The 288358-nt window shown below is 43.4% G+C and overlaps 1 protein-coding gene and 1 long non-coding RNA gene across 2 annotated transcripts; both read left to right on the top strand.

The window, feature by feature from the left end:
• Positions 1 to 94156: 94156 nt before the first annotated feature.
• LOC125508227 (uncharacterized) lies at positions 94157 to 97482 on the top strand. Its single transcript, XR_007283277.2, has 5 exons — positions 94157 to 94549; positions 95245 to 95344; positions 95484 to 95611; positions 96289 to 96370; positions 97204 to 97482. It is a non-coding gene; the product is annotated as an uncharacterized LOC125508227 (long non-coding RNA).
• A 6239-nt stretch (positions 97483 to 103721) lies between these two features.
• Positions 103722 to 217065, top strand: LOC125508228 (uncharacterized). The gene is made up of 7 exons (XM_087523575.1): positions 103722 to 103926; positions 212184 to 212841; positions 212938 to 213062; positions 213989 to 214335; positions 214760 to 214854; positions 216422 to 216509; positions 216842 to 217065. Exons 1-3 carry the CDS (start codon positions 103722 to 103724, stop codon positions 212942 to 212944), a joined length of 870 nt encoding a protein of 289 aa, XP_087379701.1. The 3' UTR covers positions 212945 to 213062; positions 213989 to 214335; positions 214760 to 214854; positions 216422 to 216509; positions 216842 to 217065.
• The last annotated feature ends 71293 nt before the right edge of the window (positions 217066 to 288358 follow it).

The following is a 288358-nucleotide window of genomic DNA, read 5'->3' as shown; positions in this document are numbered from 1 at the left end:
TTGGCATGGTTTCAATAGGTGGTGCTATCGTACATCCACATTGATGGATACTTCAACCCACGAAGGGTAACGGTTGCGCGAGTGCACGAAGGGCTCCACCCACTAAGGGTCCACGAAGAAGCAACCTTGCCTATCCCACCATGGCCATCGCCCACCAAGGACTTGCCTCACTAGGGTAGATCTTCATGAAGTAGGCGATCTCCTTGCCCATCTAAACTCCTTGGTTCAACTCCACAATCTTGACAGAGGCTCCCAAGTGACACCTAGCCAATCTAGGAGACACCACTCTCCAAAAGGTAATATATGGTGTGTTGATGATGAACTCCTTGCTCTTGTGCTTCAAATGATAGTCTCCTCAACACTCAACTCTCTCTCATAGGATTTGATTTGGTAGAAAGATGATTTGAGTGGAAAGCAACTTGAGGAAGGCTAGAGATCAAGATTTATGTTGTTGGATTGGAATAACTTGACCTCAACACAAGTGTAGGTGGTTCTCTCTCAGAAAATGTATGTTGGAAGTGTAGGCATATTCTGATGGCTCTCTCCATGAATGAAGAGTGGGTGGAGGGGTATACATAGCCTGCACACAAAACCTAACCATTACAAACAAATCACCAAACTCGGTGGGACCGAATCATATAACTCGGTCAGTCCGATTTAGTTCAAAATGTGAACATTAGGATTTTCGGTGGGACCGATATGTCAATTTGGTGGGACCGATTCCATTAGGGTTAGGGCATAACGTAATCTCGGTGAGACCGATTACACAAACTCGGTGGGACCGATTTTGGTAATAGGCAAACAGAGAGTTGGTCAGGCAAACTCGGTGGGACCGATTTGCTCATCTCGGTTAGACCGAAACGTTACGAAGGGGAAACAGAGAGTTTGCATTGCAATCTTCGTGGGACCGATCGCTCATCTTGGTTGGATCGAAACATTACGAAGGGAAATAGAGAGTTTGCAATCCCATCTCGGTGAGATAGAGATCCCTATCGGTGAGACCGAAGTGACTAGGGTTTCTGGCAGTAGCTATGTCAAGTGAACTCGGTGGCGCCGGATAGAAGATTTCGGTGGGGCCGAATTTGACTTTTGGTTTGGGGCATATGTGGATATGGGAAAGTAGTTGAGGGTTTTTGGAGCATATCACTAAGCATTTTGAGCAAGCAACTCATTAAGCAACACCTCACCCCCTTTTAATAGTATTGGCTTTTCCTATGGACTCAATGTGATCTTGGATCACTAAAAGTAAAATGTAGAGTCTTGTGCGTTGAGCTTGAGCCAATCTTTTGTCCTTAGCATTTTGAGGGGTTTACTTTCTAACCCATGCCATGCCAATCATTGAGATTTTCCTGAAATATTTATCTTCAAGTAGCATTAGCTCAATGAGCTATATGTTGTTAGGAATTACCAAAACCGCCCAGGGATAGTTGCACTTTCAATCTCCCCCTTTTTGGTAATTGATGACAACATATAGATCAAAGCTTCGACAAATGATTATAAGATTAAAAAACATCATCGCTTTGAGAAGTATGTGATAAGCAAGATCTCCCCCTAAATTTGTGCATTATTTAAAATTTGCTTTTGAATGCAAATGCGCAATCGATTAGGATCATGGGTTACTCTTCCATGTCACATACATCTTGGTGGAGCACTCAAAATGATAGAAATTAGAAGCATGCACTCATCACCAAGCAAGTGAATGATCATATATGGAATATAAAGGATAGCATCATTGAACCAAATGTTAATGTAGGATATGATCAACCACATGATCACATAAGTATCTCACAAGGACACAAAAAGTTCAACCAAAAGCAAGAGAGATAAAAAGCAAGACACTCTCTCTCGAAGCCTATGATCTATACATATTTCTCCCCCTTTGGCAACAAGTTACCAAAAAGTTTGAAAATGCATAGTTCTATACGTCTCTCAGGCTTGGTCTTTGGGAGGTGGTGTAGATAGAACTCCAAGGACGAAGGCTTCCGACGATGTAGTTGAAGCTGATGGAGTGGGTGCTGGAGGTGGCACTGGAGCTGTAGCTGCTGGTGCTGACACTGATGCTCTGGCATCTGAGACTGGCACTGCAGCAGACCTTGGACCTTGTGGCACACGCTGAAAAGCATCAGTGGTTGCTTTTCCTTTCCTCTCCTCTACTTCCTCCTGAAGATGCTCAACTACAGTCTGAATCTCAGTCACCTTTAGATCAAGATCATAGAATTTTGTCTCCATAATCCTCTCCAGGCTCTCCTGATTCTGAGTCAGGGTGGCCAAGCCCTTCTCAATCCTCAGTGTAGCTTAAATTAGATAGCCAAATTGATCTTGCTTGCTCTTCAGGAAGACTCGAGATGCCTCTCCAACACTTGGCATCTGGGCAGCTTTCTCAACCTTTTCCTTGGCTCTCTTCTCCTGGACTTGAGCTAATGATGGTTCTTCCTCATTCATCACAACAATATTGTCTTCAAACTCAGGATATAGAGGTAGATGCTCCTTGTCTAGCAAATAAGTCCCTGTGCCCATCTTAGAATTGATGAGCTCCTGAATATGTGGAGCATACCCACAACTCCTCTTTTGATCAGCAGCAGTCCTTTTGATCGTTTCTACAATCAAGCTCATAACTTTGAATTTCTGGGGAACATCAAAAATTTGCAGCGTGTTGATGGATTTTCCTCTGATCATCTTGTGATCTCCTGACTTGGGTAACAATGTGTGCCTTCAGATCCAGTTAATGGTAGGCAAACCAGACAACAGATAGTGTACATATCCAAGCTTATGTGTTCATTTTCTTTCCTTCTCCAACTGCCTCTTCAGTTGCCTTGGAGGTTTCAGCAGTTGAGACTCTGGCCTTAGACATGGGAATCCTCTTTGCTGGAGCCTTCTTGTGCATCCCTGGCTTTGTTGTAGCAGCTGAGCCATATTCTCTATTTAGCACCTTCTTGGAGCTGACTTCCTCCTCAACAGCCACATAATCCTCATCTTCAGAATCTGAGGTCTTCTTCTTCCTTGTTCTGGTGGCTGCCTTGGGCAAGTTGCTTGGTGTGCTCCTGCTTCCATCATCAGAAGTGTTGGAGGGACTAGTGCCCTCACTCAACTGCATATGTTCCTCTGACTTGTTCTGGCTCTCGCTCTGGTCAGACATATCTGCAAACTTACTGACATCAGACCCTGTGAATAGATATAGATGAGGTAGAGTGGATGAGCATCACAAAGTGTAGAGTTTTTACAAGAATGACTTAAAAGCTTAGTTTTAGTTCTTCATAGAAAGCATTTCGGAGCTACCGATTTGTAAACTCGGTGATACCGAAGCAGCTTTTGGAACCTAAACTAGTGAACTTGGTCAGACCGAGTCACAGTTCGGTGGCACCGAGACTGCTAGGGTTTCACAAAGAATCGAACTCGGTCACACCGATTTGTAGTTTTCGATCAGACCGAAAGTGCAACTGCAATGGCCTAAGCCAAATCGGTGAGGCCGATTTCTACAATTCGGTCGGTCCGAGATGAGTTCGGCGGAGACCTAAGCCTAAATTTTCAAATCAAACCTAACCTAAGGGATGTTTTCAGTGGATAGATTGATTGCATACATGGTCATGATCATGGCAAAGTAATGTGTTACGGATCGGAGTTAAAGGAATAGCACAAAAGATCGAACTCATACCCTAATTCGGTGGAGTTCGCTACGGCGGGAACGGAGGGGCAGAAATCCGTTGATGGCGACAGAAACCAATGGCAGGAGGTCGCTGGCGGCGAGAGGACGATCCGGAGACCCGAGGCGGCAGAGTAGGACACGCGCGGGCTGAGAGGTTTTCAAGGAATTTCCAAAATCTCACCCGTGGGTATATATATCACAACCCTGTCGGTGTGACCGAGTGGAACAACTCGGTGGCACCGAGATGCAGAATCGCAAGCGGTTGCTGCAACTCGGTGTGACCGAAAAGTTCTAATCGGTTGCACCAAGATTGAAAACCTAGATCAACTTAGTGATCTCGGTGTGACCGAAATGGATGACTCGGTCATACCAAAATGCACAAAGAGGTTTTGGAAGTTTAAGTCTCTGACGAATCGGGGACTCCAAGTGCTCCTCACACAGAGTGGTTCGAATGTGACTTGATCAAACTTTGTGATGTAGCATGAATAGAGTTTGAGACGAGAAAAGAATAGATAGCTAGAGGGAGTTCTTAGGCATTCTTGTCCATCCATTTGGCAAAAGAGAAAAAGCCAAACAATCAAAGCAACAAATGGATGTCCTCGAATGAGTAAAATATGCAACCGTCATGCTCACACAATAAGATGGCAAATGAAATATGTGACAAAGCATGCACAATCACTCTAGCACCTATCAAGCAATTTGGCGATGACTAGGTCATCTATGTATGAGTATATTGACTTAGGAGTCAAATGAGAACATTTGATTGTAGGTCATACTCATCGTTTAAGGACAAGTGGGGTTGCCACTTTTACATAAAGCATTGTTGTGTTCACACCATTTGAGTTGCTTTACCTCAATTGATTAGAGTAAAGCTCCCCCTTGATGTGATATCCCCCCTAAGAGGGATGAACTAACCTTGGATTTTGTCGATGATGACTTCATGTAGGTATTGAAAATGTAGATGCTCAATGTTGATGTAGATCTTTTAGAGCAATCCTTTGGAGTGAGTTGCACTTTCAATACCTACACGGGTTAGTCCCACAAGGAACAAACAAGGATATCCATAGACATAGAGTGATGTTCACATAGGATGATGTCCATGAAAGGTAGGTTACCTTGTCCCTTGTCTTACCAACAAGAGGGTTTGTGACTCCTTAAACTAGTGCAAGATATGGAAGTTTTTTGCACTTGTCCTCGCCAAAATGATATGAGTGAAGTATTTTGGCGGAGTCACCCTCAAGAACTCTCTAGTTCTTCTTCTTCAGGATCCACACCATCTTGATGGGAATCGTTGGAGTTGTAGTCGTACTTGATGAAGTAGAACTTGATGTAGTCTTAGGAACCCACTTGACCAAGGCTTTGGGAGCTTCCTCAAATGCATCAATATCCTCTTGAAGCTTATCCTTGCCTTTTTGCTTGTGGTCTTGTGGTGGAAGATCATCTTGAGCTTGTGTTCCTTGGAAAGAAGTAGGATCATACTTCTCTTGTTGAGGAACAAACTTCATCTTGGGGTATTGATCTTCTTCCCACTCAACTTCATTGGCATTGAACTTTCGTTCAAAATGGACACCATGATTCTTCCGATATCTTCCTTGCTTGCGTACAATTTCCTCAAATTGCTTACTTCCGGCAAGGCTCTTGTAAACACCTTTCTCTATAATTCCCTTCAATAAGCTATTTTCTTGCTCAAGTGTAACTTGGCTAAGAGAATCATTAGTGGAATCAAGAGAACTACTAGAAGCAACATCATAGGGTTTAGCATGATTATTGTTACTACAAGAAGAAAAATCTTTCTTACTCTTGTTGATAGATTTAACTTGTGGCATGTAAGTAGGAAAGAGTAAATGCTTGGCAATTTAAGAAGAACTTTTCTTGCGAAGATCATCATTGATCGCTTTTTCGAACCGATGCTCTTGCTCAAGGTTGAGCTTTTCAAAGTGTAACTTCTCATGAGTCTTTAAAAGTTCTCGATGATTTTCCAAGGTAGTTTCATGAGCTAACTTAAGAGTGTTTAGCTCTTTAGTTAGACGCTCAATCTCCTTCTTATCATCGTCATTAGTTTTGTCTTGATTAGCATGATTAATAGCAAGTTCATCATAGTTTTCATCACTAGAATTTTCAACAAGTAAATCATCATCACCTAGCAAGTCATCTTCATCACTATTGAAATCAACATACTTGGGGTGTGATACCTTTGGGCCTTTAGCCATGAAGCATCTTCTAATTCCTTCATTTGGTGACTCAAATATGTTGTAGGAGTTGGTTGACACAAGTGCTAGACCGGCAACACCTTCATCTTGAGTATATTCGGAGTCAGAGTGATAACTTCTCTCAGAGTGGTCGTCGGAGTCGTAGTCGGATACCCATTCACCAATGTGAGCTTGATGTCTTCATTTTGTGTAGCTCCTTGATGATTTGTCCTTCCTTGTTGAATCCTTGCTTCTCCGTGATGTTCTTCGTTCATAACGGTCATCTCTACTCCTTCTCTCTCTTGGTGGTGATTGTTCTCTCCTACTCTTTCTTTTGGGAGAATCTTCTCTTCTTTTGTAGGGAGTCGTACACTCATTGGAGTAGTGTCCACAATTATAGCAATTGCATTCACGACTTGAAGATCTTTTGTCATTGTAGGACCTTGACTTGGAACTTCTTTCCTTGCTTCTATTCTTGTAAAACTTGTTGAAGTTCTCCACCATTAGGCTCAATTCTTCATCGAAGTTTTGTTTCTCACTTGATGATGTGGGAGCATCACATGAGGCTTTGTAAGCACCACTTGACTTGTTGTGAAGCCCTTCCTTATCCTCGAGTGACATCTCACGAGCAACAATCCTTCCAATGACTTTCGTTGGCTTGAGATCTTTGTAATTGGGCATCATTTGAATCAATGTGCACACGGTATCATATTTTCCATCCAAGGCTCTTAGGATCTTCTTGATGATGAATCTATCGGTCATCTCTTCACTTCCTAAGCCGGGAATCTCATTTGTGATGAGAGCAAGCCTAGAGTACATTTCAGCGACACCTTCACCATCCTTCATTTTGAACTTGTCAAGTTGACTTTGAAGCACATCCAATTTGGATTCCTTGACAGAGTCGGTACCTTCGTGTATATCAATCAAAGTATCCCAAATTTCCTTTGTATTATCAAGACGGCTGATTTTGTTGAATACTTCGGTGCATAATCCGTTGAAGAGAATATCACAAGCTTGAGCATTGTATTGCAGCATCTTCAACTCTTCCGCGCTAGCATCACGGTTCGGTTCTCTCCCATCAAAGAATTCACCTTGCAAGCCAATACACACAATAGGCCAAACGGCGGGGTTATGTCCAAGAATATGCATTTTCATCTTATGCTTCCAACTAGCAAAATTAGTACCATCAATGTAAGGACCTCTATGGTGGTAATTTCCCTCACTAGACGCCATACTCTCCTAGGTTGTGAAACCAAGGCTATGATCACCAAAGCTATGGAAATCAAGGCAATTGGAGACCAAAGCTCTGATACCACTTATAGGATCGAAAGTATGTCTAGAGGGGGGTGATTAGACTACTTGACCAAATAAAAATCTAGCCTTTTCCCAATTTTATGTCTTGGCATATTTTAGCAACTTAGCACAAACAAGTAATCAACCTACACATGAAATTTTAAGAGTATAGCAGTGGAATGTAAAACAATGGCATATGAAGGTAAAGGCAAACGTTTGGAGGGAGGAAACGCAATGTAGACACGGAGATTTTTTGCATGGTTCCGATAGGTGGTGCTATCGTACATCCACGTTGATGGATACTTCAACCCACGAAGGGTAACGGTTGCGCGAGTCCACGGAGGGCTCCACCCACGAAGGGTCCATGAAGAAGCAACCTTGTCTATCCAACCATGTCCATCGCCCACGAAGGACTTGCCTCACTAGGGTAGATCTTCACGAAGTAGGCGATCTCCTTGCCCGTACAAACTCCTTGGTTCAACTCCACAATCTTGATGGAGGCTCCCAAGTGACACCTAGCCAATCTAGGAAACACCACTCTCCAAAATGTAATAGATGGTGTGTTGATGATGAACTCCTTGCTCTTGTGCTTCAAATGATAGTCTCCTCAACACTCAACTCTCTCTCATAGGATTTGATTTGGTAGAAAGATGATTTGAGTGGAAAGCAACTTGAGGAAGGCTAGAGATCAAGATTTATGTGGTTGGATTGGAATATCTTGACCTCAACACAAGTGTAGGTGGTTCTCTCTTAGAAAATGTATGTTGGAAGTGTAGGCATATTCTGATGGCTCTCTCCACGAATGAATAGTGGGTGGAGGGGTATATATTGCCTCCACACAAAACCTAACAATTACACACAAATCACCAAACTCGGTGGGACCGAATCATATAACTCGGTCAGTCCGGTTTAGTTCAAAATGTGAACATTAGGATTTTTGGTGGGACCGATATGTCAACTTGGTGGGACCGATTCCATTAGGTTTAGGGCATAACGTAATCTCGGTGAGACCAATTACACAAACACGGTGGGACCGATTTTGGTAATAGGCAAACAGAGAGTTGGTCAGGCAAACTCGGTGGGACCGATTCGCTCATCTCGGTTAGACCGAGACGTTACGAAGGGGAAACAGAGAGTTTGCATTGCAATATCGATGGGTCTGATCGCTCATCTCGGTTGGACTGAAACGTTATGAAGGGAAATAGAGAGTTTTCAATCCCATCTCCGTGAGACCGAGATCTCTATCGGTGAGACTGAAGTGACTAGGGTTTCTGGCAGTAGCTATGTCAAGTGAACTCAGTGGCGCCGGATAGAAGATTTCGGTGGGGCCGAGTTTGACTTTTGGTTTGGGACATTTGTGGATATGGGAAAGTAGTTGAGGGTTTTTGGAGCATATCACTAAGCATTTTGAGCAAGCAACTCATTGAGCAACACCTCACCCCCTTTTAATAGTATTAGCTTTTCCTATGGACTCAATGTGATCTTGGATCACTAAAAGTAAAATGTAGAGTCTTGTGCGTTGAGCATGAGCCAATATTTTGTCCTTAGCATTTTGAGGGGTCCACTTTCTAATCCATGACATGCCAACCATTGAGCTTTTCCTGAAATATTTATCTTCAAGTAGCATTAGCTCAATGAGCTATATGTTGTTAGGAATTACCAAAACCACCCAGTGATAGTTGCACTTTCAGTCCATCTACTAGTTCATATTATGGCGGAGGTGAAAGACCTTGGACCGACATTCTTGCATACCATGTTCCCGTTTGAGCGGGTGGATGGAACTATGAAGGGACACGCTCGTAACAAGGCCCGTCCAGATGGAAGCATCGTCTAGGCCTATCTAATCGAGGAGTGTAAATCATTCTGCAAGAATGTCATAAATGATGATCAATCTCTTGGTTTGTATGATAGCTTGGCTTATTAGGGATGATAGACTACTCATATCAATAAGGAATTCCATCTTTTTCGGGAGCCCATTCGGAAAGAACTCCAAAGTTAAGCATGCTTAGCTTGGACTAATTTCAGCATGGGTGACCGACCGGGAAGTTGCTCCCGGGTGCACATGAGTGAGGACAAAGTGCGCAGAAAAGACTAGTAATGATTTGTGGGGCCAGTCTAGATCCCGCCAGGAGTAACGACCACCGGCGGGTGTGTCCGTGGCGTTATAAGTTGGTATCAGAGCCTCTACCGACCCTAGGAGCCCCCCTTGTTTGATCATGTAGTTTGGTCATTGTTGAGTCTAGAAGAAAACCTTTTCGGAGTCTAGTTATAGCGGAGAGTAGGAATTCTTTTTACTCCTCAGTCCCTTCGTCGCTATGGTGAGAAATCTTGTCGTAGGTGTTTTGAACTACTCCTCTTCATCTTCAAATGTTATTTTAGGATCACGCAGTTAGTTTCCGTTTGTTGCATTGTCAGCCTTTTTCATCCAGTGTCTTTCTCGCCAAGTTGATTTGGTCCTCTTCACCTTTTTGCAAGATCAATTCGCAGTTCTTTCTCAATGATGTTGTTTTCTCTGTCCTAAGTTGTTTTCTTTTCCCACCCGCCCACCCTTTTTCTTCTCGGAGTCGGAGTTCATAATCGAGTATCCATCCTACTCGTGCGAAGCCTTTGCATTATTTCCTCAATTATTTCAACCGGTGTTTTTCCTCTTCAAATTATTCGTTGATTCCCTGTCCAAGTTGCCTTTGTTTTACCGGCCCTCCCACCCCTTTTCTTCCCAGAGTCTGAGCCTCTATTCGAACATCAGTTTAATTCTTGCGGAGCATCTTCAATCTCTCCTCAATAGTCTCAACCGGTGAATTATCGTCTAGTTAATCATTGTTCGTCTCGTTTTCTTTCCGGTGGATCCAATTCAATAATTCGATGTTGATCATATTCTTTCATATTGCTCAATATTTCCCTTTGCTCGTTCGCCTCTCGCCATTTAGTCATTCCAGAGTGATGAAGACATCTCAGAAGATTCGTGTTTGCCTTCAATAATTTCGAGGTTGTCACTTCATTCAAATCTTTCAATTGTTCCGGTGCATCGTCTCTCTCAAACAATCCTTTCCAACGTGTTTATTTTTAGTGGGGCCTAACCCATAGGTCTTTTCCCAGGATCTTACCTGACTATTATAATTTTCCCGGAGTATCCTCAAATTCCTTTCCGAAGCTTGACGTAAGAATGAAATTCATCAGTCAGATGTTTTTCCAAGATCGATTTCAAATCATTTTCATTGTTGCTCAACCTCTTCGCTTTTCATTCTTCCAGAGTACCTCAACAATTTTGGTGGTATTTCTCGTCATGATTCTCAGCATTTGAAGACCGAAGATGAGTTTTCCCCTAAATCTTGTCTGTTCTCCCGAAGATTTGTGGTGCTAGCTTCATATTATCCTCTCAAATTGTTTCCAAGCGTGCGGTTCTTTTCTTACCCATCCGGGGTATTTCATGAGTTGTTTTCTATTTTGATTATCTGGAGGCCATCATTTCATAATATTTCTTCGTCCCAAGTTTCCAGCTTCGTTCGTTCCCATATTTGTACTCGTGCTTCGTTCAAGCATTCTTTAATCAGTTCGTGATCTCTTCGTTATCTTGCATCTTGACTCACTCAAGTATCTTTGTTCGTTTTCTAATTCTTTCCGGTGGTTCATTCTCTTTTTTGCCATTCGTTTCAATTCGTACGGTGGTTCGTTCAAGATTCCTCATCTTTTTCAATCGTATCAATTCATTCGTTCTTTCCAGTCCTACCGGTGGTTCAGGAAGACCTTCCCATGTTTTGTGCAATATCTACCTTAATCTTTTCCAACGCGAATAAGTTGTATGAAATCCATTTCTTCTCATCAATTTAATTGACGGAGGATAAGCATAACATAATTCTTATTCTCCTTTCATCAAGTTGATTAATTCCTTCCTTCAGAGGTTGTTCATGATGAATAATTTCTCGGTTCTAAGTTGCTCATCTTTTCTTTTCTGGAGTTCAAAGTTTTCTTGGTTATATCAGCGGAACCTCCATCTTAATCATCGCAAGGCTATAAACTTATTCTTTTAATCCTTCAATTCCATCTCATCATCCTACTGTTACCGGAGTTCTTCATGGTTCTTCATCGTGATTTAATTCATTCTTCAAGAGTTCATCAAGATTCTTGCTGGAGGAGCTCAAGTGTCGTTTCCTCTTGCGCCATGAAGTGCAATTAATTCTCCATATTCTTTGGAAGTGGAGTTTTTCATTTCTTCATTCCTCTCAGCTATTCAATCATTTCCATTTGTGACAGAAATTCACCTCAAATGTTGAGATGTTTTTGATAAGTCCACAAAAAGCTTATCCTTTTGTTGTGATGTTCTCAACAACTTCGTTCAACCCTTCTTCGTGATGATGCTTTTCAAACTGAATTGTGGTAGAAGAGGTCATTTCTTCTTCATTATTTTCATTCAACTCTTTCAATTTGTCCGGAGGCCTTGTGTTGTTCCTCTCGTCAAGTAACGTTCCATGTTCTCAAGTTCATGTTCTATTCCATTCCATGTTCTATCGGGATGCTATCACAATTCTTTCGTTCTTATTTCTTTTCTATCTTGTTCTAACCGGAGTGGTTTCAGAGTATATCGTATTCCTGAAGATTTTGATTCTTGTCATAGCCGTCGTTCCCTTTTTCTACCCGAGTGCTCTCGGTCTTGTTCACCTTCTCTTTTGTGTTCTTGCTTCACCACATCCTCTATTCTCTCGTCTCGTTCCTAAGATCTCGGGACGAGATCTCTTGTTAGTGGAGGAGAGTTGTAACGCCCCGAATCCGATGCACCAGGTGTCTTCCAGTTATTTGCCATTGTTGGCATGTCATTTGCTTGCGTGTTGCATCTTTGCTATGTCATCATGTGCATTGCATCATCATGTTTTTCAAAACTTGCATCCGATCTCTTTCTCCGTTGTCCGTTTTGGAATCCGACACTCCCACACGCACCCATTGCACCTCTCAAACCTTGTTTCGTGAGTGGGAGTAAAACATTCTCAGAATGGGCTGTGATTTGTCGAGTGGTCTTGGTACATCACCGGTAGACCGCCTGTCAAATTTCATTCCATTTGGAGGTCGTTTGACGCCCCAACGGTTAGCCGCATTGACCGAAACCCTCCTTCTCTTTGCAGCCCAGCACCCCTCCACAACAGCCCACTAGCCCATCTAAACCACATCCATGCTCTCCGTCATTGGATCATGATCGTGTGGTAGAAAACCATACCTCATTTGGACTCTCCTAACTCCCTCTACCTATAAATTAGTCCCCTCCCCCGAAATTTCGGGCAAACCCTTAGCTTTCTTCCTCCTCCCACCACCGGACATGTCCATTCTGCGTCGGACGTGTCGCGCCGCCGCTCCGCGCCCAATCTTATGCCGACACATCACCCCGCCGCCGTCTCCACCGTGCCGGCACTCCCGGCCCAGATCGGGGCCCACCGAGCCCATCGGGGCCCGGACAACCCCGCGCGCCGCCGCCCGTATGCCCCACGCGCCCGGGTCACCCCTCGCCGGTGTTCGTCGTCCAACGCCGCCTCGACCCCACCGGAGCACGCCTCGTCTCGCCGTACCCTTGCCACCCTAGGTCGCCGGCCCCGTGCCCGTCCCCATCTCCTTCTTCCTCCTCTGGCGTGATCTCTCTCTCACCTTGCTCTCTCTCTTTCTCCCTCTCTCTCTCTCTCTCTCTCTCTCTTCTCCCCATAGGATCTTCCATCGCCGCCCCGTGAAGCTCCGCTCAACGCCGGTGGCCCTCACCAATGCCGGGAACGGAGACCCCGCCCCGTTCTCCACCGGACCCGGCTGGCTATGGCCGTCCCCGCCGCCGTCCTTCCGCCCTCGAGGCTCGCCGGAGCCTTCAGGTGCGCCACCGCCGCCATGCCTCGCTCCCGATCCGATCGGGAGGAGGACGGCGTCCCCGTCGGCCCAGCCTAGTGGGCCCGCGTGGGCCACCGCATCCCATCCGGCCCAGATCCAGGCCTAGTGTCAGCCCGCCTTGCCTCTTTCCTTCCTGGGCCGAGCCCTTCTAAATCCCGCCCGAGCGTCATTTAGTTTACCCACGTTCATCTGTTTTTTCTAAGTCCCTGCAAATCCATATTATGTGTGCATATTTGGGTGGCTCTATCTCCGTGCATGTTGCTCCATTTTGCGTGTATGATATGTCAAAATGTTCATCTCAGAGTGCTTTTCATGTTACTGTCATTTGCATGCATGTTAAGATGAATTATGCCATCTTAATCCCTGTTGCAGGAGTGCTATAAGACGTTAACTGTTGAAACTTGTCATAACTTGTTGTTTTGTCTTTTTCATTGCATTTTGTGTGTGCATCTTCTGTGCATCATGTCTACATGTTTTAGAAGCATATTCATGCCATCTTTACAGTGGTGCAATCCATGTATTTTTATGTGCCTTGTGGTGACTAGCACAAGCTTGTGAAGTGTGCTACTTAATGTTGCTGATTTCTAAGCCTTAGTGATTTTTGCAAAGTTTATAATTGTTACATTGTGATGCCTTGTTAACTTGAAGCTACCATCAATTACATGCATAATCTGGAGGTGCCTAGTTGTCATGTTTTGAGGTTCATGTTGTGCTCTACCATGCCATGCCTTTTTATGCCTCATACATGTCCTGTAGCATATGTTTTCATTGCCATGAACATGCCTAAATCATGTTCCAGTTTTCTGTTAACTTCATGATGCCATGTTGTGATCTTGTTATTGATTGATCTATGCCTCTTTTGGAGTTGCTCCAATTACATTATTTGAATTATGCTATGATTACTTTTTCCACATGCCAAGTTTGCTAATTTTTGACTTCCTATGACCTCTCTTCTAGGCTTGCAAACATGCTATGTTGTTGTTGCTGCTGTTTTACACTTGCTAAAACTGTTACAACATTCAATCTTGTCTTGATGGTTCCCACTAGTCTACGAGCCTTATGTATATGATGCCTTGATGTTATTTGCTCTTGGTTATGTGTACTTTGATGCCATGCCCTTGGTTGTCATTATAACTTGATGTAGCTTGTCTCTTTCTTACTCTCAAGTTGCCTTCATGCTAAATCTGTCATCCTGTTAACAACATGTTCCTTTTTGCAAGTATCCTAGTCTTTACTCCATGCTTCATATGAACTTGTGCTCATGGACTAAGTTGAAGTATATCATGTCTACTACATGTCCATGTCTTTTTCATGATTATTTAAGTTGATATGCTTGCTGTAATGTGTCTCCAAAGTCAGCATCATAATGTTATGTTTTGCATTCCCAGATTTCCTCAGCCTAAGAATCATCTTATATCATGTTGCATCTTGTCTTGTTGATTTCCATTGATCTAGGGCTCATATGGAGATGTTTAGTAACAATGTTTAACTTGTAGTTTAACGCCATGCTTTTGTTTGCCATGATCTTGCACTATATCATCATTTTTTCATGGCTCCAACATGCCAACATGTTTTTTCAACTCACATGTATGCCATGTTTTTCACTAAGTCATAATCTGTGTTATTAAGTTGCCTTTTGCATTGATCATCTTGGTTCAATCTTGATGCCTATGAACCTGAACCTTAAATGTTATTTGGCGCATGTTATCTATACTTTGAGTGCATGTCAAGTTTGTGCCCTTATGATTCCTGTAGCATGTTGTTTCCTTGATTGCAAAGTGCTTAGTTGCTATTTTGGGTAGATTGTGTTTGAATCTTGTATTGAGTGTATGTGTTGAACCGTTGCTCCGTTTTGAGCATGCTCTATATGAAACTTGCTTAGTTTTGCATCTAGTTTCATGTTACCTTGTTGCATCCATGTTTTGGAGTGTTTGTAATGTTATTTTGCTTGCATTTGCATCAATGCCTTGTTTAACTTGTTTTGCTCATATCTTCTACGCCGTAGCTCTGAATTAAACAAACTTTATCTGTAATTTGACTAGAAAACCGTGTAGATCATTTTGGTGCACTTTAACTTGATGTTTAACAACTTCAACATTGTGTTCTAATCAGATCTGGACAAATTTCGAAATTTGCATATGAGGACTTACCGGAATTGTTATATGTTGTTTCTGGCCTCATTTAAACTTGCTTTGATGTGTGTTCTTGTATGCATCATCTCTTGCCATGAGTAGCATCATGTAGCCTTGTCATGCATGATACTTGGTTGAGCATCATGTCATGTTTATGTGTTGTGTGTTTACCATGTAGTTTGCTTCTTTCTGGTTGTGCTCCTTCTCGATATTTCCCGTTTCGTTGTGATTGTGAGGATTCGTTCGACTATGTGGCTTCATCTTCTTCATGGACTCGTTCTTCTTCCTAGCGGGATTTCAGGCAAGATGACCGTCACCCTGGATCTCACTACTATCTTTGCTATGCTAGTTGTCTCGATGCTATCGCTATGTCGCGCTACCTACCACTTATTTTTCAAGCCTCCCCAATTGCGATGATAGCCTCTAACCTTTTCACCCTTCCTAGCAAACCGTTGTTTGGCTATGTTACCGCTTTGCTCAGCCAATCTTGTAGCATTTCTAGTTGCAGGCACAGTTGTAGCTTGTTCCATGTTGGGACATGGATATCATGGGATATCACAATATCTCTTGTTTAATTAATGCATCTATACAATTGGTAAAGGGTGGAAGGCTCAGCCTTATGCCTAGTGTTTTGTTTCACTCTTTCCGCCCTAGTTTCCATCATACCGGTGTTATGTTCCTTGATTTTGCGTCCCTAACACGATGAGGGGTATGGGACCCTCTTGACAGTTCGCTTTTTGAATAAAACTCTTCCAGCAAGGCCCAACCTTGGTTTTAACATTTTCCTAATAACAACCTAAACTTTTCCTAGGGAGTTATAAACCCGAGGATCTTCTTTATTTAGCCCCCCCAGGCCAGTGCTCCTCTGAGTGTTGGTTCGAACCGAGTAGACTGCGGGGCCACCTTGGGGAAACTCGAGGGTTGGTTTTACTTGTAGGATGTCTTATCCGGTGTGCCCTGAGAACGAGCTTTGCACAGATCCTATAGGGATTTGTCGGCACATTCAGGCAGTCTTGCTAGTTCTGTTTTACTTTTTTCGAAATGTCTTATGCACTGGGATTCCGAGTCCGATCGGTTGTCCCGTGATGGAGGATTGTCTCCGCGGATCGTGAGCTTGTCATGTGCTAAGTTGGGACACCCCTGCAGGGCTTAAACTTTCGATAGCCGTGCCCGCGGTTATGTGGCAGATGAGAATTTGTTAATATCTGGTTGTAGAGGACTTGAAGTAAACACAATTTAAAATACACCAACCGCGTTGCGTAACCGTGATGGTCGCTTTTCGGGGAAGTTCGAGAAGAGAACACGGTTGGGTTATGATTGAACGTAAGTAGTTTAGGATCACCTCTTGATCATTCCTAGTTTGTGACCATTTGCGTAGTTTCTCATCTTACTCTTGTACTCATAAGTTAGCCACCATACATTGCTTAGTCACTGCTGCAACCTCACCATTTATCCTTTCCATACCCATTAAGCTTTGCTAGTCTTGATACCCATGGTAATGGGATTGCTCGTGGCTCACAGATTACTACACCAACAGTTGCAGGTACAGGTTATGCTATGATCATGATGTGAGAGCGATGTATTGCTTGTCTTGGAGTTCCTCTTTCTTCTTCGTCGATCTTGGGTTAGGCTCCTGGTCGGCAGCCTGGGCTAGCAGGGTGGATGTCGTTTGATCTTCTGTTTGTGTTTCATCCGTAGTCGGATGTTGTACTCTTTTATGATGTATTGATGTATTCTTGCGGCATTTTTATGCCTTGTATGTATCCCCATTTATTATGTAATGGTTTGATGTAATGATATCCACCTTGCAAAAGTGTGTCAATATGCGGTTCTATCCTTGGTGGGACCTTCGAGTCTCTTTAGGATAGTGTCGCATATTGGGCGTTACAAGTTGGTATCAGAGCCGACCCTCGCGGTTACACGAATGTTTGCGGACAGGTGCGCGGTCATGTTGTTCATCACGTTTGTGATCCGTCATGGCACAAGGCATGGCACATGTACCGGACTGGATGCACAGACGTATGTGCCAAGAGGGAACGTTCTTGTGGCCCGACGAGGACGTCGGTTACTCTGAGTGGGCGTGTATGTGATAGCCTGGCTTATTAGGAATGATAGGCTACTCATATCAATAAGGAATTCCTTCTTTTCTGGGAGCCCATTCGGAAAGAACTCCAAAGTTAAGCATGCTCACCTTGGAATAATTTCAGGATGGATGACCAATCGGGAAGTTGCTCCCGGGTGCGCATGAGTGAGGACAAAGTGTGCAGAGAAGACTTGTATTGATTTGTGGGGCCAGTCTGGATCCCGCCAGGAGTAACGACCACCGGCAGGTGTGTCCGGGGCATTACAGTTTGCCCTTGAAGAAACATGCTGACAGGCTCGAAGGAGTGGGTCACTCACAGCTGAAGCGTGATTTAAATGTGGATATAAAAAACCGCTGAGACGACTTCGAAAGAGCGCACATAGTAGTGTTACAACACGCAGATATAATCAGTCCCGGGCTGCAAACTCACAAGTAGACCTTAAGGAGAGAGCACGGAATGGCAGGGAGGCAGAGGACCGAGGCCCAGATCCTTAGAGAGCGCAACTCGAAATTTTCTTCCTAGTTCAAAGGGAGAATTCGAGACAAACCACTGCCAACCGGTATAGCCAATGAAAATATCATCTATGCGTTAGCAGTAGGCCCCGCTTGCACTGTCACCACATACCGATCATATGATATAAATGGATACACATTCTATACTGAGGCGAAGGACAAAAACTATGATTACCAGAACTCAGGTGTGATGATGCTGAAGTTGACTGAGAATGAGAGTAATAGATACTATGGCAGGATCGAAGAGATATGAGAACTTTAGTATGGCGAAGATTACACGGTGCCATTCTTCAGGGTCAGATGGGTGATGAACATTGAGCATGAAGAATGTGGTTTCATTACCATGTCTCTGCCCGAAGCACAGCCTGCTGGTGCAAAAAGAGTGAAAGGAATCATTGCCAAATATGAGCCTTGGGTATTCGCTAAGGACGTGGCACAATGCTTCTATTTAACTAACCCTTCAAAGCCGAGTCATGTTATCGTCCGGAGAGGCAAAAGGAGCATCATCAGGATGGACGGAATCGCCAACAAGGATGACTATGGTCAATTTGGCGTGGACCCAATAGCAGAGGAGATGTATGAAGAGCATGACTACACCACTAGAAGGAGCAGAACTACCTTGCCTGCGACAGGACGTCCCTTCCTGAGAAAGAGTCATAGCGCTGGCCGGAAGTACTCAAGCAAGATTAAGAAGACCCAAACCATCATTGAGAGGGTTGTCAAACGACGTCATACTACATGATTCATTTGTGTACTCTGAACCACGAGAAGAATTTGTGTACCCTAAATTAATCGTACCATATTTATGTACTCTGAACCATGAGAAGAATTTGTGTCATTGTATATCTATGTATTATGCATGTCGTTGCTCAAAACGCCATCCACGAATATGTGGCCGACCCTATTTTAAAAACCTAGTGTTGGCATTGGCAACGTCACCTGCGCCAGCACTAACTATGAACAGCTAGGCTTCATTACCCACTTGAGAGTGAAAATGACCTCGTTTTCACTTTCTCCCCCAATCTCGCGTCGTCGCCCTGCCCTCCGTCGTCGCCCCCACCTTGCCACCGGCCGCCGTCCCCCCCCCCCCCCGCCCCGCCCGGCAATCCGCCCTCGCCCCCGCCTTGCACTCCACCATGCGACCAGCCACCTGCTCCTGCCCCCACCCCGCCTTGCCCCCAATGTTGTCCCACCGCCGCCACCCCCCCCCCCCCCGCCCCGCCGTTCCACTGCACAACTCATCGTGTCCGCCTCCTCCACCTGCGTCCCTCTCAGTCCAAACAGTATAATTAATTAGGACCTCCCTCTACCAATTTATTTTCATATAGATTTGTTCTAGTGTTCATATTATTGTGATAAAATGCACACATTATGTGTACCTGTGAATTGATGAAATGTATTATATGTGTGCAAATGTGTTTAATGTATATATATGTGCGATATTGTGAATTGATCGAATTTTTTGGTGTGTGCATGTTTTACACAAACAAACACACACACACGTTGCTCTCAGCAAGTGTCTCGTGATATGTTTCATTTTTTCAGGGAATGTCTACAGAGTTGCCAATGTTTTGGCGAAATGTAGATTTAGTTCCATTTCGTCAAATAATTTCTAGCACTCAATATATATGTCCAGTTTTTAGCAATGCTCATGCTGATTTTTTATGTTGATGCACAAAACGGAAGAGTTCCCCTACCGTTGCCACACTAGGGGAATGTGCGACAATCCTCGCCTTAACATCAATAATGGCTTCTCCCTCACGCTTCAAAGTGACTACAAATACTATACAGTAATAATATGTGCTTCAGAGTGTAATTCCTATTTTTTACATTTTGACTAGTGTATCCCTTGCCATACAAGACCTTTTGTCAAAGACGGAGTTGGTCCAAATGATGCACCATATATACCGTGTCTGCCACTAGTGTGCACACATTGAACATGAACAACATTTCTATAAAATGCATGGTATGATTTTGTCCGCTTTCATATACACATTCTTCTTTCAACTCATAGCATGTATGTGTTACTATAAATATTGCTTACTATATGTTACTATCAAGTTCAAGAACAGAAGCTCCCTAGATGTATTGTGCCTAACATGATGGATGACTACCACGACAAGATGCACACGGCTCGAAATTAATGAATGGAGCCAACTACGTACTGAGAGACTTCAAGTTCAAGATTGGAGATCGGTGTGGATATCTCTGTCCTACACCACGGACATGCAAGGGTTCCTATATTATTCAAAATTTCCCTAAAGTAGAGGAGTACCATGTTAGTAGTAATGATGGTTGAATGAACAAGATGTAATATCCACGCATGGTTTAGTTGATAGCGAATTAGTGATCATGATCGATAGAACTACCTATATAGCTAGCAGTGTCTTGTTAATATATGGACGCATGTGAATAGAAGATGTGTGTGTACATATTAATGCAAATATCTTTTCGAAATCAATGTGGGAAAAAAACGTGTTTATATAAATTCGTCATAAATGACGCTGCCATGGCAGCGCTTTTCTTCTGCCCTGGCAGCATTTTTTACAGCTTTCGAAAACCTAGTACTAGCATCGGACATTGCGCGACGCCAGAGAAGATATATCTTATTACTGTCATTGAACTGTGTCACACGCCATAGCTATTGTCGATAATGTCGTCATGTGGTTAAATCCAACGCCATTAGTATATAGAATAGTGTTGACATAGGCTACAGCGCCACCACTATTTTTTAACACGGGTGCCATATTGGTGGTGTGGGGCTCCTACGCTAGCAAGGCTATTTTTGGCACGCCGTAGCTAGGCTTTTTTTCACTAGTGATCTTGAACTCAACACATGAGTAGGTGGTTCTTTCTCAGAAAATGTAAGTCGGAAGTGTAGGCACGTTCTGATGGCTCTCTTAGAAATGGAGAAGGGTGGAGGGGTATATATAGCCTCCACACAAAATCTAACCATTAGGCACATTTGACCCAACTCGGTCAGACCAAATAGAAGAACTCGGTGAGACTAATTTAGTTCAAAATGTGAACGTTAGGAATCTCGGTGGGACCGATTGGAATAACTCGGTGGGACCGATGTGCTAGGGTTAGGGAAAAACCTCATCTCGGTGAAGTCGATTGCTTGAACTCGGTGAGACCGATTTCAGCAAAGACCAAACAGTGAGTTGGTCAGGCAAACTCGATGGGACCGATTGCACATTTCAATGAGACCGAAATAATTACAATAGGAAACGGAGAGTTTGCTGGCACATCTCGGTGAGATCGATATCTATATCGGTGTGGCCGAGGAGTTAGGGTTTCTGGCAGTGTATATGTCAAATGAACTTGGTGGCGCCGGATAGATCCAATCGGTGGGGCCGAGTTTGACTTTTAGTATTGGACATATGTGGAAATGAGAAAGTGGTTGAGGGCTTTGAAGCAGCATCACTAAGCACTTTGAGCAAGTAGATCATTAAGAAACACCTCATCCCCTTTTTATAGTATTTTTTGACACCTGAAATAGTAGGAGAGGCTCCTACTGCAATTAAATTAGAGAATATAAAGTATGGTACATGAGGTTATTTACAAATCATCCCCTTTGGGAATGAGGGTTGGGGGGAGATTTTACAGGGAAGTAATAAAGGAAGAAAGGAAGGGTTTATATTTATCCCCTACTCTATAAGTAAGGAGGGAGAGATCTTCCTTGAGTCTTGCACGCCAGGAAGCTTGCGATGGGAGCATCCCTCTGAAATGTTTATTATTTCGTTCCTTCCAAATGCTCCAGGCTGCTAGTAGAAATATTTCCATGAACAGTGGTTTATTCCAGGAGGTTTTAGCCTTTTCCACCCAATCCAGTCGTGTGCTTGCTGCATGTCCCATGACATGAAGTTTATCCCAACATTCAAGGCTAAAGGTGCATTCAAAAAATAGGTGTTCCACCATCTCATCGTGGTAGGTCATGCAAAGAAGGCATCCAAAGTCAGTGCCAATGTTATAATGTCTCCTTTTCAGCATGTTCCGAGTGTTGAGCCTATCTGAGAGGAGCAACCAACCAAACACTTTGATTTTCATTGTTGCTTTGGATTTCTAGATCCATTTGTATGCTTGGTGTGCATGGACATCTTTGAAGTAGAAGGTGTAGAACTTGTTGGCTGAGTTGTAGTCTATCCCCCAAACACATTTCCATTCATCATTGATCGAGGGGTCCAAGAGTTCAACATGCATGGTCTTTTGTTGTAGGTCTCGTGTCTCCTCATGTGCTTGAGAGCAGAGTGGCAGATGGAACGTTTCACTAAGAGAAGTGCTTCGCAAGAAATCTCTCACAAATATATCCTCATGCTGCGTGAAGGAGAAGGCTCGGGGGTGTGTATCAGCCAAAACATCACCAATCCGTACATCTTTACAAAATAGAGCAGTAGATCCACTGTGGATAGTCACATTGGTTATTCCTCAGAATATTGGCATGAGTTTTGAGACATCTCGCCACCAGAACGAGCCACACGGGTCGGTTGCATGTTGAATTTTTGTGGGGTAGTATGTAGTCCAAATTAATTCCACCCAAGGTAGGTCCGAATGGTTGTAGAACTTGTGGAGAAATGTGAGAAGCAATGCGTCACTTTGCACTTGTAGATTGAGAATGCCAAGCCCTCCACACTATTTAGGTTTGCATATCATGCCCTGTGATGCCAATGAATTGCACTTGTCGCCATGATCGGTTTTCTTTGTCCATAGACATTTTCTTCGTATTTTTTCTAGAATATCAATAATGCCGGCAGGGAGTTTGAGTGTGCAAAGAGCGAAAATTATGAGGGATGTTATGACTGAATTCAGCAGTGTGAGTTTCCCTCCATAAGAAATCAGCTTGAGGGTGGCAGAAAGTCTTCTCTCCACACGACAGACAAGGGGCAAGAGATCCAATATGGTTCGTTTGGTAGTCCCCATTGGGAGACAAAGATAGGTGAACGATATCTTGCCAACAACACAACCAAAGATATTTGCCAATGTGGTCGTGGTCTCTTTATCACAGTTCAGTGGTATGAGGGTAGATTTGTGAAAATTAATCTTCAAAGCCACTGAAGTAGCATAGTCAGAGAGGATATTTTTTATGGTTATGGCTTGGGCAGGGCATGCTGGCATAGCTAGTATAGTATCATCCGCGTATTGAATCATCGGATAGTCCTTCTGACTATTGCAAGGAAAAGGCAAGCTGATCTCTCCTCTTGACAATGCATCATTGATCGCAGCTTGTAGAAGGTGAGCTACTAGTACAAATATTAGGGGAGACAGAGGGTCACCTTGTCGTACGCCACATTTGCAATGGAACTGCCTACCAGGGACACCGTTTGATAGAACTGCAGACTTGCCCGAGGAGAAAATACATTGGATCCAGCCTAACCATTTGTTGTTAAATCCCATATTCTTCATGATAATCAGCATTGCCTCATGGTCAATTGTATCAAATGCCTTAGCAAAGACAAGTTTGAGGAGCACAATTTCTTTCTTGGAGCTTTGGCATTGATAAATATATTCGAAAGCCCACGCGAGACAGTCTTGGATGGTGCGACCTTTGAGGAAACCGTACTAGTTGCGATGGATAATTTTGAGAATGACCTTCTATAAACAGTTGGCCAGGATTTTTGTGACCACTTTTAGACAACAGTTTAGTAGAGTAATTGGGCGGAAATCATTGACAGTGCTGGGAGCATTGGTTTTGGGGATCAGGGTGATAAAGCCATCATTAATGCTTTCAAGATTGAGATTTCACTCAAAGAATTGGTTGCAAAGTTTATAAAAATCATGTTTGATTAGTGACCAACAAGATTTGAGAAATGCTCCATTGAAGCCATCCGGGCCAGGTGCCTGATCTGTCGGCATTGTTTTAATAACATGATCGATCTCAACTTTGGTGAAGGGAACTATTAACTCATCGAGACCATCAATCCTCTTGATAATTCTTTGGAGCTCAAATTTCATAGCATTATGAGAAGAAGTGCCAAGCCTCTGTTTAGAGGAATGAAAAAGTAATGCTTCTTTCTCAGTGTGATCGTCCACACAGATACCATCATCTGTGGTCAGTGTTGCAATATTATTTCTTCTGTATCGCTCTAAGGCCATTGCCTGAGTTTTTTGGAGTTTTCATCTCCGAATTGCACCCATCAAATGGTGCACCATTTTTTCAAATATAATTTTTAGTAGGATAGCAGCCTGATGAGGTGGACCTTGAGAATTTTTATGAAATTAACTTTAGGTGTGGAAAACCATCTTTTATTCTCCAGCCCATCAATTTCCAATAGGGCCCTAATCGAATTTTCTATGGCAATGGACAGTTTTGAAATGTTTTTGCTCCAATATATGAGATCATGTCGTAGGGTTTTGAACTTTCTACAGAGTATTGTCGCCATATTTTGAGAGTGCACATGTTTTGACCAAGCATTTTAATTGTTTGCATGAAACAAGGATGTTGAATCCAGAAAGATTCAGACCTGAGTAATTTGGAGCGAGGGATGGCAGTTTCAATGTTAACCACACATGGGATGTGATCAGATATGGGTCGACCTAGAGGCTTAACAATTGTGTGAGGGTAGGAGCTCGTCCAATTATTAGTTGTGAAGAACCAATCAATTTGTTCAAGTAATGGATCAACTTGCATGTTAATCCAGGTGTACTCACGGCCTTTAATGGGTAGCTCAATTAAGGCTTGTGTTTGAATAAAATCATTGAAAGTAATGATATCACCATAATTCCCACCAGGCTTGTTCCGATTATTGGGGCTTCGAATGAAGTTAGAGTCTTCGACCAATAGCCAATCTTCATGGGCTGGGATATTTAGTGTCATTAGCCATTTAATGAAGTTAATTCCGTGTTCCCCTTGACATGGGCCATATATATTAACCAGGGTCCAATAATGAGCAGATTGAGTTGATTGAAAGCATGTAACCAGAGCAAAGTCTTCCTGAGCTATGGTGGTGGCTGTGAATATAGAACTATTCCATATCGTGACTAGCCCCCCCCCCCCGAGGCCCCACGGGAGGGGATGAAATCAAATTGATCAAAACATTTAGGACAACAAGATTTAACAAAGTTATGATTAAAATTCAAGCCCCAGACCTATTGATTATAGCACAACCACACGAGTTGATTGCATTTGAAAGTGCTAGCTGCTTTCCATCAGAATTCAAGCCCCAGACCTTCCAACATAGAACATTCCAATTAACACGAAGGACCATAATAAGGGTAGGATAATATGAAAGTGTGAGCAGATAAATCCTGAATAGATAAACCCTGAACCGAAGATTTAAGCATTGGTCGAGGACGGCCCATCTTCAGGAGGTGCCTGCAGTTGTTCTTCCGTCATCTCTTCAGCAGGAATTCCACACATCACAGTGCCAATGTGCTGAATAATTGGTATTCCAGTAAGTGGGGGTATCTCTGGAGCTTCAGTCATCTCAGTGGCAGTGGTGAAAGAAGCAGCAGAGGGAATAACCCTAGGTTTGACCTTGGATGTTTTGAGCTTGGTGTCAGAGAGAGGTGGGACTCTTAACCCATCGTAATTATTGGATCGGGTACTTGTACGCAAGCAATGACAGACTAAGGAGCTAGTGTTTTTCCACGCCGACTAGCAGAAGCAGTTAAGACAAATGTAGATGGAGCAGCTGGGGGAAGAGAAGCTGGTATGGCCATGTCCACATGAGAATCCTCCGTGGCTTGAACCTCATCCTCATTCGCAGCCAAAAAATCAGAACTAGTGTTTTCATGTGCCACAGTTTCATAAGTGTGCTGAAGTTCGCTATAGTTCAATGCTGGCGAGGCAAACAGTGGCTCAGAGGTGTCCGACAATTCAGTTAGGCTTAGAGTAGGTGGAGCAGGCAGCGTAGCAGTATGAGACAGGTGATGGGCATATTCATTTAGAGTCTGTGAAGCTTCAGACACTTGTAAAAGACCATCTTCTTCATTTATGATCATCCTCACATCAACTCTCTCATATCTGAATCCATACCCTGAGCTCCAAGGTCCATAGGTAGCAATGATAGGCATAATTGCAGCAGAAAGAAAGTTATTGAGATGCCTGACAGGAATACCTTGGTTGATCAACATAGAGGACATCATATCACCATTTGCTGTCATTGCAAAATGTAAGCCAGCTGCAGAAATTGAGATCTCAATATCGAGTGAGTTGGTCTGAGGTGCCCTGACAGCCAAGTTTGAACTCTCTCCTTCTTCATAGTTAGCTGCAATGTTGTTGAAAATTTTGCCAGGCACTAAAACATAAGTGCCAGAGAGTGTAGCACTAGAGTCTGAACTGTCAAAAGCAGAGATAGAGTCATTCCCGTCCATGTCAGGGCTGTCCTGCAGGTTGTTGGCTGGAAGAATACCATCTTGCACATGTAAACCTTCAGCAGCAAGCCAAGCCTGGTAATTGTAAACAGCTGGTGGTGGTGGAGGTGGCCAAACTCCCCAGTTGGCTTGGAAATGAACATCATTACCTTGCTGAACTTCCTCATTCTTCTGGTTAGGAGCGGCATTCTGAGCTAGCCAATTGTACAGTTGAGCTTGATACATTTGTTCAGCCGTCAGTCCATACCCAAACACAGGATGTGGGATCCCATCCGCCGGGGGAGGGTCAAGACCCGCCGGAGGAACATCCGGGATGTGTGTGTTCCAGTCACTGCTTCTTAGGATCGTGACACAAATGGTTCAGCAGTGATGCTCGCCACCAAGCTAATGCATAAAAAAGCTTTTAGGCACCCTATGTAGACTGAGCACACGGGCTTTGATCAAGACAAACTTTCTATCCCCTCTAGGGTTATTCCAAGTGATCAATTCACCAAACTTATCGACTAATTTATGGATGTAATGTGATGTCTGATAATCATGGGGAAAACTAATGTATAAGAGCCACACTTGAGGACCAAAAGTAGTCAATCTCATATTAATAGCAGCATCATGAGGAACAAAAGACACTACACTATTCAGATTATCCTCATCTTCATCAAGCTCAAAGGTGGTGCCAACAACAGTGTCTCTAATGACTAAATCCGCAAACCAAATATCACAATACCTGACGGATAGTCATCCACCTCAGTGGGAAAGAAGTGTGACTCATGGAGCAAACCTTCGATGGTGTGGTGCAGAGCAGCTTTATGGTGGAACGGGACAAAGCGATTGACCTCGGCCACGGCCACTCCCGCACCACACGATATTTAGGGCCCAGCTCGATGGTAATCCCTTGCAGCAGGTAAGGGACGACATTGACAAGATAGTTCGCCATGGGCGAGGGGGGGCGAGGAACCAGAGGTGGAGCACTGGAGGTCGGCAGAACAGAGGAGGAATGTGTATCGGCGGGGCTGCTGCTAGTCTTTGGGACCCAAATCCCCTGTACAGGCCACCGAGCAGCCTAGCAAGAGGTCACCATGTGTCCTGGGGCACCACACGATTCACAACGGATGGTCACTCTTCCACGGGCGCCAACGTGGCGACTTACAGGAAGTGAATCATTAATATATGTCAAAATGATTTATTGCCATTGCAAGTTTGCCAAGACAGGTGCAGTATGAGAAGGAGAATTATTAGTGATACGTTGGGGATTTGTAGTAAAAATATCCGCTGAATTACTTAGCAAGGGATCCCTCGAGTATCGGTATTTCCAAGTATTTAGCAAAACCACTCGAGATGGGCCGGCAGGAATTGCCTGAGGGCATATGGTCATAGAAGCTAAGGGTCGGGGCTTGGGCTTCCAAACCAGAGAAGGGGCATTGATTAATGCGCGTTGGCGCTTGTTGTGGCCCAACCAACCACTGTGATTGCAAAGAAGAAGAACTAAGCAATCCAACAAGTAATGCTCGGTGGATCCACATGTGTGACAGGAGGGAAAACCTTTCTTCAGAGCTGATGGTGCATTAGCAGATTCTGTGGTGACAACATTTTCTATGCTCATGGAACAAGCAACAGGGTCGGTCTAAGTAACAGGGTGGGATTCCTGTTGATCACATTGGCAAGAAGTTTCCAAATAAGAGTTACATGTCACACCCGCGCAAGAAGCAGCGATATGACCCATTAGTTTACATTGTGAGCAGATGTTAAGACGTTTATAGATGTAATCCAATGTAGGTATAGATGACAGAGACCATATCGTTGCAATGTGACTTCGGGAATAACCAAATTTCATCTGATCAAGGATATGAAACACCATAAAAGTTGGTATAATATCCCAATAAAGCGTCTGAAAAGACTGACCTTCAAAAATATGACCTGTATCCATAGTGTAAGTGCATAAGTCAAAATTGAAAGCACCAAGACATAAATCCCCTAGTAATGAATGTTGATTGTCCTGATTGCTATGATTGCACTGGGGTTCAACAGACTGATGGAAACTCCCAAATTATAGGCCGACCACTAAATTATTGTCATGAATGCCATTAATATGATTAATCTTGTGAATCGGATTGCCCGGAATGGGCTCCCTGGCGCCGCTCATCGGAAAGCTCGTTGGCGGTGACACATTAGTAGCTCGATTAGGGGGGATGATCATGGTATCACCATTCCCACATAAAAAATCAAATTTGATCTGATGGCCATAGGTGATCTAGTTGAAACCTCATGAATAACTTCATCTGAATGCCAGTGATGATCATTCCAAGGAGTAAAGGCCATGGCAGAACGAAAAAGTTGAAAATGACAAACAAAGTCCGGCCAAGTTCGATCCTTGAGATGAGAGATGAAGTGCCCAACCTTATTTGAAGCCACAGAGAAGCGAAATCTTCTTTCACCAATGGATTTGACATTGAGTCCCGATGGTAAACCTCCAATGCAACATTGCAAAGCGATACCCACAGATTCTTCTCATAAAGAGAAGGAAGCCGAGGATAAGTAGACGACCAAGAAGAACTCCTTGGTACCTAAAGATGGTGAGAAATGGACTGTAGAACCAAACCTTCAACGCACCTGATCTGCAATTGAGAGCCCAGGCTTGAAATCCCAGTGTAGGAGGCCTTCCATGGTAGCACAAAGCTACAGATCGCCATTGTTGGGGTGGGTGGACAGGTGTAGAGGAGAGGAGGAGAGGTGGAGAGCCATCAACATTGGTCGTGGTTGTTATTCCCCTTTTTGTAGTATTGGCTTTCCTATGGACTCAATGTGATCTTGGGTCACTAAAATATAAATGAAGAGTCTTGAGCTTTTGCCAATGTGTGTCCTTAACATTTTGAGGGGTCCACATCTCTTGTCCATGCCATGCCAATCATGGAACTTTCTGAAATAGTTAACTTGAATGGATATTAATTCAATGAGCTATATGTTGTTATGAGTTGCCAAAACCACCCAGGGATATGTTGCACTTTCACCCTCCAGTGGTACTACCGCATGGAGTTGAGCTATAGCCAATACCCGTGGTAGTAGGGGTGGGTAGGGCGGAAGTGCCGCTGGGGGCGGTACATCCGCCAAGAACTATCGCCCTACTTCCACCCAAGGGACAGAACAGTCTAGAACTGAAGAAATAAGCGGTACTTCCCGCGGTACTAGCCAGCGGTAGTTCTGCTGGAGTGGTACTACCGTGGCTAGCAGCGGTACTTCCGCTTAGCCTATGGGTGTCTAGTAAACACGTGATAGTTGAGAAGAAGTTAGCTCCCTAGTACCACATGAGCGGTACTACCATGGCAAAACTGACACTCTACTACCGCCCGTTTACAGAACCCAGAAATTAGGCAGAAGTAGGAGCCGTCCTGCTTAGCGATAGTACCGCTGGAGCGGTACTACTGCCCATCCTGTTCTGATAAAGTTCAAGCACAAAGGAAGAACAAGCTCAATTGTCGGGAGATAAAAGAGGGTGTAAGGAAAGTGTGCGTGATGATTCCACCCAAACCTTTCCCATACAGACCCCCTCTTAGTAGTACGATGTTCCTACGACTCAAGTCCACCGAAAAAGAAACACAAGATAATATTGTCATTATAAATCTCTAGAGGAGTTCAAATCGTCTTGTGCAACAAGGTAGCTTATCTGAAATGCTCAACGTGCACAATTAGTCCGCAAATGCAATGTCATCAATCACCAAAACCACTAAGGGAGAAATATGGCCTAACGGTACCGACAGTCACTGCGGCGGGGAGCAGGTGACTTGTGCAGGCAGAGCTGGAAGCTACAATCGGCAGAATCAAAAAGCTTCAACCGGTAGGTACACAACCATGCCAGGGTCATCGATGTTGTAACCGACAAATCAAGAAGCTTCTACCGGTAGAGATGGAAGCTACAATCGGCGGAATTAAAAGCTGCGACCGGCAGGCACACGAGAACATCGGGGCCACCGATGATGTAATGGGTGGAGCAACAAGCTTTCACTGTTGTCTTTCAAAGTTGCAACCCTGGTAGAGATTGAAATCTGCCATCGATGGGCAACGCAACACCATGGCATGCCATCGTTGCTGCAACCAGCCCTAGTAGGAAGCTTCTATCAATGAGCCAAAAGTTGTGACATGCGATTCAAATGCTGCAATCTGTGGTCATGCAGGACCAGGCCGTGCCATCGGTGCAACAATTGGCGGAGCAGGAAGCTTCTAATGCTGAAGCGGAAAGCTGCATCCTGTGAATCAAAAGCTGCAATCGATGCCCACACAAACCATGCCAGGGCTCCGATGCTACAACTGGAGATGTGGAAAGCTACTACCAGCGACGCAATATGCTACAAGCCAAGGGTCACGAGGTTAGCGGGGGAATCACACTAGCCACTACTACAGACATGGGAAGATACTGCTACGAGCGGGACCGGCGATGGACACGTGTGTGTCCATGCAACGACGACCATCAAGGGGGTGCAAGTTGCAAGCAGCGTGCTATGTGGGCGACCGGTGAGCCATGGCGATACGAGTGACGATGACATGTACCTAGGGTAGGGCCTTAGGCCTGACCTAGACACCATACCCAAGGACACTACCCTAGAGTCAAAGACATACAAAGTCCAACAGAAGATATCGACTGAACTCACCCTGAAGTGCAATCCACTCGACAGAGAAATCCCACTCGGATATCCCAATTCCACTCGACCATGGTAACCTCACTCGACTGTACGAAGAATCACTCGAAGTACAAATGGCCTACAGTCACTCCGGGATGGCAATGGTCGGGCATTCACTCTGTCACCATAAAGATCATTAATACCAGGCGTTACCAATAATGTCCCAGTCTTAACTCACATTGAACCCTATGTAACCGAGGGCTGCGAGGGGCCTGGCGCACTCTATATAAGCCACCCCCTCCTCTAGCACAAGGGTTCGCACCCCCTATAATTTTCACACATATCCAGTTGACTAGCCTCTGCAGCACCGAGACATAAGGCTATTACCTCCTCCGAGAGGAGCCTGAACTTGTAAACTTGTGTGTACAACCTCGCCGTAGCTAGGACACTGCCTCCTCCTATGTACCACCTACTCTTACAGTCAGACTCATTCCCACGATAGCTGGCGCCCACCGTGGGGCAGGAGTCTGAGCGACTTCTGGTGAGGTTACGAATTTCGTTCTCCGTCAACATGGTTTCCGGTGGTGTTTTGGCTTTGTGCCGCGATATCCGTCTCGGCGCGCTCATCTTCATCGCCGACGACTCTGCCTAGTTCCAAGAAGCCCCCCTCGATGTCAAGGCCCTTCCATCCGCGGGATGGCGTAATTCTGCATCAGCCGTCCACCCAATATTGATCGACTCCCATGTTGTCTTCACCCCTCGCTGTCCGCCGTCGCAAGCGATCTGGTCATTCGCGGCTTCAGTGGTGGGTGAAGCATGCGGTGGCTCGCCAGCCAACCACTCCTCAAGTCGCGGCAATCGAGCCCGACGAATCTCTCTACGGATTGTTCGACCGGCCGACTAATCACTCGGACACTCTTTCCGAGTGCGAGAGCAACGACCCTATGGCGGAAGTCCTCATGGTTGACTCCCAACACAGTCCGCCTGGATTTCGTCGCGGCGGCGGCGATCCGTCGCGTGATCATGACGAATACTATCCCCAAGACCTCACTGTGGAACAAAGGGAGGAGCTGCATCGCCACAACCTACAGGCGCTCCAGACCCCCATCATTGGGGAGACCTCCAAGGCTTGGGCCTTGGAGGCTGCGCGCTTAGCCACCTTGGCTAAGCGTACGCTTCTAGAGAATCTCCAGCATGCACTCAACGAACGCGCCTGTCAACAAATTCCTGGATCCAGTCGACGGCCACGATAACTATTTCTGAATGAACCTCGAGCAGAACCTCAGGTATACTATACTCCAATCCGAAATGTCGCAGCAGCATCACACATAGCAGAGTCAATTCTGCCGTCTCGTTTAGAAGCTCGTAGACGTTTGCTACAGATCTGAGTGCTACTCTGGGCAGTAGGGGAACAGAATTCGGCTATTTCTTAGTCGCGCAACAGAATCCATAGCAGATCTGTGATTGCGGACACAGTTCAGTCGGCGCATAGCCTGAGATCGCCTCCACGGCATGAAGATCGTGATTACCGCCAAGATCAGTACATTGGTCGAGGCCACGACAAATTTGATCCTCGATATCCCTGTGATGACCAGCGTCGAGTGCCAACGCCCCCTCCGAGGGACGGCCCTACGCGCCCTGGTGGTGTGATGACAAGCGCCCGTATGGTGACGAGCGGAGGGGCCCAGTCGACCCAAGAGAGCCTGGGTTCGATGAGAGGTCACTTCTCGTGTAGGGTTTGGTTGACAGAGGTAGAGCAAACCAAGAGGGACAAGATAGAGATCGTCCAATTAGGAGTAGAGCATTCGTTTCTGGGCCTGAGTGTTTTAGTAGTGCCATCCGAGCCGCTCAGATCCCTCCCAATTTCAGATTGGCTGCTGGTATAAGCAAGTTCACCGGTGAGTCGAAGCCAGACACTTGGTTAGAAGCTTACCGAGTGGCAGTGCAGATTGGTGGAGGCAATGATGACGTAGCCATGAAGCACCTCCCCTTGATGCTTGAGGGTTCGGCCAGAGCTTGGTTGAATCAGTTGGCCTCTAGAAGTATTTTCTATTGGGAAGATTTAGCTCAAGTGTTTATCAAGACATTCGAGGGCACTTGCAAGCGACCTGCTGGGTTGACTGAATTGCAGCACTGCATTCAGAAGCCGAATGAAACTTTGAGAGATTTCATCCAGAGATGGACTACCCTTCATCATGTGATGGAAAATGTGTCAGAGCACCAGGTAGTTTGCGCCTTCAAGGAGGGCGTCCGATACAGAGAGCTCATCCTGAAGTTCGGTCATTCCGGAAACATGTCACTCAGCTGAATGATGTAAATGGCCACTCGGTATGAAAATGGCAAAGAAGAAGACCGACTCCGTAATGGTAAGGGGAAACCAGTCGACCAGGAGACTGGAGGTGCAAATTCCAGTCGGAAGCAAAAGCGTAAAGCTGAGCCTATAGGTCCTGCTGAAGCTGCAGTCCTGAATGCACAAGGAAAGTTTAAAGGAAAACCTAAAGGGAAGTGGGTGCCCAAGAAGGTGAAAGATCAGTCAGGCCAAGACATCCTCGATTTGCCGTGTTATATTCACACGAAGAAAGATGAAAAGGGTAACTTGATTCAGCCCAAGCACACTACTAACAATGCGGACTCCTAATTCATCAGTTCCGAGAGGGTCAGCCCAGTGAGAAAGAATCTGATAAGGATGTGGAGAAAGAAGAAGACGATGGTTACCCCAATATCAATGCCACCTTGGTGATCGTTGCTGACGTCGAGAGCAAAAGTCGACTGAAGGTCATTAACAAAGAAGTGAACATGGTGGCCCTAGCAACTACTACATACTTGAAGTGGTTCAAAACCCCTATTACATTCGACCAGTCTGATCACCAGCGCATGTTGCTACCCCTGGGCGGCAGGCGTTGGTGTTCGACCTAGTCGTTGGGGGCACCCGACTGACTAAAGTTCTTATGGATGGTGGCAGTGGTCTAAACATTTTATACGCTGAGACCCTCCAAGGGATGGGCATTCCGATGTCCAAGCTCAGTGAGAGAAACATGCAGTTCCATGGTGTCATCCTCGAAAAGAAAGAAAAGTCACGTGAACAGATTGCTCCTGATGTGGTTTTCGGTGATTCCATGAATTGCCGCAAGGAGAAGGTGACGTTTGAGGTAGTGGATTTCCACAATGCCTATCATGCTATTCTGGGTAGGCCCGCATATGCTCGTTTCATGACCGACCATGTTATGTGTATCTTAAATGCCTGGACCCAGAGGTGTGATCACGGTCACGAGAACAAGGCAGAGAGCAGAGGAGTGCCTCCAGAAAGGCTCCAAATTTGCTGATGAGCAAATGGCGGTGGTGGAGTTAGAAGAATACAAGAAAAATGTTGATCTGAGTGATTTGTTGTGAGCCAAGAAGCCTGCTTCTGAGTCTGCATTTCAGTCGCCCAGTGAAACCAAGCCAGTCAATATTCACTCGAAAGATCCCTCTGCTGATCCGACCCACATTTCAACGACACTCGACAGAAATAGGAAGAAGCGCTCATCCAGTTCCTCCGTGAGAACTGGGACATCTTTGCATGGAAACCATTAGACATGCCGGGTGTACCCAGGGGGCTGGCTGAGCACCATTTGCGTGTCGGACCAAAAGCAAAACATGTCAAAGATCATCTCCGTCGGTCCGCCGTGGAAAAGAGGAAGGCGATTGGGGAGGAAGTGGTTCGGCTCCTGTTAGCTGAGTTCATCCGCGAGATATACCACTCCGAGTGGCTGGCCAATGTCGTCATGGTCCCCAATAAAGATGATTCACTTCGCATGTGTATTAACTTCAAGCATATCAATCGAGCCTACCCAAAGATCACTTTCCTCTCCCCCGCATCGATCAGATTGTCGACTCCACTGCGGGGTGTGAGCGTTTATCTTTTTGGATGCATATCTCAGGTACCACCAGATCTGACTATACGGTCCTGATGAAATAAAAACGGCCTTCATAACCCCATTCGGGTGTTTTTGCTATGTTACCATGCCTTTTGGTCTCAAGAATGTTGGTGCCACATTCATGTGCATGATCCAAAAGTGCCTACTCACTGAAATCAGTCGGAACGTGGAAGCACACATGCATGATATCGTGGTCAAGTCATGCAAGAGTTTCGACCTGCTGACTGGCCTCGTTGAAACATTTGCTAATTTAAGAAGATATGACATCAAACTCAATCCATCAAAGTGCACATTAGGAGTCACAGCTGGGCTCCTACTTCTATGACAGAAAATCATGACAAAAAATGGGCTTTTCGTCCTGGGCAGGCGGGAGACGCAGCCACATGACATTCTTTGGGCCGTCTATGACGGAAAAAACCATGGTAGAAGCGAGGGCGAGGAAAATATCGGGGAGTTCCCGGTTACGGTGGGTGGTCGGGGCCGAGGGATGCACGTTTCTCTGATACACGTGCATGCGTGTGTGCGAGGCATTGCGCTCTAACTGAACCCGAGCATGGCGTTGGGCTCTAACTAAACCCGAGCGATTGCACTAGCTACATTACTGAACCCCGATCGATCCCTTGCTGTTCACTGAAACCGAGTGATTCCTTCACTACTACTGCTAACTAAAGCCGATCGTAACCCTGCTGCATCCTTCCCTTGATGAATAGTGAGCATTGTTGGGGGGTTTGGATGAATAGTTCCCGGTGGGGGATTGGATGAACAGGACCCTGTGGTAGTAGAGGTTGTTGCTGCTGGATGAACAGGACCCCGATCGAGTCGGTTGGGGGTGGATGAACAGGACCCCGATTGAGTCGCTTGGGGGTGGATGAACAGGACCCTGTGGAGGGCTGGTTGAATAGTAGCCGGTGGAGGGCTGGATGAACAGTAGCCCGTGGAGAGGGCTGGTTGAACAGTAGTCGGTGGAGGAGCGGTGGAGGCTGGATGAACAGGATCCCGTGGATGAACAGTCGTAGGTGGAGGCTGGAGGAGGTCGACGGTGGATGAACAATAGCCCGTGGAGGCAATCGGTGGTGGAGATGAACAGTATCCTATGGAGTCCCGTTTTGCAGTATGCCACACCCCTCCCGATGAACAGGACCCCTGTTTCGACTATAGCGCTCCAACACAAGTCTGTTTCCTCCGTTTTGCGGTACGCCACACCCGTCCTGATCAACAGGACCCCGTTTCGACCGTAGGAGGTCCAAGAGAAGTCTGTTTCCTCCGTTTTGCAGTAAGCCAGACCCCTCCCGATGAACAGGATCCCGTTTCCACCATGGCCGGTTGAACACAAGGTCGTTTCCTTCGTTTTGCGGTATGTCAGGCCTCATTTTGATCGGCTGTTCCGTCCAAGCCAGTTGGGTCCTGATACGTCTCTGTCGTATCTACTTTTCCAAACACTTTTGCCCTTGTTTTGGACTCTAACTTGCATGATTTGAATGGAACTAACCCGGACTCACGCTGTTTTCAGTAGAATTACCATGGTGTTATTTATGTGCAGAAACAAACATTCTCGGAATGACCTAAAACTTGACGGAGCAACTTTTCAGAAAATATGAAAAATACCTGCAAAATATGAAGGCCAGGGGGCCCACCACCTCTCCACGAGGGTGGGGGCGCGCCCCCCCTACCTCGTGGGCCCCCTGTTGCCTCTCCGACTCAAACTCCAACTACATATATTGTGTTTCGGGGAGAAAAAAATCAAGGAGAAGAATTCATCGCGTTTTACGATACGGAGCCGCCGCCAAGCCCTAAAATCTCTCAGAAGGGCTGATTTGGAGTCTGTTCGGGGCTCCGGAGAGGGGAATTCGTCGCCATCGTCATGATCAACCATCCTCCATCACCAATTTCATGATGCTCACCGCCGTGCATGAGTTATTCCATCGTAGGCTTGCTAGACGGTGATGGCTTAGATGGGATCTATCATGTAATCGAGTTAGTTTTGTTAGGGTTTGATCCCTAGTATCCACTATGTTCTGAGATTGATGTTGCTATGACTTTGCTATGCTTAATGCTTGTCACTAGGGCCCGAGTGCCATGATTTCTGATCGGAACCTATTATGTTTTCATCAATATATGAGTGTTCTTGATCCTATCTTGCAATTCTATAGTCACCTATTATGTGTTCTGATCCGTTAACCCTGAAGTGACAATAATCGGGATACTTACCGATGATGACCGTAGTTTGAGGAGTTCATGTATTCACTATGTGTTAATGCTTTGTTCTGGTACTCTATTAAAAGGAGGCCTTCATATCCCTTAGTTTCCGTAAGGACCCCGCTGCCACGGGAAGGTAGGACAAAAGATGGCATGCAAGTTCTTTTCCATAAGCATGTATGACTATGTTCGGAATACATGCCTACATTATATCAATGAACTAGAACTAGTTCTGTGTCACCCTAGGTTATGACTGTTACATGATGAACCGCATCCGGCATAATTCTCCATCACTGATCCATTGCCTATGATCTTTCCATATATTGTTCTCCGCTTATTTACTTTTCCGTTGCTATTGCTATCATCACTACAAAATACCAAAAACATTACTTTTACTACTGTTACCTTTTGCTACCGTTACCACTACTATCATATTACCTTGCTACTAAACACTTTGCTGCAGATATTAAGTTTCTAGGTATGGTTGAATTGACAACTCAGCTGCTAATACTTGAGAGTATTCTTTGGCTCCCCTTGTGTCGAATCAATAAATTTGGGTTGAATACTTTACCCTCGAAAACTATTGCGATCCCCTATACTTGCGGGTTATCAAGACTATTTTCCGGCGCCGTTGCCGGGGAGCATAGCTCTATTCTTTGAGTCGCTTGGGATATATATCTGCTTATAATTATGAAGAACTTGAGAGATCCAAAAACCAAGATCTATCCCTCAACTACGAGGGGAGGTAAGGAACTGCCATCTAGCTCTGCACTTGATTCACCTTCTGTTTTGAGTAAGCTTGCGATGCCTACACCTGCTTCTGCTATTCGTTCTGATATGTAGCATGTTATTGATGATGCCACTTCTGCTATGCATGATACTTATGATGAAACTACCTCTATGCCTGACACTATTGTGCCATTTAGTGATTTTCTTGATGAACAACTTGCTAGGGCTAGAGAAATTGAAAATATTGAATCTGATGATACTGATGAAAGTGATGATGACGAATCACTTGTTATTCCTAAGGGTTATGTTTTTTATCAAGAAGCTTCTTTTTGCTATTTTAGCTTGCAAAAATAGAAATGAACTCAAAAGGCTATTAGGTAAATGGAGTAAGCAATCTCTAAATGCTAGAATGAAACCGACCCTGCTTTTGCTACTTCACCTATCTTTGTTACTGATAAGGATTATGAATTCTGTGTTGATCCTGATATAATTACTTTGGTTGAATATGATCCTTTTCATGGTTATGAATCTGAAAGTGTTGTGGCACATCTTACTACGTTGAATGATATAGCCACCCTGTTCACTAAAGATGAGAGAACTCGTTACTTTTACATCCTTAAAATATTTCCATTCTCATTAAAGGGTGATGCTAAGATATGGTTTAATTCTCTTGATCCTGGTTGTGTGTAGTCCCCAGGATATGATTTATTACTTATCTGCTAAATATTTCCCTGCTCATAAGAAACAAGCTGCTTTAAGGGATATATATAATTTTGTGCAAATTGAAGAAGAGAGTCTCCCACAAGCTTGGGGGAGGCTTCTCCAATTACCTAATGCTTTTCCTGATCATCCTCTTAAGAAAAATGAAATACTTGATATCTTTTATAATGGACTAACCGATGCCTCCAGAGATTACCTGGATAGTGGTGCTAGTTCTGTTTTCAGGGAAAGAACAGCGGATGAAGTTGAAATTCTATTGAATAATATGTTGACAAATGAAAATAATTGGACACCTCCGGAGCCAATTCCTGAGCCTATTCCTGAACCAACTCCGAAGAAGAGGGGTATTCTATTTCTCAGTCCTGAAGATATGCAAGAGGCAAAGAATCTATGAAAGAAAAATGTATTAAAGCTGAAGATGTTAAGAATTTACCTCCTATTGAAGAAATACATGGTCTTAATTTACCGCCTGTTTTTTCGACTATAAACAGTAGGGTAAACACACCACTTCAACTTTTATTAATAAATGAGCTAAACATAGTAGTCTTAAGGGCTTGGGGTAAGCCCTAGAATAAACGGAACAAGAAATAAAAGAGAGAAATCATTAAGAGAAACTAGCAAAAAACCTATAGCATGAAAAAAAGAAAAAAAAAGGAGATTGGAACAAAGAATCCAACCAGGTCGAGAACATTCTCTCATGCTTTAGCTTTATTCTATATTAGAGTAGTTTGAGCTCCTCTAAATATATGAACTTCCATCCCTGGAAAGTTGGAGTAATATTTTCAAATATCTTGTTATTTCTGGTTATCCAAATGGCCCATGATCCAAGAATGATGATCTCCATAAAGAATGGAAAATGCAGCTTATTCTTAAGGTCTTGAAAAGCTTCGAGGACTGATAAATTTGGAGTTCTAGTAGGACATATGTAATCCCAGCATTGCTGTGCAAAAGGGCAGCCCCAAAAAGACGATGTAGAGTTTCTTCCTGTTGACAGTCTCTAACAGCACAATTGTAAACTTCCAGCACAAAGTTTTTTCTCCTGAGTAGGTTCCTTGTATTTACTCTATCATGAAGTAATTTCCAGAAGAACATCTTATGCTTTGGCTGACAGGAGCAATTCCAAACCCAGTTGAAGTGTGGTGGGACTTGCTTGTGTCCAATCAGTACTTTGTATGTCTTGATTGATGAATAGAATTCATTCCCCCAAATGTAACTCCAGGTGTCCAGAGAATCTATATGTTCAGATTATTTCCTGGAAGTCGCCCTTTAGAATAATAAGTTTCCCAAATTAATTGTACCCAAGGTATATCATGTCTGTTGAAGAATTTGTGCAGATTCTTCATTAGAAGGGTTTTATTGTGAGTATATATATCCAGTATGCCTAGTCCTCCCTGATTTTTTGGTCTGCAAACTATGTGCCAAGCCACCAAAGCTGGTCTTCTATCCTCCATGTCAGAGCTCCTCCATAGACAGTGTCTCAAATATTTGATGATATGCTTTTTAATTGTTACAGGGATGTCCAAACATCTCATGAAGGAGACAGATAAGGAAGAAAGCACTGATTTAACTAAAAGAACTTTCCCTGCTTGAGTCATGAAGATAGAGAGGCATGCAAGTCTTTTTTGCAATTCTGTTAACAAGTGGAAGACACTGCTCCACAGTTGGTTTATGAATACCCAAAGGTAGCCCCAAGTAAGTAAAAAGGAATTGTCCCCTAGCACAATGCAGTGTGTTAGTGAAAATGTCCACTCTGTCTTCATCAATGTTCAGAGGTACCATTATAGATTTTGCATAATTGACCTTAAGACCAGTTGCTGAGGCAAATGTATTTAAAAGAGATTTGAGACAAATCAAGTGTCTGGCATTTGCTTGCATGATGACCAAAGTATCATCAGCATACTGAACAATTGGGAAATCTGGGCAGGAGGTGACCTATAGTGGAGATGTAATAAGATTTAGTCTCATGGCCCTATTCAAAATAGTCTGTAGCAAGTCAGCAGCAAGAACAAAGATTAGGGGAGAGTAAGGATCTCCTTGTCTCACTCCTCTCTTAATGTAAAATTTCTTCCCAGGCACTCCATTTAGCATGACAGCAGAAGAGGCAGTAGAAAAGAGCATCTGCATCCATGATATCCATTTATCCCCAAACCCTTTTGCTCTGAAAATCTCAATGATTGCTTGATGTTCAATTGTATCAAAAGCCTTTTCAAAATACAGCTTAATTACCAGCATTTCCTCTTTTGATTTATGGCATTCGTGTATATATTCATATGCCCATCCTAGGCAGTCTTGAATCACTCTGTCCTTGAGGAAACCGTATTGGTTGATGTGAACCAATTTTAGAATTATTTTTTGAAGTGTGTTGGCCAGCAATTTTGTGATGATCTTAAGCACCCCATTTAACAAAGAGATAGGACTGAAATCATTAGGTTTGAGAGGAACTTATTTTTTGGAATCAGAGTAATGCAGGAAGTATTTATACTCTCCAAGTTCACAGTACCAGCGTGGAAGGCCAAGATTAGCTCAATAAATTTGGGTCGAATACTTTACCCTCAAAAACTGTTGTGATCCCATATACTTGCGGGTTATCAAGACTATTTTATGGCGTCGTTGCCGGGGAGCATAGCTCTATTCTTTGAGTCGCTTGGGATATATATCTGCTTATCATTATGAAGAACTTGAGAGATCCAAAACCAAGATCTATCCCTCAACTACGAGGGGAGGTAAGGAACTGCCATCTAGCTCTGCACTTGATTCACCTTCTATTTTGAGTAAGCTTGCGACGCCTACACCTGCTTCTGCTATTGGTTCTGATATGTAGCATGTTATTGATGATGCCACTTCTGCTATGCATGATACGTATGATGAAACTACCTCTATGCCTGACACTACTGTGCCATTTAGTGATTTTCTTGATGAACAACTTGCTAGGGCTAGAGAAATTGAAAATATTGAATCTGATGATACTGATGAAAGTGCTGATGAAGAATCACATGTTATTCCTAAGGGTTATGTTTTTTATCAAGAAGCTTCTTTCGCTATTTTAGTTTGCAAAAATAGAAATGAACTCAAAAGGCTAGTAACTAAATGGAGTAAGCAATCTCTAAATGCTAGAATGAAACCTGACCCTGCTTTTGCTACTTCACTTATCTTTGTTACTGATAAGGATTATGAGTTCTCTGTTGATCCTGATATAGTTAGTTTGGTTGAATCTTATCCTTTTCATGGTTATGAATCTGAAAGTGTTGTGGCACATCTTACTAAGTTGAATGATATAGCCACCCTCTTCACTAAAGATGAGAGAACTCGTTACTTTTACATCCTTAGAATATTTCCGTTCTCATTAAAGGGTGATGCTAAGATATGGTTTAATTCTCTTTATCCTGGTTGTGTGCGTAGTCCTTAGGATATGATTTATTACTTATCTGCTAAGTATTTCCCTACACATAAGAAAAAAGCTGCTTTAAGGGATATACATAATTTTGTGCAAATTGAAGAAGAGAGTCTCCCACAAGCTTGGGGGAGGCTTCTCCAATTACTTAATGCTTTGTCTGATCATCCTCTTAAGAAAAATGAAATACTTGATATCTTTTATAATGGACTAACCGATGCCTCCAGATATTACCTGGATACTGGTGCTGGTTCTGTTTTCAGGGAAAGAACACCGGATGAAGCTGAAATTCTATTGAATAATATGTTGACAAATGAAAATAATTGGACAACTCCGGAGCCAATTCCTGAGCCTATTCCTGAACCAACTCCGAAGAAGAGGAGTATTCTATTTCTCAGTCCTGAAGTGTAGAGACCAGACCTCAAACAGTATGATCTCTGTGCTCCGGTGTCATCCCTGGATCAGTAATGCTGACACCACACAGTACTCAGAGGATTTATAGCAGAGTAGCAATCACACACTTATTACATCGAGTGTCTCCATAGAGAACTTACTACAAATAAATATGGCTTATGGCCATCTAATAACGATAACAGCGGAAGGCTTGGAAGATAAGTGAGTCCATCAACTCCAACGGCATCACTGAGTATAGAACCACGACCTAAAACTCCTTAATCGTCGTCTGAAAAGTCTGCAACATTAACGTTGCAGCCCGAAACGGGTCAGCACATGGAATAGGCTGGCAATGTAACACATAGAGAGTAATGGAATGAAACAGCTATACTATATGCATATTTGGCTGGTGGAAAGCTCTATGGTTACAGTTTTGCGTAAAGCCAATTTTTCCCTACGTCAAAGGAATAAATTTTTATTTAACTATCATGGTAGTTGTTAAACATTAAGAATGGTTGACAGCATTCTCAATACCAATTAAGCATCATCATTAAACATAACCCAACAAAATTAATTTAGAGTAACATGTTGAGATTCACATGACAATCCAAGTACTAGATACTCAAGATGTCCATAACCGGGGACACGGCTAACTATGATTAGTTTATTACACTCTGCAGAGGTTTGCGCACTTTTCCCCACAAGACTCGATCGCCTCCGTTTTGTTTCTCGCACTACATGGTGTTTGAGAAGACGGATGACCGAGACATAGTCTTTCAGAAGCGCTAGCACCTTACGATCGCGTAGACCGTACCACCTACATCCCCTACATCTGCTAGTCTACCACTGTAAGAGTTCGCACGACTTAGTCAACTGTGCTAGAGCCCATAATAGCTTGTGGCTGCACACGGAAGTTTCTAGTATGAATAGTCTCATGATCCCTTTGAGCCTGGGTGGCGGTCCAAAAGAAAACAGGCAAGTCCTGGAATACCCAGGTGCCTCAATCCACCCAGATGTGTGTTTAAGTTGCCACCTTAGATAAACCATTAATTAATAAAACTCACATCTGTCATGGATATCACTCACCCAATCCACGTCTACTAGCATAGCATGGCATAATACGCAAACATAGAAGTAACTCCCAAAGGTTTGATAATAAACAGGTAATAGGTACTACCTCATCTACTGCCCATCCCACAATTTAATTAGATCCTAACCATGCAATGTGTGAGGGTTGATCTAATGCAATAAAACTGGGTAGTAGAAAAGGTATGATCAAAGTGTTACTTGCCTTGCTGATGATCCGGGAAACTTAGCGATTCGAAGTAACAAGCGGCGCACTCCGGGTACTCTATCGCAGACAAACAAACAAGCATACAATAATTACTCGTCTAATGCACAGGTAAAACTCAAATAAGAGATCTAACCAGAAGGTTCAATTTAAGAACTCCGGTTGGCAAAAAGAATCAAATCGAACGAAGCAACGAAAGTCAAACGGCGAAAGAAAACAACTTCGTTCTACTAATCTGGATCTAGAGAAAATTTTACATTAGCAAAATCTTGTTTAAGTTGTTTAAACGGATAGAGGGTTTCGATACAAAACTCTAGGCGCTTGAATCGCCTGATTCCGATAAACGAGCGAAAAGTTATACTAAAATGAAAATCGGATCAGGAATCACGATCAGAAAAATCGCGGATTTAATCCGAGAAAAAGAAAAACGACGAACGCTCGCTAGAATGAACGAACGGACGAACGCTCGCTATTTAAATAAACCGGAAAAATTGATCTATTTAAGAAAACCGAATCTAAAAAACCGACGGAAAACCGGACGGTTTTTCGAAAAAAATAAAAAAAACGGCGCGGATTTCGAGGCGGCGGCGGACCTCGGCGGCGGCGGCGCGGGGCGGCAGGAGCGGGTGGCGGCGGCGGCTTTGGGGCTAGGCGGCTAGGGTTTCCCCCGGGGGCTGGGCCGGCTTTTAAAGGCCACCTCGGGCCGGAGTCCTATCCGGACACGGCCCGTAGGTCGGTTCGTTTTATTTTTTAATTATTTCGCTCGGAAGAAAAATAAAAAGAAATACTAAATTGACTCCAAAAATTCCGAAATAAATTTTTACGGGCTTCTAAAATCAAGCCGCACAAGGTGAACATTTATTTGGTACCTAAATGCAATTTTGAAAAACGCACATTTTTCCTAAATTCAAATAAAACACCGAAAAACTCCAAAATAAAAAATTGTTTGATTTTATTATTAAATCCTCAATATTTCTTTATTTTGGGAAAGTCATTTTATTCCCTCTCTCATATTTTTGTAATAGAAATAATTTATGATAAAATAAATAAAATCAAATGATCCTATTCTCAAAATTTGAGGAAACTCAAATATGAAAATAACGAAATCCCCAACTCTCTCCGTGGATCATTGAGTTGCGTAGAATTTGTAGGATCAACCAAAATGCAAAATAAAATATGATATGCATTGATGATCTAATGTATAACATTCCAAATTGAAAATTGGGATGTTACAAACCTACCCCCCTTAAGATGAATCTCGCCCTCGAGATTCGGGTTGGTTAGAAAATAGGTGAGGGTGGTCCTTGAGCAAATCTTCCTCTCGCTCCCAGGTGGCTTCATCCTCTGTGTGGTGGCTCCACTGAACTTTGCAAAACTTGATAACCTTGCTGCGAGTAACTCGGTTGGCAAACTCGAGGATCTTAATTGGTTTCTCCTCGTAGGTCAAATCGTTATCCAACTGAATAGTTTCTAAGGGCACTGTGTCTCTCAACGGTATGTCAGCCATCTCCGCATGACATTTCTTCAACTGGGAAATGTGGAACACATGATGAACTCCTGACAATCCTTCGGGCAATTCCAACTTGTAGGCCACTTCTCCCATACGCTCCAAAACTCGATATGGTCCTACAAATCGTGGCGCTAACTTCCCTTTAACTCCAAAACGCTTTGTTCCCCGAAGTGGAGATACTCGAAGATAAGCTGTATCTCCGACATCGTAAACTTTCTCCTTCCGTTTAGAATCTGCATAACTTTTCTGCCTGGACTGGGCTATCTTGAGTCTATCGCGAATCAACTTCACCTTCTGTTCAGACTCTTTAATCAAGTCAGGTCCAAACAACTGACGGTCTCCAACTTCGTCCCATGACAACGGTGTCCTGCACCTTCTTCCATACAATGCTTCGAAAGGGGCCATCTTTAAACTGGTTTGGTAACTATTATTGTAAGAGAACTCTGCATATGGCAAATTGTCTTCCCAACTAGATCCGTAATCTAGCGCACAAGCTCTCAGCATATCCTCCAAAATCTGATTGACTCTCTTGGTCTGTCCATCTGTTTGTGGATGAAAAGTTGTACTGAATTCTAGCCTGGTTCCCAAAGTTTCGTGCAACTGCTTCTAGAACTTTGAGGTAAACTGGGTTCCTCTATCTGATATAATACTCCTTGGAACTCCATGCAGACATATGATCCTGTTCATGTATATCTTTGCCAACTTAGCACTGGTGTAAGTGGTCTTTACTGAGATGAAATGAGCTACTTTTGTCAATCGATCAACTACAACCCAAATCGAGTCATAGCCTGAACGAGTCCTGGGCAATCCCGTGATAAAATCCATGCCTAGCTTATCCCACTTCCATTCGGGTATCGGCAATGGTTGTAACAATCCTGCTGGCTTCTGATGCTCTGCCTTTACTCTTTGACATACATCACAAACTGCTACGTACTCCGCAATATCCTTCTTCATTCCGGTCCACCAGAAAATATCCTTCAAATCCAAATACATCTTGGTATTTCCTGGGTGAATCGAATACGGTGAGTCGTGTGCCTCTTGCAAAATCAACTTCCTAATCTCCGGGTCATTGGGCACGTAAACGCGGTCTTCAAACCATAGGGTATCGTGCTCATCCTCACGAAATCCATTAGCTTTTCCTTTGCTCAGTTTCTCCTTAATAGCGGCAATTTCTTTGTCGGTTTTCTGAGCTTCTCTGATTCTATCCATCAAAGTTGACTGAATCTCCAATGCTGCTACATAGCCTCTCGGAACTATTTCCAAACATAGCTCACGAAGATTCTCGGCTAACTCCCTTGGTAAATCTTCCGTCATTAAGGTGTTGACATGACTTTTACGGCTCAACGCGTCAGCTACTATGTTAGCCTTTCCGGGGTGATAATGCAATTTCATATCATAATCCTTGATGAGCTCCAACCATCTCCTTTGTCTGAGATTCAACTCCTTCTGTGTGAAAATGTACTTCAAACTCTTATGATCCGTGTACACCTCACAATGGTTTCCAATGAGGAAATGCCTCCATGTTTTCAATGCATGCACTACGGCTGCTAACTCCAAATCATGCGTGGCATAATTCAACTCATGAGGTTTCAGTTGTCTTGAGGCATATGAAACAACTCTCCCTTCCTGCATAAGCACTGCTCCAAGTCCTCGACGTGAAGCGTCGCAATACATCTCATAATCTTTGGTCTGGTCTGGCAAAATCAACACTGGTGAGGTAACTAAGCGTTTCTTCAACTCTTGGAAACTAGCCTCACATTCCTCTGTCCATATGAACTTGGTATCTTTCTTCAACAACTCAGTCATAGGCTTCGCAATCTTTGAGAAATTCTCAATAAATCTCCGGTAGTATCCTGCGAGTCCCAGAAAACTCCGTATCTCTCCAACTGTGGTCGGTGCTTCCCATTTGGTCACGGTTTCAACTTTAGCGGGATCTACTGCTATTCCTTCTCCGGATATAACGTGTCCGAGAAATCCTACTTCCTTCAACCAAAACTCACATTTGCTGAACTTGGCATATAATTGATGTTCTCTGAGCTTTCCAAGTACCAAACGCAAATGCTCCTTATGCTCCTCTTCATTCTTCGAGTAAACCAGGATATCATCAATGAACACTACGACAAACTTATCCAAGAGCTCCATAAACACTTTGTTCATCATGTTCATAAAATAGGCAGGTGCATTAGTCAGACCAAATGACATAACGGTATACTCATACAGCCCATACCTGGTGGTAAAAGCTGTCTTCGGAATATCCTGTACTCGAATCTTCAACTGGTGGTATCCTGATCGCAGATCGATCTTGGAAAATACCTTAGCTCCTTGCAATCGATCAAACAGATCGTTGATCATTGGTAGTGGGTACTTGTTCTTGATCGTTAATTCATTCAATCCTCAATAATCAACAACCATCCTTAATGATCCATCCTTCTTCTCCACTAGTAGTACTGGCAATCCCCAAGGCGAAGAACTTGGGCGAATATATCCCTTATCCAGTAACTCCTTAATCTGCTTCTTAATTTCCACCAAATCCTTTGCTGGCATCCTATATGGTCTCTTTGATATTGGCCCTGTGCCTGGCACTAGCTCAATCAAAAACTCAATATCTCTGTCCGGTGGCATGCCTGGCAACTCTTCTGGAAATACTTCAGGAAAATCCCTTACCACTGGTATTTCCTCCTGCACAACTCCTGTTAGGCAATTTACTTGAGTCCTCTTTGGCACATGCTTGATCCTTATCCCTTCTGGGGTGGTAAGCAAAATTGACTTACTAGCACATTCAATATTCCCTTCATACTTTGATAACCAATCCATGCCTAATATCACATCCAATCCTTGAGATTCCAATACTATTAGGTCTGAGGGAAAAACATAGTTACCAATCCTTAATGGTAACCGATCACACCATAGACTAGCCACATACTCTGCTCTAGGCGAGGTTACTAACATGGGTGACCTAAGGTCTTGGGTTGATAGGTTATGCTTATCCACAAATCCCCTTGAGATGTATGAATGCGATGCACCAGTATCAAAAGAATGAGTGCAGTAAATGACTTAACCAAAAACTTACCTATCACTGCATCGGGCTGAGCTTCAACCTCCTCCACACTAACGTGGTTCACCTGTCCCCTGTTGAAAGGGTTCGGCTTCTTCCCAGAACTTCCATTGCCATTTTGGCCTTCAAGACATTCATTGGCATAATGTCCGGTCTTCTGACACTTAAAGCAAGTGACTTGGCTTAGGTCCTTCTTGGCTAGGGTTGATGGGTTGGGGCGGTTTTGGCCGTTGCTTCCTCCATTGCCATTACCATTCTTGGTGCCATTGTGATTGTGCGAGCTACCTCCTCCATGGGTATGCTGAAAATGTCCTCCCGGTCTAGGGGTAAAACGTGGCTTCTGCTGAGCTCCTGAATTGTACTTCCCTTGTCCATACTTCCTCTTGCGATTCTCAATTTGCTGCTGCTTCCCTTTAATCATAAGAGCACGATCTACCAACTCCTGATAATTGTTGAAGGTTGCTACCATCAACTGCATGCTCAACTCACCATTCAGTCCTTGTAGAAACTTCTCCTGCTTAGCTGCATCCGTAGCGACGTCATCTGGGGCATAACGTGCTAACTTACTAAAGTCCTCCACATACTGGCCAACTGTCCGTCCTCCTTGGCACAAGTTGCAAAACTCACGCTTCTTCATGGCCATAGCTCCTGCTGAAACATGTGCAGTACGAAAAGCCTGCTGAAACTGGTCCCATGTGACAGTGTCGACTGGGAAAGTGGCTGTGAAATTCTCCCACCATGATGCTGCGGGTCCTTCTAGCTGATGTGCGGCAAACTTCACCTTCTCCGCATCTGTGCATCCTGCTGTGGTCAACTCCCTAGCTGCCTTGCGGAGCCAATCATCTGCTACTATCGGCTCGGTGCTACTGGAAAACACCGGCGGATTCAGCCTAAGAAAACGGGCTAAGTGGTCAACAGGTAGTGGTGGTGGTGGTGGGTTGTTGTTGTTGTTCCCCTGATTCTGATTCTGGACTAGCAACTGCATCAATGTGTTCTGCTGCTGGATCAACTGGGTGAGCTCCAGTGGAAAGGCAAATCTGGGGTCACGTCTCGGAGGCATCTGAGGGTTTAGAAAAGATGAGATGTAAGAATAGAGGGGGTCTAAAGAGAAAACACTACCCATATGCACATGAGGCAAAAGCAAACAATTCACTTCATTCAATCAAACAAGGGCATACAATCGATCTAACTATAGCAAAAGTGCTCGGACTCTTATATTTACATGGTGGACTACTACTACTGATGAGGTGGTCTACTAGAAATATTCTTCGGTTGCAGACTCCATGATATCTGCTCCAGCTTCATCAACATAGTCATCATCGCTTTCGTCTGGTTCCGAGTCGGTGCCGTCGATGATGATGAAATCTTCCGGGCTAATCTCCTTGGGTTCTTCGTCTTCATCTACTGGTGTAGGGCCTCCCATAAATATTCCAATCTTCTTGATCACGTCGTCATTCTTCTCCACCAATACTTCAATTTCCTCTTCATAATCTTCACGTGTAGCCTTGAGTTCTTCCTCCAGTTCCTTGATTCTAGTCTTAGCCTTCTTCAGATCTACCATGTCAGCGCACATCTGGTTCTCCTGTCGTCGAATGTGCTGGTTTAACTCCTGGATAAAAGCTGCAATTGATCTATCCTTCCTGGTGCTGATCATCTCCCAGTGTTCATCTCGGCGCCCACAAATCTGGTAGATAGTATCCTTGAGATCCTTGCGGTAGACTTCTCCAATGCGTCCCATGGCGATGTGAGCTGCCATGCTCTTTCCTAAACTCCAAGTTGGTGAATCAAAAGAAAACTCTATGGGCTCAGTGACTGGCATGAAGGTCCTTCCTGGAACTTGAACTTGAATCATCCAGCGCTCTTCTTCAGGTAAAGTGGCGTTGTAGGTTCCGGTGAAGCTTGGGTACTCCTATGTTCAGGTATCTAGTGACTTCCTTCAAGTGACATCCAAAGGGTGTATCTTCATCCGGTTGCGTGAACTTGTTCCTTGCATCCGCCATCCTAAAGAGTAGAAAAGATGAGAGGTCAGAAGAGAAGAGAGTGAGTAGTGATCTAGGTCTTTAGCTTAGTGGTCGTGTCCTACAGTCAGCGTGTGCTCTGATACCATCTCTGTACCGACCAAACCTCAAACAGTCTGATCTCTGTGCTCCGGTGTAATCCCTGGATCAATAATGCTGACACCACACAGTACTCGGAGGATTTATAGCAAAGTAGCAATCACACACTTATTACATCGAGTGTCTCCATAGAGAACTTATTACAAATAAATATGGCTTATGGCCATCTAATAATGATAACAGCGGAAGGCTTGGAAGATAAGTGAGTCCATCAACTCCAACGGCATCACTGAGTATAGAACCACGACCTAAAACTCCTTAATCGTCGTCTGAAAAGTCTGCAACATTAACGTTGCAGCCCGAAATGGGTCAGCACATGGAATAGGCTGGCAATGTAACACATAGAGAGTAATGGAATGAAACAGCTATACTATATGCATATTTGGCTGGTGGAAAGCTCTATGGTTACAGTTTTGCGTAAAGCCAATTTTTCCCTACTTCAAAGGAATAAATTTTTATTTAACTATCATGGTAGTTGTAAAACATTGAGAATGGTTGACAACATTCTCAATCCCAATTAAGCATCATCATTAAACATAACCCAACAAAATTAATTTAGAGTAACATGTTGAGATTCACATGATAATCCAAGTACTAGATACTCAAGATGTCCATAACCGGGGACACGGCTAACCACGATTAGTTTATTACACTCTCCAGAGGTTTGCGCACTTTTCCCCACAAGACTCGATCGCCTCCGTTTGGTTTCTCGCACTACATGGTGTTTGAGAAGACGGATGACCGAGACATAGTCTTTCAGAAGCGCTAGCACCTTACGATCGCGTAGACCGTACCACCTACATCCCCTACATCTGCTAGTCTACCACTGTAAGAGTTCACATGACTTAGTCAACTATGCTAGAGCCCATAATAGCTTGTGGCTGCACACGGAAGTTTCTAGTATGAATAGTCTCATGATCCCTTTGAGCCTGGGTGGCGGTCCAAAAGAAAACAGGCAAGTCCTGGAATACCCAGGTGCCTCAATCCACCCAGATGTGTGTTTAAGTTGCCACCTTAGATAAACCATTAATTAATAAAACTCACATCTGTCATGGATATCACTCACCCAATCCACGTCTACTAGCATAGCATGGCATAATAAGCAAACATAGAAGTAACTCCCAAAGGTTTGATAATAAACAGGTAATAGGTACTACCTCATCTACTGCCCATCCCACAATTTAATTAGATCCTAACCATGCAATGCGTGAGGGTTGATCTAATGCAATAAAACTAGGTAGTAGAAAAGGTATGATCAAAGTGTTACTTGCCTTGCTGATGATCCGGGAAACTTAGCGATTCGAAGTAACAAGCGGCGCACTCCGGGTACTCTATCGCAGACAAACAAACAAGCATACAGTAAGTACTCGTCTAATGCATAGGTAAAACTCAAATAAGAGATCTAACCAGAAGGTTCAATTTAAGAACTCCGGTTGGGAAAAAGAATCAAATCGAACTAAGCAACGAAAGTCAAACGGCGAAAGAAAACAACTTCATTCTACTAATCTGGATCTAGAGCAAATTTTACATTAGCAAAATCTTGTTTAAGTTGGTTAAACGGATAGAGGGTTTCGAGACGAAACTCTAGGCGCTTGAATCGCCTGATTCCGATAAACGAGCGAAAAGTTATACTAAAACGAAAATCGGATCAGGAATCGCGATCAGAAAAATCGCGGATTTAATCCGAGAAAAAGAAAAACGACGAACGCTCGCTAGAATGAACGAACGGACGAACGCTCGCTATTTAAATAAACCGGAAAAACCGATCTATTTAAGAATACCGAATCTAAAAAACCGATGGAAAACCGGACGGTTTTTCGAAAAAAAAAACCACGCGGATTTCGAGGCGGCGGCGGCGGCGCGGGGCGGCGGGAGCGGGTGGCGGTGGCGGCTAGGGTTTCCCCCGGGGGCTGGGCCGGCTTTTAAAGGCCACCTCGGGCCGGAGTCCTATCCGAACACGGCCCGTAGGTCGGTTCGTTTTTTTTAATTATTTCGCTCGGAAGAAAAATAAAAAGAAATACTAAACGGACTCCAAAAATTCCGAAATAAATTTTTGCGGGCTTCTAAAATCAAGCCACACAAGGTGAACATTTATTTGGGACCTAACTGCAATTTTGAAAAACGCACATTTTTCCTAAATTCAAATAAAACACCAAAAAACTCCTAAATAAAAACTTGTTTGATTTTATTATTAAATCCTCAATATTTCTCTCTTTTGGGAAAGTCATTTTATTCCCTCTCTCATATTTTTGTAATAGAAATAATTGATGATAAAATAAATAAAATCAAATGATCCTATTCTCAAAATTTGAGGAAACTCAAATATGAAAATAACGAAATCCCCAACTCTCTCCGTGGATCATTGAGTTGCGTAGAATTTCTAGGATCAACCAAAATGCAAAATAAAATATGATATGCATTGATGATCTAATGTATAACATTCCAAATTGAAAATTTGGGATGTTACATGAAGATATGCAAGAGGCAAAGAAATCTATGAAAGAAAAATGTATTAAAACTGAAGATGTTAAGAATTTACCTCCTATTGAAGAAATACATGGTCTTAATTTACCTCCTATTTTTTGACTATAAACAGTAGGGTAAACACCCCACTGCAACTTTTATTAATAAATGAGCTAAACATAGTGGTCTTAAGGGCTTGAGGTAAGCCCTGAAATAAACAGAAGAAGAAATAAAAGAGAGAAAACATTAAGAGAAACTAGCAAAAAACCTACATCATGAAAAAAAGAAGAAAAAAAGGAGATTACAACAAAGAATCCAACCAGGTCAAGAACATTCTCTCATGCTTTAGCTTTATTTTATATTTAAGTAGTTTGAGCTCCTCTAAATATATGAACTTCCATCCCTGGAAAGTTGGAGTAATATTTTCAAATATCTTGTTATTTCTTGTTATCCAAATGGCTCATGATCCAAGAATGATGATCTCCAAAAAGAATGGAAAATGCAGCTTATTCTTAAGGTCTTGAAAAGAATTTGGAGTTCTAGTAGGACATATGTAATCCCAGCATTGCTGTGCAAAAGGGCAGCCCCAAAAAAGATGATGTAGAGTTTCTTCCTGTTGACAGTCTCTTCCTGTTGACAGTCTTTAACAGCACAATTGTAAACTTCCAGCACAAAGTTTTTTCTCCTGAGTAGGTTCCTTGTATTTACTCTATCATGAAGTAATTTCCAGTAGAACACCTTATGCTTTGGCTGACAGGAGCAATTCCAAACCCAGTTGAAGTGTGGTGGGACTTGCTTGTGTCCAATCAGTACTTTGTATGCCTTGATTGATGAATAGAATTCATTCCCCCAAATGTAACTCCAGGTGTCCAGAGAATCTATATGTTCAGATTGCCTTGTTTGGATGCATATGTCTTCCACTTGCAGGAATTCGTCGTAAGCTTCAGTTGTGAGTGGTAAATGAAACAAGTCCTGCAAGTATTCAGTGTTGATTACTGCTTGGACAGTAACATGTGGATTTCTGGCAAAGGAGTGTAGGTGGTCGTATGTATGTTTCAAAATGGATGTGTGCCACAGGTCATCCCAGAAAAAAGTAGTTCTACCATCTCCCATATTACATCTTGCCATTGCTTTGTACTGATCCATAAGAGCCAGGTTTGATTTCCACCAGAAAGAGCCAATCATATTATTTCCTGGAAGTTGCCCTTCAGAATAATAAGTTTCCCAAATTAATTGTACCCAAGGTATATCATGGCTGTTGAAGAATTTGTGCATATTCTTAATTGGAAGGGTTTTATTGTGAGTGTATATATCCAGTATGCCCAGTCCTCCCTGATTTTTTGGTCTGCAAACTGTGTGCCAAGCCACCAAAGCTGGTCTTCTATCCTCCATGTCAGAGCTCCTCCATAGACGGTGTCTCAAATATTTGATGATCTTCTTTTTAATTGTTATAGGGATGTCCAAACAGCTCATGAAGGAGACAGATAAGGAAGAAAGCACTAATTTGACTAAAAGAACTTTCCCTGCTTGAGTCATGAAGATAGAGAGGCATGCAAGTCTTTTTTGCAATTCTGTTAACAAGTGGAAGACACTGCTCCACAGTTGGTTTATGTATACCCAAAGGTAGCCCCAAGTAAGTAAAAGGGAATTGTCCCCTAGCACAATGCAGTGTGTTAGTGAAAATGTCCACTCTGTCTTCATCAATGTTCAGAGGTACCATTATAGATTTTGCATAATTGACCTTAAGACCAGTTGCTGAGGAAAATGTATTTAAAAGAGCTTTGAGACAAATCAAGTGTCTGGAATTTTATTGCATGATGACCAAAGTATCATCAGCATACTGAACAATTGGGAAATCTGGGCAGGAGGTGACCTGTAGTGGCGATGTAATAAGATTTAGTCTCATGGCCCTGTTAAAAATAGTCTGTAGCAAGTCAGCAGCAAGAACAAAGATTAGGGGAGAGTAAGGATCTCCCTGTCTCACTCCTCTCTTAATGTAAAATTTCTTCCCAGGCACTCCATTTAGCATGACAGCAGAAGAGGCAGTAGAAAAGAGCATCTGCATCCATGATATCCATTTATCCCCAAACCCTTTTGCTCTGAAAATCTCAATGATTGCTTGATGTTCAATTGTATCAAAAGCCTTTTCAAAATCCAGCTTAATTACCAACATTTCCTCTTTTGATTTATGGCATTGGTGTATATATTCATATGCCCATCCTAGGCAGTCTTGAATCACTCTGTCCTTGAGGAAACTGTTTTGGTTGATGTGAACCAATTTTAGAATTATTTTTTGAAGTCTGTTGGCCAGCAATTTTGTGATGATCTTAAGCACCCCATTTAACAAAGAGATAGGCCTGAAATCATTAGGTGTGAGAGGAACTTATTTTTTTGGAATCAGAGTAATGTAGGAAGTATTTATACTCTCCAAGTTCACAGTACCAGCATGGAAGGCCATGATTAGCTCAATAATATCTTCCTTAATAATATCCCAGCAAGCTTTAATGAACTCATTGTTGAAACCATCTGGACCTGGGGACTTATCAGATGGTAGATTTTTGACCACCTCCTCAATCTCCACCTTGGTGAACTGTTCCTCTAATTGAATAAAAATTTGAGGATCAATTGTTTGATCATAAAGATCATGGAGATCAAAATGCATTGTGTGTCCAGTAGATTGCCCCAATCTATCTTTGAAAGCTTCCCATAAAATTGCAGATTTTCCTTCATGCTCTATAACTTCCACTTGGTCCTTATTCAACAACATTGCAATTTATTATGCCTATGATTAATGGAAGCCTTTGTGTGGAAAAACTTTGTGTTTTCATCCCCAAACTTAACACCTTTAATTTTGCCTCTCTGCTTCCAATAAATCTTCTGATTATTAAGAACAGTCAACAAGTACTCCTTAAGCATAGTTCTGCAGCTGGCCTCAAATAAAGAAAGGTTCCTGAATTCTTCAATCAAGTCCCAAAAAATATGCATGCATTGAGTTCCTCAATTTGTTTTTTCATGCAATATAGACTTTTAGCCCACAACTTCAGAGCTCTTCTGAGGTTTTTTAATTTGGCATTAATCTTTTTAGCCTGATCAGTAAAACCCACTGGAACATTCCAAGCTGATTGCACCACTTGTTTAAAAGAGTTGGGTTTTAACCAATAGTTTTCAAATCTGAATACCTTGGACTTTGGAATATTTATGCTATCTTGATCATGCATGGAAGGTGATCAGAGATAGGTTTTGCCAGGGGAAGGGCCATGGAGTTAGGGTAACTGGTCATCCAGGCTGCAGAAGTGAAGAACCAATCTAACTTTTCAAGGAGAGGGGAGTCCTGCATGTTGCTCCAGTTGTACTGTCTTCCTTTCAAAGGTAATTCAATCAATCCCAGGTTACTGATGGCCTCATTAAATAAAAGCATCTCATTGACATCTCCCCCTGGTTTGTTTCTATTCTCTGGTGACCTGATGAAATTAAAATCACCCATGACTATCCAGTCCACATCATTTGGCATTTGAATATTGCTAAACCAGTCAATAAATTCAATCTTTTCCTCATGTATGCAAGGCCCATATATGTTTAAGAGAATCCACTCGTTTGCAGAAATATTACATGTGAATTGAATTGAAATAGAGAATTTGTTCTGAAAAAGTAGTTCTCCTGTGAACATAGAACCATTCTAGGCCGTCAGAATGCCACCAGAGGCCCCAATAGAAGGCAAGAACTCAAATTTATTGAATCTTTGAGGGCAAAAGTTGTGAATGTAGGCAAGATCAAAATTCTCTCTCTTTTTTTCTTGGATACACACTACTCCAGCAGCACTTTCCTCCAGCTTTTGCCTAATAGCCAGCCATTTGTGTTGCGCATTAATACCTCTAATATTCCAATTAAGAATGTTCCAGGATCTGGTGTTATTTATAATTAAACTGTAAGAATTTATATTGTTGTATCAAGGTCCATCCCTTGATAGCCTCCTGAGTAGTGCATTGAGCCTGTAAACATAGTTGTGTAGCAAGAGTGCAGAGAACTTGAGTATGCAACATCCATAAATGAGAGATCATTAACAAGCATTTCAACATAACCAGGAAGAATAACAGATCAATTCTCTTAAGTAGCTTAATCCCAGGAGTTTTACTGAAGTGGCATAACTCATGTTGAAACAAAAGGTGCCTCACAGGGCCATGGTTCACCAGATTACAAAAGCTGCTAAACCCATTACACATAACACAGACAGTTTGAAGATATTAACACAGCATTATGCAGCAGCAGGGCCTATAACTATTAAAGCACCCTATCATTAGGCAAAGTTTGGTTGAGTTCCAGATCCAGTGGCCTTGGGCACCTTGGCCACCTCCTCTTGCCCCTTCTTCTTGGGCCTCTTGGATAACTTCTCTTGGAGCTCATCTTCAGCCACCTTAAAGAAAGATTTGGTCGGGTTCTTAACCACTTTATTCTGAATAACTGAAGGAATGGCATTGCATGGTAAGCAAGATTGAGTATCACAAATTTTCCTCCTATAACCATTGTTATCCTTCTTAATTCTATCACTTCCTCTTACCTGAGTTACAACCAGTGGCTCTTTCTCTCTTCTTTTCTTAGATGTGGCTTCTCTAGGGGGCAGTAAGATGATTTTGTTGGGAGACACATGCTGCAGGGGGCTACCAGCTCCACTTGAAGAGTGTGCAGATGGGCTTATCCCTTCATTTTCTTTGCCCACACCCTGGAAGATCTCCTTACATGATGGGGCCTGTGAAGTTATGCAGTCATCAGGAATATGGAAGAGGAAAGTCTCTTCATTGTCACAATTACCAGTAAGCAATTTCCATAAATCAGACTTAAGCAGATGCATTGTCCAACCAAACTTATCTGGTGTCAGCAGCAGATGTATTATGAAGTTGAACCAACTTACAGGTATTTCAATCTTGAAAGTGTTTTTCTCTCCTTGAGTTGCTAGAGCAAAGTTTTGAATCCAGAGGTCCAAACCTTCTTCAGAAATTAGGTGAGAGCCATCAATAATATCTAGGGCATGTTTCTCAGCAATTGAGTGTAAATCAAACATAGGTGAAGAGACTAAGGTTAAGTTATTCCCAGAAATACCTTTGTTGCTGAAATTGATGATGTTCCCCCCTGAGGGATTGGCACATCCTCTTTCCCTTTATCTAATGCAGACAATGACTGTGTATGAGATGTGAGTGTTTCTTCAGCAGTAGTGGTAACAGCAGGGACAGAAGTTTGTTCAAAGGGAGCAAGAGCAATCCCCTCATCTGACTGAGTCTGGTGCAGCTGCTTATGCTGATTCACAGTAGATGGCTCTCCCCCTTCCTTGACAGTGGATATCATCTCAGCAGATTGGTTAATAGCAACAGAGACAATCACTAGTCCTTCAGAAATATGATGTTGCTCATCATTTAGTTGTAGGTTGTTATCCATCTGCCGATCTTCTTCTTCATCTTCGGCATGGTATGCCAAAGCAATATTTAGCAGTCCCATGGCCATTGGCTGAACATGCATGGCCTGATTGACCTCTTCACTTGCAGAATGAGTGAGAGATAGCAGGCCATCTGACAGAGAGACAGTTGTAGTAATGCTGCTATTAGGGTGTCCATCATCCTGCTGAACTGGAAGCTCAACCTGCTGCTGCAGTGGTGCCACTGGGTCTTGCTGTGGTAAAAGCCCAATGCTGCTCCTGATCATCTTGCTCAATAGGTTCCTCCCAGGCATCCCAGCCCTCATTCTGAATGTGAACATTGTGCACTGGCAGTGGCTGAAAACCTGGGAAATCATTTGCATGTTGTGGAACTGGGTGTGGGTCCACACCATCCGGTGGGATAGGGTCCTCATCTACTGGCCCACCACCCAGCATCTCCTCCAGAAGGACTTCAACAGAACTAGTCCATGATTCTTCTTCAAATCTCTCTCCCTCAGACCACCTGATACTTTTTGGTACATCAATGAGCTCTGTCACCGTTGCCTTAACCAGAATTTTCCCCTCAAAGCATCCTCCCTTTCCCAGCTGATGATTCTCCCCCATTTGGAAATGGCAGCAACAATGTCTTCAGTATTACAGAAATTGAACAGAACACCGATGAAGAGTAGCCAACAAATCCTATTGAAATTGAACCTACGCCAGTTTCTTCCCTCATTGTGCTTAGTAAAAGAGATAAACACATCTCCAAATGCATGCGGGCTTTGCCTAATGAGCCTGTCTCTATCTCTCACATGCAAGAACTGGACGTAAGCTTCTCCAAAGGGGCAGGGTTGGATCTCTCTCAACCCAACATGAGCATCCTCTTGAAAAAATTCCTCTAGAACCTCTCGGACATTAGGGAAAAATACCTCATCAGTATGTGGATGGATGGAAGCTATTGCCCAATCTTCGTGTCTTCGAGGGCAGTGGGGAAGAATGGCACGAGAAACCCCGGTTCTTTCCTCGATTTCTTGTATCTGAAAACCTTCTGGAACAAACGGGAGCGGGTCGATGGGAATGTTGGCCATTAGATCATACACCGACGAGGCGGCTACCATAGCCCTAATGGCGACGAGGAGGAACCAGGTGAGCTTGTCGAGATGGGAGCAGAGGAAGTAGCAGAGTTGGTAGGTGCAGTGGAACGCGAGGAGGCAAGCGCCGGTCTCGGTTAGAAATTTTGGAAATGGTCCTTGACTAGATCCTTAAATGATGAAACCTGCCTAATTGGTGCTGCCGGCCCAATACAGTGGAACAAGGCCTCAATGGCTCCCTCAGCCCAAGCTTCTTCAGGTGGGCTAGGGAAAGAGTCAAATTTAATGAAAGGCTAAAGCCCAGGAAGGTTTGGGTTTGGACAGTTGCGCGCAAAATGCCCCATGTCTCCACATGCATGGTAGATAACGTACGACACCCCATGCAGACGTGAAGCAATATGAGGCTCAATTTGAGGCTGGTTAACACCGTGATTAGGCAGTGATGAAGAGGGGATAATTGCTTGATTATTGCCATCATGACTAGGCCCCGATAACTGCTCAAAAGCTGACCGCCTCCCTGGACCACCGAGCTGTAACTCCGGCGATCACCGGAGTTAGGATCGACGACACGGCCATTCCAACCCACTAGAGTCCACTCAATGTCAAGTTCAGCATAATAAGCATGTTCTTCTCTGATCCAATTAGGACTACCAAAATTCCAAAGGCTAAAAACCATCTCAAAGTCCTTTTCCACAATTTTACCCGCATTGTAAATCTCAAACCCCACTGACTTGGAAGCCACCGAAAACTTATAAGATCTATTCCACAAGAAGCGGACTCTAAATCCTTCGGCATAACCTCCAAACATAGCAAGGAGAGAGACACTAACCGTGTGGGCATCAAGCTTCAACGATGCCCTTGAGAAAGAAACCACCATGGTGAACTCCTTTTGACGAAAGCCCGTGGAGAAAACCACTGGATGGCCAAACTTGGGTCTCATATCTTCCTGGAATTTCTTGCCATGGTCAAAGTTGAGAGCAAAAGGAGCCATCATGTACCTTGTGGTGGCTGCCGAGGCCGGAGTGGCCGCCGGGGCTGGAGTGGCCACCGGCGCCTGAGGAGGAGAGGCTAGGAGGAGGGGAGACTATATTTTGACCATCTTAGTTTCCTTTAATTTACTGCCTGTTGAAGAAACATATAATCTTAATCCATTACCTATTGAAGAAACTCATGGTCTTGATAACCCAACACAGGTAGTAAAGGTAAATTCTCTCTATAGATATGATAAAGCTGAAATCCCATTTACTAAATTTTCTAGCCCATGCTTAGATGATTTTGATACATTTATGGCTAAGCAAGAAGACTTTAATGCTTATTTTGATAGACAATTGAATTACAGTTCAAATATGCTTGAACACTTGGGTGATTATATGGCTAATGTTAAAGGTGAACTTAAACTTATTAGTAAACATGCTCCTATGGTTACCACTCAAGTAGAACAAGTACTTAAAGCTCAAAATGATTTGCTTAATGAATTGAATAGTAAGGATAATGATAATGCTGTTAGAGTGGCTACTAGAACTGGTAGAATGAATCAGGAACCTTTGTATCCTGAAGGCCACCCTAAGAGAATTGACCAATATTCTCAGAGAAATAATATAGATACACCTAGTTCGTCTAAAAAGAAGAAAAAGAAAAATGATAGGACTTTGCATGCTTCTAGTAATCCTATTGTTGAAACACCTGAGAATCCAAATGATGTTTCTATTTCTGATGCTGAAACACAATCTGGTAATGAACCTGAAACTAGTGGTAATGTTAATGATAATGTTCATAATGATGCTCAACCTAGTAATGATAATGACATAGAAATTGAACCTGCTATTGATCTTGATAACCCACAATCAAAGAATCAATGTTATGATAAGAAAGACTTTGTTGCTAGGAAACATGGTAAAGAAAGAGAGCCTTGGGTTCAGAAACCCATGCCTTTTCCTCCCAAACCATCCAAGAAAAAGGATGATGAGGATTTTGAGCACTTTGCTGAAATGATTAGACTATCTTTTTGTGTATGCGATTAACTGATATGCTCAAAACCAATCCTTATGCTAAGTACATGAAAGATATAATTACAAATAAAAGAAAGATACCAGAAGCTGAAATTTCCACCATGCTTTCTAATTATACTTTTAAGGGTGGAATACCAAAGAAACTTGGAGATCCAGGTGTACCAACTATACCATGCTCCATTAAAAGAAACTATGTTAAAACTGCTTTATGTTATCTTGGAGCCGGTGTTAGTGTTATGCCTCTCTCTTTATATCGTAGACTTGATTTGAATAAGTTGACACCTACTGAAATATCTTTGCAAATGGCTGATAAATCAACTGCTATACCTGTCCGTATTTGTGAGGATGTGCCTGTTGTAGTTGCAAACGTTACTATTTTAATGGACTTTGTTATTCTTGATATTCCTGAGGACGATAGTATGTCTATTATTCTTGGAAGACCCTTTTTGAATACTGCAGGGGTTGTTATTGATTGCACTAAAGGAAATGTCACTTTTCATGTTAATGGTAATGAGCATACGGTACACTTTCTGAGGAAACAACCTCAAGTTCATAGTATCAACTCTATTGGAAAAATTCCATCGATTATATTTGGAGGTTTTGAATTTCCTCTTCCTACTGTCAAGAAGAAATATGATATTCTTATTATTGCGGATGTGCATATCCCCATTGAGGTAACATAGTGTTATTTAAAATTTCTCCGGTTCCATGTTATTCGGAATGAGTTCGTTAACAAGAGTTGATCAACCTTATTAGTGTATTCCTTTTGATGATCATGAGATGGATGAAACTAGAAGGCACAACCTTCTGTACCCACTTTTACTTTCTGTTACTTATATTAAATAAAATGAAAAGAAATATTTTTCTGTCTATTATCTGATTATCCGTGCAATATAAAAATACGTCAAAAATAAAAGTTCTCCAAATGCCCTGAAATTTAAATATGATTTTTTTTCTAGAATATTTGAGAATATTTGGCACTAAGAACACAACAGGGGGGTCAACCACCTGCCCACGAGGGTGGAGGGCGCGCCCTACCCCCTGGGCGCGCCCCCCTGCCTCATGGGCCCACGGTGGCCCTCCTCCACTCATTCTTTCACCCACACACTCCTTCTTCCTCCCACAAACACGAATAACTAGCTCAAACCCGAGTCCAAGCTCGTTTTGCTGCCATTTTCGATCTCCTTGCTCAAAGCACCTCTTACAAAACTGCTTGGGGAGATTGTTCCCTCATATGTGACTCCTCCATTGGTCCAATTAGTTTTTGTTCTAGTGATTTATTCATTGAAATTTTTTGCTCCTTAGGTGACCCTGTTCTTGAGCTTGCATGTCAAATTTATATGGTCAAAAGTAGTTGCGATGCATGATATAAGCTCTAGGCACTTGTAGGAGTAGTTGCTATCAATATTATTGAGTTTGGTTTACCTTTATTTTGAAGTTACTAAAAAATATCAGAATTTTTCAGAGGAAGAAATATGCTTAGGAAAATGTTCCAAGGTGGTTCTCCAAGGAAGCAAGGACCTGGGCTTGCAATGCGTGATGCTGATGACGAGCCACCAAGAGATGCTCTAGTGCGTCCTTCTGAATGGCCTTCTGAGAACTTTATGGATCGAGCCGGAATTAAGGAAGAATTCAACGCATATTTGCGTAACGCTGATCTCGTGAGCTTCGAGGAAGAGAAGTGCAGCCAGTATCACAACCTCACCAGTACCTTTGTGAGGAGGTTTGAATTTTCAACTTCACGTAATTCTCCAACGGTCCTGTTCGATCTTTATGATAATTCTTACACTATGGACTTAGAGGATTTTACCACTGCTTGCAAACTTCCACAATGGGGTGGTATAAGGGATCCTCGCAAATCTGAATTTAGAGATTTTCTTTCTAGTATAACTGTGGGAGAATCTAGAGATATAACACAAGCCACCATAGAGAACATTCACTTTCCTGCTATACACTATTTTGCTCTCTTCATAGGTAGATGCATTAATGGTAAAGACGAGGCATGTCACATGTGTGTCCCTGACCTCAGTATTCTTCAGAGTGCTGTGTTAGGAGACCAATCTTATAATTTGGGAGCCATTGTTGCACGTAGGTTGCATCTTAATAGATTTAATGGAGATTTCTTTGGTGGAATTTATACAACCCGCATAGCTAATTTTCTTGGTGTAGCCATACGCGAAGATGATATTGAATTACCTCCTGCTTATCTAGATTTTAATGCTATGGTTCACCACCAGTTTGTCGAGAGGAACGAATCACCTCTCCAGTATCGACTAATCTTTGACAGATGCCGTGCTGTTTGTATTACTCTCCCTGCTCCTACCTTCTTTGATTATCAGGCAAGAGGAAGATATATTATTACCAGAGAGGAGGCAGATGAGTATGAGAGGATAGAGGGGGCCGCTCGTCGCCACGCTGCAGCTCAGCAGGCGATAGCCGCTGCATCGCAGTACGACCCCAGCTACTATTATGGTTATCCGCCAGGCGAGCCATGGCCATAGACCAACTTAGGCCAAAAGCCTAAGCTTGGGGGAGTACGTATTTCTCACCGACATTACATTTATGTTCACACACTCATTGCTAGATGTTGGTGCTCATACTTTTTCATTGTATCATCCATGCTAGTTTATTTTCCTTTTTATGCTTTCTTCTTGTGTGTTTAATAAACCTTAACAAAAACCAAAAAAATTAGTTGTAGATTTTAATCAGATTAATTTCCATGCTTGTAGTAATAATTAAAAGAAAAACCCAAAAAGATTTCTTGTTCTTCTTTTGCTTGTTGGGAGCTTTCCCGTGTAAATAGTTTTATTTCTTTTCTTTCCTTTTGGGGTCGATAGGAGAAGACCATAATTAAATTGTTGAAGTGGCTCTTATATGCATTATTGTTTATCTGACAAAAGAGCCCATATTGCCTTGTCTTCTCCTGTTTATTGAATTCTTGCAGATTCCAGCTTAGTCCAATGCACGTGCACAATTATTAATATTCACATCGTTCGGTCGTGCAAGTGAAAGGCAATTATGACGATATATGATGGACTGGCTGAGATGAGAAAAGCTGGTATGAACTCGACCTCTTTTGTTTTTGTAAATATGATTAGTTCATCGTTCCTGATTCAGCCTATTATGAATAAACATGTTTGCAATGACAACTAGAGATCATAGTTTCTTGTGCCATGCTTGATTAGCTATGAGTTATAATTGTTTACCTTGCGTGCCAACATGCTATTAAAATGGTTGTGATGTGGTATGATATGGTGGTATCCTCCTCTGAATGATTTAAGTGACATGACTTGGCGCATGTTCACTCATGTAGTTGAAACAAAATCAACATAGCCTTCACGATATTTATGTTCATGGTGGATTATATCCTACTCATGCTTGCATTCGGTGTTGATTAATTTAATGCATGTTCATGACTGTTGTCGCTCTCTAGCTGGTCACTTCCCAGTCTTTTGCTAGCCTTCACCTGTACTAAGCGGGAATACTGCTTGTGCATCCAAACTCCTTAAACCCCAAAGTTATTCCACATGAGTCCACTATACCTATCTATATACGGTATCTACCTGCCGTTCCAAGTAAATTTGTTTGTGCCAAACTCTAAACCTTCAAATAAATATCCTGTTTTGTATGCTCTAGTAGCTCATATATCAACTAGGGTTGTCTGTATCTTCCATGTTAGGTGGGTTATTCTCAAGAGGAGTGGACTCCGCTCCTCACTCACGGGATAAATGGCTGGTCACCGGGATGCCCAGTCCCATGCTTTATGCAAACTAAATCAAAATAATTGCAAACAAAAACTCCCCTGGGACTCTTATTAGTTGGAGGCACTCGTTGTTTTGAGCAAGCCATGGATTGATGCTTGTTGGTGGAAGGGGGAGTATAAACTTTACCATTATGTTTGGAAACTGCCTATAATATGTGTAGCATGGAAGATATCGCCATCTCTTGGTTGTTATGTTGACAATGAAAGTATACCGCTCAAAATATTATTCAACTCTATTTCAAAACCGAGCTCTGGCACCTCTACAAATCCCTTCTTCCCTCTGCGAAGGGCCTATCTATTTACTTTTATGCTGAGTCATCATTCTCTTATTAAAAAGCACCAGTTGGAGAGCACCGCTGTCATTTGCATTCATTACTGTTGGTTTACATTGAGTATGACTTGACTGGATCTCTTTTACCATGAATTACAATGTCTAGTCAATCCTTGGTCTTTAAAGGTGCTCTGCATTTATGTTTTGCGGTCTGAGAAAGGGCTAGCGAGATACCATCTTGTTATATCATATTATGATTGTTTTGAGAAAGTGTTGTCATCCGAGATTTATTATTATGGCTCGCTAGTAGATTATGCTGTTGATATGAGTAAACTTGAGATCTATGCGTTATTGTGAATGTGGTTAGTTATAATCTTTGATGAAAACTTGAATGCTGGCTTTACATATTTACAACAACAAGATCAAACAGAGTTTGTAAAGGTTTTTCTTTATCACTTTCAGTTTATCAACTGGATTGCTTGAGGACAAGCAAAGGTTTAAGCTTGGGGGAGTTGATACGTCTCCGTCGTATCTACTTTTCCAAACACTTTTGCCCTTGTTTTGGACTCTAACTTGCATGATTTGAATGGAACTAACCCGGACTGACGCTATTTTCAATAGAATTACCATGGTGTTATTTATGTGCAGAAACAAACATTCTCGGAATGACCTGAAACTTCACGGAGCAACTTTTCAGAAAATATGAAAAATACCTGCAAAAGATGAAGGCCAGGGGGACCACCACCTCTCCACGAGGGTGGGGGGCGCGCCTGCCCCCCTAGGGCATGCCCCCCTACCACGTGGGCCCCCTTGTTGCCTCTCCGACTCCAACTCCAACTCCATATATTGTGTTTCGGGGAGAAAAAATCAAGGAGAAGAATTCATCGCGTTTTACGATACGGAGCCGCCGCCAATCCCTAAAACCTCTCGGGAGGGCTGATCTGGTGTCCGTTCGGGGCTCCGGAGAGGGGAATCCGTCGCCATCATCATCATCAACCATCCTCCATCACCAATTTCATGATGCTCACCGCTGTGCGTGAGTAATTCCATCATAGGCTTGCTAGACGATGATGGGTTGGATGGGATCTATCATGTAATCGAGTTAGTTTTGTTAGGGTTTGATCCCTAGTATCCACTATGTTCTGAGATTGATGTTGCTATAACTTTGATATGCTTAATGCTTGTCACTAAGGCCCAAGTGCCATGATTTCAGATCTGAACCTATTATGGTTTCATCAATATATGAGTGTTCTTGATCCTATCTTGCAAGTCTATAGTCACCTATTATGTGTTATGATCCGTTAACCCCGAAGTGACAATAATCGGGATACTTACCGGTGATGACCGCAGTTTGAGGAGTTCATGTATTCACTATGTGTTAATGCTTTGTTCCGGTACTCTATCAAAAGGAGGCCTTAATATCCCTTAGTTTCCGTAAGGACCCCGCTGCCACGGGAGGGTAGGACAAAAGATGTTCTTTTCCATAAGCACGTATGACTATGTTCGGAATACATGCCTACATTATATCAATGAACTGGCTAGTTCTGTGTCACCCTAGGTTATGACTGTTACATGATGAACCGCATCCGGCATAATTCTCCATCACCGATCCATTGCCTACGAGCTTTCCATATATTGTTCTCCGCTTATTTACTTTTCCGTTGCTATTTCTATCATCACTACAAAAGACCAAAAACATTACTTTTTCTACTGTTACATTTTGCTACCATTACCACTACTATCATATTACCTCGCTACTAAACACTTTGCTGCAGATATTAAGTTTCCAGGTGTTGTTGAATTGACAACTCAGCTGCTAATACTTGAGAGTATTCTTTGGCTCCCCTTGTGTCGAATCAATAAATTTAGGTTGAATACTTTACCCTCGAAAACTGTTGCGATCCCCTATACTTGCGGGTTATCAGCTCCCGATGAACACGTCGTATTCCGTTGCCTCCCGATGAACACGACGCATTCCGTTGCCTCCCCATGAACACGACGACGCAGTTTCTCCGTTCTGACCCAGCCATGTACACGAGCCCTGGTCGTATGTATGCGCGAGTAGGCGTTCGAGACCCCACCCATATGTACGTACATGGACGTATTTAATGTCTTGCACCCTGGCCTTTGTATGTACGTGTACATGCTGCGTGCGCACCTCTACTATGACATGTGCGCGCCTATACTACGACACGCGCCCTTCCTTACACGGCCACGGTTCATCGCTGTAACTTGCAGACAGACTGATCGACCAGTATGTACGTACACGTTTGCGACCAGAATGACAACGCTGCGTATGCTTCGACCAGGTGGGTCCCGACTATCAGGCACTTCCTTGCATGCGAAGATGTAGATGGTGAGTCCCAGTAGTCAGGGGGAAACGTTTTTTCGTGAAATACGGTGGCCCGTCCGGTGGGTCCCTGCTATCAGGTGGACGAATAATTATTTTGCGCTTAATAAGGAGGCACTTCCTTGCTGCGGCTGTGGACCCAGCTATCAGCCTCCCCACGTACAGTACTCTTCTGATGGAAGTCGCTCCTTGACCACATTGACCACGCGCACCAAGAAAACCAGGGTGGTGGACGACGGCGAGGCCTAGGAAGGGGACGACGCAGAGCCGGGGAAGATGCAGCAGTGGATGCCCATGCGGAGAGGAGTATGAGGGTTCACTGGTTCGGCTACGGTGTGAGGCTGTCGTCGTCGTAGGGCTTGGCCAGCGGTGGCAATAGTAGGGGGTGGTGAGGCCTCTGGCGCTGCTTTGGGCAGATGGAGCAAGAAGACCAGAGGTTGAAGAAGCACTACGGCCGTTGGATGGACATTGTACGGTCACTAGAGCTAGAATCATTCATATTGACTAAGTTGACAAAGCCCTCCGTCTGCGTCAACATAGTAGGCCCACAAGTCAGCCTCCCGTATGGTGGGTCCTAGCTAGCAGGGGGGTATTCATTTTTTTGTGCCTAATAAGGAAGCACTTCCTTGTGTGCGAATATATAGCTGGTGGGCCCGAGCTGTTGATACGTCTCCATTGTATCTATAATTTTTGATTGTTCCATGCCAATATTCTACAACTTTCATATACTTTCGGCAACTTTTTATACTATTTTTGGGACAAACATATTGATCTAGTGCCTAGTGCCAGTTCTTGTCTGTTGCATGTTTTTGGTTTCACAGAATATCCATATCAAACGGAGTCCAAATGGGATAAAAACGGACGGAGATACTTTTCGGAATATTTGGAAAATCTGGAAGAAAAATCAACGCGAACCAGTGTACGAGGTGGGTACGAGGTAGGGGGCGCCCCTGACCCTCGTGACCCACCTGTAAGGCAGTTGACGCTCTTCTTTTGCTGCAAGAAAGCTAATTTTCATAAAAAAATCATGGGGAAGGTTTCAAGCCAATCGGAGTTATGGATATCCATATATACACGAAACGGCGAAACAGAGCCAGAAGAGAACGCAGAAACAGAAAGAGACAGTTCCAATCTCGGAGGGGCTCTCGCCCCTCCCGTGCCATGGAGGCCATGGACCCGAGGGGAAACCCTTCTCCCATCTAGGGAGGAGGTCAAGGAAGAAGAAGAAGGAGGGGGGTTCTACCCCCCTCGCTTCCGGTGGCACCGGAGTGCCACCGGGGGCCATCATCATCACCGCGATCTACACCAACACCTCCGCCATCTTCACCAACATCTCCATCACCTTCCCCCCTCCATCTACAGCGGTCCACTCTCCCGCAACCTGTTGTACCCTCTACTTGAACATGGTGCTTTATGCTTCATATTATTATCCAATGATGTGTTGCCATCCTATGATGTCTGATTAGATTTTCGTTGTCCTATCGGTGGTTGATGAATTGCTATGATTGATTTAATTTGCTTCTGGTTATGTTGCTGTCCTTTGGTGCCCATCATATGATTGCGCGCGTGGATCACACGCTAGGGTTAGTTGTATGTTGATAGGACTATGTATTGGAGGGCAAGAGTGACATAAGCTTCAACCTAGCATAGAAATTGATGCATACGGGATTGAAGGGGGACCAATATATCTTAATGCTATGGTTAGGTTTTACCTTAATGAACATTAGTAGTTGCGGATGCTTGCTAATAGTTCCAATCATAAGTGCATAGAATTCCAAGTCAGGGATGACATGCTAGTAGTGGCCTCTCCCACATAATACTTGCTATCGGTCTAGTAAAGTAGTCAATTGCTTAGTGGCAATTTCACAACTCCTACCACCACTTTTCCACACTCACTATATTTGCTTTATTGCTTCTTTACTCATAACAGCCCCTACTTTTTATTTACTTGCTCTTTATTATCTTGCAAACCTATCCAACAACACCTACAAAGTACTTCTAGTTTCATACTTGTTCTAGGTAAAGCGAACATCAAGCGTGCATAGAGTTGTACCGGTGGTCAATAGAACTTGAGGGAATATTTGTTCTGCCTTTAGCTCCTCGTTGGGTTCGACACTCTTACTTATCGAAAACTGTTGTGATCCCCTATACTTGTGGGTTATCAAGACCTTTTTCTGGCGCCGTTGCCGGGGAGCAATAGCGTGGGGTGAATATTCTCGTGTGTGCTTGTTTGCTTTATCACTAAGTAATTCTTATTTGCTGTTCTTAGTTGTTCTCTATCTTTAGTTATGGATATGGAACACGAAATACCAAAAAAATTAGGTGTACTTGCTACTCATGGAGATGGGGAACCTCCTAAAATCCTCGATGCTGGTTATGTGAAAAATATTATGTACTACTTTAATAATCTTGAGAAAACCCCATTCAATTATGTAATGGGAGTAACGTTGGATCAACGTGAATACTTTAGGGATTACCGCTTGACACAAAAAGGGAAACTATTATGGGATCAAATTCATATATTGAATTGGTATGCTAGGCAACTATGCTTGAGATATGATTATACTTGTTTCTCTAAGGTGAAGGCTCCACACCTTCCCTTTTCATGTGAATTTAATGATAATAAAACCTTATCTTCTTATGCTAGAGGTATATATGATTACTATGATGTGGAACAAATAGAAGAATTTGTTGCTTTTATGGGTGCTTATGAAACTGAATCTATGTTTAAAGAGTTTGAAGATTTTGATGATTCAGTTTATAGACCTAAAAATTTAGCTATCCTTAAATATTTCTATGAGAATTATGAATACAATTCCAATATTAATTCACTTATTAAGAAAGTCTTCGCTGTCCAAGAAGAGACTAATATTTTGCAGGAATCTATGGAAGAAGAAATTGATGAAACTGTGAGCTCATTGGATGAAAAAGATGAGGAGGAGAGCGAAGAACAAAAGGAGGAAGAGCGGATTAGCTATCCGTGCCCACCTTCTAATGAGAGTAACTCTTCAACTCATACATTGTTTAATTTCCCTTCGTGCTTACCGAAGGATGATTGCTATGATGATTGTTATGATCCCGTTGATTCTTTTGAAATATCCCTTTTTGATGATGCTTGTGGCCAAGATGCCAATATGAATTATGCTTATGGAGATTAACTTGCTATAGTTCCTTATGTTAAACATGAAATTGTTGCTATTGCACCCACGCATGATAGTCCTATTATCTTTTTGAATTGTCCCGACTACACTATATCGGAGAAGTTTGCACTTATTAAGGATTATATTGATGGGTTGCCTTTTACCGTTGCACATGATGATTTTGATGAATATAATATGCATGTGCTTGCTGCTCCTACTTGCAATTATTATGAGAGAGGAACTATATCTCCACCTCTCTATGTTTCCAATATGATAAAATTGCAAGAAACTGTTTATACTATGCATTGGCCTTTACTTTGTGTGCATGAATTGTTCTTTTATGACATGCCGATGCATAGGAAGAGAGTTAGACTTCGTTGTCGCATGATATATGTTACTTTGTGCTCACTACTAAATTACAAATCATTGTTAATTAAAATTGGCTTTGATATACCTTGGGATCTGGGTGGATTCACTACTTGAGCACCATATGCCTAGCTTAATGGCTTTAAAGAAAGTGCTGCCAGGGAGACAACCCGGAAGTTTTAGAGAGTCATTTATTTCTGTTGTGTGCTTTTATAAAGTTTAGAAATAAGAATAATGTGCTGATATTTGCCTTTAGGATGTTTACATTTGCTTGATGGTTTGTACGATGCAGGACAGAAACTTTGGCTGTAGTGCGCGATTTTACAATTTTAGCTGGAACGTCAAATGGTTCTGATTCCTTTTGCAATGTATTCCTATAAAAATTGTTTATTTTTCCTAATTTTTGTAGAATTTTTGCAAGTATCAAAAGTCTGGTGAATGTTCGGATTATTACAGACTGTTCTATTTTAGACAGATTCTGTTTTTGATGCATAGTTTGCTTGTTTTGATGAAACTATCAATTTATATTAGTGGATTAAGCCATGAAAAAGTTATACTATAGTAGAATCAATTCAAAAACTAAATATGAATTGGTTTGCAACAGTACTTAGAGTAGTGATTTGCTTTATTATACTAACGGATCTTACCGAGTTTTCTGTTGAAGTTTTGTGTGGATGAAGTGTTCGATGATCGAGAAGGTCTCGATGTGAGAAGAAGGAAGAGAGGCAAGAGCTCAATCTTGGGGATGCCCGAGGCACCCCAAGTAAATATTCAAGGAGACTCAAGCGTCTAAGCTTGGGGATGCCCCGGAAGGCATCCCCTCTTTCTTCAACAAGTATCGGTATGTTTTCGGATTTGTTTCGTTCATGCGATATGTGCAATCTTGGAGCGTCTTTTGCATTTAGTTTTAATTTTTCTTTTATGCACCATGCCAGTATGAGATAGTCCTTGGTTGATTTATAGAATGCTCTTTGCACTTCACTTATATCTTTTGAATATGGCTTTATAGAATGCTTCATGTACTTCACTTATATCATTTGAAGTTTGGATTGCATGTTTCTCTTTACATACACAACCGCCATTTGTAGAATGCTCTTTTGCTTCACTTATATTTGTTAGAGTGTGGGCATATCTTTTGTACAAAGAATTAAACTCTCTTGCTTCACTTATATCTGTTTAGAGGGATGACAGGAATTAGTCATTCACATGGTTAGTCATAAAATCCTACATAAAACTTGTAGATCACTGAATATGATATGTTTGATTCCTTGCAATAGTTTTGCGATATAAAGACGGTGATATTAAAGTCATGCTAGTGGGTGGTTGTGAATTGTAGAATACTTGTGTTGAGGTTTGTGATTCCCATAGCATGCACGTATGGTGAACCGTTATGTAACGAAGTTGGAGCATGAGGTATTTATTGATTGTATGCCTTATGAGTGGTGGTCGGGGATGAGCGATGGTCTTTTCCTGCCAATCTAAACCCCTAGGAGCATGCACGTAGTACTTTGTTTCGATGACTAATAGATTTTTGCAATAAGTATGTGAGTTCTTTATGACTAATGTTGAGTCCATGGATTATACGCACTCTCACCCTTCCACCATTGCTAGCCTCTCTAGTACCGTGCAACTTTCGCCAGTACCATAAACCCACCTTATATCTTCCTCAAAACAGCCACCATACCTACCTATCATGGCATTTCCATAGCCATTCCGAGATATATTGCCATGCAACTTTCATCATCATCATATACATGACTTGAGCATTCATTGTCATATTGCTTTGCATGATCGTAAGATAGCTAGCATGATGTTTTCATGGCTTGTCCGTTTTTTGATGTCGTTGCTATGCTAGATCATTGCACATCCCGGTACACCGCCGGAGGCATTCATATAGAGTCATATCTTTGTTCTATATATCAAGTTGTAATATTGAGTTGTAAGTAAATAAAAGTGTGATGATCATCATTATTAGAACATTGTCCCATGTGAGGTTTTCAAAATAAAAGTGGCCAAAGAAGCCCAAATAAAAAAAGAGACCAAAGAAGCCTACAAAAAATGAGAGAAAAAGAGAAAAGGGGAAATGTTACTATCCTTTTACCACACTTGTGCTTCAGAGTAGCACCATGTTCTTCATATAGAGAGTCTCTTGAGTTATCACTTTCATATACTAGTGGGAATTTTCATTATAGAACTTGGCTTGTATATTCCAACGATGGGCTTCCTCAAATGCCCTAGGTTTTCATGAGCAAGCAGGTGGGATGCACACCCACTTAGTTTCAGTTTGAGCTTTCATATACTTATAGCTCTAGTGCATCCGTTGCATGGCAATCCCTACTCACTCACATTGATATCTATTGATGGGCATCTCCATAGCCCGTTGATACACCTAGTTGATGTGAGACTATCTTCTCCTTTTTGTCTTCTCCACAACCACCATTCTATTCCACCTATAGTGCTATGTCCATGGCTCACGCTCATGTATTGCATGAAAGTTGAAAAGGTTTGAGAACGTCAAAAGTATGAAAAAATTGCTTGGCTTGTCATCGGGGTTGTGCATGATGTGAGTATTTTGTGTGGTGAAGATGGAGCATAGCCAGACTATATGATTTTGTAGGGATAACTTTCTTTGGCCATGTTATTTTGAAAAGACATGATTGCTTTATTAGTAGGCTTGAAGTATTATTGTTTTTATGTCAAATGATAGACTATTGCTTCGAATCACTCGTGTCTTAATATTCATGCCATGATTAGACATATGATCAAGATTATGCTAGGTAGCATTCCACATCAAAAACTATCTTTTTTATCATTTACCTACTCAAGGACGAGCATGAATTAAGCTTGGGGATGCTGATACGTCTCCGTTGTATCTATAATTTTTGATTGTTCCATGCCAATATTCTACAACTTTCATATACTTTTGGCAACTTTTTATACTATTTTTGGGACTAACATATTGATCCAGTGCCCAGTGCCAGTTCCTGTCTGTTGCATGTTTTTAGTTTCGCAGAATATCCATATCAAACGGAGTCCAAACGGGATAAAAACGATGGAGATACTTTTCAGAATATTTGGAAAATCTGGAAGAAAAATCAATGCGAACTAGTGTCCGAGGTGGGCACGAGGTAGGGGGCGCCCCCCCTAGGGCGCGCCCCTGACCCTCGTGACCCACCTGTAAGGTGGTTGACGCTCTTCTTTTGCCGCAAGAAAGCTAATTTTCGGAAAAAAAAATCACGGCGAAGGTTTCAGGCCAATCGGAGTTACGGATCTCCATATATACATGAAACAGTGAAACAGAGCCAGAAGAGAACGCAAAAACTGAAAGATACAGAGAGACAGATCCAATCTCGGAGGGGCTCTCGCCCCTCCCGTGCCATGGAGGCCATGGACCAGAGGGGAAACCCTTCTCCCATCTAGGGAGGAGGTCAAGGAAGAAGAAGAAGGAGGGGGGCTCTCTCCCCCTCGCTTCCGGTGGCACCTGAGTGCCACCGGGGGCCATCATCATCACTGCGATCTACACCAACACCTCCGCCATCTTCACCAACATCTCCATCACCTTCCCCCCTCCATCTACAGCGGTCCACTCTCCCACAACCCGCTGTACCCTCTACTTGAACATGGTGCTTTAGGCTTCATATTATTATCCAATGATGTGTTGCCATCCTATGATGTCTGAGTAGATTTTCGTTGTCCTATCGGTGGTTGATGAATTGCTATGATTGATTTAATTTGCTTCTGGTTATGTTGCTGTCCTTTGGTGCCCATCATATGATTGTGCGCGTGGATCACACCCTAGGGTTAGTTGTATGTTGATAGGACTATGTATTGAAGGGCAAGAGTGACAGAAGCTTCAACCTAGCATAGAAATTGATGCATACGGGATTGAAGGGGGGCCAATATATCTTAATGCTATGGTTGGGTTTTACCTTAATGAACATTAGTAGTTGCGGATGCTTGCTAATAGTTCCAATCATAAGTGCATAGAATTCCAAGTCAGGGATGACATGCTAGCAGTGGCCTCCCCCACATAATACTTGCTATCGGTCTACTAAAGTAGTCAATTGCTTAGGGGCAATTTCACAACTCCTACCACCACTTTTCCACACTCACTATATTTACTTTATTGCTTCTTTACTCAGAACAGCCCCTACTTTTTATTTACTTGCTCTTTATTATCTTGCAAACCTATCCAACAACACCTACAAAGTACTTTTGGTTTTATACTTGTTCTAGGTAAAGCGAACATCAAGCGTGCGTAGAGTTGTATCGGTGGTCGATAGAACTTGAGGGAATATTTGTTCTGCCTTTAGCTCCTCGTTGGGTTTGACACTCTTACTTATCGAAAACTGTTGCGATCCCCTATACTTGTGGGTTATCAGCTGTCAGCAGCGGGAACGTTTTTTTCGTTAAATATTTAGGCCCTTCCAGTGGGTCCCAGATGTCAGGTGGAGGAGTCATTATTTTGCGCATAATAAGGAGCCATTCCTTGTGTGCGGCCGTTGACCTAGCTGTCAGCCTCTCCACGTACAATCTACTTCCGATGGATGTCGTTCTTTAACCACGTTGACCACGCTGCACCAAGAGCACCAGGGCGATGGACGACGGCGAGGCCTACAAAGGGAACGACACGGAGCCGGGGAAGACACGGCAGTGGCTGCCCTTGCGGTGGGGAGTAGGAGGGTTGACTGGTTCGGCTGCCATCGCTGGAAAACAACAAGAGGTGTGGGTGAATAGAGGGATAGACAGGCCAGGGATGCGAGTATGGTGGGGCCGTGAGGCCTGTCCGGCAGCACAGCCGGCCACGGGAGGCGGGAGCAGGCGGTTCCGCCGGTGCTGGTTTGGGAGGCTGGAGCGGGAAGATCAGAGACTGAAGAAGCACGTTTGCCATTAGATTGACATCTAACGATCTGACACTGGTAGAGTCGATTGTTGACTAAGTTTCTTTTTTTGAGAAACCTTGTGTACGCATGAACTTAGTAGGCCCACAAGTCAGCCTCCAGATCTATGGTAGACAACATAGAGCCCATTTGCTATTTTTTTTAATAATTTGCACCCCATTTGTAATTCTTAAGTAATTTATTACAACCCATTTTCTGCCCAGCACCATGGTCAAAAAGTTCAACCTTATTTTGCATATTTCGGTGGAGTCCGAATTGTTGTAATCCCGAAATGATAAACATTTTCTTAAGAACTTAGTGATTTTCCAAAAAATCGTTTTGTTTTTCTAAGCAAATAAGACATGGGACAATTGAGTTGGTTTAAGGGAAAACCAGTGTAAGTGCATCTAGTGCCCCTTAGTGATTTTGGTGTATTGAAGACTTATAGGTTAAGGGACTAATGCGTGTGTGAGTGTACACAGGTCTATAAGTCTATGAGGAGTTTGATATTTACAGGAAAAGTCGACCCCTAAAAATGAATATCTTCGACTGAAGATTTTGGTATTTCTGAAGAGTTTCATGAAGACTTTGAAAGTGAAGAAATTGGTGTGTCCGTGAAGACTTGATATTCATGCGAGAAATATGAAGCTTGAAGACTTTCGTTTTCATAGTTTTGTTTTTCTCTTTCTTGAGTCATAGGAAACACCGTACTATTAAAGGGGGTCGAGGAAATACTAAGGAAAAATTTCCATGTGATGCTCAACTCAAAATCCTACACCTACCAATCTATTCGAGTGAAGCCATTGGAAATCTCGTACAGTTCAGTCAATTTCTTCAGTGACAGAGACAAAGTTCTTCTGGTCTCTGAGGAATTTGTCCTGACTGAGGAGTTAGGAATTCGCCAGTGCGGATTGCCTACACAGTGAGGAACATGATAGCCCTGAGGATTTTGCTACTCAAAATTCCGACCATTGCTGTGCTATGCGCCAGCTGTCCCAAAATATCTATCCACCTAACGGTCATATCATTGAAGGGCATTTATGTCTTATCATGTCGGGCTGCTCCCTAGGCTATAAATAGCCGCCCCCTACAACCACTAGCTTGTTGGTTACTCCGAGAGAAACTGACACTTGTCATTTGAGAGCAACCCATCCTTCGAGGACTTTGAGCGAAAATCATCAAGTGAGGAAAAACCAAAAACCCAAAACCCAAACACCTACAAACCCCAAGTGATTGAGCATCACTGAAGAGATTGATCCTGAGTGGATCCGACGCTTGTTACCTTTGAAGACTGTGCTTCTTCCAGACGGTTAGGTGTCATGGTCTAGAGCATCCAAGAGGAATTGTGGATCGCCGAGTGACCAAGTTTGTGAAGGTTTGGAAGTCGCCTGAAGACTTACCACGAGTGATTGGACGAGGTCTATGTGACCTTAGTTCAAGGAGAATACGGTGAGGACTATGTGTCTTGGACTAAGTGTCCTTGACTGGGTGTCCGGGACTGTGTGTCCTCGAGTTTAAATACTCAGCCGCTCCAACCAGACGTACAACTGAGACAGCAGTTGGAACTGGTCTACCAAATCATTGTCTTCACCAAGCTTACTGGTTCTATTTCCTCAACTCTTCCATTTCCTCAAAATTGTGCTGGGTGTTTGTTCATATCTGTGTTTGAAAACTTTGACTGAAGACTTCTTCAATTTCCTCAGTTCAATTTCTTCAGTTTGTTTGTCTTCATCCTGTGTTATCCTGTGATTACGCTTCCTGTACTCTGTGCCTGTCTTCATTTCATCATGATGACTATGCTTGTATTCTGTTATGTTTACTTTTGAGTACTTATTCCGCTGCTAGTAGCTCTTCGCTAAGGAATTTCCTCACCGGAAAATTCCTCAGTGAAGAATTTCATAAAAATCGCCTATTCACCCCCCTCTAGTCGATATAACGCACTTCCAATTGGTATCAGAGCAAGGTACTCCCTTGTTCTGTGTGATTTTGGTTTAACTGCCTGGAGTTTTAGTTATGTCGACCGCAGGTATGATCAAGGTCTCTGCTGGGTGTCCTACCTTCGATGGGACGGACTACCCCTACTGGAAGAATAAGATGCGAATGCATCTTGAAGCAATTGATAACGATCTCTGGTATGTTGTGGAAAATGGTGTTCCCTCGGTCACACCTTCTCTGAATGATGCCGATGTGAAGAGATTCAAGCAACTCGACTCTCAAGCGAAGAATATCATATGTGGCCATCTGAGCAAAGGGCAGTATGGCAGAGTGAGTGCTTTGGAAACAGCGAAGCTTATCTGGGACAGGTTGTCCAAAGTGAATGAAGGAGTCTCAACTCAGCGTGACTCTCGAGTCGATGTTCTTCGCAATCTCTTCAACCGCTTCAAAAGACTCGATAATGAAAATGTTCAACAAACCTTCGATCGCCTCACTGACATCTCAAATGAGCTTCAAGCACTTGGTGCCACTGACATCACCGACCATGAGGTGGTGAAGAAATTGCTGAGATCGCTTAATTCCTCATTTGACACTCTGGCATTGATGATACAAGAATGTGCTGATTACAAGTCACTTGATCCCGCTGATATTCTCGAGAGGCTAAATACTCATGAGTTCCAACTTGCTGAAAAGAGAGATCTCTATGGTTCAAGCTATGGAAGAACACGTGCATTGAAGTCCAAGGCAGTATCTGAGTCCGAAGATGAAGACTCTGGTAGCAGCCTTGGTGATCCTGAAGAACTGAGTCATGATCTGGCTCTGCTCGTGAAGAAGTTCCAAAAGTTCTCAAGACGTGGTCGCCTTGGAAGATCCTCAAGGAGCAATGATTCCTCATCCAGTGACTACAAGAAGAGGCTCTGTCACAAATGCAAGAAACCTGGACATTTCATTCAAGATTGTCCTCAGTGGGAAAAGGAATCAAAGAAGAAGAAATACAAGGATTACAGTTCTGATGATGCGAAGAAAAATAAGAAATCCACAAAATCCTCATCATCAAAATCCTCCAAGCCTTCATATCACAAGAAGAGCATCTCCAAGAAGGCCAGGGCATTCATTGGCAAGGAAATGGACTCTGAGGCTGAATCTGAAGAAAATGAGGAAGAGGAGTCATCTGAGGAGTCCGAATCTGGAGTGGCGAGCCTAGCTCTCGCTACTGCATTTGTCAGCAAGTCTATCTTCAACACTGAAGAAAATGACCTCACCAACAAGGCTGATGAAGGCGATGATGACTACGCTCCCACCTATTGCTTCATGGCAAAGGGTGCCAAGGTACTCAAATATACCTCCTCTGAATCAAGTGAGAATGAATTTGATGAAAACCTTAAGCCCAGCTATTCTAAACTTGCTAAGATAGCTATAAAACAACAAAGGGCTTTAGAAAAGGTTCAAAACATGCTAAATAAAAGTGATGATATGTTAGGTGAAGAAATGGATCGCACTGAAACTTTTACTGAAAATCTTCAGAGACTTCAGTCCAAGCTTGACAAACTTCAAAGTCATCATAACACTCTCTTATCGGATCATAAGAAGCTTTCTTATGAATTTCTTCAAAGAAAGCAAGACCTTGAGAAGCTAAGAGTGAGTTATGAAGATCTTCAGAAGGAGCGTGATTCATTACTTGCTCAACAAATCAGCGCATCTCAGGAAGAATTTGTTCCTCCATGCTTGAAGTGCATTGAACGTGAATCTACTAATTCTTCACCTGAATGTTCAAATGCTTCTAATGTTTCAAATTCTTCACATGCCTCTGCTATCACTAATTCCTCATCTGAGGACATTGCTAGTATCACTGATAATGCAGGGCTGAAGGAATTGTACACGACAGGCATGTACAAAAGCCTCAAAGGGCATCAGGCTCTTTGTGATGTGCTTAAAAAGCAGATCCTCAACAGGAACCCTAGGAAAGAGGGTATCGCCTTTGAGAGGAAACTCAATGCTGATGGTACATATTGGAAGCCTGAGCAGTACCCCAAAACTACATGGGTTGCTGCAAAGGGACCTCAAGTTGATCCATCTAACTTATCTGGATTTGCATGTGAATCTCCTCATTCTGATGATGAGTCAATTGACTCCAACTATAAGCTATTCAAAAATCAGAATGGTGAAGTATTTGCTAGATATATTGGCACTAACTGCAGGAACGGCTCCCCTATGATGAAAATCTGGGTTCCTAAAAGGTGTCTTGATAATCTCCAGGTGAATGTCATCATGACGCCACCTGTGAATAATAGGAACCCCAGATCAAATTCTTCATATGGACCAAATTCCTCATATGGAGCAGAGTCCTCATATGAACATCATCGTGCTAACCCGTCTGTTTCGCAGGGAAGATCTAAGGATTATGGATATGTGCATTATTCTTCAAATCATTATGTCCATAAGTCCTCGAAGAATTTCTCTGCATACTCTTATGCTTACTCTAACCCCTCTTATGTGAGACGAAATGGACTGGCTTCCATGCCAACCTTTTCGTATGGAGCTCGCAGAATGATGAACTCTTTGCCACCCCTTCAGATGTGGGTGGTGAAGAAAAAGAACTAATCTCTTCTGCAGGGTCAGGTCTCCAGCCGCATGTAATCGTCTGAAGAATTCGCTGGAGACCTGAGCATGCCTGATAGGACGCAGGCTAATCATGAAGAAATGAACTTTCATTTCTCACGTCCTCATATTGCTTTATCAGTTCTTTTACTTGATGAAATTGATCTAATGAATTGATGTCATATTCTTCACTGATGAAGTATATGAGTTTGTAAGCTACACTAATTCATCTGCAGGATGATCAACCCAAAGCCACTGAGTGGGTCCTCGATAGTGGATGTACAAACCACATGACTGGTGACAAGAATCTATTGATGGATGCTCCATTATCTCCATTGCATCTGAAGCATATCATCTTTGCTGACAAAGGCAAAAGTCAGGTGTTGGGTCTAGGTAAGGTTGCGATTACAAAGGATTGACACATGGACAAATTCATGCTTGTTGAGTCCTTAGGATACAATCTTATGTCTGTCTCAATGCTTTGTGATCTTGATATGGTTGTTGTCTTCGGCAAGTACCGTTGTGTTGTGGTTATGGAAGCTGACAATTCCAAAGTCTTGGAAGGCTTTAGGAGAGGAGACCTGTATATTGTTGATTTCTCTACAGGACCACAACCAGCCGTGTGCTTACTTGTAAAAGCTTCAGAAGGCTGGCTCTGGCATCGACGACTTGGTCATGCAGGCATGAGGAATTTGCACACACTTGCGAAGAAGAAGCATGTCATTGGCATTGAGAATGTCAAATTCCTCAAGGATCACCTACGCGGAGCCTGTGAAGCTGGGAAGATGACCAAGGCCAAGCATCCATCAAAGACTATCATGACCACCACTCACCCATTTGAATTGCTTCACATGGATCTCTTTGGTCCTAATCATTATTCTGCTATTTAAAATGAAGCATCTCAATATGGCTTTGTTATTGTTGATGATTATTCTCGCTACACATGGGTACACCTTGTTACTTACAAACATGAAGTGCAGGAAGTCTTCAAATGATTTTCCTCGAGGGCTTCAACCAACTTTGGTGTGAAGATCAAGCACATCATAAGTGACAATGGCACTGAGTTCAAGAATTCTGGTCTCGATGACTATCTTGATGAACTTGGTATCACTCATGAGTTATCTGCTCCTTACACTCCTCAGCAGAATGGCGTCGTGGAGCGCAAGAACAGGAGTCTTGCTGAGATGGCTCGCACTATGCTTGATGAATACAAAACGCCTCGTCGTTTCTGGACTGAGGCAATTGATACTGCGTGCCACATCATCAACAGAGTATATCTTCACAAATTCTTCAAAAAGACTGCCTATGAACTCCTCGCTGATAAGAAACCCAATGTAAGTTATTTTAAAGTCTTCGGTGCTAAATGTTGGATTAGAGATCCTCATCACAACTCAAAATTTGCACCGAAAGCACATGAAGGTTTTATGCTTGGTCACGGAAAGGACTCGCACACCTACAGAGTCTTCAACAACATTCTTCACAAAGTTGTTGAAACTGTAGATGTGCGGTTCGATGAAACTAATGGCTCGCAAAGAGAGCACCTACCTACTGTGATAGATGAACCAGCACCTGAGGAAACTACCAAGTCCAAGGCTACTGAGGATGTCATTCCTACTGAAGAATCTGCTGAAGAATTCATTCCAGAACATGAAGAACGCCGAGCTAATGCACCTGAAGAAAATGCTGAAGAAAATGGTGCTGAAGAAAACGCTGATCAAACTCTTCAACGACAACCAGCTCATCCTCGCATTGCAAAAGAAGTGCAAGTTGAAAAGATCATCAATGACATCAAAGCGCCAGGTCCTCTCACATGCTCAAAAGCTTCACATTTGTCTAACTTTTCTGGGCAGTATGCTTTTGTCTCTATAACAGAGCCCACTAAGGTAGATGAAGCATTTCTGGAGCCTGAGTGGATTCAGGCCATGCAAGAAGAATTACATCAGTTTGAGCTCAACAATGTCTGGGAACTGGTCAAACGTCCAGATCCTCGCAAGCACAATATCATCGGCACAAAGTTGATCTACCGCAACAAGCAAGATGAAAATGGCCTTGTGGTGAGGAATAAGGCATGGCTTGTAGCTCAAGGCTACACACAAGTTGAAGGAATTGATTTCGATGAAACTTTTGCACCTGTTGCTAGACTTGAGGCTATTCGCATATTACTTGCTTATGCTAACCATCATGATATCACTCTATATCAAATGGATGTGAAAAGTGCATTCCTCAATGGTAAGCTTGAGGAAGAAGTATATGTTGCTCAACCCCCAGGTTTTGAAGATCCAAAGAATCCTGACAAAGTCTTCAGACTCAACAAGGCCCTCTATGGCCTCAAGCAGGCCCCACGGGCTTGGTATGATACTTTGAAGGAACTCTTTATGAAGAAAGGCTTCAAACCCGGTTCACTCGACCCTACTCTTTTCACTAAATCTTATGATGGTGAATTGTTTGTGTGCCAAGTATATGTTGATGATATTATCTTTGGCTGTACTGACCAACGTTATAGTGATGAATTTGCCTATATGATGAGTGAAGAATATCAAATGTCTAGGATGGGAGAGTTGAAATTCTTCTTAGGTCTTCAAATTCGTCAACAACACAATGGCATATTCATATCTCACGAGAAATACCTCAAGGATGTACTGAGGAAATTCGGCATGCAAGATTGCAAAGGCGTCAAAATTCCTATGCCCACAAATGGCCATCTGTGCACTGATGAAAATGGTATTGACTTCGATCATAAGGTATACCGCTCCATGATAGGTTCCTTATTATACTTATGTGCATCTAGGCCGGATATAATGCTTAGTGTTTGCATATGTTCCCGATTTCAAGCTGCACCGAAGGAATCACACCATAAGGCTGTGAAGCATATTCTTCGATATCTAGCTCACACACCAACACTTGGATTATGGTACCCCAAGGGCTCGGCTTTTGATCTTGTTGGATATTCTGACTATGCTGGTGATCGTGTGGATCGCAAGTCAACATCTGGTACATGTCATTTCCTCGGACGATCTTTGGTCTGTTGGTCCTTGAAGAAACAAAACTGCGTATCACTATCTACTGCTGAAGCTGAGTACATTGCCGCTGGTTCTTGCTGTGCCCAATTGCTATGGATGAAGCAAACTCTCAAGGACTATGGTGTCAACATGAAGAATGTGCCTCTCTTCTGTGACAATGAGAGTGCCATCAAGATTGCTCACAACCCAGTTCAGCACTCGAAGACAAAGCACATTCAGATTCGTCATCATTTTCTTCGTGATCATGTGTTGAAGGGAAACATTTCTATTGAGCATGTGAAGACTGAAGAACAGCTAGCCGATATCTTTACAAAGCCCTTGGATGAGAAGAGATTTAGCAAGTTGCGGTGTGAGCTAAATATCCTAGAATCTTCGAATGTTCTGTGAAAAGGACACTCATCCTAACACTTATGCAAAATTGGTGACTTAGATGTGCAACACATGAAGAAACGTTTTACTTCAATCAATGAAGAATAACACTCTTAGTGTGGAGAAATTAACGAAGAATTTGATTCTCAGAACCCTACGATAATTGTACGCGGTGTCTGAAATCATCATTCTTATACGGTGGGTCACGCCACCACCAAAAGTTGAAATTCCTCAAATTATTCATATTCTTCAACTTTGCATAGTCTTCACTGGTTCCGTCATTTTTTCTTCATTGGCTATATCTATATATATGAGTTTATGTCCTCTACAACATTCACTTATTGCTATTTCTTCAAGTTGGTTTTCTGCTAAGTGAATGTGATCGGACCCTTCCCCTCTATGCTATACTCAACCCAATCTGTTCAAAAATTCTTCATGTGCGTTCTATTTGAAACTCGTTCAACATCTTCACTGTGTCCTTGTCAGCTGAAGAAATTGCGAACGGAACTTTAAAACCTATCTTATCGAAATTTTCGGTCTTGCCGCTCAAACCGTTCCGCATCCCTCGATACACTTATCCACTCACCCACGATCTAACACGATCTCCACCTCTCACTACGTGGGTGACACATGTCATGCGAATGAGAAGGGTCAGGGGCATGTTCGTCCAATTTCTTCGGGCGAGCAGTTTTTCACCGTGGCTATAAATACCCCTCCTTCCCTTCCTCACTTCTTTTACTCCGCTCGACCTCTCTCTCCAGCTCGAGCTTCTCAAACCCTAGCGCCGTCGCTACTTCATCGCCGCCGGTGAGGAAGAGCTTCACTGCCTCGACCTCGTCGCTGACGTACTCGTGCCGACCGCGGACATCTTCACTCCGCCGCCGCCGTAGCCGTCTTCCTCCGCCAAGTTAGGGGTGGAAGATCTGCACAGACGAACTTCACATCTCCTCACTCTAGTTCGTCGTGTTCTTCGTCCAGGGTAAATAAAGTTACTTTTACTGCCCTCGTTGATTCGAATGATTATCTACAAAATCTTCAAAAGTGTTTTTCTTCATATCTTCACACACTGAACACCTCACAAAGTCATCTGTTCTTGATTCGTTTCTCTAAGCATCATTTTTCTTCAAGATTCCTCAATTGTGTGGATCTTCGATCTATACAACTCTGGAACCTAAGACAAAGAACGCTTAGTGAAAATCTTCAAGACTCATCTGGTTAAATTCCTCAAACTTGTTCTTTTTGAAAAACCTTCTGAGAACGCATATGACCTCTCCAAATTCCTCGCAACTATACTCTGTTCACAAGTACACATGTCAGCTGCCGAATCACTAGGTTCTCATCAACTTAACTCATTTGCAGCGTTCCTCGAAGAAAAGTTGCATACTTATTCAGAGAATTCAATTGTTCAAATTCCTCAACTGAAGAAAATGGCTGATGGTAAAAGGCCACAGAAGGGAGGAAAGAGGCCTGAGGTAAATACAGCGTTTGAAATCCCTAATGACATATACGCTGGGTACTGCACACCTACTGAGGAAACCAAGAATGAGCGCAAAGTGCGCATTCAGAAGATAGAGAGGAGATGGGCAAGAGAATGGAGGGAGTACAGATATGTCACTCCTAAGTACATGAAGAAATTCGCACTCAATCCTCCATGCCCAAGAGCACCACTGGCACCTGGCCAAATTGCTGATCCCACCAGCCTCAAGCGAGGTGAGGACTATCCTGATGAATGGGCCAAGCGCCAAGGCAAGTTGGCTAAGCAAGCCAAAGAAGCAGGGAGGAAATTCAATGAAGACTCTGCCTCTGCTGAGGCCTTTGCTGTCAAGCCAAAGAAGGCTATGTCAAAGAAGCCTCCGCGCAAGTCACGTGCTTCATCAGCAATGCTCTCATGGCCAGAATCATCAAAGCCCTCACGGCCAATTCCTCATGCTGCTCCTATTCCTCCAAAGTCCTCAGCTCCTCCGCCAAAGCCTTCAGCTGTTCCAACCAAATCCTCAGCACCTGTGCATCTCGCTTCATGCCAAAGGACTGCCGGCATCTCCATTGCCTCAGGTGTCTCAGCTAGTTCCTCAGCTGCACCAAGTTCCTCAGCTGGCCCCTCACTGCTCAAGACAAAGGCCACTGCTGGACGAGGTCCATGCCCAAGTCCTCGAAAGAAGCAAGTCGCTTTCCAAGTGTCGTCTGATGAACACAAAGCTGATGATGATGAACTTGCAGAAATCATCAAAGACAGGCAAGTCAGGGCCGCTAGAGCCAAAGGATCAGAGGTGCCACTGCTTTTGGATCCCAAGCTGATCCTCGACTACATTGATGATTGGCACAAGGACCCCAACACTCCCTTGCCTGACTTCAAGCTGACTCCTGGCCAAAGTCACATGCTGACCCACTTCATTCAAGAAGAAAAGTGGAAATTTGAGAAGGCCAGGCAGATCAAGAAAGCGCAGTACAAGAAGGAGAAATTTTTGAAGAACAACGTTGTCACTATGACAACTGATGAACTTGTAAAAACCCAATCTGAAATCAAAACCCTCAGCGATGACTTCAAAGCCTACTATGCTGATTGGCAAGGAGCCAAAGTTAGATTTGTAAAGATAACTGAACAGTTCACTTCAAATGTTGCTGCCCCAACGCAACAGGAAATTCCTCAGGCTGAAGCATCTGCTTAGCCGACTGAAGAACATGCCAGCACCGCTGATGAAAATCAGGCTGCTGAAGAAAATGAGTTCCAGGGCTGATGACTGCACTCCAGCCGCTGAAGAAATTGCCAGGGCATCCACTAGTGGTGCGCCTGAAGAAACTGAAGAAATCAGGGCAACTGCATCAATTGTGCCTGAAGAAAATCAACCAGATTCCTCTGCTCCTCCTGCGCCAACACCAACTCCGATCCTTCCATCTGCATCAGATGTGAAGAAGACCAAGGCTGCAGAGTGTGCTGCAGTGAAGAAAAGGAAAGCATCAGCTACTTCAGATTCTTCAGCTGCGAAGAAAATGAAGCCTATGACAAGTTCATTTGCACATCCGATTGATGTTGTTCCCATCTCGACCAGGCCATCAAAGGACCTTGTTCCTTTTGATGAAGAATATGTGATCCCCAGCGGATCTGATGAAGCAACTCATTCTGCTGCTTCGTCTGAACCGTTGGATGAAGAAATTGAAGTGGATGCGATCCCTTCAACACCTATCATCTCCTCGCCTATGCCTCAGTTCACAGCTGAAGAGGCTGGCGTTGAAGAAATTGAAGATGAAGATGTGGACATTGGCTGCTCCACACCCGTAATCAGTGATGAATTCTGGGAAAATCAGCATCCAAACTCTCCAATGTTCACCCCTCTACAGCAAATTCCTCAGTCCCCCACACAAACTGTTCACATGGGCTCTGAAGAAACTCATCCCACTACATCTGTCCATGAGGAAATTCCAGCGACTAGCGCTGATGAAACTGCTGCTGCTGAACAACCAACGACGCAGACTGCCACTGAGGAGGAACCAGAAATTCCTCAACCTGAAGAACCTGCGATTGAGATTCCTGAGGTCGTGATGCAACTCACTGAAACTCCTCTGCCGAAGCCAAAGGATCCATTCTCATGCAAGAAAAAGTTCAAGGCTGATGATTTCTTCGGCGAGCACGTATTCTTCGAAGATTACAACCCATATGACTCTGCTCGCATTAGAAAGAGGCATTTCTGGACTGCTAGTCAAGCCAATTTCTATTCCTCAGTGATGTTCAACAAGGAGAAGATTTTCTACCATGAGCATATTCCTCACGTGGATATGGAATCTCTGTCGTGCTTCGCACCAGTCCTCAGTGTTCTTCACGATGCTGGACTGCTCAACTTTTGCTCTGACATCTGCGATTGGAATGAAGAACTGATTCTTCAATTCTATGCAACGCTGCACATCACCGGAGATGCTGAAGATGTGAATTCGTGGGTGCTGGACTGGATGTCTGAAAACACTCACTACACTGCACCAGCCTCTGAATTGCTTCGTGCTCTACCACTCAGTCCTCCCCTTGAAGAAGCTCGCTGCATCTACAGTGAACCTGAGCTCACACATCATTACATGCAGGTGCTGATGAAGCGTTTGAAACCAGGTCAGGCACCACGAACCAAATTCCTCATGAAGGAATTGTTGTACGTGCCCAGAACTGTTTATCGTATTCTTACGAGGACAATCAGTCCTATCAAAGGTCACGACTCATCTGATGTGGAAATTGTTGGCATCATGAAGAATCTGGTATTCAACATCATTCATGGCATTCCTGTCAATTATCACGATTTCTTCATGAGGACTATGGCCAATGTTGCACTGTCTCTGTTTGAGCTGGAGCCTTATGCACCTTGGATCATGAGATTCCTCAGGACAAGGTCTTCACTCAACTACAAAGCTGATTTCCAGAATTATCTCAGCTACTTGCCCCCAATTGAAGTCCTCAAGCAGACATATTCCTCAGTTGATGGAAAAGGCAAGGCACCAGCTGTAATTGATGAAGGCATTCGTCCATTGGATGGTCAGTTTCGCAAAGCTTCATCTTATTCCACCAATGATGACTCCGCCACACATGACTCTGCCAATGCTCCCAAGTCCACTCCTCAAGCCACTGCTCCGCGTGATGACAGACCGTGAACTTCTGCTTAGTCTTCACCAGAAGGTGGATCGAAATCACAAATGGGTTAAGCGTCAGTTTGGTTCACTTCTTCACAACATGACCGCCACACACAATGCAGTGAAGAAAAACCACTACTACCTCCATCAAGTCTTCGGTCGCACCTGGGCAATCCTGTCACATCTGTATGGCGAAGAAGATCTGAAGAACATGGGTCTTAATGAAGATTTTGACTGGTCTGCACCTCCACCGAAGAAATTCAAGAAGGTCCAGGTTCCTTCTCTGGTGGCCAGCTCATATTCTTCATCGCGCGGCACTGATGAACATGAAGATTTGGACGACACTGCGGCAGGCCCTACATCAACCAACGACCCCAACAACGCTAGCGCTCCTTCATTAACATGATTATCTTCAGGGGCATTAGTCCTCATTTTCGATCCTTTTGGTCATTCGATGACAAAGGGGGAGAAATATGAGTTAGTCTTCAAGCGGGTGTACTATATGGGCGTTTTTTTCTTTGCTAAGTTACAACTCTCGTTCTTCTGAAACTTTATTGGATCGAGTTGTAATCTTAAACCCGATGGTGCTCTGATACTTTTGATGCACTGTGCTCTGATACTCTTGATGCACTATTCTGCATGCTTATTCCTCGTTAATATTATTGCATGCATGCTGAATTTCATCAGGCACCATATTTCATCATGCATTTCAAATTCTTCATATTATATGTTAAATGCGTGTATGAATTACAAGATATAGGGGGAGATCTCCATGATTCAACTCTTCAAGTGTGCATTGCTTCAAAAGCAAATTCCACACTATGCACATCTTCAGGGGGAGTTCTTCTATATCTTGCAATCAAATTCCTCAATATCAGTATTTACACTTCATATGTTTATCCCCGTTGAAAACTTAACCTATATTGTCATCAATCACCAAAAAGGGGGAGACTGTAAGTGCATCTAGTGCCCCTTAGTGATTTTGGTGTATTGAAGACTTATAGGTTAAGGGACTAATGCGTGTGTGAGTGTACATAGGTCTATAAGTCTATGAGGAGTTTGATATTTACAGGAAAAGTCGACCCCTAAAAATGAATATCTTCGACTGAAGATTTTGGTATTTCTGAAGACTTTCATGAAGACTTTGAAAGTGAAGAAATTGGTGTGTCCGTGAAGACTTGATATTCATGCGAGAAATATGAAGCTTGAAGACTTTCGTTTTCATAGTTTTGTTTTTCTCTTTCTTGAGTCATAGGAAACACCGTACTGTTAAAGGGGGTCGAGGAAATACTAAGGAAAAATTTTCATGTGATGCTCAACTCAAAATCCTACGCCTACCAATCCCTTCGAGTGAAGCCATTGGAAATCTCATACAGTTCAGTCAATTTCTTCAGTGACAGAGACGAAGTTCTTTTGGTCTCTGAGGAATTTGTCCTGACTGAGGAGTTAGGAATTCGCCAGTGCGGATTGCCTACACAGTGAGGAACATGATAGCCCTGAGGATTTTGCTACTCAAAATTCCGACCGTTGCTGTGCTATGCGCCAGCTGTCCCAAAATATATATCCACCTAATGGTCATATCATTGAAGGGCATTTATGTCTTATCATGTCGGGCTGCTCCCTAGGCTATAAATAGCCGCCCCCTACAACCACTAGCTGGTTGGCTGCTCTGAGAGAAACTGACACTTGTCATTTGAGAGCAACCCATCCTCCGAGGACTTTGAGCGAAAATCGTCAAGTGAGGAAAAACCAAAAACCCAAACACCTACAAACCCCAAGTGATTGAGCATCACTTAAGAGATTGATCCTGAGTGGATCCGACGCTTGTTACCTTTGAAGACTGTGCTTCTTCCAGACGGTTAGGCGTCATGGTCTAGAGCATCCAAGAGGAATTGTGGATTGCCGAGTGACCAAGTTTGTGAAGGTTTGGAAGTCGCCTGAAGACTTACCACGAGTGATTGGACGAGGTCTGTGTGACCTTAGTTCAAGGAGAATACAGTGAGGACTGGGTGTCTTGGACTAAGTGTCCTTGACTGGGTGTCCGGGACTGTGTGTCCTCGAGTTTAAATACTCAGCCGCTCCAACCAGACGTACAACTGAGACAGCAGTTGGAACTGGTCTACCAAATCATTGTCTTCACCAAGCTTACTGGTTCTATTTCCTCAACTCTTCCATTTCCTCATAACTGTGATGTGTGTTTGTTCATATCTGTATTTGAAGACTTTGACTGAAGACTTTCTCAATTTCCTCAGTTCAATTTCTTCAGTCTGTTTGTCTTCATCCTGTGTTATCCTGTGATTACGCTTCCTATACTCTGTGCCTGTCTTCATTTCATCATGATGACTATGCTTGTATTCTGTTATGTTTACTTTTGAGTACTTATTCCACTGCTAGTAGTTCTTCGCTAAGGAATTTCCTCACCGGCAAATTCCTTAGTGAAGAATTTCATAAAAATCGCCTATTCACCCCCCCCCACTAGTCGATATAACACACTTTCAACTAGTGGTAAAAAAATCAGCGTTGGGAGGGAAAACAACAACAAAAATAAAGATGTAAATATGAAAAGGGAACTTCATGTATTTTCAATATAATGATACGTGTATATGAACTAGTAAAACTATAAGTAGAGAGCAGAAAATGGAAGTAGGACATGACATTTCAAGAGGAAAATAGAACTGGGCTGTGAGTTTGATTTAGTAAAAAAACTGCCTGCGAATGTTGTAAGACAAAATATAATTAACGCTGGCGGGCTAGAGGCCAGTAGATACCTGGTGGATCTTTGTGCCCCGTTGTCGTCATGGGCTGGGCCTGTTAAAAACAAAACCAAGCCTGGGCAGTCTACAGCCCAGTTGAAACTTGCTCGACCTGAAAAAACAATATACCTGCTCCATAAATGAGAGAATTCTGCAAGTACAAACTGATAACTGGGAATATTGTTTTTTCATCGTGATAATAAGTGCATGCACTTGTTTCGAAAAATTTGGAGAGCTAGGAATTCGAACAACGGGTGCTTATGCTACCCATCAAATAAAAATCAGGTGCCTGAAAATTCATTTCGAAACAAATGATTCAGCTTTATATCCACGTCGCCCCTCAGCATGATGGTTGGAAGCAAATGCCAAGTTCATACCGAAAGATCGTTAACAACAATACCAACTTGCGGACGACAAGGTAGTACAAGTACCAATACCAAACTAACTTATAATCTTTTTACTCATGGCCCTAGTGTTTGTCTGGAAGAAAATCTTGCAGAGGACCAGCTCCCGCTCCTTCTCTTGCTCCAGGGCCCGAGGTGATACTGGTGCATCACCCAGTTGGTCCTCTGTTGGTCGAAGTTCTCGTTGGTGTGCAGCACCAGAACCTTTTTGCTGCTCGTCTGCCGGCCGTTGCCATCACTGGCGAGGTATTGCTGGTCTTGTGCCACATCGCATGCATGCCAACCTCCGACTGTATCTTGCGATGCGTCCATGTGCCCCTTTTGACAGCCCTGGAATTGCGCTGGAAGAAATGCTTGCTTGGGCCACTCAGAGTGATACATGCAGTATTGTGGAATACATGTTTTAGTGTATGTAGTTGGCATTTTCATAACATCTTTGGCATGTTGCAGTCACTTGTTTCACTTTTTATTAACTGTCAAATTGTAATTGCTTCACTAGGTCTGCATCTAAAAAGAAAAATAGAGCTATAAACAAAGGAATATGTTTGTGCAAGTAGACGGTCGATCGATGTCTTACCTGGAAGTTTCTCACGATGGGTGTAGCATAGGTCGTGCTCGTTTGTCGATGGTTGGTATGAACAAATCGATGAGAGGGTGAGATCTCGCACTGTCATCACTCACTTTGGCTTCAAGGTGCTCGATCAGCTCCTGATATGTGGGATCGAACTTGACACCAGCCAGCAGGACCAGCCAATCCTTCTTGGACTTGCATCGGTTAATTCCAATTATATGGTACTCAATGTATGATCAATCGACTATTTAAAGTGAATGATGAAAGATTTCAACAGATAAGTGGTACTCCATATTTGAAGTCCACAATACCCGAACACGCCGCCGGGATTCTTGTGTCATGTAACGCCCCGTGACCGATGTGCCAGGTGTCCTCCAGTTATTCGCTGTTGTTGCCTTGTCATTGCTTTCAATGCGGTTATGCCTCTAAGTCGTGCTTTGACACGTGGGAGATATAGCCACATCGAGGGCGTTACAAGTTGGTAATCAGAGCCTTCCCCGACCTTAGGAGCCCCCACTGCTTGATCGTTTTTAGCAGCCGTTGTTGAGTCTAGAAAATGTTTTGAGTCTTTTAGGAATTATATATCGGAGAGTTTAGGAATTCTTTTTACTCCCCAGTCCCTTCATCGCTCTGGTAAGGCATCTTGACGTAGAGTTTTGACTCTTCTCTTCTCAAATTTCACTAAAAAAATTTAGGATCACGCGGGTATCTTGGAATCGTTCCGATGGTTTTGTGACGAGAACATTGTTCTTGGTGCCTCCTATCATTTAGGGGTTGTGGCAGTGTCCCGGTGAGTTGAGCGAGATGTATCCCATAAGACCATATCAAGTTTACCCTTTTCGTTGTGGGTTTTCCAACAACTCCGTTCTAGCTTTGGTTGTAAGCATGCTCCCTCGAGATCTTGTTTCCCTTCGTTCATCCCATTCCATTCTTACTTTTCCTCTGGAGGCGTTATGACGTTGCTCTTTTCAGTCCATCATTTTATTTTGTCAAGATCATGCTTCTTTCTTTTGCTTATCCATTTAACCGGAGTGTTCTGTCCTTTGTGCTCAAGTTCTTTTCGCCTTATCAAGCCTTGCATCCCTTCTGGACCGAAGTGCTGCCCAAAGTTGTTCTTCCTTGTTCCTCTTTGCTAACGGAGTGCTTTCAACTTCATTTATCTCCGTTGTATTCTTTTCTCGGAATGGCATAACCTCTTCAAGGTTCATGGTTTCACTCGTTTGTCAAAGAAGCAACTTAGTTTTACCTCTTCTCTTTCTCTTTCGTTTTCCCTCCGGTGCCATTCTAGATCTCGGGACGAGATCCTGTCGTAGTGGTGGAGTGTTGTAACGCCCCGTGACCGATGTGCCAGGTGTCCTCCAATTATTCGCTGTTGTTGCCTTGTCATTGCTTTCAATGCGGTTATGCCTCTAAGTCGTTCTTCGACACGTGGGAGATATAGCCGCATCGAGGGCGTTACATGTCACCTCACGCACAACGTGTTGTCACGTCAATTCAATGTGTGGGCATGATGAATAATTTGACCGACGTATACTAGTACTGCTACTGTACTACTTACTAGTCATATTTAGTGTCACATTTTAACCATAGGTTTAACTAACAAGTACGCACTTGAAGCCTAATTGATATATATATATATATATACTATGCAGGTGAGTTAGGATGCACTTGATCCCAGAAAAGTATCTATCCTTCAAACCAGAGGAGTGCTTCGAACTAACAACAGTACATAATATTTAACAAAAGAGGGTCGTGCTACAGCAGCAGGATACATGGCTTGGTCTAGATATCAGTACGAATCAAGTTGTGCATATTTGCTGTTGGCATGAACCACATCACCACATGTCGGGTTTGCAAAATCCATCCATCGCATGGAAGCTTGATGCCTTCACAACACCACGACACCACAACAGCGACATGCATCTGTTGGTAAAAGTGTACAACACCGACACTCTTTTTGTTCCAAACTATACCAGCACACCAATTGTCAGTATTATACATCCTTTTGACACATTATCTGTCGGTAATACCTCACACGCTACCAACGTAATTTCTGTCGGCACATACAACCTTCAGTGGTAGAATGTGTGTCGGCAGTTCAACTCGATAGAAAATGTGTCGGCGTTTCTTATACCAGGCCCACATATTTCTTCCCTTCACGCGCCAGAGCCCAAAATACAAGTGCCAAGAGCCTCGCGCTCCCGAGGCCCAAAATCCAGATATTTTCCAAGCCCCCCTTCCTCACGCACACACATTGTCTACCTCACGGACAGACATACCTAACTAAAATCCCCACCTAGCCACCGCCGCCGCCACCTCCGTGCGCTCGGCCGATACGGTCGCGCCGCTGCCCCTCCCACCCCCGGTGTTGAATTCAGAAGCTCCTGTCAAATCTGCTGTGCCTCCCCACCATCCGCAGCTTGAGGTGCCGCTGGGCTATCTGCTCACCTGGCGGGCGTCACGCCCGCTGGTTCGCTCTCGTCGCCGCCTCTCCCAGCTCCGGCCATTTCTTCAGTAACTTACATCCAGCAGCCCATGGTATCGACCTCAACGACCGGCGACCCCCGTCTTGCCCCGCCTCTAAGTCCAGCAGCTGCAGCCTACAGGTAAGATTGAGCGTCCGTTTTTCCTTCTGTTTTCTTATGTTACTGCTTGTTTCCCTATGAATGTGAGCGCTTCGAGATCCGGCTGGTTCCATGATGATGAACTAAAACAGATCTGGTGATTCGTTAGAGTTTGGAGAATTTCAGAGGGTCAACAAATTCGTTTCTCGTTTTATAATTAGAAGTAAATTAAGTATTTAGTTAATTTCTCTGGGGAGATCCAGTATATATTTCACCCACACCAAGAAGAACTTGAACATTGCGAGTCATAATCTGGTGCCCATCGTACAGCTCATTATTCAACTTGGAAAGGTTCATTTGGTTTTTGTATTGAAATACGGTTTCTTGGTTTTCTGTATGAATGTTAAAGTTTGATTAAAACATATGGCCTTGCAGGAATTTAGTTCTACCATTGACCCCTCTCTATCGCACCACACACACCCCAATCTAAACTAGGTCACTGCTAATGACAGCTATATTCTTGATAACTGCTTATCTGAATTCTCTAGAATAAAAGTATGCAACACCCAATTGTTTGTTTTTAACATGGCTGTCCTTTTTGTGGTTCTGTGGTTCTGGTGCAAGTCCTACAAGCCTACAACAAGTTTATTTTCAATAGTCAGCTCATCAGTGACAATGTTTTTTCTTTCTTTTTGAAATTCTTTATTTTTAATTACTGTTAAATAAATTTGCTGCAGGTTGAGGAACTTGTCTACGACCCGCAGAGAGAAGACATATTTGTCAAAGAACATACATGTAAAACTGGAGTTTCTCCCACACTAAGCAGAGGCCCTAATTGTAAGTCACATGTACCATGCATCATGTTTTTTTAAGTAATGATGTGCATGTGATTAAATGTCAATTGACGACAAGTATAGGTTGAACTGAGTTCATTGTAGAAATAACTTGGGGTGCCTCATTTGCTCTGTTTTTGCAGAAACAACTTGATGCAGCAACTGGCATTTCCTCAAGCAAGCGAAAATGTGGAAACACCCTCAGAGATTGTAGCACAAAGATGGCGACGAGGAACTTCTAATTTAGATGACTTTTCGTATGTGATATTAGGTATTATGCTTGTGAACTTTTCCTGTGATATGACACTTCTAATGTGGTTTTATGTAAAAACAAATTGTTTACTTCACAGCTTCACTGCTATGTGTGCTATCAGAGATTGAATGTTATTTTATATTTGGAGAAAGGGCATTGTGTGCTTCACTGCTATATATTTGTGAACAATAGTGTCATGCTTGGTTCAGAAAGAAATATGATTAGAATGGGGAAAAGGGTCTAAAGTTTGAACTAAACACTATTGTTTTTCTTTCAAGTATCCTTTCCATTTTCTTGCCAGGTTTGATGCTTCACAACTTAACACATACTGTACAGTTTGTAATGTCACTATGAACATTGGATGCATCAGATTATCACAATACCTACTTTCCTTCAAATAATTAAGGGCACAATATGGTGATACTAAATCTGGGTTATGGAAGAACATTGAATATTTGGTTTCTATGTTTTTATGTGTAGCAGCACCTGATTATCATGCAGATAGTATCAAGTCTCGAGCCTTGATCATCGAATCTAGCAGAAAATGTATGGTTTAGTTTGCAAGCACATTCATGTGAATATTATTCCAGCAAGAATGACACCCAGTCTTGTGCTCGGCTGCTTGCTTTATTGAACGCTTTTGCTGCTGCTGCTTGCTACACATGAATGATTGCTGCTTGGTTGCTTGATGTTAGGTAGTATAGCATCTGGGAGGATCAATCGCTTGGGTCTGGAGGATCAGTTAAGCACATGAAAAAGGAGACGACAAATGGGGATGTATTATATCTTCTCATTTTTTGTCTTAATTCTATATTACATAGCATATTTTTATTTTATTATATATATACTTGTCGTATCCCCTAATTGCTGTTTTGGAAAATGTTGTATCCCATGTCCCCTAATGTGTATCGCCATGTCTCCATCCCCGTATGCATGCTTCTTAGCTTATATCTTGTGTGCTGCTGCTCTCTATGCGAGTGTTTTTCATGCATTTTTGTTCAAATTAATAAGCCGCAATACAAATGATCATAAGTTTCACTGTTTTTAAGTCGCGCGACTAGTCATCGATCGCACGGCCAGGTTTGACTCTAACCCCTCAACTAGTCGAGACTAGTCGATCGGCCATGCTCGACCTCGCAACCCGGGAACGACTCATCGTCTCGAAAACCTTGATAAGTCTGCATTTCCTACTAGCTATACTGAAGCTTGCTATCTATTTGAGATCAGCCACAATAAAAATTGACCAATATTTTTCAGGGTAGCATATTTATTCAGTACCACAAATTGGGATTACACTTGGCTCTTTATTTTAGAGAAACATAGGTGATGTAGCATCATACGTTCAGGTTCAGATTTTTAACCATAGCAGATTGTAATATATGCAAACCCCTATTGTATACTACACATTTTTTGTGGCATGCATGAACCGCAACATAATCCCAGTCTGTCCTACAAGTGCATATATGATTGTTTGTTATTTCTAGAACTGCTGCCAATCTGTTGCGTATCTTCTATTTCTTTCATTGATCTTTTGACTCAAGGGCGACTCACAATTTTGAATAAATTCTACTATTTCTAAGATTGCTGAAACATATCACTTCTTTTTTCAGTGACAAGAAACAGACAGTAGCAAGTCCCCAGGTTGACCGAATAATGTCCTCATGGTGCTGGCTTGGTGACCGAAGATTTGGTCTTTTTGATAATATTATATAGTGGTCGAGTGGTCAAACACTTGCCTCTTAGAAACATTGGCTATCATATTTTGCAATAGGCCACGACTTGTATGATGATACATGTATCTCCTTGATGGTTGTAGTTAACTTGAGTGAAGAAAACTTGTGAATCTTCTATATATGTTGAATGAATAGAAGAGCCCAATTGCTTGTGTATGTATTGCATAAATATGAATTGAATATTACGAATGTAAATTCATTCAAAATATGGTGCAGTTGCATTTCTATTGAAATGTAGAACCCTCACAGCAAATGTGTCGGCAGAAGTATTGAGCATTGCACAATCTGTTGGCATAACACACTGACAGACAAACTGTCGGCGAAGCAACGGACGTTGCACTATCTATCGGCATATCATACTTTCAGATGATCTGTCGGCATATAATAGTCTATCACTATAGAAATGTCCGTCACCGTAGACCTCACCAACACCGTCAGAATATCTGTGACAGAGATTTATCTGTCGGCAAATACCTTTCCCGGCAGGACTATAGGCGTCAGCTCCTTTCTATCGGCAAAGGTCTTTCCCGACACTAAATGTGTCGCCTTAGGTGACCTATGCCGACAAACTGTTTGACACCGCTTTGATTGTTGTGGTGTAGTGCTTTCACACACTTAAGATTACCTGGCAACAAGCTGTGTTGACGAATCTCTGGATATGGTGATTCATGAAACCCATGGTATGATGTGTAAACATAGTTCCCCCTGGCGAATGGAAGTTGCATAGCACGGTAATCATCGCCGGTGATATGATCGATGATTGGTTGGATGATCGGATAATTGAGACCGAGGAACATGGAGTGGTTGCCGAGGTTGTAAACTCGCCTCTAGTTGAATATGCCTGGCCCAACGGAGCTGGGATCTTTCTCGAACATGAAGCAATAGTAGCCATCAATGTCACAAATGCCCCAGGCATTGTACTGCATGTCGTATGATGTAATGGTTTGGTCAATTTGGTATATGTGAATGAGCATCAAATGACCACCGTCAGCTGAACAGGCGATAAACCACCACCCATCGGCTGGTATGATTCCAGGTCCTAGAATCATAAAGGCCAGCGCATCTGCGTCTGCGGCAACAATTCAAATTTGAGACCAAAAGGACAAAAATAAACAATCATGTTCAGAGTATGTGTGGAATTAAGATTATTATAACAGTGACACATATCATAGACAGAGAATTGCAATGCCGTGGTCATAATCATACCCCAAGTTAAAAGAATAAGCCAATGGCTTTCATATTCTAGCAATATGTCATGGTTCAAACATCATGTAACAATGAGAGGAAAATAGCTATGACATGGCCTACTCATATTCTACCATAGCACTTACTACTGTTTCTCATATCAACTCTAAGCAATAACAAGCGTTGTTATAAAAATCTTGGAAATGAGAGTAACATATAGCAATCATGAGGTTATGCTCATAATATCTATTCTAACAATCATTAGATGCCAATTGTTCTCATATCAACTCTAACAATACATGTGTGGTCATAAAAATCTAGAAAATGAGAGGAACATATAGCAATAATGTGGTTATAGACATATTGTCTATTCTAAATTTGTAACAATGAACATGCAATCGTATTCATAAGGTAAAGATGAGATGAGATAGAACAATTACAAGACGATAGAGTCCACCATTATAGGCAGCCAATCTGTGCGTCAACCGCGTAAACGATGCCATCGTGCACTATATCATTAGACAGAAATGTTGCCTCAACAGGATTGACGATGAGCCATAACCATGTATGGCAACCGGATTCCAGATAGACTAATCCCATGTTGAACAAGGCAATGAGATTTAATCCATGTAGTCTTCTGATGGTGTGGGCACTTCGCAGATTACAACTTTCAGCAAACAGAGGTCGAGCCAAAAGCTCGACGCGTCTCATGCGTACTAGGCCGGAGTGTCCGGCGGGCCGCGAGGCTCGATGGCGGCGGTATCCAATGATAGAAGGGTGATCTCTCGCTGGGTGTAGATATCCATGAGATCCCACGGACTACCGGATTGGTGGATGAGGATCATGAAGTTGGCCTTCATGCCCGCCCAGTAGTGGCCGTGCATGAAGGACAGGTGGACAGGTAGTGGTAGCATGTCGAGGGGCACCACGGCAACCTCCGTAGGATCGTCAAGTCGGTGTCTGGGCCACCTGCGAGGATCGGGCATCAGCATGCAGGGTGTCTTGAAAAGAGCCGTCCGGTTGCAGACGAGTAGACGGTAGAAAGACACCGAGAATGTGGCCAGACGGACGGTGCTGAGCATGTCCATACGATTACAGATCTGCTCCAAGAGAACATCGGGGAGGGAATTCCAATTGCGGCTCTGCGTGTCAGTCAGTTCTGCCATAGGGTATTTTAGGGCGCTGAGTGATTGGGGTTTTCGGTGCCTGCGAGCTAGCGGGGAAGTGGATTCGGGCGGGTGAGCGAAGAAGACGGCAAGTGTGGCCGAGCAGTGAGCGGGGGGATATGGCACGCGTGAGCTACCAAGGAAGATGGCGCGGGCGGGCGAGCAGTGAGCGGGGGGAAATGGTGTGCGACCGACGTTGGGGAAGAGAGGAGGAAGAAGAGTGAAAGGCGGGGAAGAAAGTGCATTAAATCTCAATTCTACTAGTACTACTACCAGGATATACCATCCTTCGGAGTGTAAAGAGTTAATGGAGGAGATAGGTGCGTAGGCGTATTTGTGGAAGCGTGCTCCACTGGCAAACATGATGGTAGTACTGGGTAAGGCTAACTTAGTAACACAAACACACTCGTTCGGCTTATTAATTAAGTTCCCCATTTGCTGCAGCGTGTATTGTCATTTCACTGTGAAGACTAGTTGAATAGTTCTCTCTGACCGAGATGGGGAATCATGGATCGTGAATACTTCCTATCTACAGTATCCCTATGCATGTATGCTCATCCTGTCCAATAAGATGAAACATTGGCCAAGGCACCCGGCGCCAATAATGTAGGAGTACTAGTACTACCTCCTTTCTGGTTTATATGGCTCAATTGAAAAATCTCATCAACCAAGGTCGATGATGAGTGGTGGAATAATATTTGTCGTTTGCAAAAACACTCAATTAATGCACTCATTTTACTCAAAAATTTATGTTTACCAATGCATTAGTTTTGTGTCAAACTTCGACCATCTACTCCCTCCATCCATGTGAATAAGGAGGGAAAAACAAGATAACTTAATGTTTATTTGCTACTCCCTTCATTCCTAAATATAGTCTTTTTAGACATTCAAATGGATTACAACATACGGATGTATGTATACATATTTTAGAGTGTAGGTTCACTAATTTTTCTTCGTACGTAGTCACTTGTTGAAATATCTAGAAAGACAAATACTCCGTGTTTGGGAACAGAGGGAGGCTTATACTCCGTATTTGGGAACAGAGGGAGTATCACCATATGGAGGGAATAGAGGAAGCTTGAAATATGAACATGTCAATGGGAGGGAGTAAAAGCCTCATGCATGTAACATGCAACACTTACATGTACACATGGACGCACGCAACACTCACGCACCCATGCGACACACAGCACACGACGCAACACACGCTCATGCTCAAGTGCTCAACCTACTCCCTATGTCTGTGAAAGATTGTACATTTAGAGATTTACACATTGACCAGGGAATAATTAACGCCCAAAAGTAGCAGACTTATGTGTGAATGTGACCATTGAGAGAAGAATATTAAATGATGGTTGGTGCATGCTGTAATTAAGGGTAGACATGTAGCCTATAGGTAGAACACAAGTTGGTGCATTAGTCAATCAATGTCGATTTAGATTAAAGGCTAAATGCATTGGAAGTGTAGATGTACACTCTTTGTTTTTTAGCTGATGTACACTCTTTGCTGGAAGACCAAGGGAGCACACGTGCATGCACTCACATACACAGCCAGGGTGGTTCGCGCGCAAGGGTTGGACTCCTATCGCGCCTGCATAAAGTTTTGCTTAACTGATATTCTTTGCTCTGCCAACTGACAGGTGGGACCCAGAACTAGGTGACAATTTAACCAGTCAAGAAAGTGCCACGTCGACTATGTGGCCGGTTAGTAGGTTGCAATACGGTGCTCTACGATGAGCTAGTGATCGTATAATCACCGCAAAACTATATATAGTGACCGTAAAGAGCGTATTGTTACATACATTGACCGCCAGTGTATTTTTCTCATTTCAAATTAAGCCAAATTAACCGGAAAGGACGCATCATGTACTAGTACTAGTACTGCTTTGATGTGTCCCGTCAACTCGCCGAACGAGGAGAAGCTTGCTTACTACGCCTCTCCCTCGCCAACGCGTGCAGTGGCTCGCAGGATGAGGAGAGGGTTTTGACTACAGCGCCCTCTCCCTCTCCCTCGCCCTCGCCTTCGTGGTGGACGTGCGGCAGTTCAATTGGTGTCACATTGCCAGAACCATATTGCACTATAGTATCATCATTGTTGGACCTTCCGACGAGGCGAAGAGTCAAGTGCAAGGTTCACACGAGTACGAACTATTGAACCTCCTGAAGAGGCAAAGAGCCAAGCGCAAGGTTTTATAGGATTTTTCGTCCTAGTAGGAGTATACTACAACTATAGCGAACGATGCTACTCTATGATGCCGCCATGTCACCTATATCCAAAGTTGTGCCACCTTTTTTTCTCAAAGAGCGTGTTGGAGCCCGTGCATCAACCACACAAGTTGCACGTACACATAACACATTTACTAGTAATAAATTCTAAAGGACAAATGCCAGTATGCCACACAAGTTCATCTCCAATTCATGTGATAAATTTGTGCACGACTAGTCTACATATATTCACAGCGCTACCATTCACAATTTACCATACTCCACTTACACGGTATAGATGGGCTACATGTCCTCCTCCAGGTTCCAGTCCCAGGTGTTCTTCATGGATGGCATGACCCATAGCGGTGGGCAACGGGAATCATTGTCGCAGCTTTCTAGTCTGGTTCCACACGATGGAGACTCATCCAAGCTGAAGTGGCATAAATCAGGGATAGCGTGTCCCAGGATGTCGTTCATCCGGCGGTGCGCACTGAAGACACAACCATGCTTCATAAACGGCAGGCCTTCAATGTCGTGCACGGAAGGTGGCATCCGCTTCACAATGGGGTAGTTGTCCCCAATGAAAAGCGAGTACTCTCCAAGAGTGTTCCTCGGCACCCACGTAGCATCACGGGGGTCGAACTCGGCGCCATTCATCTGGTACACACGACATCTCAAATCTAAACACATGGTGACATACATAGTCAAGGTCCATGAATAATAATGTTGTGCTCAAATATGGTGGTCAGTAATATGGTGCAGCAAATAGTACTACTCCGGTTTAGAGGAAGTAAAATAACCGGCTTATTATATATAACCACTCTTGGCTACATGGATGAGATAGTAAGACATGGAAAAACAAAAATGGAGGCAGCTAGTGGGTTCAAGTCTTCAAGGGCCTAGCTAGCTATACGCGTCCTCCAAGGTAAAAAGTACTAGTACTAGTAAGTAGTACAACAATGAAAGACAAGACGAGAGGGTTAAAAAAATATAATACTAAATGGAATACCTGGGTAGATGGTGACGGTCCAATCGTGGTAGATTGTGTGACCATGTTGCACATCAGTGGTACCATGGGGAACGACAACTAAGATAGTTGATCCCAATATGCCAAAGTCAGCTACAAGGTTCCAGGTTAGATCAAATCACGGATGCAAATGCACATCCAGGATCGGCAATCTTATTTTGATCGGGGGATGACTGGTCCCTGCAAAATAATGGAGTACCGTTAGGGATGCAAATGATGATTTGTGCATTCTGTTTGTAATCTCCCGCACCATAGGATGGCAACCAGATGAAACAAGTCCCCTGGCTTGTCACTGCGAAGATGTGGCGTAGATGGCGCATGGCGTCTTTGAACATGTAGGGGTACAAATATGTCGCGGACAACATGCGCCAGCCTCTGCCGTTACTGCCTCTTGCATCGATGGCAATCCTTATGTCAAACACCGCGATGAGATAGTAATCGTCGTAGCCGCATCGCTTTGTCGGCGGGTCTGCAATTGCTATCTTCCTCCATCTCATGTAGGCATCATCATATGCATTCAAGCCCAGCCAGTCCGGAAGGCCGATCCCAATAGTGGAGAAGTGGTCTACGGGAACCGTCTGCACTGTTGTGGATGTTGTGCAAAATGATGGTGTTATCCGGCCGGAGGTATGCAAGCCAATCTTCATTGGCACCGACCCAGACCTATATATAATACTGTGGGCAGCGGAGAAATTACGGGATGGAAATGGAATAACTAAGTACTACATGATCAAACTCCATGACTGACCTAATCATCGGGCAAAATCTGACTACCTCAACGTCGGCAATTCTAGCGGAGTCAACGTGCAACCATGGCCAGGGAGCGGTGGACTGTTCGGAGGATTGTCCCAGAGAAGAACCATCTCCTTGAGGACGCATGGAAGACCAACAAGCATGGCCTTTTCCTAAGCTTGTTTAAGCACTGTCTTGAAAAAGTTGGTGCAGGAAGCTCAGAGTCTTGCGCCGATGAGGACGTTGGAGCGGCGTGCGATTTCTCTGAGAGGATCATCATCCAAGGTCTCCAAGCCCCGACTAGGAGGAGAACCTCCTGGTGAATCCATGGGAGCAGCGACGAACTGCCTTCTCTTCGGGGGGAGGGGAACTGGCGAGGAGGAGATAAGAGCATAGTAACCGCAAGGTCTCGTCCCTTCCAACTGTAGCTCCTCGATCGTTCCTTAGCGAAGGAGTGAGTCTATTATTTACTACGTACTCATACTGTAGCAGTACTAGTACTACTTTCTCAACTAGTAGTGCAATGTACTGTATGTCTAGTATAGTGCACCAGTTTTGAATTCTTGAATCTCAGGGCCAATGAGCTACAGTTGGAAGTGGAGGGTAGTACCGTTCTCTAGAACCATCGCTGTACTATCAATGCAGGGAAAGTACACCTGCGTAGTGGGTACTCTCGGTGCTCTATTCAAGCGCGTAGCTGGCCTACTCAGCCGGTCCTCTCACGCACACACTAGCAGCCTATTTATCAGCGACGGTTACTGCGAGGGAAGAACATTTGAGTTATTTGATACAGCAAGACTAGGCTTTTCACTTCCATTTGTGGAGGTGTAATGGATCTCGTCGAACTTTGTTAGTAGTTCCTTGTTTATGAATGAGATGAGGCAAAGCTTTTGCCTCCATTTCAAAACATAAAAAATCATGTCAAGAGGAATTTCTTTTATAGAGCTGATAATGGAGTGAAGTCCATGTGTGCAACGCCACAAGCTACAGAGTAGTAGCATAATAGCACTTTACTTATAGAGCCATATTGCATAGTTCCCAATGTCGCGCCAGGATTTTCCGGCTCCTCGGACTTAATTGGGAGGCGCTAGTTTAAATATTCTACTAGTTGATGAGGAAGTTGCAAGCGAGGTGTGGCTAGGGCGAGCACGCGAGCCACGAGATGACGGGAAGGAAAACCCATTCATGTGGCTGCTACCTCTTGAGCATACGTTGGTTTTCCCTTGAAGAGGAAAGGGTGATGCAGCAAAGTAGCGTAAGTATTTCCCTCAGTTTTTGAGAACCAAGGTATCAATTCAGTAGGAGACAACGCACAAGTCACCTAGTACCTGCACAAACGCTATAAAGGGGTTGCCAATCCCTTCACGGTCACTCGCAAAAGTGAGATCTGATAGAGATAGTAAAGTAAATATTTTTGGTATTTTTGTTGTATAGATTGGAAAGTAAAGATTGCAAAATATTGAACAAGATGCGATGTAAATAAAAGAGATGCAATATAATAAGAAAGAGACCAGGGGGCAATAGGTTTTACTAGTGGCTTCTCTCAAGATAGCATGTATTATGGTGGGTGAACAAATTACTGCCGAGCAACTGATAGAAAAGTGCATAGTTATGAGAATATCTAGGCAATGATCATGAATATAGGCATCATGTCCGTGTCAAGTAGATCGAAACGATTCTGCATCTACTACTATTACTCCACACATCGACCGCTATCCAGCATGCATCTAGAGTATTAAGTTCATATGAACAGAGTAACGCTTTAAGAAAGATGACATGATGTAGAGGGATAAACTCAAACAATATGATATAAACCCCATCTTTTTATCCTCGATGGAAACAATACAATATGTGCCTTGCTACCCCTACTGTCACTGGCAAAGGACACCGCAAGATTGAACCCAAAGCTAATCACTTCTCCCATTGGAAGAAAGATCAATCTAGTAGGCCAAACTAAACCGATAATTTGAAGAGACTTGCAAAGATATCAAATCATGCATATAAGAATTCAGAGAAGAACCAAATAATATTCATAGATACTCTTGTTCATAAACCCATAATTTATCGGATCTCGGAAAACACACCACAAAAGAGTATTACATCGAATAGATCTCCAAGAACATCGAGGAGGACTTTGTATTGAGAATCAAAGAGAGAGAAGAAGCCATCTAGGTAATAACTATGGACCCAAAGGTCTGTGGTAAACTACTCACGCTTCATCGGAGAGGCTATGGTGTTGATGTAGAAGCCCTCCGTGATCAATCCCCCTCCAGCAGATCGTCGGAAAAGGCCCCAAGATGGGATCTCACGGGTACATAAGGTTGCAGTGGTGGAGAAGTGGTTTCGTGGCTCTCTGCGATCGATCTAGGGTATAAGAGTATATATAGGCAGAAGAAGTACGTCGGTGGAGCTACGTGGAGCCCACGAGGGTGGGGCGCGCCTACCCCCCTGGGTGCGCCCTCCTGCCTCTTGGCCGCCTCACGGAGTTCCAGACTACAGTCCAAGTCTTCTGGTTTGCTTTTGGTCCAAGAAATTTTATCGCGAAGGTTTCATTCCATTTGGATTCCGTTTGGTATTCCTTTTCTACAAAACTCTAAAATAGGCAGAAAAACAGAAACTGGCACTGGCACTGGGCCTCCGGTTAATAGGTTAGTCCCAAAATTAATATAAAAGAGCATATTAAATCCCACTAAACAACCAAAACATATAATATAATAGCATCGAACAATAAAAAATTATAGATACATTGGAGACGTATCAAGCTTCCCCAAGCTTAATTCATGTTCGTCCTCGAGTAGGTAAATGATAAAATAGAATTTTCAATGTGGAAAGCTACCTAACATAATTATCAATGTAATTTTCTTTATTGTGGCAGGAATGTTTAGATCCGAAAGATTCAAGACAAAATTTTAATATTGACATAAAAATAATAATACTTCAAGCATACTAATAAAGCAATCATGTCTTCTCAAAATAACATGGCCAAAGAAAGCTATCCCTACAAAATCATATAGTCTGGCTATGCTCTATCTTCATTGCACAAAATATTTAAATCATGCACAACCCGAATGAAAAGCCAAGCAATTGTTTCATACTTTTGATGTTCTCAAAAAAATTCAATCTTCACGCAATACATGAGCGTGAGCCATGAATATAGCACTATAGGTGGGATAGAATGGTGGTTGTGGAGAATACCAAATGGAGAAGATAGTCTCACATCAACTAGGCATATCAACGGGCTATGGAGATGCCCATCAATAGATATCAATGTGAGTGAGTAGGGATTGCCATGGAATGGATGCACTAGAGCTATAAGTATTTGAAAGCTCAAAAAGACACTAAGTGGGTGTGCATCCAACTCGCTTACTCACGAAGACCAAGGGCATTTTGAGGAAGCCCATCATTGGAATATACAAGCCAAGTTCTATAATGTAAAATTCCCACTAGTATATGAAAGTGACAAAATAGGAGACTCTCTATCATGAAGATCATGGTGCTACTTTGAAACACAAGTGTGGAAAACAGGATAGTAGCATTTCCCCTTCTATCTTCTTCACTCATTTTTCTATTTGGGCCTTTCTCTTTTTTAATGGCCTCTCTTTTTTCCTTTTTTTCGTCCGGAGTCTCATCCCGACTTGTGGGGGAATCATAGTCTCCATCATCCTTTCCTCACATAGGACAATGCTCTAATAATGATGATCATCACACTTCTATTTACTTACAACTCAAGAATTACAACTCGATACTGATGTCTACTACACAACCTTCTTCTTGTAGACATTGTTGGGCCTCCAAGTGCAGAGGTTTGTAGGACAGTAGCAAATTTCCCTCAAGTGGATGACCTAAGGTTTATCAATCCGTAGGAGGCGTAGGATGAATATGGTCTCTCTCAAGCAACCCTGCAACCAAATAACAAAGAGTCTCTTGTGTCCCCAACACACCCAATACAATGGTAATTGTATAGGTGCACTAGTTCGGCAAAGAGATGGTGATACAAGTGGTATATGGATAGTAGATAATGGTTTTTGTAATATGAAAATACAAAAACAGCAAGGTAACTAATGATAAAAGTGAGCACAAACGGTATTGCAATGCTAGGAAACAAGGCCTAGGGTTCATACTTTCACTAGTGCAAGTTCTCTCAACAATAATCACATAGTTGGATCATATAACTATCCCTCAGCATGCAACAAAGAGTCACTCCAAAGTCACTAATAGCGGAGAACAAACGAAGAGATTATGGTAGGGTACGAAACCACCTCAAAGTTATTCTTCCCAATCAATCCGTTGGGCTATTCCTATAAGTGTCACAAACAGCCCTAGAGTTCGTACTAGAATAACACCTTAAGACACAAATCAACCAAAACCCTAATGTCACCTAGATACTCGAATGTCACCTCAAGTATCCATGGGTATGATTATATGATATGCATCACACAATCTCAGATTCATCTATTCAACCAACACATAGAACCTCAAAGAGTGTGTGGGGATCCTGGATTAGGGGGTCTCCGGACAGCCGGACTATATCGATTGGCCGGACTGTTAGACTATGAAGATACAGGATTGAAGACTTCGTCTCGTGTCCAGATGGGACTCTACTTGGCGTGGAAGGCAAGCTAGGAAATACGGATATGTATATCTCCTCCTTTGTAACCGACCTTGTGTAACCCTAACCTCTCCGGTGTCTATATAAACCGGAGGGTTTTAGTCCATAGGACAACATACAATCATACTATAGGCTAGCTTCTAGGGTTTAGCCTCTCTGATCTCGTGGTAGATCTACTCTTGTACTACCCATATCATCAATATTAATCAAGCAGGACGTAGGGTTTTACCTCCATGAAGAGGGCCCAAACCTGGGTAAAACATTGTGTCCCCTGCCTCCTGTTACCATCCGGCCTAGACGCACAGTTCGGGACCCCCTACCCGAGATCCACCGGTTTTGACACCGACATTGGCGCTTTCATTGAGAGTTCCTCTGTGTCGTCGCCATTAGGCTTGATGTCTCCTACTATCATCGATAGCGATGCAGTTCAGGGTGAGCCTTTTCTTCCCGGACAGATCTTCGTGTTCGGCGGCTTTGCACTGCGAGCCAATTCACTTGGCCATCTAGAGCAGATCGAAAGTTACACCCCTGGCCACCAGGTCAGGTTTGGAAGCTTAAACTGCACGGCCGATGTCCGCGGAGACTTGATCTTCGACGGATTCGAGCCTCGGCCTTGTGCGTCACGCGGTCATGATGAGTACGATTTAGCTCTACCATCGGACAGTGTTCAGGAGATCTCACCGGCAGCCGCTCCGACCCTCAATTCGGAGCCAGTTGCGCCTTCCGCGGGCGGGTGGATGGACCCCGCCACGGAGGCCTTACCCTCAGTGGCGATCGAGCCGAACATCGACCTTACCTTGCACGAGAGCCGTGTTGTTAAACTGCCGGATCCTTCTCCGGCCATGGACTCCGAACCGCCTGTGCCCGTTCCTATCGAATCTGATTGGGCGCCGATCATGGATTTTACCTTCATGGATATTTTTCAGCACTCGCCCTTTGGCGACATACTGAACTCGTTAAGGTCTCTCTCCTTATCAGGAGGATCCTGGTCGAACTATGTCCGGCAGGAATGGGATGCGGACGATGAAGAAATTCATGACCCACCCACCACCCACTTAGTAGCCACTATCGATGACTTAACCGACATGCTCGACTTCGACTCCGAATACATCAACGGTATGGACGACGATGCGGGAGACGAAGAGGAACCACTGCCCACAGGGCACTGGACGTCCACCTCATCACATGACGTATACATGGTAGACACACCAAAGGAAAACGACGACGAGGAACGGAAGGACGCAACGAAGGGCTGTCCCCTCGAGAAGCAGTCAAAGCGGCGGCGTAAGCGCCGCCCCAAATCCCGCCTCGACAGAAATAATGATCATACAGACCCAGCGTTAGAGCAGGGCGAACCACTGCCGGACCACGGCAACACGGAGAATCAAACCGAACAAACCAACTCTGTCAAGGATAATAGTCCGGAGGACATAACACCGGACAGACACCCGGAGCAACAAAATGCCCATCAAAGGCTTGTTGCCACCGCGAGGAGTCTAAAAAGGCAGAAGCAAAGGCTCAAGGCGACACAAGACACACTCCAAATCAGATGGAGTAAAGTACTCAACACAGCAGCGAAGTATGGCGGTAATCGCCTCACCAAGAGCTACCCGAAGCGGAAGTTGCTACCTGAATTCGATGAGGAGGCCTTAGATCCCCCGCAACCAAAAATTAAAACGGCCACCCGGCCGGATAGACGACCTCACGGCCAACATGGAGCGGCAAGCAACGCCGCACAGAAGGCAATACGCGATCCACGCAAGTGCTCGCATCAAAAGGACGGAGCAACTAGATCCATCTATGGACCGCGCAAGCGCGCTCCAGCACACGATGCAACACACCAAACATCCGAACACCACGGCACACCCAGATACAGGGGTGCCACACACCCCCTATGTTTCACCGATGAGGTGCTGCACCATGAATTTCCAGAGGGATTCAAACCCGTAAACATAGAGGCATACGACGGAACTACACACCCTAGGGTCTGGATTGAGGACTATATCCTCCACATCCATATGGCTCGAGGAGACGATCTCCACTCCATTAAATACTTACCCCTCAAACTCAAAGGGCCAGCTCGGCACTGGCTTAAAAGCCCCCCCGAAAACTCCATTGGAAGCTGGGAAAAGCTCGAAGACGCTTTTCGGGCAAATTTTCAAGGGACTTATGTCCGACCTCCGGACGTGAACGATTTGAGTCATATAACTCAACAGCCCGGAGAGTCAGCCTGAAAGCTTTGGAATAGGTTTCTTACTAAAAAGAACCAAATAGTCGATTATTCGGACGCCGAAGCCTTGGCAGCTTTTAAGCATGGCGTCCGTGACGAATGGCTCGCCAGACACCTCGGCCAAGAAAAGCCGAGAACAATGGTAGCATTAACAAACCTCATGACCCACTTTTGCGCGGGTGAGGATAGCTGGCTAGCCAGATGCAGCACCAGCGACCCCAGTACATCCGAAGCTAGAGATGGAAACGGGAAATCACGGCGCAACAACAATAACAAACGCCGCAATAAAGAAGACAACACGAAGAGCACGACAGTAAAGGCCGGATTCAAAAGCTCTCGGCCAAGTCAGCAAAAGCCGCCCTCTAAAGGCGCCAGAGACGAACTGTCCAGCCTAAAGAAAATTCTGGACCAAGTATGTCAGATCCATAGCACCCTTGGTAAACCAGCTAATCATACCCACAGAGAATGTTGGGTCTTCAAGCAGTCCGACAAGCTCAACGCCGTACACAAGGGGGAGGATACACCAAGCGAAGACAAGGATGAGCCTCTCAAGAAAGACACTGGGGAACAAAAGAAGTTTCCACCAGAAGTCAAAACAGTCAATGTGTTACATGTGATCAAGGGAAGCAAAGCGGCACTCCCAGAAAGATATGCCCAAGGGCCTATCATCGCAAAATCCTGCCACTGGTCGTCTCAAACGATCACTTTCGACCATCGTGATTACTCAGCAAGTACCCGGCATGCAGGATGTGCTGCCCTGGTATTAGATCCAATAATTGACGGATACCACTTCACACGAGTCCTGATGGACGGTGGTAGCAGTTTAAACCTGATATACCAGGATACAATCCGCGAAATGGGGATAGACCCAATGAAAATCCTCCATAGCAACACTACCTTTAAAGGAGTAACGCCAGGCCCAGGGGCTCACTGCACGGGCTCCCTGCTACTAAAGGTTATATTCGGCTTCCTAACTTTCGTAGCGAACATTTAACCTTCCACATTGCTCCGTTCCAAAGTGGTTATCAAGCACTACTTGGACGCTAAGCTTTTGCTCGCTTTAATGCAATACCACATTACGCTTCCCTCATGCTCAAGATGCCCGGTCCACGTGGCATCATTACAGTGAACGGGAATATTGAGTGATCTTTGCGCGCCGAAAAGAATGTGACCGCCTTAGCAGCCGCACACTAAAAACGGCCTCACCAACTAAAGCATTTGATAGGTCGTCAAGACCACGGACACGGTTAGACAAGTCCGGTGCAACTACATGTAATTCATACCGGATTGAGGGCCACACCCCTATTACAAATACAAGGGGCTCAACGCGCGCAGACAAGTGGCAATTTTTACTCATTTTTAATTATACATGGTTTCTTTAAAAAACTACCTTTTTGCACGACAACTTTTTCACCAAAGTTCCTCTCTTTTACAGATGACCATCATGCTACACCCGTCCAGGATACGGCAAAACAGAGACACAGGCGCAGACGTGCAGTAGGGACCCGCTCCAAGGATTCTTTTTAGATTAAGACCATGCGTAAACCTTTTTTACTGTCTCTTGTTGATACACATCCCTCGAATTCTCAACACAATTGAGAAGGATGCCGACGTCTTGGCATGTGGCCACGTCAGAATAATGCACATACCTGGACATAAGGGGCTTCTTACAAAGGGCACTATTTAGGCCTGGTTTATACCATAAAGACCGAATACCTTAGGGAGTGTTCGGCGTCGCGAGTTTGGCCTTATATGCATCAGCTCCGAATCATTGTCTTTGGTCAAATGTTGGGTTTGCCCGGCTCCTGTGTTTTGGTGCCTTACGTTCCGCTTTATCGGCTAAGTCAGCACCAGGAGAACTACTGCGATTGTGCCCTGGTTCATCCGGACGAGCACCTCAGTAGAGAAAGTCGAAAACTGACTGTCATGATATAGCGTGAGACTGGTCAACCACTCGATGACCTATCGGAATGTTAGAATTCCTCCGCCTTAACAAAGGGCCGTTTTCCGGCCAGGCATGTACGCACCCCGAGATAGGGAGAGTGCGGAGCCACCAGGGGCTATCTAGTAGCCCCACTGTCAAACTCCTATGGCTAAGTGAAAGTGTTAAAGCATTATAGTCCGGTTGCCTCGTTCGCTGCGCTATCACCTCCTTAATAGGACCAAGACGTTGGGTTAAGTGTGAACACGCGTTTTTTGCGAGCACCTCCGCATTATATGCGTGGGGGTTGAAGCCGACGACTGCAATCTTTCAGGTTATATACATATATACATAAACGGCCGCACAGGAGGCATCATATTACTTTCCGGCAAAAGTATAAATACAGCCTTACTATATTTAATAAAAACATTGTGTTTACAATGGGAATACATGTCACTCAAACACAATATTCTTCGAGCACTAGGACTCTATCAAACGAGCACCCTCAAGAACCTCTTCAAAATAGTGCTCGACAGCTACTCGGGCTATGGCCGAACCTTGCGCCGCAACAGTGGTAGCATCCATCTCCGCCCAGTATGCCTTGACATGGGCAAAGGCCATCCGCGAGCCTTCTATGCACGCCGACCTCTTCATCGCGTTGATGCGCGACACCGCATCAAGGAACTGTTGCACTAAGCTGAAATAGCTGTTCGGCTTCAGCTTCTCCGGCCAAAAATGATTTACAACGGACCTCATGGTGAGTCCGGACAACCTATTAAGTTCGGACCATTCGGCTAGCTGATCAGTCAAGGGAAGCGGGCGCTCTGGAACGTTAAATTGCGACCAGAGCAGCTTGTCTACTTCATGATCTGACTGATCTCCAAAGTATTCAACCGCATCGATAGCGCTTGCCGCCAAGTCCATATATGCGTTTGCCGAACTCCACAGCCGATCCAGAGGGGCATACCATGGATCTCCGAACTTCCTCTGTAGCAGAAAGGGCTTCCCAGCCGCAATATCCCCAGCTTCGCGCAACTCTTCCTTCTTTGCCCTCATAGCAGAGCGAGTGTTTTTGGTCGCCATCGTGGCCTTCTCAAGGTCCGCTGCCTTCACTCGGTTCTCTTCTTCAAGGAACTGGCAACGGTCGGCAGTGCCTTCTAATTCTACGGCCATCTTGGCCATCTTTTCTTTGCTTTCGCAATGGGCGGCCTTCTCGGCTCTTAACTCTTTGGCCGCCTTCAAAGCAGCCGCTTTACTAACCCTCGCTTGTTCCTTGGCTCGAGCGAGTTCCGCCCGAAGGGTCTCCACGGTGGCAGCTCCGTCTGCAGTCACAACATATTAAAGATTCTGGCATCATGCTGCTCTTATTATGTGACATTCACCAGAAAACATTACTTACCATGTGATTCGTCAAGCTGCTTGTTAACAAGCTCGATGTCGGCGTCTGCCGCATCCAGTTGCCGCTTTAATTCGGCAAACTCACTAGTCCGGCTAGCCACCGGAGCTTCCACCACCTGCACATAAAGGCAGTCTTGTTATTGCCTGGGACTATGATCCTCTGTTCACTGCCATTCTCGACGACAACCAGAGTCTCAGGGGCTACTATCTACACAGGGCACACCTAACATGTGCGGTACTATCAAATATCATTTCACGTACCTCAAAGCCTGTCAGTAGACTCATAAAGGCTTCATGTAATCCGCTTTCGGCGGACGAAATTCTTTCCATCACCGTACCCATTAGCGTACGGTGTTCTTCTGAGATGGCCGCTCACTCCAACAGCTCCCTCAAAATGTTCGACCGCATACCAGACGGTGCCAGACTCTTTTGTTTGCTCCCTTTGAGAGCCGGACGCTGGGGACTTCGGGTGACTATGGGATTATCTTCTGGCCTCACCGGATCCGGAGAGGCCCTCCATGACGACACTTCGGGGTCACCCGCTTCTTGAGCGGAGGAGTCCGGGGGAGGCGTTTCGCTCTCCATCATCTCCGGAAGAAGATCCCCCGAAGACGAGCTCAGCTGAGAAGGGCAAAGACCCGAACTGCATGCTATATGCGGCGGTTATTTTCCTCAAAGGAAAGGTAGTATACCTTCACTATTAAAGTATTTTTTTTAATCACTTATGACTCGTTGGAGGGCTGATCCCCCCGCGGACTTTGTGCGGCAAGAGCACCCCCCGAGGCAGGACCCTCTGTTGGAGACTTCTTCTCTCGTTTGGAGGCCTCTGCTTCCGGATCCTCAGAAGTAGTCCTCTTCCTCCCTCGGTTATCCTCCTTTATGGAGGCGCTCATTCCCTCGGTTGGAACTGGCAGCGATGGGGGCCCGCTTTCGCTCATATTACTCCCCCCTGTATCTTCCTTCGAGGGCTCCGGGCAAGGTGCGAGCTCGAGCATCTTTTCCAGCACCAGATTTTCCAAACCCTCAGGGAGGGGGGCCGAACACCGAATCATCTTCGCTTTTGTTAGCCAGTCCTGGTCAAAGAGCGATTTCTCAGAGATGACATCACGATGAATAAAAGACGGTGTGTTCGGCTAGAGGATTACTTACTTGTTCGGCGGCGCGGTTACTGCTCAGGCCCACGTCCTCGGTAGTATCCGGACACTCTATTTGAGGTATGAAGAATGACTTGTACATTTCCTCATGTGTCAGGCCGAGGAAACTTTGAATAGCACGCGGTCCTTCTGGGTTGAACTCCCATAAGTGAAGGGGCCGGCGTTTGCAGGGCTGGACTCGACAAACCAGCATAACTTGCATTACCATAACCAAATTAAAATCTCCCTCGAAGAGATCTTGAATGCGGCTTTGCAGTATAAGCACGTCCTTGGCTGGACCCCAGCTCAGCCCTCTGCTAATCCATGACATCAGTTGTGGTGGGGGGCCTGAGCGGAAAATGGGGGCAGCCGCCCACTTGGCACTTCTGGGAGCTGTGATGTAAAACCACTCCCGTTGCCATAATCCGGACACCTCTGGAATGGAACCTTTCGGCCACGGAGCTCCTGCCATCTTGCTTATTGACACGCCTCTGCACGCCGCATGTTTCCCCTCGATCATCTTCCGCTTCACTTCAAAGGTCTTGAGCCACAGGCCGAAGTGAGGGGTAATGCGGAGGAAGGCCTCACACACGATAATAAATGTCGAGATGTGGAGAAAGGAGTCCGGAGCTAGATCATGGAAATCTAGCCCGTAATAGAACATCAAACCCCTGACGAAGGGATCCAGAGTGAGGCCTAGGCCTCGGAGGAAGTGGGAGACGAACACGATGTTCTCGTTGGGTTCGGGAGTGGGGACGACCTGCCCTCGAGCAGGCAGCCGATGCGAAACCTCGGCGGTCAGGTATCTGGCCTCCCTCAACTTCTTGATATCCTCTTTCGTAATGGAGGAGGGCATCCATTGGCCTTGAAGGCTGGATCCGGACATGATTGAAGATCCAGAGCACCTGACCTGGGCTTTGGGTGTTAGAACTCGAGGCGGGGGAAGGGTTTGATTGAGCACGAGAGGGAAAAAGCGAAAACCTTGTCCTTTATAAAGAGGGTGAATATCAAGCGTCCTCACCGTGGTCGTTTGGACTTGCCTATAATCTAGGAGTCCTAGACATGGTTGGGTTACCCACGATCGTATTAATGAGAATCCCGTAATTAGGGGAACACGATCTCTGCTTTGACAAGACATGTCAAGAAACCGCCTCGCGTTATGCGCGGAGCTGGTTGAAGAAAACCAGTTCGAATAAGCACCGGGCCATGGCATGATGTCATGTTGCCAAAACGTGTCAGCAGATTAAGATTTGTGGAAATATTATTCTCTACGGTGGTATGTGGAACTTATTTTGCAGGGTCGGACACTATCCTTATATTAAAAATTCTTCCGTGGTGTATTCGGAGGAGGAACCCGCCTTGCAATGCCGAAGACGATACTACACGCCGAACTCATCGTCACTAAAAGCCTGGTTCAGGGGCTACTCTGGGAGTTCTGGATTAGGGGGTCTCCAGACAGCCGGACTGTATCGATTGGCCGGACTGTTAGACTATGAAGATACAGGATTGAAGACTTCGTCTCGTGTCCGGATGGACTCTACTTGGCATGGAAGGCAAGCTAGGCAATACGGATATGTATATCTCCTCCTTTGTAACCGACCTTGGGTAACCCTAACCTCTCCGGTGTCTATATAAACCGGAGGGTTTTAGTCCGTAGGACAACATACAATCATACCATAGGCTAGCTTCTAGGGTTTAGCCTCTCTGATCTCGTGGTAGATCTACTCTTGTACTACCCATATCATCAATATTAATCAAGCAGGACGTAGGGTTTTACCTCCATCAAGAGGGCCCGAACCTGGGTAAAACATTGTGTCCCCTGCCTCCTGTTACCATCCGGCCTAGACGCATAGTTCGGGACCCCCTACCCGAGATCCGCCGGTTTTGACACCGACATTGGCGCTTTCATTAAGAGTTCCTCTGTATAATGATCTCCATGAAGAAATGAAGCTACAGTTTGTCTTTAAGGTCTTGAAATGCTTCCAACACTGACATGTTGCTTGTTCTGGTTGGGCAAATGTAATCCCAACATTGTGCAGCAAAAGGGCAACTCCAAAAAAGATGATGTAAAGTCTCCTCCTGATGACAATTTCGAACAACACAGTTATAATCATCCAGTTCAAAGTTCTTTCTTCTTAGTAGTTTCCTACTATTAACTCTATGACGCAACAGTCGCCAGAAGAAAATTTTGTGTTTAGGTTGACATGAGCTTTTCCATATCCAACTAAAATGAGGTGGAGTTATCTTATATCCAATTAACACCTTATATGCTTTGATTGAGGAATAAAATTCATTGCCCCATATGTAGCTCCATGTGTCCCTCAACTGCAATTGCTCTGAGTTTCTCAAAGAGATGCAAATAGTTTCCATTTGAAGGAATTCCTCATATGCTTGGGTGGTCAGTGGTAGGTGAAATAAATCCTGGAGATACTCAGTATAGATGACTTGATTGACAGTAATAGAGGTATTTCTGGCAAAAGTAATGAGGTGGTGAAATTTGTGTTTCATGACAAAGTCATGCCAACAATCAACCCAAAACAGAGCACTTTGACCATCTCCTACATTACATCCAGCAATTGCTTTATATTGATCAATAAGAGCTAAATTTGACTTCCACCAGAAGGATCCCTCCCTGCTGTTGCCTGGCAAATTCCCAGTACTGTAGTATGTCTCCCAAACAAGATTTACCCAGGGAATATCATGTCTGTTGAAAAACTTATGAAGATTTTTCATGAGCAATGTCTTGTTGTGTGTGAAAATATCCATGACTCCTAAACCTCCTTGACTCTTGGGTCTACAGACAGTTTTCCATGCCACAAGTGTTGGTCTACGATCCCCCAAATCCGGGCCCCTCCACAGGCAATGTCTCAAATATAAGATCCAACTATAATAGCAAAGCTCGCGATACATCAAGATCGTATCACCTCAAGAACACGAGAGAGAGAGAGAGATCAAACACATAGCTACTGGTACATACCCTCAGCCTCGAGGGAGAACTACTCCCTCCTCGTCATGGAGAGCACCAGGATGATGAAGATGGCCACCAGAGAGGGATGCCCCCTCCGGTAGGGTGTCAGAACGGATCTAGATTGGCTTTCGGTGGCTACGGAGGCTTCTGGCGGCGGAACTCCCGATCTATTGTGCTTTCTGGAGGTTTCAGTATTTATATGATTTTTTGGCATAGGTCTCACATCAGGGGGGGGACTCTGGGTTGTCCACGAGGCAGGGGCCCATGCCCAGGGGGTGGGCGCGCCCCCACCCTCATGGGCAGCCTAGGACTCTCCTGGACCAACTCTTTTACTCCGGGGTCTTCTTTTGGTCCATAAAAAATCGTCAAAAATTGGCGCGTCAATTGGACTTCGTTTGGTATTCCTTTTCTGTAAAACTCAAAAACAAGGAAAAAACAGAAATGGGCACTGGGCTCTAGGTTAATAGGTTAGTCCCAAAAATCATATAAAATAGCATATGAATGCATATAAAACATCCAAGGTTGATAATATAATAGCATGGAACAATCAAAAATTATAGATACGTTGGAGACGTATCAGCATCCCTAAGCTTAATTCCTGCTCGTCCTCGAGTATGTAAATGATAAAAACAGAATTTTTGATGTGGAATGCAACCTAACATATTTATCCATGTAGTTCTATTTATTGTGGCAAGAATATTCAGATCCATAAGATTCAAGACAAAAGTTTAATGTTGACATAAAAATAATAATACTTCAAGCATACTAACAAAGCAATCATGTCTTCTCAAAATAACATGGCCAAAGAAAGCTATCCCTACAAAATCATATAGTATGGCTATGCTCCATCTTCACCACGCAACATATTTAAATCATGCACAACCCCGATGAAAAGCCAAGCAATTGTTTCATACTTTTGATGTTCTCAAAAATTTTCAATCTTCGCGCAATACATGAGCATGAGCCATGGACATAGCACTATAGGTGGAATAGAATGGTGGTTGTGGAGAAGACAAAAGGGAGAAGATAGTCTCACACCAACTAGGCGTATCAACGGGCAATGGAGATGCCCATTAATAGATATCAATGTGAGTGAGTAGGGATTGCCATGCAACGGATGCACTAGAGCTATAAATGTATGAAAGCTCAACAAAAGAAACTAAGTGGGTGTGTATCCAACTTGCTTGCTCACGAAGACCTAGGGCACTTGAGGAGGCCCATTGTTGGAATATACAAGCCAAGTTCTATAATGAAAGATTCCCACGAGTATATGAAAGTAACAACATAAGAGACTCTCTATCATGAAGATCATGGTGCTACTTTGAAGCACAAGTGTGGTAAAATGATAGTAGCATTGTCCCTTCTCTCTTTTTCTCTAATTTTTTTATTTTTTTATTTTATTTTTTATTTGGGCCTTTTCTCTTTTTTATGGCCTCTTTTTTTATTTGTTTTTATTTTTCGTCTGGAGTCTCATCCCGACTTATGGGGGAATCATAGTCTCCATCATCCTTTCATCACTGGGACAATGCTCTAATAATGATGATCATCACACTTTTATTTACTTACAACTCAAGAATTACAACTCGATACTAAGAACAAAATATGACTCTATATGAATGCCTCTGGCGGTGTACCGGGATGTGCAATGACTCATGAGTGACATGTATGAAAGAATTATGAACGGTGGCTTTGCCACAAATACGATGTCAACTACATGATCATGCAAAGCAATATGACAATGATGAAGCGTGTCATAATAAACGGAACGGTGGAAAGTTGCATGGCAATATATCTCGAAATGGCTATGGAAATGCCATGATAGGTAGGTATGGTGGCTGTCTTGAGGAAGATATATGGTGGGTTTATGGTACCGGCGAAAGTTGCGCAGTACTAGAGAGGCTAGCAATGGTGGAAGGGTGAGAGTGCGTATAATCCATGGACTCAACATTAGTCATAAAGAACTCACATACTTATTGAAAAAATCTATTAGTTATCAAAACAAAGTACTACGCGCATGCTCCTAGGGGGATAGATTGGTAGGAAAAGACCATCGCTCGTCCCCGACCGCCACTCATAAGGAAGACAATCAATAAATAAATCATGCTCTGACTTCATCACATAACGGTTCACCATACGTGCATGCTACGGGAATCACAAACTTCAACACAAGTATTTCTCAAATTCACAACTACTCAACTAGCATGACTCTAATATCACCATCTCCATATCTCAAAACAATTATCAAGTATCAAACTTCTCATAGTATTCAATGCACTTTATATGAAAGTTTTTATTGTGCCCATCTTGGATGCCCATCATATTAGGACTAAATTCATAACCAAAGCAAATTACTATGCTTTTTAGGACTCTCAAAATAATATAAGTGAAGCATGAGAGTTCATCTATTTCTTCAAAATAAAACCACCACCGTGCTCTAAAAATATATAAGTGAAGCACTAGAGCAAATGACAAACTACTCCGAAAGATATAAGTGAAGATCAATGAGTAGTCGAATAATTATGCAACTATGTGAAGACTCTCTAACATTTAAGAATTTCAGATCTTGGTATTTTATTCAAACAGCAAGCAAAACAAAATAAAATAAATTGACGCTCCAAGCAAAACACATATCATGTGGTAAATAAAAATATAGCTACAAGTAAAGTTACCGATGAACGAAGACGAAAGAGGGGATGCCTTCCGGGGCATCCCCAAGCTTAGGCTCTTGGTTGTCCTTGAATATTGCCTTGGGGTGCCTTGTGAATCCCCAAGCTTAGGCTCTTTCCAATCCTTGTTCCATAATCCATCCAAACTTAACCCAAAACTTGAAAACTTCACAACACAAAACTCAAAAAAGAAAATCTCGTGAGCTCTGTTAGCGAAAGAAAACAAAACACCACTTCAAGGTACTGTAATGAACTCATTCTTTATTTATATTGGTGTTAAACCTACTGTATTCCAACTTCTATATGGTCTATAAACTATTTCACTAGCCATAGATTCATCAAAATAAGCAAACAACACATGAAAAACAGAATCTGTCAAAAACAGAACAGTCTGTAGTAATCTGTGACTAACGAAAACTTATAGGACCCCAAATATTCTAAAATAAATTTCTGGACGTGAGAAATTTATCTATTAATCATCTGCAAAAATAATTAACTAAATATCACTCTCCAATAAAAAATGGCAGCAATTCTCGTGAGCGCTAAAGTTTCTGTTTTTTTACAGCAAGATCAACAAAGACTTTCCCCAAGTCTTCCCAAAGGTTCTACTTGGCACAAACACTAATTAAAACATAAAACCACATCTATAAAGAGGCTATATGAAATATTTATTACTACACATGAACAAAAATCAAGGAACAAAAATAAAAATTGGGTTGCCTCCCAACAAGCGTTATCGTTTAACGCCCCTAGCTAGGCATGATGATTCCAATGATGCTCACATAAAAGATAAGAATTGTAATATAAAGAGAGTATCATGAAGAATATGACTTGCACATTTAAGTCTAACCCACTTCCTATGCATAGGGATTTTGTGAGCAAACAACTTATCGAAACAATAATCAACTAGCATAGGAAGGCAAAACAAGCATAACTTTGAAACTTTAAGCACATAGAGTGGAAACTTGATATTATTGCCATTCCTACAAGCATAAGTTCCTCCCTCATAATAATTTTCAGTTGCATCATGAATGAATTCAACAATATAACCATCACCTAAAGCATTCTTTTCATGATCTACAAGCATAGAAATTTTATTACTCTCCACACAAGCAAAAATTTTCTCATGAATAATAGTGGGAGCAAACTCAACAAAATAATTATCATGTGAGCCATAATCCAATTGAATACTAAAATCATGATGACAAGTTTCATGGATATCATTATTCTTTATAGCATACAAGTCATCACAATAATCATCATAGATAGCAACTTTGTTCTCATAATCAATTGGAACCTCTTCCGAAATAGTGGATTCATCACAAAATAAAGTCATGACCTCTCCAAATCCACTTTCATCAATATAATCATCATAAGTAGGAGGCATGCTTTCATCATAATAAATTTGCTTATCAAAACTTGGGGGACAAATAATATCATCTTCATCAAACATAGCTTCCGCAAGCTTGTGGCTCTGCATATCATTAGCATCATGGATATTCAAGAAATTCATACTAACAACATTGCAATCATGCTCATCATTCAAAGATTTAGTGCCAAACATTTTAATGCATTCTTCTTCTAACACCTTGGCACAATTTTCCTTTTCATCATACTTAAGAAAGATATTAAAAAGATGAAGCGTATGAGACAAACTCAATTCCAATTTTTTTTGTAGTTTTCTTTTATAAACTAAACTAGTGCTAAAACAAGAAACAAAAAGATTCGATTGCAAGATCTAAAGATATACCTTCAAGCGCTAACATCCCCGGCAACGGCACCAGAAAAGAGCTTGATGTCTACTACATAACCTTCTTCTTGTAGACATTGTTGGGCCTCCAAGTGCAAAGGTTTGTAGGACAGTAGAAAATTTCCCTCGAGTGGATGACCTAAGGTTTATCAATCCGTAGGAGGCGTAGGATGAAGATGGTCTCTCTCAAGCAACCCTGCAACCAAATAACAAAGAGTCTCTTGTGTCCCCAACACACCCAATACAATGGTAAATTGTATAGGTGCACTAGTTCGGCGAAGAGATGGTGATACAAATGGTATATGGTTAGTAGATAATGGTTTTTGTAATCTGAAAATATAAAAACAACAAGGTAACTAATGATAAAAGTGAGCACAAACGGTATTGCAATGCTAGGAAACAAGGCCTAGGGTTCATACTTTCACTAGTGCAAGTTCTCTCAACAATAATAACATAGTTGGATCATATAACTATCCCTCAACATGCAACAAAGAGTCACTCCAAAGTCACTAATAGCAGAGAACAAACGAAGAGATTATGGTAGGATAAGAAACCACCTCAAAGTTATTCTTTCCAATCAATGCGTTGGGCTATTCCTATAAGTGTCACAAACAGCCCTAGAGTTCGTACTAGAATAACACCTTAAGACACAAATCAACTGTAGCGACCAGACCTCAAACGGTCCAATCTCTGTGCTCAGGTGTCATCCCTGGATCAGTAATGCTGACACCACACAGTACTTGAAGGATTTATAATAGAGTAGCAATCACACACTTATTACATCGAGTGCCTCAAAAGAGAACTTATTACAATAAATATGGCTTAAGGCCATCTAATAACGATAACAGCGGAAGGATTGGAAGATAAGTGAGTCCATCAAATCCAACGGCATCACTGAGTATAGAACCACGACCTAAAGGCACCTTAATCATCATCTGAAAATTCTGCAACATTAACGTTGCAGCCTAAAATGGGTCAGCACATGGAATATGCTGGCAATGTAACACATAGAGAGTAATGGAATGAAATAGGCTATTATATATGCATATATGGCTGGTGGAAAGCTCTATGGTTATAGTTTGCGTAAAGCCAATTTTTCCCTACTGCAAAGGAATAAATTTTATTTAACTATCATGGTAGTTGTTAAACATTGAGAATGGTTGACAACATTCTCAATCCCAATTAAGCATCATCATTAAACAAAACCCAAAAAAATTAATTTTAGAGTAACATGTTGAGATTCACATGATAATCCAGGTACTAGATACTCAAGATGTCCATAACCGTGGACACGGCTAACCATGATTAGTTTATACACTCTGCAGAGGTTTGCGCACTTTTCCCCACAAGACTCGATCTCCTCCGCTGGATTTCTCGCACTACATGGTGTTTGAGAAACGGATGACCGAGACATAGTCTTTCAGAAGTGTTAGCACCTTACGAACGGGTAGACCGTACCAACCTACATCCCCTACATCTGCTAGTCTACCACTATAAGAGTTCGCACGACTTAGTCAACTATGCTAGAGCCCATAGTAGCTTGTGGCTACACACGGAAGTTTCTAGCATGAATAATCTCATGATCCCTTTGAGCCTGGGTGGCGGTCCAAAAGAAAACAGGCAATCGCTGGAATACCGAGGTGCCTCAATCCACCCAGATGTGTGTTTAGGTTGCCACCTTAAATAAACCATTAATTAACAATCTCACATCTGTCAAGGATACACTCACCCAATCCACGTCTACTAGCATAGCATGGCATAATAAGCAAACGTAGAAGTAACTCCCAAAGGTTTGATAATAAACAGGTAATAGGTTCTACCTCAACTACTTCCCAAACCCACAATTTAATTAGGTCCTAATCATGCAATGTGTGAGGATTGATCTAATGCAATAAAACTGGGTAGTAGGAGGTATGATCAAAGTGTTACTTGCCTTGCTGATGATCCGCAAAACCTAGCGATTTGAAGTAGCAAGCGGCACACTCCGGGTACTCTATCGCAAAAAAACAAGCATACAATAAGTAATCAAGTAAGGCATAGGTGAAACACGAATAAAAGATCTAACCAGAAAGTTCAACTTAAGAACTCCAGTTGGCAAAAGAATCAAAACGAACGAAGCAACGAAAGACAAACGGCAAAAGAAACAAGCTTCGTTTACTATTCTGGATCTAGGGCAATTTTTTACAATGGCAAAATCTTGTTTAAGTTGGTTAAACGGAAAGAGGGTTTCGAGACGAAACTCCAGGCGCTTGAATCGCCTGATTCCGATAAACGAGCGAAAATTTAAACTAAAACGAACATCGGATCAGAGATCGCGGTCAGAAAAACCGCGGATTTAATCCGAGAAAAAGAAAAACGACGAACAGGTTAACGAACAAACGTTCGTTAACAGGAACTAAACGAAAAACGCGTTCGTTAAAATGAACGGACGAGCGGGCGCTCGCTAAATAAATAAACCATAGAAAACTGATCTATTTAAAAAACGAAAACTAGGGTTTTCGAAAAAAACCGAAGCGGCCTTTTCTAAAAAACTGTTCGGCGGCTACCTCGGCGGCGGCGCTCCGGAGAGGCTCCGGCAGGGCGGCAGGTGGCGCGAGGCGGCGGGGCGGCGGCTCCGGGCGGCGCGGGGCGGCGGCAGGCAGCGCGGTGGCGGATGGCGGCGCGGCGGCGGGGCGTGCGGCGGCGGCGGCGGTGCTGGTGTGGTTGCAGGGGGGCGGCGGCGGTTATAAAGGGGCGGGGGAGGTCGACTTGGGGGAGGGGTCGGCCTCGGGAGGTGTGTCCTCCCCAGACACGGCAGTGGCGGCGATCGGGACTCCGGTCCCGATCCGGCTGGAGGCGGCGGCGGCTGGCTGGGCCTGCCCGCTCGGCTGGGCCCTTGGCCTAGTCAGGCGCGGGGTTTTTTTAAAACAATTTTGCTGCGCCAAAAAAAATTCTAGAAAAATAAATAAAAATCTAAAAATGCCAAAACAAATATTCTTCGTCTAAATAAAATATTTAGAACAGGATGAACATTTTTTTGGCTCTAAATGCAATTTTTGAAAACGTGTATTTTTTCCTAAATTCAAATAAAATAGCAAATAAAACCAAAATAAAATCTTATTTGATTTTTTTATTAAATCCTCAATATTTTTTATTTTTGGGAAAGTCATTTTATTCCATCTCTCATATTTCGATAATAGAAATAATTGAAGATAAAATAAATAAAATCAAATGATCCTATTTTCAAAATTTGAGGAAACTCAAATATGAAAATAACGAAATCCCCAACTCTCTCCGAGGGTCCTTGAGTTGCATAGAATTTCGAGGATCCACCAAAATGCAAATAAAATATGCTATGCAATGATGATCTAGTGTATAACATTCCAAATTGAAAATTTGGGATGTTACAAACCTACCCCCCTTAAGATGAATCTCGCCCTCGAGATTCGGGTTGGCTAGAAAATAGGTGAGGGTGGTCCTTCAGCAATTCTTCCTCTCGCTCCCAGGTGGCTTCATCCTCCGTGTGGTGGCTCCACTGAACTTTGCAAAACTTGATAACCTTGATGCGGGTGACTCGACTGGCATACTCTAGAATCTTAACTGGTTTCTCCTCATAGGTCAAATCATTGTCCAACTGAATTGCTTCCAGCGGCACCGTATCTCTCAGCAGTATATCAGCCATTTCTGCGTGGCACTTTTTCAACTGGGAAACGTGGAATATGTTGTGAACTTCTGACAATCCTTCGGGCAACTCCAACTTATAGGCTACTTCTCCCATACGCTCCAAAACTTTGTATGGGCCTACAAAACGTGGCGCTAATTTTCCCTTAACTCCAAAGCGCTTAACTCCTCGAAGTGGTGATACTCGAAGATAAACTCGGTCTCCGACTTCGTAAACTGTCTCTTGCGTTTTGAATCTGCGTAGCTCTTCTGCCTGGACTGAGCTACCTTGAGCCTATCGCGAATCAATTTCACTTTCTGTTCAGACTCCTTAATCCGATCCGGTCCAAACAACTGACGGTCTCCAACTTCATCCCACGACAATGGGGTCCTGCACCTCCTTCAGTACAAGGCTTCGAAAGGGGCCATCTTCAAACTGGATTGATAACTGTTGTTGTAAGAGAACTCTGCATATGGTAAATTCTCGTCCCAACTAGATCCATAATCTAGCGCACAAGCTCTTAACATATCCTCCAAAATCTGATTGACTCTCTCGGTCTGTCCATCTTTCTGCGGATGGAAAGCTGTACTAAACTCCAGTATGCTACCCAAAGCTTCATGCAACTGATTCCAGAACTTTGAGGTGAATTGGGTTCCTCTATCTGATACAATGCTCCTTGGAACTCCATGCAGACATACGATTATGGTCATGTATATCTTTGCCTACTTTGCACTTGTATAGGTAGTCTTCACTGGAATGAAATGAGCTACCTTTGTCAAATGATCGACTACAACCCAAATCGAGTCATAGCCTGAACGAGTTCTGGGCAATCCTATGATAAAATCCATGCCTAACTGATCCCACTTCCATTCGGGTATCGGCAATGGCTGTAGCAATCCTGCTGGCTTCTGATGCTCTGCCTTTACTCTCTGGCATACATCACAAACTGCTACATATTCCGCAATATCCTTCTTCATTCCGGTCCACCAGAAAGTATCCTTCAAATGCAAATACATCTTGGTATTTCCTGGGTGAATCAAATATGGTGAATCATGGGCCTCTTGCAGAATTAACTTCCTGATCTCCGAATCATTAGGCACATAAACACGGTCTTCAAACCATAAGGTATCGTGCTCATCCTCACGAATTCCCTTAGTTTTTCCTTTGCTCATTTTCTCCTTAATAGAAGCGATCTCTTTGTCAGTCCTTTGAGCTTCTCTGATCTTATCCATCAAAGTAGACTGAATCTCCAATGCTGCTACATAGCCTCTCGGAACTATTTCCAAACATAGCTCACGAAGATTCTCGGCTAACTCCCTTGGTAAATCTCCCGTCATTAAGGTGTTGACATGACTTTTACGGCTCAACGCGTCAGCTACTACGTTAGCCTTTCCGGGGTGATAATGCAATCTCATATCATAATCCTTGATGAGCTCCAACCATCTCCTTTGCCTGAGGTTCAACTCCTTCTGCGTGAAAATATACTTCAAACTCCTGTGATCCGTGTACACCTCACAATGGTTTCCAATGATAAAATGTCTCCAGGTTTTCAATGCATGTACTACGGCTGCTAACTCCAAATCATGCGTAGCATAATTCAACTCATGAGGTTTGAGCTGTCGTGAGGCATAGGAAACAACTCTTCCTTCCTGCATAAGCACTGCTCCAAGTCCTCGACGTGAAGCATCGCAATACACCTCATAATCCTTGGTCTGATCTGGTAAAATCAACACAGGTGATGTAACCAAACGTTTCTTCAACTCCTGGAAACTGGCCTCACATTCCTCAGTCCATATGAACTTGGTGTCCTTTTTCAACAACTCTGTCATAGGCTTCGCAATCTTCAAGAAATTCTCAATAAATCTCCGGTAGTATCCTGCGAGTCCAAGAAAACTCCAAATCTCTCCAACTGTTGTTGGGGCTTCCCAATTGGTCACGGTATCAACTTTAGTGGGATCTACTGCTATACCTTCTCCCGATATAGCGTGTCCGAGAAATCCAACTTCCTTCAACCAAAACTCACATTTGCTAACCTTGGCATATAATTGATGTTCTCTGAGCTTACCAAGTACCAAACGCAAATGCTCCTTATGCTCCTCTTCATTCTTCGAGTAAACCAGGATATCATCAATGAACACTACGACGAACTTATCCAGAAACTCCATAAACACCTTGTTCATCATGTTCATAAAATATGCAGGTGCGTTAGTCAGACCAAATGACATAACGATATACTCGTACAGCCCATACCTGGTAGTAAAAGCCGTCTTAGGTATATCCTGTTCTCGAATCTTCAACTGGTGGTATCCTGATCGCAGATCGATCTTGGAAAATACCTTAGCTCCTTGCAATCGATCAAACAGATCATTGATCATCGATAGTGGGTACTTGTTCTTGATGGTTACTTCATTCAATCCTCGATAATCAACAACCATCCTTAACGATCCATCCTTCTTCTCCACTAGAAGTATTGGCGATCCCCAAGGTGAAGAACTTGGGCGAATATATCCTTTATCCAGTAACTCCTTAATCTGCTTCTTAATCTCCACCAAATCCTTTGCGGGCATCCTATATGGTCTCTTTGATATTGGCCCTGTGCCTGGCAAAAGCTCAATAAAAAACTCAATATCTCTATCCGGTGGCATGCCTGGCAATTCCTCTGAAAATACATCCGGGAAATCCTTCACCACTGGTACTTCCTCCTGCACAACTCCTGTTAAACAATTTACTTGAGTCCTCTTTGGCACATGCCGGGATACACACTTGATCCTTCTTCCTTCTGGGGTGGTAAGCATAATTGACTTACTGGCACATTCAATATTCCCTTCATACTTTGATAACCAATCCATGCCTAATATCACATCCAATCCTTGAGATTCCAACACTATTAGGTCTGAGGGAAATACGTAGTTACCAATCCTTAATGGTAACCGATCACACCATAGACTAGCCATATACTCTACTCCAGGCGAGGTTACTAACATGGGTGATCTAAGGGCTTGGGTTGGTAGTTTATACTTATCCACAAATCCCCTTGATATGTATGAATGTGATGCACCAGTATCAAAAAGAACGGGTGCAGTAAATGACTTAACCAAAATCTTACCGATTACTACATCCGGCTGCTCTTCAACCTCCTCCACGTTAACGTGGTCCACCTGTCCCCTGTTGAAAGGGTTCGGCTCCTTCCTAGAGCTTCCATTGCCATTTCCATTCTGGGATTCAGGACATTCATTGGCATAATGTCCGGTCTTCTGGCACTTAAAGCAAGTGACTTGGTTTAGGTCTTTCTTGGCTGGGGTCGATGGGTTGGTGCGGTTCTGGCCGTTGCTTCCTCCATTCCCATTACCATTCTTGGTGCCATTGTGGTTGTGCGAGCTACCTCCTCCATGGGTATGCTGAAAATGTCCCCCTGGTCTAGGGGTAAAACGTGGCTTCTGCTGAGCTCCTGAATTGTACTTTCCTTGCCCATACTTCCTCTTGCCATTCTCAATCTGCTGCTGCTTCCCTTCAACCATGAGAGCACGATCTACCAACTCCTGGTAGTTGTTGAAGGTTGCTACCATCAACTGCATGCTCAACTCATCATTCAATCCTTCCAGAAACTTCTCCTGCTTAGCTGCATCCGTAGCAACGTCATCTGGGGCATAACGTGCTAACTTACTAAAGTCCTCCACATACTGGCCAACTGTCCATCCTCCTTGGCGCAAGTTGCGAAACTCTTGCTTCTTCATGGCCATAGCTCTTGCTGAAACATGGGCAGTACGAAAAGCCTGCTGAAACTGGTCCCACGTGACAGTGTCGACAGGGAAAGTGGTTGTGAAATTCTCCCACCATGATGCTGCGGGTCCTTCCAGCTGATGTGCGGCAACACTTCACCTTTTCCGTATCCGTGCATCCTGCTGTGGTCAACTCCCTTGCTGTCTTGCAGAGCCAATCATCTGCTACTATCGGCTCGGTGCTACTGGAAAACACCAGCGGATGCAGCCTAAGAAACGGGCTAAGTGATCAACAGGTGGTGGTGGTGGTGGGTTGTTGTTGTTGTTCCCCTGATTCTGATTCTGGACTAGCAACTGCATCAATGTGTTCTGCTGCTGGATCAACTAGGTGAGCTCCGGTGGGAAGGTAAATCCGGGGTCACGTCTCAGAGGCATCTGAGGGTTTAGAAAAGATGAGATTTAAGAATAGAGGGGGGTCTAAAGAGAAAACACTACCCATATGCACATGAGACAAAAGCAAACAATTCATTTCATTCAATCAATCAAACAAGGGCATACAATTGATCTAACTATCGCAAAAGTGCTCGAACTACTATATTTACATGGTGGACTACTACTAATGTTGTGGTGGTCTACTAGAAATATTCTTCGGTTGCAGACTCCATGATATCTGCTCCAGCTTCATCAACATAGTCATCATCGCTATCATCTGGATCCGAGTCGGTGTCTTCGATGATGATTTAGTCTTCTGGGCGAATCTCCTTGGGTTCTTCGTCTTCTTCTACCGGGGTAGGGTCTCCCATGAATATTCCAATCTTCTTGATTAGATCGTCATTCTTCTCTACTAATACTTCGATTTCCTCTTCATAATCTTCACGTGTAGCCTTGAGTTCTTCCTCTAGTTCCTTGATTCTTGTCCTCGCCTTCTTCAGATCTATCATGTCGGCGCACACCTGATTCTCTTGACGTCGAATGTGTTGGTTTAACTCCTGGATAAAAGCTGCAACTGATCTATCCTTCGTGGTGCTGATCATCTCCCAATGCTCATCTCGACACCCACAAATCTGGTAGATAGTATCCTTGAGATCATTGCGGTAAACTTCTCCAATGCGTCCCATGGCGATGTGAGCTGCCATGCTCTTTCCGAGACTCCAAGTTGGTGCCTCAAAAGAAAACTCTATGGGCTCAGTGACTGGCATGAACGTCCTTCCTGGAACTTGAACTTGAATCATCCAGTGCTTTTCTTCAGGTAAAGTGGCGTTGTAAGTCTCGGTGAAGCTTGGTACTCCTATGTTCAGGTATCTAGTGACTTCCTTCAAGTGACGTCCAAAGGGTGTATCTTCATCCGGTTGCGTGAACTTGTTCCTTGCATCCGCCATCCTAAAAGAGTAGAAAAGATGAGAAGTCAGAATGAGAAGAGAGTGAGTAGTGATCTAGGTCTTTAGCTTAGTGGTCGTTTCCTACAGTCAGCGTGTGCTCTAATACCATCTTGTAGCGACCAGACCTCAAACGGCCAATCTCTGTGCTCAGGTGACATCCCTGGATCAGTAATGCTGACACCACACAGTACTTGAAGGATTTATAACAGAGTAGCAATCACACACTTATTACATCGAGTGCCTCAAAAGAGAACTTATTACAATAAATATGGCTTAAGGCCATCTAATAACGATAACAGCGGAAGGCTTGGAAGATAAGTGAGTCCATCAACTCCAACGGCATCACTGAGTATAGAACCACGACCTAAAACTCCTTAATCGTCGTCTGAAAAGTCTGCAACATTAACGTTGCAGCCCGAAACGGGTCAGCACATGGAATATGCTGGCAATGTAACACATAGAGAGTAATGGAATGAAATAGGCTATTCTATATGCATATATGGCTGGTGGAAAGCTCTATGGTTACAGTTTTGCATAAAGCCAATTTTCCCCTACTACAAAGGAATAAATTTTATTTAACTATCATGGTAGTTGTTAAACATTGAGAATGGTTGACAGCATTCTCAATCCCAATTAAGCATCATCATTAAACAAAACCCAACAAAATTAATTTTAGAGTAACATGTTGAGATTCACATGATAATCTAGGTACTAGATACTCAAGATGTCCATAACCGGGGACACGGCTTACCATGATTAGTTTATATACTCTGTAGAGGTTTGCGCACTTTTCCCCACAAGACTCGATCTCCTCCGCTGGATTTCTCGCACTACATGGTGTTTGAGAAACGGATGACCGAGACATAGTCTTTCAGAAGAGCTAGCACCTTACGAACGGGTAGACCGTACCAACCTACATCCCCTACATCTGCTAGTCTACCACTGTAAGAGTTCGCACGACTTAGTCAACTATGCTAGAGCCCATAGTAGCTTGTGGATGCACACGGAAGTTTCTAGCATGAATAATCTCATGATCCCTTTGAGCCTGGGTGGTGGTCCAAAAGAAAACAGGCAATCGCTGGAATACCGAGGTACCTCAATCCACCCAGATGTGTGTTTAGGTTTCCACCTTAAATAAACCATTAATTAACAATCTCACACCTGTCATGGATACACTCACCCAATCCACGTCTACTAGCATAGCATGGCATAATAAGCAAAGGTAGAAGTAACTCCCAAAGGTTTGATAATAAACAGGTAATAGGTTCTACCTCAACTACTTCCCAAACCCACAATTTAATTAGATCCTAATCATGCAATGTGTCAGGATTGATCTAATGCAATAAAACTGAAGGAAATATGCCCTAGAGGCAATAATAAAGTTATTATTTATTTCCTTATATCATGATAAATGTTTATTATTCATGCTAGAATTGTATTAACCGGAAACATAATACATGTGTGAATACATAGACAAACAGAGTGTCACTAGTATGCCTCTACTAGACTAGCTCGTTAATCAAAGATGGTTATGTTTCCTAACCATGGACAAAGAGTTGTTATTTAATTAACGGGATCACATCATTAGGTGAATGATCTGATTGACATGACCCATTCCATTAGCTTAGCAACCGATCGTTTAGTATGTTGCTATTGCTTTCTTCATGACTTATACATGTTCCTATGACTATGAGATTATGCAACTCCCGTTTGCCGGAGGAACACTTTGTGTGCTACCAAACGTCACAACGTAACTGGGTGATTATAAAGGTGCTCTACAGGTGTCTCCAATGGTACATGTTGGGTTGGCATATTTCGAGATTAGGATTTGTCACTCCGATTGTCGGAGAGGTATCTCTGGGCCCTCTCGGTAATGCACATCACATAAGCCTTGCAAGCATTGCAACTAATGAGTTAGTTGTGAGATGATGCATTACGGAACGAGTAAAGAGACTTGCCGGTAACGAGATTGAACTAGGTATTGAGATACCGACGATCGAATCTCGAGCAAGTAACATACCGATGACAAAGGGAACAACGTATGTTGTTATGCGGTCTGACCGATAAAAGATCTTCATAGAATATGTAGGAGCTAATATGAGCATCCAGGTTCCGCTATTGGTTATTGACCGGAGACATGTCTCGGTCATGTCTACATTGTTCTCGAACCCATAGGGTCCGCACGCTTAAGGTTTTGATGATAGTTATATTATGAGTTTATGCATTTTGATGTACCGAAGTTTGTTCGGAGTCCCGGATGTGATCACGGACATGACGAGGAGTCTCGAAATGGTCGATACATAAAGATTGATATATTGGAAGCCTATATTTGGATATCGGAAGTGTTCCTGGTGAAATTGGGATTTTACCGGAGTACCGGGAGGTTACCGGAACCCCCCGGGAGGTATGTGGGCCTTAGTGGGCCTTAGTGGAAGAGAGGAGAGGTGGCCAGGGCTGGGCTGCGCGCCCCTCCCCCCCTAGTCCGAATAGGACAAGGAGAGGGGGCCGGCGCCCCCCTTCCTTCTCTCTCTCCTCTTTCCCCCCTCCCGAATCCTATTCCAACTAGGAAAGGGGGGAATCCTACTCCCGGAGGGAGTAGGACTCCTCCTGGCGCGCCCTCTCCTGGCCGGCCGCACCCCCCCTTTAATCCTTTATATACGGAGGCAGGGAGCACCCCTAGACACACAAGTTGATCCACGTGATCATATTCTTAGCCGTGTGCGGTGCCACCTTCCACCATAGTCCTCGATAATATTGTAGCGGTGCTTAGGCGAAGCCCTGCGACGGTAGAACATCAAGATCATCACCACGCCGTCGTGCTGACGGAACTCTTCCCCAACACTTTGCTGGATCGGAGTCCGGGGATCGTCATCGAGCTGAACATGTGCTAGAACTCGGAGGTGTCGTAGTTTCGGTGCTTGATTGGTCGGGCTGTGAAGACGTACGACTACATCAACCACGTTGTGCTAACGCTTCCGTTGTTGATCTACAAGGGTACGTAGATCACACTCTCCCCTCTCGTTGCTATGCATCACCATGATATTGCGTGTACGTAGGAATTTTTTTGAAATTACTACGTTACCCAACAGTGGTATCAGAGCCTAGGTTTTATATGTTGATGTTATATGCACGAGTAGAACACAAGTGAGTTGTGGGCGATATAAGTCATACTGCTTACCAGCATGTCATACTTTGGTTCGGCGGTATTGTTGGACGAAGCGGCCCGGACCGACATTACGCGTACGCTTACGCGAGACCGGTTCTCCTGACGTGCTTTGCACAAAGGTGGCTAGCGGGTGATAGTTTCTCCAACTTTAGTTGAACCGAGTGTGGCTACGCCCGGTCCTTGCGAAGGTTAAAACAGCACCAACTTGACAAACTATCGTTGTGGTTCTGATGCATAGGTAAGATTGGTTCTTGCTTAAGCCCATAGCAGCCACGTAAAACATGCAACAACAAAGTAGAGGACGTCTAACTTGTTTTTGCAGGGCATGTTGTGATGTGATATGGTCAAGACATGATGCTAAACTTTATTGTATGAGATGATCATGTTTTGTAACTGAGTTATCGGCAACTGGCAGGAGCCATATGATTGTCGCTTTATTGTATGCAATGCAATCGCGTTGTAATGCTTTACTTTATCACTAAGCGGTAGCGATAGTCGTGGAAGCATAAGATTAGCGAGACGACAACGATGCTGCGATGGAGATCAAGGTGTTGCGCCGGTGACGATGGTGATCACGACGGTGCTTCGAAGATGGAGATCACAAGCACAAGATGATGATGGCCATATCGTATCACTTATATTGATTGCATGTGATGTTTATCTTTTATGCATCTTATCTTGCTTTGATTGACGGTAGCATTATAAGATGATCTCTCACTAATTATCAAGAAGTGTTCTCCCTGAGTATGCACCGTTGTGAAAGTTCTTCGTGCTGAGACACCACGTGATGATCGGGTGTGATAGGCTCTACGTTCAAATACAACGGGTGCAAAACAGTTGCACACGCGGAATACTCAGGTTATACTTGACGAGCCAAGCATATACAGATATGGCCTCGGAACACGGAGACCGAAAGGTCGAGCATGAATCATATAGTAGATATGATCAACATAGCGATGTTCACCAATGAAACTACTCCATCTCACGTGATGATCGGACATGGTTTAGTTGATTTGGATCACGTAATCACTTAGAGGACTAGAGGGATGTCTATCTAAGTGGGAGTTCTTTAAGTAATATGATTAATTGAACCTAAATTTATCATGAACTTGGTACCTGATAGTATCTTGCTTATTCATGTTTGATTGTAGATAGATGGCCCGTGCTGTTGTTCCGTTGAATTTTAATGCGTTCCTTGAGAAAGCAAAGTTGAAAGATGATGGTAGCAATTACACGGACTGGGTCCGTAACTTGAGGATTATCCTCATTGCTGCACAGAAGAATTATGTCCTGGAAGCACCGCTGGGTGCCAGGCCTGCTGCTGGAGCAACACCAGATGTTATGAACGTCTGGCAGAGCAAAGCTGATGACTACTCGATAGTTCAGTGTGCCATGCTTTACGGCTTAGAATCAGGACTTCAATGACGTTTTGAACGTCATGGAGCATATGAGATGTTCCAGGAGTTGAAGTTAATATTTCAAGCAAATGCCCGGATTGAGAGATATGAAGTCTCCAATAAGTTCTATAGCTGCAAGATGGAGGAGAACAGTTCTGTCAGTGAGCACATACTCAAAATGTCTGGGTATAATAATCACTTGATTTAATTGGGAGTTAATCTTCCAGATGATTGTGTCATTGACAGAATTCTCCAATCACTGCCACCAAGCTACAAGAGCTTCGTGATGAACTATAATATGCAAGGGATGAATAAGACTATCCCCGAGCTCTTCGCAATGCTGAAAGCTGCGAAGGTAGAAATCAAAAAGGAGCATCAAGTGTTGATGGTCAACAAGACCACTAGTTTCAAGAAAAAGGGCAAAGGGAAGAAGAAGGGGAACTTCAAAAGGAACAGCAAGCAAGTTGCTGCTCAAGAGAAGAAACCTAAACCTGGACCTAATCCTGAAACTGAGTGCTTCTACTGCAAGCAGACTGGTCACTGGAAGCGGAACTGCCTCAAGTATTTGGCGGATAAGAAGGATGGCAAGGTGAACAAAGGTATATGTGATATACATGTTATTGATGTGTACCTTACTAATGCTCGCAGTAGCACCTGGGTATTTGATACTGGTTCTGTTGCTAATATTTGCAACTCGAAACAGGGACTACAGATTAAGCAAAGATTGGCTAAGGACGAGGTGACGATGCGCGTGGGAAATGGTTCCAAAGTCGATGTGATCGCAGTCGGCATGCTACCTCTACATCTACCTTCGGGATTAATATTAGACCTAAATAATTGTTATTTGGTGCCAGCGTTAAGCATGAACATTATATCTGGATCTTGTTTGATGCGAGACAGTTATTCATTTAAATCAGAGAATAATGGTTGTTCTATTTACATGAGTAATATCTTTTATGGCCATGCACCCTTAAAGAGTGGTCTATTCTTATTAAATCTCGATAGTAGTGACACACATATTCATAGTGTTGAAACCAAAAGATGCAGAGTTGATAATGATAGTGCAACTTATTTGTGGCACTGCCGTTTAGGTCATATCGATATAAAGCGCATGAAGAAACTCCATACTGATGGGCTTTTGGAACCACTTGATTATGAATCACTTGGTACTTGCGAACCGTGCCTTATGGGTAAGATGACAAAAACACCGTTCTCCGATACTATGGAGAGAACAACAGATTTGTTAGAAATCATACATACAGATGTATGTGGTCCGATGAATGTTGAGGCTCGTGGCGGATATCGTTATTTTCTCACCTTCACAGATGACTTAAGCAGATATGGGTATATCTACTTAATGAAACACAAGTCTGAAACGTTTGAAAAGTTCAAAGAATTTTAGAGTGAAGTTGAAAATCATCGTAACAAGAAAATAAAATTCCTACGATCTGATCATGGAGGAGAATATTTGAGTTACGAGTTTAGTGTACATTTGAAACAATGTGGAATAGTTTCGCAACTCACGCCACCCGGAACACCACAGCGTAATGGTGTGTCCGAACGTCGTAATCGTACTTTACTAGATATGGTACGATCTATGATGTCTCTTACTGATTTACCGCTATCATTTTGCGGATACGCTCTAGAGACGGCCGCATTCACGTTAAATAGGGCACCATCAAAATCCATTGAGACGGCGCCTTATGAACTGTGGTTTGGCAAGAAACCAAAGTTGTCGTTTCTGAAAGTTTGGGGCTGCGATGCTTATGTGAAAAAGCTTCAACCTGATAAGCTCGAACCCAAATCGGAGAAATGTGTCTTCATAGGATATCCAAAGGAAACTATTGGATACACCTTCTATCACAGATCCGAAGGCAAGACTTTTGTTGCTAAATTCGGAAACTTTCTGGAGAAGGAGTTTCTCTCGAAAGAAGTGAGTGGGAGGAAAGTAGAACTTGACGAGGTAACTGTACCTACTCCATTACTGGAAATTAGTACATCATAGAAACCTGTTTCTGTGACAACTACACCAATTAGTGAGGAAGCTAATGATGATGATCATGAAACTTCAGAACAAGATACTACTGAACCTCGTAGATCAACCAGAGTGAGATCCGCACCAGAGTGGTACGGTAACCCTGTTCTGGAAGTCATGCCTTCATCATCAAGAAGAAGACTGCCGCTGACGGTAATATTACTGTCTACAAACCTCGACTTGTCGCAAAAGGTTTTCGGCAAGTTCAAGGGATTGACTACGATGAGACCTTCTCACCCGTAGCAATGCTTAAGTCTGTCCGAATCATGTTAGCAATTGCCGCATTTTATGATTATGAAATTTGGTAGATGGATGTCAAAACTGCATTCCTGAATGGATTTCTAGAGGAAGAGTTGTATATGATGCAACCAGAAGGTTTTATCGATCCAAAGGGAGCTAACAAAGTGTGCAAGCTCCAGCGATCCATTTATGGACTGGTGCAAGCTTCTCGGAGTTGGAATAAACGCTTTGATAGTGTGATCAAAGCATTTGGTTTTATACAGACTTTTGGAGAAGCCTGTATTTACAAGAAAGTGAGTGGGAGCTCTGTAGCATTTCTGATATTATATGTGGATGACATATTACTAATTGGAAATGATATAGAATTTCTGGATAGCATAAAGGGATACTTGAATACAAGTTTTTCAATGAAAGACCTCGGTGAAGCTGCTTACATATTAGGCATTAAGATCTATAGAGATAGATCAAGACGCTTAATTGGACTTTCACAAAGCAGATACCTTGACAAAGTTTTGAAGAAGTTCAAAATGGATCAAGCAAAGAAAGGGTTCTTGCCTGTGTTACAAGGTGTGAAGTTGAGTCAGACTCAATGCCCGACCACTGCAGAAGATAGAGAGAAAATGAAAGATGTTCCCTATGCTTCAGCCATAGGCTCTATCATGTATGCAATGCTGTGTACCAGACCTGATGTGTGCCTTGCTATAAGTCTAGCAGGGAGGTACCAAAGTAATCTAGGAGTGGATCACTGGACAGCGGTCAAGAACATCCTAAAATACCTGAAAAGGACTAAGGATATGTTTCTCGTTTATGGAGGTGACAAAGAGCTAATCGTAAGTGGTTACGTCGATGCGAGCTTTGACACTGATCCGGACAATTCTAAATCGCAAACCGGATACGTGTTTACATTAAACGGTGGAGCTGTCAGTTGGTGCAGTTCTAACAAAGCGTCGTGGCGGGATCTACGTGTGAAGCAGAATACATAGCTGCTTCGGAAGCAGCGAATGAAGGAGTCTGGATGAAGGAGTTCATATCCGATCTAGGTGTCATACCTAGCGCATCGGGTCCAATGAAAATATTTTGTGACAATACTGGTGCAATTGCCTTGGCAAAGGAATCCAGATTTCACAAGAGAACCAAGCACATCAAGAGACGCTTCAATTCCATCCGAGATCTAGTCCAGGTGGGAGACATAGAGATTTGCAAGATACATATGGATCTGAATGTAGCAGACCTGTTGACTAAGCCTCTTCCACGAGCAAAACATGATCAGCACCAAGGCTCCATGGGTGTTAGAATCATTACTGTGTAATCTAGATTATTGACTCTAGTGCAAGTGGGAGACTGAAGGAAATATGCCCTAGAGGCAATAATAAAGTTATTATTTATTTCCTTATATCATGATAAATGTTTATTATTCATGCTAGAATTGTATTAACCGGAAACATAATACATGTGTGAATACATAGACAAACAGAGTGTCACTAGTATGCGTCTACTAGACTAGCTCGTTAATCAAAGATGGTTATGTTTCCTAACCATGGACAAAGATTTGTTATTTAATTAACGGGATCACATCATTAGGTGAATGATCTGATTGACATGACCCATTCCATTAGCTTAGCACCCGTCGTTTAGTATGTTGTTATTGCTTTCTTCATGACTTATACATGTTCCTATGACTATGAGATTGTGCAACTCCCGTTTGCCGGAGGAACACTTTGTGTGCTACCAAACGTCACAACGTAACTGGGTGATTATAAAGGTGCTCTACAGGTGTCTCCAAAGGTACATGTTGGGTTGGCGTATTTCGAGATTAGGATTTTTCACTCCGATTGTCGGAGAGATATCTCTGGGCCCTCTCGGTAATGCACATCACATAAGCCTTGCAAGCATTGCAACTAATGAGTTAGTTGTGAGATGATGCATTACGGAACAAGTAAAGAGACTTGCCGGTAACGAGATTGAACTAGGTATTGAGATACCGACGATCGAATCTCGGGCAAGTAACATACCGATGACAAAGGGAACAACGTATGTTGTTATGCGGTCTGACCGATAAAAGATCTTCGTAGAATATGTAGGAGCCAATATGAGCATCCAGGTTCCGCTATTGGTTATTGACCGGAGACATGTCTCGGTCATGTCTACATTGTTCTCGAACCCGTAGGGTCCGCACGCTTAAGGTTTTGATGATAGTTATATTATGAGTTTATGCATTTTGATGTACCGAAGTTTGTTCGGAGTCCCGGATGTGATCACGGACATGAAGAGGAGTCTCGAAATGGTCGAGACATAAAGATTGATATATTGGAAGCCTATATTTGGATATCGGAAGTGTTCTGGGTGAAATCGGGATTTTACCGGAGTACCGGGTGGTTACCGGAACCCCCCGGGAGGTATCTGGGCCTTAGTGGGCCTTAGTGGAAGAGAGGAGAGGTGGCCAGGGCTGGGCCGCGCGCCCCTCCCCCCCTAGTCCGAATAGGACAAGGAGAGGGGGCCGGCGCCCCCCTTCCTTCTCTCTCTCCTCTTTCCCCCCTCCCGGATCCTATTCCAACTAGGAAAGGGGGGAATCCTACTCCCGGAGGGAGTAGGACTCCTCCTGGCGCGCCCTCTCCTGGCCGGCCGCACCCCCCCTTTGATCCTTTATATACGGAGGCAGGGAGCACCCCTAGACACACAAGTTGATCCACGTGATCATATTCTTAGCCGTGTGCGGTGCCACCTTCCACCATAGTCCTCGATAATATTGTAGTGGTGCTTAGGCGAAGCCCTGCGACGGTAGAACATCAAGATCGTCACCACGCCATTGTGCTGACGGAAATCTTCCCTGACACTTTGTTGGATCGGAGTCCGGGGATCGTCATCGAGCTGAACGTGTGCTAGAACTCGGAGGTGTCGTACTTTCGGTGCTTGATCGGTCGGGCCGTGAAGACGTACGACTACATCAACCACGTTGTGCTAAGGTTTCTGTTGTCGATCTACAAGGGTACGTAGATCACACTCTCCCCTCTCGTTGCTATGCATCACCATGATCTTGCGTGTGCGTAGGAAATTTTTTGAAATTACTATGTTACCTAACAAAAACTGGGTAGTAGGAGGTATGATCAAAGTGTTACTTGCCTTGCTTATGATCCGCAAAACCTAGCGATTCGAAGTAGCAAGCGGTGCACTCCGGGTACTCTATCGCAAACAAACAAGCATATAATAAGTACTCAACTAAGGCACAGGTAAAACACGAATAAAAGATCTAACCAGAAAGTTCAACTTAAGAACTCCGGTTGGCAAAAGAATCAAAACGAACGAAGCAACGAAAGACAAACGGCAAAAGAAACAAGCTTCGTTTACTATTCTGGATCTAGGGCAATTTTTACAGTGGCAAAAACTTGTTTAAGTTGGTTAAACGGAAAGAGGGTTTCGAGACGAAACTCCAGGCGCTTGAATCGCCTGATTTCGATAAACGAGCGAAAAGTTAAACTAAAACAAACATCGGATCAGAGATCGCGGTCAGAAAAACCGCGGATTTAATCCGAGAAAAAGAAAAATGACGAACATGTTAACGAACGAACGTTCGTTAACAGGAACTAAACGAAAAACGCGTTCGTTAAAGCGAACGAACGAGCGGGCGCTCACTAAATAAATAAACCGGAGAAAACCGATCTATTAAAAAAACAAAATCTAGGGTTTTCGAAAAAAACGAGACGGCCTTTTCTAAAAAACCGGCCGGCGGGTACCTCGGTGGCAGCGCTCCTGCTAGGCTCCGGCAGGGCGGCGGGTGGCGTGAGGCGGCGGGGCGGCGGCTCCGGGCGGTGCGGGGCGGCGGCAGGCGGCGCGGCGGCGGCGGGGCGTGCGGCGGCAGCAGCGGTGGTGGTGTGGTTGTAGGGGGGCGGCGACGGTTATAAAGGGGCGGGGGAGGTCGACTTGGGGGAGGGGTCCGCCTCGGGAGGTGTGTCCTCCTCGGACACGGCGGCGGCGATCGGGACTCCGGTCCCGATCCGGCGGGAAGCGGCGGCGGCTGGCTGGGCTGGGCCCTTGGCCCAGTCGGGCATGGGGGGTTTTTTTTAAAACAATTTCGCTGTGCCAAAAAAAATTCTAGAAAAATAAATAAAAATCTAAAAATGCCAAAACAAATTTTCTTCGTCTAAATAAAATATTTAGAACAGGATGAACATTTTTTTGGCTCGAAATCCAATTTTTGAAAACGTGCAATATTTCCTAAATTCAAATAAAATAGCAAATAAAACCAAAATAAAATCTTATTTGATTTTTTTATAAAATCCTCAATATTTCTTTATTTTTGGGAAAGTCATTTTATTCCCTCTCTCATATTTTGATAATATAAATAATTGAAGATAAAATAAATAAAATCAAATGATCCTATTTTCAAAATTTGAGGAAACTCAAATATGAAAATAACGAAATCCCCAACTCTCTCCGAGGGTCCTTGAGTTGCGTAGAATTTCAAGGATCCACCAAAATGCAAATAAAATATGCTATGCAATGATGATCTAGTGTATAACATTCCAAATTGGAAATTTGGGATGTTACATCAACCCAAACCCTAATGTCACCTAGATACTCCAATGTCACCTCAAATATCCGTGGGTATGATTATACGATATGCATCACACAATCTCAGATTCATCTATTCAACCAACACATAGAACCTCAAAGAGTGCCCCAAAGTTTCTACCGGAGAGTCAAGATGAAAACGTGTGCCAACCCCTATGCATAGGTTCATGGGCGGAACCCGCAAGTTGATCACCAAAACATACATCAAGTGGATCAATAGAATACCCCATTGTCACCACGGGTATCCCACGCAAGACATACATCAAGTGTTCTCAAATCCTTAAAGGCTCAATCCGATAAGATAACTTCAAAGGGAAAACTCAATCCATTACAAGAGAGTAGAGGGGAGAAGAAACATAAGATCCAACTATAATAGCAAAGCTCGCGATACATCAAGATCGTATCACCTCAAGAACACGAGAGAGAGAGAGAGAGATCAAACACATAGCTACTGGTACATACCCTCAGCCCCGAGGGAGAACTACTCCCTCCTTGTCATGGAGAGCACCGGGATGATGAAGATGGCCACCGGAGAGGGATGCCCCCTCTGGCAGGGTGCCGGAACGGGTCTAGATTGGTTTTCAGTGGCTACAGAGGCTTCTGGTGGCGGAACTCCCGATATATTGTTCTTTCTAGAGGTTTTAGTATTTATAGGATTTTTTGGCGTAGGTCTCACGTCAGGGGGGGTCTCCGGGTTGTCCACGAGGAAGGGGCCCATGCCCAGGGGGGTGGGCGCGCCCCCCACCCTCGTGGGCAGCCCAGGACTCTCCTGGCCCAACTCTTTTACTCCGGGGTCTTCTTTTGGTCCTTAAAAAATCGTCAAAAATTGGCACGTCAATTAGACTCCGTTTGGTATTCCTTTTTTGTAAAACTCAAAAACAAGGAAAAAACAGAAACTGGCACTAGGCTCTAGGTTAATAGGTTAGTCCCAAAAATCATATAAAATAGCATATGAATGCATATAAAACATCCAAGGTTGATAATATAATAGCAAGGAACAATCAAAAATTATAGATATGTTGGAGACGTATCAGATACTTAGAATAAAATACGACTCTATGTGAATGCCTCCGGCGGTGTACCGGGATGTGCAATGAATCAAGAGTGACATGTATGAAACATTATGAACGGTGGCTTTGCCACAAATACGATGTCAACTACATGATCATGCAAAGCAATATGACAATGATGGAGCGTGTCATAATAAACGAAACGGTGGAAAGTTGCATGGCAATATATCTCGGAATGGCTATGGAAATGCCATAATAGGTAGGTATGGTGGCTGTTTTGAGGAAGGTAAATGGTGGGTTTATGGTACCGGCGAAAGTTGTGCGGTACAAGAGAGGCTAGCAATGGTGGAAGGGTGAGAGTGCGTATAATCCATGCACTCAACATTAGTCCTAGAGAACTCACATACTTATTGATAAAATCTATTAGTTATCGAAACGAAGTATTACGCGCATGCTCCTAGGGGGATAGATTGGTAGGAAAATACCATCGCTCGTCCCCGACCGCCACTCATAAGGAAGACAATCAAGAAATAAACCACGCTCCGACTTCATCACATAATGGTTCACCATGCGTGCATCCTACGGGAATCACAAACTTTAACACAAGTATATCTAAAATTCACAACTACTCAACTAGCATGACCCTAATATCACCATATTCATATCTCAAAACAATCATAAAGAATCAAACTTCTCATAGTATTCAATGCACTTTATATGAAAGTTTTTATTATACCCATTTGGATGCCTATCATATTAGGACTAATTTTATAGCCAAAGCAAATTACCATGCTGTTCTAAAAGACTCTCAAAATAATACAAGTGAAGCATGATAGATCAATAATTTCTATAAAATAAAACCACCACCATGCTCTAAAAAGATATCTAGCTCAAAAGATATAAGTGAAGCACATAGAGTATTCTAATAAATTCCGATTCATGCGTGTCTCTCCCAAAAGGTGTGTACAGCAAGGATGATTGTGGTAAACTAAAAAGCAAAGACTCATATCATACAAGATGCTCCAAGCAAAACACATATCATGTGGTGAATAAAACTATAGCCTCAAGGAAAGTTACCGATAGACGAAGACGAAAGAGGGGATGCCTTCCGGGGCATCCCCAAGTTTAGGCTTTTAGTTGTCCTTGAATTTTACCTTGGGGTGCCTTGGGAATCCCCAAGCTTAGGATCTTGCCACTCCTTATTCCAAAATCCATCAAATCTTTACCCAAAAATTTGAAAACTTCACAACACAAAAACTCAACAGAAAATCTCATGAGCTCTGTTAGTGTAAGAAAATAAACCACCACTTTAAGGTACTGTAATGAACTCATTCTTTATTTATATTGGTGTTAAAACCTACAGTATTCCAACTTCTCAATGGTTCATACCCCCGATACTAGCCATGGATGCATCAAAATAAGCATACAACACGCGAAAAACAGAATCTGTCAAAAAACAGAACAATCTGTAGCAATCTGGAGGTTTTGAATACTTCTGTAACTCCAAAAATTCTGAAACAAATTGGTGGATGTGAGGAATTTGTCTATTAATTATCTGCAAAAATAATAAACCTAAACGCACTTTCCAGTAAAAATGACAGCTAATCTCGTGAGCGCAAAAGTTTCTGTTTTTTACAGCAAGATCGCAAAGACTTCGCCCAAGTCTTCCCAAATGTTCTACTTGGCACAAACACTAATTAAAACATAAAACCAGATCTAAACAGAAGCTAGTTGAATTATTTATTACTAAACAGGAGCAAAATGCAAGAACAAAAATAAAATTGGGTTGCCTCCCAACAAGCGCTACTGTTTAACGCCCTTAGCTAGGCGAAGAGATTTCAATGATGCTCACATGAAAGACAAGAATTGAAGCACAAAGAGCGCATCACAAAACACGTGACAGACACATCTAAGTCTAACATACTTCCTATGCATAGGCATTATATAAGCAAACAAATTATCAAGACAAGGAAAAACTAGCATATGCAAGGAAGGAGAAAGAAACAATAGCAATCTCAACACAACGAGAGGTAATTTAGTGACATGAAAATTTCTACAACCATATTTTCCTATATCATAATAATTACATGTAGGATCATAATAAATTTCAACAATATAGATATCACATAAAATATTCTCAACACGATCCACATGCATGCAAAGTTGACACTCTTCCAAACCCACTTTCAATATTATTGCAAACATTATTATCAATCTCACATTCATCATGGGGTTTAAATAAGTTTTCAAGATTATAAGAAGAATCACCCCAATCATGATCATTGCAACAAGTAGTAGACATAGCAAAATTAGCATCCCCAAGCTTAGAGTTTTGCTTATTATTATCACAATTGATATTAATAGAATTTATAATAACATCATTGCAATCATGCTTTTTATTCAAAGATCTATCGTGAATCACTTTATAAAGCACTTCATCACAATTTCGAGATTCAAAGATTTCAAGCAAAACTCCATAAAGATAATCTAGTGCACTCAACTCACTAGCAATTGGTTCATCATTATTGGATCCTTTAAAAAGATTAGCAAGTTGATGGGGATCCATAAACTTTTGGCAAACGAAGATGCAAGCAAAAAGAAGGCACATGGTAACACAAGACCGAATGGAAGAAGGGCAAAAGAAAAGGGCAAATCTTTTCGAAAATTGTTTTAGAAGTAGGGAGAGGAAAATGAGAGGCGAATGGCAAATAATGTAATGCGAGGGAGAAGAGTATATGATGGGTACTTGGTATGTCTTGACTTGGCGTAGATCTCCCCGACAACGCCGCCAGAAATCCTTCTTGCTACCTCCTGAGCATGCGTTGGTTTTCCCTTGAAGAGGAAAGGGTGATGCAGAAAAGTAGCATAAGTATTTCCCTCAGTTTTTGAGAACCAAGGTATCAATCCAATAGGAGACAACGCACAAGTCACCTAGTACCTGCACAAACAATGAAGAACCTTGCAACCAACGCATAAAGGGGTTGTCAATCCCTTCACAGTCACTGACAAAAATGAGATCTGATAGAGATAGTAAAGTAAATATTTTTGGTATTTTTGTTGTATAGATTGAAAAGTAAAGATTACAAAATGGTAAACGAGATGCAATGTACATAAAAGAGATGCAATATAATAAGAAAGAGACCCAGGGGCCATAGGTTTCACTAGTGGCTTCTCTCAAGATAGCATGTATTATGGTGGGTGAACAAATTACTTCTGAGCAATTGATAGAAAAGTGCATAGTTATGAGAATATCTAGGCAATGATCATGAATATAGGCATCACGTCCGTGTCAAGTAGATCGTAACAATTCTGCATCTACTACTATTACTCCACACATCGACCACTATCCAGCATGCATCTAGAGTACTAAGTTCATAAGAACAGAGTAACTCTTTAAGCAAGATGACATGATGTAGAGGGATAAACTCAAACAATATGATATAAACCCATTCTTTTTATCCTCGATGGCAATAATACAATACGTGCCTTACTGCCCCTACTGTCATTGTGAAAGGACACCGCAAGATTGAACCCAAAGCTAAGCATTTCTCCCATTGCAAGAAAGATCAATCTAGTAGGCCAAAATAAACTGATAGTTCAAAGAGACTTGCAAAGATATCAGACCATGCCTATAAGAATTCAGAGAAGAACCAAATAATATTCATAGATAATCTTGTTCATAAACCCACAATTCATCGGATCTCGGAAAACACACCGCGAAAGAGTATTACATCGAATAGACCTCCAAGAACATCAAGGAGAACTTTGTATTGAGAATCAAAGAGAGAGAAGAAGCCATCTAGCTAATAACTTAGGACCTGAAGGTCTGTGGTAAACTACTCATGCTTCATCGGAGAGGCTATGGAGTTGATGTAGAAGCCCTCCGTGATCGGTTCCCCCTCCGGCAGATCGCCAGAAAAGGCCCCAAGATGGGAACTCACAGGTACATAAGGTTGCGGTGGTGGAGAAGTGGTTTCGTGGCTCTCTGCGATCGATCTAGGGTATAAGAGTATATATAGGCGGAAGAAGTACGTCGATGGAGCTACATGGGGCCCACAAGGGTGGGGGCATGCCTACCCCCTAGGCGCGCCCTCCTGCCTCGTGGCCGCCTCACGGAGTTCCAGACTTCAACTCTAAGTCTTTTGGTTTTCTTTCGGTCCAAGAAAGATCATCGCAAAGGTTTCATTTCGTTTGGATTCCGTTTGGTATTCCTTTTCTGCGATACTCTAAAATAGGCAAAAAACAGAAAACTGGCACTAGGCCTCCGGTTAATAGGTTAGTCCCAAAAATAATATAAAAGAGCATATTAAAGCCCATTAAACATCCAAAACAGATAATATAATAGCATGGAACAATCAAAAAATATAGATATGTTGGAGACGTATCAGTGGCTGGGCTATCCAGTGCACCCAGATTGTGGTGCGACACGTCCGTTCGACATCAAAACTCAGACTACCCGTGTATAATATTTGCTCGCAGTGAAGTTACTATTTTAAAAAAGTCCACCGTGCGTTTGGCCAGGATCGAACCCACAAAACGAGGTATACACTCCCGCGACCACTAGTAGTACTCGTTGGATTACAACGCAACCTAGAATCGCCTTTTGTCGCTAGTAGTACATTATTCCTTACAAGAAACCAATAATAATGCCAAGAAACCAATAATAATGCCAAGAAACCACTAATAATGCCAAGAAACTACTACCACTTGCATACGTGGCAGACTTAAGATAAGACTACCTTATCAACCATTGTACATGCCCTTACCAAGCAGCCCTACCAAGAAACGACTACTCTACAAAGTGTCATTATAGGCACGTTTCAACCCATGTCACCCCTTAAGTCAACGCCTTTTATTCGACCGGCAAGTTAGGCGTTATGACTTGTGGGACCTACATGTCAGTCTGCACAAAAATCCCTGAGTGACCTCCTACCTCCGGCCCGTCCACCTAGTCATCCTCGGCCATGGGACGCAGCTACCGCCGCCGGCAGAAGGCGAGGTCAAAACCGCCGGCGGTGCGGAGCCCATCATGCGGCAGCCTGGATGCTAGCTCCGTCCGGTGCTAGCAGTCACTAGCTCACCAAGATAGCTCCGTCCAGCTGCTTGTCAGCAAGGTTTGCTAGCTAGATTGGCACGGCGGCCCGGTGGCTTACTCACGTGCGCCGTGCTAAGGCCAGCCATCTGGCTCGAGCGAAGGCCAGCGCGGCGGCTTGCTTGCGCGTGAGTCACACTCGGGCCAGCCTGCCAACCCGTGCGGAGGCCAGGTGGCATCTGGCCCATCCGGCGGAGCGGCGGCCAACTCGCTCATCACTGGCGCCATCGACAAACACGCACCAATACTGCTTGATGTAATGTTCAGGAAAAATAATGATTTGAGGGGGAATAACAGGATAGAAGGTTAGATGTGGGTCCCTCGTGTCAATGGTCAAACAAAATGTGTTGGTTTAAGGTGCCTCATTAGCACGGACGTGTGGGCCAACCCTGTCATAAATCGGGTTTAAACGATCCTATCAACACTAGGTAGTAGTTTTTGGTGCGGATTAAGAAATTTTGGGTATGTTTTTGCTATTTTTTGTATAATAATTTCTTCCTAGGGCTGGTTGAAAGTGGTAGTTTTTTTGTTAAATACCCTACATATTGTAAGTAGGAGTGAAAGTTAAGCTCTGGAAGCCAATAAGCAAGGCTAGTTACATAGTTCCCATGTGTACGTGACTGAAAGTAAATATCAATCATGAGTGACTAATATCTTGATGGAAAACTCGAAACTATGGAAATACTAGCATTTTTTGCATGGTTGGAAATACTAGCAATGTTCACGTGCGTTGCAACGGATCATAATTAGAATAATACTTATTCACAAACTTGATACAAAACACTCAAATTTTGATATACATATATCACTAGAGATATATTATGTTTCAATCAGAATATATTCTTTGGGCTGTTTTGGTGAGGTAAGGGAGGGATGTGGTTGGTTTTAAGATACTAATTATGGGTTTTCTGCAAATTGGTAGAGAAGTGGGATGTTGGTGAGAAAAGGCAAAAACTTACCTCACAGTCATTAGATGTAGATCTTATGGTCAGAATGACGGATGGCACACACACCATCATCACCAACTTAGTCTTCTGTAGGAGTACTAGCAAGATGTCCGTGCATTCCATGGAACATCAAGATGCATTTTTTTACAAAACACTTGTTGTGATTGACCCATGTGGGAGTAATCCCATGTGTAAAGACTAATAATATCTCGAGAAAGAGGAGATAAGGTGAAGAGGAGTGGGGCGTGGTGGTGATTGGTGGTCGGACTAAGCGAAGGCATGGGGATGGACGACGCCAGCAGCAGCCACCAGGCCAGTTTGTTCCAGAGAATTCCTTTTTTAATTTCTCAACAATGAGGTTGTTGGAGATAAGGATAAACGAGGGAAGGCCTTGTCTGCAATTGTGAAGAGAGGTGTGGGTATCTTTTAGTTTAATTTCCATCCGTCAGATATAGATCGGACGGTCCATATTGCAAGATGGCACGCGTACCATCATCACCAACTCAATTTTTTATAGGAGAAGAAATATAAGTATGAAGATACAAACGTATTGTCGATACTTGTTTCCATAAACTAGGATCTACATTCTATTCAACGGCTTAGCATGTGGGGCCTTAGCACAATGACTTCTCGAGTGTGTAAAACAAAGGTTTTCTTGTCGCTGAGAAGGAGGGGGTGATGGCGGCACGCTTTCGGCTTGTTGTAGTCCTAGTAGTCATACTAGGTGGTCTATGCACGTGTAGATTTATTCTTCTTCACGTCTCGTGTTCGCCGTACTGCCACAACTGTTGATGAATAGACGATAAGTTATTCACGGGGAAACCCTTGTTGAGCGTGTTTGCGAGAGAGAGAGAGAGAGAGAGAGTGCGTGTGTGTGATATGTCTAGAGACTGAGGCAATGATAAGAGATTCTTTGTGTCTATGTGTGTGGAGGATAGAGAGGGACATGTACATGGGGCTTTGTGTTGTGTAACGTGGAGACACATAGACATAATCAGAGAGTGTGTGTGTGAGATACACATGCGGACATGGGGAGAGATGTGTGAGTTAGAGAGATGGAGAATTTTGTTGTGCATCTGAGCTAGAGAGGGGGAGATATACATACCTAGAACTAGAGAGAATATGCAAGGGTGGGTGTCTTAAAAGAAGGATCCTAATAGATGGGTGTTTGTGCGTATCTGTGTGTGTTTATGCGTGCATTTGTGTGTGAGAGGGAGTGTGTGTATGTGGAGTAGAGTGCTACCTCTTGAGCATGCGTTGGTTTTCCCTTGAAGAGGAAAGGGTGATGCAGCAAAGTAGTGTAAGTATTTCCCTCAGATTTTGAGAACCAAGGTATCAATCCAGTAGGAGACTACACGCAAGTACCTCGTACATACACAAACAATCAAGAACCTTGCAACCAACGTGATAAAGGGGTTGTCAGTCCCTTCACAGCCACTTGCAAAAGTGAGATCTGATAAAGATAATAGGATAAATATTTTTGGTATTTTTGTTGTATAGATTAAAAAGTAAAGATTGCAAAATAAATAGAAATAGAAATAGCTAGTTGATAGGAAAATAATATAATGGAGAATTTACCTGGGGGCCATAGGTTTCACTAGTGGCTTCTCTCAAGATAGCATCATCTACAGTGGGTGAACAAATTGTTGTTGAGCAATTGATAGAAAAGCACATAGTTATGAGAATATCTAGGCATGATCATGTATATAGGCATCACGTCCGTGACAACTAGACCGAAACGAATCTTCATCTACTATTATCACTACACACTTCGACCGTTATCCAGCATGCATCTAGATGATTAAGTTCATAAGAACAGAGTAACGCATTAGGCAAGATGACATGATGTAGAGGCATAAACTCAAGGAATATGACATAAACCCCATCTTTTTATCCTCGATGGCTACAATACAATACGTGTCGTTTCCCTTTCTGTCACTGGGATCGAGAACCGCAAGATTGAACCCAAAGCTAAGCACTTCTCCCATTGCAAGAAATATCAATCTATTAGGACAAACCAAATTGATTATTCGAAGAGACTTGCAAAGATATTTAAATCATGCATAAAAGAATTCAGAGAAGAATCAAATATTGTTCATAGATAATCTTGATCATAAACCCACAATTCATCGAATCTCGACAAACACACCGCAAAAAGAATTTCATCGAATAGATCTCCAAGAGAATCAAGGAGAACTTCGTATTGAGATCCAAAGAGAGAGAGAAGAAGCCATCTAGCTAATAACTATGGATCCGAAGGTCTATGGTAAGCCACTCATACAACATCGGAGAGGCTATGGTGTTGATGTAGAAGCCCTCCGTGATCGATTTCCCCTCCGGCGGAGCACCGGAAAAGGCCCCAATATGGGATCTCACAGGTACAGAAGGTTGCGGCAGTGGAAATAGGGTTTCGTGGTGCTCCCCGATGTTTTCAGGGTATAAGAGTATATATTGGCAAAAGAAGTAGGTCGGTGGAGCTGTGAGAGCCCCACGAGGGTGGGGCGCGCCCACCCCCCTACGGCGTGCCCTCCTGCCTCGTGGCTTCCTCGCTGCTTCCTTGACGTCCACTCCAAGTCTCCTGGATTGCGTTTGTTCCAAAAATGATCCTCGCGAAGGTTTTATTCCGTTTGATATTCCTTTTCCGCGAAACACTGAAATAGGCAAAAAAACAATAATTTGCACTGGGCCTTCGGTTAATAGGTTAGTCCCAAAAATAATATAAAAGTGCACAATAAAGCCCATTAAACATCCAAAACAGTTAATATAATAGCGTGGAACAATCAAAAATTATAGATACGTTGGAGACGTATCAAGCATCCCCAAGCATAATTCCTGCTCATCCTCGAGTAGGTAAATGATAAAAACAGATTTTTTGATGTGGAATGCTACCTAACATAATTTTCAAAGCAATTCTCTTTATTTTGGCATGAATGCTCAGATCCGAAAGATTCAACATAAAAGTTTAATATTGACATAAAAATAATAATACTTCAAGCATACTAACTAAGCAATTATGTCTTCTCAAAATAACATGGCCAAAGAAAGCTTATCCCTACAAAATCATATAGTTTGGCTATGCTTCATTTTCATCACACAAAAATGCTCTCATGATGCACAACCCTGATGACAAGCCAAGAAATTGTTTCATACTTTAGTAATCTCAAACTTTTTTCAGCTTTCACGCAATACATGAGCATGAGCCATGGACATAGCACTATGGGTGGAATAGCATATGATAATGGAGGTTGTGTGGATAGGACAAAAAAGGTGAAAGTCTCACATTGACGTGGCTAATCAACGGGCTATGGAGATGCCCATCAATTGATGTCAATGCAAGGGGTAGGGATTGCCATGCAACAGATGCACTAGAGCTATAAATGTATGAAAGCTCAACAAAAGAAACTAAGTGGTTGTTGATACGTCTCCAACGTATCTATAATTTTTGATTGCTCCATGCTATATTATCTACTGTTTTGGACTATATTGGGCTTTATTTTCCACTTTTATATTATTTTTGGGACTAACCTATTAACCGGAGGCCCAGCCCAGAATTGCTGTTTTTTGCCTATTTCAGTGTTTCGAAGAAACGGAATATCAAACGGAGTCCAAACGGAATGAAACCTTCGGGAACGTGATTTTCTCACCGAACGTGATCCAGGAGACTTAGACCCTACACCAAGGCATCAGAGAGGCAGTCACGAGGGTGGGGGCGCGCCCCCCTTAGGGCGCGCCCCCCTGCCTCGTGGGCCCCTCGGAGCTCCACCAACGTACTTCTTCCTCCTATATATACCTACGTACCCCCAAACGAACAAAGAGGGAGCCAAAAACCTAATTCCACCACCGCAACTTTCTGTATCCACGAGATCCCATCTTGGGGCCTGTTCCAGAGCTCCGCCGAAGAGGGTCGTCATCACGAAGGGCTTCTACATCATCATAGCCCCTCCGATGAAGTGTGAGTAGTTTACCTCAGACCTTTGGGTCCATAGTTAGTAGTTAGATGGCTTCTTCTCTCTTTTTGGATCTCAATACAAAGTTCTCCCCCTCTCTCGTGGAGATCTATTTGATGTAATCTTCTTTTTGCGGTGTGTTTGTTGAGACCGATGAATTGTGGGTTTATGATCAAGTCTATCTATGAATAATATTTGAATCTTCTCTGAATTCTTTTATGTATGATTGGTTATCTTTGCAAGTCTCTTCGAATTATCAGTTTGGTTTGGCCTACTAGATTGGTTTTTCTTGCCATGGGAGAAGTGCTTAGCTTTGGGTTCGATCTTGCGGTGTCCTTTCCCAGTGACAGAAGGGGCAGCAAGGCATGTATTGCATCGTTGCCATCGAGGATAACAAGATGGGGTTTATTTCATATTGCATGAATTTATCTCTCTACATCATCTCACCTTGCTTAAAGCATTACTCTGTTTTTAACTTAATACTCTAGATGCATGCTGGATAGCAGTCGATGAGTGGAGTAATAGTAGTAGATGCAGAATCGTTTCGGTCTACTTGTCACGGACGTGATGCCTATATACATAATCATGCCTAGATATTCTCATAACTATGCTCAATTATGTCAATTGCTCAACAGTAATTTGTTCACCCACCGTAGAATACTTATGCTCTTGAGAGAAGCCACTAGTGAAACCTATGCCCCACGGGTCTATTCTCATCATATCAATCTCCATCACTTTAATCTTGCTTTGCTTTTTTACTTTGCCTTTTACTTTTCACTTTGCATCTCTATACCAAAAATACCAAAAATATTATATCTATCAGATCTCACTCTCGTAAGTAACTGTGAAGGGATTGACAACCCCTAATCGCGTTGGTTGCGAGTAGCTATCGTTTTGTGCAGGTACGAGGGACTTGAGCGTGGCCTCCTACTGGATTGAGACCTTGGTTCTCAAAAACTGAGGGAAATACTTACGCTACTCTGCTGCATCATCCTTTCCTCTTCGGGGAAATCCAACGCAAGCTCAAGAGGTAGCAAGAAGAATTTCTGGTGCCGTTGCCGGGGAGTCTACGTAAAAAGTCAACATACCAAGTACCCATCACAATCCCTATCTCTCGCATTACATTAGTTGCCATTTGCCTCTCGTTTTCCTCTCCCCCACATCACCCTTGCCGTTTTATTCGCCCTCTCTTTCCCAATCTCCTTCTCCTCCTTCTCTTTCTCCATTTGCCTTTTTGTTGCTTGCCTTTTTGTTTGCCCGTGTATTGGATTTCTTGTTTGTCGCGATGGCTCAACCGAGATTTGATGATATTCACCTTAAAAGGTTAGAGGAGATCGAAAACAACGTTAGGAAGTTTATGCTTTTGCAATTTGAGCATAATAATTTCTTTAGAAACGAGCTTAAGGAACAAAAAAGTTTTATGAGTTATATGAATAAAGAGCTTGATGATATGTCTAAAGAATTTGATGGTACAAGATCCCAAATTGCTCGTCTAGAAAAGATGACTGCTGAAATTTCGGATATGTAAGCCACCTTAGTCAATAAGATGGCCGCTAAACCGAATTCCTATGAAAATCAAGATGAAGATCTAAAATTTATTGATGTGTCTCCTATCAAATCTTTGTTTTGAAATATGAATCTTGATGAAACTGAATATGATCTTCCTTTACCTAGAAGGCATTCTAAAAATTCGGAGTATTTTGATCTTTATGATGAAATTGATGAAAGTGGGATTGAAAGAAATAAAAATCTAGATGTTGATAAACCCATATATTGGATTTCAAGGAATTTAATTATGAAAGCTGCTCTTTAATTGATTGTATTTCCTTGTTGCAATCCATACTAAATTCTCCACATGCTTATAGTCAAAAGAAAGCCTTCACCGAACATATTGTTGATGCCTTGATGCAATCTTATGAAGAAAAACTTGAGTTGAAAGTTTCTATCCCTAGAAAACTCTATGATGAGTGGGAACCAACTATTAAAATTAAAATTAAAAATCATGAGTTTTATGCTTTGTGTGATTTGGGTGCTAGTGTCTCCACCATCCCCAAAACTTTGTGTGATTTGCTAGATTTCCGCGATTTTGATGATTCCTCTCTAAACTTGCATCTTGCAGATTCTACTATTAAGAAACCTAAGGTAAGGATTAATGATGTTCTTATTGTTGCAAATAGGAATTATGTGCCCGTAGATTTCATTGTTCTTGATATAGATTGCAATCCTTCTTGCCCTATTATTCTTGGTAGACCTTTCCTTAGAACGGTTGGTGCGATTATTGATATGAAGGAAGGGAATATTAGATTTTAATTTGCATTAAAAAAGGGCATGGAACACTTTCCAAGAAATAAAATAAAATTTCCATATGAAACTATCATGAGAGACACTTATGGATTGCCTACCAAAGATGGCAATACCTAGATCTATCCTCGCTTTTATGCCTAGCTAGGGGCGTTAAACGATAGCGCTTGTTGGGAGGCAACCCAATTTTATTTTTATTCCTTGCTTTTTGCTCCTGTTTAGTAATAAATAAATTATCTAGCCACTGTTTTGGTTGTGTTTTTTTGTTTTTAATTAGTGTTTGTGTCAAGTAGAACCGTTGGGAAGACTTGGGGAAAGTCTTGTTGAACTTGCTGTAAAACAACAGAAACTTTAGCGCTCACGAGAACTGCTGTAATTTCTATTTGGAAAGTTATATTTAGTTAATTCTTCTTGAATATGATTAATATATAAATTTCTCACGTCCAGCAATTTATTTTAGAATTTTTGGGGTTCCAGATCTTGCGCTAGCTACAGATTACTACAGACTGTTCTGTTTTTGACAGATTCTGTTTTTCGTGTGTTGTTTGCTTATTTTGATGAATCTATGGCTAGTAAAATAGTTTATAATCCATAGAGAAGTTGGAATACAGTAGGTTTAACACCAATATAAATAAATAATGAGTTCATTACAGTACCTTGAAGTGGTCTTTTGTTTTCTTTCGCTAACGGAGCTCACGAGTTTTCTACCTTAAGTTTTGTGTTGTGAAGTTTTCAAGTTTTGGGTAAGGATTTGATGGATTATGGAACAAGGAGTGGCAAGAGCCTAAGCTTGGGGATGCCCATGGCACCCCCAAGATAATATAAGGACACCTAAAATCCAATGCTTGGGGATGCCCCGGAAGGCATCCCCTCTTTCGTCTACTACTATCGGTAACTTTACTTGGAGCTATATTTTTATTCACCACATGATATGTGTTTTGCTTGGAGTGTCTTGTATTATTTGTGTCTTTGTTTGTTAGTGTGCCACAATCATCCTTTCTGACACACCTTTTGAGAGAGCCATACATGAATTAGAATTTGATAGAATACTCTATGTGCTTCACTTATATCTTTTGAGCGTTATAATTTTGCTCTATGTGCTTCACTTAGATCTTTTAGAGCACGGTGGTGGATTTGTTTTAAAGAAACTATTGATCTCTCATGCTTCACTTAGATTATTTTTAGAGTCTTAATAGCATGGTAATTTTATTAATAATAATATGCTTGGTATTCAAGATTTGTGAAACTTTCTTTTGAGTGCGTTGAATACTAAGAAAAGATTGAAGCATGATAATTGTTTTGAGATATGGAGGTGATAATATTAGAGTCATGCTAGTTGAGTAATTGTGAATTTAAAGAATACTTGTGTTAAAGTTTGTGATTCCCGTAGCATGCACGTATGGTGAACCGTTATGCGATGAAGTCGGAGCATGATTTATTTATTGATTGTCTTCCTTATGAGTGGCGGTTGGGGACGAGCGATGGTCTTTTCCTACCAATCTATCCCCCTAGGAGCATGCGCGTAATACTTTGCTTTGATAACTTCTAGATTTTTGCAATAAGAATATGAGTTCGTCATGACTAATGTTGAGTCCATGGATTATACGCACTTTTTTCCATCCTTCCACCATTGCTAGCCTCTCTAATACCGCGCACTTTTCGCCGGTATCATACACCCATCATATACCTCCCTCAAAACAGCCACCATACCTACCTATCATGGCATTTCGATAGCCATTCCGAGATATATTGCCATGCAACTTTCCACCGTTCCGTTTATTATGACACGCTCCATCATTGTCATATTGCTAGCATGATCATGTAGTTGACATCGTATTTGTGGCAAAGCCACCGTTCATAATTCTTTCGTACATGTCACTCTTGATTCATTGCATATCCCGGTACATAGCCGGAGGCATTCATATAGAGTCATATTTTGTTATAAGTATCGAGTTGTAATTGTTGAGTTGTAAGAAAAATAAAAGTGTGATAATCATCATTTTTAGAACATTGTCCCAAGTGAGGAAAGGATGATGGAGACTATGATTCCCCCATAAGTCGGGATGAGACTCCGGACGGAAAAAAAAAAGAAAAAAGAGGCCATAAAAAAGGCCCAAATAAAAAATAAAAAAATGAGAGAAAAAGAGAGAAGGGACAATGTTACTATCCTTTTACCACACTTGTGCTTCAAAGTAGCACCAAGATCTTCATGATAGAGAGTCTCTCGTTATGTCACTTTCATATACTAGTGGGAATTTTACATTATAGAACTTGGCTTGTATATTCCAATGATGGGCTTCCTCAAAATTGCCCTAGGTCTTCGTGAGCAAGAGAGTTGGATGCACACCCACTTAGTTTCTTTTGTTGAGATTTCATATGCTTATAGCTCTAGTGCATCCGTTGCATGTCAATCCCTACTCACTCACATTGATATCTATTGATGGGCATCTCCATAGCCCGTTGATACGCCTAGTTGATGTGAGACTATCTTCCCCTCTTTTTGTCTTCTCCACAACCACCACTCTATTCCACATATAGTGCTATATCCATGGCTCACGCTCATGTATTGCGTCAAGATTGAAAAGGTTTGAAAAAGTTAGAGTATGAAACAATTGCTTGGCTTGTCATCGGAGTTGTGCATGATTTAAATACTTTGTGTGGTGAAGATAGAGCATAGCCAAACTATATGATTTTGTAGGGATAACTTTCTTTGGCCATGTTATTTTGAGAAGACATAATTGCTTTGTTAGTATGCTTGAAGTATTATTATTTTTATGTCAACATGAACTTTTGTCTTGAATCTTTCGAATCGGAATATTCATACCACAATTAAGAAATATTTGCATTGAAATAATGCCAAGTAGCACTCCGCATCAAAAATTCTCTTTTTATCATTTAACTACTCGAGGACGAGCAGGAATTAAGCTTGGGGATGCCTGATACGTCTCCAACGTATCTATAATTTTTGATTGCTCCATGCTATATTTTCTACTGTTTTTGGACTATATTGGACTTTATTTTCCACTTTTATATTATTTTTGGGACTAACCTATTAACCAAAGGCCCAGCCTAGAATTGCTGTTTTTTGCCTATTTCAGTGTTTCGAAGAAACGGAATATCAAATGGAGTCCAAATGGAATGAAACCTTCGGGAACGTGATTTTCTCACCGAACGTGATCCAGGAGACTTGGACCCTACGCCAAGGCATCAGAGAGGCGGTCACGAGGGTGGGGGCGCCCCCCCTTAGGGCGCGCCCCCCTGCCTCGTGGGCCCCTCGAAGCTCCACCGACGTACTTCTTCCTCCTATATATACCTACGTACCCCCAAACGAACAAAGAGGGAGCCAAAAACCTAATTCGACCGCCTCAACTTTCTGTATCCACGAGATCCCATCTTGGGGCCTGTTGCCGGAGAGGGCCGTCATCACGGAGGGCTTCTACATCATCATAGCCCCTCCGATGAAGTGTGAGTAGTTTACCTCAGACCTTCGGGTCCATAGTTAGTAGCTAGATGTCTTCTTATCTCTTTTTGGATCTCAATACAAAGTTCTCCCCCTCTCTCGTGGAGGTCTATTCGATGTAATCTTCTATTTGCGGTGTGTTTGTTGAGACTGATGAATTGTGGGTTTATGATCAAGTCTATCTATGAATAATATTTGAATCTTCTCTGAATTCTTTTATGTATGATTGGTTATCTTTGCAAGTCTCTTCGAATTATCAGTTTGGTTTGGCCTACTAGATTGGTTTTTCTTGCCATGGGAGAAGTGCATAGCTTTGGGTTCGATCTTGCGGTGTCCTTTCCCAGTGACAGAAGGGGCAGCAAGACACGTATTGCATCGTTTCCATCGAGGATAACAAGATGGGGTTTATTTCATATTGCATGAATTTATCTCCCTGCATCATGTCATCTTGCTAAAGCGTTACTCTGTTTTTAACTTAATACTCTAGATGCATGCTGGATAGCGGTCGATGAGTGGAGTAATAGTAGTAGATGCAGAATCGTTTCGGTCTACTTGTCACGGACGTGATGCCTATATACATGATCATGCCTAGATATTCTCATAACTATGCTCAATTCTGTCAATTGCTCAACTGTAATTTGTTCACCCACCGTAGAATACTTATGCTCTTGAGAGAAGCCACTAGTGAAACCTATGGCCCCCGGGTCTATTCTCATCATATCAATCTCCATCACTTTAATCTTGCTTTGCTTTTTAGTTTGCCTTTTACTTTTCACTTTGCATCTCTATACCAAAAATATTATATCTATCAGATCTCACTCTCGTAAGTGACCGTGAAGGGATTGACAACCCCTGATCGCGTTGGTTGCGAGTAGCTATCGTTTTGTGCAGGTACGAGGGACTTGAGCGTGGCCTGCTACTGGATTGATACCTTGGTTCTCAAAAACTGAGGGAAATACTTACGCTACTCTGCTGCATCATCCTTTCCTCTTCGGGGAAATCCAACGCAAGCTCAAGAGGTAGCAGTTGTGCATCCAACTTGCTTGCTCACGAAGACTGAGGGCATTTGAGGAAGCCCATTGTTGGAATATACAAGCCAAGTTCTATAATGAAAAATTCCCACTAGTATATGAAAGTGACAAAATAAGAGACTCTCTATCATGAAGATCATGGTGCTACTTTGAAGCACAATTGTGGAAAAAAGGATAGTAGCATTGTCCCTTTTGTTTATTTTCTCTCTTTTTTTATTGGGACAATGCTCTATTAATGATGATCATCACACTTCTATTTATTTACAACTCAATGATTACAGCTCGATACTAGAACAAAATATGACTCTATATGAGTGCCTCCGGCGGTGTACCGGGATAGGCAATGAATCAAGAGTGACATGTATGATAAATTATGCATGGTGGCTTTGCCACAAATACGATGTCAACTACATGATCATGCAAGGCAATATGACCATGATGAAACGGTGAAAAGTTGCATGGCAATATATCTTGGAATGGCTATGGAAATGCCATAATAGGTAGGTATGGTGGCTGTTTTGAGGAAGATATAAGGAGGTTTATGTGTGATAGAGGATATCATATCATGGGGGTTGGATGCACCGGCGAAATTTGCACCAACTCTCAAGGTGAGAAAGGGCAATGCACGGTACTGAAGAGGCTAGCAATGATGGAAAGGTGAGAGTGCGTATAATCCATGGACTCAGCATTAGTCATAAAGAACTCACATACTTATTGCAAAAATATTCAAGTCATCAAAAACCAAGCATTACGTGCATGCTCCTAGGGGGATAGATTGGTAGGAAAAGACCATCGCTCGTCCCCGACCGCCACTCATAAGGATGACAATCAAAGAATACCTCATGTTTCAAATTTGTCACACAACGGTCACTATACGTGCATGCTACGGGACATGCAAACTTCAACACAAGTATTTATGAAATTCACAACTACTCAACTAGCACGACTCTAATATTACCATCTTCATATCTCAAAACAATCATCAAGTATCAAACTTCTCATAGTATTCAATGCACTTTTTATTATACCTGTCTTGGATGGCTATCATATTAGGACTAATTTTATAGCCAAAGCAAATTAGCATGCTGTTCTAAAAGACTCTCAAAATGCTATAAGTGAAGCATGAGAGATCAATAATTTCTATAAAATAAAACCACCACCGTGCTCTAAAAAGATACAAGTGAAGCACTAGAGCAAAATTATCTAGCTCAAAAGATATAAGTGAAGCATATAGAGTATTCTAATAAATTACGATTCATGTGTGTCTCTCCAAAAGGTGTGTAAACCAAGGATGATTGTGGTGAACTAATAATCAAAGACTCAAATCATACAGGACGCTCCAAGCAAAACACATATCATGTGGTGAATAAAAATATAGCCTCAAGTAAAGTTACCGATGGACGAAGACGAATGAGGGGATGCCTTCCGGGGCATCCCCAAGCTTAGGCTTTTGGTTGTCCTTGAATTTTACCTTGGGGTTCCATGGGCATCCCTAAGCTTAGGATCTTGCCACTCCTTATTCCAAAATCCATCAAATCTTTACCCAAAACTTGAAAACTTCACAACAATAAACTCAACAGAAAATCTCATGAGCTCCGTTAGTATAAGAAAACAAACCACCACTTCAAGGTACTGTAATGAACTCATTATTTATTTATATTGGTGTTAAACATAATGTATTCCAACTTATCTATAGTTCATACCCCCCGATACTAGCCATAGATTCATCAGAATAAGCAAACAACAAACGAAAAACAGAATCTGTCAAAAACAGAACAGTCTGTAGCAATCTGTATCAAACATATACTTCTGTAACCCCAAAAATTCTGAAATAAATTGGTGGACGTGAGGCATTTGTCTATTAATCATCTGCAAAAATAATCAACCTAATAGCAATCTCCAGTAAAACATGGCAGCTAATTTCGTGAGCACTAAAGTTTCTGTTTTTTACAGCAAGATCGTAAAGACTTTCCCCAAGTCTTCCCAAAGGTTCTACTTGGCACAAACACTAATTAAAAACATAAAACCACATCTAAACAGAAGCTAGATGAATTATTTATTACTAAACAGAAACAAAAAGCAAGAAACAAAAATAAAATTGAGTTGCCTCCCAACAGGCGCTATCGTTTAACACCCCTAGCTAGGCAAGAATAGATCTAGGTATTGTCATAATAATGGTAAGGCAAATCGCGAAAACTCATCTCGTATTCCCTACGTTCGGCAGCAAGTTTTCTTTGAGGCAAGCAAAATTAATCAAAAGTGCTAAATATAATGGGACAAAAGTCCCCAAGATCAAGCTCGGGACGTATGGGTTCCTCCTTTGGCCCCTTATATTGCACAACTAATTCATCATTATAAAAATTCTTTTCACAAAAAGTCATGAGACTTTGTTCAAGAGAAAAGCCTAGCCTGTTGTTCTGAATAGCAAAATTATCATTAAGCTCGGAAATTCTATTGAATAGAACATCGGTAGGAACCTTCTTTCTAAGGTTTTCATTATAAGCAACATGATTTAAAGATTGTAAACACATTATATCTTCCTGATTAAAAAGGATAGCCTCTATGGGTGGACGGCCGACATCCACCCTATAGTGCGCAAAAATTTCCTTGGCTTCTTTCATAATAAATCGGAACTCATGTGCCAAAAAGATAGTAGCTACGCGTTTGACAGAAGAATGCTTAATATTGGAAAATTCTAAGAAAATCTTTTGTATGGAAGGATGCATATTCATAAATTGTCTTTCAAGCTCAACTATGAGCAAAGATATAGCATCTGCAAGACTACTAGTTCTATGAAGAATTGACCCTCCCATAGTGGGCAAAGCACCGACACACGTAAAGAAATCTTGAATAACTCCTTTTCCAATAATATTACCACTACCCATCCGAAACTTTTTAGTGTGTAAAATAGTAGGATCTTCATGAGGATCAACAAAAGCATCAAAGTTTTCCATGTTGTTACCACTATCCTTATCAATGATAACCTCCCCAGTTTTAGACATAATGGCAGCAATTCGCACAAAGAACAAGCACACAAAAGGTAAACAAAAAGAGACGAACGAAAAAAGGGAGAACGGAATAGAGGCGAATAAAATGGCAAGGGTGCAGTGGGGGAGAGGAAAACGAGAGGCAAATGGCAAATAATGTAATGCGAGGGAGAAGAGTTTGTGATGGGTACTTGCTATGTCTTGACTTGTGCGTAGATCTCCCCGGCAACGGCGCCATAAATGGCTAGTTGTCGGGAGATCAAATCTCGACTTGACTTGGTGCAAATCTCCCCGGCAACGACGCCAGAAATCCTTCTTCCTACCTCTTGAGCATGCGTTGGTTTTCCCTTGAAGAGGAAAGGGTGATGCAGCAAAGTAGCATACGTTTTTCCCTCAGTTTTTGAGAACCAAGGTATCAATCCAGTAGGAGACTACACGCAAGTCCCTCGTACCTGCAAAAACAATCAAGAACCTTGCAACTAACGCGATAAAGGGGTTGTCAGTCCCTTCACGGGCACTTGCAAAAATGAGATCTTATAAAGATAATAAGATAAATATTTTTGGTCTTTTTTTTGTATAGATGAAAATGTAAAGATTGCAAAATAAATGGGGACAGAAATAGCTAGTTGACAGGAAAATAATATTATGGAGAGTAGACCTGGGGGCCATAGGTTTCACTAGTGGCTTCTCCTAAGATAGCATAATCTACGGTGGGTGAACAAATTAGTGTCGAGCAATTGATAGAAAAGCGCATAGTTATGAGAATATCTAGGCATGATCATGTATATAGGCATCACGTCCGTGACAAATAGACCGAAACGAATCTGCATCTACTATTATTACTACACACTTCGACCGCTATCCAGCATGCATCTAGAGTATTAAGTTCATAAGAACAGAGTAACGCATTAGGCAAGATGACATGATATAGAGGCATAAACTCAAGGAATATGACATAAACCCCATCTTTTTATCCTTGATGGCTACAATACAATACGTGTTGTTTCCCTTTCTGTCACTGGGATCGAGCACCGCAAGATTGAACCCAAAGCTAAGCACTTCTCCCATTGCAAGAAATATCAATCTATTAGGACAAACCAAATTGATTATTCGAAGAGACTTGCAAAGATATTTAAATCATGCATAAAAGAATTCAGAGAAGAATCAAATATTGTTCATAGATAATCTTGATTATAAACCCACAATTCATCGGATCTCGACAAACACACCGCAAAAAGAATTACATTGAATAGATCTCTAAGAGAATCGAGGAGAACTTTGTATTGAGATCCAAAGAGAGAGAGAAGAAGCCATCTAGCTAATAACTATGGACCTGAAGGTCTGTGGTAAGCTACTCACACAGCATCGGACACTACAAAAAAATACACTTCTGTGATGATACGTGTTTGTCACAGTAGGTCGCGTTTTTTGTCATGCATGTACATCCATGACGATTTTATGACAGAATCAAGATAGCCATACCTGTGCTGTCGTAGAAGTGTTCCATGACATTACCAAAATTATCATCATGGAAGTGTGCACTTCCATGACGATAAATCGCGCGTCACAGAAGTGCTTTCGTCAAGGGTGACCGACATGTGGCATCCACCCTAACGCAACGTCGTTAAGCTATCGGGTCGGGTTTTGGATCCGATAACCCGTTAACAGCCCCGACCAGTGGGGATTTTCCACGTGTAAAATCATCATTGGCTGGAGGAAACACGTGTCGACTCATCGTTGGGACAGATGTCATCCACTCATTGGACAGAAGGCGCCTATGATACGTCGACACGTGGCATGACCCAACAGAGGCCCATTCCTGTGAAAAGGCCGGCCCGTTTGACTTGGTCAAAAGGTGGCGGGCCGGCCCATGGAAAGCCTGTTAATGGAATGTTTGCATATAGCCCATTTACAGCCCGCTAACCCAAGGCCCGTTACGCCCTATCCGAATTAGGACCAGTAGCATCATATGGTCCATCCAATATGATTCCAGCCCATTTTCACTTCTGGCCCATGTATGGCCCATGACGTCTTTCGGCCCATATGAGGCCCTATGTAACTCTTGGCCTGTTAACGACCCGTGGTGAAACTGGCCCGTAATGAACAGTGTATCACTTTACACCCATTAACAGCCCGTGGTGAAACTATCCTGTAATGAATAGTGTATCACTTTATACCCATTAACGGCCCGTAATTTCGTTGGGCCGTTTCCAGCCCATGTTATCTTTCAGCCTTCTCAGAGCCCATTTATTCTTGGGCTCATTTCCAGCATTCGTTTACTTACGGCCCGTTACTGTCATTTTCTGCTTGTGGGCCAAATTCAGCCCGTGGTTATAGTCAGCCCGTTTGTGGTCCGTTAATACGTAGGGCCGTTTTCATAGCATCATCAAATACAGCCTCTTAATGATGGCCCGCTATGGTCGGCCATGAACGGACGATTCCAACACTAGCCCGTTTACGGCCATAATGCGGCCTGTTACTGGCCCATGTTTGGCCAATCGATCATACGGCCCGTATAAGGCCCATTGATGATACGGCCCGTAGAAGGCCCATTGTTTCTACGGCCCATAGAAAGCCCATTGTTTCTACGGCCCATAGAAGGCCTACTATTTCTATGGCCCATAGAAGGCCCACTGTTTCTACGGCCCATAGGAGGCCCAGTGTCACTACAGTAAATATTAGCCCATGGTTATTGTGGCCTAGTTTTAAAAAATAGGTTATTGCAGCCACTAGCAAACCGCGGAAAAAGAACTGCACTGACTACAAGCAAACAAATAAACAAGACAACAAGGAAATAAATAAGCAAGCAACTTGTGCTAGGCTATCACGGCTATTAGACAAATTACATCCACTAGGCATCAAAGTTCGCCACCAGTGCAAATATAGGGAACAAAGCAGCATATAAACGCCGCAGCAAAACAAGTCCAGAACTGAAACCACTTTAGAAGAGTTCAAGAAACAATATCCTGGGTACCCGTAATGCTGGCAAGATGCTTAGCAAGCTTATTAACTTTCTCTTGTTTGGAGCTTAAATCCTCCAGCGCTTGCTGTTGCACAAGAAAGTACGCATCTAAATTCTGCAGGGACTTCCTCAGGCCTTCGGCTTCTTGCCGCAGCACAGCTGACTGACGCCTTTCAGCTTGTAGCTGAGACTGAAGAAGCCGAAGTGATTCAGGCAACGAGTTCAAAGAGCTTTTTGCTAGCGGTACTGGCCAGTAACTCGAACACTACATCAACACAGAACTGTGGCGTTTTCTCACTGTCTACAAGATCGTTTTTATCACCTTTCTTGGAGACCAACAGGGTTGTCTCACTATCTTGAACCTTATCTGCATTACTTTCTCTACCATTGCATAGTGGGGTGCTCTTCTCCAATATTTTGTTTGCATACTACAAGAGAAACAAGCAGACACATAACAGGTTTAGCTTGTAGTATACGAAACTCATTTTGGTAAACCGGTGCAGTAGTAAGGTGGACAGGATAACAGCATGAAACAAACATATATCTATGTACTATGGTCACTGTATTGTCCATATCATTCTAGTTTATGTTCCCTAATCAAGATAGAGACACAGTTCAACTCATATATTTTTAAGACACAGCAGCATAGATAGAATATAAGTGTGAGAAACTACACAACATTTGCAGCACTTGTAATGTGCATCACATGAGAACATAACTGTTTATACAACTTAAACTGAAATCAACATAGAGCAAGAAGTTAGAACGACAATCCAGTTAAAGAAATAGGTTTAAAACATACCTGTTGCGCCATTGGAGTTTCAATTGGATCCTTCAAATTCGAAAGTAGTTGGTATGAGTAAATATAGTGATGCAACAGCAAAGGAGTATGGACCATAGCTACAGAATCTGACCTGAGAACACTTGCTCTTCTGCTTTAAACGTGGAGTTTGGGTTAGCTGTGGTGGTCTTCGTGCTTTGGGCACTTCAGTAGCTTTACAAACTGCTCGTGTGGGGGTACTCTGTGGTGGACATGGTGCTTTGCCAACTATATGTGGGTTACTATCTGCTAGGGTTGTGGTTAGATGGGTTGTAGCTGGTTCTCTGCCCAACGGTGTAAGTGTGCAATCTGGAAGAGTCTCGATTATGTGTGGTGGGGCCAGTTTGTGGGCCAGTACAACCATGGTTCTATCTGCATCTACGGGTAGCACTGTCTTTTGTGAAGAACGGGTTTTTGCTCCCTTAGATACTGCCATCACCCCCTCCAATTCAAAATGGCTGATAAACAAGAAAAGAAATTGAACGTACAGACATTGTATGATAGTCTGATGTGATAATTCACATATATGTTGTCTAACCAAACAGGACAACATGACACAGTTTCACATATATGATGCCTAACTAAACAGGATAACATGACACAATTTCAGATATATGATGGATAAATTAACCGGATATAATGGCATAATTCAACATATGATGAGTACCTAAACAGGATGACATGACAAAACTATATGATGTCTTTCTAAAATAGGTTGGGATGAAATAATTCACATACATGTTGTCTAAGTATACAGGATGGCATGATATAATTGACATAATTGATTCATATACTAAGCAGCTGGCACTCGCATGTATGATCTCTAAACTAAGCAGATAGAATTCAATATTGTGCATATGATGTCTAAACTAAGCAATGCAAGACACCATATGCATCATATGAGAAATATAAACATTGCAACTTAGAGCATACACCTCAGGTGGGATATAGGACTGGTCATCTGTCTCTGAGTCCTCCTCTGAGGAGCTCTCTGTAACCATCGAGATATATGCTTCAACAGGTACCATTGCCTGCTCTGAAGACCTTGTTTTCACTCCAGATTTTTCCATAACCGGCTCAAATGGCTGATACACATGAAGAGTAGTTCCATATACACAGATTGTCGACAAATGGAATACGTAATGAAAAAAAGATGGCATGAGATAATTCACATATATGATGCTTGGCTCCATGGCGGTGCATAATTCACATATATGATAACTGGCTGAAAAACATGGCATTGCATAATTCACATATCTGATATAGAAAGCAAACAGGAGGCATTCACACAAAGCATGTCTAATCTAAGCAGATGGCATGGCAATGCAAGACACCATATGCATGATATGAGCAATATAACCCAGTCAAGTTAGAGCATGCACCTCGGTGGGGGGGGAATACGATTGGTCATCTCTCTCTGAATCCTCCTCTGAGGAGCTATCTGTAACCAGCAAGAAATCTGCATCAGGAGGTAGCATTGACTGCTCAGAAGACCTTGTTTTCACTCTAGATTTTCCCATGACTGACTCAAATGGCTGATGTACAGGAAGAGTAGATGAATGTATAAACATTGTTGACAAATGGAATACATTATGGAAAAAATATGGCACGATACAATTCACATATACGATGACTGGCTAAACAGGATGGCATTGCATGATTCACGTATATGATGCCTGGCTAAAGAAGATGGCATTGCATAATTCCCATATACTCCCTCTGTTCCTAAATATTTGTCTTTTTAGAGATTTCAAATGGACTACAACATACGGATGTATATAGAGACATTTTAGAGTGTAGATTCACTCATTTTGTTCCGTATGTAGTCACTTGTTGAAATCTCCAAAAAGACAAATATTTAGGAATGGTGGGAGTATGATATAGAAACCTAACAGGTGGCATTCACACAAAGCAAATCTAAACTAAGCTGATGACATATAAGATGTATAATGTAAGCAATGCAAGGCGCCATATGCATGATATGACCAACATCAGCATGCCAGGTTAGAGCAAACACCTCAGGTGGTAAACAGGCGTGGTCGGCTCCTTCTGAATCTCCATCTGAACAGTTATCTTCCTCTGGAATACAATCTAGAAATGCAGGAGGGGGGCACTTCGCCCACCATGGAGCGGCGTCTGCATGACATCATATTCGCATGATATAGTCTTCTCTTTTTCTCTACATGTTCAGTACGATTGTGTACAATATCTGACATGCATAATTAAAAAAATAGTTATATTTTGTAAGGCCTAAGGGGTGCATGCAAAAATCAAGACTGATGGTAGCAAACGAGTGGATGGATCCAAAACTAATGATAGCAGGTAGATTATAGCTTCAGTTTAAAAAGATAGACAATGGATCATCTATTGTTTGTTGCCCACCCAACATGAACCACATAGAAGACCCCAGATGAACCAGATAGTAGACAGATACTATTCGTTGCTGGCTCGATATGAGACCCATGGGCAATTCAAAACTCAAGATTGAACGATAAAGTAGCGGGTAATAATAACCGATGTATAACGTAAGCAAACAAGAAAGACTACGGCCTCTCTTCTGGAACTGTGTAGTCCTCAGGTTCATCTGCTCAGTCGATGATGGTAATGCAATTGGCGTGGCTGCCGGCAACGGGGAAGATGAACTGAGGCGGTGAAAGAAAGTCTGCAGGGGGGATCTCTGCTGCAGTGAATGCTTCTGTCGATGGTGCACCTCAGGTGGGGTGGATGACGGCACGGCAGGAGCAGGACATAACACACAAAGTTTTCTTTGACGCCTATCTGAAAATGAAATAAATCTGTAAGGGCTCCTTAGAATTGGAGGATTCTATAAACGCAGGGACAGGAAAAACATAGGAATAGGATAGGAATGCACGTGAAAACAGAGCATTTGGAAACATAGGATTTCAGTCAACCTGGGTGTTTGGCTCACATGAATTGGAAGAACAGAGAAATGGAGAAACAAAGAGATGCGACGAGTGTACAACCTCTTTGGCATAGCCTTGTGGACCTCAACATCATTGGGTTGGACGTGGAGGATGGTGATGATGCTGGTGTGACTGTCGGAGGCGGGGAAGAAGATCCGAGGCCTCTGGAAACGGCGCCGAGGGTACGGCTCCGCTGTGATGGACGGTTCCGTCGTTGGAGCAGCTCCGCTAAGGTGTACGGCGACGAGGCTGAAGCATGACAAGATAGACAACGTTAATCTGAAGTGGGACCCTAATATCATCTTTAATAGATGATGTAAAATACATCACCAAAAAGTGCTAGATGTAAAACGCATCATCCGCGCCACGGCCACTCCGACAGATGCTGTAAGTACTGTTCACTCTGAACTTAACTAAAGAAAATGAACTTCACAGTCGAAACTGATTGAACTAGTAACAGAGCATTGCAATAGATGTTTAGGGCGTTCGAGCACTAGTAGCAGAGAAGCAGTGATCTAAATCAGCAGATGCTCGAGCAGGGAATGCACTAGCAGAGAGCAAGTCGTGCAGTAGCACTGCGATCGAGTGCTCAAGAAGCAACTCCTGTAGCTGCTGGAGGTCATGCAGCAGCAGCGCAAGCGATAGTAAGAGCAGAGCAGTAGCACGAACGAAAGCAGGAGCAGTGCAGTAGCGCGACCGATAGCAAGAACAGAGCCGCAGCGCGAGCGAGAGCCGGAGCAGCTGCAACTAGTGCCGTTGTGGAAGTCGCCGCTGAGGAAGCAACGACACGGGGGAGAGACGTCGTGGATGATGTGGCCGGCGACGGCGCCATCGATGGAGACACGCCATGTCTGCTCGGTATCGAGCACCGGCAGCCCCGTGAGATCTAATAAAAGATAAAATGCAGCGGTGAGTGCAGAACCTCCTTGGTGGCACCGAGTTGGCCTCGGCTTCATCGGAGGAATTGGTGAGGGTGCTGCGGTTCCGGTGGGGCAGGTCAAGACGGCGCTGTGGGTATTGAGGTGGCGCGATAGACGAGGCGAACGTCGGGGCGACTCCTTGGAGGTGGAGGACGGGGTGGCTGATCCGGCGGGACGACGAGATCGACAATGGATCCTCATCCGGTATGGTGGATGAGGGACGGCGAGCTGTTACGGTGGACGATGTAGTCGGGGAAGAGTCTCCGGCTGGGCGGCGGTCGGGAGGCCGACCGAGGAGCGTGGGGTTTCGCCGGTTTTGGCGGCCTCGGTGTACGAATGGGGGGTGAAGCGGGAGGGGGGAGCCAAGCTTAGGGACGCGCTTGTCCAAAATGTAGGGTAAGTTACCAGCGTACCCCCACCGGTTTTGACACCGCGACATGGAGCTTCATTTCCGGCTGAGGGGTAGAAGGGGGATTTCGCGTGTCTGGGCTGCGGGAGCGATTTCGGATGAGGAGGGAGTTCTCGCGCGTGTCCAAATTTCGGGATAACAAGGCGCGGCGTGGGTTGAAGAAGCAGGAGTTTCAAAGCAGATGAGACAAAAGATACTCGAGCTTGAAAATTTCGGGATAACAAGGTGCAGATTCCTTGTTCGGAAGAACAAACTTAACGTGTAAAAACAATTCATACAAGACACAAGAGAGTCATGTCCCCTTTTACTATATTGCTATAGATGCCATTGAAAAAAACTACAAGAAAAATGTAAAATAAATCAGGAGAACAAGATTACCCTGCACAGTACCAAATCGATTCGCACTTCCCGTAACAACAACAAAAAACAAATCAATTCCCACCAAAGAAAGAGTAATGTCCCTTTTTATATGATTATTACAGATGCCATGATCTCGAACTTCAATTTTTGAATCCACGTTATGTTGAATTCGAATATATCGTTAGGTGACCTTGCGGCTTATAATTGATGTAGTCGTACATTTTGATCTTCCATCATATATGAACATTTTACTCCACCATGTGAACATATATATTGTCGTCTACCATATGGACTAAATTTGAATCAATTTTCCTTATTTGAATACAATTTTTGTCAAGTTATACAATAATTTAAATATTATCTTGATAACAAAAAGCATACATATAGCAGTAATCATATTTCACTTTGAACTACATGTACCATATGCTCTCCATTTCAAATATTTGTATCCATTTTATGTTGAATTCAAATCATAGTACATTATTGGTCTAGGTAGCGAGTTGTTTGGGATAATCTAAACCCTGTTTTCATATGTATAATTTTTGGCTAATTGCGACAAGTTTTGGTATAAGCCTCTTGCAAAACCGGAGATTCTCTCAACAAGCCTCGTGGTTCAGAGAGGGAATGTGTCACCTTTGTGTGCGAAACGATATACGCTGCCTCCCCCCTAATTTTATTTACAGAGGCAACATAGAACTATATGAGTGCCCTATTAAATTTTGGGATTATTTCGGGTTCATTTGGCCTTTTATACATTAATTGAGTTTCTGGACTTTTAATGTGCATAATCTAAATATGAATTGCATGCACATGCTCCGGTGCACCAAAGTGGGTTGAAAAATCACATGTGTGTCCTTGGTTGAATTTCTAGGTCCCATGGAAGAAATGAGAATGAAATTCAAACATCTAGGCGTCATGACTCGGCCGAGAACATCGAGAAACTTTGATTTTAAATTCATGTAAATCCAAAACTCGCCTGGAAATCATGAAACTTGGCATGGTGTCATGTCATGGCACTAACATGTTGTGGTAAAAAATTGGGCCGATTTGGAAGCTCGTGGTTCTAAGAGGGAATGTGCCACCTTTGAGTGTGAAACGATATACGCTGCCCCCCCCTTGAGTTTCTTAACAAAGGCAACATAGAACTACATTAGTGCCCTGTTAAATTTTGGAATTATTCCGGGTTCGTTTGTCGTTTTTATACATTAATTGAGTTTCTGGTCATTTCATGTGCATAAGTCAAATTTTAACTACAAGCACTTGCTCTCGTGCACCAAAGTTGGTTGAAAAATCACATTTGTGTCCTCGGGTGAATTTCTAGGTCTCATGCAAGAAATGAGAATAAAATTAAAACATCTGGGCATTGTGGCTCGGCCGAGAACATTGAGAAACTTGGTTTTAAAATTCTTGTAAATCCAAAACACATCTGAAAATCATGAAACTTGGCATGGATGTCATGTCATGGTACTACCATGTTGTAGTAAAAAAATTGGCCGAATAGGAACATATTTTGGTATAAGCTTTTACAAACCGAAGCTTCTCTCAAGAAGGCTCGTGGTTCTGAGAGGGAACGTGCCACCTTTGAGTGCAAAACGATATACATTGTCCCCCTTGAGTTTATTTACGAAGGCAACATAGAACTACATGAGTGCCCTGTTAAATTTTGGAATTATTCCGGCTTCGTTTGGCCTTATTTACACATTAATTGAGTTTTTGGTCATTTAATGTGCATAATTCAAATTTGAACTACAAGCACATGCTCCCATGCACCAAAGTTGGTTGAAAAATCCCATTTGTGTCCTCGGGTGAATTTCTACTCCCTCCTTCCTTCTATATAGGTCCTAATGTGTTTTTCGAGGCTAACTTTGACCAAACGTTAGAGCAATAATATATGACACGCAACTTACACAAAGCATACCTTCAATTTTGTATGTCAAAGGAGCTTCCAATAATATAGTTTTCATAGTATACATCTCATGTGATATTAATCTTGTCAATAGTCAAAGGTTGTCTTGAAAAACACATTAAGCCCTATATAGATGGAAGGAGGGAGTAGGTCCCATGCAAAAATGAGAATAAAATTCAAACAACTAGGCATCGTGGCTCGGTCGAGAACATTGAGAAACTTGGTTTTAAAATCATGAAACTTGGCATGGTGTCATGCCATGGTAAAAAAAATTGGCCGAATAGGAACAAATTTTGGTATAAGCTTCTTGCAAATCGGAGCTTCTCTCAAGAAGGCTCGTGGTTCTGGGAGGGAACATGTCACCTTCATGTGCATAATTCAAATTTGAAATACAAGCACATGTTCCAGTGCACCAAAGTTGGTTGAAAAATCACATGTCTGTCCTCGGGTAAAATTTCTAGGTTCCATGCAAGAAATGGGAATGAAATTCAAAATTCTGGGCGTCGTGGCTGGGTTGGAAACATTGAGAAACTTAGTTTTTTAGTTCCTGTAAATCCAAAACACGCATGAAAATAATGAAACTTGGCTTGGTGTCATGACATGGCACCAACATGCTGTGGTAAATTTGCAGTCTGATTTGCGAAGGCGCACACATTAACAATCAACAAAGTCATTTTGGAACAAGTGCTGTCATGTTACAATCGGAAACACAAGTATTATTGAAACTGTGGGCGTTCTACTTACTAGTACCATTTACGTGCTGCCACGCGTCCCCATTTTTTATTAGCTAGGAGGCGCCGTGCAGGGTAGCTATTTGAGTACGAGAGGCGTGCGATCAGACCCATGCGCGTGCTTATCGGGAGGAGAGCCCTTTGACCTCCATCTGCCATCCACCTCTCTCCCAAGGTCTCCATTAATGGCGCCCGAGCCTCTGTTTAATGGCGTGGCTATGTCTCACTCGACTGAGATTTAAGAGAGAAAAAAGAAAATCTGAAAGCATGGATCTTGATGTAAGATCCGACGGACCTATATAGCATCTACTACGACTTATAGCAAGACTGATGAATATATAAGGACGATTAATTTTTTTTATCAAAGAAGGGCTTTCCCCTTCCGATTTTCATTACTGAAAACCACCACAATTCACAAGAAGTTCAGCACAACTCCAGCCTAACACGAAGGACTAAAAGCTACCAGATTGAAATTGCAACATCCCAAGAGGCCAACAAAGGCCAAACATCCGCGCTAGAACCCAACATTTCACAACCGACGACACAATCCACATCCTAAACCGATTATTACATCAAAAGAAACTAGGAAACTAGTCTCCGCGGCGAGCGGTGATGAGCTCTTTCGTGTCCTCAAGACGCTGCTTGAGAACATCCATGGATTCCTCCACCAGCCTTTGGCGCTCGTTGCAGAGCATGTCATTCTCGTCCATAAGTTTCTTCAACAAGGCACTAGTCTCCTCCTGCAGGTCTGCACTTCGGACGATCTTTTCCCTCAGCAGGTCGCGCTTGGCCCGGAGCCTCTCATTGCCCTCCCTTAGTTGCTGGATGACGCCGGTAGCCTGTTCAAACGAGGCAATCATGTCGTCCTGCAACCTCGCCGAGCCGGAGATCTGATCCATCTGGCAATGGACAATCGCATGCATGCGCCTGTAACAGTCATCGCCTGCCCGCAAGAAATTTTCCCAGGCCGCTGCGGCATGGCGGGACATCACTTCTGCATTCGTGGCATGACGGGACATCTCTGCTGCTTCCGCGGCGCGGCCGGACCAGTCTGCTACATCGACGGTGCGGCGGGACCTCTGTGCTGCTTCAGCGGCGCGGCGGGACCTCTGTGCTACTACTTTCCCGCGGTAGGACATGTCAACAGCTCTCGCAGCGAGGCGGGACATCTCTCGTGCTTCCGCTTCCATGCTCGCCTCTCCCTGGTGGCAATCTCTCGACCCAGAACTCACGCTGGCCATGGCAGACGCAAGGGAAGGATGCGGAATGACTTGTTTGTTTTTGTGGATGGGGAGTTGAGGAGGAATGTGCAGTCATCTTGGCATACTAGTATTTATAACCGAGTACTAATACGCTCCTAAGTGGGAAACCATTTAGGAGGTTATCGGTGTGAACAGGTTTGCAATTCAATATAGCGTGGAGTAATTTGGAATGTGACGAGACGCAAGCCAAAATTTATTGACGGTTGTAGTTTCGAAGTGCGGCACTATTCCCGAATGGAGTACTTCTTTTTCTACTCCCTCCTTTCCGGTTTTATAGGGGTTATCTCAAAATTTTAGTTTTTCCATTTTATAAGGCTCAATTTGGTTGTCCCCAACACATGTTCAGATTCCAAGGTGCATTAAATCATTGCGTGCAAGTATTAAGAGAAAATTGACCAATGCATGTACTTTATGCATGCATGCATTGCAATTAATGCATTAAACCTATCTCTCGGGACTTCTCGCACGCACCATCATGCCACCCACAAAAACTTGTACTCTGAGTTTAGTAGTACGTTATACAAGAAGAGAAGAGGTGCACGCACGCACTCGTCCTCTCACACATGCGTCTGTTTTTTTTTCTCAAAAAGGAGGATGATGACCCCCGGCCTCTGCATCTAGGAGTCACACACGCAAATTATTGAAATATATCGAGTGCAGTGCTTTGATGTGTCGCGTCAACTCGTACATCAACGAGAAGTTTGATTATCCTCTCCCTCGCGGACTTAACTGCACCTGCCTTTGGCTGTATGATAGGTTGGCCACACACCTGTAGGGCCCACTTGTCATACACGCAAAGGCAGGAGCGTCCCTCCCTCTCCCATGAGCGTGGTGGCTGGAAAGACTAGGAGAAGCTTTCGCTACACACTCTCCCTCCCGCACGTGGTGGACATGCAGCAGTTCAATCAGTGTCATATGGCTAGAAGCGTACTGTAGTACTCCTCCAGTGCAATAGTATTCCATCATTGTTCGACTTCCCGAAGAGGCGAAGAGCCAAGCGTAGCCTGGACGCTCGTGTGGCAGTTTCATGTGAATAGTAGTCTAGGATAGCGTGTATCGTGCCTGTAAGCTTAAAATCGTTGGCGTCGGCACCATGCTATGTGGCCGTCTCGAAATTTTTAAAAAAAATTAAAATAGTCTTCTGGCCCTACCCGAAAACTGCCGGGTGTACTGCCCGGGAAAAGCCCCGCCCTCAACTTTTAACTAGGCAAAAATAGTTCGAGCTTGTTCGTTCTATAGAAATACAGTACTTATTGTATGTTTATTCACCTGTGGGGTTGTTCAATGAATGGAGGGGCGGGGAGCACAAGTGAACAATACTGTAGTACTACTAGTAGTAAGTAGGAGTCGTACAGTAGTCACCGTAAATAGAGAGTTTCTTTTCTTTAATGCCACGTACACAAATTGAAACGCTTGTTGTGGAGAGAAAAAAGATAATCACTCCACTATATATGGACGCAGGGGCCTGAGCGCTTGCTTTACTAGGGTTGCTCTCTTCATTCTCTCATCCTCTCTAGATATAAACAAGACAGCAGTAGCGACATTTTCTCTCTGCTCACCGCTGGTCACAGATCCGGCCGGATCCCTTCGGCCGGTGTGTGTAGAGGACTAAAAGGTGCATCATTCACGCGGTCATCACCGCCGAGGGAGGAAACCCACAGCTGACGGAGGGGCCCGATCCTCAGCCTGTGCCGTTCTCTCCGACACATGGCTGGCTCGGGAGGTCCTCCGACCCTTCTTCCTCCCTGCTGTCTTGTCCGCAGATCCGACCTGTCGCCGCCGACATCCCGGCGACCCTCAGGTATAAGCTCTTCGAAAGCGGTCTTGCTCTACTGCCCCAGCTCCCCACGTGTCTGCATGTGCATCTTTTTCTACTCCCATCAGCTCTTCCAAAGCCACCTAAATTTTTAGTATTATTAGAAGTAAAGCCACTTCATGCATTCAAATCTAGGGCTTTGTTCAAACAACGAAGAAAGGGGGGAAAGTTGTAGCATGAATCTAGGACTTGATTCAAAGAGGAAATAATATGGTGAAAGTAGTAGAGACCGGATACCCAACCGGTCTCTTGGTTGAAAAGGGAAATAATGGGAAAACACAGTACAAACTGGATAAGGAACAGATCTATTATTGGTTGAAAAAAGGATAGAAAGTGGCGGCTGGTGGACAAGTCAATAGAGTATGTCCAGGACTAGATTTGCTGCCATCACATAGTAAAAGGTCTCCAGGATTAGATTTGCTGCCCTCACATAGTAAAAGGTCCCATGATTAGATTTGCTTCCCTCACATAGTAAAAGGTCTCCAGGATTAGATTTGCTGCCCTCAGATAGTAAAAGGTCTCCAGGATTAGATTTGCTGCCCTCACTTAGTACAATGGCACTCCTGCTGTTTTCCCCAGTATGATAAGTAAGTTGCTCCTTCACACTGCTGATTGTCCTGGTGTCCCACGGTCCCATGCCCTTAAACCAACTCTTTAGCTGCTATTGATTTACTGTGTCTGGTAAACAAGCAATGCCACCATTAAAGTAATCCCATATTTGAGGAATCTCATTGTTGATCGTAATGCTTCTGGTAACATGAAGCATTGCTAACGTTTTAAAATTTCTACTGTCCTTGCGTGATTGTCATGAACATAATTAAGATGCTTCTTTTCATTTTGTATATGTTTCATATATTCTTATTGACCAGCAACTGTTTACTTTCTATCTTTTTGTGCAGATAGGGATATCCATTTCACCTTGTTGCTATTGTGACCTTTTGGTGAACTGCACAAAACACTTTTTTTGGAATGAGTGTCTTCTGCAGTTCAACTAAAATGTCATGTGGGCAACATCTCTCAATTTTGGTGGAACTGCACAAAATGGTGATTGGAGTTTCCAAAATCTCCGTCAAGTTCTGCTGGTAATCTCGTGCAACATTTTATTAGCCTTTGCAAGATGGAGCCGTCACTGTCACCACAATGGCACTTTATTTTAGTGGAACTGCACAAAAGGATAAGAAAATTATAGTTGCACCTTACATGAGCCGGACAACCAACCTTAATGTTCCTCAATTTTAGTGCAACTACTAAAGAAGAACCTGCCAGCTCACAAGAGCAAGTACTTCTTGCTACCTGAATGATGCAATCTTTGCTTCATTTCAGGTGAACTGCAGAAAAAGGCGCATGAATTGAATCATGGAACTCCAGGCAGACCTCATCCAAGTAGATCTGGAGGTTGAGTTCAAGGAGGCCTCTATTAAAGCGAAATCATGCTCTCCTGTCTCCTTGTTTGTGTTGTGCAAACAGGAATACTCAACTACATATGTTGTGACGATCAAGAGCATTCGCCAAGTTCTTCGATTGTATGACATGGCTAGCCAAGATGGATTTAATCCCGATATTCACTTTATCAAAAGGCTCTAATGGGTTGGTTCTGAATCTTGCAAGCTGGGAATCAGTGAGATGTGTAAGCATCTTTGTTGTACTTATTATTTGGATCTTATTTGTTGGTTCTGAATCTTGCAAGCTAGGAATCAATGAGATGTGTAGGCATCTTTGTTGTACTTATTATTTGGATCTTATTTGTTGGTTCTGAATCTTGCAAGCTGGGAAACACGGCATGATGATGCAGAGGAAAACAACAATAACAAACAGTTCAAACTTGTTAGTATTATCTTTGTGAAAGTGCGACAAATGTGCTGATCGTGTGCGTCCTGAGAATAATAATTCTAATTGTTGTGCATGTTGATCCTATGGCACTGATAGAATGAGCGAATGCATTGCTTGTTTTAAGTACAAATTTCTATTAAAGCTAATTAAATTTAAGTAAAGTGACCACTAACTCCTATTATTACAGTACCAATACAGACCTGCTCGTGAACCGACATGTGGCCGAGGGTGCATCTTCTGCCGGGCATGCAGCGGATGAGGGAGGGGTAGTAACTGTTGTCGCCTGTACACACTCAGCTTACTGTTGAATCCAGTTCCCCAAGAGCTAAAAAACGAACTGCTGCCGCCGCCTACACACTCATTCACTCGAAGAGACTCCAATGGCGATCCGAGGGGTGAGCCTGCAGATATGGACTTCAGCAAGGAGTTCCCCTTTGAGTTCGCTGTTCAGTCCTATGGCTGCACCAAATTGAATGTGATGTACACCAACGATACGGACTCGGTGAAGCTCTGCCTCGCCTCAGTCCTATGGCTGCACCCGGTTCTGGAGCATTCGCCCGTTTCATCGGTAGCGCCGACTGCACCTTCGCTATGGTGGAGAGAAGGAAGAACGCGACGATTCAGCCATCTGGTGCAACAAGCTTGTCGACATCCAGAAGCAATACAAGATCATCAGCAACGGGCAGGAGATGGACTCCGTAGTTGACCTTGCTGAGACCATCATCGACCCCTGATATGCCAACATGAAAGAAGACGACCTGAACACGTGGGAGGTACCTCTGAATCTAGCCTACATAACCTACGTGGCCAAGGACGCATACACATGCTACGACATGTACAAGCAGATCTTGGACATGAGGGCATGTCTGCTTCCCGTAACCGACGAGTACACAGACAGCCGCAGCGTCATGATCAAGCATGCCAGGAAGGTCTAGATGTTGTACTTTATCTGTTTATAAGCACCTTTATCATCTGAGTGTTTCATGCATTAGCCTATGTGTCGTAATTATCTGTTTTGTCCAAAATATTTCTTTTAAGAACCCATTAACCTGATTGCTTTTTTTAGTGGCTATTTCCTTATGTATGTAAACTAGTTCACTTGTTCGTAAAAAAACTAGTTCACTCGGCTGTCGTGCTTTGAATCTCCTTCCTCCCAACATATTCCCCTCCTCAGGTGGACCCAGCAGGTATCTGAATTTTCTCCCACTTTCTTTTTCGGTGTAAACTGAGTTTTCTCCCAGTACTTTCCCCTAGAACCAACTCAACTGTCCCACGTCTAGCCTAAAAAATAATAATACCCCACGTACTATTAACTCATCAAATTAAAATGATATTTTATTTCGTAAGTTGAAAGTTCTTACAAAATAATAATAATAATTGTTTATATATAACTTGGCAAGTTAACTCCTAGTAATTGCAAAAAATTTACTGACGTGCAATCATGTGTTTATGTTTTTATAACATTTCTCCGTCTAGCCCAACATGATATTTTCACCCTGCCCAGCAAGTCTGCGGATTTCGAGAAAAATGCAAATGTGGTTTAAACGGGCTGCATAGATGCTACATCATTGTTTCACCTAGCCCACCAAATGGACTAAAAAACAAATGGACTGACAGCTGGGTCCACGACCACAGCCCAGTTTTTTTGTGATTTGCCAAGTAAGTCGCTTTGTCAGGCCTGTTGGGCTGCAAATCTTTCAAGACGAGTAGAGCTTTCATTCGGCTGGCCGAGAAAATGGCCCATCAGTAATGAGAAATGGGTTGTACATTTTTAAAACACATCAAACTGGCAATTAGTTTCAAATATCTTTTTTTTCATTTCGTGATTTTAAATTACATTAATTTTTATGCGTGGAGAATTTGTTGGATTTTATATTGATATACATTTATTATTAAAATCAGTTTGAATGTGAGTCGAAATTTCGGGATTAAAAATAGTTCGGACCGCACCGAAATATGCAAAATTTCGTATAATTTTTTAACCGTGGCCACAATATGGGCTATAATGCTAACAAAAATAATATGGGCTCCAAAAAAGACCTTAAGAATTAGCAAATGGGTTGTATGCTGTTTTCCACAGATTTGAGGCTTTCCTAAAAAAAGGTTGACGCACAAGCAGTGATTGTTGGATGTCCATCGAACGGCCGTCGTGCTTCTTCAATCTCTGCTCTTCCTGCTCCAGCCGCTTAAACAAGCGCCAGCGGGAGGACTGCCTGCTCCCTCCTCCCCGCGGTCGGCTGTGCTGCCGCGCAGGCCTCACCGCCCCATCGTACTCCCATTGCCGGCCTAGGCATCCCTCTACTCACCCACGCCTGTTGTTATTCTCCGGCGACGCCAGACGAACCAGTAAACCCTCATACAGTCGTACTCCCCTCCGCGTGGGAAACAACTTCCGAGTCTTCCCTGCCTCTGTGTCGTTCCCTTCCTAGGCCTCGCCGTCGTCCACCGCCCTGGTGCTCTCGGCGCGGCCTAGTCAACATGGTCAACGACCGACATGCATTTTAAGTGGACTGTACGTGGAGAGGCCAACAGCTGGGTCCACGGCCGCACGCAAGGAAATGCCTCCTTATTACGCGCAAAATAATGATTCCTCCACCTGACATCAGGGACCCACCAAAAGGGCCTCTGTATTTCGCGAAAAAAACATTACCGCCGCTGACAGCTCAGACCCACCAGCTATATCTTCGCATGCAAGGAAGTGCCTCCTTATTACGCACGCAAAAAGTGAATACTCCCCCTGTTAGCTGGGACCTAGTATAGTGGCAGGCTGACTTGTGGGCCTACTAAGTTGACGGGGACGGAGGGCTTTGTCAACTTAGTCAATATGCACGATCCTAGCTCCAGTGACCGTACGATGTCCATCCAACGGCCGTAGTGCTTCTTCAACCTCTAGTCTTCTTGCTCCAGCCGCCCAAACCAGTGCTGGTCGTGCCTCGTGCTCCTGCCTCCCGTGGCCGGCTACGATGCGGCGGAGGCCTCACCCCCTACTACTCCCACCGCTGGCCAGGCCATCCCTCTACTCACCCACACCCCCTGTTATTCTGCGGCGATGACAGCCTCACCCCGCAGCGAACCAGTGAACCCTCGTACTCCTCTACGCGTGGGCATCCACTGCCGCGTCTTCCCCGGCTCCGCGTAGTCCCCTTCCTAGGCCTCGCCGTCGTCCACCGCCCTGGTGCTCTCGGCGCGGCGTGGTCAACATGGTCAAGGAACGGCTTCCATCGGACGTGGACTGTACGTGGAGAGGCTGACAGCTGGGTCCACGGACGCAGCAAGGAAGTGCCTTCTTATTACGTGCAAAATAATTATTCCTCCACCTGACAGCGGGGACCCACCGGACGGGCCATCGTATTTCGCGAAAAAACGTTTGCCCCTGACTGCTGGGACCCACCAGCTACATCTTCGCACACAAGGAAGTGCACCCGGGCAAAAAAAAACGATTCGCCCCCCCTGACTGCTGGGACCCACCAGCTACATCTTCACAGGCAAGGAAGTGCCTGACAGTCGGGACCCACCTGGTCGAAGCGTACGTAGCGTTGTCATTCTGGTCGCGAACATGTATGTAAATATATACTGGTGGACGTAGAGGCGTGCACGTGTTGTAGTAGAGGCGCGTACGTGTCGTAGTAGAGGCGCGCACGTAGCATGTACACATACGTACAAATGGCCAGGGTGCAAGAAAGAAAATACGGCCACGTATGTGTAAATACGGGCGGGGTCTCGAACTCCTACTCGCGCATACGTACGACCAGGGCTCGTGTACATGGCTGGGTCGGAATGGAGAAACAGCGTCGTCATCGTGTTCATGGGGAGGCAACGGAATGCGTTGTGTTCATTGGGAGGCAACGGAATGCGTCGTGTTCATCGGGAGGCAACGGAATGCGTCATGTTCATCGGGAGGCAACGGAATGCGTGGGAGCCAACCGGCTGGGTCGGAACGGAATGCGTGGTCGTGTTCATCGGGAGGGCTTGGATGGAACAGGCGATGGAAACGAGGCCTGGCGTACCGCAGAACGGAGGAAACGGACCTCCTATGGTCGAAATGGGGGTCCTGTTGATCGGGAGGGGTGTGGCGTACCGCAAAATGGAGGAAACAGACCTCCTACGGTCAAAATGGGGGTCCTGTTGATCGGGAGGGGTGTGGTGCACCGCAAAACGGACGAAACGGACCTCCTACGGTCGAAACGGGGGTCCTGTTCATCGGGGGGTGTGGCGTACTGCAAAACGGGACTCCATGGGATATTGTTCATCTCCACCGTCGACCTCCTCCAGCCTCCACGGGCTACCGTCGACCTCCTCCAGCCTCCACGGGCTCCTGTTTATCCAGCCTCCACCGCGCTACTCCACCGGCTACTGTTCAACCACCCCTCCACGGGCACCCCTCCATCGTCTACTGTTCATCCAACCCTCCACACCACGGGGTCCTGTTCAACCACCCCTCCACAGGCACCCCTCCACCGTCTACTGTTCATCCAGCCCTCCACCACACCACGGGGTTCTGTTCATCCAGAGGCAATGCCACCGCTCACTGTTCATCCAAACCCCCCCCCCAACGCTCACTGTCCATCCAATCGACCGGCTTCAATTAGCAGCAGTAGCGAAGGAATCGCTCGATCGAGTTCAGTTAACAGCCATCGATTGATCGCTCGGGTTCAGTAACACGTAGCCTGCAGTGCAATCGCTCGGGTCCAGTTAGAGCCCAACGCCTCGCTCGGGTTCAGTTAGAGCCAACGCCTCGCACACACGAGCATACGTGTACGAGAGAAACGCGCATCGCTCGGCCCCGGACCTCCCACTGTAACCGGGAACTCCCCGAAATTTTCATCGCCCTCGCTTCTACCATGGTTTTTTCCGTCATGGATGACCCAAAGAATGTCATGTAGCTGCGTCTCCGGCTTGCCCAGGATGAAAAGCCCATTTTCTGTCATGATTTTTTGTCATAGAAGTAGGAGCCCACCACATCTATGATGATATCGGGTTTTGTCACAATTATCGTGATAGAAGTGTCATATGTATGATAGAAAAAAAATTCGTTCGGCCCAAAATGTCACGGATGTGTCTTTTTTGTAGTGGGAGAGGCTATGGTGTTGATGTAGAAGCCCTCCATGATCGATTCCCCCTCCAGCGGAGCGCCAGAAAAGGCCCCAAGATGGGATCTCATGGGTACAGAAGGTTGCGGTGGTGGAAATAGGGTTTCGTGGTGCTCCCCGATGGTTTCAGGGTATGAGTATATATAGGCGAAAGAAGTAGGTTGGTGGAGCTGAGAGGGGCCCACGAGGGTGGGGGGCTCACCCATCCCCTGGGGCGCGCCCTCCTGCCTCGTGACTTCCTCGCTGCTTCCTTGACGTCCACTCCAAGTTTCCTGGATTGCGTTTGTTCCAAAAACGATCCTCGCGAAGGTTTTATTCTGTTTGGATTCCGTTTCATATTCCTCTTCTGCGAAACACTGAAATAGGCAAAAAACAGCAATTTGCACTGGGCCTTCGGTTAATAGGTTAGTCCCAAAAATAGTATAAAAGTGCATAATAAAGCACATTAAACATCCAAAACAGATAATATAATAGCATGGAACAATCAAAAATTATTGATACCTTGGAGACGTGTCATAGAGAGACCACTAATGATGTAAACATAGTATAAGGGAATGGGGAATGGTGCGACATGTGTGTCAAAGAGAGACAAAGGCATGTGTAGTAGCGGGATAGCATGGGTATGGGCGGGGAGCAGACTATTTGGAAGATACATCGAGTGTGTGTGGGAGAGGGGTGTGAGAGTGAGAGAGAGAGAGGCGGCGACGGAGAGAGAGAGGAAGAGAGGGGGAGAGAGGGGTTGTTTGTGTCCATAAGTGGTGTATAGATAGGGAGACAATGTTGATGTTGTTCGAAACTAGCCTATGTACAGAGACGCAAGGGAAGGGAGTCATCGTGTGTGTGATAGGGACTTCATGAGAGATCTAGAATAGATGGTGTAGAGAACAACGAGCGATGTTGAGAATGATGATAAATTAAGGAGCTATGGAATGAGTCACGGCATGTATGTATACAGGGAAGGAGCTGGGGCGGGTCCGCATGTGGGAGAGATAGAAAGAGGAGAGTGGTGCACAAGGAGACAAAGAGTATTGTTTGAAGTGTTGTGGTGTGTGAGGTGAGTGTGCGAGAACCACAAAACTAGGGAGATAGACGTTTGGGGGCGATGTTTTGTGGGTATGGGAAAGATACACTCTACATAGTGAGTGTGCTTGGGAAAGAGAGATGCCAGGAGACCTAGAGAGTGGGGGAAGAGATGTGTGCATGCCCGAGAGACAAAGTGATAGAGACCTATATTGGGGTCCGGACTTTAGAAGAGAGGGGGGTATTAATGTGCTCGTGTGTTCGTGTCTGGGGGAGAGAATGACTTGTGTGTGGGGGGGTGGGGGTGGCTTCAGATAAAGAGTGATGTGTCTATATTTGAGGGACTTTAGCGTAATTGAGATATATATGGTCAATAGTGTGTGCACTCATGGTTGATCAATTTGTTTCACAGTTTGGACTATGAGATAATGATACTTTTGAACATGCATGATATACCTTGATGTGCCCGAATTACAAACCTAAGATTGGAATTTTGGAATTTGGCTCCATCATTAGCTTTTGTAATTCATTTAAACGGAGGTACATCTTTAAGCCGAGGTTTCGTGATTTCAAATCATATATCAAACCTAGAGATATACACATACGGGCATGTTCAAACTTTTTAATCATCCACTTTATTCATACGCATACACGTTTTTGCTTTTGTCATCATATTTAGGATAAACACATTTGGAATTTCATTTGAATTGGACCATATGATGGTATTTGCTTGTACTAGCTCAATGATCCATATTTGAATCGAATGGACAATCTAAGTTTCGAGTTGGAGACATTGATTTTGAAAACTTGCACTTTTTGCGTCCAAAACAAATAAATTCTCGGCCATGATATCATAGTCAGCCGTACCAGAGCAGAACACTTATAATTTCAGGCGCCAAAAGCCTTCAAACTTCCTGCTCACATCGATATATCTCGCGCCCAAAAGTTTAGCCCTGTGATATTCCTGTTTTACCCCTGCCACATGAACGGAAAAGGGTTGCTTTGGTAACTCCATTGTTTTCCCCTCATTGCCCCCAACATTCTTCCCCAAGCCCCTCCCCTTCCCCTCCCTGACCGCCCCCCAACCACGGCAAGCCGCCGAATCTAGTCCTCCACCGCAGTGGTGGACCTCACACCCCGCCGGATCTACCTTCCACACATTGGAACCTCCAACTGCCAACTCACCACTTCACCGGAGCCGCTTCAGCGACTAGCTTGCCCATCGCTCCAGATCTCCTTGACTGCCATCATGGTCCACCGCATCGGATGTGCTTAACCGGCGCCCTCGTCCACCACAGTGTAGGCCCTTCACTGACTCCACTACAAAAAAAATACACTTTCGTGATGATACGTGTTTGTCACAGTAGGTCGCTTTTTTTGTCATGCATGTACATCCATGACAAAATTATGACAGAATCAAGATAGTCATACCTGTGCTGTCGTAGAAGTGTTGCATGACATTACCAAAATTATCATCACGGAAGTGTCCACTTCCATGACGATAAATCACGCATCACAGAAGTGCTTTCGTCAAGGGTGACCGACATGTGGAATCCACCGTAACAGAACGTCGTTAAGCTATCGGGTCGGGTTTTGGATCCGATAACCCATTAACAGCCCCAACCAATGGGGATTTTCCACGTTTAAAATCATCATTGGCTGGAGGAAACACGTGTCGGCTCATCGTTGGGACAGATGTCAACCACTCATTGGACGGAAGGCGCCTATGATACGTCGACACGTGGCACGGCCCAACAGAGGCCCATTCTTGTGAAAAGGCCGGCCCGTTTGACTTGGTAAAAAGTTGGCGGGCCGGCCCATGGAAAGCCTGTTAACGGCCTGTTCGCATATAGCCCATTTACAGCCCGCTAACCCAAGGCCCGTTACGCCCTATCCGAATTAGGCCCACTAGCATCATCTGGGGCATCCAATATGATTCCAGCACGTTTTCACTTCTGGCCCATGTATGGCCCATGACGTCTTTTGGCCCATATGACGCCCTATGTAACTCTTGGCCTATTAACGGCCCGTGGTGAAACTGGCCCGTAATGAACAGTGTATCACTTTACACCCATTAACGGCCCGTGGTGAAACTGGCCCGTAATGAATAGTGTATCACTTTATACCCATTAACGGCCCGTTATTCCGTTGGGTCGTTTCCAGCCCATGTTATCTTTCGGCCTTCTCAGAGCCCATTTATTCTTGGGCTCATTTCCAGCATTCATTTACTTACGGCCCGTTACTGTCATTTTCTGCTTGTGGGCCAAATTCGGCCCGTGGTTCCAGTCGGCCCGTTTGTGGTCCGTTAATACGTTGGGCCGTTTTCATATCGTCATCAAATACAGCCTATTAACGATGGCCCGTTACGGTCGGCCCATGAACGGACAATTCCAACTCTAGCCTGTTTACGGCCATAATGCAGCCTGTTATTGGCCCATGTTTAGCCAATCGATCATACGGCCCGTATAAGTCCCATTGATGATACGGCCCGTAGAAGGCCCATTGTTTCTACGGCCCGTAGAAGGCCTACTGTTTCTACGGCCCGTAGAAGGCCCACTATTTCTATGGCCTGTAGGAGGCCCAGTGTCACTACAGTAAATATTAGCCCATGGTTATTGTGGCCTAGTTTTAAAAAATAGGTTATTACAGCCACTAGTTAACCGCGGAAAAAGAACTGCAATGACTACAAGCAAACAAATAAACAAGACAACAAGGAAATAAATAAGCAAGCAACTAACGCTAGGCTATCACGGCTATTACACATATTACATCCACTAGGCATCAAAGTTCGCCACCAATGCAAATATAGGGAACAAAGCAGCATATCATATACACTGGCCATCACAATTGGCCACAGTGCAAATAAACGCGGCAGCAAAACAAGAGCATAACTGAAACAACTTCAGAAGAGCTCAAGAAACGTTATCCTGGGTATCCACCATGCTGGCAATAAGCTTAGCAAGCTGATTAGCTTTGTCCTGTTTGGCGCTAAAATCCTCCAACGCTTGCTGTTGCACCAGAAAGTATGCATCTGAATGCTCCAGGGACTTACGCAGTCCTTCCGCTTCTTGTCGCAGCATAGCTGATCGATGTCTTTCAGCTTGTAGTTGAGACTCAAGAAACCGAACTGATTCAGACAGTGAGTTTGAATAGCTTGTATAAGCGGTAGTGGCCAGTAACTCCAACACTAAACCAAGACAGGATGTGTCACTATCCTGAACCTTATCTGCATTACTTCCTTTACCGTTGCTTAATAAGGCACTCTTCCCCAATATTCTGTCAGCATTCTAAAAGAAGAAACAAGCAGACACATAACAAGTTTAGCATGAACTAGTATATGAAACTCATTTCGGTGAACCAGTTCATTAGTAAGGTGGACAGGATTAAACTACCAAGTCTTCTATTGCCAAGTACTAGTACATAATAAAAGCATCAAACAAACATATATCTATGTCCTATGGTAGCAATGGAATCTTAAATTAGAACAGTTGTTCTTCAGGTTTAGGCACTTGTTCTACATGAACAGAGTATAGTAAGACGCAAGAATATAATACTTAAAAATAGAAAATGAGCTCATAGACCTTACCACATTCTTGGTTCGGGACCAGTACAGAACAAGGCGTTCCCAGTCATCGTCCAGTAAATGTGTCTCAGGAGAACGTAAGGGAATTTGATGAGTTTCTTTGCCGGTGAAGTACGTTTTCTTCAGGTAATTCCGATACTGCCACCAAGCATTCTTGAAGATAGCAGAGGTATTAGCACATATTACCTCATCCTGAGTTTCCAAATCGTCCTTCTCTATAGAGAAAAATGGGAAAATTTGTTGTATTATAACCATCATGGAGGTAGGATGTATGGGACCAAGCAAAGTAATTGACATGAATAACATTACTTACACATAACTCCTGGACAAACACCTGCAACTGGCATTTTTCTTCATCTTCAGTATAATATTTCCTAGATGGGAAGATACGCACATACGATTTAACAACATGAAATGTGATAGATGCTAAACTACGACTAGCTGGTTGTGCTTCCTCCACAGGAATAGGCATACTAACTGGTGGAGTTGGGGTTCGCCGTGATAGTACTGGCCCTATGGGCACTGGAGCTGCCTTACTAACTGCTCTTGTTTGGGAGCTCTGTGGTGGAGATGGTGTTGTGTCAACAGGAACTGGGTTACTATCGGCTGGGGTTAGGGTTAGATTGGGTGAAGCTGGTTCTCTGTCCATCGTAGTAGTGTTACAATCTGCGAGAGTTTGGGTTATGTGTGGTAGGGCTGGTTCTTGTGCATGTACAACCGGGGTGCTATCTCCACCAAGAGGTAGCACTGTTTTATTTGAAGACCGTGTTTTTAGTTCGCTAGATACTGGCATCACCCGCTCCAATTCAAATGGCTGATAAACAGGAAACATAGTTGAATGTACAGACATTGTATGAGAGACAGATGCAACAGATAGTGTGGAAAAAAGAGGGCAGGAAATAGTTGACATGTATATTGTTTAACTAAAACGGATAGCATGACATAATTTCACATATATGATGTCTATCTAAACTGGATAGCATAGCATAACATAATTCAAAGATATGATGAATAACTGAACAGGATCGCATGACATAATTCACCTACATGTTATCTAAGTAATCAGGATCGCATCATTTAATTCACATATGTGATTTATATGCTAAATAGAGGGCATTCGATATGATGTCCGAACTAAGAACATGGTGTTGAATATTGTGTATATGATGTCTAAACTATGCAATGCAAGACACCGTATGCATGATATGAGCAGTATAACCGTGCCAAGTTAGAGCATACACCTCAGTGGGGGAATAGGACTGGTCATCTGTCTCTGAATCCATCTCTGAGGAGCTATCGGGACCCAGCAAGAGATCTGCTTCGACAGGTAGCACTGTCTGCTCTGAAGGCCTTGTTTCACTCCAGATTTTTCCATCTCCCACCCAAATGGCTGATTCACAGGAAGAGTAGTTTAATGTACAAACATTGTCGACAAATGGAAATGTAATGAAGAAAAGGATGGGCAAGATATCATTCAAATATATGATGCCTGGTTAAACAGGATGGCATTGCACATTTCACATATATTATGGCTGGCTAAAAGACATGAGACTGCATAATTCCTATATATGATATAGAAACTAAACAGGTTACATTACAGAACATGTCTAAACTAAGCAGATGGCATATATGATGTTAAAAGTAGGCACTGCAAGGCAACATATGCATGATATGACTAACATCATCATGCCAAGGTAGAGCAAACACCTTGGGGGTAAATAGGAGTGGTCAGCGGCGTCCGAACCCGCCTCAGAACAGATATCTTCCTCTGGATTACAATCTGGAGAGGGGTGGGGAGTGTTTGCCATTGAACCCACCATGGAGCGATGTCTGCATGACATTGTATTGCTGCGCAAAACTCTTCTCTTTTTCTCTACATGTTCAGCATGACTATGTACAATATCTGACATGCATACGAAAAAAATATGGTGAGATTATGTAAGGAGAGCATGCAGAAATTTAGAGTGATGGTAACAACCAGTGGATCGATGTTTTTCCATTGAACCAAAATAGCCCTAATGGATCGACGTGAATGTATAGTAATAAGTGATGCAACAAGTGTACAACCTCTTTGTCATAGCCGTGTCGACCTCAGCATCATTGGGTTGGTCGCTGAAGCAGTTGAGGCAGAGGTGGCTGTTGGAGGTGTCCAGGAAGATCTGAGCAATCTGTAGATGCCGTCCAGGGCACTGCTCTGTTGTGACGGATCGTTCTGTCATTGGAGCAGCTCCAGTGAGCCGTAGGACATCAAGGCTGAAGCAGCACAAGACAGACATTGTCAATCTCAAGTGGGATTCTAATAGCATCTCCAATAGATGATGTAAAATGGATGTAAAATTAACATCACCAAAAACCACCTGACTACAACATATGAGGTAAAAACTGTTGACTCTAAACTTAACTATCGAAACTGAAATTTACTATGTGTGAATGCTACTGTCGAAACTGAACGCAATGGTAGCAGAGAGGCACTTGACATGTATTTTAGGGAGGGCCTGCAGTTCATCTTCAACCTACACCCCCCCTAAGCCGCCAGCCACCACCGGCCGAACCGCCGGCCCCAGCGCCGCCTCGCCGCCCCGAAACAACTCGCCACCGCCGCCCCGGCCAGCCCTCTAGGCCCTCCGCCCCCACCCTGAACCCTAAGATAGATAGTGGGGTACCTCTCCGGCGAGCCCCCGTCCCCACTGCGGGTGGTTCTTCCTTAACTCCGGCGAGCCCCCTAACCCCTGAAAATCGACTGACCCAAAAGTCGATTCAGTCGATTGAAGTGTGGCTTAATTGGAGCAGAGCAGCAGCACAAGCGAGGGGGAGAGCAGCAGCAGCAGCAGCAGCAGCTGGGCGAGCGAGCAATCGAGCGAGAGCCGAAGCAGGAGGAGCAGATCCGGCTGGTATGGCCGTCGCCGCCGAAGGGGCCTCGCACTGGGGGAGAGCCGCCATGGAGATGTCGCCCGCGGTGCCGGCTTCAAGGTAGCCGCTCCATGGGGGTGCGAGATGGAGCACCGTCGGTGCCGGGAGGTCGAGTTAAGGAGAAGGTGCGATGCGATGAGTGTACAACATCTTTGGTGGCGCCGAGTAGGCCTCGGCTTCGTCCGAGGAGTCGGTGTGGATGCTGCGGTTCCGATGGAGCAGGTTAAGGTGGCGCTGTGGGGATGGAGCAGCCGCGATAGACGAGGCGATCGTCAAAGCAGCTCCTTGGAGGTGGAGGAAGGGGCGGCTGAACCGGCGGGACGACGAGATGGATGACGGATCCTCATATGGGGAGGTGGACGAGGGACGTCGAGCTGTTGCGCTGGACGACGTCGTCGGGGAAGAGGCTCCGGGTGGGCAGCGGTGACGTGGTGGACGGAGGAGGGTGGGGTTTCGCGGCTGGAGCGGAGAGGTTATGGCAGCATGGGATTTAGAATGGCGAAAAGTGGGCGATGGGAGGGGTGAAGCATGACTTAGGAACGCGCTTGTCCAAAATGTAGGGTGTGTTACAAAAGTACCCCCCACCGATTTGAACTAGCGGCCCTTTCGGCTCAGGGTTAGAAGGGGGATTTCGCGTGTCGGGATTTGGCGGCTGGAGGGAGTTTTCGCGCGCGTTGTAATTTCGGGATAGCAAGGCGCGGGTTGTGAAGGCGCCAGTTTTGGGAGCACGATATCTAAATTTTCGGGATATAACAAGACGCGGGTTGAATTTTAGGGACAAGCCTAACGTGTAGTAATATTGTACTTGAACGTACCAAATCAATTCGCACTTCCCTCAACCAAAAAGAAAATGAAAAAAATAAAACTATTCACACCACACAAAGAGAGAGTCTTGCCCCGTTTTACTATACAAATGCTATTCAAAGCTACTCCCTCCTTCCATCTATATAGGGCCTAATGCGTTTTCCGATGCTAACTTTGACCAAATATTAGAGCAATGATATATGACATGCAACTTACACAAAGCACACCGTTAAATTCGTCTATGAAAGGTTCTTTCAATGATATAATTTTCACATTGTGCATGTCATGTACTATTAATCTTGTCAATAGTCAAAGGCAGTCTTAAAAATCTCATTACGCCCTATATAGATGGAAGGAGGGAGTATGAATCCATGTTATGTCCGATTAAATTTTTTCGCTTGCTGTATAATGCATGTAACCTACTCATACCAACATTTTAGTGCATTCCAAATGTCTATACTACCGCTGCAATTCGAACTAAATTTGAATTCGTTTCTCTATTTCAATAAGAATCTACAATCATGATTGTTGCCAACTTCAACCATCATAGTTTCCTTGCTATCCGCCAGATATAAATCAGACGGCCTATAATGCAGGATGGCAGGCACACCATCATCAACAACTCCGTTTTTTATAAGAGTAGAGATAAAACATATTAAATGTAGTATACTATGTTCATAACCACACCATGTGTATCACCGTTATATATATTCACACATCTGTCGGTTTGAAACACTATGATAAATTCTTCAAATATCCGAATTCGCTTTTTATAATGAAGTATATATGATCTCTATTCGTCTTTTACACCCACACAACCCTCTTATCTTTGTAGCTAGCGCTAACTTTCTCTTGTGCATGCACACGCCCGCATCCCTCTCACCCTCCCTCAGCATTCTCTAGCTCCATCGCGCAAATTCGTCTTTTCACTTTAGGTCGTTCACCCACGGTGTGTGTAGGCCCCCCAGCTCCTTCTTTACGGCACACATCGATCGATATGCCTCTCTAGCCAGGTGTGCCTAGCACAAACACAAGCTTCCCCTCTTCTCTTGTCACCGTCCATGCCTCACTCCCACCACTCTTTTCATCATTCTCGTACTCGCACACTCCTCCCCCTCGATATAGTATGCCTCTCGTACCACCTCCTACATGCATCCCTCTCTATCTATCCTTCTCCTCGTGCCTCATTGGCTTCTAACACACATGCATGTATACCGATCGATCTCCCAACATATAACTAGATCGACTTTAACTACCCCCCATCGATCGACATACCTCACAAGTTATGTCTCTCCTTTATCTTACAAAGGGCGATTGATCTTCCTATGTAGTTACGTCTGCTTACCACACCCACATCGTCCCCCCTCATCATTCGTGCATGCCTCCTGACCCGTCTCTCACACGCACATGAACAGACAACAAGCAGCCATCTTCCTCTCTTATTGATATTGCAGGCATGCCCTCCGTTTGTCTAGCAAGCCTATCCCACCATTTGTTAGAAGAAACTCCACTACCACCCCCTCCAACACTCTAGCTCTATCTCTCTCCCAACCTTAGTCATCTCCTGCACATATGCATGGATGTCGATCGATCTCCCTTAATACATGAGGCAGACCGATCTCCTTAATACATGAAGTAGGCCTCTCTCCTCCTCCACACATATACCAGCCATTGTACCTCTATAGTTAATTGGGCCTCCCTCTTCCCCTACCACACACCGATAGTCGAGCGCTGCAGGTAGGTATCCATGCCAAAGAGACAAAGTGCACATGTCCCATCTCACGTTCCAGTAGGCCAACCACTCTATATCTTTGACGTGGGCACACACAAATTTGATGGCACTCTTTATCGATCGCGCGCGCACACACACACATCATCTCTCTCTTCGATTCTATGGACACCTCAAGCCGATGATACCTCCACTATCTTCTCGTGGATCGCCCCCTCTATATATATGTTATATCCAGGACTCTATTTCACACACATTGCATATGTTAAATTTTTTGATTGACCCCCCCCCAAAAAAAACTCTCAAGAACCCACACACTATATCTCTCTAGGTTTGTATCTCTCTCACACAATCCCACGCAGGTGGTGTACGTATACAAGAAGAGAATAGGTGCACTGTGCATGTACTCCTGCTTCGTGCCCAGCCACACCCGTGCGGGTACACGGTGGAGCTCATTTCTTTACGAAATGGCAGCCCACGTGCTAATTTGAACGCCTGTAGCGGTTGTTTACCTAGGGAGGTCGTGTACCACGCGTGCACGAAACAAAGTTCGACTTGCCGCATTGCCGCGTTATTTTTAAATAAAGTTATAGCGCTCAATGGCACATACACAGAATATAAAACGATTTTTATGGAGGAAAAGGTAGTCCGCTCTTCAGAGTATCTCACACAAGGCTCCGGTGGTTTCTCTCTCTCTCACCGTTGGTCACTGATCCGGCCGCATCCCATCCGGCGGGGGAAAGGGAGTGCGGTGGCCTCTCTCTCTCTCACCGTTGGTCACTGATCCGGCCGCATCCCGTCCGCCGGGGGAAAGGGAGGAAGTGCATCGTTTCTCCGTTCGACGGCGCCGAGGCAGCACGTCCCGATCTGCGGTACACGCCGTTCTCTCTAACCAAGCTCCGGCGCGGCAGGGCCTACGCCACCTGCTCGCAGATTCCGCCCGCCGCCGCTCACCTAGTTACATCCCGACGACCTCCAGGTATCCCCTCCAGCCTTGCTCCACTGCCCGTTTTCCCATGTCGTTGCATGTGGATCTTCCATAGTTCTTTGCCCAAAACGTTGCTCGTCCGGCGTACTTTCCATATTGCATTCTTGTCCTCACACCGTTTTAGACAAATACAACCGTGTTGTTATCTTCCCTTAGGACAAGGAATATGCTTCTTTTTTGTCGTCACATGTGTCATCAACTGTTATTGGCCAGTAATTGTTTCCTTTCTACCTCTTTTTTGCAAACAGGGCTATCCATTTCACGTCGTTGCTATTGCGACCTTTTGGTGAACTGCACAAATCACTTTTTTCTTAAGAGTGTTTTGTGCAGTTGTACTAAAATGTCACACGGGCAACGTCTCTACATTTCAGTGCGACTGCACAAAGGGAGATTGGTTTTGCTCTATCCGCCTCATCCAACTCCGAGCCTAATCTTCTCCAACTAGTTAGTCTTAAGAGAGTGTGCAAAGGTGACCGGCTTCTATTTGTGTGTTTATTGTTTCATCAGAAGTCCTCTATTATCATAATCACACTTGATATCTTTGGAACACGGACGCTCAGCTCTATTTTAGTGGAACTGCAGAAAATGATCGGAATGTTTTATGCTCCAGACAGCTACTTTTTTCCCAACATGCCTTGTTGATTTAGACAGAGCTGGGGGGACGTTGCTGCCAATGAAAGCACGGATCAATTTTAATTTAACACCTTCTCACAACTTTGTCTTCAGTTGTGATGTAATTATTAGCTCTGATATGCTAATAATTGACATGCATTAGCAAGGAAGTTAGTTTTTTATTGTTTCCGAAAGAGCATTGATGGCAAGACACGCGAAACAAAAGCTGAAAGCTCACACCATTGTACAATTTCATGTCGCTGGAAAATTATTTGTATAGTACGTCAATTATGTAAACAAATGATGGAAGCTTGATAGCATTGCGAGAAGCCTCTTCATCATCCGGGGCCATGTGCCATGCACAAAATTATACTCCTTCGTTCCTAAATATTTTCTTTTTACAAATTTCAAACGGGCATATTTTAGAGTGTAGATTCACTCATTTTGCTTCGTATGTGTACTCCCTCCGTTCCTAAATATTCTATTCGTCTTAACAGAGATTTCAACAAGTGACTACATACGGAGCAAAATGAGTGAATCTACACTCTAAAATATGTCTATATACATCCGTATGTGCCAGTCCATTTGAAATCTCTAAAAAGACAAATATTTGAGAGAGAGAGAGAGTAGTCACTCGTTGAAATCTCTAGAAAGACAAATACCCCAGAGTATATTTAAGAACCGAGGGGGTAGTGCACAACCGCATGGGAGACTCAGCCCGGTCGTTGCGTCGCATTAATAGTGAGTAATGAGCAGTCAAATCATAAGCCCCACCTTTCCCACTGTAAGTTGCTCTGAAGAAGCAACCATCAATACGATCTTCTTTGAATCCGCTCATACTACTCCATCCGTCACTGTTTATACGGCGCGCTTCAAAAAAAAGAAAAAAAATCTATGGGACCAAGGTGACTAGCGATCGGCCTGAAAAATAACATTGGTAGTTATAGCACGGCGTCTATTACTAGAGGGAATAATGCGTACACACATGCATGCAGTGCTTCCACCCCGGGTACACACATGCATGCACTCCGTAGTAGTACAGTACATGGAGAGAAAATTGTGGACTTGATTGCGGTTACCATGCCCTAATTAATTGAGCATTATACCAAACGCGTCTAAAGTCTCTCTGGTGGTGGAAACGCATTGAGAGAAATGCATCATAATGAAGCGCGCCCTGTAAACTGTGACGGAGGGTGGAGTAGTATGAAGGTGCAAAACCAAGTACGCGTACTACTGCGCTTGGCTCTTCGCCCCTTCGTGAAGTCGAACAATGATGGTACTCCGCATGTTGGGTACTACAGTGTATGCCTCTGATAATCTGACACCGAATGGACTGATGCATGTCCACCGAGGGTAGGTTGCATTAGTCAAAAGGCGTAAGCGAGCTTCACCTTGTCCTACAAGCTTCTCCTCGTTCTGCGAGTTGACGGGACACACCAAAAAGTAGTGCTAGTCCATACTCCCTCCTTTTCGGTTAATATGGCTTAATCTTTTTTGCGGGTAAATGAGAGATCTTTATTCATATATAAGCATTCTTAGGACGATCAGCCAAGACACTGGTCACTAGGAAGCGAGGTACCCCGCAAAAAAAGAAGTAGGAAGCGAGGTGTTTCATCAAGCCAGCTCTCGGCCACATTCAAAGTGCAGCAAGCACGGTTCGCACGAAGATGTGCCGCAAGGTTTGCTGACCTGTTTACATGCTGAATAACAAAAAAAGAGGAAATATTACTGAGCGCTACTATTTGTAACAGGATATGAGCCAGAATTAACACTACAAGAAATATGTCAACTAGTGACCTTCTATCAGTGACTCTGGAAGAATTGGTCATAGATTCATGACCATTTGAGACCAATTGGTCAAAAGCTGTTCGGGGAGCTCCAAACCCTAAACTATAATGACCATTTTGGTCAGAAAGGTTGTAATTTCCTTACACGAAATGGTCATAAAGCAGATAGCACTAGTCCCTTGCCTTATTTCTAGCTGATCATGACCAATATAGATGGTCATAACCTTGTAAATTGTGGTGGGTTGCTATGACTAGGCGCCACCTCATCAGTTTTGCCTATGTGTCATGTCCATGTGGCAGTTTTTGCCCTAGGTTGTGAAGCAACCTATATTTCTATCATTCCCAAAATTCCCAAAAAATCTCATAAATTCTTTGGGTCATATCTTCGTCAAATATGTAAAAAACCTTCCTTGTCTAGTTCAAAAATAATTCAAAATATTCATTTTTCTATTCTGTTCACAACATCACTTTTGAAGGAAATATGCCCTAAGGGCAATAATAAAGATATTATTTATTTCCTTATATCATGATAAATGTTTATTATTCATGCTAGAATTGTATTAACCGGAAACATAATACATGTGTGAATACATAGACAAACAAAGTGTCACTAGTATGCCTTTGCTTGACTAGCTCATTAATCAAAGATGGTTATGTTTCCTAACCATGGACAAAAGAGTTGTTATTTGATTAACGGGATCACATCATTAGGTGAATGATCTGATTGACATGACCCATTCCATTAGCTTAGCACCCGATCGTTTAGTATGTTGCTATTGCTTTCTTCATAACTTATACATGTTCCTATGACTATGAGATTATGCAACTCCCGTTTGCTGGAGGAACACTTTGTGTGCTACCAAACGTCACAACGTAACTGGGTGATTATAAAGGTGCTCTACAGGTGTCTCCAAAGGTACATGTTGGGTTGGCGTATTTCGAGATTAGGATTTGTCACTCCGATTGTCGGAGAGGTATCTCTGGGCCCTCTCGGTAATGCACATCACATAAGCCTTGCAAGCATTGCAACTAATGAGTTAGTTGTGAGATGATGTATTACGAAACGAGTAAAGACACTTGCCGGTAACGAGATTGAACTAGGTATTGAGATACCGACGATCGAATCTCGGGCAAGTAACATACCGATGACAAAGGGAACAACGTATGTTGTTATGCGGTCTGACCGATAAAAGATCTTCGTAGAATATGTAGGAGCCAATATGAGCATCCAGGTTCCGCTATTGGTTATTGACCGGAGACGTGTCTCGGTCATGTCTACATTGTTCTCGAACCCGTAGGGTCCGCACGCTTAAGGTTTCGATGACAGTTATATTATGAGTTTATGCATTTTGATGTACCGAAGTTTGTTCGGAGTCCCGGATGTGATCACGGACATGACGAGGAGTCTCGAAATGGTCGATACATAAAGATTGATATATTGGAAGCCTATATTTGGATATCGGAAGTGTTCCGGGTGAAATCAGGATTTTACCAGAGTACCGGGAAGTTACCGGACCCCCCCCGGGAGGTATATGGGCCTTAGTGGGCTTTAGTGGAAGAGAGGAGAGGTGGCCAGGGCTGGGCCGCGCGCCCCTCCCCCTAGTCCGAATAGGACAAGGAGAGGGGGCCGGCGCCCCCCTTCCTTCTCTCTCTCCTCTTTCCCCCTCCCGAATCCTATTCCAACTAGGAAAGGGGGAATCCTACTCCCGGAGGGAGTAGGACTCCTCCTGGAGCGCTCTCTCCTAGCCGGCCACACCCCCCCCTTTGACCCTTTATATACGGAGGCAGGGAGCACCCCTAGACACACAAGTTGATCCACGTGATCATATTCTTAGCCGTGTGCGGTGCCCCCTTCCACCATAGTCCTCGATAATATTGTAGCGGTGCTTAGGCGAAGCCCTGCGACGGGAGTACATCAAGATCGTCACCACGCCGTCGTGCTGACGGAACTCTTCCCCGACACTTTGCTGGATCGGAGTCCGGGGATCGTCATCGAGCTAAACGTGTGCTAGAACTCGGAGGTGCCGTAGTTTTGGTGCTTGATCGGTCGGGCCGTGAAGACGTACGACTACATCAACCACGTTGTGATAACGCTTCCGTTGTCGATCTACAAGGGTACATAGATCACACTCTCCCCTCTCGTTGCTATGCATCACCATGATCTTGCGTGTGCGTAGGATTTTTTTTGAAATTACTACGTTCCCCAACAGTGGCATCCGAGCCTAGGTTTTATATGTTGATGTTATATGCGCGAGTAGAACACAAGTGAGTTGTGGGCGATATAAGTCATACTGCTTACCAGCATGTCATACTTTGGTTCGGCGGTATTGTTGGACGAAGCAGCCCGGACCGACATTACGCGTACGCTTACGCGAGACCGGTTCTCCCGACGTGCTTTGCACAAAGGTGGCTAGCGGGTGACAGTTTCTCCAACTTTAGTTGAACCGAGTGTGGCTACGCCCGGTCCTTGCGAAGGTTAAACCAGCACCAACTTGACAAACTATCGTTGTGGTTTTGATGCGTAGGTAAGATTGGTTCTTGCTTAAGCCCATAGCAGCCACGTAAAACATGCAACAACAAAGTAGAGGACGTCTAACTTGTTTTTGCAGGGCATGTTGTGATGTGATATGGTCAAGACATGATGCTAAATTTTATTGTATGAGATGATCATGTTTTGTAACCGAGTTATCGGCAACTGGCAGGAGCCATATGGTTGTCGCTTTATTGTATGCAATCCAATCACGCTGTAATGCTTTACTTTATCACTAAGCGGTAGCGATAGTCGTGGAAGCATAAGATTGGCGAGACGACAACGATGCTACGATGGAGATCAAGGTGTCGCGCCGGTGACGATGGTGATCACAACGGTGCTTCGAAGATGGAGATCACAAGCACAAGATGATGATGGCCATATCATATCACTTATATTGATTGCATGTGATGTTTATCTTTTATGCATCTTATCTTGCTTTGATTGACGGTAGCATTATAAGATGATCTCTCACTAATTATCAAGAAGTGTTCTCCCTGAGTATGCACCGTTGCGAAAGTTTTTCGTGCTGAGACACCACGTGATGATCGGGTGTGATAGGCTCTACGTTCAAATACAACGGGTGCAAAACAGTTGCACACGCGGAATACTCAGGTTATACTTGACGAGCCAAGCATATACAGATATGGCCTCGGAACACGGAGACCAAAAGGTCGAGCATGAATCATATAGTAGATATGATCAACATATTGATGTTCACCAATGAAACCACTCCATCTCACGTGATGATCGGACATGGTTTAGTTGATTTGGATCACGTAATCACTTAGAGGATTAGAGGGATGTCTATCTAAGTGGGAGTTCTTTAAGTAATATGATTAATTAAACCTAAATTTATCATGAACTTAGTACCTGATAGTATCTTGCTTGTTTATGTATGATTGTAGATAGATGGCCCGTGCTGTTGTTCCGTTGAATTTTAATGCGTTCCTTGAGAAAGCAAAGTTGAAAGATGATGGTAGCAATTACACGGACTGGGTCCGTAACTTGAGGATTATCCTCATTGCTGCACAGAAGAATTACGTCCTGGAAGCACCGCTGGGTGCCAGGCCTGCTGCTGGAGCAACACCAAATGTTATGAATGTCTGGCAGAGCAAAGCTGATGACTACTCGATAGTTCAGTGTGCCATGCTTTACGGCTTAGAATCGGGACTTCAACGACGTTTTGAACGTCATGGAGCATATGAGATGTTCCAGGAGTTGAAGTTAATATTTCAAGCAAATGCCTGGATTGAGAGATATGAAGTCTCCAATAAGTTCTATAGCTGCAAGATGGAGGAGAACAGTTCTGTCAGTGAGCATATACTCAAAATGTCTGGGTATAATAATCACTTGATTCAACTGGGAGTTAATCTTCCAGATGATTGCGTCATTGACAAAATTCTCCAATCACTGCCACCAAGCTACAAGAGCTTCGTGATGAACTATAATATGCAAGGGATGAATAAGACTATTCCCGAGCTCTTTGCAATGCTGAAAGCTGCAGAGGTAGAAATCAAGAAGGAGCATCAAGTGTTGATGATCAGCAAGACCACTAGTTTCAAGGAAAAGGGCAAAGGGAAGAAGAAGGGGAACTTCAAAAGGAACAGCAAGCAAGTTGCTGCTCAAGAGAAGAAACCCAAACCTGGACCTAAGCCTGAAACTGAGTGCTTCTACTGCAAGCAGACTGGTCACTGGAAGCGGAACTGCCTCAAGTATTTGGCGGATAAGAAGGATGGCAAGGTGAACAAAGGTATATGTGATATACATGTTATTGATGTGTACCTTACTAATGCTCGCAGTAGCACCTGGGTATTTGATACTGGTTCTATTGCTAATATTTGCAACTCGAAACAGGGACTACGGATTAAGCGAAGATTGGCTAAGGACGAGGTGACGATGCGCGTGTGAAATGGTTCCAAAGTCGATGTGATCGCAGTCGGCACGCTACCTCTACATCTACCTTCGGGATTAATATTAGACCTAAATAATTGTTATTTGGTGCCAGCGTTAAGCATGAACATTATATCTGGATCTTGTTTGATGCGAGACGGTTATTCATTTAAATTAGAGAATAATGGTTGTTCTATTTACATGAGTAATATCTTTTATGGTCATGCACCCTTAAGGAGTGGTCTATTCTTATTAAATCTCGATAGTAGTGACACACATATTCATAGTGTTGAAGCCAAAAGATGCAGAGTTGATAATGATAGTGCAACTTATTTGTGGCACTGCCGTTTGGGTCATATCGGTATAAAGCGCATGAAGAAACTCCATACTGATGGGCTTTTGGAAACCACTTGATTATGAATCACTTGGTACTTGCGAACCGTGCCTTATGGGTAAGATGACAAAGACACCGTTCTCCGGTTCTATGGAGAGAGCAACAGATTTGTTGGAAATCATACATACAGATGTATGTGGCCCGATGAATGTTGAGGCTTGTGGCGGATATCGTTATTTTCTCACCTTCACAAATAACTTAAGCAGATATGGGTATATCTACTTAATGAAACACAAGTCTGAAACATTTGAAAAGTTCAAAGAATTTCAGAGTGAAGTTGAAAATCATCGTAACAAGAAAATAAAATTCCTACGATCTGATCGTGGAGGAGAATATTTGAGTTACGAGTTTGGTGTACATTTGAAACAATGTGGAATAGTTTCGCAACTCACGCCACCCGGAACACCACAGCGTAATGGTGTGTCCGAAAGTCGTAATCGTACTTACTAGATATAGTACGATCTATGATTTCTCTTACTGATTTACCGCTATCGTTTTGGGGATACGCTCTAGAGACGGCCGCATTCACGTTAAATAGGGCACCATCAAAATCTGTTGAGATGACGCCTTATGAACTGTGGTTTGGCAAGAAACCAAAGTTGTCGTTTCTGAAAGTTTGGGGCTGCGATGCTTATGTGAAAAAGCTTCAACCTGATAAGCTCGAACCCAAATCGGAGAAATGTGTCTTCATAGGATATCCAAAGGAAACTATTGGATACACCTTCTATCACAGATCCGAAGGCAAGACTTTTGTTGCTAAATTCGGAAACTTTCTGGAGAAGGAGTTTCTCTCGAAAGAAGTGAGTGGGAGGAAAGTAGAACTTGACGAGGTAACTGTACCTACTCCCTTATTGGAAAGTAGTACATCACAGAAACCTGTTTCTGTGACACCTACACCAATTAGTGAGGAAGCTAATGATGATGATCATGAAACTTCAGAACAAAATACTACTAAACCTCGTAGATCAACCAGAGTGAGATCCGCACCAGAGTGGTACGATAACCCTGTTCTGGAAGTCATGCTACTAGATCATGATGAACCTACGAACTATGAAGAAGCGATGGTGAGCCCAGATTCCGCAAAATGGCTTGAAGCCATGAAATATGAGATGGGATCCATGTATGAGAACAAAGTATGGACTTTGGTTGACTTGCCCAATGATCGGCAAGCAGTTGAGAATAAATTGATCTTCAAGAAGAAGACTGACGCTGACGGTAATATTACTGTCTACAAAGCTTGACTTGTCGCAAAAGGTTTTCGGCAAGTTCAAGGGATTGACTACGATGAGACCTTCTCACCCGTAGCGATGCTTAAGTCTGTCCGAATCATGTTAGCAATTGCCGCATTTTATGATTATGAAATTTGGTAGATGGATGTCAAAACTGCATTCCTGAATGGATTTCTAGAAGAAGAGTTGTATATGATGCAACCAGAAGGTTTTATCGATCCAAAGGGAGCTAACAAAGTGTGCAAGCTCCAGCGATCCATTTATGGACTGGTGCAAGCTTTTGGAGTTGGAATAAACACTTTGATAGTGTGATCAAAGCATTTGGTTTTATACAGACTTTTGGAGAAGCCTGTATTTACAAGAAAGTGAGTGGGAGCTCTGTAGCATTTCTAATACTATATGTGGATGACATATTACTAATTGGAAATGATATAGAATTTCTGGATAGCATAAAGGGATACTTGAATAAAAGTTTTTCAATGAAAGACCTCGGTGAAGCTGCTTACATATTAGGCATTAAGATCTATAGAGATAGATCAAGACGCTTAATTGGACTTTCACAAAGCACATAACTTGACAAAGTTTTGAAGAAGTTCAAAATGGATCAAGCAAAGAAAGGGTTCTTGCCTGTGTTACAAGGTGTGAAGTTGAGTCAGACTCAATGCCCGACCACTGCAGAAGATAGAGAGAAAATGAAAGATGTTCCCTATGCTTCAGCCATAGGCTCTATCATGTATGCAATCTGTGTACCAGACCTGATGTGTGCCTTGCTATAAGTCTAGCAGGGAGGTACCAAAGTAATCCAGGAGTGGATCACTTGACAACGGTCAAGAACATCCTGAAATACCTGAAAAGGACTAAGGATATGTTTCTCGTTTATGGAGGTGACAAAGAGCTAATCGTAAGTGGTTACGTCGATGCAAGCTTTGGCACTGATCTGGACGATTCTAAATCGCAAACCGGATACGTGTTTACATTAAACGGTGGAGTTGTCAGTTGGTGCAGTTCTAAACAAAGCGTCGTGGCGAGATCTACGTGTGAAGCGGAATACATAGCTGCTTTGGAAGCAACAAATGAAGGAGTCTGGATGAAGGAGTTCATATCCGATCTAGGTGTCATACCTAGTGCATCGGGTCCAATGAAAATCTTTTGTGACAATACTGGTGCAATTGCCTTGGCAAAGGAATCCAAATTTCACAAGAGAACCAAGCACATCAAGAGACGCTTCAATTCCATCCGGGATCTAGTCCAGGTGGGAGACATAGAGATTTGCAAGATACATACGGATCTGAATGTAGCAGACCCATTGACTAAGCCTCTTCCACGAGCAAAACATGATCAGCACCAAGACTCCATGGGTGTTAGAATCATTACTGTGTAAACTAGATTATTGACTCTAGTGCAAGTGGGAGACTGAAGGAAATATGCCCTAGAGGCAATAATAAAGATATTATTTATTTCCTTATATCATGATAAATGTTTATTATTCATGCTAGAATTGTATTAACCGGAAACATAATACATGTGTGAATACATAGACAAACAGAGTGTCACTAGTATGCCTCTACTTGACTAGCTCATTAATCAAAGATGGTTATGTTTCCTAACCATGGACAAAAGAGTTGTTATTTGATTAACGGGATCACATCATTAGGTGAATGATCTGATTGACATGACCCATTCCATTAGCTTAGCACCCGATCGTTTAGTATGTTGCTATTGCTTTCTTCATAACTTATACATGTTCATATGACTATGAGATTATGCAACTCCCGTTTGCCGGAGGAACACTTTGTGTGCTACCAAACGTCACAACGTAACTGGGTGATTATAAAGGTGCTCTACAGGTGTCTCCAAAGGTACATGTTGGGTTGGCGTATTTCGAGATTAGGATTTGTCACTCCGATTGTCGAAGAGGTATCTCTGGGCCCTCTCGGTAATGCACATCACATAAGCCTTGCAAGCATTGCAACTAATGAGTTAGTTGTGAGATGATGTATTACGGAACGAGTAAAGGGACTTGCCGGTAACGAGATTGAACTAGGTATTGAGATACCGACGATTGAATCTCGGGCAAGTAACATACCGATGACAAAGGGAACAACGTATGTTGTTATGCGGTCTGACCGATAAAATATCTTCATAGAATATGTAGGAGCCAATATGAGCATCCAGGTTCCGCTATTGGTTATTGACCGGAGACGTGTCTCGGTCATGTCTACATTGTTCTCGAACCCGTAGGGTCCGCACGCTTAAGGTTTCGATGACAGTTATATTATGAGTTTATGCATTTTGATGTACCGAAGTTTGTTCGGAGTCCCGGATGTGATCACGGACATGACGAGGAGTCTCGAAATGGTCAAGACATAAAGATTGATATATTGGAAGCCTATATTTGGATATCGGAAGTATTCCGGGTGAAATCGGGATTTTACCGGAGTACCGGGAGGTTACCGGAACCCCCCGGGAGGTATATGGGCCTTAGTGGGATTTAGTGGAAGAGAGGAGAGGTGGCCAGGGCTGGGCCGCGCGCCCCTCCCCCCTAGTCCGAATAGGACAAGGAGAGGGGGTCGACGCCCCCTTCCTTCTCTCTCTCCTCTTTCCCCCCTCCCGAATCCTATTCCAACTAGGAAAGGAGGGGAATCCTACTCCCGGAGGGAGTAGGACTCCTCCTGGTGCGCCCTCTCCTGGCCGGCCGCACCCCCCCTTTGACCCTTTATATACGGAGGCAGGGAGCACCCCGAGACACACAAGTTGATCCACGTGATCATATTCTTAGCCGTGTGCGGTGCCCCCTTCCACCATAGTCCTCGATAATATTGTAGCGGTGCTTAGGCGAAGCCCTGCGACGGTAGTACATCAAGATCGTCACCACGCCGTCGTGCTGACGGAACTCTTCCCTGACACTTTGCTGGATCGGAGTCCGGGGATCGTCATCAAGCTGAACGTGTGCTAGAACTCGGAGGTGCCGTAGTTTTGGTGCTTGATCGGTCGGGCCGTGAAGACGTACGACTACATCAACCACGTTGTGATAACGCTTCCGTTGTCGATGTACAAGGGTAAGTAGATCACACTCTCCCCTCTCGTTGCTATGCATCACCATGATCTTGCGTGTGCGTAGGAATTTTTTTGAAATTACTACGTTCCCCAACAACTTTATGAAGGAAGTGTTATTTATATATTCTTGATTGCCCTCGAAATTTTTGGGCACTTTTTCCTATCCAAATCATTGCCCCATGACAAAATTTAGCTCCATTTTCCTAGCAAATCTTCCTCGGGAAATTTCCAAAGTTTTTGTCCACCTAGAAGCATTGTGAAGGAAGTACCTTTTTTATATATCGAAATGACATGAAATTTATATAATTCCTTCATATGCCCAAATTATCACCCTCCTCCAAATTTCAGCTTATTTAAATCATCTATGTGAGCCCAAGTTTAATTTATATTTTATGGCCAGATTGGCACGTTGCAAAGCAAGTGTTATCTAGACCCCTCCTATTACCCTCAAACTTTTTGGGCACTCTTCCATACCAAAATCATCACCACATGATAATATTCAGCTCCATTTTCTTGGTAAATCTTTCTCAGGAAATTTCCAAAGTTTCTACCTCGAGAGAAGCTTTGTGAAGTAAGTACTAGTTAGGCTTACCCAAATGATTTGAAAATTTACAAGCGCATGACCATACTTATGTAACTTATCTACACCAAATTTGAGCTCATTTCATTCATCCAATTTCTCTCGCTAATTTTCCCAAGTTTCTGTCTAGAGAAGAGCACTGTGAAGGAAGTACCACTTTGGCATGTCCAAATGGTATCAATTTTCTATAGTGCTTTCCTATGCCCAAATAACAATCCTCCACAAAATTTCAGCTCAATCCATTCATTATTTTGAGCCCAGCTTCAACATTCATATTTTTTTCCAGTGTGGTACTTTACAAAGCAAGTACCACCTAGGATCCTCCTTTTGAGCTGAAATTTTTTGAAGACATTCCTCTTAGTAGATGATCATCCTCAGCCAAAACTCACGCCCATTGGCCATGTGCATTTCCCGTACCACTAATCAAACACTTGGCTGATAATTCATCTTTGAGCATAGGTCGGTCTCCTCGTGAGATTCTTCTGTTGTAATTTTCTTCCTAGCACATACCTGGGGAGTGCCCAATCCACTAGACATGCCAAGGCCTCCCAGAACACATGTCAACACCAAGGTCACGCGGTGACCACGCGGCGGGCATGCGAGTTTACGCGCTTTGGAGTTGGGGCCCTGGGCCACCATCCAAAACTCGACGTATCGTCACCAAACCATGTATTTATGCATAAATAGATACTTATGTAACTAGAAATGATTTTTGGGAAAAATAAAGAGCAAACAATAAGGTAGTTGGAGTTCAGATTTGACTCGCTTCCTACCGAATCAATGGAAATTTGTCTTTTTCACCGGAGGTGGATCAAAACTTTTGAAACCCAACCATTTTGTCAATTGTGCATTAAATATGGCCTAGTATTTTATAAAATTGATTAGGTCCACTGTTGCAACAAAAATATGGTCGGTCCTTCACAAAAAACTCATTTCAGGCCCTCAAAAAATGGAAAATGATTTTTTCGTGCAAAGAAAATGATAACTTCCTTAGGAAATATTGTTTGTAATTCCAATATGCACCCTTGTGCACAATATGAGATCATTTGAATAAACTATGCCATGAATGTGGCCATAAGATTGATCATTTGGCTTGAAAGCCATGAATCTTCACGCATGATAGCTCATTTCTGAGAACACTTTTTAAAAATAATTTTTTTATTACAAGTTTATTATTTTTCATGGTAACTTGGTCACACATAATGACACAATGCGAAGGTTTTCCAAATTTTTGATTTTTTTTGAATTTTTTTATGCCCGTTTCAAAATGTGGTCAAAACGGCGGGCTTGACCGTTCCTAGCTAGTGGTTGAATCTTGGAAAACTTTTGATGTTTCTCTGATTAAATAGATACTTATATACCTAGAAATGATTTTTTGAAAAAATAAATAGCAAACTATGAGGCAGCTGTAGTTCAAATTTGACCCGCTTCCTACTAAATTGACGGGAATTTGTCTTTTTCACCAGAGGTGGATCAAGGCTTTTGACACCCAACCATTTGTTCAATTTTGAATCATATATGGCCTAGTATTTTATAAAAATGATTTGGTCCAATTTTGCAACAAATATATGGTATGTCCTTCACAAAAAGAACTCAATTCGGGCACTCGGAAAATGGATAATGAATTTTCCGTGCAAAGAAAATGAAAACTCCCTTAGGAAACATTGTTTGGAATTCCAAGATGCATCCTTGTGCACAATATGAGATCATTTGAACAAACTATGCCATGAATGTGGCCATAAGATTGATCATTTGGCCTAAAAACACTGAATCTTCACGCATGATAGCTTATTTCTGAGAACACTTTTTGAAAATAATTGCCGTATTACAAGTTTCTTATTTTTCCTGGAAACTTGGTCACATATAATGACTCGATGCGAAGGTTTTCCAATTTTTTGAAATTTTTATGCCCGTTTCGGAATGCGATCAAAACGACGGGTTTGACCGTTCCTAGCTAGTGGTTGAATCTTGGAAAACTTTTGATGTTTCTCTGATTAAATAGATACTTATGTACCTAGAAATCATTTTTCTAAAAAATAAAGAGCAAACTATGAGGCAGCTGTAGTTCAAATTTGACCCGCTTCCTACTAAATCAGCGGAAATTTGTCTTTTCACCAGAGGCGGATCGAATCTTTTGGAACCCAACCATTTTGTCAATTGTGCATCAAATATGTCCTAATATTTTAGAAAATTATTTTGGTCCAAATTTGTAAGAAATATATGGTAGGTCCTTCACAAAAAGAACTCAATTCGGGCACTCGGAAAATGGAAAATGAATTTTCCGTGCAAGGAAAATGAAACTCCCTTAGGCAACATTGTTTGGAATTCCAAGATGCACCCTTTTGCACAATATGAGATCATCTGAACAAACTATGCCATGAATGTGTCCATAAGATTAATCATTTGGACTTGAAAGCCATGAATCTTCAGAGATGATAGCTCATTTTTTAGAACACTTTTTAAAAATAATTGTCGTAATACAAGTTTATTATTTTTTTCTGGCAACTTGGTCACATATAATGACACAATGCAAAGGTTTCCTATTTTTTTTTTGAATTTTTTATGCCCGTTTCAAAATGCGATCGAAATGGCGGGCTTGACCGTTTGTATCTAGTTGTTGAATCTTGGAAACCTTTTAATGTTTCTCTGATTAAATAGATAGTTATGTACCTAGAAATGATTTTGGAAAAAATAAAGAGGAAACTATGATGCAGCTATAGTTCAAATTTGACCCGCTTCCTATTGAAAGGCAGAATTTTGTCTTTTTCACTAGAGGTGGATCAATACTTTTGACACCCAACCATTTGGTAAATTGTGCATTAAACATGGCCTAGTATTTTAGAAAATTGATTTGGTACAATTTTACAACAAATATTTGGTAGGTCCTTCACAAAAAAACCTCTTTTCGGGCACTCGAAAAATGAAAAATGAATTTTCCGTGCAAAGAAAATGAAAACTCCTTTAGGAAAAATTGTTTGTAATTCCAAGATGCACCCTTGTGCACAATATGAGATCATTTGAACAAACTATGCCATGAATGTGGCCATAAGATTGATCATTTCGCTTGAAAGCTATGAATCTTCACGCATGATAGCTCATTTCAGAGAACACTTTTTAAATATAATTGTCGTATTACAAGTTTATTATTTTTCCCGAAAACTTGGTCACATATGATGACACAATGCAAAGGTTTTCTAATTTTTTGATTTTTTTTAATTTTTTATCCCCGTTTCAAAATGCGGTCGAAACGGCGGGCTTGACCGTTCATATCTAGTTGTTGAATCTTGCAAACCTTTTGATATTTCTATGATTAAGTAGATAGTTATGTACCTAGAAATGATTTTTGGAAAAAATAAAGAGGAAACTATGAGGCAGCTACAGTTCAAATTTGACCCACTTCCTACTGAAAGGCAGAATTTTGTTTTTTTCACTAGAGGTGGATCAAGACTTTTGACACCCAACCATTTGGTAAATTGTGCATTAAACATGGCCTAGTATTTTAGAAAATTGATTTGGTACAATTTTACAACAAATATTTGGTAGGTCTTCACAAAAAAACCTCTTTTCGGGCACTCGAAAAATGAAAAATGAATTTTTCGTGCAAAGAAAATGAAAACTCCTTTAGGAAAAATTGTTTGTAATTCCAAGATGCACCATTGTGCACAATATCAGATCATTTGAACAAACTATGCCATGAATGTGGCCATAAGATTGATCATTTCACTTGAAAGCCATGAATCTTCACGCATGATAGCTCATTTCAGAGAACACTTTTTAAATATAATTGTCGTATTACAAGTTTATTATTTTTCCTGAAAACTTGGTCACATATAATGACACAATGCGAAGGATTTCCAATTTTTTTTAATTTTTATGCCCGTTTCGAAATGCGGTCGAAACGGCGGGCTTGACCGTTCATATCTAGTTGTTGAATCTTGCAAACCTTTTGATATTTCTATGATTAAATAGATAGTTATGCACCTAGAAATGATTTTGGAAAAAATAAAGAGCAAACTATGATGCAGCTACGGTTCAAATTTGACCCGCTTCCTACTAAAACGGTATAATTTTGTCTTTTTCACTAGAGGTGGATCAACACTTTTGACACCCAACCATTTGGTCAATTGTGCATTAAACATGGCCTAGTATTTTATAAAATTAATTTGGTACAATTTTACAACAAATATTTGGTAGGTCCTTCACAAAAAAGCCTCTTTTCGGGCACTCGAAAAAAAAAAATGAATTTTCCGTGCAAAGAAAATGAAAACTTTCTTAGGTAACATTGTTTGCCATTCCAAGATGCACCATTGTGCACAAATATGATATCATTTCTTTTATTTTTTCATGTGAAAAAGTAGAAGAAAAACAAAAGAATGCATTTTTTCAACATAATTTGTCTTTTTGATGAGACGTGGATCGAAAGCATTTTACATATAAAGATTTTGTCAACTGTACATAAAATATTGTCTTATAGTTTTAGAAAAATGGAGTGGTGTTGTAAACATTTTTGGCACTCTGAAAATAGAAATGATCCCTCCCCCCTAAAAGATATTTGTCTTATTCCAATTCCAAATTTGTTAGTTTTCCTAAAAACTATGTCACATTTGGTGACACAATGAGAATGTTTCTTTTTGAATTTCTCATATCATAAAATTGTTTATATAATTCAACACCTTTTAAAAAAAATATGATTCAACACCTTATTTTTAGTCGATTACAACCAATTTAGAAGGTCATAACGTGTACTGAGTTTTGATTGGTCTATGGACATGTCACGCGAATCGTGCTCAAACGCCGTCAGATGCTCTCGGATCCGACGGCAGCCCTTTCTCCCCCTCCCCCTCCCCCTCTTTCTCTCCAAAAAAAGAAACAGAAAAAAGAAAACTCCCTCACCCTCTCACCCCGCGAACCCTAGCGCTCCAGATCCGCCACCCACCTCACGCGCTCCCTCTCCCCCATCCCTCCCCTCGTCTCCCACATCGCCGCCGCCACCCCGCCGATCCCATCCCTCCTGATTCAGATCCGGCCCCGCCGCCCGCGCCCGGGCGCCACCACCCGCTCCTCCTCGCCTCCTGGAGGACGTCCGCCGCTCTTCCTCCACCCGTCCCGGAGGCCTCAGTCGGCGCCCTCCGTCGCAGGGCCGCCGCGCTCGTCCCGCCCTCGCCGCCGCACCTCCACCGCCATCTCCGCTGGCTCCTCGCCTCGGCCTCCGCCCCTTCCCCGTCCAGCGCGCCGCTCGGGAATGAGCACTGGAAGGACCTGGTGGTCGCCGTCCGGGACGACGTGCTCATCCCGCGGCCCGAGACGGAGGCCGTCGTGGACATGGTTGCCACCACCGACTGCAAGCGGGGGTCCTGGTCCTCTCCCTCGTCGTCCTCGGCGGCGGCATCGCGGCTTGGCGCCATCGCCATGCCCTGCGTCGACGTTTTGATCAGCTTTCACGGATCGCCGTCTTCACGGTACGCACGCACACATGTCTGAAATCTACAGTCAACAGTTTGGTGTACGCGCTGACTACTGAGTCATGAGCCATGCGTGTGGTTGTGCTTGTGCAGAGGTTAGTCGAAGAGGGCTGGAGTTCATGCCGTTCCTGCTGTCCCTGTCCGTGTTCCTCTTCGGCACCTCCTGGTGCATCTACGCCCTGCTCGGCCTCGACCCCTTCATCTTCGACCTCATCCTGGTGAGATTTCCATCCAACCCTCCCCGTCCCCATGGTGCTCTTTCTAGTTAGTACTCTTCCGAGAGAGTTGCAGTACCAACCGCTAGAATCCTCTTTCTGTTATTCAGTACGTCTCCCGCTGTCGACTTGTTGCTCATAAAAAGCACCATTGATTTGCTTGATATTCTGGTATAGGATCATCATATATTGAAATCTGGGACTTGTTTCGGAGTTCAGACTCCCTATTTCGGGGCAGCAACAAGGAAATTTAAGGCCTGTTTGTAGTGATTCACAAGGATTTCCTGGTGCGGGCTTTGCTCCCCTTCGAACCAAATCGAACCCAACAAAGAGAAAGCACACCCGCACGCATCCTTTTGGTTGATGTCCCTGATGCCAAATTGTAATCACTGCAACTGTACTTCTTACTTCTGTTATTTTCACTTTTTGGTAACTGAAACATAGCCTTCATCGTCTGTTTAGGAGTACACATGAATTACCACTAAATGAGGTCAATATTTGTACTCCATGGGCAAATGTTGTCTACTTTGGGTTTCTCTTTCATGGAATACTGTTTATAGTGATATACGCTTTCATTGGGGTAACACAGATTGGTATTGATACTTTCTGATTGCTTTATGTAAACTGTAAGTCATGTTAAAAATATATATCAATAGGCATACTAAGTGATATGTGAATGTCAAAACTAAATTATAAAGTCAAGGATTTGTGACAGTACTATGAATTGGTATATATACCACTGCATCGATAAGTGCAGAACTGAAGCATTGATGGCAACTCTTCTTTTTTTGCCTGTATATATTATTGAATCCTTCTTATTTTTGTGTACTTAATACGGAGGTTGCAACAACTCTTCTACAACACTAGAGTTTTGTTTCCCTGTACTTTTGTAACATATTTAGTCCTGACTGAACTTTTGTCATGATCAGGTTGAAAATATTGGAGCTAAATTGGTCAGGTTGAAAATACTCAGGTTGGTGCAACTCCGACCTTGTCGCCCACACGTCGTGCCCGCAGCGGCCTCAGCGCCGTCGACACCACCACCAGGTCCTGATTTCCCAACCACGCCGATCTTGGCGTTCTTCTTTTTGTTTGATTGTGTTTCAACCTAAGAATTTTGTTACAGCTTCGGCGCTTCGCGTTTGAGTTTTGCAGCGCCGGCGGACGTCCAAGCTGCTTACTGAATGCCAGATGGTGGAAAAGATTGTGCTGATATATCCCCGCGACAGCCCCAAATGCTGGATCAGTTCAACTCCTTGCGGGTCCCCAAGCTCAGGTACTCCCATTAATCCTATCTGATGCTTCCTATGAGTACCAGCCTCGCATGCATGCTCAGGTTGGTGCTGCTGGATTGAATCGGTTAACATTGGTGCTTTTTCTTGCCAAAGTTGGATTCATTGAGCTACATGTCCACGCCTCAATCACTCAGAACAAGTTGATTGCTGGATGGTAACTCTGTTATAGCTAAACCATTTTTATTAGATTAACTAAATTGGATTCCATTAATCTTATTTGTATATGTTCCCTTGACTGCATAATTGGCAGTTCCGTTTTAGAATTAAACAACTGGTCCTTTGGTTTGGCAGTGTTTATCTCTTTTGATGATTCTTCTGCACTACTGTATCTGTTAGATACTAATTGAGTTTCAGCTTTGATTTATTAACATGCGTGGCCATTCTAATAGACATCATTCATTTCAGTTTTGGACCTTTCTTGGTGGATGTGTCTCCTTACTTCATCTCTTTTACTTTCAACTTTGTCGCAACCATAGAGGATTCTTAATTTGATTCTTCTGGTATGTATGTGGTTGCAGCATCCTGTTTGAAATATAATATATCATGTTCTCTGCACCGTCGCTGATTTTCAATAGTAACAATTTCGTACTCCTCCAGCACCATATTTCATTATGATAATATTATTGGTTCTTGAGGTTTATTTATAGACATGGGATGTTCTCAAAGTTTAATCTTAATATAGGTTCATACGGACTCGGTCGGACAAAGCAATTTCATTTGAGCAGATATGATACTAAATCACCTGTCAGTTAATCCTTTCATGTAGGAGAACCATTGTACTAATCAGAAGATGCATGCGTTCTGGCATCCACTAAGGGTGACCCCTTTTTCATTTTTGTCAAATAATGTTAGTTACTCACCTTAGAGAACCCCCTTTTTTATCTTCATATAAGGTTGCCTCCTACTGCTAGCGTATGCAATTAAAAACAGCTATTTGCACCATCATTCATTGCTTCAAACTTCTGTTGATCAATTCACACCCAAAAAAACGCTTACTTGACTGGCTACTATCAAATCAAAATTTTATAAAACGGACAATCTAGCACTCATATGTCATATGACAATTGCAAATCTCTCAGTCTATCGAAGGAAAAAAAGGTGTACATGTTTTTTAGCTTTTACCTTTATAAATGTATAAATATCATGTACTTATCTACTTGCTTCCTCAACGCCCCCCTTTATTATCCTCTCTAACCTATTACTATACAGTGCAGTGTCAAATAATATAGTTCACACTATTAGATAATTAAGAAAATATCTCAGTGACCAAAGCATTGTTAATCCAGTAGGTTGCAATACACTCTATTCATTGTTTAAGAAAACCTACTCTACTGCCAATGCATACTTACGCTTTTGTCACATTGTTGTTCTCGAATTCTCAAAACCAGTTTGGCATTTCATTCTTTCATTTATAAGAAAATCCTTAACGTCAACTAAGTGTCCTGCAGCAACGCGCGGGGTATCATCTAGTTCATTCAGTTTGACTGTGCGTAAAACACTATAGTGTACAACTATCAACTTGTTTCACTATTCAGTTTGTCACCCATTCAGCTTACTTACTGGGGCATCTTTCTTGTGAGAGTTTACTTGATAGTACAATATGTTAGAAGAAATTACCATGTCTCCGGAATGAATCATTGATCGCTCTTTATACACTTACAACTCGGTTTCTTTCATATAAGTTCTGCTGCCTTTCTTTAGGTTGAGCTACTGCCCTGTTAATTATTGTAACAAACATTATCATTTGCCACTTTGCTCTGTGTTGAGAACTGACCAATAAGTTTTGTTTGCCAATTAGCTTTCTGTGGGCATGCTCTTAATCCCCATATTACTAATTTGTAATTTATGAATCAAACATTATTATTTCTGTCCTCAACAAGTCACGGCGCTATGTTCTCTTTTTTGTTCAGGTAGCTCTGTCAAATATAATCAACCTGCCTATGTTCCATTTTGCTATTTGTACTTAGGTAGAAAAAGCTAAAATCTGTACATGTAATGCTGAAGCTATATTGGTTGCTTGTTTCTTAATTATTTTCTTCTGTAATGATGACCTGAAATGCCACGCAGGTCATTATTGGTGCTGCTGCTGCTGTTGTTGTGGTTGTTGGAGGTGTTGCTGTTGCATCTGGCGGAGCTGCCTTTGGGGCCCCAAAAGGTAACCTTCATCAGCCACAACCCCACAACAATGGCTCAAGGTTCTATGCCCCATCACCCCTCTTTCTAAATTACTGAAATGAACCAAGATCTCATATATTTAGGAACGGAGGTAGTAGTAAGGTTAAAATAGAACAACAAGGGATGTTTCTAATTTGGTTATGCTAGAATAATGCATCAACTCGTGGTATTCTTGGATGTTACTCTATGGTGTCAAAATGATAGTAAAACCTAGGCTCTTGCATGGTTCTTGAATTAATTTTTCTATTTTATTGCTAACAAATATTGCCTATGTTGAGACTCTAAACATGTGGATGTTCCTCTCATTTACAGGAATTCTACCTGAAGAAATTCGGAGAAAGCTTGAAGCCCCAGTTAGCAACTTGCTTTATATGTTATTGACTTGTAATGCTAAATTTGTTGAGAATTTTGATGTACTGTTGCACATGTTACTCGAATGCTGGTAGTTATGTACATATTCTCACAATATTATCCGTTGTTTACTTGAAATGCATTCTTGGGCTGAAAGTGGCTGAAAAAGTATATGTTGTATTGAATTTGCGTTGATTGTGTATGTCTATGCTACAAAAGAAGAGGCATGGTCCAAATGGAACAAGTGCTAAAATGTCTATTGGACCTAATCTATTTGGGCTTTGAAAAGAGGCCTGAAACATATTGGCAGCAATTAAGGCTGAAAATTAAATAGAAATGTGTAAAAAAGGCCGAGGCCCAAAAAAGAAACAGATAGTAAAAGGCCATGGCCTAGAAAAAAATGCTGAAATGTTGGGCTTGGCCCGTGAAGTTGACCAAAAATTAATAAGACAAAAGTTGATAAGAAAAAATAAATAAAACGGTTGAATTATTGGGCTCCGCCCATGTAAAACAGTGAATCGCAAAAATTAATAAGACAAAAGTTGATAAGAAAAAATAAATAAAACGGTTGAATTGTTGGGCTCCGCCCATGTAAAACAGTGAATCGGACCGGGCTGAATCTTGTTAGTGACCTTTTCAATTGGTCGCAATTTTGCCACGTCAGATTGCCACGTCGGATCCGACGTGGCCTGGGCAGACAACCAATGACCAAAACAAAAGGTCATGGGTTCAACGACCTTCTGTTTTCGTCGTAAACGTCTACGACCTTCTCACAGAGAAGGTCGTTAATTTCAGTTTACGACCGCCAGCTTTTGACCTTCTGTTTTTGGTCACAAAAAGGTCGCAAATGAAAAACTATGACCTTTCAGCGGCCAATCGTGAGGGTCACAAGTTGACATATTTCTTGTAGTGTAAGCGAGAATTGTGGAGAGTGTTCCATGCAATCAACTTCCATTATCACATGCGAGAACCCTCGAAGAGAACCAAATGTGTTGAAGATTGCTTTATCACATTTTAAAATTATAATAAGAGTGCAGACGCTCCTTCATCCGGTTCCTAGTACTAGTATAGTACGTACCTTTATGGACTATAGTAGTAGTACTAGTAAACTTTGCGCTTGGCTGTTCGGGAAGTCGAACAATAATAGCACTAGTAGTATAGTGTATGCTTCTGGCAATCTGACACTGAATTAACTGTTGCACGTCCACCGCGTGAGCGAGGGAGAGCTTGCATTAGTCAAAAGTTTCTCCTTGTCCTGCGAGCCACCGCGCGCAAGCTTCTCCCGCCCTGCAACCTTCTCCTTGTTCGGCAAGTTGACGGGACACAGCAAAGTAATGCCATGCTGCCTCCTCTCTGGTTAATATGGCTTAATTTTAAACGAGATAAATACACTGTCTGTCACTGTATATTTGTAAAAATACGGTCAGTGGACTTCATAATACGCTCATTGCGCTCAATATATGTATTTTCTGGTGTTCATACAGTCACTAGCTCACCCTAACTGAGTATGTGTGTGCATGCATGTGTAGGTTGAGCACTTGAGCGTGACCGTGTGTGTTCCGTCTTGTGCTCGGACATGCATGCATTAGGGCGTCACGCGCGTTTTTGCGTCCATGTGTACGTGTGACTGTTGCATACACGTAGGGGGAGTACGTGTAGGGGCCACTAAGGAGCAGTCAAATCACACAGTGAGTTAGTCGGAAGAAGCAACCATCATTTCATTCTTGAATGACACGTATGCAATATAAAATGGTTGATATGGAGAGAAAAAGAAAACCACTATATATACACTAGAAGGAGCCTAAGCTACAAGCCTGCTTGCTTAGGTTGCTCTCTTCACAAGCATAGAACGATGGGCCTGATCCCGCAGCTGGGGGGAGGGAACAATGTTCTGCGTAGACGCGATCGACATCGGCGAGGGAGAAAACCCACAGTTGGTGCGTCCCAATCGGGGGTCACCGCGGTATGGACCGATGCCGCGTCCCAACCGCCCTTCTAGCTACAGCCCGACGTCCCAGGTATTCCATCTTCCTTTTGGAGCCGGCTTGCTCCACTGCCGTAGCTCCATCTCCATGTCGATCTTTCTCTACTTCTACCGTCTTCTACTTGTGATGAGTTTATGTCTCATGAACTAGTGCTAGTACTATTATTCTAATCACACTTCTTCAATATCTTTGCCATCAGGGATGCTCAGGTCGATTTTAGTGGAACTGCACAAAAGCATCGTATGATCCGAGGGTGCCAGCCGTCTTTCCTTCGACAGGTTCTACCTGACGAGGAAATTAAATCATGTTTAGGGTTTAGGGTGTAAGTCGTAGTGACCCCATTAGTAGTTTTTCTATCGTACACGCTCTCACAACTTTTTTCTTTAGTTGTGAAGTAAATATTGGCTATGATCTGTGAATCATTGAGATGCATCAGCATGCGTGTTAGTTTTTCTTTGTATTTGATGGAATGTTGTAACGGGGCAACCTTGGAATAGGAATGAAAATGGAGTGGAAAAGTTTCCATTTTTCCGGAGAAAAAATGGAAACGGAGAGAAACCAACGTTTCATTTCGTTGGATCGCGCCATCGAGCAAAACCAACGTTTAAATCACGTCTGTCGTGTTCGTGTCTCACCCTCCTCCACAGCTCGACCCCACACAGTCGCTCGGCATGCCACTCACCGCAAACCGACTAGTATACCATAACTTTCCTGCCTACTTGTCGATGGATCGCGCCATGGAGTACTAGCACTACTGGAAGAGATTGACGAGTTGGGGGAGGACAGCTAGCTGTGGCACGGACTCCCAAGAACTTACTACTGGAAGAGATCGCGCATGTTGTAGCCGGCTATTGCGACCTTTGAACGCGGAGCAGCCGCGTGCACCCGGAAGCGGCGCGGGCGACGCTCTCTCGGCCGGCGTGCCGCAATCAATGCCGGCGCTAGTGAGAGGTCGCGTCCGCTCTAGCCGGGCATGAATGCGGCACTGACCGTTTCGGTCGGGAAGCACGCGCGGGTGATGAAGAGGGTTCGGGTTGGTCAGGACCGGCCGTGGCAGCGGTCCGGACGTGCGCAAACAAGAGATGATGTACGTTAATATTGCTACGTATATAATTAACAACGTAAATAATGTGCCAGTTGGACAAATATGATTGGAGATGGAGATGGAAATGGAATTTCACGTAAACACGAATATGCGTGTCTATGTCTATGTGTGTGTGCGCGACGACTCTCCCGACCTGGAAGCGGGGGCGTGTTTTTGATTGAGTTTTCTTTCTTGGTACGTTAGAAAATCAGTTTGTCTAATTCACATCTAGATGTTATTTAAGGATATCACATCTAAACTCCCACAAGTATATAATGTAGCAATAAGAAACAAAAAAAACTAGGAAAAGACCAGAAACAGAGTGGACATCAACTTATATGTGACATAACTATGTCACATCTAGATGTGTCCTAGACAGACCCTTAAAAAATTGTCCGCCAGTTTTCGTTTCTTTTTTCTGGGAACGCACGTATTCTATTTAAAACCACTGCTATGGAGAGATTTTTTTACTCCATTATAGCCTCTTGTTTGATAGAGTTTCTCGCGTCTCGCTCTCTCACCCTCTCCATATTAAAACAAGATGACAGTGTCCACTCTATCTCTCTCCTCACCGGTGGTCACAGATCCGACCGAATCCCGTCCGCTGCGGGAGGTGAGGAGGTGCAGCGTTGACGTTGTCGCCGTCGGCAACGGAGGAAGCCGATGCACACCGTTCTCTCGGAGCTGGCGCTGGCGCGGACGAAGATCCTCCGCTCCCTTGTTCGCTGCCGTTGTGTGGGAAGATCCCGCCCGCCCGCCTAAACGACATCTCGCCCACCTGAGGTATAACTTCTTGTACTGGTCCAGCTCCCCAGGTCGCTGCGTGCGGGTTTTCTTCTATGCGACTACTCCCCAGCTCCCCATGCATATTAGCTAGGGTTCGTCGGCTAGTCCAACATCACCTACTAGTACTATTATAGAGGAAATGCCACTCAAAAGGTTGTCCTAATTTATGCCTCGGTGGAGGTATACATGTTGTTTCGACAAAAAGTACATGGTGGTTGTGCGGTCATTGTCCATATGGTGGTAGTACTACCACTGGTTAAATGAAGAAATGCTTTTTTTTCTCGGTTATCTTGGTTTAGTTCCCATCAAGATAATTATGATGCTTCTGTTTATTGGTGTACTTTTCATTAATTCTTATTGACAATTGAGATGTCGTTGCTAACCCTTTTTTTATATTTTTGAAAACAGTGATGCGTGTCTCCATACCCGGGCATGTCTTCCTCAATTTTAGTGGAACTGCACAAAATTGGATGGCCATTGTTGTTCCGCCTCACTATCCTCTGCCACGTGGTTCTTCCTTCCTCGAGCTTGATTACTAAGAAGAAACAGACCACAGTGAGGATTTGTCGAACTTCTTAGGTGCCTCACCCAAACTTGATGCCAAATGGATGATGCATCACCACGGTGACCTATCGATGCTCATGGTTGCGCCTCATGGTTGCGTCGGCTGGTGAAGTTGATCGATTTTTGACGAAAAATAAGCTGTCTTCCATCAGTGCCCTTTGCTTGTTACGCACAAAGATGATATCCTTCGTCTGTTCACCTTGGTTCCGTTGGAGACGTAGTCGTCTTTCACGTTGGCAATTTTCGCTAGGGTTTTACGACAGGTGGGCCCAAAATGTGGCTGGCTCACCTGTCATACAGCCAAAAGTAGGTGCAGTGAAGGCACCGGAGCTCAGGCCGTACTACAGTAGTATATACTAAGCGGGATCCTCAACGCTTGTTCGCTAGGGTTTGCACTCTCCACACGCTCGCCGCACTATATATATTTTACTCCCTCCGTTCCGAATTACTTGTCTTAGATTTGTCTAGATAAATTTGCTAGGGTTTGCTATATTCACAGTCTCTCACCCTCTCTTCACCAGATCTAAACAAGACTGCGTTGGCCTCTTGTCTCTCTCTCCCCCCTCACAGCTGGTGAAGGAGGCGTCCGTATCCCGTCGCACCGGGAAGGGGAGGAGGTGCAGCATTCACTCTATCACCTTCGGCGAGGGAGGCAATCCACTGTCGGCTGCGTTGTTCTCTTTCACCCAGCGCCTGTGCGGGAGGGCCACCGACCCCTTCTTCCTCGCTGCCGTACTTAGTGTGGGAAGATCCGGCCTCCCGCCGCACGCCTTGCCACATCCCGACGACCCTAAGGTATAAGTTTCTTTGAAACCGTCGTTGCTCTAGCTGCATGTGGATCTTTTTTGATCTATAGTCGAATCTAGGTATTGGTTCAAAGAGGAATGAAGGGTGCGGTGGGCTGGAGCAAGAATCTAGGACGTGGTTCAATGAGGAAAGGAGGGGCGGAAAGTAGTATAGACATCATTTGTGGGCCTAGGGCAAACATGAATGCTAATTCTCCCAAGTTTTGAACGAAGCGGCTAAACACCCACTATCATTTGTGGGCTGCCCGAAGCAAGTGTTTGCGGGATAGAAAATACTGTCTACCCCTAACACTTGACATCCTTATCAACAGGATTTACACCACTGTCGATAGGGGTAGACTAGTAACTTCAATCAGACGTGACACGACCACCTCTGAGCCCATTCAGACACGGTGGGTGCCAAACGTGGGCGGCAAAACACATTTGATTGAAGCTCATCCGAAAGACATGTGTCTCTCCCTCCATTTCCCCATTCATACATGGTGGGCGGCAAAACAAACTCTCCTCGTCCGAAATTGATGTAGGCAAATATTTTAAATAGGGGCGGATGTGTAACTTCCCTCAGACGTGACACAACCGACCTACCTGTCACCCCGTTCATACACCGTGGGCGCCAACCATGGGCGGCAAAACACCCTCTCCTCGCCCGAAATCACTACTGGCAAATATTTGGGAGATGTGAGATTACCGTCCTATCCCCAACCGACGTCATGTATTTTAAATGTGAGATTACTTTTCCACATTTCAAACAAGCGCGTCCCAAAGATTGAGATCGCCCCCTCCCCCTCCATTTCCCCATTCATAAACCGTCGGCGCCATGAAAACCTCCCCACTGCGGCCTGCCTCCTCCGTCCGCCACCCCATCCTCCCCCTTGCTGGATCCGCTACCTCTACCCCATCGTCCACTTCAAGAGATGGACGTTCCTCATCCACGGCACCGGACCAGTTCATCGCGTCCTCTCGCTTCATTGGCACCGTCATCCACCTTGCTGTTACCGCTCCAATGACCGCCTCGTCCACGCCAACAGGATTTATCCCCCGACCCGGTCGTCTGTCGTCTAAAGTCTTCTTCCCCGCCACCGACAACCATCGCACCGCAACACCCTCAACGTATCATCAGGGGCCTGGACGGCGTCGCAAGAGAGGTGGTACTCTTCCACATGTGCTTAAGTTATTGATCTCACCCAGAAAATAGATCGTAAATTGTTTACTGTACTTTCTTGTCTGTACAAAATCGTAGTGGCTAGTTGAAAGCAAATATTGGTTGCGAAGTAGTTTGTCTGGTTTGCACCTTTAGGTCCGCCATGGCACGGTCACTATACTCGTAAAGTTTATGGTTTCCCCCTCTATATTCACCACCATCATCGTAGGTGCTTCGTGTCATGCTAGCACTGCTCCTCAAGACCTCAACCCATCAAGCGAAACAACATGCCACTCATAATTACAAAGCTTAGGTGTTGAAATATGAATCTGATATGATGCTCATATCACTAACACAGAGAACGTTTAATTGGTCATCTAATGTTCCTCTATTCGCTTTGAAAAGCATGTGCGCCACCCACTGGTCCAGCTAGTTCCACTTTCCTGATTTTACTCTTAATGCTTAGGGTTTTCCCCTTTTATCTACTCTACTATGATCTACGTAGGTGCTTTCTGTCGTACTAGCATTACTCCACCCTTCAAGCTAAACAACACAAAACTCAAAATTCCAAAGCTTACTTGGTCAAATATGATTGGGATATGATACTAATATTAGTTAACAGAGACATTTAATTGGTTAGCTAAAGGTCTCACTTGAGTTTCCAAATGCATGTCCCGACATATAGAGAGACAATAGAATTGCATTTATTTGTCACTTGTTGACTATACTTTCTTGTCCATACCAAATCTTACTTGTTATTTTAAAGCAAACACCGGTTGCTAACTACCCTTTGCGCGGTTTGTAGCTTCAGATCTGCCATCCCACTGCCACGGTCAACACTATACTCATCATGCTTACGGTTTCCCCATTTGATGATGACCACGATCAGCGGGTGCGGGGTTGTGCAAAGAGCGGGTCTTGCGGTCAACACACAAATCGTTTACCCAGGTTTGGTCCAAGAAGATGCGTAAAACGCTAGTCCCGCTTTGATGTATATTTCGGTGTTCTTGTGTTCTTGAACTAGCTGTAGTGGCTCTCTAGTCCAAAAGATCCGGATCCCCCTCCAGTATGCATCGGGCCTCCTTTTATAGACAAAAGGGGTCGCCACAGTGGCACACAGGAGGTGGAAAGGTGTACAGGGGCTGAGTCTATCCCCCGGCATCATCGGACAAACGCATTTATGCGCTCCCACCGTGCCCCTCTTGCCTTATTGGGGACGACAAAGAAGCTCGTCCCAGCTGTCGTTGCATTGCCTAGCTTCGACGCGCGTCCAAGCTGACGAGGCGTTGTAGCGCCATGTTGGCTGGCTGCTGGGCTGGCACGGTGGTGGAGCCTTCACGAAGATCTGCATGCCACCACACAGGTGCTCGCTGAGTTGGTGTAGAGGCCGCGCGCTGCCACACAGATGCCTGCCCAGCTGGTCGAGCTGGCAGCTGTATGGGAGCGGCGGTGGAGTCTTGACAGACGCGGGCCTGGCTGCGGCCCCGCAGGCGTCCTCGGCAAGGGTCTTGCCGAGGGCTCGGCAAGGGTCTCGCTGCGGCACCGCGGTCTTCCCCGGCAAGGATCTTGCCGGGGGTCTCGTGGATTTCCTTGTCAAGGATCTCGCCAAGGATCGTCGTCTTCTGATTCTCATCTGATCTTGTGTATCTATGATCTTTACAAAGATTTGCATGCCACCACGGAGGTGCCTCCCGAGCCTTGGTTCCAATATGGTTGATGGTGTTGGGACCCCTTGGGCTCAAGGGTGGCTCGCTCTGCTGGCATCAGGCAAGTTGCCCCGGCAAGGATCTTGCCGAGGCTGCGGAAGCCACCCCGGCAAGGGTCTTGCCGGGGGAGTCCACCTCGCCTTCTTTCTCTCTTTGCGTCTCTGGTCTTGGCGTTGCTTTGGTTGTCTTGTGCTCTGGCTTCCCTCCTCTGCCCTGCTTAGTGTGGCCGTGGACGCGGCTCTGACGGCCCGTGCACAAGTAAAGGGGTGCAAAAGGAGAGCCCCTACTTTTGTACACCGACAATAATATATTGGCATGAATACTTCCTAAATTATAGATACATTGGAGATGTATCACTCCACCCATCGAGCTGATATTAGTAAAACTGAGAGATGTTTAAATTGTCAGCTAAATGTTCCTACTTTAGTTTCGAAATGCATGTGAGCCACATATGGAGAGTCCGGAAGGAATAGTATTTCTCTATGCGCTTTGGTTCGTCATGGGTGGGCAACCGACATTGTATAGAAAGACTTCTAATATCTTCAATCTGCTTGCTCTTCTGCTCTTCTTTAAGATGATCCTCTTCTCTTCTTTAATAAGTATGTTCCTTGTTGGGAAGAGTAGCAGAGACTTTTGCGGTCGACTGGTCAGGTCGAGTTGTTCTCCCTTAGTATATTTTGAATCTGTCAGGTCAGGTTGACTTGTTCTTCTTTACTATATGTTGAAGTTGTCATCTGCGAAGTATCATCACTTCTGGAGCTCTCATATTTTGAGTAGTAGGCCACAATATATTAATGCACACACCAAATTACAGCATGCATGGCATCTTTCAGAAGAATTGCAGAGATAGCACAAAGGGGTTTATAGGGAGGAAGTATTGGATTAGAATCACTTCTGCATTACAAAGATAATCTCACTTGTTTTTATGTTTTCATGCATGTCAGGTATTGAATATTAACAAAATGAATATGAGAATGGGCACACGAGAGGAATATTGCGGAACAATCCACTAGCTAACAAACTTGCCATGGTGGAGGATGGCCTATCTTATTCACCCATCAAGGTGCTTGCTCTAACTTGGCAAGGTTGTATTGGTCGAACATATTTTGCATCTGACCTCTTGCATTACTTCCACTTTGTTACTCCATCTACTTAGTTTAAGCATCATATATGAGTATATGCCATACCTATCCATTTTCTGTACCTATTCCATGTGTCATCATACAGTGTTTTTCCAGTCAAATGTTGTTCTTTTATAATAGATGTCCAAAAGTAAGAGGGTGAGTACAGATCCTCAAGCAGTACAAACTAGGTATCTGGAAAAGGTAGTGATACCTGTTAAATCAGATAGATCAACAGCCACAGAAAACACAAGCCCAACTGTACCACACTTTACCCCTACTCCACTGGCCAAACCCCTGTTAGAACAGCTGAGAGCCCAGCGTCAGGTACTGTCTATGATATCAATTCAAAATTTGAATTCCTAAATTTCTGCATGTGCCTTACCTTCTGTCTTGTATGAAAACTAATTTCAGATGAATCTCCTTGCTCAAAGGATCATAGGATCTCACAACAATACTGGGCTCTGCATTGCTCTTGTCAGTACCACTTGCCCTTTGTCAGCATACTTACACTCATTGCTGTTCGATTATGTAGCATCAATGTAAATGTTCACTTCTTTATCCTCCATTTGCTTGAAATTATAAGATCTATATTTACTCTGAGATAAATGTAGAATTAACTCAATGGTTATGAAGTTTTGGATTGCTCATGTAAGTACATGTTGTCATGTACTCCCTCCGTATCGAATTAATTGTTGATCAATTGGATGTATTTAGAACTTAATAGTGCTAGATACATCCATTTGAGTGACTAGTAATAATGGATGGTGGTGATATTAATGTACTTGCATCGCGAGATAGTTGATTGTCTGGCATTACACTGCATCTTATCTGCCCTGCCCTCCACTTTCTCCAAATTATCATATCTACATTTACTCTTACCAAAATGCTGAATAAAGCCAATGCCACTGCACATGTTGATGTCTGCATTCCTATTGTTAGTACCTTTTTCCTTGTTATGTTGTACTTAATTAATTGCTATTTGATTATGTATCATCAGTCCGCACTTGAGCTTCATTATCCTCTGTTTCTTCCAATATTATTTGATCTATATTTACTCTTTGCAAAATGTAGAATAATGGCAACGCTTATAAAGAATTTTCTTTGGGGAATTTATTGAATTATCGTTCTATCAACATGGAGAAGGGCTTTGTCCAGCCCGTGTTAACATGTAATGTAAGTTCATTCATCTCAAGCCTTCAAACTTCATTCTAGTATAGATTTGGATAGGCATCATTTCCTCCATAGCTGTTTACATCTGATTGGATGTTTGCAACAACTACCAGTTTTAAATTGTAGTTGTAAAAACATGTTCCTTATGCCGAACAAATCTATTTATTTGCTTATATAATTGTGAAACCTGTTACGTGTCTCCTTGTTTCTCTTTCAGAGTCGCATCTCTTATGCCAGGCAGAACTTTAGGGAAGACAGTGAGATAAACCATCTTGAGGACAGCGAGATGACCCCAAGGTCATGTCTTGATGAAGACAGTGAGTTGAAGCTACTCACCAGCAGGTGTGAGACAACCTCTGTGCAGTCGCTGCCTTAATCAGTTTGACTTCTTCAATCTCAACTTAAACCGGAAAGGCTTGCTTCAGCTCAGCTCTGACTTGAAGTCAAAGATTCAATGAAGATGACAGAGGACTGCCTTGCGCACTATGGTGCCATACAGCTAGGGATGGAGCATCTATCATTGACACAACTGGGTCTCATCAGCTTGTTCGGCTGCTTGCGGGGCCTGTCCTGGCCAGGCCTAGTGCTTTATGAAGTGCTCTCAATTTTGTATATTCTTTTGTCAGCACGTTTATATGCACTGGGGAAACCTTTGCTGCCCAGTGTATGTAATCCGCGGTCACGTTGCGCTTTATTATCACCTGTAGTGAACTTTGATTCCCAGTGGATGTAATATGTCGTAATTTCTTTATTGTATAGTCTACGTTTATTATTTGGTCAGTATGCTGTAATTTAGGCCGGAAGGTTTAGTGGATCTTAGTTTTGTCAGTCTTCAGGCCAGCCCGTTACTCATATGGGCCAAAACGTGGGCCTATAATCATCTTGGGCCATTAGCAAGTCTAAACCTATAGTAGTTTCGCACCTTTAACAGGCTGAGTAAAGTTCTGGCCAGCTGGGCCAGAGAATACCATGGGCTTTTAACAGGCTAAAACCTAGATTGGGCTAGCGCTGAGCCGAAAAAATCATGGGCCAATACAGGAAGAAACTGCCTAAGGCCCATGTTGGGCCCAAATAGGACGAGTATTTAACATGACAAAATATATCTCGGGCCTATTTGGCCCAATAAAATTATGGGCTTTAAGCAAGTCGGTATCCACGCGGGCCATAGGCCCAAAAGTGTCACGAGCCATTATCAGATGGGTTGTAAGCAGGCCGGATTCAATGCGGGCTGTAATTAGGCCCAACTGTTACACGGGCCATTAACAGGCTGATAGGCCAGTTGGGCTGAAATTTATCCACGAAGACTACAGGCCATTAAGAGGCCTAAAGTTACTTTGGACAAGAAATAGCCCAGTTTCTACATGGTCCGTCAAATGGCCTAAAGTTAAACCGGGCCGACAACGTCCTAGATGCACTACGGGCCGCTAACAGGCCGAAACTATTATCGAGTCGAACTGGTAAATGGGCATTTAACAGGTTGAAATACAAACATGTCATAGAATGGGCCCAAAAGAACAGTGGCCTGTTAACGGGCCTGGTCCGATATGGGCCGTAATTTTGCCCAAAACACGGCAGGCTGTGAATGGGCCTGATCCGGTATGGGCCTCAATTTGACCCAAAACATGGCACACTGTTAATGGGCCAGCCCACAAGTGTCTAAAAACACATGGTAGGCCTTTAGCTGGGCCGACCTTTTTACCTAAAATGGGCCACTATTGGGCTGTGCCACGTGTTGACGTATCATAGGCGTCTTCCGTCCATTGTAGGAATGACATCTGTCCCAATGATTAGCTGACACATGCATTATCCGGCGAATGAGAATTTTACACGTGGAAAATCCCCATTAGTCGGGGCTGTTAATGGGTTATCTGATCCAAACCGGAACTCGATAGCTTAACGGCGACCCGTTACTATGGATGCCACGTGTCAGTCACCCTTGACGAAAGCACTTCCATGACGCGCGATTTATCATCATGGAAGTGGACACTTGTGTAATGATAATTTTGGAAATGTCATGGAACACTTCTACGACAACACAGGTATGACTATCTTGATTCTGTCATAAAATCGTCATGGATGTACATGCATGACAAAAAACGTGACCTACCGTGACAAACACGTATCATCATGGAAGTGTTTTTTTCTAGTGTTAGTGTCCGGATATGTAATTTCCTTCTTCCACAAACCGACTCTCTACAACCCTAGGCCCCTCCGGTCTGTATATAAACCGGAGGGGTTAGACCATAGAGACAATCAAAATTCACATAGGCTAGACATCTAGGGTTTGGCCATTACGATCTCGAGGTAGATCAACTTGTGTAACTCCTATTCTCATTGAATACAATCAAGCAGGACGTAGGGTTTTACCTCCATTAAGAAGGCCCGAACCTGGGTAAACATTATGTCCCACTTGTCCCTTGTTACCTTCGATCCTCAGAGGCACAGTTCGGGACCCCCTACCTGAGATCGGCCGGTTTTGACACCAACACCCGATGGTTCTGTGTCCTCCAGCTCGGCGGTTTCACCATGGGCTCTCTCTCGACCGTTATGCCAACGGCGACCCCCACAATTGCCAAACATCATCTCTGCATCGGCCTCAAACACTCCGAAAAGATGGATCCAACAGATATCCCGTCCTTGAACGAGCTACTAGATCGCATCGCCGCCCTGGGGCTTGCAATAAACTATGATCGGATCTGGCTTAAACCCAATCAGAGGGAAATCAAGTCCCCACAGATCACCCATCTTGTAGCAGTCATTGAGGAGCGAGCCGAGAACGCTTCTTCCCCCAAGTTAAAAACCCGCTATGTTTAGATTTTCGAGCCCTTCGAGCCGGACACCCATCCTCGGGAGGAGACTCAATCTCATCCGAACTCAGGATCATGCATTGAGCCTGGAAGTCACCTGGACCTTCCTGGTCTTGCACTGGTGACCTCGGAGATTCTTCAAGCTCCGGATTCAATCTCAGGTCAGGATTCGGGTTTTAGCCCGCCCACCCGCCACAATCAATATTCCCCAAGTAATTCGGGACCTCCAGACATATGTGACCTAATGTATGTACGGCGTGGTTTCAGTTTTTTGTCGTAACTGTACGAATGAGGGAATTTTTAACGCCCTCAACCACCGCCGCATACAACACTTTACAGAATTAGCACACACAGTACAGAAGTACTGCGCGATGGAAAACGAATGGAAGGCCCAGATAGCCCGGTGGGAACCTCCTGCCTTTAAACAGCCCACCGTACGGGCAAAATGGATGCACCCTTACAAGGCATCGGATTACAAGCCCATTGACAAGAAAAACAAACCCTTCATAGGACACAGAACCATCCTTGATGAACTACTCGACAAGCCTTGTCAGATACATCCGACGCCGAGCACCGAATCAATGCACAGCCTTCGGGCATGTTGGGTACTCCGACAAGTGGCTAAAAGCGGTGAGGTTATCCTGACCAGCACTACTCTGGAGAATCATTCCTTGGAGGATGACGATCTCAACGTCTTTACGGTCTTCAAGACCTTCTCCTCAAATAATCGGCGCAAAAAGGGTGCTCCGCGACCTCGCCGAAGTCAACCAAGTAACAGCAATGAACCCTTGGAACGACAGGGCCATACCTTTCACCGCCAACGACGAACCAAGGCCCGGTAAGTCCGAGCACCAGCCTCCTTGGTCTTAAACCAAATTGTGGATGGCTTTTGACTGACCAAAGTGCTCATGGACGGCGGTAGCGTACTTAACCTAATCTATGAGGACATGCTCAACAAAATGCAAATGGACAAGAACCACATCGAGCAAAGCAGTGCCACCTTTCGAGGAATCATTCCCAGTCGAGAAGCACAACGCTCGGGGAAAATTAAACTTGACGTAGTATTCGGCACGCCTAAGAATTACATGTCCGAAGAGTTGCTCTTCTAGGTGGCCCCTTCAATAGCGAATATCACGCCCTCTTGGGGCGGGACGCCTTCGCACGCTTCCAGCCATACCCCATTACAGGTACATGAAGCTTAAAATGTCAGGGCCCAACGAAGTGATCACTATCACTAGTGATCCGGATATAGCACTCTGTGCCAGAAACAAAACCGCATCCTTGGCTCTCGAGGCACTATCTGAGGCCCTCGCGGCTGAAGAACTAACCACTCTATGTTCCAAAGTGGACAAAGATGATGTGATCCTCGACAAGAGGCCCAAATCCACCTCTTTCAAACCAGCAAATGAAATAGTCAAATTCCAAGTGCACCCGATGGATCCTAACAAATCAACATCCATTGGGGCACAACTGGATCCGACGGTCGATGCCGCCTATGAACGTTCCTGTGCGAAAATTGTGACATCTTTGCCTGGCACCCTTTGGACATGCCCAGGATCTCACGCAGACTAGCTGAACATAGCCTCAATATAATAAAGGGGTTCAAACTAGTCAAGCAAACACTGCGGCGATTTTCCGAACCCGAACGACAAGCTATGGGGGAGGAGCTAGCCAAACTACTCGAGGCCGGGTTCATTAGAGAAATCAAGCACCCAGACTGGCTAGCCTACCTGGTCATGGTGCCGAAGAAGGACAAATCCTCGTGCCTTTGTGTTTATTTCAAAGACCTCAATAAGGCTTGACCTAAGGACCCCTTCCCACTACCCCGGACTGACCAAATTATTGACGCAACCGCGGGACACGACTCATTGTGTTTCCTCGATGCCTACTCCAGATACCATCAGATTGAGATGAAGGAGTCCGACCAGGCCGCAATGACATTTATTACCCTGTATGGGCCTTATTGCTTCAACACTATGCCCTTTGGGCTCAAAAACGCTGGTGCCACTTACCAACACATGATCCAAACATGTTTGGAAAAACAAATCGGCAAGACAGTTGAGGAATATGTGGACGACGTGGTCATCAAGACTAAACACGTCGAATCATTTGTGGACGATCTACGCCTCACATTTGACAACTTCCAAACATAAGACATACGACTCAATCCGGAAAAATGTGTTTTCTGCGTTCCAGCCGGGAAACTGACCGGGTTCATTGTTTCCAATAGAGGAATCGAAGCGAACCCAGCCAAAATCCGAGCCTTGTCACAATTGGCAATGCCAACAGACTTAAAGCATGTCTAAAAACTAGCTAGGTGCATGGCAGCCTTAAGCCGCTTCATCTCCAGATTGGGAGAAAAGGCATTACCGCTCTATCGACTACTCCGATGCACCGATCACTTCGAATGGACAGATGCAGATATAGCCGGATTGGAAGAAATAAAAACATTGTTAGAGGTAACCCAATCCTAGCCGCCCTAGGTGTTGGTGAGCCTATGTTGCTCTACATATCCGCAACTCACCATGATCACTTCGAATGAGAGAGAGAGAGAGAGGAAGAGGGACACAAATTCCCCATCCAGAAACCAGTATACTACGTATCGGCGGTCCTTACACCATGCAAATCCCAATACCCTCACTATCAGAAGTTAGCTTATGTGTTCTTTATGGCATCCCGAAAGCTGCGGCACTATTTTTAAGAGTCTTCGATCATGGTGGCATCCGAAGTACCACTCAATGACATCATAAATAATCGGGATGCCACTGGTCACATAGCCAAATGGGCCATTGAGCTCCTACCATTTGAAATCACATACAAGTCGCGCCGAGCTATTAAGTCTCAGGTGCTGGCCGATGATGTCACTTGAAACTACGCCGGTATTTCCCCAAATAGGAAGGGATGATGCAGCATAGCGGTGGTTGGTATTTCCCTCAGATGTGAAACCAAGTTTATCGAACCAGTAGGAGAACCAAGCAACACAATGTAAACAACACCTGCACACAAATAACAACTTCTCGCAACCCGACATGTTAAAGGGGTTGTCAATCCATTACGGGGTACATCGCCTCAAGATAGGCAAACAGATGTGAGGCAAATTTGTAGTAGATTGATAGATCGAACGCCAAATAAAATAAATAAGGATAAATTGCAACAAGGTATTTTTGGGTTTTTTGTTTAACATATCTGAAAATCAAACCAAAGGAAAAGTAGATCACAAAGGAAAATATATGAGAAAGAGACCCGGGGGCCGTAGATTTCACTAGTGGCTTCTCTCGAGAAAAATAGCAAACGGTGGGTGAACAAATTACTGTTGGGCAATTGATAGAACTTCAAATACTCATGACGATAACTAGGCAATGATCATTACATAGGCATCACGTCCAAGATTAGTAGACCGACTCCTACCTGCATCTACTACTATTACTCCACACATCGACCGCTATCCTGCATGCATCTAGTGTATTAAGTTCATGGGGAAACGGAGTAATGCAATAAGAATGATGACATGATGTAGACAAGATCTATCTATGTAGAGATAGACCCCATCGTTTTATCCTTAGTAGCACCGATACATACATGTCGGTTCCCTTTTTGTCACTAGGATTAAGCACCATAAGATCGAACCCACTACAAAGCACATCTTCCCATTCCAAGATAAATAGATCAAGTTGGCCAAACAAAACCCAAATATCAAAGAAGAAATACGAGGCTATAAGCAATCATGCATAGAAGAGATCAAAGAAACTGAAATACTTTCATGGATATAAAAAGATAGATCTGATAATAAACTCAAAGTTCATTGATCCCAACAAACACACCACAAAAGAGTTACATCATATGGATCTCCAAGAAACCATTGTATTTAGAATCAAGAGAGAGAGAGAGAGAGGAAGCCATCTAGCTACTAACTACAGACTCGAAGGTTTACAAAGAACTACTCACGCATCATCGAAGAGGCACCAATGGAGGTGGTGAACGCCATCGGAGATGGTGTCTAGATTGGATCTGGTGGTTCTGGACTCTGCCGTGACTGGATCAATATGTCCTTGACTCCCATAGGGTTTATGGAATATTGGGGTATTTATAGAGAAGAGAGGCGGTCTGGGGGTCACCTGAGGTGGGCACAACACACCAGGGCATGCCTGGGCCTCCTGTCGCGCCCTAGTGGGTTGTGCTCTCATCGGAGCACCCCCAGATGCAGCCAGGGCCCATTATGTTCCTTCTGGTCCATAAAAATCTCCTTAAAGTTTCGTGGCATTTGGACTATGTTTGATATTGATTTTCTGTGATGTAAAAACAAGGAATAAACAGCAACTAGCACTTGGCACTATGTCAATAGGTTAGTACCAAAAATTGATATAAAATTACTATAAAATGATTATAAAACATCCAAGATTGATAATATAACAGCATGGAACAATAAAAACAGAATTTTTGATGTGGAATGTTGCCTAACATGTCATATCGTATTCTTTTCTTTATAGCATGGACATTTGGACTTTTATATTGTTCAAAGCAATAGTCTAGTTTTGACGTGATAATTTAAATACTCAAGCATATCAACAAGCAACCATGTATTTCAAAATATCAATGCTAAAATAAGCTATCCCTAGCCCACCATGCACAATCATTGATCCATTCATGAAACACAGTCGCATATTACCTACACCCAATACTCAAGTACGATCATATTGCCTCCTAGTTGGTTCTTTTATAAGAGAAGATGGAGACTCAAACTCAAAAATAAAAATTGCATAAAGTAAGAGAAAGCCCTTCATAGAGGAAAGTAGGGATTTGTAGAGGTGCTAGAGCTCAAAGAGAAAAACTTAGAGATAAAAACATTTTGGGAGGTGCATCCATCCCACCAACGGAAACGACTTAGAGTTTCCAATACTTTCCATGCTTAGATATATCATAGGCTATTCCCAAACAAAAAATAAAGTTTATTCATTTTCCACCATACTTTCACTTTCCATGGCTAGCCGTATCCACAGTTGCCCTCCATACCAACACTTTCCAAGGAATTTATTATTTGACAACATAAAGTAAATTCATTTTTTTCTTTTTGGGACTGGGCATCCCTAATACCTTTGCCTTAATCTGGTGCAATGACAACTGAGTAAACACTCATCGTGAGAATAACAAATCTAGCATGGAAAATATTAGCCACCCCTCACCGTTCCGCGAGCGAAACGAACACACAAACGAGAATTTTATTTTGAAAATTAGAGATGGCACATGCAAATTTGCTTAGAACGACAGAAGAATACCACATATAGGTAGATATAGTGGACTCATGTGGCAAAACTGGTTTAAAGGTTTTTTTATGCATAAGTAGTGATCATACTTAGTGCAAAGTGAAGGCTAGCAAAAGATTGAGAAGCGACCAACCAAGAAACGAATAATCACATAAGCGAGCATTAAGCATAACTAACACCGAATAATGCACCACAAGTAAGATATAATTACATTGCATGACTATTGACTTTCGTGCTTGCATAGGGAATCACAAACCTTAACACCAATATTCTTACTAAAATATAATTACTCATCAAGATGACTCACATATCACATCATCATATCTCAAAACTATTACTAAGAATCATGTTTATTTTGTCCAATGATCTTCATAAAAGTGTTTATTATATCCTTCTTGGATATCTATCACTTTGGGAATAATTTTCATGTGTTGCTTTTCATATGCTCAAACAAATATAAGTGAAGATACTGAGCATAATTTTTATTTCTCTCAAATTAATTTAAGTGAAGCAAGAGAGAATTTCTTGAAAATTTACTAACTCTCAAATAAATCTAAGTGAAGCAAGAGAGCATTTCTTCAAAAATACTAACCACACCATGCTCAAAAAGATATAAGTGAAGCACTAGAGCAAGTCCATAGCTCATAAAAAAAATTAAGTGAAGCATAGAGAGCAATTCTAATAAGTCATGACATAATTTTGGGTCTCCAAAATAGGTGTGTCTAGCAAGGAATCAAGACTTAAAACACAAAATAAAACAAGCAAAGACTCATATCATACAAGATGCTCCAAGAAAAACACATAATGTGACGAATAAAAATATAGCTTCGAGTAAAATACCGATGGTCGTTAGAAGAAAGAGGGGATGCCACTCAGGGGCATCCCCAAGCTTAGTTGGTTGCTCATTTTTGGATAAAAGCTTGGGATGTCAGGGCATCCCCAAGCTTAGGCTCTTCTACTCCTTAGTCCTTCATCCATCGTAAGATAACCCAAAACTTGAATACTTCAATCACACAAAACTCAACAAAACCTTCGTGAGATCCGTTATTATAAGAAAATAATAAATCACTACTATAAGTGTTGTATCAAACCAATTCAGATTTTGTTCTTGCATTATATCTATTGTATTCCAACCTTTATATGGCAAAAACTCATCAAAGAAAACCATAGATCCATCAAAATAAGCACACAATGCAAAGAAAACAGAATCTGTCAAAACAGAACAGTCTGTAGCAATTTGACTATTTCGAATACTTATGTAACTCCAAAAATTTCAAAAAATTAGGAAGACCTGAGAAATTTGTATATTGATCTACTGCAAGTGGAATGGGTATTTTATCTCTCTCTAGTTAAAAACAAAAATTATTTTCGCGAGTGCAAAAGTTTCTTTTTTTAGCAAGATCAAACAACTATCACCCAAGAAGATCCTAAAGGCTTTACTTGGCACAAAAACTAATTAAAACTTAAAAACCACAATAATAACAGTAGCATAATTGTTCTAAAACTTAGAAACAAGAAACAAAAAGAAAAAATAAATTTTATTCATTGGGTTGCCTCCCAACAAGCACTATAGTTTAGGGCCCTTAGGTAGGCATAAAGCAAGGATCTAAGTTTGTCATCTTGGGTTCGAAATCCATAAGATGCCCTCATGATTGATTCATAAGGTGGCCTAATTCTTGTTCTAGGAAACTGTTCCATGCCCTTCCTCAAAGGAAATTGTAACTTAATATTGCCTTCTTTCATATCAATCACGGCACCGATAGTGCATAAAAACTGTCTACCAAGAATAATTGGACAAGACAGATTGCAATCAATATCAAGAACAATAATATCTATGGGCACATAATTTCTATTTGAAAGAATAAGAACATCATTAATTCTTCCCATAGGCTTTTTAATAGTGGAGTCCGCCAAGTGCAAATTCAAAGAACATGATTCAATATCGGTAAGACCAAGCACATCACATAGAGATTTCGGAATTGTAGAAACAGTAGCACCCAAGTCACACTAAGAAAAACACTCATAATTTTTAATCTTGAATTTGATTGTAGGTTCCCATTCATCATGCAATTTTCTATGAATTGCAACTTCTAATTCCAATTTTTCTTTGAAAGCTTTCATCATAGCATCAACAATATGTTTGGTAAAAGCTTTATTTTGTTCATAAGCATGGGGTGAATTTATCATGGATTGCAAAAAACAAATACAATCAATCAAAAAGCAACTATCATAATTAAAGACTTTATAATCCAAAAGAGTGGACACATCACTAGCTAAAGTTTTGACCTTCCCAAACCCACTTTTATCAATTTTCTCAATAAGATTTTCACCCTCCGAATCATTGGGATGCCTTCTACCTAAAGTTGACTCTTCTCCAGGCCCTTTTTCATCAATGTTAACTTTAATAAACAAGGAATCAATAGAAGAAACACCAATCATTTTAAGGTCCTCATCACTTTTGCCAAAGAAATCTCTAGAAAACACTTTTTCTAAAAAAACTCTTTTAGCTCTAAGCATAGCGGTTCTTTTCTTACTTTCATCCATAGAAACACAAAGAGATTTAATTGATTCATCTAATTTAGGCACAAAAATTTTCATCTTGAGATTTTCCACATCATGAGCAATTCCATTGAAACTTCTAGACAAATTATCAATCTTACTCAACTTTTCTTCTATGGAAGTGTTGAAAACTTTTTGCATATTGATAAATTCTTTAATATTGTTCTCAAGATCAGAGGTGTTACTATTATTATTATTATAAGATGGATTTCCATAGAAATTACCATAATTATTAGAGGAATTACTAGGAAAAGGCATAGGATTAAAATTACCTCTATAAGCATTGTTATAGAAATTATTTCGAGATATAAAATTCACATCTACGACATCACTATTTTGCTCAATCAGAGTAGCCAAAGGCATATCATTAAAATCAATAGGAGCACTTCTAGTACCAACCAATTTCACAAGAGCATCAATTTTTTCACTCAAAGAAGAAACTTCTTTAACCGAATTAACTTTTTTACTAGTAGGAGCTCTTTCGGTATGCCTTTGCGAATAATTTGCCATAATATTATCAAGAAATTTGGTGGCTTCACCCAAAGTAATTTCCATAAAAGTACCACCCGTGGCGGAATATAAAAGATTACGAGAAACAAAATTCAAACCCGCATAAAAATTTGTATGATCATCCAAAGATTTAACCCATGAGTTGGGGAATTCCTTAGCATCATTTCCATCCTTTCCCAACCTTGTGCAACATGCTCATGTTCATGTTGCTTGAAATTCATGATCTGGGTTCTAAGGGAAATAATTTTTGCGGGCGGAAAATATTTGTGATAAAATCATATTTGCACTTATTCCATGAATCGATACTATTGCGAGGCAAAGAAGAGAACCAATATTTTGCAGAATCACGCAAGAAATAATTTCATCTTCACCACATCATGTCCACATCTTCTTTCTTTTGCATATCGCATAATTCCACGAAGGTATTAATATGGGACATGTCATCCTCATTAGGAGTACCGGAAAATTGATCTTTCATAACAAGATTCAGCAAAGCAGTATTAATATCACAAGACTCTGCACTAGTGGCGGGAGGAGTAAGCGGAGTGCCAATAAATCATTCTTGTTGGTATTTGAGAAATCACATAACTTGGTGTTCTCTTGAGTCATGATGACCACACAACAAGATTGCACTCAAAAACAGATCCGGCAAGAAAACGGCGGACGAAAAAGAGGGCCGAATAAAACGTCAAATTTTGTGAAGTGGGGGAGAGGAAAACCAGAGGCAAATGGCAAATGATATAAATTGCGAGGAGATGAGATTTGTGATTAGGAACCTCGTATATGTTGAAGATCCTCCCCAGCAACGGCGCCAGAAATTCCTTTTAATGTCGCTTGAAGCCACATCGGTATTTCCCCAAAGAGGAAGGGATGATGCAGCACAGCGGCGGTAGGTATTTCCCTCAGAGGTGAAACTAAGGTTATCAAACCAGTAGGAGAACCAAGAAACACAACGTAAACAACACCTGCACACAAATAACCACTTCTCGCAACCCGACGTGTTAAAGGGGTTGTCAATCCCTTCCGGGGTACGACGCCTCAAGATAGGCAAATGGACGTGAGGTAAATTTGTAGTATATTGATAGATCGAACGCCAAATAAAATAAATAAGGATAAATTGCAGCAAGGTATTTTGGGTTTTTTGGTTTAATAGATCTGAAAATAAAAGGGAAGGAAAAGTAGATCGCAAAGGCAAATATATGGGAAAGAGACCCGGGGGCCGTAGATTTCACTAGTGGCTTCTCTCGAGAAAAATAGCAAACGGTGGGTGAACAAATTACTGTTGGGCAATTGATAGAACTTCAAATACTCATGATGATATCTAGGCAATGATCATTACATAGGCATCACGTCCAATATTAGTAGACCGACTCCTGCCTGCATCTACTACTATTACTCCACACATCGACCGCTATCCAGCATGCATCTAGTGTATTTAGTTCATGGAGAAATGGAGTAATGCAATAAGAATGAAGACATGATGTAGACAAGATCTATCTATGTAGAGATAGACCCCTTTGTTTTATCCTTAGTAGCAATGATACATATGTGTTGGTTCCCTTTCTGTCACTGGGATCAAGCACCATAAGATCAAACCCACTACAAAGCACCTCTTCCCAATGCAATATAAATAGATCAAGTTGGCCAAACAAAACCCAAATATCGGAGAAGAAATACGAGGCTATAAGAAATCATGCATAAAAGAGATCAAAGAAACTCAAATACTTTCATGGATATAAAAAGATAGATCTGATCATAAACTCAAAGTTCATCGATCCCAACAAACACACCGCAAAAGAGTTACATCATATGGAGGTCCAAGAGACCATTGTATTGAGAATCAAGAGGGAGACAGAGGAATCCATCTAGATACTAACTACAAACCCAAAGGTCTACAAAGAACTCGTCACGCATGATCGAAGAGGCACCAATGGAGGTGGTGAACCCGAGATGGTGTCTAGATTGTATCTGGTGGTTCTGGACTCTGCGGTGGCTGGATCAATATTTCGTCGACTCCCCTAGGGTTTCTGGAATATTGGGGTATTCATAGAGTAAAGAGGCAGTCCGGGGGGCACCCGAGGTGGGCACAACCCACCAGGGCGCACCTGGGCCTCCTGGCGCGCCCTGGTGGGTTGTGTTCTCCTCGGAGCACCCCCTCAGGCGCAGCCGGGGCCCATTACCACTGGTACGTGTCGGTGCTATACAAACGATTTTTAACCCCTTTCCGCGACGACATTTGGGACCGTCACCAGGTGAGTGTGTGCGATAGGGTGTCCTTCCAACATGACCCAGAAACCATCGGGGATATGGAGAAGTGATCCAGAGGCCTTCCAAAATGTAATCGTGAGTGATGCAGGACACACTAAATTCTTTCGCACGTGTGGTATCGGTGATTAAACGTTTCTAATGATGCAATGAAACCATACGGTCTATCATAATGAACCGTTTGGGAAACAGTATGTAAGGCACACGGGCCAACATATGAATTGTGTGCGAATTGTGCCCCGTCGCACACGAGTTTTCTGCGTAACCCTTCTGCCAAGCTAGAATCCATCACACATGCTTGCCAACAATTAGCGTTTGCGATAATGTTCTATCACAAATGGTTCTGGAGCCCCTTCGCACACATACAAGTGTTGCGGACTGTTTATGATTTGTTGGGTATCACTGACGGTTGCTGCAAGAGTGACGTGTGCTTTTCATTTGGGATCCCACATGTTTCCTGAAAAAATTACGACTGGGATTGTATTTATATTGGGCACGGTTTACTCCCAGTTCTCCTGTGCAATAACGCGATATCATAAACAGTTCCGGAGACCCTACGCACACGTAGTAGCGCTGCAAATCGTTTGCGATTTGCTGTGTATCACCAACGGTTCCACTATGATTGACGTATGCTTTCTGATGTGGATCGCACACACTCATTTAGTTGAACCATATGTGGAGCAATTGCCTGGTTAAAACAAAAATACCCATTTTGAATCGGCACGCAAAAAGCAAATTTGCCACAATATTCAGTTGAACAAATAAATTAAAATATCCCATTTTGAATCGGCATGCAAAAAGCAAATTTGCCACAATATTCAATTGAACAAATAATGTCCACAGGAAGAACATTCATCAGATTTCACAACTATTGCAATTGAACATATGGTAGCTAAATTCCAATGATTTGTCCACACATATATGCATTACATAATTAATTAATCATAGTGTACGAAATACGAAGACCTCATCATATGGAAAACAATGGATCCATGCGTTATATGTTTAGCGGCTAACTCTTACTCAATGTTTCGCGAGAAGGCATGCTAAAATATTCATTATCACCAGTGGGATAGATGTAGTGATCCAGGAAGAAGTCGCTGATAAATCTCTGAACCATCAACAATGCACCAGTTGGAAGTGGTTCAGGGGTCCTCGGTTTTAAGATGAGCTGCAGTATTTTTAAGACCAGAATGTGTCATATGAGTGGAGTAGAAGATATCAATTAAGATAGACTTACTGGTACTAATTCGCGAGGATCGTCACAACTATCAGCAGATTTGCAGATGGAGATCATGTGTCTGCAAACATAGTATCCACAAAGGTTGGTCCCTGCTTCTTGCCGAGGACACTGAAATTTGTTGTACAGAGTTAGTCATGTATTTGTCCTGTTAGGAAAAACCTAATCGGTGTTAGATGTATTATTTTCTCTTTGGACAAAATAGAAAGAGGTTTATTTAGAAGCTTGAACATTTGACTATCGTAAGGAAAGGTATTTGCAGATTGTTGGATAAATTTTTCAAAAATAACGGATTTCGGTGTGTTACCGGAGAAACGACCTCATGCTGCAGAGGTAGTTCCCTCTTGAACAGGTTCCCTAGTTTAGTTTTCCACAATGCGAGCACACTGCAAATGATGATGAATTTTGACAACATCAATTATTGAACCAGATATGAATGCAAATTAATTTCAACATCATAGAATTTAATACCTATCCATGTATTGCTGAAGATGCGTCATATCCTGAGTGTTTGTTGACTCTCTGAGAGAATCGATGTATTAAATTGTGTTCTTGTTTGGAACAATGAATACCAATATCCAATGATCGCTACATATTAAGAAAGCCATGAACTTATGAATTATGTCGAAATCTAAGAGACAATAAGTGTATGCATGGTTGTTTACTTGACTTACCGTTCATGATATGGCCAGAGAAATGATTCTGCATGGGACGTGTTTTCAAAGAGACGGACGACTGTGTTAACGTCCCAGCCCCGTAGGTCCTTACCATGTATTGTTGTGCCATTTGCTAATTCAAGATCTATGAAATACACACCCTCCCTTTTTCTTCTCTATGCGTTCAATCCCCTAAGAGGAATAAAATGCAGTTAGATCTTTATCATTTACAACCTTGTATGGAGAAGTTGATCAGAGTTTGTTAATTACTTACAAAATCAGGCATCTAACAAGAGTGGCGTCGAGCACATTGAAGTTGAAGAAGAGATGTAAGTCCTCGAAACTCACATTGATGGAACCAGCATCTTGTCGGAAATGATCTCTATTGTAGTGGACTAGCAAACCATGAAGACATGCTGACATTTGATCCATGCAATATTCATGTAACTCGCGGCAACTGAAGCTGCACTCATCAAAGTATTCGCCAACAAGAAATGGCTGGCCATGGACGGAATTGCATGCTTCAAGTACGTTTGCTTTACTTTTAGCATGCAACAAACGTACTTCTTCATCATCCATGGCGTCAGAAATAATATTACTCCCCGATTCAAACAAGCTGCTGTTAATTTGTTTCTGGGCGATGAGTGCTTTAAGTAAGAGGAAATCGTTCTCTTTCCTCTTCATTCTCCCGCCGCGCTTCCTCGTGGTCGTGGGTGTAGCCTTTTTGGCCAATTCCTTCTTGGTACTTGAAGCATTTCTGGCAGAACGTCTGGTTGCCTGCAAGGTAGACTGCCGAGCAGACGGTGAAGCTTGGAAGGACTGCTTAGCAGATGGTTTATCTATGCCGGACCGCTGAGCTGGCGGTGCTGCTATGACGGACGGTTGGGCTATAGGAGCAGAGGCATTGGACTGCTGACAATGCGTTGAAGCTATGTCGGGTTTCTGCGCAGGTGGTGCCAACTTGTCGGTGTGCTGAGGAGGCCGTGCCAATGCGTTGGTTTGCTGAGCAGGAAGTGCTGACGCATTGGTATGCTCATCATGCGACTACAGACCGACAAACTGATGAGCAGTCGGTTCTGGACCTACAGACTGCTTAGCAGGCGGTTCCGAAGCATCAGACTGCTTAGCAGTCTATTCCACCAGGTTGGTCTGCTGAGCATGTGCTGCAGTTGGGTCTCCCCCCGCTGCTTCAGCGGCCGGCATCTGAAATGGTGGTGCGTCTTCAGCAGTTGTAGTCCTTGCCACTAGCCGCTTTGGGGCGGAGGATGACATGGCATGTACGCCACAAAGTTGGGCCGGCTGATCACAGGTTGATGCATCAGCCCGCGAGAGCTGCTATGGCAAGGACAGCGTCACCGGTTGATGGGCGATAGTGGTTGCTGTTGGCAGGGCTTCAGGGATCTCATCGGTGAACTCTATTTCCTTTCGTGGCCACTGGATGTGATGTAACAGTGTTTCTCCCAAGGTCCTTTGCTCATCGAAGTCTCCTAGGATATTCTTCAAGGCAAATTCATTGAATCCATGCTTTACTTCAGTCACGTAGCACTTCACACAGCCCGGCTTCAATGGCACATTTTCTAAGAAGAGGCCATCTTCCAAGAAGGGTGGGCAAACCTAGGATGTTGCACATTTTAATGTACCTTCATAATGTGTAAGCACGCCCTTCAGTCTGTCTTTCATTCCAGATAGATCAGATATAGCATCATCACGAGCAGCTGCAGTCTCAGTGTCACTAGGGTCAGCTAATGTACATCTACTCTTGTGCAGTGTTGCCGCACAATAAACAACATCCTCCATGCCCGCCTCCCCTCCCATCTGCTGGCTATCTGTCAGTTTTAGAGTCTTCTGCATCATCATTGACTCCTCAACATCCTTTCGAATAGCCGGATAAATCCCCTTCCTCAACCTTTCATACAAAGCATTCTGCTTCATTTCACTCCTTGCTTTTTTCATGTTGAGCCTCTCTTCTTTGTTGAGTGTGAAAGCCCTCTTGTCCGGGACATTAATACCTATACCCCTTGCACGGCCAGGGGGCTCTTTTGTTTCCAGAGCAATGGACATAATGTCACATGGCCCTGAGTTCCTATAGAACCTTCTAGGGATCTTGGAAGCCTCTAACATCACTTCATATAGTTTGGCGTCACGTGAGTTTTCAAAGTAATAAGTTCCGTCATCACGCATCTTTGCACGTGCCCGCAAGTAGTCTCTAGCGCGTTCGCCCCTAATTTCACTAAGTACCGGATTCCCACCTACCGCTACTGCTTCTTTGTCCTCTTGTTCCCATATCAGTTTCATGCCGTAGTATCCTGCCACACCCATACGGTGGGGGTGTATGTTCTTCTTCTGAAGTTCTGATTGCTTGAAACTCTTCTCATCAAACTCTTTAGTTGCCCTGACCCTTTTGAATTCTGCCCAGTCTGCCTTTGTAATTTGGGGGTATGCGGGGATTGGGTCCTTTCCTTCACTCAAGTACTTCTAGTAGAGCATGTACTTCCAGTTTCTCCATGCATCCCTAGCCTTCTTCAGTGCAACGTGTTCCACCCGCATTCTCCACTGCTCTGGAACGTTGAAGTGATCCATGATCTCCCGGATATCCTTCATCGTGTTTCTGTGTCAGCCTTCCGAAACCCCGGCAGATTAATGTTGAGCCTTGCCCTGCCATCAAATCCACACACACTCCTAAACCTCATGCGTGCTTTATCTGGTTTAGTTGGAGCCAAGACTTTAAATCAATCTCAGTTACTTCATATACACCTTTAGGCTGGTGTGTGGGCTTCCTTGGAGCGTTCCTCCGTGTCCTGACCGGAAGGGTAATTGCTGTAGCTCTATCCCGTTCAAGATTACTCGATCCCTCACAATCTGCTGAAGACCTAGGGTTGTCCGAATCAGATGAAGATACATGGCCTGAAGCATGAGTGTTGTCGCTGCTACTCGGCATCTACAAAGAACACATGCGAAACTCAGGAAAGGAGGATAAGCTTAAAACTAACAACTTGGTAGCAAGCTTTCTAAACATGCCATGCAATAAATTAGAAAACGTACGACTAATTTGTTAAGTTTGTGTGACTCGGGCGCTCGCGATCTGTAAATAGGCAGTAATTTATTGGAACAAATACAACTTATATGTAGTAAGGAAGGTAGATAATGAACATATATACACTCTCCATTATTTTATAGCCAATTCGGGAACATACAGAATGAAATTAGAAGAGGGATTGCGAGGAAATATGCTCACCGCGATGGAGAGCATTAACTAACAGGCTTCTTAATGCAAACCCGGCTGGACCACAGGAGAGGCGAGGGTTACTGCATCGATATGCTCGAGGGTGGATGGCGAGCAAACGAAGACGGTGAGGCACGGGACATCGCATGTTGTGAATGGCAGTGGAGGTAGGCTTGCGCCGAAGAGTGGGCACAGGGCCGGAGTGATCATGGCCGCGCTGGAGAGGGTTCTGCTGTGGATTTGGGGGAGGGGAGCTGGCGAAGGAGATTGGGTGGACTAGTTGAGTGAAATGCGGGTGGAAGGTGGGGGGTGTTGGGGACTCCGGGTGTTGGCGGCCTAGGTGAAAAGGGTGAAAAATATCCCTGGTGGCCGCGCGCGCGGAAAGGCCTATGCAAACAGTTGCCTCTAAGCGCTCGTGTGCACAAATAGAAAATTTTCGTTTGAAATGAAGACGTACTAATTTTGAAATGAAGACGTGAGTTTATCATTTCGCCTCTAAATTTTTCCCACGTAAAGCAATCACACTTATACCATGGGTTTGAATTGCTGGTGCATTTTAGGTCTCGTGTGCTATATGTAAGACATTTTTTGGCATTTACCGTGCATTTTGGCATATAAATCAATTCCTAGCCGGACTGCATTTCCCGTCGAAAGGGATGAGGATTGTCATTCGATTTGGGATCATCCAACGGTGCAGATGTACGATCTACGGAGTTTGGGTTCTGGCCAATCAGAATGCATGACTCAGATCGCGCACGCAACAAAGGGGGGCATCGGCCACAGTTCGGTAGGCACACGACTTTCGTGTGTGAACCATGTGCTATTTGAAAACATTTTTTTGGCAGGGGCTATTTGAAAACATTTACATGTGCTGTCGAAAGGGATGAGGATCATCGTTCGATCAAGGATAATCCAACGGTGCAGGCGTACGATCCGTGGGGTTTGCGTCTGGCCAATCAGAACGCACGACTCAGATCACGCGCATTGTAGAGAGGGGGGGGGGTGCATCGGCCATGGTTTAGTGGACACATGGCTTTCATGAGTGAACCATGTGCTCTTTGAAAACATTTACATTACCTAACATCATATTTTTGTTCGAATGAAAACATGAGTTCATCGTTACGCCTCCAATTTTTTCCATGGTAAGTAATCACGAGTATAGTAGAGAGTGTCATATACTAGTATCATGCATATATAGTATATATGATACTACACTAGTACAACGAGCTCCTAAACAAACGGTTTAAAACCCCTTTCCGCGACGGCATCTGGAACCATCGCCAAGTGAGTGTGGGCGATAGGGGGGTCCTTCCCACACGACCCAGAAACCATCGGGGATATGCCCTCCTGGCACATACGTTCAGCAAAATGAGGTTGTGTGTGACCGGCGAGCGCTCAAATACGGAAATACATACAATAGAGCTAAAACATACAATTATACGGCGAAATTGTTTCCAGTCGCAAGTACATCCCACACAGTCAATCCCCGCTAAACGTTTCCATTCGTATGTACATCCCACACAGTCGCTCAAAGGAAAACGTTTTCGTTTGCAGGTACATCACACACAATTTTTCCCGTTAAATTGCTTGCGTTATTGAATATATCACACATGGTCCGTGGAAGAAATTGTGTGGCAAAGTTTGTCCATCACACACAGTTTTCATGTGGTAAACGTTTGCGCAAGGTGGCCTAACGCAAACAGTTTTCAAGAGAAAGTCATGTGTCATTGTTCATTGATCCAACACGGTTTATTCCTAGAAACTGTGTGTGTTGCCTGAGGTCATCACTCACGGTATTTTTTTTAACAACCGTTTGCAATAGCAAAACCTAATTAGCAGGCTAATTTGCCACTAGCAGGCTAATTATCCGATTATTCATAATCCATTTATTAATCTAATTAACAGTTCATATTAAGCACACAATATATTTCATTTTTATAATTTAAATACATCATAGTACAACATCATATAGCTTCAGCACTCAGCTACCCCATTACACAACTACACCAGGACCAAGTTTCACATGCAACATCTATAACCTTTCGAAATTAGCATCATAGACGGTACATAGACAAATGTATCTCATCTGGAAAACTGCTGAAGTAGAAGGCGAATATTGAGCCTTCATTGATGTTGAAGGTCTTTGTAACTTTAGGCCAGTGCCTGTGGATGATTGACCGTCCATCCTTCGTTCTCTTCAGGAACACTTCAATATTGAACCATGGGTGTTGTATGAATACCTTCCTCGCCTCCTAACCATACCAGTGGTTTGAGAGGTAATCATCAGTGAACTGCTTTGGAAAGGCCTGAAAACAAGGATGTGCATAAATATCTTCTCTATATTAGAACTGGGGCAAAGGAATAAAAAAGGCAAGGTATAATAGTTAGTACCATCCTGTAGTGAACTAATGTCTTCTTCATTGCGCAGACAAAGAACTTGTTGTTTCTTGTCACTAATTTCTTTATCCTAAAAATCTTTCTGAGTTTCTTGACTTGACTGATATTCATGGACAACTCATTTCGCCATATGCAAAAAGGGTCGAATAATGGGTCAAAACCTCTGATAGTAGGACCTACATGTGCAAGATTGTTAAAAAACTAAATATTAGAATGGTTCCTGCAATTGCACAATAATGTGCTATTAGAAGACGGACCATGCATGTGCTAACCTCGATTGTAAACCTCAGTGCTTCCCATTGTTTCCCTGCAACACATATAAGGTAGTTAGTCATCAGGTTAAGTAAGGGTTCGCATGCTATCAGTAAAATATGTTGATGAAAAATAATCACATTGCAGATTCATCAGATTAATTGAAGCCACAGGGAAAACCCATTTATCCAAACCAAGCATGATTAAGAACTAGGAAATGTAGCACTTGTATATGTTTCTCATGTATTAAGTGCAGCCAAATTCGATTTATTCCTCACATGCACAACAATACAAAATTCTACCCACGACAATTGGACATCGCATTGCAGAATTGAACCAAGCAGTTAACTAAACACCACAATAAATGAACCAAACATTAACTGAGCACCACATTGCACAATATAACATTGAACCAAGCAGTTAACTAAACACCACAACAAATGAACCAAACATTAACTGAGCACCACATTGCACAATATAACATACTCCTAATAGAAGATCAGACAGTTAACCAAACAGTTAACTACAACCAATTGTAGCAATTGTATTTGTTTCTCATGTATTTACTATAGCCAAATTCAATTTATTCCTCACATGGTATACAATAATAGAATGCACCCACAATTTTGTAAAGATAAATTCAATTTATTTCTCACATGGAAGAAAATACAAAATTGTAGCCTGAAGAATTGAACATCACATTTGCAGAATTGAACCAAACAGTTAACTGAAGACGACAACTAATTAACAAAACAGTTAATAAGTGAGCACCACACTGCACGACATGTATAACATATATACTAGAGAAACAGATTGCATGGTAAAATTAGATCGCACAATTCACTAGAATTTGTGAGGGAAAGGCAGGAGCAGCACACGCAACGGGTAAACCGAGCATGCATAACCGGCGTAGCTAGCAAATGGCAAGGTGCTCCTTCAAGATCTGGGGGTCGACATGAATGGCAGCCATCACGACCTCATCCGTGCGTGCGGCCGCGATTTGCTTCTCCGCTACCAAATGCTCCTTGAGGTCCTGGCTATACTGCATGCACCATGGCTTAGGCCAGCGCTTATTTGGTGGAGGGGTCAGAGATTTGGGTGGAAGGTGTCGCTCTCGCACTGGCGGTAGGGGCATGTGGGATGTGGAAGGAGGAGGAGGATGGGGGTCGGGTGTGGATTACCTGCCTGGATAGGCGAGGCCGAGGAGCGTGAAGCAGGGCCGCCGGCAAGGAGGCGGCGGTGCTGCAAGCAAGGAGTGAAGGTTTCAACTTGGAAAGGAAGGCGGAAAGATGGGAAATGTGGCTTTTGGTAAGGGGGAGGGGGAAGGGAGGTAGATATTTCCGTGGAAGCCAAAAAATTGGAATCGCTTCAGCCAAAAAACTGGCGCGCAAAGTGTCATCGGACACGGTCCCTTATGTAGAACTGGCGCGTTGTGGACTGTAGCTGACGCACCTTCTCTAATAAGCCATGGATGTACTATACACCGACGATGCTCCAAGATATTTTGTGTTGCATCTCACACGGTTGGTGATAATAAACTGTGTGCGATCTACTTGATTTATCGTCTTGATCATTTGAATTACGTAATGGGGTCACAACTACAAAGGATGGTGTTTGAATTGTTAAAACTTAAATCAGCAGTGAACATGCAACTATAGGTGTGTCGTCAAAAAAATTGGAATGATTCAGGGTTTGTTTGTACATTTTTATACATTAACTGGGTTTTCCAGGCATTTTATGCGCATAATTCAAATTTGAACTACATGCACATCCTCCAGTGCATATAAACTTATTAAAAAAATCAAATATATGTCCTTGGTTGCATGCTTAGGTCCCATGCAAGAAATGGGAATGAATTTCAAACACCCTGCCACCGTCACTCGGCCGCAAACATTGACAAGCCTGGTTTTCAAATTCTATTAAATCCAAAACTCGTCTAAAATTCAGGAAACTTGGCATGCTATCATGTAGCGGCATCAACATGCCATGGTACAAATTTTGTGCCATTTGGGGCAGGTTTGGGTATAAGCTTCTCACAAACTAGAGCTTCTCACAACAAGAGTGATGGTTTCGGTAGGGAACGTACCACCTTTGGGGAGGAAATGATATCTGTTGCCTCTTATTGCTTTCAAAAAAATTTGAGTGTCAACATAGGACAACAGGAGTGTTATGCAAATTTTTGTGATTTTTCGGGGTTCGTTTAGACATTTTTATGCATTAACTTAGTTTTCAATGCATTTATGTGCATAATTCAAATTTGAACTACATGCACATGCTACAGTGCCTATAAACTGGTTGAATTATCAAATATGTGTGCTTGTGTACGTGCTTAGGTCCCATGCAAGAAATGAGAATGAATTTGAAACACCAGGGCACCGTTGATTGCGGAAAAACATTGAGATGCCTAGTTTTTAAATTCTAGTAAACCCAAAACACGTCTGAAATTCATGACACTTTCCATGCTATCATGTAGCGGCAACAGCATGCCGTGGTAGAAATTGTGTCCCATTTGGGGCAGGTTTGGGTATATGCTTCTCACAAACCGGAGCTTCTGACAACAAGCATGATGGTTTTCGGTAGCGAACATCCCACCTTTGGGGACGAAACGATATCCATTGCCCCTTATTGCTTTCAATTTTTTTTCTCGTGTCAACATAGAACAACATGAGTGTTGTGTGAATTTTTGTGATTTTTCGGGGTTCGTTCGGGCATTTTTATGCATTAACTGAGTTTTCAATGCATTTTATGTGCATAATTAAATTTGAACTACATGCACATGCTCCAGTGCATATAAATTGGATGAAAAATCAAACATGTTTCCTTGGGTGCATGCTTAGGTCCCATGCAAGAAATGGGAATGAATTTCAAATACCGGGGCACCATTGATTGCCGGCAAAACATTGAGATGCCTGGTTTTTAAATTCTAGTAAATCCAAAACTCATCTGAAATTCATGAAACTTGGCATGCTATCATGGAGTGGCATCAACATGCCGTAGTACAAATTTTGTCCCATTTGGGGCAGGTTTGGGTATATGCTTCCCACAAACCGGAGCTTCTGACAACAAGCATGATTGTTTTCGGTAGGGAACGTCCCACCTTTGGGGATGAAACAATATCCATTGCCTATTATTGCTTTCAAGTTTTTTTCTTGTGTCAACATAGAACAGCAGGAGTGTTGTGCGAATTTTTGTGATTTTTCAGGGTTCGTTTGGACATTTTTATGCATTAACTTAGTTTTCAATGCATTTTATGTGCATAATTGAAATTTGAACTACATGCACATGCTCTAGTGCATATAAACTGGTTGAAAAATCAAATCCGTGTCCTTGTGTGCATGCTTAGGTCACATGCAAGCAATGGGAATGAATTTTGAACACCGGGGCACCGTTGATTACCGGCAAACATTGAGATGCCTGGTTTTTAAATTCTAGTAAATCCAGAACTTGTCTGAAATTCATGAAAGTTGGCATGCTATCATGTAGCGGCATCAACATGTCGTGGTACAAATTTTGCCCATTTGGGGCAGGTTTGGGTATATGCTTCTCACAAACCGGAGCGTCTAACAACAAGCATGATGGATTTCGGTAGGGAACTTCCCACCTTTGGGGACAAAACGATATCCATTGCCTCTTATTGCTTTCAAATTTTTTTCTCATGTCAACATAGAACAACAGCAGTGTTGTGTGAAATTTTGTGATTTCGCGGTTTTTTTGGACATTTTTATGCTTTAAATGAGTTTTCGATGCATTTTATGTGCATATTTCAAATTTGAACTACATGCACATGCTCTAGTGCATATAAATTAGTTGAAAAATCAAATATGTGTCATTGGGTGCTGATAACCCACAAGTATAGGGGATCAATTGTAGCCTCTTTCGATAAGTAAGAGTGTCGAACCCAATGAGGAGCTAAAGGTAGAACAAATATTCCCTCAAGTTCTATCGACCACCGATACAACTCTACGCACGCTTGACGTTCGCTTTACCTAGAACAAGTATGAAACTAGAAGTACTTTGTAGGTGTTTTTGGATTGGTTTGCAAGATAATAAAGAGCACGTAAATAAAAGCTAGGTTTTGTTTAGATAAAGAAGCAATAAAGTTAATATAGCGAGTGTGGAAAAGTGGTGGTAGGCGATGCGAAATTGTCCCTAAGAAATTGACTACTTTACTAGACCGATAGCAAGTTTTGTGTGGGAGAGGCCACTGCTAGCATTTCATCCCTGACTTGGAATTATATGCACTTATGATTGGAACTATTAGCAAGCATCCGCAACTACTAACATTCATTAAGGTAAAACCCAACCATAGCATTAAGATATAATGGTCCCCCTTCAATCCCGTATGCATCCATTTCTATGCTAGGCTGGAGTTTCTGTCACTCGTGCCCTCCAATACATAGTCCTATCAACATACAACTAACCCTATGGTGTGATCCACGCGCGCGCTCATATGATGGGCACCAAAGGACATCAACATAACCACAAGCAAATTAAATCAATCATAGCAATTCATCAACCACCGATAGGACAACGAAAATCTACTCAGACATCATAGGATGGCAACACATCAATGGATAATAATATGAAGCATAAAGCACCATGTTCAAGTAGAGGGTACATCGGGTTGTGGGAGAGTGGACCGCTGTAGATAGATGGGGGAAGGTGATGGAGATGTTGGTGAAGATGGCTGAGGTGTTGGTGTAGATTGTGGTGATGATGATGGCCCCCCGGCGGCGTTCCGGCGCCACCAGAAGCGAGGGGGGGGGAGAGCCCCTTCTTCTTCTTCGTCCTTGACCTTCTCCCTAGGTGGGATAAAGGTTTCCCCTGTGGTCCATGGTCTCCATGGAGTGGGAGGGGCGAGAGCCCCTCCGAGATTGGATCTATCTCTCTGTCTCTCTCTGTTTCTGCGTTCTCTGATGTTTCCCTTTCACCATTTCTTAAATTGTCAGAGATCCCTAACTCCGATTGGGCTGAAATTTTAACACGATCTCTATCCGGATATTAGCTTTCTTGCAGCGAAAGAAGGGCATCAACCGCCTTATGGGGTGGCCACGAGGGCCCAGGGCGCGCCTGCCCCCTGGGGCGCGCCCCCCTGCCTCGTGGCCCGCTCGGGCATCGTCTCGCATTGATTTTTCTTCCCAAAAATCACATATATTCCAAAAAAAAATCTTTGTCAGTTTTTATCCCGTTTGGACTACGTTTGATATGGATTTACTGCGAAACAAAAAATGCAACAAACAGGAACTGGCACTAGGCACTGGATCAATATGTTAGTCCCAAAAATAGTATGAAAAGTTGCCAGAAGTATATGAAAGTTGTATAATATTGGCATGGAACAATCAAAAATTATATATACGACGGAGACGTATCAGCATCACCAAGCTTAATTCCAGCTCGTCCTCGAGTAGGTAAAGGATAAAAAAGATAATTTTTGATGTGGAATGCTACCTAGCATAATCTTGATCATGTAATATAATCATGGCATGAATATTAAGACACGAGTGATTCAAAGCAATAGTCTATCATTTGACATTAAGACAATAATACTTCAAGCATACTAACCAAGAAATTATGTCTTATCAAAATAACATAGCCAAAGAAAGCTCATCCCTACAAAATCATATAGTCTGGCTATGCTCCATCTTCACCACACAAAGCATTCAAATCATGTACAACCCCGTTGACAAGCCGAGCAATTGGTTCATACTTTTTAACGCGCTTCAGCTTTTTCAACCCTCACACAATACATGAGCGCAAGCCATGGACATAGCACTATGGGTGGAATAGAATAAGATGATGGAGATTGTGTGGAGAAGACAAAAAGGAAGAAAGTCTCACATCGACGCAGCTAATCAACGGGCTATGGAGATGCCCATCAATTGATGTCAATGCGAAGAGTAGGGATTTCCATGCAACAGATGCACTAGAGCTATAAGTGTATGAAAGCTCAAACTGGAAACTAAGTGGGTGTGCATCCAACTTTCTTGCTCATGAAGACCTCAGGCATTTGAGGAAGCCCATCATTGGAATATACAAGCCAAGTTCTACAATGAAAATTCCCACTAGTATAAGAAAGTGATAACTCAAGAGACTCTCTATATGAAGAACATGGTGCTACTCTGAAGCACAAGTGTGGTAAAAGGATAGTAACATTGCCCCTTCTCTCTTTTTCTCTCATTTTTTTTGTTTTTTGGGCCTTCCTTTTTTTGGCCTTTTTTTTGTCCGGACTCTCATCCCGACTTGTGGGGGAATCATAGTCCCCATCATCCTTTCCTCACTGGGACAATGCTCTAATAATGATGATCATCACACTTTTATTTACTTACAACTCGATATTACAACTCGATACTAGAACAAAGATATGACTCTATATGAATGCCTCCGGCGGTGTACCGGGATGTGCAATGATCTAGCGTAGCAATGGCATCAAAAAATGGACAAGCCATGAAAACATCATGCTAGCTATCTTACGATCATGCAAAGCAATATGACAATAAATGCTCAAGTCACGTATATGATGATGATGGAAGTTGCATGGCAATATATCTCGGAATGGCTATGGAAATGCCATGATAGGTAGGTATGATGGCTGTTTTGAGGAAGATATAAGGAGGTTTATGTGTGATAGAGCATATCGTATCACGGGGTATGGATGCACCGACGAAGTTTGCACCAACTCTCGAGGTGAGAAAGGGCAATGCACGGTATCGAAGAGGCTAGCAATGATGGAAGGGTAAGAGTGTGTATAATCCATGGACTCACATTAGTCATAAAGAACTCATATACTTATTGCAAAAGTTTATTAGCCCTTGAAGCAAAGTACTACTACGCATGCTCCTAGGGGGATAGATTGGTAGGAAAAGACCATCGCTCATCCCCGACAGCCACTCATAAGGAATACAATCAATAAATACCTCATGCTCCAACATCGCTACATAGCGGTTCACCATACGTGCATGCTACGGGACTTGCAAACCTCAACACAAGTATTTCTCAATTTCACAATTACTCCACTAGCATGACTCTAATATCACCACCTTTATATCGCAAAACTATTGCAAGGAATGAAACATATCATATTCAGTGATCTACACGTTTTATGTAGGATTTTATGACTAACCATGTGAATGACCGATTCCTGTCATCTCTCTAAATAGATATAAGTGAAGCAAGAGAGTTTAATTATGTCTAAAAAGATATGCCCATGCTCTAACAAATATAAGTGATGCAGAAGAGCATTCTACAAATGGCGGTTTTCTAAGTGAATAGAAACACGCAATCCAAATTTCAAATGATATAAGCGAAGCACATGAAGCATTATATAAAGCGATACTCAAAATATTTAAGTGAAGTGCAAAGAGCATTCTATAAATCAACCAAGGACTATCTGATACCACCATGGTTCATAAAAGAAAAATGAAAACTAAATGCAAAAGACGCTCCAAGATTGCACATATTGCATGAACGAAACGAATCCGAAAACATACCGATACTTGTTGAAGAAAGAGGGGATGCCTTCCGGGGCATCCCCAAGCTTAGACGCTTGAGTCTCCTTGAATATTTACTTGGGGTGCCTCGGGCATCCCCAAGCTTGATCTCTTGCCTCTCTTCCTTCTTCTCACATCGATACCTCCTCGATCTTCGAATACTTCATCCACACAAAACACAACAGAAAACTCGGTAAGATCTGTTAGTATAATAAAGCAAATCACTACTCTAAGTACTGTTGGAAACCAATTCATATTTTGTTTTGCATTATAGATACTGTAATATAACTTTTCCATGGCTTAATCCACTGATAGGAATCGATAGTTTCAGCAAAACAAGAAAACTATGCATCAAAAACAGAATCCGTCTAAAACAGAACATTTTTGTAATAATCTGAAAATTCACAATACCTGTGCTACTCTAAAAATTCTACAAAAATTTGGAAAAATAAACAATTTGTACATAAAGACAGTGCAATAAGTTTCAGAACAGTTTGACGTTCCCGTAAAAAAATGTAAAATCGAGCACTACAGACAAAGTTTCTGTCCTGCACAGCACAAACCAACAAAGCAATCTAAAACATCCTAAAGGCAAACCTTGCACATTATTTTTATTTTTAAACCTTATAAAAGCACACAACAGAAATAAATGACTCCCTAAAACTTCTGGGTTGTCTCCCTGGCAGCGCTTTCTTTAAAGCCATTAAGCTAGGCATATAGTGCTCAAGTAATGGATCCACCTGGATCCCAAGGTATATCAATGCCAATTTTAATTAACAATGATTTGTAATTTAGTAGTGAGCAAATAGTAACATATATCATGCAACAACGAAGTCTAACTCTCTTCCTATGCATAGGCATGTCATAAAAGAACACTTCATGCACACATAGTAAGGCCAATGCATAGTATAAACCGTTTCTTGCAATTTTACCGTGTGGGAAACATAGAGAGGTGGAGATGTAGGTCCTCTCTCATAATAATTGCAAGTAGGAGCAGCAAGTACATGCATATTATATCTCTCAAAATCATCATGTGCAACGGTAAAAGGCAACCCATCAATATAATCCTTAATAAGGGAAAACTTCTCCGATATAGTGTAGTCGGGAGAATTCAAATAGATAATAGGACTATCATGCGTGGGTGCAATAGCAAAAATTTCATGTTTTACATAAGTAACTATAGCAAGTTCATCTCCATAAGCATAATTCATATTGGCATCTTGGCCACATGCATAGCAAGCATCATCAAAAAGGGATATTTTAAAAGAATCAACGGGATCATAACAATCATCATAGCAATCATCCTTCGGTAAGCACGAAGGGAAATTAAACAATGTATGAGTTGAAGAGTTACTCTCATTAGAAGGTGGGCACGGGTGATCAATCCGCTCTTCCTCCTTTTGTTCTTCGCTCTCCTCATCATCTTTTTCATCCAATGAGCTCACAGTTTCATCAATTTCTTCTTCCATTGACTCCTGCAATATATTAGTCTCTTCTTGAACATCGGAGACTCTCTCAATAAAATCATCAATATCGGAATTTAATTCATAATTCTCATAGCAATATTTAAGGATAGCTAAATTTTCAGGTCTATAAACTGAATCATCAAAATTTTCACACTCTTTAAACAAAGATTCAATTTCATAAGCACCCATGAAAGCAACAAATTCTTCTATTTGTTCCACATAATAGTAATCATATATACCATTAGCATAAGAAGCCAAGGTTTTATCATCATTAAATTTGCATGAAAAGGGAAGGTGTGGAGCCTTCATCCTAGAACAACAATTATAATCATATCTCAAGCATAGTTCCCGAGCATACCAATGCAACATATGAATTTGATCCCATAATTGTTTCCCTTTTTGAGTCAAGCGATAATCCCTAAAGTATTCACGTTGATCCAACGTGTCTCCCATTACTAAGTTGAATGGGGTTTTCTTAGGATTATCAAAGTAGTACATAATATCTTTCACATAATGAGCATCGAGGGTTTTAGGAGGTTCCCCATCTCCATGAGTAGCAAGTAAACCTAATTTTTTTTGGTATTTCGTGTTCCATATCCATAACTAAAGATAGAGAACAACTTAGAACAACAAATAAAATCTACTTAGTGATAAAACAAACAAGCACACACGAGAATATTCACCCCATGCTATTGCTCCCCGGCAACGGCGCCAGAAAAAGGTCTTGATAACCCACAAGTATAGGGGATCAATTGTAGCCTCTTCCGATAAGTAAGATTGTCGAACCCAACGAGGAGGTAAAGGTAGAACAAATATTCCCTCAAGTTCTATCGACCACCGATACAACTCTACGCACGCTTGACGTTCGCTTTACCTAGAACAAGTATGAAACTAGAAGTACTTTGTAGGTGTTTTTGGATAGGTTTGCAAGATAATAAAGATCACGTAAATAAAAGCTAGGGGATGTTTATATAAAGAAGCAATAAAGTTAATATAGCGAGTGTGGAAAAGTGGTGGTAGGCGATGCAAAATTGTCCCTAAGCAATTGACTACTTTACTAGACCGATAACAAGTTTTATGTGGGAGAGGCCACTACTAGCATGTCATCCTTGACTTGGAATTATATGCACTTATGATTGGAACTATTAGCAAACATCCGCAATTACTGATGTTCATTAAGGTAAAACTTAACCACAACATTAAGATATAATGGTCCCCCTTCAATCCCGTATGCATCAATTTCTATGCTAGGCTGAAGTTTCTGTCACTCTTGCCCTCCAATACATAGTCCTATCAACATACAACTAACCCTATGGTGTGATCCACGCGCGCGCTCATATGATGGGAACCAAAGGACAGAAACATAACCACAAGCAAATTAAATCAATCATAGCAATTCATCAACCACCAATAGTACAAGGAAAATCTACTCAGACATCATAGAACGGCAACACATCATTGGATAATAATATGAAGCATAAAGCACGATGTTCAAGTAGAGGGTACAGTGGGTTGCGGGAGAGTGGATTGCTGTAGATAGATGGGGGAAGGTGATGGAGATGTTTGTGAAGATGGCGGAGGTGTTGGTGTAGATTGTGGTGATGATGATGGCCCCCCGGCGGCGTTCCAGCGCCACCGGAAGCGAAGGGGAGATAGCCCCCCTTCTTCTTATTCTTCCTTGACCTTCTCCCTAGGTGGGAGAAGGGTTTCTCCTCTGGTCCATGTTGTCCATGGCGTGGGAGGGGAGAGAGCCCCTCTGAGATTGGATATGTCTCTCTGTCTCTCTCTGTTTCTGCGTTCTCTAATTCCGCCCTTTCACCGTTTCTTAAATTCCCGGAGATCCGTAACTCCGATTGGGCTGAAATTTTAACACAATCTCTATCCGGATATTAGCTTTCTTGCGGCAAAAGAAGGGCATCAACGGCCTTACGGGGTGGCCACGATGGCCCAGGGTGCGCATGCCCCCTTGGGGCGCCCCCTTGCCTCGTGGCCCCCTCGGGCATCGTCTCACGTTGCTTTTTATTCCCGAAAATCACATATATTCTAAAAAAATCTCCGCCAGTTTTTATCCCGTTTGGACTACGTTTGATATGGATTTACTGCGAAACAAAAAACATGCAACAAACAGGAACTGGCACTGGGCATTGGATCAATATGTTAATCCCAAAAATAGTATAAAAAGTTATCAAAATTATATGAAAGTTGTATAATATTGGCACGGAACAATCAAAAATTATAGATACGACAGAGACGTATCAGGTGCATGCTTAGGTCCCATGCAAGAAATGGGAATGGATTTCAAACATCGGGGCACCGTTGATTGCCGGCAAAACATTTAGATGCCTGGTTTTTAAATTCTAGTCAATCCAAAACTTGTCTGAAATTCATGAGACTTGGCATGCTATCATGGAGCGGCATCAACATGCCGTGGTACAAATTTTCTCCCATTTGGGGCAGGTTTGGGTATATGCTTCTCACAAACTGGAGCTTCTAAGAATAAGCATGATGGTTTTCGGTAGGGAACGTCCCACCTTTGGGGACGAAACGATATTCATTGCCTCGTATTGTTTTCAAGTTTTTTTCTCGTGCCAACATAGAACAACAGGAGTGTTGTGCGAATTTTTGTGATTTTTCGGGTTTCGTTTAGACATTTTATGCATTAACTGAGTTTTCAATGCATTTTATGTGCATAATTCAAATTTGAACTACATGCACATGCTCCGGTGCATATAAATTGGTTGAAAAATCAAATCTATGTCCTTGGGTGCATGCATAGGTCCCATGCAAGAACTGAGAATGAACTTCAAACTCCGGGGCACTGTTGATTGGCGGCAAAACATTGAGATGCCTGGTTTTTAAATTCTAGTAAATCCAAAACTCGTCTGAAATTCTTGAAACTCGGCATGCTATCATGGAGCGCATCAACATGCCATGGTACAAATTGTGCCCCATTTGGGGCAGGTTTGGGTATATGCTTCTCACAAACCGGAGCTTCTCAGAACAAGCATGATGGTTTTCGGTAGGGAACGTCCCACCTTTGGGGACGAAGCGATATTCATTGCCTCTTATTGCTTTCAATTTTATTTTCTCGTGTCAACATAGAACAACAGGATTGTTGTGTGAATTTTTGTGATTTTTCAGGGTTCGTTTGGACATTTTTATGCATTAACTGAGTTTTCAATGCATTTTATGTGCATAATTCAAATTTGAACTACATGCACATGCTCAAGTGCATATAAATTTGTTGGAAAATCAAATTTGTGTCCATGGGTGCATGCTTAGGTCCCATGCAAGAAATGGGAATGAATTTCAAACACCAAGGCACCGTTGATTGCCGGCAAACCATTGAGATGCTTGGTTTTTAAATTCTAGTAAACCCAAAACTCGTCTGAAATTCATGAAACTTGGCATGCTATCATGGAGCGGCATCAACATGCCGTGGTACTAATTTTGTCCCATTTGGGGTAGGTTTGGGTATATGCTTCTCACAAACCGGAGCTTCTCAGAACAAGCATGATGGTTTTCGGTAGGGAACGTCCCACCTTAGGGGATGAAATGATATCCATTGCCTATTATTGGTTTCAAAAAAAATTCTCATGTCAACATAGAACAACAGGAGTGTTGTGTGAATTTTTGTGATTGTTCAGGGTTCGTTTGGACATTTTTATGCGTTAACTGAGTTTTCTATGCATTTTATGTGCATAAGTCAAATTTGAACTACATGCACATGCTCCAGTACATATAAACTGGTTGAAAAATCAAATGTGTGTCCTTGGTTGCATGCTTAGGTCCTATGCAAGAAATGGGAATGAATTTCAAACACCCTGCCACCGTCATTCGGCCGCAAACATTGACATGCCTGGTTTTTGAATTCTAGTAAATCCAAAACTCGTCTGAAATTCAGGAAACTTGGCATGCTACCATGTAGCGGCATCAACATGCCGTGGTACAAATTTTGTCCCATTTGGGGCAGGTTTGGATATAAGCTTCTCACAAACCAGAGCTTCTCACAACACGCGTGATGGTTTCGGTAGGGAACGTGCCACCTTTGGGGACGAAATGATATCCGTTGCCTCTTATTGCTTCCAAAAAATTTCGAGTGTCAACATAGAACAACAGGAGTGTTGTGCAAATTTTTGTGATTTTTCGGGGTTCGTTTGGACATTTTTATGCATTAACTAAGTTCACAATGCATTTATGTGCATAATTAAAATTTGAACTACATGCACATGCTCCAGTGCATATAAAATGGTTGAAAAATCAAATCTGGGTCCTTGTGTGCATGCTTAGGTCCCATGCAAGAAATGGGAATGAATTTGAAACACCAGTGCACCGTTGATTGCCGGCAAAGCATTGAGATGCCTGGTTTTTAAATTCTAGCAAATCCAAAACTCGTCTGAAATTCATGAAACTTGGCATGCTATCATGTAGCGGCATCAACATGCCATTGTACAAATTTTGTCCCATTTGTGGCAGGTTTGGGCATATGCTTCTCACAAACCGGACTTACAACAAGCATGATGGTTTTCGGTAGGGAACGTCCCACCTTTAGGGACGAAATGATATTCATTGCCTCTTATTGCTTTCAAAGTTTTTTCCCGTGTCAACATAGAACAACAGGAGTGTTGTGTGAATTTTTTAATTTTCGGGGTTCGTTTGGACATTTTTATGCATTAACTGAGTTTTCAATGCATTTTATGTGCATAAATCAAATTTGAACTACATGCACATGCTCCAGTGCATATAAATTGGTTGAAAAATCAAATCCGTGTCCTTGGGTGCATGCTTAGGTCCCATGTAAGAAATGGGAATGAATTTCAAACACCGCAGCACCGTTGATTGCCGGCAAAACATTGAGATGCCTAGTTTTTAAATTCTAGTAAATCCAAAACTCGTCTGAAATACATGGAACTTGGCATGCTATCATGGAGCGGCATCAACATGCCGTGGTACAAATTTTGTCCCATTTGGGGCAGGTTTGGGCATATTGTTTTTCAAAAAGGGGGGACTCCCCAGCCTCTGCATCAGAACGATGCATACGGTTTGTGGCAGGTTTGGGCATATGCTTCTGACAAACCGGAGCTTCTGACAACAAGCATGATGGTTTTCCTTAGGGAACGTCCCACCTTTGGGGATGAAACGATATCCATTGCCTCTTATTGCTTTCAATATTTTTTTTCTCGTGTCAACATAGAACAACAGGAGTGTTGTGCGTATTTTTGTGATTTTTTGGGGTTCGATTGGACATTGTTATGCATTAAGTGAGTTTTCAATGCATTTTATGTGCATAATTTAAATTTGAAGTACATGCACATGCTCCAGTGCATACAACATAGAACAACAGGAGTGTTGTGCGTATTTTTGTGATTTTTCGGGGTTCGATTGGACATTGTTATGCATTAAGTGAGTTTTCAATGCATTTTATGTGCATAATTTAAATTTGAAGTACATGCACATGCTCCAGTGCATACAAATTGGTTGAAAAATCAAGTCAGTGTCCTTGTGTGCATGCTTAGGTCCCATGCAAGAAATGGGAATGAATTTGAAACACCGGGGCACTGTTGATTGCCGGCAAAACATTGAGATGCCTGGTTTTTAAATTCTAGTAAATCCAAAACTCGTATGAAATTCATGAAACTTGGCATGCTATCATGTAGCGGCATCAACATGCTGTGGTACAAATTTATCCCATTAGGGGCAGGTTTGGGCATATGCTTCTCACAAACCGGAGCTTCTGACAACAAGCATGATGGTTTTCGGTAGGGAATGTCCCACCATTGGGGACAAAATGATATCCATTGCCTCTTATTGCTTTCAAATTTTTTCTCGTGTCAACATAGAACAACAGGAGTGTTTTGTGAATTTTTGTGATTTTTCGGGGTTCGTTTGGACATTTTTATGCATGGACTGAGTTTTCAATGCATTTTATGTGCATAATTCAAATCTGAACTACATGCACATGCTCCAGTTCATATAAATTGGTTGAAAAATCAAATATGTGTCCTTGGGTGCATGCTTAGGTCCCATGCAAGAAATGGGAATGAATTTCAAACACAGGGGCACCGTTGATTGCCGGCAAAACATTGAGATGACTGGTTTGTAAATTGAAGTAAATCCAAAACTCGTCTGAAATTCAAGAAACTTGGCATGCTATCATGGAGCGGCATCAATATGCCGTGGTACAAATTTTCTCCCATTTGGGGCAGGTTTGGGTATATGCTTCTCACAAACCGGAGCTTCTGACAACAAGCATGATGGTTTTCGGTAGGGAATGTCCCACCTTTGGGGACGAAATGATATCCATTGCCTCTTATTGCTTTCAAGTTTTTTTCTCGTGTAAACATAGAACAACAGGAGTGTTGTGCGTATTTTTATGTTTTTCCGGTGTTCGTTTGGACATTTTTATGCATTAACTGAGTTTTCAATGCATTTTATGTGCATAATTTAAATTTGAACTACATGCACATGCTCCGGTGCATATAAATTGGTTGAAAAATCAAATCTGTGTCCTTGGGTGCATGCTTAGGTCCCATGCAAGAAATCGGAATGAATTTCAAACACCGGGGCAGCGTTGATTGCCGGCAAAACATTGAGATGCATGGTTTTTAAATTCTAGTAAATCCAAAACTCATCCGAAATTCATGAAACTTGGGATGCTATCATGGAGCGGCATCAACATGCCGTGGTACAAATTTTGTCCAATTTGGGGCTAGTTTGGGTATATGCTTCTCACAAACCAGAGCTTCTTACAACAGGCATGATGGTTTTCGGTAGGGATCGTCCCACCTTTGGGGACGAAACGATATCCATTGCCTCTTATTGCTTTCAAATTTTTTTGTCGTGTCAACATAGAACAACAGGAGTGTTGTGTGAATTTTTGTGATTTTCGGGGTTCCTTTGGACATTTTTATGCATTAACTGAGTTTTCAATGCATTTTATGTGCATAATTCAAATTTGAACTACATGCACTTGCTCCAGTGCATATAAATTGGTTGGAAAATCAAATTTGTGTCCTTGGTTGCATGCTTAGGTCCCATGCAAGAAATGGGAATGAATTTCAAACACTGGGGCACCGTTGATTGCCAGCAAAACATTAAGATGCCTAGTTTTTAAATTAAGTAATTCCAAAACTCCTCTGAAATTCATGAAAGTTGGCATGCTATCATGGAGCGGCATCAGCATATCGTGGTACAAATTTTGTCCCATTTGGGGTAGGTTTAGGTATATGCTTCTCACAAACCGGAGCTTCTCACAACAAGCATGATGGTTTTCGGTAGGGAACATCCCACCTTTGGGGAAGAAACGATATCCATTACCTCTTATTGCTTTCAAAAAATTTTCTCGTGTCAACATAGAACAACAAGAGTGTTGTGTCAATTTTTGTGATTTTTCAGGGTTCGTTTGGACATTTTCATGCATTAACTGAGTTTTCAATGCATTTTATGTGCATAATTCAAATTTGAAGTACATGCACATGTCCAAGTGCATATAAATTGGTTGAAAATCAAATTTGTGTCCTTGGGTGCATGCTTAGGTTCCATGCAAGAAATGGGCATGAATTTCAAACACCGGGGCACCGTTGATTGCCGGCAAAACATTGAGATGCATGGTTTTTAAATTCTAGTAAATCCAAAATTATGTTAACCATTCATGTGACGCCACGTGTCTTGGTTTTAATGGCTATAGGTGGTGCCATATGGACAGCTGCTTGACCTTGACTGAACGGGAGGCGTGCGAGCGCCGTCCGGTGCACAGGCTGACCGAGAGGCGTACAAGCTGTCCTCGAGTGCGCAGGCTCACCGGGAAGCTTGCGAGCTGTACTTTGTGCAAGCTCACTGGGAAGTGAGCCCTTTAATTTCAATGGCCGCCTGCCTTGCTCGCATCCTCTCCATTAATGGCGCCCAAGCCGCAGTTTAATTCACTTTTTAAATATAAAACACTCATCGCAAATGTTTTAGTTAGAACACTCGTATGCAAACCGACAGCTTCCCCAGGAAGCCAAGAGAAAATGTGCTGACCAGGATTTCTGCAGCTCTTGATCGCAAACGATTTAGATAGAACACCCGTATGCAAAGTGAGAGTAGCGCAGGATTTGTGCACCCCTTCAACGCAAACGGTTAGTCTGGATGACCCGTGTGCAACCACGTACAAACAATTTGGTAAGATTTGCATCTGTCATATTTGGTATGTTGCGAGTTGTCAAACTGGAAAGATTTACATTTGTTGATCTAGTAACGTTGCCATTTGCCAATCCTTTTAACACTGCGATTCATCAAAATATGCAGCTAGAAATCATTAGCACTATGTAATATTTGCAACTAAAATTCAGTAATTAAGCATAGATTTCATTCATACATTAAGCAGTCGTTCTTAATTTATACAAACAGTTCAACTTGACAGCTGAACCGACCAAACTTCTCCCCAATTATTGCCAACCACGTACTAAAATAGCTAGTTCAACTATATATACTAGCTAATTTTAAGTCCGTTGTACAGTTCGATCACACATCTATAGTCAGATGAACTGAACAAAATAGCCCCTAAATACTACTACTACCATGGAGGGGCTTTGTGCTACTTTCAGCAGCCTCTCCTCTGCCGAGCGCGCTCAGTAAGAGGCAAAGGAGGAGGAGGATCATACCAACGAGCTAGACAAATGCAATATGGTGCCTGCCACTGTTGCACGTTCAGCGACACTCGCCAGCTCAAACGCCCACTGCCGCTCCAGACGATCCCTCTCGAAGTGGCCGGACTGCTCGCAGATCTCCTGATTCCTCGCCTCTGTGTCGGCATGTGTTGCGGCCACGGCTGAGGTAAGGCTCTTTGCGTGCTCGACGAGGCACTCCTCCTCTTCCCGTAGGAACTCGATGTAGCGCGCAAGGACGCTGGCGCACGTGCGGGCCTCCACCTCCGCGCCCCTCCTTCAGGTGGTGGTGGCGGAGCGGGTGATGATCCCGGCGGTCGATAGTGGGCTGGCGGCCACGGCAACCGACGATGGGGTGACGACCACGACCACCACCTCCCTCCTTCGGGCCATGGTGGCGGAGCGGGTTATGGCCATGATGGCTGGCAGTGGGGTGGCGGCCACGACGGCCACCTCCCGCCTTCATGCCGCGACGGCAGAGCGGGAGATGGCCCTGCCTTTCGACGGTGGTGTGGCGGCAACGGCGGCCGGCAACAGCTGCCGACGGGCAGCGGTGGCGGAGCGTGTGGTGGGTGTTCCGCGCACACCCAACAGGGATGCCACGCGCACTACACTACGCCGAGGACTGCGCCACCGCCGCGGTGTAGCCTCCCAGCTGGAGCTGTCCTCTGATGACGGTAGAGTGGCTGAACGACGACAATAAGCTACAGGGAGGGAGGGGAAAATGTGACGCAGGACTCGCCGGCTGTGAGGGTTTTTATAGCAGGCCGGTAAGCATTGGGATTTTGGGGGATTTCGCCGAGTCGGGTGGGAAGCATGTGCGGGAACCAGCAAGGTTGCGTGGGAACGGGGTCACCGATGATTCATTGGTGCCACCGTTTGGCCAAAAGAACGCCCCCGCGCGCTATGCAAGCTTGCGCTGTAAGCCGTCTGTGGCAGCGGGGTGACAAGACGTGCAAGAGGAGGACGAGAGGACACATGCAAATACAGTTAATAAAAAAACATTTGCGATTTCATTACCTACTATACCCCTGTCTTGGTTTATAAGTAGGATTTATTAACTAATAAAATACGAATGCATGTCGCCATAGATTATATCGTTGGAGCCGTATTTGAACATAGTTTCCAGCTATACAATTTTTGTAACATGCATTAACACTTTTTTGGTTAAAATTAAGGTTATACACCAGCAAGCGTTTGCCCGCAACACACATGGCTTATTCCATCACAAACAGCTCTGAAGGATCAATTTTCTACCACGTATCGCACACGCAACTCTAATCTGATTCGTGCTTGATGTCTCCGACTTCGCTTGCACAGTTTGCCTTATTTTCCGCGTATCACTGTGCCATTGCTACCTCTTGAGCACTGCGTTGGATTTCCCTGAAGAGGAAGGGATGATGCAGCAAAGTAACGTAAGTATTTCCCTCAGTTTTTGAGATCCAAGGTATCAATCCAGTAGGAGGCTACGCTCGAGTCCCTCGTACCTACACAAAAACAATAACTCAACGCAATCAACGCGCTTAGGGGTTGTCAATCCCTTCACGGTCACTTACGAAAGTGAGATCTGATAGAGATGATAAATAATATTTTTGGTATTTTTGGTATAAAGATGCAAAGTAAATAAAGTAAAACCAAAGTAAAAGCAAAGCAATAATAAAGTAATGGAGATTGATATGATGAGAAAGAGACCCGGGGGCCATAGGTTTCACTAGTGGCTTCTCTCAAGGGCATAAGTATTCTATGGTGGGTGAACAAATTACTGTTGAGCAATTGACAGAATTGAGCATAGTTATGAGAATATCTAGGTATGATCATGTATATAGGCATCACGTCCGAGACAAGTAGACCGAAACGATTCTGCATCTACTACTATTACTCCACTCATCGACCGCTATCCAGCATGCATCTAGAGTATTAAGTTAAAAACAGAGTAACGCCTTAAGCAAGATGACATGATGTAGAGGGATAATTTCATGCAACATGATAAAAAGCCAATCTTGTTATCCTCGATGGCAAGGATACAATACGTGCCTTGCTGTCCCTTCTATCACTGGGAAAGGACACCGCAAGATCGAACCCAAAGCTAAGCACTTCTCCCATGGAAAGAACAACCAATCTAGTAGGCCAAACCAAACTGATAATTCGAAGAGACTTGCAAAGATAACCAATCATACATAAAAGAATTCAGAGAAGATTCAAATATTATTCATAGATAGACTTGATCATAAACCCACAATTCATTGGTCTCAACAAACACACCGCAAAAAGAAGATTACATCGAATATATCTCAACAAGAGAGGGGGAGAACATTGTATTGAGATCCAAAAAGAGAGAAGAAGTCATGTAGCTACTAGCTATGGACCCGTAGGTCTGAAGTAAACTACTCACACTTCATCGGAGGGGCTTGGATGATGATGTAGAAGCCCTCCGTGACCAATGCCCCCTCCGGCGTAGCTAAGGAACAGGCCCCAAGATGGGATCTCGTGGATATAGAAAGTTGCGGCGGTGGAATTAGGTTTTTGGCTCTGTCTCCGATCGTTTGGGTGTACATGGATATATATAGGAGGAAGAAGTACGTCGGTGGAGCTTCGAGGGGCCCACGAGGCAGGGGGCGCGCCCTAGGGGGGGCGCCCCCTACCCTCATGAGCACCTCGTGGCTTTCTTGACGGAGGGTCCAAGTCTCCTGGATCTTATCTGATGAGAAGATCACGTTTCCGAAGGTTTCATTCCGTTTGGACTCCGTTTGATATTCCTTTTCTTCAAAACCCTAAAGCAGGCAAAAAACAACAATTCTGGGCTGGGCCTCCGGTTAATAGGTTAGTCCCAAAAATAATATAAAAGTGGAAAATAAAGCCCAATAATGTCTAAAACAGTAGATAATATAGCATGGAGCAATCAAAAATTATAGATACGTTGGAGACGTATCAAGCATCCCCAAGCTTAATTCCTGCTCGTCCTCAAGTAGGTAAATGATAAAAACAGAATTTTTAATGCGGAGTGCTACTTGGCATATTTTTAATGTAATTCTTCTTAATTGTGCTATGAATATTCAGATCCGAAAGATTCAAGACAAAAGTTCATATTGACATAAAAATGATAATACTTCAAGCATACTAACTAAGCAATTATGTCTTCTCAAAATAACATGGCCAAAGAAAGTTCATCCCTACAAAATCATATAGTTTAGTCATGTTTCATTTTCGTCACACAAGAATGCTATCATCATGCACAACCCTGATGACAAGCCAAGCAATTGTTTCATACTTTAGCAATCTGAAACCTATAAACTTTCACGCAATATATGAGCGCGAGCCATGGACATAGTACTATGGGTGGAATAGAATATAATGAGGGGGGTTATGTGGAGAAGACAAAAAAGGAGAAAGTCTCACATCAACGAGGCTAATCAATGGGCTATGGAGATGCCCACCGGTTGATATTAATGCAAGGAGTAGGGATTGCCATGCAACGGATGCACTAGAGCTATAAATGTATGAAAGCTCAACAAAAGAAACTAGTGGGTGTGCATCTAACTTGCTTGCTCACGAAGACCTAGGGCACTTGAGGAGGCCCATTGTTGGAATATACAATCCAAGTTCTATAATGAAAAATTCCCACTAGTATATGAAATTGATAACATGAGAGACTCTCTACTATGAAGATCATGGTGCTACTTTGAAGCACAAGTGTGGTAAAAGGATAGTAACATTGTCCCTTCTCTCTTTTTCTCTCATTTTTTGGACCTTCTCCTTTTTTATGGCCTTTCTCTTTTTTGGGCCTTCTCTTTTTTATGGCCTTTATTTTTTCTATACCTCACTTGGGACAATGCTCTAATAATGATGATCATCACACTTCTATTTATTTACAACTCAAAAATTACAACTCGAAACTAGAACAAAGATGACTCTATGTGAATGCCTCTGGCGGTGTACCGGGATATGCAATGAACCAAGAGTGACATGTATGAAAGAATTATGAACGGTGGCTTTGCCACAAATACTATGTCAACTACATGATCATGCTAAGCAATATGACAATGATGAATGTGTCATGATGAACGGAATGATGGAAAGTTGCATGGCAATATATCTCGGAATGGCTATGGAAATGCCATAATAGGTAGGTATGGTGGTTGTTTTGAGGAAGATATAAGGAGGTTTATGTGTGAAAGAGCGTATCATATCACGGGGTTTGGATGCACCGGCGAAGTTTGCGCCAACTCTCAATGTGAGAAAGGGCAATGCACGGTACTGAAGAGGCTAGCAAGGATGGAAGGGTGAGAGTGCGTATAATCCATGGACTCAACATTAGTCATAAAGAACTCACATACTTATTGCAAAAATCTACAAGTCATCAAAAACCTCGGCACTACGGCATGCTCCTAGGGGGATAGATTGGTAGGAAAAGACCATCGCTCGTCCCCGACCGCCACTCATAAGGAAGACAATCAAATAACACCTCATGTTTCAAATTTGTTGCATAACGTTTACCATACGTGCATGCTACGGGACTTGCAAACCTCAACACAAGTATTTCTCAATTTCACAACTACTCAACTAGCACGACTTTGATATTATTACCTCCATATCTCAAAACAATAATCAAGCATCAAACTTTTCTTAGTATTCAACACACTCATAAGAAAGTTTTATTATTAATCTTGCATACCAAGCATATTAGGATTTTAAGCAAATTACCATGCTATTAAGACTCCCAAAATAATCTAAGTGAAGCATGAGAGATCAATAGTTTCTATAAAACAAATCCACCACCGTGCTCTAAAAGATATAAGTGAAGCATTAGAGCAAAATTATAAAACTCAAAAGATATAAGTGAAGCACATAGAGTAAAACTATAGAGCTCAAAAGATATAAGTGAAGCACATAGAGTATTCTATCAAATTCCAAATCATGTATGGCTCCCTCAAAAGGTGTGCACAACAAGGATGATTGTGGTAGACTAACAAGCAAAGACTCAAATCATAAAAGACGCTCCAAGCAAAACACATATCATGTGGTGAATAAAAATATAGCTCCAAGTAAAGTTACTGATAGAAGTAGACGATAGAGGGGATGCCTTCCAGGGCATCCACAAGCTTTGGATTTTAGGTGTCATGATCATGTATATAGGCATCACGTCTGAGACAAAGTAGACCGAAACGATTCTGCATCTAGTACTATTACTCCACTCATCGACCGCTATCCAGCATGCATCTAGAGTATTAAGTTAAAAAAGAGTAACGCCTTAAGCAAGATGACATGATGTAGAAGGATAATTTCATGCAATATGATAAACCCCCCATCTTTTTGTCCTCAATGGCAACGATACAATACGTGCCTTGCTGCCCCTTCTGTCATTGGGAAAGGACACTGTAAGATCGAACCCAAAGCTAAGCACTTCTCCCATGGCAAGAACAACCAATCTAGTAGGCCAAACCAAACTGATAATTCGAAGAGACTTGCAAAGATAACCAATCATACATAAAAGAATTCAGAGAAGATTCAAATATTATTCATAGATAGACTTGATCATAAACCCACAATTCATCGGTCTCAACAAACACACCGCAAAAAGAAGATTACATCGAATAGGTCTCCACAAGATAGGGGGAGAACATTGTATTAAGATCCAAAAATAGAGAAGAAGCCATCTAGCTACTAGCCATGGACCCGTAGGTCTGAAGTAAACTACTCACACTTCATCGAAGGGGCTTGGATGATGATGTAGAAGCCCTCCGTGATCGATGCCCCCTCCGGCGGAGCTCCAAAACAGGCCCCAAGATGGGATCTCATGGATACAGAAAGTTGCGGCAGTGGAATTAGGTCTTTGGATCCGTCCTCGATCGTTTGGGGGTACGTGGATATATAGGAGGAAGAAGTACGTCGGTGGAGCTTCGAGGGGCCCATGAGGCAGGGGAGCGCGCCCTAGGGGGCCCTACCCTCATGAGCACCTCGTGGCTTTCTTGACGGAGGGTCCAAGTCTCCTGGATCTTATCTGATGAGAAGATCACGTTTCCGAAGGTTTCATTCCGTTTGGACTTCGTTTGATATTCCTTTTCTTCGAAACCCTAAAACAGGCCAAAAACAGCAATTCTGGGCTGGGCCTCCGGTTAATAGGTTAGTCCGAAAAATAATATAAAAGTGGAAAATAAAGCCCAATAATGTCTAAAACAGTAGATAATATAGCATGGAGCAATCAAAAATTATAGATACGTTGGAGACGTATCAGCCATCCTCTGCTCGCGTCCCTCGGCAAGCTCTACTCGCCGTTAGGCCCGGCAGCGCGCTGTGCTTGCCATTAGGCGCCGCAGCGCACTCGGTCGCGTCCGTTGGCGCGCTCTGCTCGCGTCCGTCAGCGCGCTCGGCTTGTGGACAACTTTTCCTTGAGGTGACCGCGGAGCACTCTGCTCGCGTCCCTCCGCGCGTGCTCTGCCAGCGGTTGGGCGTGCGCACGATCACATTGGGGGGCCCATGTGCATGCGGTTGTGTCATGCGCGTTACCACGCGATGCAGTTAGGTGCGGCATGATGGAGTTACGCGCTGCAAATTAGAACTACCATCAGGGCCTGCCGATATTCCTAGTCGTCCGGCTTCCCCTTTAATTCCCGCAACCATTATAACCTTAGTCTCTTCAACCTTTCGATCACGCCCCACAACACAACAAGCACACCCACGACGACACATAGAGAGGGGATGTCCGACGGTGTTCCAATGGAGTTCGGCGATCATAGAGTGGAGACCCACGTGAGGAAGACGGATCTCTCGGTGGTGTACACCATCGACCCGGCTGTGGTGGACGACTACATCAACAACATTGGGCAGTTGCTTGCTAGAGACAAGTACAAGGTCGTCGGCATCGACCTCCAGTACACCACCGGTCGTCCCGACATAGATCAGAAGGTTGTCATCGCCCAGTTGTGCGTGCGCCATCATGTCCTCATCTACCACTACTACATGGCCACAGAGCCTTCCGACCGTTTCAACAGGTTTGTCAACATCACCGACTACAAGTTTGCCACGGTGGATACCAAAGACGATGTAAAAGCGCTCAGTGTTACGGGCTAGGCCTAGAAGAACCTTGTCGAAATCTGTGACCACTACAGGGTCTAGGGCAGCACAAAGCAGGGCTCCCTAGTTAAACTCCCCTCAGCCATCATCGACCCCTACTATGAAAAGATGAAGTAGGATGCCGAGAGAACAAGTCCCGTATCCTGGCCCAAGGGCTGGATGCGGTAACTGGATGAACCTCGCCTCAGGTTCGCGGCCAAGAACGTGTACACATGCTACGAGATGCAAAGGCGGATCGTTGACATGAGGAAGTGCCTCGTTACCCAAATCGATGAGCCCGGATCGAGCCACAAGAAGAGCAAGTGTCACAAGAAGTAGATGATGGTCAGATGATCGTTTATGCTAGTTAATCATGCATGTAATATATAGTTTACTTTATTGGTGTTTGTGGAAATGTCATGTGTGTAGTAATCATCTATGTAATTATGCATGTAATAGTTTACTTTGGTTTGTGCAAATGCCATGGTTGTAGTAGCCACCTATGTAAGTGGATGTTTAATTTGGTTATGCAAGCATGTCCTTATAAGTGTGTGTGTATATATATGTTGTTGTTCTATATGCAATCCCATCGCACAACACACACATCTTATTAGCAGCAATCGTCTGTGTTCTTATCGGTCTTCAGACACACACCTTTTTGCCGCGTATCACACACATCTTGTTAAGTTGAACCATTTCTGTTCTCATGTCTCAACGCAAACAGTTCATCCAAGTGAACCGCATGCCGTATATCACACACACATATGATTTGGCTGACCGTTTCTTTTGTGTTGCCTAATCACAAACAGTTCATCTGAGTGAACCGTATGCTGTGTATCGCACATGCCTCCATCTGGTTGCCCGTTTCTTTTGTTCGTCCTCATCGCAAACAGTTCATTAACTGAACTGTATGCCCTTCATCGCACACGCAACTAAAACCTGAACCGTGTTTTATGCATCCGTCATCGCAAATGTTTTACACATTTCTGACGGTTTTCATACAGCACCGTTTGCGATTATTGCATCGCACACAGTTTATCGAAGGGTCTATTATCATAGTGTATGATACTGCCTTTAATTAATTATAGCGCATAGTATAATACATAGAGTATAGTATCATAGATCATATTTATTGCCATGCATGACACAAATTAGCATCGGATTTAACATGATACGGTATCTACCTATATGTTACTCTAACCCTCTATATATATATTTAATTCTTTGCCACATCAGCATACTTGCTATTTTCGAGTGCATGACATCGTCGGCTATGATACCACCACTATGGCCAGCCTTATATAGTGGGGAATATCATATACTATATATAGTATCATGCATATGATACTACGTACGTACCTTCATAGTGCATATATAGTATCATAGAGTAGTATATATCATAGATGACCGTATTTATGGCCATGCATGACACAAAGTAGTATAGCATTTATTATATATATATATATGTTACCGTATCTACCTATGTTACTGCTTCTTTGCCACATCATCATATTTGGTATTCCTGAGTGCATGATACCAGCTATGATACCCCCACTATGGCCACCCTAATAAGGTTGGTCGTAATATGGGAGTATCGAGCGGTATGATGCATGCCAACTAGACTTTTTGGATGATGTGGCTCACAGTTAAATGAGGAAAGAAAGGGTGTGGTATCATATCATGATACCGTATCATATTAAATGGTGTACTACTTTGTGTCATGCATGGCAATTAATAAGGCAACCTAAGATACTAACTTATGATACTATGCATGCGCGCATTACGGAGGTATTACCGATCATATACTAGTATTATGCATATATACTCCCTCCTTTACGGTTTATAGGCTTATCTCAAAATTTTAGTTTTCCCATTTTATAAGGCTCAATTTGGTTGTTCCCCATCACATGTTCAGATTCCAAGGTGCATTAAATCATTGCATGCAAGTACTAAGAGAAAGTTGACCAATGCATGTACTTTATGCATGCATATATTGCAATTAATACATTGAAAACATAATTTTTTGAGGAAAACAAAAGCATTAATTGGGTGTTTTTGCAAACTACAAAAAGTATTCCACCACTCACCATCTACCTTGGTTGGTGAGATTTTTGAATTGAGCCATATAAGGCTGGTTGTAATGGGGAGTATCATATACTAGTATCATGCATATGATATATACTAGTGTATGATACTACTTCTGTAATGCGTAGTATCATAAGTTAGTATCTTAGGTTGCCTTATTAACTCTCATGCATCACACACAGTAGTACAACATTTAATATGACACGGTATCATGATATGATACCACGTCCTCTCTTTCCTCATTTAATTGTGTGCCACATCATCCAGAAAGTCTAGTTGGCATGCATGATACCGATTATGATACTACCATTACAACCAGCCTAAACCGAAAAGGAGGGAGTATGAGACTAGCCACAATGGAGAATAACATACACTAGTAACATACACATATCCCTCGACTATGTTACTACCTTCATAGTGGGTAGTAACGTAAGTGTAGTGTCATGCAAAGCTTCATTTGTTAGGTTATAGACTCATATTGCATTGGGACATGTGATGTTACAGTAACTAGCTAAGTTACTGAAACTATCTCTCTCCTCATTAACTTATTGCCACATAAGCAAGTTTGCTGATTTGGAGTCGATGTTACTGCTGAAGTTACTCCCACTATGGCTAGTCTGATACTAGCTACTATATGATATACTAGCTACCTCACTAAGAGCATCATTGATAATACAACCAATGGTCGGCTATAAGAAGTTGTCATGTCATATACAGCCAACCTCTTAGCGGGCATGCACAATAATAAGTTTGAAATACGTACTAGTTTATCAATAGTTGGCTCACCTTGGATCCTCACAAAGTGTCTTGGGTCTCATGTTGCGGCTGGCTCTGCTAACCAAGAGCCCGCTTCTCTTCTCTCTCCTCTTCTCTTTCCTCCAACTAATAAGCACATATATATTATTCTATTCCTTATATCCTGCTTAGACTACCCACGGTGGGAGTAACATAGGTAGTAACATCACACGTATCTAGATAAAATAGATGATGTACTAGCAAGAAATAAATGAAGAAAGAGAGGATAGTGGTAACATAGCTAGTTACTAGTAGTATGAGTAACATCACACATCTCAAGGCAAGATGAGTCTATAGCCTAATAAATGAAGTGTTGCATGTTACTACACATATGTTACACCCCACTATAGTGGTAGTAACATAGACTAGTAACATATGCATGTTACTAGTCTATGTTACTACCCATTGTGGCTAGTCTTATGTCACTCTATTATACTTGCTCTAATGCATAGTATCATAGAGTAGCTAGTATCATATGTAGTACTTTATTTATATTGCCATGCATGACACATAGTAGCATAGCATTTATTATGATACGATTTCATGATATGATACTTAACCCTCTCTTTCTTCATTTAATTCTATGAAAGCTCATCAAAATAGCCTAGTTGGCATGCATGATACTAGCTATGATACCCCCTTACTATCACCCTAGCAAAGAAGGTGTAGAGGTCATTTGTGCGTCGCTTTGTGAGTTTTCATCCGTTTGTTCGAGAAGTGGGGACAAGTTTCAAACATTTCGTCCGCAAGGTGCGGCCACTGGTGTAGGCCTAGTTGGTATTTTAATTAAAGGAAATACAGATGGAGTTTAGACATCATCAAAATCGATGTGTGCCCGTGGCGTGCTCTCACGACCCCGTGGAAAAAAATTGGTAAAGTTTGGCACAAGTTTTGATGACCACTCCTTCCAAACCGGAGCATCTCACATTAAGGATCATGGTTTCCAAAAGAAGACGTGTCAATTCAAACTCCTGTGGCTGGTGACTTCATCGTTTGGCCTTATAACAATTTCCACGGTATGCAATCACCATTATACCACGGGTTTGATTTTCTGGCGCATTTCAGGTATCTATAGCCATATTTAAGACATTTTTTTGAGATTAACGTGCATTTTGTGCATAAAAATAAAATTTCAACCGGAACTGCATGTGCTGAAAGGGATGAGGATCGCCGTTCGATCGGGGAGCATCCAACGATGCAGACGTATGATCCGTGGGGTTTGGGTTCTGGCCAATCAGAAAGCACGACTCAGATCATGCGCGGAGTGGCAGGGTTTGGTCGGCACACGGCTTTCATCAATGAACTGTGTGCTATTCGCAAACCAGATTGCATATTTTTGTTCACACATACTGTAGTAATATCAATTGAGTGTGCTACCTCTATGATATAATGATAATAATAATAATAATAACAAATAATCTGTATTCATTGCCTGAGCTGACAACATATCAACATCAACATATTAATGGTTCTTACATCAACAGAAAACCAGGCATAACTCACAAATTCAGTACACTCGATAGTTCTAAATTGAACGAATTAAGTTGCAGGGTAGGCATAAAGACTAGTCTTACGGCTTAATTCCCATGTAGATGGGGGAATTGGGATCATTAAGTTCTCCCCGAATGAACTTGGGGTTTTTGATGATTTTATGCTGCTCTGTTACACGAGTGCGTGATCCCTTGACTGGCAACTCATCAAATTCATCATACTCGTCCTCATCGGCAACATCATCGACACCCAGTACCATTCTCTTCCCATGCATCGCTAAATGGCAGTTCTTATGCAAGGGGTCTTCCACAAAGAATATCTAGGTAGCATCACTGGCAAGAATGAATGGGTCCGCGTGATATGCCATCGTTGTCCTCTTAACACAGGTATTCCTGTACTCATCAATCCTTACTTGACCAAGAGGGATCCATGCGCACCTGAATAATGCCACCTTAGCTTTCACATAGTCAAGCTCCCAAATCTATTTGATTGTTCCATAGTACACCCTTTTATCAGCTTCATTTTACAGTTATGCATTCTATTTGAACAGAGCTGTTCTGATACGAGGTCTTCTGATCATGTTCCTCAGTGTAGAACGTGTATCTATTTATGTCATATGCTTGGTACGTCAACACTGTAGGTGATGGCTTTTGTGCCAACCACGTAGCAATGTCATCGATGGATCCTTGTGCCAAATGATTCTTCAGCCATTCGGCGTAGTTCTTAGTGTGCTCCTTCATCTCCACATCTGATGAAGGCACCATTGGTAAGAAGCTTTGGAGTATCTATGCCAAGTGTTCTTCGGCATAAGCAATGAGAACTGGGCTATTAAGCAGTACTGTCAAATGGGTTTTCTCTGCCAATTCTCCGGGTGCAGTGATTTGCGTGCTAGCAAGGATCGGCTTACCTTTCATCCTTCCTTCATGGTGAGAGAGGGGCAAACCTATAGGTCTTTGTTTCATGTATTCGGTGCAAAACTCAACCACCTCCTCTGCGGTATAACCTTGTAGGATGCTTGCCTCTGGATGGTTTCGGTTTCGACAAAAGCGCTTCCGTATTCCCACGAACCTCTCTAAGGGACACATGTTGCGAAGAAACACGAGACCACAATACTTTATCTCCTCGACAAGGTGCACAATGAGATGGACCATGACATCAAACAATGACGGTGGGAAAAACATCTCTAGGTTGGACAATAATCTTGCAATATCATCTTGCATATGATCCAACTCTTGAGGATTTACAACTTTCTGCCATAGTTGGTTGAAGAAATCACAGAGGTCAACAAGTGTGTTTCTTATACCTTTGTCCATCAGATTCCTGATGGCCACTGGGAGGATTTGTGTCAACATTACGTGGCAATCATGTGACTTCACGTGTCCCAACATCATTTTACCTGAGCTCACATCCACGAGACTTCTGATGTTTGTGCAGTAGGAAGAGGGTGTCTTAGCTGGCAACAAATAGGTGAAGAACTGTGTTGCTTCTTTTGTACTGAAATTGTAACTCTGACGAGCTTTGATGAGTTTGTCATCATCTTCTGCTTCACTCTTGCGTGTTGATTGATCAGCAAGCATATCGAGCCATGAACCGTCACCATCCTTTCTTTTACCTTTAATCTTGAGCAGAGTACCAAGGATGCTTTCACATATGTTCTTCCCTATGTGCATGGCATCGATGCAGTGACGTACATGTAGAATCTCCCAGTAAGGTAATTTCCAGAACACCGATTTCTTCTTAAACACATGACCCTTGGGTGTTTGTTTCACCGTCAAAGGGTGTTCTTGACAAGCACAACATTAAATTTTTTAGCCATCAGTACAAAAAAAAGACACATCCGTGACATTTTGGGCTGAACGGAAATTTTTCTGTCATACTTATGACACTTCTATGATGATAATTGTGACAAAACTCGGTATCATCATAGATGTGGTGGGTTCCTACTTCTATGACAAAAAATCATGACAGAAAATGGGCTTTTCATCCTGGGTGGGCCGAAGATGCAGTTGCATGACATTCTTTGCACCGTCCATGACGAAAAAGCCTTGGTAGAAGTGAGGGCGAGGAAAATATCGGGGATTTCCCGGTTACGGTGGGTGGTCGGGGGCCGAGCGATGCGCGTTTTTCTTGTACGTATGAGCGTGTGTGCGAGGTCTTGCGCTCTAACTGAACCCGGGCGAGGCATTGGGCTCTAACTGAACCCGAGCGATTGCACTGTAGGCTATGTATTACTGAACCCGAGCGATCGATCGATCCCTTGTTGTTAACTGAACCCGACTGATTCCTTCGCTACCGCTGCTAACTGAAGCCGATCGATGTTGCCTCTGGATGAACAGTGAGCGTTGTTGGGGGGTTTGGATGAACAGTTCCTGGTGGGGGGTTGGATGAACAGGACCCCGTGGTAGTAGAGGTCATTGCTTCTGGATGAACAGTACCCCGATCGATCGAGCCTATGGATGAACAGGACCCCGTGGAGGGCTGGATGAACAGGACCCCGTGCAGGCTGGATGAATAGTAGCCGGTGGAGGGCTGGTTGAACAGTAGCCGATGGAGGGTTGGATGAACAGTTGCCCGTGGAGGGGTGGTTGAACATGACCCCATGGAGAGGGCTCGTTGAATAGTAGCCGATGGAGGAGCGCGCGGTGGAGGCTGGATGAATAGGAGCCCGTGAATGAACAGTCGCATGTGGAGGCTGGAGGAGGTCGACGGTGGATGAACAGTAGCCTGTGGAGGCAGTCGACGGTGGAGATGAAGAGTATCCCGTGGAGTCCCATTTTGCGGTACGCCACACCCCTCCTAATGAACAGGACCCCTGTTTTGACAGTAGTGCTCCAACACAAGTTCATTTCTTCTATTTTGCGGTACGCCACACCCCTCCCGATCAACAGGACCCCGTTTCCACCATAGGAGGCCCGTTTCCTCCGTTTTGCGGTACGCCAGACCCCTCCCGATGATCAGGATCCCGTTTCGACCGTGGCCGGTCAAACACAAGGCTAATTCCTTCGTTCTGCGGTACGCTAGGCCTCTTTTCCATTGGCTGTTCCGTCCATGCCAGTTGGCTCCCGATGAACACGACGACACATTCCGTCCCGACCCAACCGGTTGCCTCCCCATGATCACGACGACGGTGCAGCTTCTTCGTTCCGACCCAGCCATGTACACGAGCCCTGGCTGTACATATGCACGAGTAGGCGTTCGAGACCCCGCCCATATGTACGTATGTACCATATTTTCTTTCTTGCACCCTGGCCGATGTACGTACGTGTACATGCTACGTGCGCGCCAGTACTACGACACGTGCGCACCTCTACATCGACCAGTATGTAAGTACATGTTCGCGACCAGAATGACAACGCTATGTACGCTTCGACCAGGTGGGTCCCGACTGTCAGGCACTTCCTTGCGTGCGAAGATGTAGCTGGTGGGTCCCAGCAGTCAGGGGGGAAATGTTTTTTTTCACGAAATACGGTGGCCCGTCCGGCGGTTCCCTGCTGTCAGGTGGAGGAATCATTATTTTTCGCGTAATAAGGAGGCACTTCCTTAACCATGTTGATCACACCGCGCCGAGAGCACCAGGGCGGTGGACGATGGTGAGGCCTGGAAAGGGGACGATGCGGAGCCGGGGAAGACGTGGTGCCGGGGAAGACGCGTCAGTGGTTGCCCACGCAGAGAGGAGTACAAGGGTTCACTGGTTCGACTACAGTGTGAGGCTGTCGTCGCCGCAGAATAATAGGGGGTGTCGGTGAATAGAGGGATGGCAAGGCCAGCGGTGGGAGTAGTAGGGCACGGTGAGGCCTCCGTGGCATCACAGCCGGCCACGGGAGGTAGGAGCATGCGACACCACCAGTGTTGCTTTGGGAGGCTGGAGCAAGAAGACCAGAGGTTGAAGAAGCACCACAGCCGTTGGATGGATATCGTACGGTCACTAGTGATAGAATCATTCATATTGACTAAGTTGACAAAGCCCTCCGTCCGCGTCGACTTAGTAGGCCCACAAGTCAGCCTCCCACTATGGTGGGTCCTAGCTAGCAGGGGGGGTATTCATTTTTTGTCTGTAATAAGGGGGCACTTCCTTGCGTGCGAAGATATAGCTGGTGGGTCCGAGATGTCAGGGGGAGTATTCATTCTTTTTGGCATAATAAGGAGGTACTTGCTTGCGTGCGGCCATGGACCATGTGGGTCCCAACTGTCAGCCTCTCCATGTACGTCCCTCTTCCGATGTTGTCATTTGTTGACAATGTTGACCATGCTGTGACGCCCCCATTTTTACCGTACACTAATCATGCACGCAAATGTGTACGATCAAGATCAGGGACTCACGGGAAGATATCAGAACACAACTCTAGACACAAATTAAAATAATATAAGCTTTATATTACAAGCCAGGGGCCTCGAGGGCTCGAATACATCAGCTCGAATACAAACGAGTCAGCGGAAGCAACAATATTTGATTAAAGACATCAGTTAAACAAGTTTGCCGTAAGAAGGCTAGCACAAAAGTAGCAATGCCTGGGACCTCCTAACTAATCCTCGAAGCCGAACTCCATGTAGAATCATCCTCAGGATCATCTGGCTCCTGGACTCCATCATCTGGTTGCGACATCCAAGAAGAATGGAAAAGGGGGAAAAGAGGGAGCAAAGCAACAGTGAGTACTCATCCAAAGTACTTGCAAGCAAGGATCTACACTACATATGCATTGGTATCAATGAAATGGGTAGTATCTGTGGACTGAACTACAGAATGCTAGAACAAGAGGGGGATAGGTAGTCCTATCGAAGACTACACTTCTGGCAGCCTCCATCTTGAAGCAGTAGAAGAGAGTAGATGGTAAGTTAACCAAGTATCATTGCATAGCATAATCCTACCCGGTGATCCTCCCCTCGTCGCCCTGTGAGAGAGCGATCACCGGGTTGTATCTGGCACTTGAAAGGGTGTATTTTATTAAGTATCCGGTTCTAATTGTCATAAGGTCAAGGTTCAACTCCGGGTCGTCCTTTTACCAAGTGACACGGCTATTCGAATAGATAAACTTCCCTGCAAGGGTGCACCACATTTCCCAACACGCTCGATCCCCTTTTGCCGCACACACTTTCCTAGGTCACGCCCGGCCACGAAAGATCAACACATCGAGCCCCACCTAGCCACAATAGAGAGGTCAGCACGCCGGTCTAAATCCTATGGAGCAGGAGTCTAGGCCCTCGCCCTTTGCACACCTGCACATTGCGAACGTGGCCGGTAAGCAGACCTTGCCTCCCTGATACAAGAGCAGGCGTTCCAGTCCAATCCTTCGCGCGCTGCTCAGTCGCTGACGTCAAGAAGGCTTCGGCTGATACCACAATGTTGAGTGCCCATAACTGTTACCGCATAGTTGGTTAGTGCGTATAGGCCAGTGGCCAGACTCAGATCAAATACCAAGATCTTGTTAAGCGTGTTAATTGATGTAACCGCGGACGCCGACCAGGGCCAGGCCCACCTCTCTCCTAGGTGGTCTCAACTTGCCCTGTCGCTCCGCCACAAAGTAACAGTCGGGGGCCATCGGGAACCCAGGCCCACCTCTACCGGGATGGAACCAACTGTCGCTTCAGCCCCCACATCGGAATCACTTGCGGGTACTCTATGAGCCAACCCGAGTTTAGTCACCACATGTATCATATATAATAGTGTAGTATGTATAAACCCGTGATCACCTCTCGAAGTGACCACGACCCGATAATATAGCATAGCAGACGGACAAGAAAGTAGGGCCACTGATGATAAACTAGCATCCTATACTAAACATTTAGGATTGCAGGTAAGGTATCAACAACTGTAGCAACAATGAGAGGCTATGCAACAGGATAGGATTAATTGGAAACAGTAACATGCTACACTACTCTAATGCAAGCAGTAGAGAGAGGAATATGCGATATCTGGTGATCAAGGGGGTGGGGCCTTGCCTGGTTGCTCTAGCAAGGAGGGGTCATCTTTGATGTAGTCGAACACACGGACATCGGCAGCGGTCTCGGAGTCTACCGGAAAGAAGTAATGGAGGGGAACACAATAAACAACCGAGCAATCAAATGTAACACAAAGCAATATGCGGCAATACGTTGTGCTAGGGGTGACCTAACGCATGGCTACGCGATATAGGTGAAGGGGGAATTCAACCGGGAATGTTTTCCCAGTTCTGGAACTGTTTTAGATAGATGACTGGAGGGGAATGTTCCATGTTCAGATAGTTAGATGCATCTGACAGGTATGTTGGTAGCGTATTCAGGTTCGTCTCATTTTTCTGAGCAACTTTCATGTAGAAAACATTTTCATCCGAGGTACGGTTGAATTTATATGAATTTTCAAAGTTTCATTAATATTCTGTAATTTCTGGATTTAATACTAATTCGAAAATAATAGTAAAATGCTATGTACACAACAGGGTGCTATAGGAGGTGACAGGTGGGGACCTGTTGACTGCCCAGTCAGCAGTCAACAGTCAAAGCTGACAGTGTTGACTGGTCCAATTGACATATCGGGCCCACTTGTCGTAGAGGGGCTTTATTTGATCTTATCCACAGAAATAGTATAGGGGGTCCCACCTGTCATAGGAACACTTTTATTTATCTTTTTTTAACAGATTGACTTAAAGGGGTGGTAGTTAGTAGATGGGGCCCATGTGTCATACACTAATTAGGAGGGGGAATATTAGCACTAATTGGGATTAGTCCCTAAACTAAACAAACGGGGCCGGACCCCAAATACAGAGGCACTGGCGGCCTCGCTGGGCATGCCCTCGCATGCAGGGGCCGACGACGGCGCGACCAACAGCGGCGACCAGTGTGGCGGCGCGGTGGATGGAGGCGAGCGCCGGGAATGGTGGCTCGAGGCGGTGCGGGGAGAAGAGGTCGGAGGCGGGCGGCGAGTGCAGGAAGCGCCGGTGGGCGTCGTAGCGGCGGGGCGAGCAGGGGGAGATGGAGGCAGGGGTGAGACTAGTAGCGGCAGCAGCGCTACCGGTGGCGAGCGGGAGGCGATTTGTAGGCGACGGCGGCGAAGCGGAGCAGGGCCCGGGCGGGCGCGACAGCGGGGGTAGGCGGGGTGAGGGTGCGGCCGGTCAGCCGGCGACCCGGGCACGGACGGCGAGCATGGGCAAGTGCGCCGCGGGCGACGGCAGCTGTGGCGTAGTAGCAGCGGGCAGAATAGGACCGAGCGGCGCTGGACGTGGTCGGGGCGAGGCCACGAGTGGGCCGGGGCGCGGTCAGGCGGTTGGCAAGACGGGGCTGGCGAGGTGTAACACCCACGATGCGGCTATATCTCCCACGTGTCGGAGCACGACTTAGAGGCATAACCGCATAGTAGGCATGTCGCAAGAGGGGTAATCTTTACACATCCCATGTACTGAATAAGAGAGGGATAAAGAGTTGGCTTACAATCGCCACTTCACACAATACATAAGAATAGCATTACATCATCTACAGTACAATCAAGGCCCGACTATGAAACCAAAATAAAGAAAGACCACCCCTAATGCTAGATCCCCGATCGCCCCAACTGGTCTCCACTACTGATCGAAAGGGAACGAAACAACACAATGAACACGATCTTCATCGAGCTCCCACTTGAGCTCAGCTGCGTCATCTGCACTGGTATCAACGGCACCTGCAACTGGTTTTGGAAGTAATCTGTGAGTCATGGGGACTCAGCAATGTCACACCTCGCGATCAAGACTATTTAAGCTTATGGGTAGGAAAGGGTAGTGAGGTGGAGCTGTAGCAAGCACTAGCATATGCGGTGGCCAACTTACGCAAATGAGAGCGAGAAGAGAAGCAAAGCACAGGCGAGAAGCTATAAGATCAAGAAGTGATCCTGAAACCACTTACGATCAAACATAACTCCAAAGCCATGTTCACTTCCCGGACTCTGCCGAAAAGAGACCATCACGGCTACACACACGGTTGATTCATTTTAATTAAGTTAAGTGTCAGGTTTTCTACAACCGGATATTAACAAATTCCCATCTGCCCATAACCGCGGGCATGGCTTTCGAAAGTTCAAAACCCTGCATGGGTGTCCCAACTTATCCCATCACAAGCTCTCACGGTCAACGAAGGATATTCTTTCTCCCAGGAAGACCCAATCAGACTCGGAATCCCGGTTACAAGACATTTCGACAATGGTAAAACAAGACCAGCAAAGCCGCCCGATGTGCCGACAAATCCCGATAGGAGTCGCATGTATCTCATTCTCAGGGCACACCAGATGAGACATCCTACGAGTAAAACCAAACCTCAAAATGCCCCGAGGTGGCTCTGCAATCTACTCATTTCGGACCAACACTAAGAGGAGCACTGGCCCGGGGGGGGGGGGTTAAAATATAGATGACCCTTGAGTCTGCAGAACCCAAGGGAAAAAGGCTTAGGTGGCAAATGGTAAAACCAAGGTTGGCCTTCATGGAGGAGTTTTATTCAAGGCGAACTGTCAAGGGGTTCCCATTATAACCCAACTGCGTAAGGAACGCAAAATCAAGGAACATAACACCGGTATGACGGAAACTAGGGCGGCAAGGGTGGAACAAAACACCAGGCTTAAGGCCGAGCCTTCCACCCTTTACCAAGTATATAGATGCATTAAAGTAAACAAAATATAATAATGATATCTGAACAATATCCATGTTCCAACATGGAACAAACTCCATCTTCACCTACAACTAACAACGCTATAAGAGGGGTTGAGCAAAAGCGGTAACATAGCCAAACAATGGTTTGCTAGGAAAGGTGGGTTAGAGGCTTAACATGGCAATATGGGAGGCATGATATAGCAAGTGGTAGGTATCGCGGCATAGCAATAGACCGAGCAACTAGCAAAGCAAAGATAGAAGTGATTTCGAGGGTATGGTCATCTTGCCTACAAAGTTCTCCGAGTTGATGAAAGCATGAACCTCGTAAGCGTACTCAACGGGTTCCTCGATCATGTACTCGTCTCCCGGCTCTACCAAAGCAAGAACACAAGCAAAGGACCAATAATCAATCATGGTGCAATGCGCAAGCAACATGGTGCAAAACATGGCATGATATGCGGGATGTGATATGCAATGCATATGCGTGCTCCGAAAGGAAAAGATTGATCAAGGCATCAACTTGGCAAACCAAGTGTGCCGCAGGAAAGATGAGTTGATTTCGGTCGAAATCGATATAAAGATCACTGGAACCGGATGCATGGTTTGCAAATGGCAAGCAAAACAAGAATGGCACCATTCTGTGATTAACAGCACGATGCCATCTAGAATGCAACAAGAAACTAAGCTACTTCACTCTAACATAGCAACAAAGCACATGGCGGTGATCTACTCAAGATGATTGACTAAAGATGAACACTGAGCTACGGCTAAATCACACAATAGCAGATTCAAACAAGCATGGCAAAAGTGCAAAAGATATCAGCTTCACAGACTTAGTGAAAATACTAACATGCCAGGAATTAACATCAGGAAGCAATGTTTAGAGCAAGATATCAACATGCTAAAGGAACAGAACAGAGCAATACAAGGCATGGCATGGATCAACTCAAAGCATATAACAAAAGTCCCTTACTGACCGTAAGCCAAAAAGGATCATAAGATATGATGGCAACCATGTAAACATAGCAAGTTTCGTTAACAGATTCAGACTTAGAAGAAAACAGGACATGGCATCAACAAAATTATGAAGGCATGTTTGTGAGCTCGATTCACTCATCACAAGGCATTGCATGACAAGCTAAGCATACTACCAGCAAGAAGACATTATCAACAAGCTAAAAATTGCAAAAACAATCTCATAGCATGCATGGATCAACTACAACAACCTTGGCAAAATTGGTTAACATGTAAACAATCTGCCAGGAACATTTATAGCAAAAGTAGAGCAAGACTGAGTCATGCTAGGGCACTCCATAAATGCAAACAGGGGCATGGATGGATAGAGCACAGCCATATGTCCAAATCATCCTTACTTAACATACTCAAAAGAAGCATGGAACTCACTGTAGCAACATGAACACATGGCATAAAAATAATAGCAGAGCAAAGACTTAGTGAAATTCTAAGTCTCTGAAATCAGCAATATCATGAGAGCTACTTTGCATGCACGTGCTAGTCACCACATTGATCACAAAAATACATGGCATACACCCCTATAAAGATGGCATGGCATAGCCCAAAACACATGTAGAGCTCATGCCCATATGCAGCACACAATAATCATGGCAAAAATGACAAATGCTCATAATCTGATAAGAATCAGCACCTAACATTTTATAGCACTCTTGCATCAGTCATTAGGGCATCAAGATGGACTCAAACAAGCATGGCACAATGGAACAAAATGAAGAGCACATCCCGCTGAACATTTTGATATATCATGTATGCAAAACGGAGCTACGGATGAGGAGTTATGGCATGTTGAACAGTGCTTGTTAATATTGTAGAAAAGGGACTTAGAAGAAAAATTCAACCTCAGATCTAGCGTTTGCATGGTTTTCGATGCAGAGCCGAATCTCGCCGGAGAACTCACCGGATCTTCACCGGACGTGGGAGGAGACGGGGCCGGGTGGAGGAGGAGGTCGCCGGAGACGGCGAAGTGGCGCGGCAGAGCATGCAGCGGCGCGGTGGCGCGGGCGCTGGAGCGGAGGAAGCGGTGGCGAAGGGCGGCGGCGCTGCGCTGTGGAGGAGTCGGCAAGGAGCGGCGGGATTCCGGCGATGTGCGGCGACGGAGGACGCGCGCGGGGCCTGCGAGCGGCGAGGCCAGCAAGCGGAGATCCAGGCAGCGGAGCTCGCGCGGTGGCGGCGGCCGGAGGAGGTGCGGTCACCGGCATGAGGAGGCGAGGCGGCGGGGATGGCGCTGAGCATGCGGCGGTGGCCGGCGGCGAACGGCGAGGCGGCGGCGCGCGGGGGCCGGTCCGGGCTCCGATGGGCT

Source organism: Triticum urartu, chromosome 5A (assembly GCF_056163025.1).
Source record: "Triticum urartu cultivar PI428250 chromosome 5A, HENAU_Tu73, whole genome shotgun sequence".
Classification (NCBI taxonomy): Eukaryota; Viridiplantae; Streptophyta; class Magnoliopsida; order Poales; family Poaceae; genus Triticum; species Triticum urartu.
This window is presented reverse-complemented; position numbering and strand designations above follow the sequence as displayed.

Coding starts and splice junctions, on each gene's coding strand:
- LOC125508228 (XM_087523575.1), top strand. CDS start 103,722: ATGGCCAGGGAGCGGTGGACTGTTCGGAGGATTGTCCCAGAGAAGAAC. Junction 103,927..212,183: donor TGAGAGGATCATCATCCAAG/GTCTCCAAGCCC, acceptor AAACGCCGTCAG/ATGCTCTCGGATCCGACGGC.